Source organism: Crocodylus siamensis, chromosome 2, assembly GCF_052110815.1.
Source record: "Crocodylus siamensis isolate JL-2025a chromosome 2, ASM5211081v1, whole genome shotgun sequence".
NCBI lineage: Eukaryota > Metazoa > Chordata > Crocodylia > Crocodylidae > Crocodylus > Crocodylus siamensis.
In genome coordinates, this window is record NC_143396.1 from 57,745,519 (window position 1) to 57,989,311 (window position 243,793).

At 43.2% G+C, this 243,793-nt stretch overlaps 3 protein-coding genes across 7 annotated transcripts; all 3 read left to right on the top strand.

Moving 5' to 3' along the window:
* Positions 1-77,431: 77,431 nt before the first annotated feature.
* On the top strand, positions 77,432-88,160 carry EXOC1L (exocyst complex component 1 like). Its single transcript, XM_090034708.1, has 3 exons — positions 77,432-77,556; positions 81,630-81,760; positions 87,532-88,160. Exons 1-3 carry the CDS (start codon positions 77,436-77,438, stop codon positions 87,793-87,795), a joined length of 516 nt encoding a protein of 171 aa, XP_089890834.1. The 5' UTR covers positions 77,432-77,435; the 3' UTR covers positions 87,796-88,160.
* A 7,612-nt stretch (positions 88,161-95,772) lies between these two features.
* On the top strand, positions 95,773-150,776 carry EXOC1 (exocyst complex component 1). 4 transcript variants are annotated; one of them, XM_090035953.1, is made up of 20 exons: positions 95,773-95,877; positions 104,559-104,691; positions 106,097-106,227; positions 111,065-111,224; positions 114,443-114,630; positions 116,678-116,905; positions 117,126-117,258; positions 117,423-117,532; positions 119,039-119,092; positions 124,060-124,209; positions 126,137-126,242; positions 134,712-134,756; positions 135,689-135,852; positions 139,502-139,612; positions 142,374-142,450; positions 143,061-143,289; positions 144,450-144,633; positions 145,322-145,521; positions 148,662-148,856; positions 150,142-150,776. In XM_090035953.1, the coding sequence occupies exons 2-20, from the start codon at positions 104,568-104,570 to the stop codon at positions 150,292-150,294; spliced, it is 2,742 nt and encodes a 913-aa protein (XP_089892079.1). In that variant the 5' UTR covers positions 95,773-95,877; positions 104,559-104,567; the 3' UTR covers positions 150,295-150,776. The 4 variants fall into 4 exon arrangements, with proteins under 4 accessions (XP_089892079.1, XP_089892080.1, XP_089892081.1 ...); XM_090035954.1 differs by lacking the exon at positions 134,712-134,756; XM_090035955.1 differs by lacking the exon at positions 119,039-119,092.
* A 1,010-nt stretch (positions 150,777-151,786) lies between these two features.
* On the top strand, positions 151,787-226,966 carry CEP135 (centrosomal protein 135). 2 transcript variants are annotated; one of them, XM_090035957.1, is made up of 26 exons: positions 151,787-152,833; positions 155,730-155,874; positions 159,031-159,221; positions 160,724-160,891; positions 162,994-163,135; positions 164,107-164,191; positions 170,116-170,244; positions 174,452-174,667; positions 175,915-175,980; positions 184,024-184,174; positions 184,847-185,040; positions 185,475-185,618; positions 186,457-186,600; positions 187,617-187,694; positions 187,851-188,002; positions 190,999-191,114; positions 191,199-191,353; positions 192,707-192,762; positions 195,133-195,301; positions 199,578-199,688; positions 203,182-203,367; positions 210,197-210,406; positions 212,487-212,689; positions 217,544-217,648; positions 220,362-220,508; positions 224,331-226,966. In XM_090035957.1, exons 2-26 carry the CDS (start codon positions 155,759-155,761, stop codon positions 224,353-224,355), a joined length of 3,459 nt encoding a protein of 1,152 aa, XP_089892083.1. In that variant the 5' UTR covers positions 151,787-152,833; positions 155,730-155,758; the 3' UTR covers positions 224,356-226,966. The 2 variants fall into 2 exon arrangements, with proteins under 2 accessions (XP_089892083.1, XP_089892084.1); XM_090035958.1 differs by lacking the exon at positions 151,787-152,833 and adding an exon at positions 153,080-153,098.
* Positions 226,967-243,793: the final 16,827 nt, after the last annotated feature.

Genomic DNA, 243,793 nt, shown 5'->3' on the forward strand with positions numbered 1-243,793 from the left:
TTACGGTGGATGGTGAAGGTGATCAGCTTGTGGTCACTGTCACCCAGCTTCCCTTCAACTGTTAGGTCACTGATTAGGTCGTCCCCCGTTGCCAGAACCAGGTTGAGCAGTGCTTTACCTCTCATTGGCCCATAGACTTCTTGCATCAGATAGAGATCATTGATGCATAAGAGAAAGCTTTGCGACCGCTTGGATCTGGCCGAGTGCTCTTCCCACAAGATGTCTGGGTAGTTGAAGTCTCCCATGACAACCATGCACTGGGAGCGTGCAGCCTCAGCCAATTCCCTGGTGAACTCCTGGTCTAGCTGTTGATCCTGGGTAGAAGGTGTATAGTAGACTCCCACCATTGTGTCCCCTGTGCTGTGTTCCCCACGGATTTTAACCCAGAGGGTCTCCAGTCATCCACCCTGGGTGCCAATGTCAGCTTGCAGCGATGCGTAGCTTTCCTTGACATAGAGAGCTCCACCCCCGCCCCTTTTGTCCATTAGATCCCTCCTGTGCAGTCATGGGTGGAGTCCCACCAGGTCTCTGTTATCCTTATGACATCATAGTTATTTGTGCTAAGCAGGAGGACAAGTTCCTCCTGTTTATTCCCCAACCTTCTGGCATTTGTGTACAGGCATGCAAGTGTCCTTATGGGGGCCCTTGACTTGCCTACAACTCGCTCCAGGGCTGGGGCAGGGGTGGGCTCCCTTAACTGTCTTGGCCTGCTGGCTTTGCAAGGGTTGCTTAGTGGGCCAGCAGTGGCAGTAGTCACCCCATCTCCCGGTGGGCTTAGTTTAAAGCCTGGTGGAGCAGATCAGCCAGTCTGGCTGAGAAGAGCCTCCTCCCCAGCGGAGAGAGGTGGAAGCCATCCCTTCCCAGCAGCTCACTGCCTCTCTCATCAAAGAGCAGACTGTGGTCATGGAAGTCGAAGCCTTTCCGATGACACCAGCGCCACAGTCTTTGGTTCACTACCTCGATCCTCCTCTCCCTCTTCAGTCTGTAGCCTGAAACTGGAAGCACTGATGAAAACATCACATGCACCCCCCAACCCCTTAAGCCCCACTCCCAAATCCATGTAGCACTTCATGACCCAACTGAGAGCACTCCGAGCCGTGTCATTTGTGCCCACATGAACAGGGAACAAAGGGTAGTGGTCAGTGGGCCGGAGCTCAGGGATCTTCTCCACAATGTCTCGAATTTGGGCTCCTGGGAAGCAGCAGACTTCCTGGGCTAAGGGGTCAGGGCAGCAGATTGCTCCCTCAGTCCCCCTCAGGATGGAGTCTCCCATGACAAACACTTTGTGTTTTATCTTAGGGAGAGTGGGGGCAGTAGCTACAGTTGAGCCTGTGTTGCCTACAGGAGCTGGCAGCTTGGCAGGCTCTGCTGGGGCTGCAAGAGGTTCATACCTGTTGCAAAGCTTCAGTGGGGTGGGGATCTTGGTGTGGTGGGCCTTGGGGCACCTGACCACCTTGGTCCAACCCCTTGGCTGGACAGAGTGGGAGGTCCCCAAGTCCACTCTTGTCCTGGAAGGAGACCTTAGTCTACTCTCTGCCTGCAGGGGGAGAAGGGCCTGGCAGTAGGAGTCAATCTCCCGCTCACCATCCCTGATGGCACAGAGTCTCTGGACTACAGCCTGGAGCTCCTCCATCTGGTGCACCAGAGACTCCAACTAAGCTAACTAAGTCTCTCAATCATAGGAACATAGGACATAGGAAAGGAAAAGACCTCTTGTCAAGTCCTTGAGTGTAAATGCAATTATGTTACCTTATTTTATTTATAAACTTTTCAAGTTTTACCTTAAAACTAATCAGGTGTTTTGTCATCACATTTTGTAAAAAACAAACCCAAAAAGGGTTTTTTTCTGACACTATTTTTATTGGAAGGCTGGTCCACAACCCTTTTTTAACATCATAGTTTACTAAGGCAAACATTACATTCACCTATAAACATAGCATGATGATGTTAGCTTAAAACTTAGGAGGACTGGATATACTTACATAATTAACTTCTGTTCAAATGAAATATACACAAGGTGTGTGCATTTTCTAAATGCCTGGCCTTTACCACAGCTAACCATTTGAATACTTTTCTGCTTGTAGATGATAAATTAAAGATTTTAAATATTCTATGATGTGAATCATACACCTCTGTGGCATCTGAAGAGGAAAAAAAATCACCTTTTTAAAGTTTATTAAATATTATTTTACTTTTTCACCATTTAAATGGCGGCACTACACTGGCCTTTTTCTAGTCCCGTGGTACCTCACACAGCTTCCACAACTTCATGAACAACATTATCAGGATTCTCTTTTGCCAGTTCCTCCAGTACCCTGGGATGAAGTTCATCAGGCCTTGCTGATCTGAATTAATTCAGACCCATCAAAAGCTTTCTGTCTTTTGTTATTTCATCCTTCAGCTTGTCCCCTTCCTTATCCAAATAATTATTATTACGTGTCCCACTACAGCTCATAGGCGATTTCTTGAGATGGGTGAAATCTATCTTTTTTAAATCTAGTATTCTAGTTTTCCTAAGTTCATGCTTTCCCTGTTTCAAAATGTGGAATTCTATCATTTTGTGATCGCTTCCTCCCAAGTTGCCCATCACCTTCATATCCTCATATCAGTTCTTCCCTATTGGTCAGGACAAAATCCAAGATGGATGATACCCTAGTCTCCACCTTCAAGAACAGAAAGTTGTCTTGCACACAAATTACAAACTGGCTCAACATTTGATGTTTGGCTACATTGTTCTTTCAGAAGATATCTGGAAAACTGACATCTTCCATCCCATAGCTTTAGATAGATTTTTCACCTCCTTGAAGAGTGCCTCATCAACCTCCTTTTCTGATTTCATGTCCTATAATAAATCTCCACCATTATATTGGGGCTGCATCTTTCACCTTTCTTCTTCACCCAAATGCATTCTGCTCTGCTGTCTTCTTCCTCCTGAATCAGGGAACAAGTATATGTGTTTCTTTGACATACAAGGCAACACCACCACCTTTTCTCCCAGCCCTGTCCTTCTGAAACAAAAGTGTAACCTTTAATGTTGCCATTTCAGTCATAAGAGCTCCCCCACCAGGTTGCTGTGATACCAATCAGGTCACAGTTCTTTTCACAGGCTGCAGCTCATAGCTCATCTTGTTTATGTCCCATACTTCTCACATTTGTAAACATATATCAGATATATTTTGATCTATTCACTTCCCTTTTGCACCACTTGTTGCTGTCCTGTGACTCTCTAGCCCTTTCCCAGAGCTGAGTTGTTTCTTCTGGTTCTTTCCCTTCTGGATTCAGCTCTGATGCTGGAGGTTTTTGATCACCATCTCCTGTGGAACCTAGTCTAAAGCTCTCTGTATTAGGTTGGTCAGACAGTGTCCAAAGATGCTCTTCCCAGTTCTCATCAGATAAATCCCATCTCTTGATAGAAGTCTTCCTCCCCAGAACATCCACACATAGTCAAAGAATCCAAAGCCTGTATGTTGACACCACCATCTCAACCACACATTTACTTCCAAGATATGATGGCCCCTGCCTCAGCCCTTTCCTCCCATAGGAAGGATTGATAAGAATATCACTTGTGCTCCAAGGTCCTTAACCCTCCTGCCAAGAGCCTTATAGTCACCTCTATTTGCTCAGTGTCACTCCTGGCAGTATCACTGGTGCCTACATGGACAAGCAGGAAGGGGTAGTGGTCTGAAGGATGAATGAGCTTTTACAGTCTCTCTGTGACATCGTGAATTTGGACTTCAGGCAGACAGCACATTTCCTGGGCCCTCAAATCTGGACAACAAATCAGTGCCTCTGTCTACTACAGAAGGGAGTCACCAGCCACCACCACTCTTTTCCTTCCTGGTGCAGTGGTCCTAGTGTCCTACATTTTCTGATCTCTAGACTACAGAGTACCCTGCATAATGCCTGCAGTTGTCTGCTCTTCTGTCTTTTCCTCAGCTGTTACACTGCTGAGTGCTTGAAAGTAGTTGCTAATTTCAATCTGCTCCTCTTCTATTCTGGAGGCCCTCCTTCTTTGGATAGCCACATGCTGCCACTTCTCATTTTCCTTTGGCTTCTCCGGTACCAACCTCTAATAACTTCCTTTCCCTTGATGAAACATAGATATGCATGCTTCTAGCCTTTAATCTTTTCCACCTAGGCTTACACTTGGTGCAGATGAAATGGTCTTTACCTCTGGGAGAAGCATGAAAATGGCACATCCCATGCGGGTCACAACTGCTGACTCAGACTCTATTTTTATCTCCTTTGGTCCCTGGAGGACACCTAAGCTATAAAGGAAAAAAAAAAGAGAGAAAAAGAAAACTATACAACAAAACCCACACTCCAAGCACTCATCCCCACTAACTGCTGGCCCAGGGTTCTGTATAGGGTTCTCAAGAAATTATAGGTGTGTAAATAGGATCATGCCTGGAGAAAGTTTGGGAACTGCTGCTACAAACAAAGCAATGTAGAAACTGTGAATAATGCTGACACTTAGTGGTAAAAAAAGGAATAAAAAAACATAGGCTAAGAAAGAGGAATAAAGGACCGTTTATATTGCAAAACAAAAGGAGTCTAAGAATGTTAAAAGACAAAAGTGAAAAATATTGCTAAGAATTTGAACAGCTTATTCTGTTCTATTCCCACAAATGTGGTCCTGTTGTGATTATCCCAGGAGGACCACATCTGAGCTAGCCAATACTACTGATTGAATCTAGTCTTTGGTTTAACTCAAATGAGAACAACAAATTTACTTCAACCATGAATGACACATGCCCCTGGTGGCTGTGGAGGGCACAGCTGCACTGGTGGCGGTGGGAGCACAGAGCTTCCACAGACGCTGTTGGCACTGTCAGCGGCAGTGGGAGTCGGGGTGGTGAGTGCCAACCAGGGGTCAGCGACCACCAAGAGGCACCACTGGCAGTGTTGGCAGTGGCCAGCAGCAATCGCAGACTGCCCGCAGATGCCACCAGTGGTGTTAGCAGTGGCGTGGCAAGCAATGACCATCCGCAAGCACCACCAACAGTGTTGGCAACACCTTTTTGTAGGGGGTGCACTGCCATACTCAGGGGGTGCACATGCATCCCCTACACATCAACCTTGACTTCAACAATGAATCTGGGTCATTGAAATTACTTTAGGAGAGGATTTCATCCTCACTTCTGTACCTTAAGTCATCTTGAAAACGCTCAGCTTACAAAACTTCAAGAATAAAGTGGAGGGAGGATAGATATAGGATATCGATATTATCTTTGACTATAATACTTAGTTATTGTGAATACAATGTTGCATTATAGTGAACTTTCCTCACATGTAATTCTTATGTGACTGTCAAGTTCAGGCCAAGAAGGAACAACACCACAGGACAGAAGTTCTCATGGTCTTTAAGGGTCCTAGAAACAGGGGTGATAGGGTGAAACACTGAATCCCTAAAAAGGTCTAGTCTCAGGCATGCATACCTTATATGTAGTGTGGGCTCCCATTATCATCTCTTTAGCAGGGAGTAGTCTGACAGTATTTTTTTTCCTTGTGTGGTAGATTAAGTCAATTACCACCATTAAAAGATTCAATCAATCCCCTTCTTCCTTTTCAGTAAAATAGTCAAGTCATTTTTTCCACCATGCAGCACATAATTTAGTATATTTTAAATCTGTCTATCACAAGATATTGCCAGGGCACAAATCAGAATAAATACCTAAACCTCCATTTACATTAAATGATTGATCAACTGACATTAAGTGATTTCGTGTTTAACATCAATTTAAGGAAAATGCCATCACCAGTCGAAATGAATCTTAATGTCAATTATGAGAAGTGGTGCCAAAAATATGCACCAAATGAGCTGCCAGTGAAAAAAAAGATTCCATTTTTTCCTTTGCTTCCTGTATAGTTTTGGAGCTCTTTCTGAAGGTGAGCCAGATAAAATCCAGTGACATACAGATATGCAAATATTCATCGTGTGTGTGTACACACAGAGTATATATAGCAAAAGTAGTCCTCCAGGAGTCAGAACATAAAAGTAAAATGGTGGATTCCGTATTGGAAATGTTATGAGGGAAAACAATTAATGCCTAACCAGGGTCGCTCAATAAGTGGCTGACTCCTCAGTCCGACTCACAATAGCAAGTGGTCTTTTGGCCTTGGGCCTGTTAACGAGTGGGACATGACATATGTGTCACCACCAGCCTACCCACTAGTCTGTGAGTTGATTAATTAGGACCCACACATGGATAATAAATTAAACGAATGATACGATTTTATTAAATACACAAATAGCAAACAACAGATAAGTAATATCAACACTAAACACAGTACTCACACACTCTTATCAATAATACCCTTAACACCTAACTATACTATTCTGTTTATATCTATCCAAGTATAATATATCTATCTATAACTATCTATTTCTTACACTATTATTCTCAAGGTACAGAGTGGCATGAACTTCATTAAGAAAAGGAAGGGAGATCTTTAATAAACTCCAACCGCTGCAGCCTCTGAGATCCTAAGGCCTGTCCACCTCACAAGTCCACTCTGAGCTGATAGTGCCTTACCTTCCACTTATTAAACAGGGGTCACTTACACTAATTCAGAACAGACGGAGAGGAGGGAGGTGGAGCAGGGTGACACAACAACGGGGCAAAGGGCTGTTACCAGTATAAAACACAGCCGGAGGGAGAAAGGTTCCGGGGAGCCAACCCTAATTGCCTCCGCTTTGGACCACAAAGGGGAGCAAGACGCTGGAGACCCTTGAGTCAGTGGAGTGTTAGATGGTGCGCTTCCACAGAGCACCGCACGCTCCTTCCCGCTCTTCACCTTTCATAGATTTCATAGACATTAGGGCTGGAAGGGACCTCGGGAGATCATCGAGTCCAGCCCCCTGCCCAAAGGGCAGGAAGTCAGCTGGGCTCATAGGATCCCAGCAAGATAAGCATCCAATTTACTCTTGAAGGTGTTCATTGTAGGTGCTTGAACCACCTCCAATGGCAGACTGTTCCAGACCTTGGGGGCTCGGACAGTAAAGAAATTCTTCCTTATGTCCAGCCTGAAACGGTCTTGCAGGAGTTTGTGACCGTTCGACCTCGTCATCCCTTGGGGCGCTCTGGTGAACAGATGTTCCCCCAGATCCTGGTGGTCACCCCGATAAACTTATAGGTGGCCATCAGATCACCCCTGAGCCTACGCTTTTCCAGGCTAAAGAGTCCCATGGTTCTCAGCCTGTCATCGTAAGATCTGTTTTCCTGACCTCTGATCATGCGCGTGGCTCTCCTCTGGACTCTCTCAAGCTTCTCCACATCCTTTTTGAATTGTGGAGCCCAAAACTGGACGCAGTACTCCAGCTGCGGCCTCACCAAGGCCGAGTACAAGGGGAGAATGACGTCCTGGGATTTGCTCAAGAAGCATCTATGGATGCACGCCAGCATTTTGGTCGCTTTACTAGCCGCAGCATCGCATTGCAGGCTCATGTTCATCTTGTGGTCAATGGTGACCCCCAAGTCTTTTTCTTCTGTAGTGCTAACCAACGTAGCACTGCCGAGCCTATAAGGGTGCTGCAGGTTTTTCCTCCCAAGGTGGAGAACCTTGCATTTTTCGGTGTTAAACACCATCAGGTTCTCGTCTGCCCATTTGCTGAGCTTGTCCAAGTCAGCCTGGATCACCCGCCTATCTTCTGGCGTGGATGCTTTGCCCCAAAGTTTGGTGTCATCGGCGAACTTGGCCAGTCCACTCCTAACTCCAATGTCCACATCATTAATGAAGATGTTGAACAGTATGGGTCCCAGGACAGAGGCTTGAGGGACCCCACTGGTTACAGGGCACCATGATGATTGACTGCCATCAATCACAACCCTCTGGGTCTGACCACGAAGCCAATTTCCCTGCCAGCGGATCGTGGTGGAGCCAAGGCCACAACAGGGCAGTTTGGCCAAGAGCTGAGGCACTCAGGCCCACGCTGACTCCAATCACACCCTCACACTCTCTCTCTCTCAATCGGACACCATCAGTTAATCTCCACCACACTCTCAGTCATGCACACATCAAATCCACACCAGGCAGCCCCACACATGCGCCTCAACCATTCTCAAACCTTGCCCCCCTCTTTATAGGAAACATGCGCATGGCACTCTAGTTCTGCGCTCGATACTAAAATGTGCACACAACACTACTTTCAGGTGGCTGACATCATCTTAACAGGGATAAGGTCAACTGCGATTCACACAGTGACTTACTTAGAGAGTCAGGCTGGGTGCCATGAGCTCTCTCTCTTTCTGACACAGACCCCAATTTCTACAGCAACAGAAATGGATCTTGCAAAATCAATTTTAGAGAAAGTTTGAGTCCCAAATAAACCTAAATCCCTCAGGGGATTAGAATAATCTTTAGAAAGCCCCATACTGGGTTTTCCACTCCAGGGCTTGCCTGTGAGACAACTTCATAAACCAGGCTACCATTCTGAGTGGAAAGAAAGAAAATCTGGGACACATTCTAGAGGTGCCTTTATACAACCTCCTCTTCAGCCCAGGTAGAGTAAATCTCTATTCTACAGCATAGTGACAGGGGCTGACATTCAGAAAGTGTTTAGGGAAGCCATGGGAAATATTCCTCCATGTGTAAGGCTTTTAATGAGACTTAGGAGATTACATCAGACTGAAAAGAGAGCCTCCAAACTATGCAAAACTGCTATGAAAGCAGCTGTAGAAGGTGAACATGCTTCATATCTATATCTAGATCTCCCCAAACAGTGTTTCCCTTTGAAGGAGAAATCTGAATAAACTAAGACTATAACCAGGCACTACTCCATAAAGGCCAGGTCAGATTGTCATCCAACTGAGAAACTGGTGCCCCAACCTGTGCTCTGAATATGTCATCTTCCTTACTGAAGTCCAGTAGAGATCTGTTGGACCCAGGATGGTGGAAGCTGTCAACAGCTCTGTTAGAACGCAGTTTGGAAGCTTTGCTTAAATTCATAGATTAGGAAGCCATATTTTCATAAACCATAATTTCTGGAATTAAATACATTGCAGTACAATATGCTTTAGTTATCAGAACTGTTAAATATGAACTGGAATTTCTAATGTTTACACGTAGACATACAATGTGTATATTTATGTCTACATTTATAATTCTTGTCTTGTCGTTTATAAGTCTACATATATACCTCTACACTGTATAATTTCAAGACATTATTGTACAGAATACCATATTGTATAGTACTGTTCTCTGTTTATATCCACTGATATTGAGTGAGATCTGGAGTCAACAGACCTCAAAAGATTTAAGTCTTATTTCCTTGTGAAATCATGTGCTATTAACAAAGGAAGTAGATAAGTTGTTTACCCTTTTGCAATTTTGGCTGGTGATCCCTTAGTGGCATTATAATATTCCCAAAATAAGTTCTTAGGCTTAGCCTCTCACTAAAAATATACTGCTTTTTTCCTCTGATTTTAGATTATCTCATTAGATATTGCATGGCACCATCTGGTGGACATTTTTCTAACTGTAAAACTGAATTGTATAAAATTCCTGAAATATTAAATATGAGCTAAACTTCACATACTGAATATCTCTTTTATATACCCATTACACCTGTGCTTTAATGCTACAATCACGTAATTATGTAACCAAAATGTATAGATATATTGATATATACAATCTTTCCCTATGTATAATGTATCGCTATAAACAGAGAGATAGACAGACAGATCTATATTTGGGGTTAAGAACTGCATGAACCATCCAGGGGGCCGCAGGATTCCCCTTTTCAGCACCACAAAACAGACCTCAGTAGCGGCACTACAGCACTGCACACTGACCTGCAGGGGGATCTGATGCAGTTTGGGATCACATACTGCCTCCAACCCACACACTGTCTGCATCCACCGCAAGCGGCTCATGCCCGCCAGGCAGGCTCCAGCATATTTGGATTTCCGGTTCCCTACCCAAGCCAGCCATGAGGGAGCTCTGTGCAATTTCACTGAGCAGATGGATTTGGCTTCAGCATTGCTAGGGGGGCTCCGTGCGCACTGGCAACCCAACCTGAGTTGCCCATTTGCCCCGTGACCTGACACTTGGGAGGGAGGGAGGGCAGGATCAGGCTCCTTCCAGGCACAGGGGTAATGTGTTTAGATTTATCAGAAACTTGAGAACCTTTTGGGACAGAAAGAAGCTATAAAGAAAAGATGAGTTCCATCTGAACCAGAAAGGAACCAGACTTCTGGGATTAAAAATTAAAAAAGGTCATAGAGCACTTTTTATAACTAAAAATGGAAGAAAGCCAACAAGTTCAGAAAAGCACACAGGTAAGGTTGACACAACCCCAAAGGGGGGCACCATTCATATTCTATACTGTCTTGAAGAGGATAGTAGGGGAATAAGGATTATTACTATAGATAATACAGGTTTCCCTTGCTTTATGTTGTACACGCATTCCTGGAAAATGGCGCATAACTTGAATTCACGTAAAGGGAACCCACTTTACAATGTAACAAACAGGGTACATTCCAAGACCTCAACTGTACTAATCCTCAGACCCATTTCTACTACTTTTACAAGACAATTTTGGTACTCACCAACAGCAGACAGTACACACAAACACAGGACACTATCCTAATGGGGATGGCAACTACAGAAATACATGTTGCAGACAACAAGCGAGGAGCACAGATCCACACAGAAGACTATATTTTGGTTGTGTCACTCCCACAATGCACTGCACAAAGCAGCTGAGTGCAGGCTTCCACAACACTGATGGCATAAGAGTGAATTTACCTTGCATATAACAAATGGTTTTATACCTTTTTGGTATAAAAAGGGTCATTACATAAGAGCAAATTTGCACATACAGAACCTGTATAAAGCAAGGGAAACCTGTACTGAGGGTAAGTCAGAACATCTAGAGCAGTGGTTCCCAACCTTTCTGAACTTGCAGCACCCCTCACTGGACTCCATAACTTTTGTGAATCCAGTGGCACCCAATGTCAAAAACTAATTTATAGATGACAGTGCTTATTACCCTACAGAGGGGCCTGACAGTGGAGACAGAGGGATTGTCCAGGGACAAGTCTGAGCCGTGCTTATCTGCTTAGTTTATCTACTTATCTCCTAATACTTAACTTACCTCCTTAAACACTCTGGTACCCTTCAAAAGGTCTGGCAGCACATGAGGGCTCCCCTTTACCCTAGTTGAGAATCACTGATCTAGAATCTGAATCAAATAGTATGAGCAGTAACAGACAGCTGACCAACAGCAAAATTTACAAATTCTTCTACACAAATAACAGAAGCCTAAAAAATTAGATGGATGAATAAGAATGCCCAGTATTAAATGGTGACTTTGACATAATAGGCATTTTAGAGACCAGTTAGAAAGATGATAACCAATGGGATACCATTATATTGGGTTACAAACTATATGGGAATCAGAACTTAGGTTGTACAGATGGAGGAGCGGCGCTGTATGTTAAGGATAATATAGACCAGTGATTCTCAACCAGGATGCTGAGGCACCCAGGTATGCCACCAGATCCTTTGAAGGGTGCCATGAAGTGTTAGGGAATAAGCAAGGTGTGAGGAGATAAGCAGATAAGCTAAGTAAATAAATGCAGTCTGAGGCTTGTCCCTGCCTAAGAAATCCCCCATCCCTCTACCCATCCCCTCTGCAAGCAGGTAAGCACTGTAATATATAAATTAGTTTTTGAAATTATGTGCCACTCAATTCACAAAAATAATGGAGTGTCTCAAGTACAATGTAGGAGGGGGGAGCAGTGGGATGTCTTGAGCCCAAAAAGGTTGAGAATCACTGGTATACATAGTAACAACATAAAAATCTTATCTGAAAGAAAGATAGAACCCCTATGGGTAGAAATGCCATACTTGAATAAAGAGTATAGTATTAGAACTGTGCTACTGATCACCTGATCAGGAAATGCTCAGGGAGATAAGAGAAACTGCTAAAATGGGACATGCAGAAATAACAGGAGACTTTAAACTATCCTCACAGTGACAAGGTAAACATCTCATCAGGGCGAGACGTGGAGATATAATTTCTGGATGTGAGAAATGATTGCTTTCTAGTACAACTCATCTTGGAACCCACAAGAGGCGAAGCAATTGGACCAAATCTTGAGTAACATACAGGACCTGGCTCAAGAGGTATCTGCTACTGAGCCACTCTATTAATGATCATAACATAATCACATTCAACATTTTAGAGAGCTGGAGTAAACTAAAAAAACCCATCATACCAATATATTTCTTTAAGAAGTTAAATTACACAAAATGAAAAAAAGTTAGTTACAAGTTAAAAGGAGCAGTCAAAGTTGTAAAGCACCTGCAGGCAGCCTGGAAGCTATCTAAAAAGGCCATATTAGAGGCTTATGAAACGTGTAAAGCACAAATCAAAAGGGTACCCAGCAACACAATAAAACCCCTGCATTGTTTAATAGCAGGTTTAAGGAGGCCATTCAAGGAAAAAAGACATCCTCCAAAAAATGGACAGTGTGCTCAAATAAGGAAAACATGCAAACTCACAAATAATGGCAGGTCAAGTGCAAAAGTGAAATAAGGCTGTGCGACAAGGAGCCAAAGGAGAGGGCAGGGAGCCAAGCTCACTGTATGGGGTGTAGCAGGGAGCAGGATGCCCATTAAGCAAAGAGAAAACCCCTGTTGGTGGCTGGGGAGCCACATGACTGGAAGGGGCAGTACTTAATGGCATATAAGCCCAGTGCCTGGAGCAAGGCAGGCAGTGTGGCTCTGCAGGGGAAGGGGCATCCGAGAGAAGAGCTTCAAGGAAACAGACCCATGGACACCCAAGCTACCTGAGAGAGCTAGATGGAGACAACAAAAGGGAAATATGGCTTGTTGTGTAGTGCTGTTCCGGAGCAGGGATGAATTTTGGTTTGTAAGTGGTTTGCTTATATTTGCGTTATGTTTAACACTGGAGGACTGGGTTTTGGCTGGGGGGGGGTGGCTATGGAGGTCACAGGGACCCCAGGGGGCTGAGCAGTGTGAGAGCAGCCTGGCCTGAGTCAGGGACCCCAGGGGAAAAAGGTGCACTTAGAGTTGATATGGCCATAGCAGAGAAGCTAAATGATTTTTTTTTTTGCATTGGTTTCTACTGCAAAAGATAATCAGGAAATTCCCATGCTGGGTAAATCCTTCCTAGTACCCAGGTCTGAAGAGTTCGACCACACTAAAATAACAACAGAAGTTTTAAAACAAATCAATAATAATACCCAGATAAGTTGTGAAATCTCCATCCTTGGAGGCTTGTAAGACCCAGCTAGACAGAGCCTTGCCTAGAATGATCTAGTTGGGGATGGTCCTGCTTTGAGCAGGGGTTGGACTAGATGACCTCCTGAGATCCTTTCCAACGTTGATTTTCTATGATTCTATGAAATCCTGGCTCACCACTGTTGGAGTTCTTTGAGGGTGTTAATAAGCATGTGTATAATGGAGATCCAGTTGACACAATATATTTGAACTTTCAAGAAGTTTTCAATGAGGACCCTCACCAAAGGTTTTTTAAAAAGCTGTTGCCATGGCACTGGATGGAAAAGTTCTTTTGTGGACTGAGAGCTGGTTAAAAAGTAGGAAGCAAGAGGCGAGAACCAAATAGTCACTTTTTAGGATGGAGGGAGATGAAAAATGGGATCCAACAGGGGTCTGTGCTGGACTCAATTTTATTCAACACATTCATCAAGGATTTGAAAATGGAGATACACAGTGAAATCTCCAAGTTTGCAGATGATATCAAATTATTCCAGGTAGTTAAGTCCCTAGCTGATGGGGAGGAACTGTAGAAAAATCTTGTCAAGCTAAGTGGGTGGGCAAAAAAAGTCAGATGAACTTCAGTGTCAACAGGTGCAGTGTATTGCACATGGGAACAACTATATAACCTCAACTATATGTACACGATGCTGGGTTATGAACTAGCTGTTAGAATTCAGAAAAGAGACCTTGGAGTCACTGTAGATAGTTCACCAAAAGCATCAGCTCAGTGTGATCACCAGTGACCAAAAGAGCCAATAAAATTTGTGTATCACTGGATGTATCTACAGGTGCAATAAATGTGGATGAATAAACTTTGACACAGTTTGCACCAGAGTTTATTGCTCCTGTGTGCGACGTTGACATATGCACCTAGGACTGTAGCATGTTGAGCCACAACAGCGCAGCACCAACTGGCAGGAGGTCCGGGGCATCAGCCTGCCAGCCTGGGGCTGCTCTGACCTGACTCAATGTGCTGCAGAGCGGCTGGCTGGGGCATAAGGCTGGGGCCTATCCAGAAGGCAGCCCTGCACATTAGCACCCTTGTGCCCCTGACAGTCCCAGTTACTACCCTACAGCAGCAGTTATTAGTTTACTGTGCCCTAATAGGGCCACATGTGTAGATGCTCCAATGTGATGCTGCGGCTAGTAAAGCGACCAAAACGCTGGCTTGCATCCATAGATGCTTCTCGAGCAAATCCCGGGACGTCATTCTCCCCTTGTACTCGGCCTTGGTCAGGCTGCAGCTGAAGTACTGCATCCAGTTTTGGGCTCCACAATTCAAAAAGGATGTGGAGAAGCTTGAGAGAGTCCAGAGGAGAGCCATGCGCCTGATCAGAGGTCAGGAAAACAGATCTTACGATGACAGGCTGAGAGCCATGGGACTCTTTAGCCTGGAAAAGCGCAGGCTCAGGGATGATCTGATGGCCACCTATAAGCTTATCAGGGGTGACCACCAGGATCTGGGGGAACGTTTGTTCACCAGAGCGCCCCAAGGGATGACGAGGTCGAACGGTCACAAACTCCTGCAAGACCGTTTCAGGCTGGACATAAGGAAGAATTTCTTTACTGTCCGAGCCCCCAAGGTCTGGAACAGTCTGCCAGCGGAGGTGGTTCAAGCACCTACAATGAACACCTTCAAGAGTAAATTGGATGCTTATCTTGCTGGGATCCTATGAGCCCAGCTGACTTCCTGCCCTTTGGGCAGGGGGCTGGACTCAATGATCTCCCGAGGTCCCTTCCAGCCCTAATGTCTATGAAATCTATGCTGACATTTTACTGAGGAGCTAATTAGTCAGCTCCACAGTAAATGTCTTGTGTAGGCACACCTACTAAGAAGGGGATTGGAAAAATAAAACAAAAGCTGAAAATATCATCATGCCATTATATAAAATCCATGGTGTGCCCACATCTTGAATACTGTGTACAGTTTTGGTCACTGCATGTCAACAAGGATATAATGGAATTGGAAAGGGTATAGAGAAGGACAACCAAAATGATCAGGGGTATGGAACTGTTAACATAGCAGGAAAGACTAAAAATGCTAGGACTCTTCAGTTTGGAAAGGAGAAGGATGGAGGGCGGGAATATGAGAGAGGTCTATAAAATCATGCAGGGTGTGGAGAAAATGGAAAGGTATTAGCAGCCTGGGTCTCTGAGAGAGGGATGAGGGTCTCAGGGATAATTACCAGCTCCAGAGGAGGAAGCTGAAGCACTAGCTGTAATACAAGCCTGGGTCAGAATCCAGAAGGTCAGAAGCTGAGCTGCTAAGTCCAAAAAGGGAAATATGAAGCTGAAATCCAAGGAAATGTCAAAACCCAGGAAAATCAATGAGCTCAAGAGACAGGAAACTAACCACAACTGACTACATCAGAATTGCTGACTGACCTGGAAACCCATCGTCCCAGCTGGTACTAATGAATAGGTGATAACTCCCAGTGGCTGATCAAGGTGCTCGCTGTTCCTAAATTGGGGCAGAGGTTGTTAGCTGAGGGCTTACTACAGGTGTGGCAGTTGAGGTATTTTTTTGCCCAGGCTGACTTGCTTGATCAGAGGCCCAGACAGCCCTTGGCCCAGGCTGGCCTGCCTGATCAGGGAACTTTTGTTCACCAAGTCTTAAACTACTAGAACTAGGGGCATCCAACAAACTGACAGGTTTAAAATAAGAAGAAAAGAAAAGCTTTTTTATGCAACACATAGTTAAACTTATGAAATTCATTGCCACAGGAGATGGTAGAGGGAGATAACATAGTCAGGTCCAAAAAGGGACTAGACAAATTCATGTATTGCTGACCAGGGGATGGGGGGGGCCAGCGACTGATCACTGACCCTGGAAGCACTGGTGGCAAAACCAGAAGTGTCACTGGTGCTTCTCTCAGTGCTCCCACTCTCTGGCTGTCGAGAGCCAATCTTGGAGGGGGGGGCATGTGCCCCCCCTCCCCCCACATCGCCTATGCCCTGTATAGTATCCACTTCTGCCATGGCAGGAGACAGAAGGCTGGGCTAGGTGGACCATTGGTCTGACACAGTATGGCACTTTAAATATTATCAGTTGGTATTACTGAAAGGGTGGTAGTTAATGTTTCTTTTCAAGAGCAAGTTAGACAGACACTTGCCCGGGATGGTTTAGTCATGGGTGATCCTGTTTTAAGCAGGGGATTAGATTAGATGACCTTGGTTAGGGATAGACATTACACATAAACTGGTTTAAGTGATCAGAAACTGGTTAAAATCTGTAACAGAACAAATGTTCAGGGCACATAAACCAGTTTGAAAATGGCTGAAACCAGGTTGAGATAAACCTAGTCGGATGTAGTATCAGACTTAACTGATTTGGGTAAAACCAGTTTATACAATATCTGTCCCAGACCCCTTGCTGGTTTAAGTTAAACCAGATACCCCAGCATCCCAACATTCTCTCTGGGTTGGGTGGGGCTCCCTGCTCCACAGCAGAGCTGGCCCCTTCCCTCTGCTCCTTGGCTGCAGCTCCGGCAGAGACTTGCAGGCTGCTCCCTCCCCTTCCCCCTCCCCCTCCCAAATCCTTGCTAAGCAAGAATCTCCTCTGCCTTGCTGAGAGGTATCTGTGTATTAACTAGCAGACAAGGTCCACACAGTGTCACAAGGCAGAATCAACAGGTAGCTGGTAATGTCCCTCTGTTGTTTTCTTAATGGGGTGATAAATATTTATCAGTTCCCTGCTGGGCTAATCAGAGTACCCTGCTGGGACCTGGCCATTCCCCCCCCCCCCAGTTCAGTACTGTAGAAGGGAAGGGAAGGCTGCTCTACAGCCAGACCAAACCTAGGCCTCATTGTCAGGCCTCAGACGCACACACATTCATACCGCCCTCCTCTCACTAGGGCCTCTCTCACTCCACCCGCTCTCACAGGGTCTCTTTCATGCCTCAACAACTTGTACTGTCTTGCTCCCCCTTGGAGCGGGCCCCTTAGGCCATAGGCATTAGCTAGCTCATAACCTGGGTGGCAGATGCACCATCTTTTGGGTCCCTCCCATGACCCTCACTGGGGCAGTGGCCAGCCAATTACTTGACCGAGTCTAAGCTTGCCCTGGCCCCTTCCAGGGCAACTCCATACACTCATACATACTGGGCTTCCAGCCCCTCTGGTTTTCCCCTCACTGGGGCTCCACATCTCTGCCCCCTCACTGGGGCCATCTTCTCACTAGGGTCCTCATTTCTGCACCCCTCACTGGGGCAGTCATGCCTGGTCCCAACTGCCTCCAATGTCAAATGACTCACCCAAAAGGTGAGGGCTGGGAAGTGATCATAGAGCTGGGGAATTGAACCAGGAACTAGATGCCAGTATCAGAACAGTCCTTCCCGCCCTCTTCCCCCTCTCTCTTCTTAGTTTTTGCTTCCCTGCATGCCCAGCTCCAAAATGCCAAAATTCTCCAAAACATTTCTGAAACATTTTGAAGCCTTCCATTGGTGTTTCGGGTGCTGAAATGGCCCAAAACACCTCCAAAATGAAATGGCTGCCGAAATTTCACACAGTTCTAGTAGTCAATGGAAAGACTCCACTTACTTCCGTGGGCTTCAGTCCATGAAAGCACCAACAAGAAAGAAAAAGTTAACATGCTTGGGTGTTTTCTAAGTCCCTCTCAATGAAACTGAACTGATTGATAGAATTCAGGCCCACACACCTCCCATATCTAGCCATAATATTAATGAAAGAAAACTTACCTAAGGAAGTTGCATGTTCCATGATATTGTTTGAAGAGTGCATCGGCAAGAGTAGAATCAAAATCCTGCAAGAAAAAGATAAAAACGTACATCCAAAAACAATGTGAAATTTAATAAAAAGTATTGGCAAAGAGATAAACTGATAATGGGTTTCTAGAAATAGGTTAAATGTTAGGATCCTGCAAAGACATAGGGCCAGATTTTCCTAGGTATTCAAGCACCCAAAGATGCTACTAGATGACTAGTGGAGTTTTTCAAATGTACTCATCTGCATCCTTAAGCACCACAATACCTTTACAAATCCACCCCTGACACATATGCTTCACTTAATGTGCTATGAGTACCCCCAGCTTCAAAAAGACTATGCTGAGTGGGTAAAACTTTTCAGAGCCTCTGAAGAATCAAATCTAATAATCCCAGCACCAACAGCATAGCAAACAAGTCATATACATTACAGACTGTACCCACATTTCCTATTTTCAATATGCTGAATATTTTTAATTGCCAACACATGACAACGTAATAGATGTTGTCAAAGGGAAACTAGAATAACTGGGAACTTGATTGCTGGGCTTTTCAGATCTACAGAGAATGAAAGGGCACATGACACCGTGAAACAAGTACATTGCATGAATATGTCTGTTCGAATTATCAGAATTGAAGTAAAAAGGTGACATTTATTTTTTACTAGTGAGTTGCTCATCAATGATTGGGGGGTGCGGACAGAGCACTGGCACCCACTACCCCACAATGCCACCATCTCCCAGAGTGGGGGGAGGAAAGTTTACACACCACTGCTGCTGCCACCAGCCACTGCCCCACATTGCTGGATGTGGAGCGGGGAGGGGGGGAAGCTGGCACTCCATACCACTCTGTGTCCAACTGCTGCTACCTACCCCTACCACCACCCACTGCCTCACGCTGCTGCTGCTTCATGTCCAGTTGCCCATTACCACCCCCCACATCTAGTCACTATGCACCCAGCCCTGCACCTCCCCACCCCTGCATCCAGCCCTGCGCCACCCAACCTCCTACCCCCACTGCTCTGGTTGTGGCACTGGCTGCAGCCACACCCTGCTGGGAGCCACGCCTCCAAGAGCATTGCAGACAGACACTCAGACAGATGGACTAAGCCCTTTATATATATATATAATTTGTAAAATCCAGAGTCAAGAAACATATAAAGTTAAACAGATCCAGAGTTAACAAATCCAGAGTTAACAAACAGATGACCTGGAAGGATGTGGGCAGTGGGGTCCTCAGGCCCGCTCTTTTCAACATCTTCATCAGTGACTTGGATGAGGGGGTGAAAAGCACCTTGTTCGAATTCACATATGACACTAAGATGTGGGGAGAAGTGAGCATGCTAGAAGAGGGGGACAGGCTATAACTAGATCTGGACAGGTTGCAGAGGTGGGTGGATGAGAATAGGATGGGTTTCAACATGGACAAGTGCAAGGTGTTGCACCTGGGGAAGAAGAACTAGCAGCATACCTACAGGCTGGGGAACTCCCTTCTCGTCAGTGCAAAGACAGAAAAAGGATCTCGGAATCACTATTGATGCCAAGATGAACATGGCCCGGCAGTGTGGGGATGCAGTAGGAAGGCCAACCATACCTTGTCATGCATCCACAGATGCATCTCAAGCAGGTCCAAGGAAGTGATCCTCCCCCTCTATGCGGCACTGGTCAGGCTGCAGTTGGAGTGCTGCATCCAGTTCTGGGCGCTGCACTTCAAGAGAGATGTGGACAACATGGAGAGGGCCCAAAGGAGGGCCACTTGCATGATCAGGGGGCAGCAGGGCAGGCCCTATGAGGAGAGGCTACGGGTCCTGAACCTGTTCAGCCTCCACAAGAGAAGGCTGAGGGGAGATCTAGTGGCCTGTTACAAACCAGTCAGAGGGGACCAGCAGGCATTGGGGGAGTCCCTGTTCCCCCAAGCACTGCCAGGAGTGACTAGAAATAACGGTCACAAGCTGGCAGAGGGAAAATTCAGATTAGACATCAGGAGGCACTACTTCACTGTCTGAGTGACTAGGATCTGGAACCAACTTCCAAGTGAAGTGGTGCTGGCTCCTACCCTGGGGGTCTTTAAGTGGAGGCTAGACAAACACCTTGCTGGGGTCGTTTGACCCCAGTACTTTTTCCTGCCATGGCAGGGGGTCAGACTTGATGATCTGCTCAGGTCCCTTCCGACCTTACCAACTATGAAACTATAAAGGCAGCATCCACATCCTAATCCAACATTTGTCAACCAGTGTACGACAGCATCCTAGGGTACCTTGAGATCCTTTCAGGAGTTCTGTGAGGTGCCATGAAATATTAGCACTGTTAGTTGTACAAATATGGTTCACAAGATAAGGATCCATAGTGTTAAAACTATTCTGACCTGTTGTGGTCTTTCTGAGTTTTTTGCAACAGAAAAAAATTGCTCTATTACTTTTCTAGAGTCAAAAACTAAGAACCGGCATTTTCCAAGGGTGCTTTGAGTCTAAGAACACCAAAAATCAGTGTCCTAGTCCCATTCTTTCAAGGTTCTCTGCAGGTACCAATGTATCACTCACAGCACTTTAGACCATGTCCTCCTCATATCATAAACCAAATCTTGTACAGCAGTCAGTGCTTAATAAAATGAAAGTAAAATAATAAAAAATAAATAAATAAATTCTAATGCACGATGAACTCTCTCTGCCAATCCACTTAGGGCTCCATTTGTATATTTTAAATTCTACAGGATTTAAAAATATCCCAAAGGACTCAATTTGTAATGACGGAATTTAAAAAAAACACTTTAACACACTGTTTTCTATGTGGTATTTTATATTTTCAAATGCTGTATAAATAAATATTAAAAACTTTACATTCTCCTACAAAGGAGCCTGAAAACTACATGAATCTACACTTAGAACTTTTCTCATTGTCCTCTTTTCAGGAGCTGGGCAGTTGTACTGCTGCAGAGATGGTAACTGATCCACACAACCTAAGATCCAATAAGATTTCTGGGGAAATACAAAAAGTATATGCCTTTTTCTTAGAAGCCCTGTGAATTTGTGGTTGCACTTGTTCTGGTACTTATAGCCTACAGAGGGCATATCTACACAAGATGCTTAACTGTGCTGTAACATGTTTTTACTGTGCAGTAAGTGTGCACACATATAAACATGGGTGCTTACTGCTCAGTAAACTATCTAATCATGAGTAAATCTGATTGCATTTGAAGGTATCCAATTTACTTGCAATTAGTTACTACATAGTGACTCGTGTAGACACTGAGGAGCAAATTTGCTCCCAAGTCAGCCCTGCTACTAGGGAGCTGACCTAAGGCTAGCGCCAGGGCTCTGGGCTGGGAGCCTCTACTATCCCAGGGCTGGGCTGCCTCTATGGCAGCCCCTACCTCAGGCCTTTAAAAGCCTGAAGGCATTTTAAGCCCTGGAGTACACCAGCAGGGAGGCTGAGGCCACTCCAGGCCCCTGTGTCCCCTGGAGCCCTCCAGGTGGCAGCGGAGGTTGCAGAGCCGCCTGGGCTCAACCCCCATGCCGTCATAACTCAGGATCCTATGCCAGGTGCGCAGGTGTGCCCAGGGCACCATGGCCATCAATAGTAGCAGGGCATAGTGGGTCGGACATCCTTTGATCTATGCAACCAGCAAACAGCTCCTTGCACACTGCTTGGGACACATGCAGCAGAGGCACACTTGGAGCGCAGTGATAGCATGGGGGGGCAGGGTTGGCCCTTTAGAAGACTCCTGCAGGGAAGGTGGGGGCAGCACCTCATCCCAGTTGTCCAGAAGCCCTGTGGCCCCAAGCCCAGGCACCATGGGCTGGGCAGCAGAACAGTTGGCCTGCAGGAGGAGAGGTGGGGCAGCAGGATCTGGAGCTATGGCAGCAGGTGCTGCCAGGAGCCTAGCCTGTCCTGGCCTGGGAAGGGAGCCCAGGGCACTGGTTATTGCTACCAGGGGAAGGGGATAGAGCAGCCATAGTGTGAGGAGGCACAGGAGGAAAGAAGAGTGCTACCATGTGCTGTCCCTGCGCTGCTCAGGCTGCTCCAGTCCAGGGAAGTGGTTGGCCAGAGGGCAGTGAGCAGACTGCCTTTTGAAGAGGGCTGCTGGCTGCTAGCAGCTGCAGCCAGAGCCTAGAGCTCCCTCCAGGGACAGCAGGGGACCATTGTAGGGCCCCAGGAAGTGGGAGCAGATTGGCAGCAAATCTGCTCCCACTTGCCTGCACGTGTAGATGCTTGCCCAGCACTGTTTACTCATGAGTAATTTACTCACAAGTAAAATGGTGCCACAGCAAATGCATGTGGAGATGCACCCAGGGGGTATGAATTTGAAGGTGTGGGAAAGAAGGCACATGTTATAGAACTGGCAGTCCACACTGCAAACCCAGAACTGCGTTCAAACTTCCTTTGCTATGAAAAGAGAAGGCACTGGCCCCTAACTAAATTATCTTCACAACTTTAGCAATGTAGGAAAGTTTTACAAATGCGGAAATAGCCACAGACAAGTGAAAAGACTTGCCCCAAACCATGGAATCTGTTATGGCCAGAATTAAAATTTGGGAGCTCCTGGCTACCTTGCTTAATCCACTAGAAAGTACTGCTTTTCATTATTACTTCATTCGGAATAACAATCCTGAGCTTTTAATATAAAGGTCCATTGAGCCCTGACTAACCTCAGGCAACAGAAATCCAAAAATTACTAGATGTATATCATAGGCGGGCTGGAGTGTTATTGTAGTCATGACCCAGCATTTGCACAAGCAGGAAGAATTGCAAGTCCTTACACAGTCAGGGAACTATGACATAATTGGAATAACAGAGACGTAGTGGGATAGTTCGCATGACTGGAGCACTGCCACAGATGGGTAACAAATTGTTCAGGAAGGATAGGCAGGGGAGAAGAGAAGGAGGAGTTGCACTTTATGTAAAAGAGCCTTATGATTGCTCAGAGCTCCAGTATGAAACTGGAGATAGGCCTGTTGAAAGTCTATGGGTTAGAGTCAGAGGAGATAGCAACAAGGATGATGTTGTGGTGGGGGTCTGCCACAGACCACCAGACCAGGAGGAAGTGGTGGATGAGGCTTTCTTCAAACAGCTAGTGGAAGTTTCCCAATGACAAGCCATGGTTCTCACGTGAAACTTCAGTCACCCCAACATCTGCTGGAAGGGCAGTGTGTAGGCAATCCAGGAAGTTTTTGGAGTGTGTTTGGGACAACTACTTGGTGCAAGTTCTGGAGAGGCCAACTAGGGGCTGTGCTCTTCTCGACCTGCTGCTCACAGACAGGGAAGAATTGGTGGAGAATGTAGTAGTGGATGGCAACTTGGGCAGCAGTGATCATGAGATGATAGAGTTCAGGATTCTGAGGAAAGGAAGGGTGGAAACCAGCAGAGTAAGAACCTTGGACTTCAGAATAGCAGACTTTGACTCGCTCAGGGAACTCATGGGGAGGATCCCCTGAGAAGCCAGTCTGAAGAGGAGAGCAGTCCAGGAAAGCTGGCTGTACATTAAAGAAGCCTTATTGAGAGTGCAGTAACAACAATACTAGTGCACAGGAAGATTAGCAAGTATAGCAGAAAACCAGCTTGCCTTAGCAGGAACTTCAGTAAAATAATCACAAAAACTTATAAGAAGTGGAAACTTGGACAAATAACAAGGGAAGAATATCAGAGCATTACTCGGGTATGCAGGGACAAAGTCAGGAACACCAAAGTGCAACTGGAGTTGCAGCTAGCAAGGGATATGAAGGGTAACAAAAAGGGTTTCTACAAGCATGTCAGTAGCAAGAAGAGGGTCAAGTAAAATGTGGGTGCCTTACTGAATGGGGGAGGCAACCTTGTGACAGGATGCAGAAAAGTGCTCAATGCCTATTTTGCCTCAGTCTTCACAGGCAAGGTCAGTGTAACAGGGGGCCTTCCTGGGACTGGTCTGCCATTGGTCCACTCACCTGTTTCTGGGCCAACTTCCCACCTCACTTTCCTGCCATGCCTTGCTGTTTCTTAATTGGTTCTAATTAGGCGGGAGGCCGCCTATTCTTGCCCCGATGCCAGGGGATGCTATCTGCAGCTTCATGCTGGCATCCAGGTGACACAATGCTCCCGGCTTAAAGCCGGACCAAACTTAGCCCTCATTGTCATGCCTCGTTCATACGTGCACTCAGATTGCCCTCCTCTAACTAGGGCCTCTCACACTCCACCCCCTCTCACAGAAGTTCTTTCATGCATTGACAACTTATGCCACCTTTCTCCCTCTCAGAGCGGGCCCTTTCAGCCATAGGCTTTGTCTAGTTCACACCTTGGGTGGCAGACGTACCGTCTTTTGGGTCTCTCCCATGACCCTCACTGGGGTAGTGGCCAGCCAACTGCCCAACCAGGGCCAAGCTTGCCCTAGCCCCTTCCAGGGGAACTCTGTACAAACTCACACACACACCGAACTCCCAGCCCTCTGGTTCCCCCCTCACTAGGGCTCCACATCTCTACCCTTTCACTGGGGTCCTACCCCTACTGGGGCTCCACACCTTCTACCCCCTCACTGGGGTGATGGGGATTCCCTTCCTGGTAGGGGCTCAGGTGGCCATAGCCGTGCCTGGCCCCAACTGCTACCCACAGTGATGTGGGGGCTAGAGATTATTGAGGCACTCTGACCCACCTTCCACGGGGGTGGTAACTGGTCTAGTATTTTCCTGGAGGCTCCTGCACCACTAGGAGCTCCACCAGGCCAACCACTCCTGGCAGGGTGCAGTTTTAGGTCATGCCCAGGAGCAAGAGCCTCCTGCTCCTGCCTGTTCTCATACAGCAGTTCAGCCAGAAAATGTTTTCTGCCTGGCTGCCAGCAGCAAACTGCTCTGTTTATAAAGGCAGCCATGGTTCTAAAATGGCCACCACAATCAAGCACCTGCTGGCTGCTTGACTCGGCCCTTGAAGTGGCAGGCACCAACAGTGCCCTGCCAGAGTCAGCTCTCAGACTACTGCACTGGGCAGCACAGTTTGGGGAGGAGGGGGGCAGCCAACAGTGGCAAAAGAATAGGTTAGGGACTATTTAGAAAAGCTGGTCCTGTACACGTCCATAGGGCTGCATGGGATTCACTCAAAGGTGGTGAGGAAGTTGCCTGATGTGACTGCAGAGCCACTGACCACCATCTTTGAAAACTCATGGTGATCAGGAGAGGTCCTGGATGATTGGAAAAGGGCAAACATGGTGCCCACATTTAAGAAAGGGGAAAAAAGGGGGCTACTGGGGGGGACACTTATTAAAAAAGGTTGAAAACCCCTGGCATAGAGTTCACCCTCAGCAAGTCTGCAGTTAACACCAAACTGAGGGGAGTAGTAGATATGTTGGAGGGTATGGCTAGGATTCAGAGTGACTTAGACTTGTTGGAAGATAGGACCAAAAAAAAAATCTCATGAGGTTCAACAAGGATAAGTGCAAAATCCTGCATTTAGGATGGAACAATCCAATGCATCAGTACAGGTTGGGGGTTGACTGGCTGGGTAGCAGCTCTGCAGAAAAGGACCTGGGGTTACAATGGACAATAAGCTGAATATGAGTCAGCAGTGTGCCCTTGTTGCCAAGAAGGCTAATGGCATACTGGGCTGCATTGGTAGGTGTGTTGCCAGCAGGTCCAGGGAAGTGATTATTTCGCTCTATTCAGCACTGGTGAGGCCACATCTGGAGTATTATGTTTAGTTTTGGGGCTCGCACAACAGAAAGGATGTGGAGAAATTAGAAAGCCCAGTAGAGGGCAACAAAAATGCTGAGGGGGCTGGGGCACACGATTTCTGAGGACAGATTGAGGAAACCGGGTTTATTTAGTCTAGAGAAGAGAGGTTGAGAGGGGATTTAACAGCAGCCTTCTATGGGTATCTGGTGCCTTGAGTCGGTGGGGCACATGCCCCCCTGACACCAGTCAGCGACTGGGGGTGTCCCCCGTGGCTGAGATCACTCACCATAAAAACAGCCATGCTGCTTCTGGAACTCCTGCGGCCACTTCCAGGAGCAGCACGGCCACTTTTGCTGGAGGCCCCATTCCCCAGCCAGCACTCACAGGGTGGACACTGGTGCTCCTGCCTGCCCCCCCCACCAGCTAAACAGGGAGCACGGCCTGACAGGGGTGCACCAGCACTCTCAGGGGGTGCACGTGCACCCCTATGCACCCCCTACGCATTGCCCCTGCAGCCTTCAACTACCTGAAGGGGAATTCAGAAGAGGATGGAGTTAGATGTTCCCAGTGGTGCCAGATGACAGAACGGGAAGCAACAGTATCAAGTTGCAGCAAGGGAAGTTTAGGTTAGATATTAGGAAAAATTGTCTCACTAGAAGAGTAGTAAAGCACTGGAACAGGCTACCCAGACAGGTTGTGGAATCTCCATCCTTGGAGGTTTTCAAGACCTGACTAGACAAAGCTTTGGGCTGAGACGATCTAGTTGGGGCTGGTCCTGCTTTGAGCAAGGGATTGGACTAGATGACCCCCAGAGGTCATGTATGAGCCAGAGTAAACTAATCCTGACCTGACATAACTGTATACCTGTGAGTGTAAGCACAGTAATTTACTGTGCTGCCGGATACCACTTATATCTGATGGGACTATCTGGCAGCACAGTAAATTAGTCTACTGAGCCTTAACTGCTATGCACACATAGATGGTAATGCTTTACTGTGCAGTAAATTAGTCTGCTGCACAGTAAAGCATCTCATGTAGACACACCCGGTAAGTGAGAAATGTGCTCTGGACACAAGGGAAAGGCTTATCTATATTCAAACTTCAATCAAAGTAAGTGAATCAGTTTTAATGGCACCTTTGTTATGTTGATTCAAGGCTTTCAATTTATATTACATTATTTCCCGCCCCCCTTGATTTAAGTTAAATAGGATACTTTCATTCTGGAGTATAGGTATCTACATGCAGACTAACGTTGCCATGACTGAAAGTATAAATAGCATACTTGGGAGCCACCTGTGCCAGGAATTCCTCAACTTAAAACATGGCTCTAACTCTTAATATTCTCTGCATATTCTTAGGTAAGGCCTTCTTTGTCTCAGTGGGAGTGTCTGCACGAGACACTATGTTGCCATAGCAACAAGCTACATCGCTGTAGTTCATTGCTATGGTGACATAGCATCGGTGGACATGAACTGTGATACCGATGCTACTGCGCAGTTTCCCCATTACTACTGCACAGTAGTGTGGGAAAAAGCCCATGTGGTGTCAGGACTGCGCAATAACACTGGTTACTGTACAGCCCAGCACATGTGCCAGGTTTCTCGATGTAATACAGATAATCTTTCTTTACCTGCCTAAACAGGGTACTGTGAAAAATCACTTTATGCAAAGAGTACCGAAGATGAAAATACTGTGGAAAAATGATATGTTGCTATTACATTCAGGAAAGATACCTTTACCTTTAGATTCACACTCCATGATCAATAAGGGAAGAAAATACAGCATTATAGTGCACCATAATATTGTGAAGCAACTTTGTGATAACAAGCCCTTTTCCACATCAGCCCCGTCCCCCTTGGTTTGTTTCTCCATTTATAAATTCACTCCTTGTTCCAACAACGGTCCTAGAGGTGAAAGTACTATATTTGGTAATTAAAGAACAAAAAGTAAAAAAAAAGGCCTTGATTTAAAGACTAAATGGAAACTACATTTTTACCTCTGCCAATCTTAGCTTGTGTGCCAGGTAGCAGGGCATGCCTTTGCTAAATAGAACTTCTACTTTTAAAATGTGCCATAAATTCTATTAGAGAAAACATAAATAATTAAAGTTAATGCCTGGAAACTGGCACCAGCTACCGGCACAATGACTCAAACTCTTGGAGCTTCATTCATTAGATTCAGCTACAAAAGCTAGAAGTTATAAAAAATGCATGAATAAATTCTTTAAGTATTAACACACTACTTCTTTAAATGTTCATTCTGATACAGGTGGTGCTGATCTGAATCTCTTCAGCAACTTTTCACTTAAAACAACCCTAGATTACTGCAGTGGCATCTCAGGATTAAACTGCCTTAAAAATGTATTATCAGACTCTCACCACAGCTTATAAGGAATAAAATATAATTACTGTGAAATTTGCTCTCTGGCATCCTAATTAAGAAATGCTGATGGATTTGATGTCATTTACCATCATTTTTCTCATTTAATTTTAAACATTTGAGCCAGATTCTCCAATCTGCTACATTCAATCTTGCATACAGCAAAATGAACCAAAAGAGCAAAATCTGCACTACATAATCCGTCCATATATGGCAAACCTTAACAGGTATGAATATGGGGGAGATGGCTCTGTGGCCTATCTGTCTTAGCTTTTAATGCTGTCCAAGCACATTCCCTTTTAAATCCATAGCAACAGCAAAGCACCTAAACAATGTTATAGAAGGACGTGGTATTTCTTCCTTCCAGGGGTGAAAGCTCTGCTTGCAATATGATTCTTAGTCTTTGCTGGTTTTTATTATTATTTGGTACATTTACTATTCTGTTTTGTTTAGGCTGACTTTACTTCAGGGTGATTTTTTCCCCCTCTTTTTTGTGAGTAGGTGTTTGGCTGAATATTTTTGGATAAGAAGGAATATTATTTTTGAAAATGTCATTTTGCTGCCTTCTGCACTAGAACTTCAGCCTCAAAGGAAAGTGAGGCAGTGACATATAAGGGAAGAGCTGTGTGCATCAAGGAAGGATACATGAGATGAATGGGACACAGTGAAGTGACGCATCTATTTCCGATTCTCTTTCTGCTAAGTCCAGAAGTGATTAGGAAGGAAGGGGCTGAGAATTAACATCTAGTCAAACCTCTCTGCCTTTTATTTTAAACAGGACATGAATTTCATTTCATCTCAAAACCAAGCAACCTTCAAGTACAGAACACTGTTACTTAATATCTATGTAGAAAAAATGTGATCAACTCACAATCACACTAAATTCTTCAACCTGTATTGGAGAAAAAAATCTGATTACTAAAAGAAACGCAAGCTTTTAAGGGACAGATATGTAGAAGATTATAAAACAGGTCAAGATTTTACAATTTAAAAAACTGCAGCCTTTTTAAATTTCTGACACAGTTTTAAATAAGCCATTTTGAATTCTGAAAACAATTTTGGAAAATGTTCTCAGACGTGTAGTCAATTTGCGTTACTATTATAATCTCAGGCTTTAAGAACATTCTTTGTGGGCATGTCTACACTATACTTGAGCTTAGAACAAGTTACTGCACAGTAAGTGTCACCATTTACATGTGCAGATACTTACTGCACAATAATTTGCTCTAATTTTGAGTAAATTTGCCACCTGTAAATACAAGTAGCAAATTTACTCAGGAGTAATTACTGCACAGTACGGCACATATAGAGAGCCGACCAGGAGCCAATGTGCTCCTGGTCAGGCAGGCAGCGGGGTGTGGGATATTTCTCCCTGCTCCCAGGAGCTGCCTGCTGTCAGGGTGGGCTCCGCCACTGGAGCATGGGCAGAGACAATGTTGCAATCACGATTGGGGAGCAGGGCTGGAAGATTCTTATCTCCCAACCCTGGCTCCATGATCATGATTACAGAGTGGGGGCTGAGAACTCCCTGCTGCTGGGGCAGGGGGATATTGTCCCTACCCAGGCTTCTGTGACAGAGCCCACCCTGGCAGCAGGCAGCTCCCAAGGGCAGGGAGCAATGTTTAAGTCCTCACCAAGAGACAGCTGTATCCTAGCCCATACTCCTTGCAAGCCCCTGGGCTAGCACCCTGGGAGAGCCTAGAGCTCCTCCTGCCTGCTGCAGGAGGCCAGTGCAAGGGGAACTCTAGGATGCTCCTGAGGGCCAGGGGGAGCAGAAGCAGACTGCTGCCATGAGCTTCAAATCTGCTCCCACTTTCCCACACATGTAGACCCCTGCCTGGGGTGGGTTTACTCTACAGTAAATTAGAGTAAACCCACCCCAGAGCATTTGTATGTGTAGATGCACCTTGTATGTCTTAGACATGGATCTTCCATTAGTTACTATCCTATCTGCTACAACTTTTTTCATCTGATGATTGATGTTTTTTGGCTCTCCTTTGTGGACAAAATTGCCACAAATATGGTTTTTACAATGGACTTCATAGTCCTTTCTTAATACATCTATGAATCAGTTGTCACTAATAAGTTAACATGATAAATATATACAAGTGTATATTGTGGACAGTGTTGTTTCTTCCCCACCACTACTCCACACCAATACATTTTAACACTGTTTTTTTGCCACAGTGAGCCTGCAATCGACTCCAAATTGATAAGCAATTCTCAAAACCCATTAGAGTTAATAATGCCTGAATAAGTTAAGGGGATTCAACATTCATAAAATAAATCACAAAATCAAGAAGAGGGGAAATTCCTCTACCACAAAAAAGAAGAGGGGGAATTTCCTCTACCACAAAGCCAACAGACAAACAGCTAATAATATAATCAAGTTTATGTTCGTAAAATGATCATTAATAATTCACCTCTTTTGGTAACTACAGTAAGAATTCTCTGTCCAACTGAATACTCATACAAGTTATGTCAATAATATGATTTTTAACTGTCATCAAACCACTGGATATTTGTATGTTACCACAACACTTTCAGCAAGAGGCAAAACTATTTAAAATGTAGTTATGGTTTGAAACATGGTGTTATAAAGAATGACGCCATTGTATCCCATTGTACTGCTTCATTTATATTGTCATGTCACACTTTCCCATTTTATTATTAAAAATAAATTTTCCAACTTTTTGCTCATGTTTGCATTACAGAAGTAATACTATTCTGAAAGACTGAATCAGAATTTAATTTCTTCTGTACATGTTTAATTAAACTTCAGTTGCAGGATATTTGTTATAAAAATGTACATATTGATCTCATTTTAAGTATACCTAGGACATCTAAATAAGGATAACAACACTGCAGCTTGATGTTCAGATTCCCAAGGAAATCTGCAGATTTGGCAGTTAAAATAAATAGTTTTACCTGTAAATGAAACCAAAATTCACCCCCCTGCTAAGATCAAGCACTTTGCTCCAAAAGTAACCCTGTTACAGTCACTAGTAAGATACAAATCAAAGTAAGGTGACAGAATCTGGCCCATAGCAATGTTATAACTAATGAGATGAAAACCTGGACAGACAACTGCCTCATTTGCAGTGGCTCTTTGGACTAGAATTTCACTTTAAACCAACATGACAGTTTTTGATAAGAGCATCTAGACTTCATGAAGTGTTACCTACTTGAGTGCCTTTAAATGATGGAGCATATGAACAACTTGAAAGAATCCATATCCAACATCCATAAAGCTCTGTTTAACAGATCACTATAAAATGAACTACAGTGATTTACTGTCCATTCTATCCTATTTTTCAATCTTAAGACATTTATGAGTATTAAGAATGACATACCAATAAAACTTACAGAACACTGAGATTTATGGCTGGCTCCACAAAAGGACTTAGGTGGCACAACACCTAACTTGTAGGAGCCTGCCCACTGTAGCAGAATCAACATCCCTGAGCTAGTTTCCTAAAATCCCTGTACAATGCAAGGGGAGATGTAGGCACCTTCAGAAAAACATGAATGCTGACTAGAGAGCCACTTCAGTCAACTAATAGTAAATGGTAAGGAAAAGTGTCTGAAATCCTACCCCTTTCTGAGATTTGAATGCCCTCCCTCTACTCTGGATTCACAAGTTTGAGTCTTTTCCTGTAATTAGGTTCCTAACTCCTTTTTTAAAAAGTGAAAGATGGTCAATCATTTGTCCAATATGCAGACTTTAAAGGACTTGCTCAAGATGTGGAAGATTTGGGTTCAGTTCCCTCCTCTTGCCAGAGATTCAGGTCCCTGGTTCAACAAGAATAGCCTTATCTTAAGTGCAGTGTGACTAAAATCCAGGTCTCCCCCTTCCTGATGAGTGCCATTAGGTCAAGGCAATGGTTCTCTCCCTTTTTAGACTCAATGCACTCCACGTTAGACTCAAAGCAGCTGTCAAAAAATGCCAGCTATTAGTTTTTACTCATTCTTTACTACAAAAAAATAGCAAAGCAAGTCTCCTGTTGCCAAGAATTCAGAAAGCCCACCACAGGTCAGAATGTTTTGTACACTACAGATTCCTATTTTATGTATTTAAAAACTTTTATCATGATCCCTCTTAGTCTTCTTTCTTGTAGACAAAGCAAAAACAAATTCTTCAACTTTCTTCTCACAAATTATAGTTTTTCTAAACATCTAACATTTTGTTGGTCCCCTCAGAACTCTCTCCAATTTGTCTACATCTTTCTTAAAAATGTAGGGTCATGGGCTCTGAATCCTGAGTAGAAAGAGCTGTCTCCTGATGTAATATTCTGTCATTTCCCTAGTACCACCCTGTTCAGTGTGCTAACTTCTGACAATCTCGTTCTTGGATACCTAGATTTCTCCAGGCATTCTACTGGGAACACTGGCACCTAAGGATAAGCTGGAGATTCCTAAACCCCTCTCTGGATCTGGGCTTTATGCAGTTTTGAAAGTTTTGTCCCAAATGCCAATGCCCTGTAGCTAGGAAGCCATGCATAACATTGACATAAACATTCTGTGATGTTGGTATCTTTCAAATAAAGGACTGTCTGATAAGTTGTACTTAACTCTACTGAATCTATTTTTCATGCGTGCTTTGGATCAGATCCAACGTCCATTAGCGTAAATGGAAAAAGACTCCTGTCTATGTTTGTGGTGGGTCAGGTTCTTACACTGGAAAGTAACTACATTACACAAGTAGTATCACGCAGCAAAATTGCCCAGCATTGTATAAAAGCTAAAATAGACCAAAAAGATAATGAGAAAAACAATGAAAAAGAGCCCCCATCTACACTACGCACTTATTTAACTGGAGTCTGATATCTGCTCATCTGACCCATTTCCATCCAGTATAGTTGCATTGTATCTATGCTATATAGCATTTTCTCCTGCACCAGGTGTATGTCATTTGTCTTGGCTGCATCTTCCAGCTTTTGTTTTTATATTTGAACTGGCCATATAGCAAGCAGGACAGAAATCATTGCAAATGGAGCAAATGGACAAGGTATATGGAAAACGATGGCTAGAGATGAGGTATGAATCTCTTTACCATGTAAAATGAACAGTAGGTGTGAGATTCCAAACCAGTCCCAGTTGTGTGATGATGGGATATTGTAACTGACTAGTCATAGTGGCTAGCTGAAAACCTTTTATGACCAAGCCTACTTTCAACTTCTCCACTTCGTCTTAGACTATGTGAGCTGCTTTTTCTGAAGACAAAAGAACTGTCATAGCAGTCCGAAAGTTGGCCCACAGTACTGCCCCCATACTTTGGCTGATCTCTTTAGGATGGGGAAGTCTAGGGTGAACATCATTTTCTTTAAATGCATGTGGCACGGCCTACTGACTGAACTGCTAAAGGACAGCAGAAGTTAGCCCATGTTTTTTGTTTTTCTCTGTTGTTCATTTGAAATACTGAAAGTGATAAAACAGAAGCATTGAAAAGAACCCCACCAGGCCCCTCCTTCAAATCCCATGGGTTTATAAGGCTTTTAAAGTATCTTTTTATTTCTTCATTCCATTATTCAGTTCCCTTAGGTAGACAGATTCTTATGGAGTTTAAACTTCAACCTCTTGAAACACAAAATGGAGAAAACCATGGGCACTGCTGAGTGTTTGATATTAATAATACATAAAAAGGTAGATGGACAGTTACATGTTTCTGTATGCGAACAGAAGATACTCTTTTAAAGATGGGAACTTGCATAATCAAAGTACATAGAATTTTGATGAGAAGGAAATTTTTTCCTGGCAAAATACATGATGTTTCCAACCCATTTCACTACCACTGGCTTGGGCCCAAAGCACTCCTCTACTGGTTAAATGATCATTTTTCTTTATCAAATTTAACAGAGTTATCACATTACAGTAAAAGCTGTGTTAACTGGCATTCTACTATCCGGAATACTCTATTAACCTGAATTTCTGACTGTCCAGCTGGATGCAGGGGGAGAGAGTGGAGAGCTTGCACGTGGTGGTCACTGCTGCTGTCACCCACCACCCCACGCTGCCCCCAGTCCATGTGTGGCTGCTACTGACACCTCCCTGTCCCTGCTCCCAATCTGCATGCAGTCACCACCACCCCCCATCCCTCCTGCCCTGCAGGTGTTTTCAACCCCTGCCTCAGATAACTGGAATTTTTAGATACCCGGCACCCCCTTTCCCCACTCATGCTGGTTAACACAGCTTTTACTATATTATATTTTTAGTGATCACATATATACTCTAAAACAGAGTCTGTTGAGAAGCTGATGTAAACACTAGCTAATGGGTTTCAATTAAAAAACAAATTTATAAATTCTTTTAAAAAAACTTCAAATATCTCCTTCTCCATAGTTGGAGAGGGGGACTAACCCCAATAGCATTTTTATGAATGAGATGGAGATTCATAGGGACAGAGAAAAGAACAGTCTACTCTTGGAGGAAAGTTCCAAGAAAGTGCTGCAAGAAAGTTCTACCTCTTCAGATCAGGAAGCTCTCTCCCCTCCTGCACTAACTTGAACTGCTGTATGCTTTTCCTAGGTTTTGAGGGTACCGGCTATTCCACAGTTCTCTGGTCCCCCTCCTTCCCTCCAAGGGGGAGAGAGGGAGAGAGACAGAGAGAGAGGGAGAGCATTGGCTCTTGATAGCCCATCCAGGGACAAGTTGTCAGGCAACTCTACAGGGACCCTGATGTGGAAAACTCCTCTCCCCACCTGCCCCATCCTGCTAATCAGCTGATAGGTGGAACAGGTGGAGGGAGTTATTCTCACATGGTTGGAGCCTTCCCAGGGCTGATTGGTGAGAAGTAAGTAGTTCATTCTCCTGTGGCTGGAACCTCCCAGAGGTCTGAGAGGGTTCCACCGCTGGGCACATCTGCCTCCGCCTGTGCACTCCCCCAGGGTTGACCTGTGAGGGAAGGGGGCAGGCTGTCAATCAATGGGCTCCTCAAATGATGGGGGTGACCCAAAGAGAAGCCTTCTAGGGCCCCCTGGCTGGAGAGCTCCGCTGTGTAGCTCTCCAGCTAAGGGACTAAATGCATACTTGCCCCAATTCCCAAGCTATTTTTCTAACACTAAGAATTTCCGTAAAATTTTTGGCAATAGAAATAAATTCCAGTCCATGTTCTTTGTTACTCTACTGCTCAAGCTCAAGCAGTGAGAACCCCTGACTTGGAGAATCCATGACCTACTAATACATAACTGTGTACCTGTGACCTACTAATACACAGCTACTGGAAGGAATGTATTCCTCTCCTTTGAATCAAGAGCTATCCAGCATCATGAAAGGGCTGACACCTTATTTTGGTGTTAAGTGTGACATTCCTCAAAACGCAAAATCATAAACATAAGTAATGGCCCAAAATGTATATTCCTTTGTCAATCCCTTACTGTGCAAATACTTTCACAGAGGAGCTTCCTCCTACTTCCAAGAAATAAGGAAAATACTGCATGTTAATCTGCTTCACCATGGACGTACCTACATGAGACACTTAACTTTGCATTGGCATAATTTACTGAGAAGTAAGCATGTTCACAGTAAACCTTCCTAATCCCGAGTAAATTTGCTATCTGCAAAACAAAGCAATTTACCTGGGATTAGTAATGGCGCCATAGCACTCATGTAGATGCCTCACCAGGAGCAAAATCTGCTTCCAATCAGGCATCCACCAGGGGGTGGGATATAGTTCCCTGCCTCCGTGAGCTGCCTGCTACTAGGGCAGGCTCTGCCACAGCAGATGAGGAGGGGACTCTGTCCCCCTGCCTCAGCAACAGAGTTTTCTGCCAGCCCCTGCTCTGCCATCACAATCAAGGAGCATGGGCACTGGGCTCAGGCTGGGAGACCCTTATCTCCTAGCTCAAGCTCCACGGTCATGGGGCTTGGGCTAGGAGACACTTATTTCCCAGCCTGAGCTCTGAAATCATGGAGCTCAGGCTTGGAGATAAGTATCTCCCAGCAGTGGCCCTGTAACCACGGAGCTTGGCCTGAGAGATAAGGGTCTCCCCGCGCGAGCCCCATGACTGCAGAGCTTGAACTGAGAGATAAGCATCTCCCAGCAGTGGCCCTGCAGTTGCCATAGATCAAAATTCCAGGAATCCATGGTTTAAGCCGGGGTGGCCACCTTGCAGCACATATACCACAACTAGCACAACCAGCCTCAATGTGTGGCACACAGCAGGCCAGGAAGAAGACAGGCAGTACAGTGGCAGGTTGGACAGGAAGCAGAAAGAAAAGAAGCAGATTGGGCAGGAGCCACAGGGAAGAAAGCAGACAGCAGAGCAGCAAGTTGGGCAGGAGAAAAGGACTGGCATGGCACTCAAGGAGGGTGCAGGACTAATTTGTGGCATGCCTGCCAAAAAGAATGGTCCTACTGGCTTAAGCAAAGAAAAGGTTAAAGAAAGGCTATTGTTGTCAATGCATAAGGTGTTAAGAATTAGATGGAGGAAGGGAAGGGAGCCAATATAAACACAGGAAGAAAGACATTAGATGACAGTAAGAAGTTTGATATGCCAACCAAATGGGTCCAATATATTTAGAAAAATACATGGCAATGTAAGAGTGATATTGTAAGCGTGATGGTGCAGAAATTATAAGGGGCAAGCTTTCTTAGGGTGGTATCTTTTATTGGACCAACTATGTAATTGGGTAAAGTTTTGAATGAGACCTGACAAAGCAGATGCTCTCCACCCCAGGGTGTCGAGGGAGCTAGCTGGGGTTATTGCAGGACCCCGGCATGGCTTTATGAGTGCTCATGGTGCTCAGGCCAGGTGCCAGATGACTGGAAGATATCTAACGTGGCCCCCATCTTCAAAAAAGGGAAGAGAGAGGACCCAGGCAACTATAGGCCCATCAGTCTTACTTCAATCCTAGGGAAACTCTTTGAGAAGATCCTCAAGGAGCACATCTGTGATGGGCCAGCTTCAGGGATGATGCTCAAGGGCAACCAGCACAGTTTCATTAGGGGCAGGTCATGTCAGACCAACCTGATTGCCTTTTATGATCAGGTCACAAAGGCAATGGATGCAGGTGTTGCCATGGACGTAGTCTTTCTTGACTTCAGCAAGGCCTTTGACACCGTCTCCCACCCTATCCTCATTAAAAAACTAGGCGACTGTGGCATTGATGCCTACACAGTCAGATGGATTGCAGATTGGCTCAAGGGTTGTACTCAGAGGGTGGTGGTGGGCGGGTCATATTCAACCTGGGGGGAAGTGGGCAGTAGAGTCCCCCAGGGCTCGGTCTTTGGGCCTGTGCTGTTCAATTTCTTCATCAGGGATTTGGACGACGGGGTGAAATGCAACCAGTTTAAATTTGCTGATTATACCAAAATTTGGGGTGAGGTGAGCACGCTAGTAGGGAGGGAAAGATTGCAGCAAGATCTTCAATCACAGTTAATAACCCTGCTGTAAGATAGTACTGTCCACAACAGTACTGTCTTATACCAGTGTTAGTTTACTGCGGCCTAATATTGTCACACATGTAGACAGGGACGCTTTACTCTGCAGTTAGTTAATCTACTCTGCAGTTAATTAATCTACTCTGCAGTTAAGTGCACATATAGATGCAGCCAGCTGGTCCAACAAAAGATATCGCCCTAAGAAATCTTTGCCTCTAGAAAAATCCACCAAGAATGGATTAAAGGTAAACAAGGAAGGTAGCTTTTGCAAATTTGGAAAAAATAAGGCAAATACATGTGTGGGTTTTTGACTAGATCAATTTCTAGAAAACAAATACCTAAGGGGAAAACAATGCAATCAGAAATCTAGAGGAATAAAACAGCAAGAAAGGGGGTTTTTTTACTAGTGTGACCTGGATCTGCTAGACAGCCAGCAAAGGATAGCTAGGAATTCTGCCTGGTTCGCCCAGGTATAAGTGTAACTACTGTGTGGATGCAGTCATTAATGAATGCTGTAGCACTGACAGCTATCATATAGCTAGCAACTATTAGTGTTTTAGGATGTTTCCTTCTAGTAAGTTTATAAATGCTACCGGCCTTTGCATTTAATACAGGAATTTAACTGACTTACTGATGTGGTCATTCAAATTCCAACATACATATAAAGCAGGGGTGGGCAATTGTTTCAGCTGGAGGACAGCTTAATAATTTTGTAGAGGACCATGAGGGTAGCCCTGCCCCTTGACAGGTGCCCCACCCCCTGGTCCCCATCTTGAGACTGGAAGTCCTGCCCCAAACCCTGCCACCAGAAATCCCTTCCCTTCCCCCGAGAATACTCCTTTGGGCGGGAGGAGGGTTGTCATTTTGGAACTAGAAAAAAGCAAAATCATATACTAAAAATCAGATATCTAGTATAACATATTTTAATTTTATTTCAAAAAATATTTTGTTCTGATTTATGTGTATTTGCAAAGCATATATAGAGGTGGATTGCATAATAACTCAAAACAAAGTCTTACTCTTGTATATTGTGTGGAGGCAATGAGGAAGCGTGTGGGGTGTGCTTGGGGGGGTATGGTGAGGTGTAGGGCGTATGGGATGTGTGTGTTGGGGGTGTGGGTATATGTGTAGATGGGTGTGAAGTTAGTGGGAGGTGTGGCTTGTGGGTGGCTGTGGGGGGGCTGGGTGTGTGTGCACGCACATGTGCATATAGCGGGGTGTGCATGTGGGTCCCCCACACACACCTGGTGCACAGCCCCACCACTGCTAGCAGCAGCAGCAGCAGCAGCAGCAGCAGCAGCAGCAAGTGGTGAGCTCTTGGGGTGCTCATGGTCCATGCTAGTGTGCAGCTTCAGCAAGTTCTGAGAGCTACATGTGACAGCAAGGAATGGGGCCAGGCCAGCCTGGCTCCATCACACAGGCCTCCCTGTGGCTTATGTGCAGCTCCTGGGACCCAGCCAGAGCCACATGCTGCAGTGGGAAACTCCACATGATGAAGCTGGTGCCTTGGCTCTGCTCCCTGCTACCACATGCAGTTCCTGGGACTCTGCTAGGATGCAAGGAGAAGGGCTGAGCCAACCTGGCTCCATCTCATAGGACTCCCTACCACTTCTGGCAGAGTCCCATGAGCTAAACATGGTGGGAGGGAGCAGGGAAGGACTTTGGCTCCATCACACGGAGCTTCCCCTCGGTGGCACGTGAGTCCTGGGAACTGCACGTGAACCACAGGAAGCCCTGTGTGATGGAACTAGGCCAATCTGGGCTCCACACTCCCACCACCCTGCTGGCCCTGCACTTTGGGCTTTGCACTCCCACTGACCCCACATTCCCACCCAGGTGCAGCTTCTCCCTGCCCACCCCTTCTTTCTTTGCAGATATTGCGTTTTTTACAAATTGAAGGTTTGTGGCAGCCCTGCGTCGAGCAAGTCTATCGGTGCCATTTTTCCAACAGCATTTGCTCACTTCGTGTCTCTGTGTCACATTTTGGTAATTCTTGTAATATCTCAAACTTTTTCATTATTATTATATTTGTTATGGTGATCTGTGATCTTTGATGTTACTATTGTAATTGTTTTGGGGCGCCATGAACCGCTCCCATATAAGATGGCGAACTTGATCGATAAATGTTGTGTGTGTTCTGACTGCTCCACTGGCCAGCCGTTCCCCCATCTCTCTCCTTCTCCTCGGCCCTCCCTATTCCCTGAGACACAACAATATTGAAGTTAGGCCAATTAGTAACCCTACAATAGCCTCTAAGTGTTAAAGTGAAAGGAAGAGTCACACGTTTCTCGCTTTAAATCAAAAGCTAGAAATGATTAAGCTTAGTGAGGAAGGCATGTCAAAAGCCGAGATGAGGCCTAGCTTTTGGCCTTTGCGCCAAACAGTTAGCCAAGTTGTGAATGCAAAGGAAAAATTCTTGAAGGAAATTAAAAGTGCTACTCCAGTGAACACCCGAATGATAAGAAAGCGAAACAGCCTTATTGCTGATATGGAGAAAGTTTTAGTGGTCTGGATAGAAGATCAGAGCAGCCACAACATTCCCTTAAGCCAAAGCCTAATCCAGACCAAGGCCCTAACTCGCTTCAATTCTATGAAGGCTGAGAGAGGTGAGGAAGCTGCAGAAGAAAAGTTTGAAGCTAGCAGAGGTTGGCTCATGAGGTTTAAGGAAAGAACCCATCTCCATAACATAAAAGTGCAAGGTGAAGCAGCAGATGCTGATGTAGAAGCTGCAGCAAGTTATCCAGAAGATCTAGCTAAGATAATTGATCAAGGTGGCTACACTAAACAACAGATTTTCAATGTAGACGAAACAGCCTTATATTGGAAGAAGATGCCATCTAGGACTTTCATAGCTAGAGAGGAGAAGTCAATGCCTGGCTTCAAAGGACAGGCTGACTCTCTTGTTAGGGGCTAATGCAGCTGGTGACTTTAAGTTAAAGCCAATGCTCATTTACCATTCTGAAAATCCTAGGGCCCTTAAGAATTATGCTAAATCTACTCTGCCTGTGCTCTATAAATGGAACAACAAAGCCTGGATGACAGCACATCTGTTTACAACATGGTTTACTGAATATTTTAAGCCCACTGTTGAGACCTACTGCTCAGAAAAAAAGATTCCTTTCAAAATATTACTGCTCATTGACAAAGCACCTGGTCACCCAAGAGCTCTGATGGAAATGTACAACGAGATTAATGTTGTTTTCATGCCTGCTAACACAACATCCATTCTGCAGCCCATGGATCAAGGAGTAATTTCAACTTTCAAGTCTTATTATTTAAGAAATACATTTCGTAAGGCTATAGCTGCCATAGATAGTGATTCCTCTGATGGAACTGGGCAAAGTAAATTGAAAACCTTCTGGAAAGGATTCACCATTCTAGATGCCATTAAGAACATTTGTGATTCATGGGAGGAGGTCAAAATATCAACATTAACAGGAGTCTGGAAGAAGTTGATTCCAACCCTCATGGATGACTTTGAGGGGTTCAAGACTTCAGTGGAGGAAGTAACTGCAGATGTGGTGGAAATAGCAAGGAACTAGAATTAGAAGTGGAGCCTGAAGATGTGACTGAATTGCTGCAATCTCATGATAAAACTTTAACGGATGAGGAGTTGCTTCTTATGGATGAGCAAAGAAAGTGGTTTCTTGAGATGGAATCTACTCCTGGTGAAGATGCTGTGAACATTGTTGAAATGACAACAAAGGATTTAGAATATTACATAAACTTAGTTGATGAAGCAGCGGCAGGGTTTGAGAGGATTGACTCCAATTTTGAAAGAAGTTCTACTGTGGGTAAAATGCTATCAAACAGCATCGCATGCTACAGAGAAATCTTTTGTGAAAGGAAGAGTCAATCGATGTGGCAAACTTCATTGTCTTATTTTAAGAAATTGCTACAGCCACCCCAACCTTCAGCAACCATCACCCTGATCAGTCAGCAGCCATCAACATCGAGGCAAGACCCTCCACCAGCAAAAAGATTATGACTTGCTGAAGGCTCAGATGATGGTTAGCATTTTTTAGCAATAAAATATTTTTTAATTAAGGTATGTTTTAGACATATTTTTAGACATAATGCTATTTCACACTTAATGGACTACAGTATAGTGTAAACATAACTTTTATATGCACTGGGAAACCAAAAAATTCGTGTGACTCGCTTTATTGCGATATTCGCTTTATTACGGTGGTCTGGTCTCCTTCAACAAAAGCAAGTAATACCACTGGTTACAAAATTATATATACAAAACAGTACCTACTGGGTAACCCGCAATATCTCCGAGGTATGCCTGTAGACAGTTTCAAATTCAATTGCATTATAGCTGTACAACTCTGTTACTGTACATTATAGCTGTACATTATTAGAAGCCTAATTTATCTTGGCAAATATTAACTATTGACTTTTATATGATGAGTATTGACAAAAGTGTCCAATTTAAAAAAAAATCTATCCTTTTTATGCGACTGCAGACCATTATTTGTTTCCAAAAGAATAAAATCATGCCATTGGGTCTCTCTCTCCTCTCTGTTCTTTCCAATCTATTTCAGTAACCACACCAATACCCCAAAGCACTTTTGAGCTAGAATCTAATGCCACAAAGTTTCTTATATAAACTCTGTAAAATTTTAGTATAACCAATGAGTTCCCCATTTCTCCACCTTCAGAGACAAATCAAATCTCTTACTTTAAAGCTCCCTGGGGAGCAACTGAACAATAAATGCTTCTATCTGGAACATCAAGATATATAATCTGTTACCATGATATGTTCAGGGATTCATGGGCTAAATAATTTAGAAAAGCACTCAAAAGAGAATTCTACCATTAAGTATTCATCTTGTGAATTAAAGCTCCTTGTCTCACAAGATTATAGCTTAAAATTTTTCAAAATAAGAAGAGTCCTAGACTGAGCAACAATATTTTTAAAAAATTTATAAACCTTTCCTAAAAATAATAAAACACTTGATCTTTACCTCTGAAGAGAAGTCAAACTGCAATAAATTGCTAATACAAACCAGACAGAGTTAGCCATGTTAATCTGAAGTCAAGCAGAAAGCAAAGTAAAGATGCACAATATAAACTAACTGAATCAGAGATGCATAAGCTTTTGTGAGCAGTAGCTCAGTTCATCAGATGTTACCCTTCCTCAACCTGGTGACCCAAGTATTGTACCCTAGCTGCACCCATTTTACAGTAGGTACTTTACCAGTTAAACCTACTTCCCCCCTGTCTCTTCAGTAGTTTCTATAGTACCAACATGGTCTTCTCAGCTGTCACGGTAAATAGGAGCTTTTATATAAGCCCAAGCAAAATTCTACAGTCCGGCTAGCACTTGACTGATCAGCCTTTGGAAAGCACCCCCTGAATTTATGAGTCCAAATGGTAAAACTTTAAACTCATATAGTCCCATGCCCTGTAAATAGCCCCATGATAGCCCCCATGATAAAGTCCCCCTACTCTAAACCTGGCAAAGGGATGGGAATGTCAGGTTTAGAGTATTAAGATACTACACTCTGTAGTAGGGGCCCTGGTAGTCCCACCCCTCCCTGCAGATGGCCTCAAACTGCCACTTAAATCAGTGGTTGTCAACTGCGGGTATGCGTACCCCTAAGGGGCTGTAGGGGGTATGCAGAACTCATGTGCCTGATAGTTGCCGTGTGCATGCATGCAGATGCAGTGCAGCACACGGGTGGCCAGGAACACAGGCCAGCCATGTGTAGAACAGCCAGGTCCACCTAGTAAATCTGTTGTTGGGGAAGGGGTGTGGGGGAAAGAATGGAGATGGGGCAGGTGATGCCAAGCCGAGGTGGGGTGTAGGACTGAGCCGCATGTGGGGGGAGGTGGGAGATGGCTCCCACCGTTACATGCACCCTGGGGGGCATGGGGTGTGTACCTCCGCATCTGCATGCAGGCCACAGGCAAGCTGCCACTGCGGGCTGCAGCTGGGCTCTTCCTAGTGGGGGGCTGGATCGGGCTGAGCTCGGGGCAGGCAGCAGCAGTGCAGGGAAATTTGGGGGGGCTATGGCGAATTCTGGAGTGGCTGCAGCCCCCTCCCCCGCACCTGTAGCCCTGCTCCCATAGGCCCCTGCAGTGAGGTAGCAGGGCTGCTGCCATCCCATGGCGCTTAGTCCTGCACCCCGTCCTGGCTGGGGAGCCCCTGCCCCAGTCCCACACCCTCCTCCACCACTGGGGCCTTGATCTGCTCTCCTTGCAGCAGCAGTCCACCCTTACCCCATGTGCCCATGCGCCCCCATGCCCTCCCGGGGTGCGCAAAGTAGCAGGAGCCACTCCCTGGACAAGCCGCTCATGGCTCTGTCCCGCACCCCACCCTGGCTGTGCAGTGCTTGCCCCAGCCCTATTCCCTCCCTCACCACAGGGGCCTTGATCGGAACCCCCCACCCACTTAAAAACAAGAAAAAAATATAAATATAAAGGGGTACATGAGCTAAGACTGAGACAGAAGGTCTCAAAAGGTTATTAAAAAAGGTTGAAAACCCCTGGTCTATTGCATGCACCTGTACCCTGCCTAACACAAATCAGTTCAGAGATCTTTTCTGCTGCAACATTAACTGCCTCATACTGATAAGTGTAACTCCTCAAATATTTCTAACTAAAAATATAATGATAGCATTATAATGAATCACACCACATATTTTCTAAATACGCACATACACACATCCAACAATAATATTTTTTCTGAGATATAATTGGCATGATTTTTGTCTTTGCTGAAGTACTTTGGCAATTGGGACACTATAGCTGCCCCATTTTTAACATGTAATGACAACATTTCTTAACCAACACTTTGATGATGCACTTAAAATTCAGTCTTGGCAGATAATTTTTGCAACTTAATTTCTAAGTTAATTTAAACCCCCAAACTTTACATTAATTGTCTAAAGAATAATGCTAAACTGACCATTTTTTTCAAAATTGTGAAATGTATTAATTTATTTTCCCATTAAACATTCTTTAAAAATGCTTATTCCTCCAGTGGTTTTTTTGTACCTCTTTGCTTATCACTAGAAGCTCCACTTCAGATTTACATATGACTGAAGTAATACGATTTGTATTAGTCAAAAGGCAGATTTCCTGCAGAGGAAAAACAATTATAAAAAGAATCATTCAGTCATCTTTATGATTTACTTTGTAATAAACCAGTACATAGAGGACTGTTCAACTCAGTTGTAACAGTACAGTGAGAAATCCTGAAAAGTACTCAGTGGGCATGTCTACACAAGATGCTAACTGCTCAGTAGCTTAATAATACATGGACAGTGCTAATACGCTACCGCACAATATTATTAGGTTAGTGCACAGTAGGTGTCACAAAAAAGGCATTTGCCAGCACTACTGCTCAGTAACTCCAGTTACTGCAGTTATTTAGTACTTGATCATAAAAATACTCATGTTTAAAAACTGGAGAAACACCAGAGGAAATTTTGGAAAGATAATTATTGTGAGTACATAAAAATCAATGATTTTTTAATGTAAAATACCATCTAAATGGGCATTCAGTTCAAATAATCAAATGATGCCTTCTATATGAGCGGCACCTCAGGGAAGAATTCAGCCAAAATGCTTTCAGGGTACAAAGTCAAAAGTGTTACCAACACTGTATTACATAATCTACAAAATGGAAATGCATTTAATCAAATGTGTTTGTTTTCTTTTAATCTTGTTACGCATATGGCACATTGCCCTACCGAGATTTAGCAACATGGCATGCTATGGCAATGTAGCAATCATGTGCATCTACATGTGATCAGAAGCTATGTTGCCATCATGGCACACTCCCCACCTGCCAGTATAGTGCATCGCTACAGTGACATGACAACAAAATCTAACTGTGCCCTGTGCATGTAACCTCCCATACTGTGCTATGCTTTAATACTTCCAAAAGGAAGTGCTAAAGTACAGCACTGTATCAACGTTGCCATACAGTGACGTGTAGATGCACCCCATACAGTATGAGACAGATATTCCCTCTTAGCAGTATGTTGATACACTGCTGATTGTGCCTATCAGATGTACGGCCTGATTGCCTCCTTCTACAGAAAGTAGCTAAAAAGAAGGTCATCTATGTGGAATTTCTTCCAGTTGTTTTTACTGGCTGTTTCTAGTGCTTCACAGTGGCCACCAAGCACCAATGAAGTATAGTAAAAAGGCTCCTACTGAAAGTGACTGCCTCATCAGCTTCCTACTATGATGTGGACTTGTGGAAAGTTACATTCTTTCTCTGTCCTGGAGCACTAGTATGCTTTCCCATCTCCTTATCTGTGTCCATGTTCCAAGTCTGCCCCAACTTGCTCTTTCTTCCTCTGCATATCAAAGGACTCGTGAAGTAAACTTCCACAAGTTTTGGACAGGGGATATGACTTTATAGACACCTGCAGGCTCCACTCCACATGAAGTAGAACCACACCATAAGTTATTCAGTTTTCTAATACAATATCACCTTCCTCCACCTTCCAAACAAAAGTGTCTGACATTCACCATAAGTAAAAAAAAATGCAACCAGAATTTCAACTTTGTAAGTAATATTAACACTTAATAAGCTAAGGTAATTGGATATCCAACCTTTATTGACCTCCTTTTTGTGCTTTTGAAAATCTATCCCCTAAATACTTTTAAAGTATATTTTCTTTCCAAATATTTTAAATTAACATATTTACCCCTATGAAATCTCCTTCTTCAGCTTCATACAACATTTCAGAGGTGAAAGTTTGGGCTTTCAAATCTGCATCACCTAATAGGACTTCTAATTTTCCAGACAATACTAAATAACATTCATTTGGTACATGTCTTTGCCTCATAATTATTGTTCCAGCTTCATACCTAAAGAGAAAAATCAACAATGTAATAAAGCTAAACCTGATGCAATATCAGCAATGCACAATTACTACAGTATTTAAAATGTAAACAGCAGTATACAGACATCAGAACATATTTTCCTTGAATGAAAGAAAATGAGTCCATAAATAATTGACCTACTTTCAACAACAGGCTCATATGGTTTTATATCAGTATCAGAACACTATACCACAGAAACTGAAATATAAACCTAATCTGAACATGCAATTATCAGGATCATATAATTAACAGTAGTGTGCAAATCATCACCGGTTCCTTGCATGCACATTTCCTGTACTTCTACCACAAACCGTTAAATACTTATGCAAATGATCGTTTAAATATGCACATATTTTGCATATAAACGGAACACGCAGCATTCTGAAAGTCTTGAGCCCTGGATGCCAAAATACTGATCTGCAAGATCTCCTGATTGACCTTTACAGGAGCTGTGAGAGTAGTTGCAAATAATTACCTCAGGTCATATCAGTACACAAATGCACAGAGCCTGGGAAACAAACAGGGAGAATTGGAAGTTTTTGCACAGTCACAAAACTATGATGTGACTAGAATAACAGAGACTTGGTGGTACAGCTCACATGACTGGAGCACTGTTTTGGATGGGTATAAACTGTTCAGGAAGGACAGGGAGTGGAGAAGAGAAGGAGGAGTTACTCTTCATGTAAATGAGCTGTGTGATTGCTCAGAGCTCCAGTATGAACTGGAGATAGGTCTGTTGAAAGTCTCTAGGTTAGAGTCAGAGAAGATAGCAACAAGGGTGAAGTTGTGGTTAATGTCTACTATACAATATATATAATGTCTATCAGATCAGGGGATGAGGTGGATGAGGCTTTCCTCAAACAGTACAGGTTTCCTGATCACAGGCCCTAGTTCTCATGGGGGATTTCAATCACCGTGACATCTGCAGGGAGACCAATACAGCAGTGCACAGGCAATCCAGGAAGGTTTTGGAGAGTATTGGACACAACTCCCTGGACCTAGGGTTGGAGAGGCCAACTTAGGGGTCATGTTCTTCTTGACCTGCTGCTCACAAACCAGGAAGAATTGGTGGGAAATGTAGTAGTGGATGGCAACTTGGGCAGCAGTGACTGTGAGATGACTGAGTTCAGGATCCTGAGGAAAGGAAGAAATGAGAACAGCAGAGTATAGACCCTGGACTTCAGTAAAACAGACTCTGACTCACTCAGGGAACTGATGGGAAGGGTCCCCTGGGATGCTGGTCTGACAGGGGGAAAGGAGTCCAGGAGACCTGGTTGTACTTTAAAGAAACCTCACTGAGGGCACAGGAAAAAATAAACCCAATGTGCAGAAAGGTTAGTAAATATGGTGGAAAACCAGCTTGGCTTAACAGGGAGCTCATTGGGGCTTAGCAGAGAGCTAACACACAAAAAGGAAGCTTACAATAAGTGGAAACTTAGACAAACAACTAGGGAGGAATAAGAGTATTGCCTGGGTAGGGATGAAATCAGGAAGGCCAAAGAGCAATTGGAGTTGCAGCTAGCAAAGGATATGTAGGGTAACAAATATGTCAGCATCAAAAGGAAGATCAGGGAAAGTGCAAGTCCCTTAACTAAATGGGGGGGCAACCTAGAGACAGATGATGAGGAAAGGACTGAAGTACTCAATGCCTTTTTCACCTCAGTCATCACAGGCAAGGTCAGCTGCACTGGCAGCATGCTTTGGGGAGAAGGTAAACAGGCAACAGTGGCAAAAGAACAGGCTAGGGACTATTTAGAAAAGCTGGATGTGTAAAAGTCCATGGGGCTGTACAGCATGCACCTAAGAGTGTTGAGGGAATTGGTCAATGTGATTACAGAGCCACTGCCCATCATCTTTGAAAACTCAGGGAGACAAGAAGAGGTCCTAGACAATTGGAAAAGGGCAAAAATATAGGGCTCATCTTTAAGAAAGGGAAGGAGGAGGATCCAAAGAACTACAGACTGGTCAGCCTCACCTCAGTCCCTGGAAAAATCCTGGAGCAGATCCTCAAGGAATCCATTTCTAAGCACTTGGAGAAGAGGGCGATTAGGAACAGTCAGCATGGATTCATCAAGGACAAGTCACAGCTGACCAACCTGATTGCCTTCTATGATATGATGACTGGCTCTGTGGATGTGGGGAGACTGGTGGATGTGATATACCTTGATTTTAGCAAGGCTTTTGATACACTATCCCACAATATTTTCTCAGGCAAGTTAAGGAAGTATGGGTTGGATGAATTGACTGTAAGGTGGATAGAAAACTGGCTGGAGCCTTGGGCTCAGGGGTTAATAACCAATGGCTCAATGTCTAATTGGCAGCCAATATAAAGTGGAGTGCCCCAGGGGTTGGTCCTAGAGCCAGTTTTGTTCAATATTTTCATTGATAACCTGGAAGATGGAATGGTGTGCACCCTTAGCAAGTTTGCAGATGATTCCAAGCTGGAGGGAGTAGAGGATACGCTACAGGGTAGGGCTGGAATTCAGAGAGACCTCAACAGATTAGAGGACTGCATCAAAAGAAATCTCATGAGTTTCAATAAGGACCAGTGCAAAGTCCTGCACTTAGGACAGAACAATCCCACAAGCTGGGGAATGACTGGCTAAGCAGCAGATCTGCAGAAAAGGACGTGGAGATTACATAAAATGAGTATAAGCCAATGGTGTGCCATAAGCTGAATATGAACCATAAACTGAATACGAGCCAACCGTGTGCCATTGTTGCCAAGGCTGATAGCATACTGGGCTGCATTAGTAGAAGTGTTGCCAGCAGACCAAGGGAAGTGATTATTCCCCTCTATTCAGCATTGATGTGGCCATATCTGGACTACTGTGTTCAGTTTTGGACCCCCCAGTGCAGAAAGAATGGAGACAAATTTGAGAGAGTCCAGTGGAGGGCAACAAAAACGGTTAGGGGGATGGGGAACTTATGAAGAGAGGCTGAGAGAACTGGGTTTATTTAGTTTGGAGGGGAGAAGACTGCGGAGGGATTTAATAACAGCCTTCAACTACTGGAAGTGTGGTTCCAAAGAGGATGGAGCTAGACTGTTCTCAGTGGTGGCAGATGACAGAACAAGGAGCAATGGTCTCAAGTTGCAGCAAGGGAAGTGTAGGTTAGATCTTAGGAAGAACTTTCTCACAAGGAAGGTAGTAAAGCACTGGAACACATTACTAATAGTGGTGGCAGAATCTGCATCCTTGGAGGTTTTTGAGACCTGGCTAGACAGAGCCTTGCCTGAGATGATCTAGTTAAGGTGGTCCTGCTTTGAGCTGGGGGTTGGACTAGATAACCTCCTGAGGTTCTGTGACAGATGTGCCTCTTCGGGGCCCGTCCACTAGTGACCCCGCAACACCGGTTATGGGCCAACAGCCTGCCTTCTCACCTGCCATGCCTTGTTCTTACTTGCTTAATTAGAGGATAGTAATCAAGCGGGAGGCTGCCCATTTTCTGTCTCTATGTCTAGGCACTACCTGCAGCTCCTTTCCTCCCCTTACACCGCCGCCGAAGCCTCGCGGATGTACCCGATGTTGTTCAGGTCTGCTCCACTCTCACAACCTGCACCCCACTGACACTCGACTTGCCTCACAGCCTGCGCCTCACCGGTGCTCCGGCTCGCCTCTTGTAACCTGCGCCACACAGGCACTCTGGCTTGTCTCTCACAACTGTGCCCTTCTGGCACTCGTCAATCGCTGCCCCCTCTCCGGGGCTTCTCACACTGCCCTGGGGCTCAGGTGGCCGTAGCTGTACCTGGCCCCAAATCTCTTCCTCAGAGTCTCGAACCCCCTTCTGGGCTCAGGCAGCTACAGCCTTACCTGGCCACCAATTCCTCACTCCCCTTTTCAAGACTGGGGTCAGTGTACCCCAAAATGTGACCATGGAGCCCCTATGAGGCCTCCTCCAACCCCTAATAGCCTCACCCAGTCCTCTGGTTAAAACAACAAACACAAAAACACAAAGCCCCTGAGCTATAACGTAAAGCTAACCCGTCCAGCCAAACAACATTCAATCCCTACCGGGAAATACTCCAACCCCAGCAGCGCCCAGGGGATGCTCACGCAGTCAGAGCTGTCCCCTCTGTCTGCACTGGCCGAGCTCCTCCTTCTTTGGTCACCAGAGGGGAACTGCCCTCCTGGCCTCCTGCCTAGGCTTATATGGGCCAGGCCCTGCCCCTTCCTGTCAGCTGGCTCCCCAGCGGTTGTCCTGGCAACCAGCACCTGTTACTCTGGCTGCCCTGGCAACTGGCAGCTGGGCCTCCCCCACCTTGCCACTAGGGGTCTCTCCCGAGCTGTTTTCTGCTCTCAGGCGCAGGGCACCCGAGTGCTCTGTGACAGGTCCCTTCCAACCCTAAATACCTATGATTCTGTGATTCAGTATATGTTGAGACTTATTTCATTTGTAGGTCATTCTTCATGAATACTACTAGCAGAGTTAAGAGAAGCATTTTTAAAACTCGTAGGGGCATTAAATTCCAGTGAAAACAAAGACAGTCAGGTCGTCTATTCCCAATTCAGGCAGACTGTTCCTTTTCTTTACTAAGGCCTTGTTTACAGAGAAAAGTTGAAGCAGATTAAGTAAGGCTGTGAATTTTATATGGAATAGATATTTCTGACAGACTCCTTGTGTGAACATTCTTATTCTGAATTGGTTTAATCCACTTCCACAATGGATTAGTAATTGGCTCAAGAGTGCAGAGGAAAGGAGAACAAAACAGATCTCAGGACATTTCAGAGTCCACACTGACACCGTCTCATGTACACTTCCTATTGAAGGATCCAGATTCTGCACTCCCTTATCTTGGCTTTGCAAAGGTACCCACCTATCAATTGCACTAACTTCTTCACAGAATATAAAATGGCCAAATCATTGAGAAGCAAGGATGTCTTCTGGGAGGGAGTGGAGCTGGAGACAGAGACTTAACTGCATTAGGCTGTTAATCCTTGAAAAACTTTTATTTAAATCATTGTCTTCATTTTTTGTTTTTGAGAGAAAACTTTTGTACTTGTACCTTCCAGATGTTGGATTCCAACTGGATATTTTATTCTCATGGCCAGATGTGCTTCATTACAAGACTGTCGTTCAAATCACAAATAATCAGAAAAGTGTCATGTGTATCTACTACTCAGTAACTTAATTGGTCACAAGTTTTAGAAGCATGATTAACATTTAATTCAATGAATGTAGTTTCCTTGAAAATGATTTGCTTTTTTGTCACTTACTTTTGATAGACTACAGCTTTGCAAAGCTGAAGCTGTGTCTTAATAGGCAAACACTGGAATGTGTGGTTCTTCTTCAGATATGACTGAACCTTGAAAAAAAGGCAAGCAGTGTTAATGTAATAAGGGTTCTAGGAACATATAAAGACATTTTAAAACATCCCCTGATTCTGACTGTGCTGAACCCTTTTCTGAAGACCCAACAATGAAACTAACTACCTTTTCTTTGGCCTCTGTGGCCAGGCTAGACAAGGGCAGTACTTGAGCTCTGTGCAAGACAAGTGCTGTTGCTGGATTCCATGCCTCTGCCCCATTTTCCACATCCACCAGCAGAGGAGAGGGAATGATTTTCACCGTGGAAGGATGTCACAGTAGCCACACTTCCCTTACCCTCCCTGCAGTCCCAAGGAAACATTGTGTCTATTTCAGATACCCCACGGTCCCCTGAAACAGCTCAGCTCTGTGCCACCTCCAGTTCTGAACATTAAAAATAAAATCTTGAAACCAGCATGCCCGCAGATCACCCCAAAAGTCAGTTTATGTATACTCAGAACCAATCTTTTTACTATGAAGGTTGTTCCGGCAGACAGTCTTCTCATTCCTCTGAAGTACAAAAGAGATGCATATGCTTTTTGCATGGTTTCCTTTTCTATCTTAAGATTTTGCCTGTAACTTAGTGGGGACTCATATCTGCATATTCCATGAGTTAGTAACTACATTATTGTATTGTCATCATAATTTTGTTTCTTTGCCTCATTTTAGAATATGACTAAATTCTCAAACTAGCCTGAAAGAAAGGAAGAGTTATCAAGAAAACAGGAGGAGTTCTCAAACTAGCCTGAAAGACAGGAATATTCAAATTAGCCTGAAAGACAGGAGTTTTGCCCTTAGTAGCTCTGTGTTTACATGTATCCCTCCGCAGAAGTCAAAGAGTTCATCTGGATTTACACAGCTGTAAGACCAAAATGTGACACAGGATGTCACTCAGAGTTTAGTTCATGGATGTCACATGCACAAATCTGGATACAAATGTGATGGGCCAGCTGGTAGTGATTTAGCCCAGGGGTTTTGAAAAGGTAAAAGATGATTGGAGGATTTGTGATTCCCTTTCCTCACCAATCAGGCCCCAGAGACTCACCCTCCATGTCCCCTGATTGGCCCCTTGGGGAGACCAGCGAGGGACCACAAGGAAGGAGCTTCAAAGATCTGGCAAAGAGCTGGGCAAGCGGGACGGGAGCAGTTGCCCCAGAAGAACCTGAAGGAGTGGGACCTGCAGGCAGCAGCTGAACCCTCAGCAGTGCCGTGTGCAGCTGGCGGGAGAGGCTTCCTGCTGAGCTCCAGGATCCCCTATGAGAGGCTGTGGCCAGCAGGAGAGGCTCCCCAGCTCCATCAAGGATCTGAGCAGTGACCTGAGAGGTTCCCAGCTCTGCTTCCAGTTCCTGCAATAAGAGGCCAGGAAGCTTGACATGAGGCAGGGGCTCTTGAAAGTTCAAGACCCCTAGCAGCTTGCAGCAGTACCAGCACTGGTGGCTGTGTGGTAGAGTTTTTATCATGCTGTGTAAAGAATTAGTGGCTGGCAAAGACTCAGATCTGAAGTGCTCTGAGGAAAGAACTTTTATCTCGTCGGTCACCTCCATACAGTATGAGGCACCGTCACACGATAGACCTCTTTTAAAGGCAGACACTTCTGTCAATATTTGCTAAATGCTTCAGAACAAGCTCTCACACTTACAAACAAGCTTTTTATTTTGGAACAAACGAAAAATCTATGAACTCTAAAAAAGGCTCTTTATTTTGTAGCAAGTTAACAACAGGAAATACAGGTTTCTTTGGGTGCTTTTACATGAGCATTAATGTGCCATTGTTACTACGCATTAAGTTTAGTACCTCTAATTTGAGGTACTAATTACATTCGCAGTAACTAGCACTACTGAGCAGTAGTATCAGAGTATGGTCTTTTTGTTATGCTTAATGTGCAGTAGACTAATTCTACTGTGCATTAGCATGGCTTTTGCCATGACATGCTAATATGCAGTAGAATGAGTCTCCTGTGCATTAACCATCTTGTGTAGATGCGCCCTTTGTACATTAGTATGTGAGATTGCCCATTTATTTAAGGTTACCAACACAAAGTGCAAAAACACATCATCCTCCCTACATGCCTCCCTGCCCCACCTTGTTTGTGAGGAGGGAAAATTTATAATCCTGCACATGGTCTTTGATGTAGGATCAAAGCCTAAACAAACGCATTGGAAAGGAACAGTCTAACTTAGACACCCACCCCACAGTTTCTAAGCACTGTTTCCACAGTTCTGTAGCTATTTAACTGATTATTAATCCTATATCTCTGTTATACATTTAATGATTACTGCTGTATTATTTTGGTCTTTTGCTACTGAGATACATATAGATAAACAGAAATATATATGGTTTTTTATTTACCAAGCTTTTCTTGTGACTGGCAAGTTCATAAAACATCAGTACATTGAGTAAAATAGGAATATTAATCTTAAGGGGAATCTACCACCTTTAACACAGAGTAAAATCTGGCAGCTGGTAAATTCATATACTGAAACCTAGGTACCTGAATCTGTATTTCTAAGGGCATTTTTACATATGCTTTAGGGGCCGGGGGGCAGGGAGCAGCTCTAAGAGCCACTCTAATTAAAGCACCTAGAGTGTTTCATGTATCAAAATGAGACGCTTCAAAATGGCAATGGGTGCGCTTTATCTAAAGCTCATCAAACAAGCTTTAGTTAAAGCGCACCTGCTGTAATTACAGCACATCAAAGCAGCCTTCCAGCACGTGTGCAGGCACCCTAAATTCCTACCAGTTGGCTCTCATTTTAAAATGTTTTTTCTGGAGTGTGCATCAGTGTGGTAGTTTCCTATTTTTCCCCTTATTAGAAATAATTCAACAGCCAAATATCTGTATCAAACAAAACATGTAGAAAAAATATATCAAAAGGAAATAGATTAAGCAAACAGACACAGTGAGGCTACCGTAAGTAGCATAGATTTTAAGAGTTACAGTGCATATATTTCCCAACCCCCTTAGGACTATTTCATGGAATTAGGTTTGATGACAAACATCCAACCTCATTCATTATTTTTAAAATAGGAAGTGAGCATTTTTATCTGAATATATCTGCATATTTTTAATAAGAGAGTGTTTTTGCATAACCACATGCCTCCAGATAGGCCAAATATTTCCACAGACATTGCTAGCATGGTGAAACTGCACTGTAGACCTGTCACTTGCTATTCCTTAATACAACGGCAGACAGTACTAGCTGCAGATTGCTTGATATCTAAGAATGAATATCAGTAGAATAATGATTAAGCACTCAAAATTTGATAATCAAAGCCAAAGCAATAACTACAGCTTTAGGTGAATATATTAACAAATGGTGCTATATCAATCATTTTTATACACTATACTTAGCATGACTGTTTTCTGTTCTTGTTTTTAATTATATTTACATACATGCAACGGGTAGCTGCAGTATGCTGTCATATGATTGAAGTAATTATTTATCAGATAAAGAGCTTTTTCTCCCACCTGCTTGAGGTCTTGCTGGCTTCTTTGTTCAGGGCAAATACATAATATGTGCTTAAGCTTTTCAAAATCTTTCTTCTGAAACAAAAAAGAAAATGTAAACATTAGTCTATGCATTTTTGTTGACTGTATCTTACTTGTCCCCATGGACACTTAATGTACTTGAAATAAAGGTTTCTACAGCAGTCATGGATAAACTATTTGAGTTATGAGTTGTTGTTTTTTTACAGTTATTCCAAGAATATACTGCAATATAGTTTCAAGGAACATAGGGTGTGTCTACACGTGTCACTATGGCAACATTGTTACTGAGCCACGATTTAGTACTTCCTTTTGGAAGTACTAAATCACAGCGCAGTAACAGCCCATACTGCACTGTGCATGCGGTGCACAGTTATTTTTAGCAGCTACTTCACCATAGCGGCATGCTATACTGGGGGAGTGCATCGCTACAGTAAAGTAGCTGCTGCACCCCAGGTCTTGCCCAAGGTACAGTCAACAAGTAAGACACTACATCACCATAAAGCATTGCTACAGTGACAGTGTCATGTGTAGATGCACCCATATTATTCATAAGATGCAAATTATACGTATAAACATGAGAGTGAAACAACTGTATAAGAATGCATTATGCTGTGCAAATAAAAATTCTGCCAGTAACTAACTGGTCTGAAAGGATTTAGCCGGGACCTTCATTCTACTTCTGGTTTGTTACAAGCATTTTTGACTAAAGACAGACAAAAGGAAGAAAGAAGAGCAGCAGAGTGTGGATCCTGGATGTCAGAAAAGCAGACTTTGACATCTTCAGGGAACTGATAGGCAGGATCCCCTGGGTGGCCTGTCTGAGGGGGAAAGGAGTCCAGGAGAGCTGGTTGTATTTTAAAGAAACCTGACTTACGATGAGAGGCTGAGGGAACTAAGTTTATTTAGTCTGCAGAAGAGAAGACTGGGAAAGGATGTGACTACTTCAGCTACTTGAAGGGTGGTTCCAAAGAGCATGCAGCTAGACTGTTCTCAGTGGTGACAGAACAAGGAGCAATGGTCTCAAGTTACAGCAAGAGAGATTTAAGTTGGATATTAGAAAAAACTCTCTCACTAGGAAGGTAGTGAAGCACTGGTAGGTTTTCAAGGCCCAACTCAACAAAGCCCTGGCTGGAACGACCTAGTTGGGGATGGTCCTGCTTTGAGCAGGGGGTTGGACTAGATGACCTTCTGAGGTCCCTTCCAACCCTAATTTTCTATGGTTCTATAATTCTATGTTTCTATAACTAGAAAGCTCATTCTGGTAAGGTGCTTTCCATTCTGATTACATGGAGGTGACCTAAAAGCATTTTTGAAAGTGGTTATTTCATAGTCTGTCCTAAAATAATAAAGATACTGTGTTTTCAATTTCACTGGAATGATGAACTGTCCAGGAATATATAATTACTTCTTAATTAGAAGAAAGATCTAATACATTAAATAACACATCAAGCCCTTATTAGTACAAATACTGAAAAGGTCTAAGACCAGATTCTGAATTCTTTGCATACCCAGATCCTGCTGAAATCAACAGGAATTTATGGTGAAGAATGCAGGAGACAATCACACCTGCATTCTGATTTCCAATTTACGTAGCGCCTCATGGAAGCATGTATATACACACCACATGCACACAGCAGATTGCAGGATTGGAGCCAACATTACAAATTATTACAGACACATAACACAAACTTAAAAATACCAACCAGATTATTTGTAGAATAATCATGGATATTGAATAAGAGATCACTTCCAAGATGTGTCTGCCTCTTTAGATGGAACACTGCCCACTGTACTACTGGACTCTTTCCAATATATCTGGACAGAAAGAAATTATACCAGAAGTTACTTCTTAAATAAAAAATGTAGGACAAGGCCTTAAATACTTATGCACATGCCTTACTTTAAACATGCTAGTAGTCCTGTTATTCCAAGGGTAGTACTTACATTTTTAATGGTTAAGCAACTGGAGCCTAAAAGATTAAGGAAATAAGAAGTCTCTTCTTCATTCAGTATGTATTTCTAGAATATTTACAAACAAATAAACCTACATATATAATGAAATCCTACAGAGATATTCCGCAAAATACTTATATTTGGTTGGAAGGATGAATGCCCCCTTCGTCTTGAAATAAACTTGAACTAGGATCTGGAGGCATTCATTTATTGGAGTGTTAACCTTGCCAGAGAACTGAAATAAATTATTAACAAAAAGTTATTATTTGGCAGTCGTTCATTTAGAATCCATTGCCAACTCTGTGGAATGGGCTGAGAAAGCCCAAACTGGGGGCAATCTGAAGAAGATCAAAATGGCAAATCTGTGGACTTTATTCTGTAGCAATTTATCATCGTGTTGTCTGAGATGTTGCAGAAACTATGAAGTATTATGATGAAAAATGGACATTCTTGGCACTTTTATTCAATTATCTTTATGGAAAGGCAAGTTTAAAGGTAAAAATTTTAAACACTTCTGAGTCCAAGAAGAGTCAGATCTGGTTTTTTAACTTTATTTATTAACAAATCCAACTTACCAAATAACAAATATAACATTTAAAGATGCATGTAGTCACCTAAAACATACATTTATCTTCCATTAACAGTGCTCCCTTAACCCAGTTCAATGACCACAGTCACATGGTTTCAATATTTACACCCTATACTGTGGTCTAGTAATGAAAAAAGAACTGGCCATTTATGGCAAATATACAGTCGACCGTGAATGCCGTGTAACCTCAGAGGATTGGGGCGGGGGGGCGCACAGCAAGCTCCCGCAGGCGGCAGCGGCACTGTCAGCGGCGGGAGCCAAGCAGCGGCAAGCGGGGAGCTCCCGCAGGCAGCCACAGTTTTAAGTTTTATTCTATTCAGACAGAATATGCTCTTGTGGGAAGAATTAGACAGATAACTAAAATCTATATTTGTAGCTTTGTTTGTTTTTTTGAAGAAATAAAAGGAAAATGGCTCTCTCCATTAATGGGAAATTGTAAACACTGGACAAATAAAGAAAAAACAATCTGGCTTCTCTCTAACACTTCGGAGACTGTCCTACACTGCTTAGGTGAGTTTGCATTACTTGCACAAAGAATAAGAGACAAGTTCAAAGAGAATACTCCTAGGTTGTTTTAATGTTCGGCAATGCATGAGCATTCTTTTATACCATTATGTACTATGTTCTCCTTTAACTCCGCATAAGCTGGTAGCATGGATCACCTTATGGCATTTTTTAGCAAAAATAATAATTTACGTTCACTGTTATCATATATAATTGTTGTTCCTCATTTCATTGTATTGCTTTGGCAAAAGTAAAGACACTTGATTAGTGACTGTTAATGTAACTATAGCTAGGTACAGGAGTGGATGGGGAGAGAAAGCACCGGTGGGCCCCCCCACACACACACACACTTTGATTCCTGCTCCATCCAAAGCTTAAAACTGCCTGGCAGTGAGAAAAGGGTATATGTGGTAGCAGTGTTGGCTTGAAACAAAAAGAAATGCAAAAATCTAGAACTCTTGGTTCCAAAATGATACCTTTTATTAGACCAACTGAGACACTGCAAAAAAAAAAAAATGTTCTGCATGCTTTCAGGCTCAAGGAAAGTTCAAGATGGTAAAAAGTCCCCATATGTAGGAAATAAACTTCATTTTTGCACAAAGGAAGCAGAAGCTGGAAAACTGTTCCTCTGAGTCCATGCGAGTCTCTTTGTGAGCTAGTTGTGTAGACCAAGCAGGATTTTTTCCCTGGTGGTGTCAGATGGCATGCAGGGAAGTGTAGAAATCTTTCTTGTTCAGCAATGAGAGAAACATTGAGATGCATTTCTGTTGGGGCAGTGCTGAAGGAACCAGCTGACTTCCTGGCTAATTAAACCCCACTTGATTCTTTCTAAACTCTTCACTGCACAGGGGTCAAAGCCCCTCTATCCTTTTTAATCAATGGGCTTGCTGTTCCACCAGTCAAGCTGGCCTTCCTTCTGAAATCCCGCTGCCCCAGGTAACTACGTCCTATTTCACAGCCCCGTTTCTAACTCATCCCAATTTAGTTACAGTTGTTCGTGCTTCAATCTTTGAAAACTCCTGGCACTCTGGTGTAGTGCCCGAAGACTGGAAGAAGGCCAATGTGGTGCCTATCTTCAAGAAAGGGAGGAAAGTGGATCCAGCTAACTATAGGCCCATCAGCCTGACTCATATCCCGGGGAAGATCTTAGAAAAGTTTATTAAAGAGAACATCCTGAATGGACTGGCCAACGCCAACATCCTAAGCGATAGCCAGATGGGTTTGTTGTGGGTAGGTCTTGCTTGACCAATCTCATTTCCCTCTACAACCAGGTGCCCTATCACCTGGACAAGGGAGAAGAGCTGATGTCATATATCTTGACTTCAAAAAAGCCTTCGATCTGGTATCACATGATCACCTCTTGGCGAAACTGGCTAATTGTGGCCTTGGGTCCACCACGATTTGCTGGCTAGGAAATTGGCTCCGTGGTTGGACCCAGAGGGTAGTAATTGATGGAAGTTAATCATCATGGTGTCCTGTGACCAGTGGGGTCCCCCAAGGCTCTGTCCTTGGACTCATATTGTTCAACATCTTTATTAATGATGTGGACATTGGAGTCAGGAGTGGACTGGCCAAGTTCGCTGATGACACCAAACTTTGGAGCAAAGCATCCACACCAAAAGACAGGCGGGTGATCCAGGCTGACCTGGACAGGCTCAGCAAATGGGTGGATGAGAACCTGATGGTGTTTAACACCAAAAAATGCAAGGTTCTCCACCTTGGGAGGAAAAACCTGCAGCATCCTTACAGGCTCGGCAGTGCTACGCTGGCTAGCACTACGGAAGAAAGATACTTGGGGGTCATCATTGACCACAAGATGAACATGAGTCTGAAATGTGATGCTGAGGCTAGTAAAGCGACCAAAATGCAGGCTTGCATCCATAGATGCTTCTCAAGCAAATCCTAGGACGTCATTCTCCCCTTGTACTCGGCCTTGGTGAGGCCGCAGCTGGAGTACTGTGTCCAGTTTTGGGCTCCACAATTCAAAAAGGATGTGGAGAAGCTTGAGAGAGTCCAGAGGAGAGCCACGCACATGATCAGAGAGGTCAGGAAAGCAGAGTTTATGATGACAGAATGAGAGCCACGGGGCTCTTTAGCCTGGAAAAGCACAGGCTCAGGGGTGATCTGATGGCCACCTATAAGTTTATCGGGGTGACCACCAGGATCTGGGGGAATGTTTGTTCACCAGAGCGCCCCAAGGGATGACGAGGTCGAACGGTCATAAACTACTACAAGTCCGTTTCAGGCTGGACATAAGGAAGAATTTCTTTACTGTCCGAGCCCCCAAGGGCTGGAACAGCCTGCCATCGGAGGTGGTTCAAGCACCTACATTGAACATCTTCAAGAGCAAATTGGATGCTTATCTTGCTGGGATCCTATGCCCTTTGGGCGGGGGCTGGACTTGATGATTGTCCAAGGTCTCATCCAGCCCAAATGTCTATGAAATCTAAAACCTCTCTGCCCTGGGTCCAGGCAGAGCAGTAAAGCTCCTAGTTGTTTTTTTTTTCACCTGGAGAAAATGCGGTGTTGTTTGCACTTTGTTTGCTGCACCTCCCCCTCTCACAAGCCGAGACCCGCTGGGGACGTGGGTGTGCGGAGTGGGGAGGCCGCGGGCGAGGCAGCGGGAGCCGACTCCCGCAGGGTGCAGCTGGGCAGCCTTAGGGGGAGGTGCGGGACAGAAACGCCTGCGTCCTGCCCGAGGAGAAGCGCCGAGAGGAGCCTCCGCGTCCGTCTCCTGCAGGCTACCCCGACTTACCCGGGGAGGAGGCGGCACCGGCACCTGCCCCTGCCCCAGCCCCAGCCCGCGCTACCTTTTCCCGGCCAGGGCCAGTCCGCAGAGGTGCGCGAGGGTCCTGCACAGCCCGCGGAAGCGCCGCGCCCTGCGCTCGCCGGCCCCGGGAGCCATGAGCTGCGCCGCGGAGCGGGCTCCGAAGCGCGCTGCCCGCCGCCGCTTGTGCACGCTGGGCAAACTGAGGCACGGAGCCAGGCCCCGCCCACGAGCCAGGAGCTCCTCCCCGCTCCCCTGAACGCGCCTGCCCCGGCCTGGTGTTGCCCCGCCGGGAGGGGGCGGCTGCCAGCGTGGCGCGAGCGCGAGGAGCGAAGATGCAGCTCCCCACAGGCAGGGGTGCGCGGGGGGAGGTACAGCGTCGCATATGAAACAGCCCGTATTTTTCTCCAGTGAACAAGAAACTCGGAGTTTTACTTCTACCCCCCGGGGCGGTGTTCTTCGGTTTAAGATGAAAGCAAAAACAACTACGACTCCAGTGGGATGAGTTGAAAACTTTCTACCCCGCTGTGCAACTGGAGCTTCGTTACCAGGAGCGGCTAACAGGCAGGCAAATTGCAGAGCAAAGGGTTGGGGAACAGCAAGAAGAGAGGGTTGTTAACACCTGCGGAATCAAGAGTTTAGAAGGGGCCAGGTAGATGATAATGAGCCATGACATCAATTGGCTCCCTGGGCACCGCCTGACTAGGATTGCTGCTACCACCCCTGGGCACTTGGTTTCACACTTTGGGTGGAGCTCAGTTCCACACCAGCTATAGATAAAGTGCCTGCCACCATTGTGAAGTGTGAAGCCACTCGTACAGGGGATGCTTGGGGCGCTTCAGTAAGAGAGGCTTCTGGAGCTGCTCTAATTAAGGCAGCCCTTTCCCAGAGCAGGTGTGTAAATGCCCCTTGGGTGCCACAACAAATCACTTGTGCTTGGGCCCTGAGTCTGCTCCCTTCATGCTCTGGCACTTCCACCTGCAGGCAGTAAGAATGTGGCAGGTGCATGGGACAAACTCACGGATTTCAATGGAAGTTGGAACAAGTGTCTAGCTCCTGTCAAAACTGTGGGCGCGTCCAGATGCTTGTGGACGTTTGGTTCTCCAGGGACAAGTAGGACCTTGAGCCATCGCTTCTTGTCCCCAGGGAACACACATGCCATGCATGCTTTGGTGCACAGCAAGTTGCCCTGGGTGGTGTAGGGGAGGCTGCCCCAGCAGCCTTACCTGGGGTCCTGGAGGCCTCCTGGAGCTGCAGCTGAGGCAATCCTGCCAAGGAGATCCTGGCTGAATTCAGCTCCAAGAGGCCTGACTCCACTTTTTAGCAGCGCATGTTCAGGCAGCATGCACTGCCTCAGTTTTTTTTACCCTTGGTCAAAAAAACCTGCAGGAAACAAAAACGGAGCAATGCACACTGGGACAGGGTGCCCTTGCAGCACAGAGAACTCTGGACTGTGCAGTACGTGGCACTGCAAATGCCACAACCGCGCTCGTCTGGGCGTGCCCTGTGGGGCTACATTTACCTCTTAGTCCTTTTCTCCTTCTGCTTGTTTATCCAGCAAGCTCTCTACCACTTTACACCATTTCTTGTCACTTTGTGGCAGGACTGTCCCTAGGGGTGCCGTGACCTCCCCTAGTGCCCTTGCCTACCGTGGCAAGTCTGGGTCCTGAACGTGCCCTCTATCTCGCCCGCCACGTCTTTGATCTTATTATTATTAATGGGAGGCTGCCTTCTTGCCCCCTTGGCACGGGGCTGGTCTTGCTTTACCACGATTCTGGGGCTACTCCCTAGGCCGGCCTTCGCCGGCCTGTCTCTGTGACCACCCTAAGCAGCCCGCTCTCTGTCTTCAGGCTTCCTAGTAGACTCGCCCTTCTCTCCGGGGCTTTCCACTGGGCTTGCCCCCTTCCGGGCTTCCCCTTCACGGGCAGTGCCCCACTGGGCCTGCCCAATGTCCAATATATGTGCCCTCTCCCGGGACCTACTCAATGTCCAATATACACGCCCTCTCCCAGGGCATGTTCCAAGATACTCACGCCTCACGCTCTCTCCGCCCCCACTGGGGCTCTTGCTCGCGCTCGTCGCGCTCTTCGCCCCCACCGGGGCCCTTGCTCGCGCCCCTCGCGCGCCCGCCCACACTGGGGCCTTCTATGCCCGACTCGGGCTTCCTAAGGTTGGGGCTCAGGCGGCCTTAGCCTCACCTGGCCCCCCAGACCCGCCTTCTCGGGCCTATGCCCCACTGGGCTCTTCCCAATTGGGGTTCCCAATTGGGGCTCGTCTCGATATTGCCCCTGCTGGGCTGGGGTCGAGATACCCCACTAGCTCAGACCCACCTTCCTGGGCCTACGTCCCACTGGGCTTGCGCCTCTCGCTCGCCTGCCCGCACTGGGGCCTGCCCGCACTGGGGCCTCCTATGCCCGACCGGGCTTCCCAAGGTTGGGGCTCAGGCGGCCTTAGCCTCACCTGGCCCCCAGACCTGCCTTCTCAGGCCTATGCCCCCCTGGGGCTCTTCCCAACTGGGGTTCCCAATTGGGGCTCGTCCCGATATCGCCCCCGCTGGGCTGGGGTCGGGACACCCCACTACGCGGTACCGTCTGTGCTAGGAACTCCCCCTCTACCAGGGAGTTCCCTTGAGGCCTCCTCCACCCCTACAGCCTTGCCCGGTCCTCCGGTCTCCTATCACTATCAGTAGCAGGCTCCTTAGTGCCCTGCTACACACCATTATCTAGTAGCAGGCACCCTGGTGTCCTGCTACACACTTGCATATAAGTTAGGTGAGGCAAAATGCAATCATTTTCATTTGATAGCAGTTTACATTCACTTTGTGTAGTCATTTTTATCTGTGCAAAGTACAAAGCCCTGGAGAATCAATCCCACCATTTTTTATTCATTTTTTACCAGGATGATACTGCAAACCTTGCTCTCTAACTGACCAATATAAAAGAAGAGATTACATTTACAGGAAAATGCTGTAACTTTATCTTCAGATAACATCTCTCATCTGTGGGTTACAATCTACTTTATAGACTCCAATTAAACTTCATTACATCAGGAGTGGGAATAATAAATGCCTAGAGTATTGCACGTGGTCATTTGAGACTGTGTGGAAAGAGGCATGAGTATGCCATCTTTCTCCTCCTTTGCTCAAACCTGCAGCAAAATTATGGCATATTATAAATTAATTTTATAATAGCCTTTTATACTTTCATTTATACTTACATTTTATTTAATTTAATAAGAATGTAAAACTGGGATTAAATAAATCATTTCAGTCAAACAGTGAAATATAGTTTACTAATGCGGTTAAATGTGATGAGCAAAAAAGAAGTTAGTGAACCTAAAATATTTGTACTTTCAAACATTAAGGGAGCTTTCACATGAAAATGCAAAGTTAATGCTTTACTTTCCTTATATACTCTATATACCTTTTCTTTTCTACATGTATAACCAACTCCTCTTCCCTTTGTGTAGGACAAATAGTCTCATTGAGGTTCAAAGGACTGTACTACTTACATGAGCAAGAAAATGAGGTATATAGCTCCTTAAATGTAATAATTTGTTTTCAGCATGAGAAACCTCAAGCTTAATACTTGATTGTAGGCTGAAAGAGGCCAAAAGACTTAAACTGAATAAGGTAAGGACTGTATCATTTGTCAAAGTCCCTCATTATAACAACTTTAAAAATGCAGCATAAAGGAGCGTGTTTTGATTCAATAGTGTAAAGCCAGAAAGACCATTAGATCATTTAGTCTGCCCTGTTGTATATCACAAGCTATTCAGCTTCACTCACTTATATGTGTACTGAGCCCAATAACTTATCTTTGACTAAAGGGCTGTCTTGTTTTGAAGACATCATGTGAGAGTCCACTATTCTACTTGGCAGTTTATTTAAATGTTTAATTAACTTTCCAATTAAAAGTGTAGACTTTATTTCTAATTTGATTTTGTCCAGTGTCAGTTTTTTCATTATTTCACAGCATAAAAAATGTGAATTACTATATAGAATAAAGTGTATTTTAAGACCGATATAGCAAATTGGTGCTGTTCCCCTTTATGTAATATACTGTACATCATATAAATTACCTCATGTTATGGATTCCTGACCCTTTATGAATGTTTTACGATGGATTGGCTATCCAATAAGTTTATAGTGTTTTAAGAGTACTTTGCCTCACATTCATATATTGATTTTAATATATATCCACATTTATCTGAAGTAATTGACTATTTTCCATTAATAATTATATTCACTTTTCACGATGGAAGAAAACAGTTTCTATAATAAGACACATAAAGATCGTTACAATAGCCTCTACAGTTACAAAGGAAAATCGTTATTAAAAAAAGACTAAAACTCAAGTAATGTTACCTCTGTGTAAAAAAAGATGCACCTGCCCAATGGAAAGTGTTAAAAGCAAAAGGAAAATGAGGGAAAATTTGGTCAATGTCCTAAATATATGAACAATTCATAAAAGATTATAAAATTTATTCTAACTAGTTGCATATTTAGTTATCAAAATATTACTGATTAATATATCTCTATTACACTTACTCTTCCCTATTCTGCCGAAAAGTACTATGGAATCTTTAAAGTTTGCACATGACAGATGAGGTCTTGAACCAAAGTTTTTGAAACAGTGTGTCTGACTCTAACCCGCCACCTGTTGATCAGTATGTACTTACGTGTGTACATAGGTATGCACATAATACGTAGCTTTAGGCAAATGTTGTTTGAATATTGGTCTTAGTTTTTTGGAGTCTCATAAAAAGATTCACATACAGAAAACAGCATGGACATTACAATCATATCTACATTAGAAGCATAAAATGCTGAATTGATCATGCCAGAATTTTATCTTGTGAATTATATGCAACTCCAATCCAGCATTCTATATTCTGCAAAGTACTTAAGCATCTTCTTCAGTGGCTTGCTGAACTGAGACTTGAATTCATAACTGGGGGCTTAATGTACTTCATACTTGCCCCAGTACTTTAGAGATCTACACGGGTACTTAGCTCATTGGTGTTCAGTCAGACTTCTAGTATGTTTAATGTTAGGCACACAGGTAAATCCCTCCAGAAGTGAAGACTTAGATAGCCTCATCTTACCTGTTAACAAAGCACCAAATGTTTCCTTGAAAAGGAAAACAAAACAGATTTTTTAAAACCCAGAACTCACCCCATGCTACCATGAAAACCCATGATTTTTTGTTGTTGTTTTCTCCTTTACCATAACTAATGAGTTTTTTAGTCATCCATCATTTGAGTATCCATCAATCTTGCAGTCTATCCATCATTCTTTTACTGAAATCCCAAATGGCATATTGTACTAGAGTAGGTATATGAAAAGACTTTAACAAATTGATCTTTTCTCTAGAAAGTATTTTTATATTTCTATGTTAGAATTGCATGAAACAAGTTTTAAAAAATCTCGTTCAATTGTGATATCACTACTGTTGAATGAAACAATTTTACCTCATTTTGGTTTCTTACACTTCAATACAGGTTAACTAATTTATGCTAAACTTCCATTGTATTTAGTTTTATTAATTCTGATACTAACACCTTAGACAAAGTAGCCAAACAATATGTTGAGGCATTCTACAAACATTATTGAGAATGTAAATTTATTAAATGGGGAAAGATGATTAAATAATAACTCAGAAATTAATATTTTACTGATTTCCTCTCCAAATTTTGCCTGCAGTTTCTAGTCACCCTGCAAATTAGTAATTTTCTGAGACACCCATATTTGCCCCAGAATCTTACTTGCCATTTAAAAGAAAATAAGTTTCTAACTTGAGCATCTATGAACACAACTTTTAAAATGTAAACCAAGTGTAAATGTATGCAGTGATGTCTGCCTAGATCCTTCAACAATCTGAAACAAGAGCTGCAAGAGTGTGAAACCTGATGATGGTAATTTAGAGATAAATTATTATTTTCCCCTTTCATTGTGTAGGGAAGCCCTAGTGGCTTAGACAGATTTTCAAGAATTTTATGTTTTCCCATCCTTCCTTTTTCTTAAGTGCACCACATTTCCATGTGAAGGCAAATTGAAAGAAATATGGTGTATTATTCAACACTGTTTTCTATGGGTCCAATCCTTCTTCCATTAAAGTCAATGGGACCTTTTCCAATTCCTTCAATGAAAACAGGATTGAGTCTGAAAAATAGAACACACTCCCTTCTGTCTTGAGCTGTATGTGCTCCCTTTTGTGTTCTCTGTTCCTGTTCAGTTAAGACCTGAACATAGAACTTCTCCCTAGCAGCACAGAGTAATCAATTTCTAGTAGGCTGACTTAGCCCCATTATTTGTTTCAGTGTTAGATATTTAATATATTTATAAAAGGGAGCTACACTGAGCACTGGATAGTCCACTGTTTTTCCTAGAATGAATGCCAGAATGAAACTTTCCTCTGAACAGTGAATATTCTGATGTTCCATTAGGGCCCGATTCAAAGCCCACTGAAGTCACTGGAAGCTCTTCATTGACTTAATGGGCTTTGGATCAGGCCCTAAGTAATCACTTAAATGTATGTACTAATGGACATTAATAAGTCCAAAAGCTATAGGGACCCATCATAAATATCTTTTATGAAGCTGATGAATTCCTTTTTCCCAGAACAGTATGTCTGAGAAACTAGAAAGCTTAGAACTAGAGACAGTATTTATTTATTCTTTTAGGACTTGGTTCTGCACCTATTAAAATTAATGTGACAAGCATAATAGGCAGAATTATGTGCTGTCAAATAAGGTTAGTAGATTTTCTCATCCTCTGCTACAACCCTTGTGTGTATCCTCGTGTCCAGCATCCACATGAGGTAAAGCACAGTCATTACAACCTTTCATGTTCATAAATTTATGCATTTGCTTAAGTGTTTGCACAGTTGGGACCTAACTAGGTATGTGAACCATATCATCTTTGCACATATCTTAAAAACAGGGGAAAAAAAATTTACCTTCCTCAACCCCTCTCAAGTATGCTTGGCTGGATGTGGTTAGACCTTCAGTTTTATGCACTGTGATTAGATAGGCTCAGACAAATGGTGAGATTGCTCAGACCTCGAGAGCTGGAAACAATTCAGATTCTGTAACAAGATGTCTCAGTCCCATCTCATTTAGAAACCAGGCCTGGCAAGATCAACATATAACTTGTGTGGGCTAAATGGGGAGGGTAACAGATGATAATATACATGAGCCTCTTAGACCTCCTTAGATCCCTTCGCACCCCAATTTTCTATGATTCTATGACCTTTTAGCAGCTCTAAAGAATTGTCCCTTGACTTTTGGCAACTGTGCATGGATCCTAGTGTAAGTAACTGAGCTAAACTTCTACTTGTAAATGAAGCCAGCCTAAATAAGCCTACTTCTGTTTTATATGAGTCAGTTAAATTGTAGAGGAAAAAATGCTGCTGCTCACAATCCCTAAAATCCTAAGGCCAGTTCTATACATTGTGGTGTGATTACAATGGATGAAGACTGCCAAGCATAAGGAACAGGAGAAGGTGCTGCTTCTGGTTCTGAAATCTGCTCCATCAAAACTGCCCTAAAACAGCCCGTTAGTAGGCTGGATATCAAATAGGGGAAACACAAAAAGGCCAAAGTCAGTGGATAAGAAAAATGCATTAATAAAGCATTGGGTATAAAAACAGTTAGCCTTCCTATTAGATATAAAAAAATAACCTTCCTATTAGCATGCAAGGCGATGGCTGGTTTATGCATTACTTAAGACTTCATAAACCATGTTGCAGAAGTAATTTCATTCCTATACTGCTTTTTGAGCTACCTTTTGATGTAAGAGGAGCTGAATATAAAATGAAAAGGTATCAGAGAAAAAGGAATTTGCAATCAGGACATAAATGATATCATCTTGGTTCAGAAGTAAATACGTATATGACAGGCTCCCACCCTACTCACCATGGCGCAGGTATCTACTTGGCTGGTCTACAGGTGAACCAGCCAGCACCATGCAGCTGGAAGGAGCTCCACCAGTTGGTCTCGGGCCCAAAGGCTCCAGGCTTAAAGGAAGCCCAGAAGCAGAAATGGAGGAAGAACATGTGGGAGCATCAGCAGTGGAACTGGACAGCGTCCCTGCAGCTGAATGGGACCCTGCACATCTTCGGCAGTTTACTGTGGCCTAATATTGTCACACATGTAGACGGGGATGCTTTACTCTGCAGCTAGTTAATCTACTCTGCACTTAAGTGCACATATAGATGCAGCCAGCTGGTCCAATAAAATATATCGCCCTAAGAAATCTTTGCCTCTAGAAAAATCCACCAAGAATGGATTAAAGGTAAACAAGGAAGGTAGCTTTTGCAAATTTGGAAAAATAAAGCAAATAAATGTGTGGGTTTTTGGCTAGATCAATTTCTAGAAAACAAATACCTAAGGGGAAAACAATGCAATGAGAAATCTAGAGGAATAAAACAGCAAGAAAGGGTTTTTTTTACTAGTGTGACCTGGATCTGCTAGACAGCCAGCAAAGGATAGCTAGGAATTCTGCCTGGTTAGCCCAGGTATAAGTGTAACTACTGTGTGGATGCAGTCATTAATGAATGCTGTAGCACTGACAGCTATCATATAGCTAGCAACTGTTAGTGTTTTAGGATGTTTCCTTCTAGTATGTTTATAACTGCTACTGGCCTTTGGATTTAATACAGGAATTTAACTGACTTACTGATGTGGTCACTCGAATTCCAACATCCATATAAAGCAGGGTTGGGCAATTATTTCAGCTGGAGGACTGAATAATTTTGGACTTAATAATTTTGTTGAGCTGTAGAGAACCACGAGGGTAGCCCTGCCCCTTGACATGTGTCCCACCCCCTGGTCACCATCTTGAGACTGGAAGTCCTGCCCCAACCCCTGATCTTTGACACCAGAAGTCCCTTCCCCTGACCTTTGCCACCAGAAATCCCTTCCCCTCTCCTGAGCATACTCCTTTGGATGGGAGGAGGGTTGTCATTTTGGAACTAGAAAAAAGCCAAATCATATACTAAAAATCAAATATCTAGTATAACATATTTTAATTTTATTTCAAAAAATATTTTGTCCTGATTTATGTGTATTTGCATAGCATATATAGAGGTGGATTGCATAATAACTCAAAACAAAGTCTTACTCTTGTATATTGTGTGGAGACGATGTGCGGGTGTGTGGGGGAGCGTGTGCGGTATGCTTGGGGGGTGTGGTGAAGTGTAGGGAGTAGGGGTCTAGACCAGCATGCCCAGAGGGGCAGCGCATGTAAGTCCTGATGCTGCAACATCCATGGAGGACCCAGATACGTGCTTTGTTGCCAGCAGGAAGCTGGTTGCTCCCCCTAGGGCTCAGTTCCCCAGAAAAAACCAGAAGCCCTGATCACTGACAGGGAGCCGAGCAAATGCCACTTTGATTTCTGCAGCTGGCAGGCTAAGAACTGAGACCCAACCCCACTCTCAGGCACCTGTAATAACCCTCATAGTACTACATAAGTCAGGTGGTGCTGGGAGAGGGGGGCCTAGTGGGCACTGTGAGTGTCCACCAAGGCAGGAATGCAGCATGGAGCCCCCTTTGTGCTATATGTCCCAGACAAGCATCTGCAGACCCAGACCACCCCAATAGGGGATTGATGGAACTGCAAGCTTTGTGTAGGCATGGTGGGGCACACCTTGCAGCGTTACTGTACCTGGCCAGGCAGAACCTGGACCAGAAAGCCAGCCAAGCAAGGGGCAGCACTAGTCTAAAAGTGTGTGAGAGAAGGGTGTGCTGAACGGCAAGAAACCTACATGTTTAAGAAAAATGCTCAGCATGGGGGCATCACTGCTGACCACACAATCTGAGCTATTTAAGTTGAACTTTTCATTACATTGTAATTTTCAAGGGATACAGGACCACAGACACACCCCCTTCAGCTGTCATTGTCACCGGACCTTGGCATAGGAGGAGAGGGCCCCATCCCCATATCTGAGCATCATCCAGGTCAATCCTAAATGCCTGAGCAGAAAGGGGTGGGGTGTAGGAAAAGAGGAGCCCCACAGAAGATATGCCAGCAGTCACCCTGGGTTCTACAGGAACCACTGAGCACCACCCCTGGAGGTAAAATCCAGTGTAACAACAAGTCATGGCAGGAAAATAGACCCAGGTATGACATGGCCCAGGAGGCAGGCATGCTCATTGGTTGGTATGATGGTCATGAGTCTGTCACAACATAGAAAACCTCTGTCCAAATCTTTTTTTTCCCCCTGGAACAGAGTAGTTCAGTCATTCATACAAAAGTTTCACCTAAATGTCTAGCATCTAGTTGAAAATAGAGCACTATTGCCTCTCCTTTTCCAACAGGGTTTCTATGTACAGGAACCCCAGGGGAACTGTAACATAGCTTTCAATAAGATGTGGTCTTCATGTTCAAATAAGAAAGGTGTAATATATAGAATTGTATGAATGTTTCTTATGAGTATGGGTCTTGGCCAAAGTGTACCCATATCTTTTAATTTAGGACAGAAGCCTTTACTGAAGACAGCATGAGCAGATCACTAACGACCTTCCCTTGTATTAAGATACAATATCAGAGCCTGAATTACTAAAGGATTTCTAACATGTTAATTGCCATTGGCTTGAAGTACCAAGGTTATAGTAATACCTTTTATGTAAAGAACATATAAAATATTATATGAAATACTAACCCACTACATCTCACAACATCTCCCATGAGGTAGCTATTATTGTTTACATTTTAAAGATGGAGGAACTGAGGTAAAAGGAAGTTAAATTATTTTAAAAGTGTTTTTCCACATATTTGAGTCAAAGCCATTTTCCTTTCCTGAGAGCCATAGGAGAAAAATTCAGGGGAGAGAGGATAAGGTTGGAAATATCTGTTATATCTCATCTCTGCTGCTCCCCAAAGGAGTCAATGAAAAATGCATGGCTTTGACACATAACCAAAACAATTCTTTCAGTTTAATCTGAGTTTTGCACAAATTAAATTTAAAGGTAAATTCAGCTAGAGCTACACAGATTTTATTCTGTCTAGAAAACTGAAAGCAAAGTTTAGAAGGCACAAATCCAGGCAATCTGAAACTTAAGCAGTATGCTGAACCCTCCACCAACCAAAACCTGGTGAGTTTAGCACAGATCTAATAATAGAGTTGTCCAGCTGGCTTTTAAATATTTAATTATTTTGTTTTTATGGAGTTATGTTTCAAGTGTTCAGCATCCTAAATTCTTCAGTGTTAAATCTGGTGACACCACAGGAATAAAATTAACATTAACATATGTATATAGGGTAGGCATTGAACAAAAACCAAAGCTTTTTAAATGCATTTTATATCTATAACTCCATAGTTTAAAAAATTACACAAAAATATTCCAAGCATATGAAATGATATGTGCTGTATATATATTGTAGCTGAGTCAGAATAAGTTGCTTAATGAGGAATCTGGCATTGACTATGAACCACTGAAACCTCCTTTCCTGACACTATCAAAACTAATGGTGATGAAGTGAAGCCTGAGGCAGCAGAAGCTTCAGCAAAGCTTGACAGATTGATAGGCAGGAAATACAATGGCTAGGCAGGAAAAGTGTGAGTATTGCAAGATGTTCTATTTTACTGCATGCCTGCACTCTATGACACCTCTGAGTTTCCAGATACATAAATTAGGTATCCCAGTCCAAATGCAGGAAACTGATAGCAACAGATAAAAATCAACAAAGCCAATTAATATTGACTTGAACCTTTCTTGAAATTATGAGGGTGTAAAAAAGCAATGCCATGTCCCAATGAGTGAGTGTGGAAAGAGCCTATTTAGAGACTCTTGCCAAATTCATACAGGTGATTATGATTTGTGTATTCTGCTCTGCCTCTATGCCATCACAGTGTTATGTAGGTAAGGAGAAGAAATGAATAAAAAATAATAAACTTGGATTCACTATACAAATTTCAAATGGAAAACTTTATATTTAAGTTTAATATATCAGTTGGTATGCACAATAGTTGTATTTATTATCTTCAGTATTTTCAATTCAATACCTTACAGAAAAAGGTACAATCTTGTACATTTATTATGCACTTGCAAGCCTGTGTGTGGTAGATTAATATCTCAGACATTTGAAATTCTTCCTGGCTGAGAACATTCAAATGGTCAGTTTAGAACATAAAAAACAACAACTCCATTATTCATGAAAAGGGTAACAAATATATTTTGGAAATTCTTTTGGCAAAAAGTAGACTAATACGTGTGTGTGTGTTTTGAGATAAATCCTTTAAATATACTGAAGCAGAAACGTTTCTTGATCTTACTATGCAATCATCTTTCAGGCTTGATTGAGTCTTGAGGGAGACAAAGCTCCCACTGAAACTTATAGATCTGATTCCTTTTTCACACTGATATTAATTGGCTCTGTATTGCAATGATGTCTGTGAAAAATTAGTTTATAAAGTGGTGTAGTTAAACTATTTTCAGCGAAGAAATATTGTCCTTATTCTTAATGTTAGTGCTGAATAAGAGCAGTGGAAAATACTGTTCTCATTCATGGGAGTTTACAATCTAAGGCCCTTAGATTGGTATGTTGCACCAATTCTAGAGTCTAGACTTAGAAATGGTGGTAACCAGCTATGGAAGGGTCTCCAAGCTGTAGGGGCATCATCTGGTATAGGGCCAGCCAGCATTCATGACTCATTTCCATGTCCCCGCCTCTAGCATAGGAACTATGAGCAAGAGAACTGGGCACCCCTAAACCTTGCTTCTCCTCAGCTAATATATCAGCCATAACACTCTTTACTGCTCTAAATTATTCCAGGTGTCATTGCATTCTCTTCCCAGTAATGTTGTGCAGTATTACTCAGATGTAGTCTAGCTTTTGTGCTAAGAGCTGTAGTTCACATTAATTCAGTTTCTTGTCTCCAATCAGTAGCAGAAATGTATTGTAGAATTAGGAATCATAAATATTTAAAATAGTATCAACAAGCTGCAGAACAATCTTAAATAAGTCACATCATGCTAGTTTGCTGAATCTGTTCCTCCTAGTCTTTACTTAGTGTGATTACTATCTAAAGCAGGGACTGATTCTGCTCTCAACCTAATTTTACACTGGCATAACCTCAGTGGAATCACTCCAGCTTTACACCACAGCAAAGTAAAGCATAATAAGGATGTGAGACTCTAAGGTCTCGTGAAGTAAGAACTACCTTTATTGTGTTAGGGAAGTACTATGTACATCAACAGTGAAATATTGGAATATTAATATTTGTTGGACTCTTTACCTGATCAGCCAGATTCTAATTTCAGAAGCCCATTGGCCAGGTTCACTTTTTTCTCAGTTACACTATGAATACAGGAAATGAAATCAAAGGAGGTGCAGTGTGTATTAACGTATGGAACTCATTGCCAAAAGGTTTTGTGGAAGCTGTCAATTCAGCCAGATTAAAAAAGGGCTTGGATAAATTATTGGAGAAAAGGGGGATCAGTAGCTAGTAAGCATGTGAGTCAGGGAACCTCAGAAATACAACTTTCTAGACCTTAAATGCTGGAGGCTGCCAGTGAGAGAGGAACAGTGGAAAAAACCTTGGTCATACCCAGTTCCATGAACAACTGGTGCCTCCCGCAGGTGGAGGAGCACGATGATGGCGAGCAGCAAGCAGGGACGACCCGCAGCCGCTGCCTGCACTGTTGGCAGCAACAAGTGGCGAGCGGAGATCACTTGCAGCTGCCACCAGTGGTGTCAGTAGTGGGGCGAAGGGTGGCAGGCGGTGAGCAGGAACCATCTGCAGCCATTTGTATTGTCAGTGGTGGCAAGTGGCGAGCAGGGACCTTTGCATCATCAGCAAGGGGTGTGCAGCAACTGCCTGCAGAAGCCAGCAGTGGCTTTGGCAGTGACCAATCTCAGAGGGCATGTGCCCCCCTGTGCCTCCTTATGCACCACCTATTCCCAGTTCACCCTCCCTTTCCGTATTCATTTTGCACAACTGTGTGACAAGATACTGGGCAAGATGGGCCTAAGGTCTGACTCAGTAAATGGCAGTTCTTATGTTCTTACTAGCAAATTGCCCATCAAGAATGACTGGGGTGGGGGGTGCAGGCAGGGACAGAGGCCTGTGTCTGCCCTCCCTGCCCCCAGCCCTGCTGCTTCAGGGCTGGGCCTGCTCCCCTCTTCCCCCTGCCACTTCAGGACTGGGCCCACTCCCCCCACTCTTCCCACCACCACTTGCGGGCTGGGGCTGGGGGTGCTCCTCCCATCCTGCTTTGGGTCCAGGGTCTCACCTTTCTGCTCTATCCTTTCCATCACCATCACCTTCAGGGAGCAGGGCTGGGGTGGTGGGGCATGGCCAGCAGCACTGGCCTAGCCCCTCCACTCCATCCCCTCCCCTCCACCACACGGCTGCTGCCGCCTTTCCAGAACACTGTTGGAGCACGCTGATTGGTTGTTTCAGACAGCCAATCAGGGTGTGAATAAAGCATTACAGACAGACAGACAGACTAAGGCTTTTATAATATTAGACTGTTCAGATACTATGGAAAGAGGTATGGAAAGAGGCATAGAAAAGAGTAGAGGAAGTTGTTACTGAGAGAAAAGCAAATTAAAAATATGCTGGAACATTCTTGCACTGTCTAATACAGGCTTTGAAAGTGTGTGTTTGGGGGGGGGGGTAATGTTCTCCTGAGGAACTTTAGCCCAGCATCTATAGGGTGACAACTATAGCTGTCCTTGGTTTATAAGAACAGCCAGCCAGGCTTGATCCATCTAGCCTGATACTCTGCCTCCTGCAAGGATGCCTAATGCTTTAGGTAATAGGTCCTCTTATTCCCAGATTGTATTGGGCCAACTAGGAATGCAGTTACCAGAGGAGAATTCTTCTTCATTCAGTCAGATGTCAGTTTCTACTAAGATAAGTGAGAAGATGATTATACCATAAGTGCAAATCTCATTAGTGGTTATAAAACTTTTCAGCCCCTTTTAACAGTGTTCTTAAGTCTTTGACTAGATGGACTTCTGAAATGGAATATGGTGCAAACTGACACAGCTGTGTGCAGAAGTAATGGTTTTGTTTGATTTTAATGTACTGCCACTTAGTTTAATTAAATGCTCCATTTATCTCAGTAATAACAGGACAGGATAAACAGAAGTATCCTAATAATTTTTCAACGAGTCTTTATAAATCTTGTTAAATCTCCCTGGGCACATCTACGTGTGCACTTTAATGCATATTAGCTTATTTTAATGCACATTAAGGTATCACCAAAAAGCGTGCTTTTGCTAATGCACATTAAAATAGGCTAATGTGCCTCACAATGGAGGTACTAAATTTAATGCACATTAGTAAAAGCATATTAATGAATGTGTAGATGTGCCCACCTGCATCCTGGTTAATAGGGCTTTGTGGGGACTGCCCATCTAGCAGCTCCCTACCATATTATGGGGAAGGCAACTTTGTCTAAGTTTTAATGTTAAATATGAGCCACACAAGTGCATATTACTAAGTGGTCCAGAGAGCTATGACTTCATGAGTAGTTGCTATTCTGCTCATTGCTACACCAGAAAAAGCATCACCTACAAGCTAAATCATCCCTTCAGACTTATCATTAACAATGTGGGAGGCTTTGAAAAAACATTACCTTCCAAAAGCAGTATATGGCCTCTACAAACAGGTTCACAAAAGCATGTTTGGTACCTCTTGACCTTAAAGGAGACTTGACTCCAGGCAATTCTATTGAAGCTAGAGCAGTGGTTCTCAGCCTATTTGCCATAGTGGGCAAAGGTGTTACACACCCACACAACTTACTGGGCACAGCTGTGGGTTGAGAACCACTGGTGTAGAGTCTTGTTCCTCCACTCAGTCAGACTGAGCACCAAATTTGGGGTCAGGGAAGAATTTTACGCCAGAGTCAGATTGGTGTGGAATAGGGAGGAAAGGGGGGAGGCAGGGGTTGCCTTCCCCTGTAGCAGGGGTTGTGGCCTTCTACTCAGGATCTCTTGAGCACAGTATTTCATAGAAGCAGGATGCTGGGTACGGTGGTTTCCCACTGTTACCTGTGGCAGGTTAGGGGCTTAGGTCTGTGTTGTGTCAGGGTTGAGGGTGGGATTATGTAGTAACTACGGACTGCATAGGATGATCCTGCCTCAGGCAGGGGGTTGGACTAGAGCTCAGTCCGCACGTCCCTGCTCGGTGACTGTGATTAGCAGTGGTGTAAGCTGGGGCCGCATGTGGACCAGGGCTACCTCGCTTCGGGCTCGGGCTCGGGCTCCCGTCCCGTGCGAGGCAGGGTCGGGCCGGCTCCCTGCCTTGCGGGGGAAAGGGAGCGCTCAGCAGCGAGGGAGGGCGGCGCGGGGGGCGGCGACGGCGCAGCTCTCCCTCCCGATGGAAGATGCGCCCGATCGATTCCTCCCGCCAGCTGCTCGGGCCAGGGCGAGGGAGCGGGAGCGGCCCCGCGCTTAAAGATGCCCGGGCGGCTGCGGGGGGCTGTGCCCGGCGGCGATGCCCGCCCGGCAGGCTGTGGCGGGGCTGCGGCGAGCCCGGCCCTGCGCTGGGCGCTGAGGCGCGGCGGGGCGGCGGCGGCTCAGCTCGGGCGGCGGCGGCGGGGCTGGACGTGGACGTGGCTGTGAGCGCTCCGGGGCGCCAAGCCCGCCCGGCGGGGCCATGTCCTCGCTGGTGAGGGAGGACCTGGGCAAGAAGCTGTTCGGGCCCCTGGGGCAGCGCCTCGTGGACTTCATCCAGATCGAGGGCGCGGCCCGCGACACCCACTACCTCTGCGCCTCAGGTACAGCCCGGCCGGCCCCGGGCAGCGCGCGGGGGAGCAGGCGGCCGGACCCCCGCCCGGGGCGTCGCCGGGGCCCGAGGCCAGAGCCTCCGCAGCCCCGGGCAGGTCCCCCCGCACGGCGCAGCCCCGCCACGCAGAACCCGGCTCCCGCTGCCGCCCCTGCGGCCTCGAGACCCCCCGGGCAGGTCCGCCGAGCCCTCGCTTCCCCTCCGCACCTTGCCTGCCGTGCGCCAAACCTCCCGGCGGCTCGTGGCAGGCAGGGGCAGCCTCCCGGTAAAAGGGCCGCCCCGTGTCTACCCCTCGCACCGAGATCCCTGGGGAGGTGGATCTAAGTGCGACAGGCTCGGGTCAGTTCCATCCTCTAGAAAAATGCCCCCCTGCTCTAAGTGAAGGTAGTCTAATTTAGATCGGGTCTGGCAGCACTCATCCAACTCAACTTCTGTACAGTTCCCAGCACAGCCCCAGCCCTGCAGCTGCCTTCCTTACCTGGCTGGGCTGGCTTGGGGCTGTTTTTAACCCCACCCCTAGACGACAATTCCCCGGTGGACCAGTCAGCCCCTCCCCCCCCCAAGCTCACCAAACCCCCCATTCTTGAAAGCTGCTCCCAGTACTGGTTTTACCAGCATTCACCAATGCTGGGAGCCAAGGTGGGGGGAGGAGCAGGCAGGATAAGGTCATTGGTTCACCAAGGGCTAAAAAGTAGCCCCTACTCTTGGGGGCTGGGGGAAGAGACCTACCATCCCCTCAAAACTCCCTGCAGATGCCATGAATCCTCCTCATCCTGCCAACCCACCCCACCCCCTGCTTGTTTCCCTTGATCCCCCATAGACGCCAGTTGCACCCCATCCCTCCCACAGACCTCGCCAGCCCCCCCAAACCCTGCAATCCCCTGAGCAGATCCCTTGATTCCACCTGACCCTCCCCATAGACTGCACCTGCCCCTCTCCATCCTCCCTGCTGGAACCTGCTCCCCCCATCCTGATTTCTGTTAGATTGTGTGACCATCTGTAACTCCATCTGACCTCCCCCTAACCTCCCCAATGTCTATACGTACCCATAATAGATCCTTACAGTCTGTTGGGGGTGTGAATAATAAGAACTAAGCTAATTCTGTAGCATTGAACCTTATGACTGCATGACTCATTTCCAAATACATCTCAAGTAACTTTATTCACAAGAATAAAGTTCAGGGGCAGAAGCGCAGGGTGCAGGCAGTGCTCCGGGGAGAAGGTGGCTATCCCCAGGGCAGGCTGTGTGCAGCGCAGCTCCCCACCCAGGCCTCAGGGCATCACAGAGGCCAGCAGCGTGGGGCTCACCTTGGTGGGCCAGGGCAGCAGGCGGGCCCAGACCACAGAGAAAATAAACTTTGGCGCTCTGACAAATGCCATTTGTTACAACAGTTTTTTCAAAGGTATTTAATGGTATAGCTTTGATATTACTGAAAGCTGCTCAAAATGAGGGAAATTTAGTGTGTGCACAAAGCTAGGTAGAAAGGCATATATCTTGTTCTTGATAATTGAAATGTACTATATATGGGCTTAAAGAGTTTTTGTAAATATAGATAGCCTATGCTAATTAATAATGTTGTAATGTAATGTTAAAAAATATAGACCATTTCTGAAAATCTAACTAAAGCCCCATTACTTTCAGGGGACATACAAGGGATAAGCAAGCAAAAGTAAACATGTTTATCAAAAAATTCCTAGGGAAAACAAAAAGAACAGGCCACAAAGGAAACTAAGTAACTCGCTTAAGGAGGGGATTCCTGCAAACAAATATGAAAGTATATATTGAGAATTAACAATGAGAGGTCTCCAGTATCCAATACTAAACTTATTCTACCATAAGAAAGAAGAGTTGGGAAAGTGATAGGTGCAGTGTGTCCTGAAAGACAGTGATCATTCTTTAATTCCTATGGGAATCAGTGGAATTGGAAGGTTTATAGTGCTTGGCAGGACTTGATCATTAATTCTGATCTAAATTGATCATCTTAATTCTGTTTCTTGAATGGCAAAAACCAGTTATGCTTTATTATATTAGAATATGAGACAGCTTTTTTCTGGACATGTTTCCATAAGTGAACTTTGAGAAGAGGTGGGAATTTTTGTGCATTTAGAATACCTACATAAAACAGGAATGACATGTCCTTAAATTAAATTAAGATAAGAAAAATAATTTTAATACAGCTAAGTATTTCATTATTGTTTGCATGTAGCCAGCAAGATTCTAGGAGCAGTCAGCACAACTGCACAATATTCTAACTGAAATCTTATCTCTGCAGTATATTCCTACTAAGTTGTACCATTCCTGTTAATAGTCAGTAAAAAAAACAAACAAACAAAAAACCCCAACAGAACATTCTAACTTAAGTAGTCTTAAAACAAAATCTTAATGTGCATAGGTATTTCCTTAAGGGCTGATATTTCCATGCTTCACTTTCACAGTTTTAAATCTTAACAGAGTCTGGGATAAGAAAATTAGTTCTTGTTAGCATACCCTTACAGTTAATGATTTAATTGCCCTGGTTAGCAGACGGAACTGAATGCAGAAGATTGGCTATTTTAAGCACTTTGGACTTACCTGTTAGTGGGGGAGGAAGTGGGGGGGGTGTAGGGTCTTCTGGCAGTAGGAGCTTGAGGGTTGGGGGGCGGGGGCAGGCAGTGTAATGTCCAGTGGGAACAGGAGTGGCAACAGTACAGGATGCAGTGGGAGTGGCAGGGGTGGGGGGGTCCAGCAGCAGCGAGCCAAGCTCACCGTTCTTGGCCACACTCAACAGGGCCCAAGGGCCCAACTCCAGTGTCCTTCTGTTACATGGAGGGCTGGATAAAGAGGCTCCGTGGGCCATATGCTTGACACCCCTGATCAAAACCAGCAATGCCCAATTCATCTAGTCCCATAGGCTGTCAAGAATGGTATTGGATCAGTCCAATCCAGTATGTAGAGCTAGGACATCTGGCTCATGAGGCTCTCGAAGGGTCTGAAAATTTGGCAGCAGTTCCACAGCTGCTGCTGTTTGTCCTACCACCTTTCTGGACCCATGGGGATGACAGGATGCATGCAGGATGGATGACAGCCACATGGGCCATGTCTTGGTCACTTTTAGTCTAAAACCCCGGAAGAAGTGAGGAAACACTTTTGGTAAAGGAGGGCACTTTGTGTCCAAAAGCTTGTCTAACAACTCCCAGCTACACAGTTGGTCCAGTAAGAGATAGTACCAACAGAAGAATAATCAGGGGTTATGTTAGAGGCAGGGGATTAAATTAAAGGCCTACCATTTTTCAAAAAAGGTGGGCATGATGTGGCAATGAAAAGAAAGCAATAAAAGTGTGTCCATTTTCCTGATTTAAAAGAAAAAAAAAATATTTGGAAACTAATATTAGCGTTCCAATTCCAGGGCTTTTCCTACTAGTTAGTGTGTTTGTTGTACAATTTTGATTTCTTTGCCAACACTTAATTCATTAATAATGTTAATGATTTTGAAGAGTTGTTCCCCCACCCCGCAACCTTCTCTCTTTCATTGTCTGACTTACTGCTGCATTAGGGGAGTACATCCAAGGCTCGATGAACAATTGTTCACCAGAGCACCTTTGGAGGAAAACCAGGAGTAATGGCCACAAAATCCTGGAAGACTGTTCCAGGCTCAACATTAGGAAAAAAGAACATTGTAGTCAGGGTGTCCAGATTGTAGAATAAGCTCCCTCCAGAAGAGGTGCAATTACTACCCTGGAGATCTTTAAGAGGAGACTGGACAGTCACCTGACCCCAGTAGTCTTTCCTGCCTGGTGCAAGGGGCCAGACTTGATCTTCTGAGGTGCCTTCCAGCCTGACTCAGGAACAAAATTGCAGCTTCTGGAAAAAGCTCAGAAATAGGCATGAGCAAGTTGAAATGATAGGAAATCATTTTTAATAAGATGTTTTATGTTGTTGCATATTATTTTATAGGAAAACAAATTAAGTGCGCTCTCTCTCTCTCTCTCCAGTCATCACAAATTATTATATCAAAAAAATCTTTATGAAATATATGATTTTCAGATATCTCCATGTATGTGAACTCTTTTCTTTTAATCTTGCAGTGACTAAAGGTAAAGATGTAGAAATATCTATGGTGAAACACCTCAGAATGGGTTTGGAAGATAAATATGATATAGTTGAAAAGTGGCTTTTGAAAGATCTGGAGATGATTGATGGAAAAGAAGCAGATACTGTAAGTGCTGTATTTTTACTGTAAATTACTATTAACATGATGCACTTCATAGACATAAGGGCTGGAAGGGACCTCGGAAGATCATCGAGTCCAGCTCCCCGCCCACTTGTCTGCTTATGTAATGTGCTAAATAGTATTTTTACTACAAAAAGTGACTCTGTAGAAGTGGCATCAGAGGGTTTCAGGTTTTGAGTAGACGGGCTTCAGATTCTATTTCCTGTATTTAGAAGGAAAAAGCAAAACAAGATGTTGTTTGTCACGCTCCAAAATCAGTTGAGACGCAAGAGTCAAGGTAGGTTATTTCTGGTTTCCGTGTTGTTACCAGTAGCGAAGAGTCTTCAGATTCTAACTGCATAGTCTCTCCACACCCAAAATTACTCGGGTGAGAACTAACAATTAAAATGTTTCAAACCCCTTTGAAACATTTAGATGAGCTGTACAAGTGTACAAGCCCTTTGAAGTATTCTAGGAGCAGCCCAAGCTCTGGGGAAAAAAAAGGTACCAAATTTAGATGCTATTTTGTAGTGTTTCATTTCTTGCTCTGCATGTACAGGGCCAAGGAGAAAGAGCATGGGGAGGACAGTCTTTAGGTTGGAGAGAGCCTGCCAGATTGTGCGCATGCCAGTTCCTACTCCCTAGTCCCAGCTGCTTTTGCACTTGGGGCGGGGGAGGAACCTCTGGCACTGGGCTCTTTAGGCCCAATCTCCTCTAGCTCTCCTCTCTGAGGAAGAGGGGGAAAAGAAGAGGTAGATGAAGCATCCTAACACTGAAGAGCTAGGGAGTCAGCGCTGCCACTCCCCTGCCCCTACATGCTTCTGAGACATTTGCCCCCTCTAGTGTCCCTCAGTTCAAGAGCAATGGCTGCATGTAGCTGTGGGAATTTTGAAGTCTTCCAGCCATGCGGGGAGGGGTGTGCGCCACAAGGGCTATACATGCATTCTCCCAGCTGAAACAATTTCCTTCAAAATGTTTCCAAGCGCATTGGACTTAGAAATTTTAGAAGTTCCTTTTGTTTGCACCCTCTGGCTGTTGAAACTCTTCACAGGGCCAGCTGTAAAAAATATATGCCCTTTGAAATGTCCCAAAAGAAGCTGGATTACTCCAAGAGAGTAACTCTTGAATTGAGACACTGTTTTGCATTTCACTTTTTGCTACTTGTGCATGGGGATAGGGAACTCATAAATCCCCCCACAGTGCTCTGCTATTGCATCTCTTCCATGTGGGAGGGAAGGAGAGTGGCAGGGACAGTTAGGGTAGGCTGAATGAAGGCTCATCAGCTGCCCAGCTGTCAGGTCTTCTCACTGTTAGAGCTTCTGATACCACTTGTCTGCATCCATGTACACTTTGGTTCTGCCACACCATGAGGCCTGCACTGCTGCTGAAGCTGGAGTCTCCAAGCCCTTCTCTCTCTGGCTCTGGGAGAGGGGGAGAGCGGGGGTTGGAGAGCCAGGTATCCCAGCAATGGAGCACTCCTACAACCACAAACCCCCACTGTTCCCAGTCACAGCATGGGGTCCCCAGGGATGGCTGATGCCCCTAGAGCTCTGTGACCATGCTAGTCATCCCCAGCAGGCACCCTTTTCCTCACTTGTCACATCTTGCTGGAAATTAAAATAGGGAAGCTGGCCTCAAGTTCATGTTTGGACACAGTCCTGAAGGACCTCACTGATGTAGCTACCTGGACCCCTTTTTGGGTTCCACTCAAAATGGATGTCTCATGGGACACCCTCAGCCTTATGGGCTAGACACATGACTCCAAATATCACCCCTTTACCACACCCCAAGCCTCACAGATGGTATTTAAATGCTGTCCTTCTGAGGCCTTGTAATAGTTCAGCCTCTCCTTCATCCCTGCACTTGCCAGTGTGGGCACAGAGACAGGGCTATGGCACCTCCATACTGTAGTGTGGCCCCAATGAGGCCTCCTCCTCCTCCCCAAAAGGCTCAACTCAGTCCACCAGCTTATAAATAGCAACCAAAATATGAGCCCCAGTGCTATAACATAATACCACCAGTTCAGGGTGCATTCTGTCCCTTTAAGAGAGTCAAACTTCTCCCCAGGCAATAAATACCTTGTAGCTTAGGGTACCTAGTGAGCTCCTGGAGTCCTATTAGTTCAACATGCAGCAGATCAGGTGGCTGCAGCATCTCTAGGCAGTTTTTCTTTGGCTGTTGCCAGAGAAGAAAGCCCTACTGGCCTCAGCCCTGGGGTTTATATGTGCCATGGGCCCTGCCTTCTTCTGATTAGCTGACCAGGTGCAGGTGCAGGCTAATTCCTTTGTTAGCCTGCTGCCATAGTAACCTGCAGCTATGGGGTTTCTGTTTGGCTCCTAGGGCCCTCTCCCTAGGCAGTTTCTGATCTTAAAGGAGCAGGCACTTTAGTACCCTGTGACACTCCCAAACCCCCACTAGATGCCTGTGCCCCCAACACTAGCCTAACGCCAACCTCTCCTTGCCCCAACTGCCAGATTCCGGCATGCTCCCCACTACCACTGGAGCTGGCATCCTGGCTGTCTTTTCTCCAGTCCCCATATCACTCCATTCCTGCAGCCTTTTGTGGTAACCTCTGGCTAAAGAGCAAACAGCTGCATGTGACTATCATGATTTTGAAGTACTCCAGCCAGGGGCATGACAGGGGCTGCATTTATGCCCCTTGGCTGAAGCTCTACCCTTTTGCAGTGTTCCCAAGACCATTACATTTGGAAGCATTTCAAAAATTACTTCTGTCTGCACCTTAAATTTAACCCTTGACCTTCATTGGAGTTGCCTAGAAGTCACTGAAGACAGGGCACAATCTTAAGCTTTGAACTTATGGCCCCATTATTTTATAAATGGAAAGAATTTGAATAGAAGATGAGCATCCCAGAATTTCAGCTTCCAGATCACCATATAAATACCTTCCTTTGGGAGGAGTACAGTTTGTCACTTTACCTGCAGCTGGGAGTTGTGCCTTCCCAGCCACTCGCCTAGGGACACACCTGGGCATCTGGGGCATAGGGTCAGCAGTGACTTCTGATTGCTGTGCAATTGTAGCCACTTCTTTTCGGCCCCCTCCAAGTCAGTGCCCAGTGTGTTGCTTCTTTCACTGTATCATAGTTATGGTGCTGCCTCAACATCCACACGTGCTTGAAAGTTCTGCAGGAGGCAAGGAACCTGTTCCTGGAGTTGTGTTTCGTAAAATTCCTCAGCTCTTGCCTACCCTGAACATTTCCCCATACTTCACAGTGTAGCAGGGCAGAGACAGGTCACCTTCTGTGCCCTGACTTAGAACAGGGTCTAGACCTTCTGCTCAGAAAAAAATAATAGCTTCTGTATGGAAACTTGCAATGGTTTTGTTCCATGAAGCTTACACCCAAAGGACAACTCTACCTAGTGCTGATTTATCCTTTCTCTGAGGCTGTCCCAGGACTAGAGCAGGCTGAGGGACTTACTAGTAACACAGCTATAATAATCTTCACACCGATGGTGGAATTATATAGGCTGGTGACACTTTGGAGCAGGGGTGTCAAACTCACTTGACTCTCCCAAGCTACATTCGGACTGCAGGGCTCTTTGTGGGCTGGATTTGGACCCACCTCTGGCAATGGGGCAGCACTAGCGGGGGCAGGGCAAGTGACATCAAGGGACCATGGGGGTGAATGCAGGCAAACGTTTGACACTCCTGCTGTCAACCACTGTTTCTCAACCTGTGGGTCATTACTCAAAAGTGGGTTACAAGACTATAGGGTTGCAAACAAACTTTAAAAATGGATCAACAAACTTAAAAAATAGATTCTCCTTTAAAGGAGAAAAACGTGAGAAACCTGCCTTTTCTATTACATGCTGGCAGAGTTCCAGACTGCAAGGGGCTGCTTGGAGGGCCCTGTGCCCCCCCTACCACACACCTACCCCCTACCACACACACTGCGGGGCTGGGGCCTGGGGTGGGGGCAGTGGGTTGGGAGTGGGGGGCACTGGGTCAGAACTAGCTATTGATGTTTGCAAATGGGTCCTGGTACAAAAAGGGTTGAAACCCACTGCTCTAGAGACAATTCTCAATGAGTCTTCTCCCATACATTTTTCTACAGAAAGTAATGACCAAGGATCTGGGTTTTCTGTTCAGCATGGAAAAATGCAGCAAAACATGGGTTTTTATATTTTAAGGAGAAAAATGTGGATTTTCTCTTTTTAAGGAGAAAAACTTGGATTTCTCTTTTAAAGGTAGGGCGGGGGAGGGGGGCAGGGGCTGTGGGTCAGGAGTGAGGGGCACCAGCAGAGCCACAGGGCTGTGAGTAGGGAGTGACGGGCAATGGCATGGGGCAGGGTGCTGGCATACCAGGGCTGTTCAGCACCACAAAGCGGGGGAGGTGGGGACAGTTGCAGCTAGACCGATGTCCTGGTGAGCGAACAGGCTAGGGGGAGCTCTATTTTTCCATGCTAAACCCAAAATCAATTGCCAAAATTTATAGGTATTTAGAAATTATTTTATTATAGTGGTTGAGGCACTGGTTGGCTTCCAAATTGCTTTACAATTGTAAATATATTAATAAAACATTGTGTTCAGCTGATACCTATATGTATATATAGTGGCATTTCATTTTAATCATGGAAAAATGAAGATTTTGGGGTTTTAAGCAGAGAATTTGTGACTTTTTAAATCACAGAATTTGCAGTTTTTAAACAGAGAAAACCAGGATCCATGGCGATGACGTAGATTTGTCTTACTGTTTCTAGTGAAAAACATTAGTCCCAAAGTCATTAGTTGAAGATATGGTTAATGACATTCATAAAATGTAATGCAACTTGTTAATTTTAAAATGACTGTACACATGAATAGAGCTGATCTGCAGTATGAGGAGAAAGGGCAACCAGTACTCTTCATTTGAGGTGGAATGTGGTTTGGCATATGGTACATTTTAGACATTTTAGATGGTACTTTAAAATAATTTCATATTATTGTCTTGAATTATAATGTGCTTATTAGCCAAATCCAGAAATTCTTACTCAGGCAGAAACGCTTCTCCTGCTCAAGTTTTACCTGAGTGAGGACTGTTTAAGAATTGCTGTGTTGGGGCCAGTTAGTATAATTTATTTAGGCTTGGCAGGATTTTATTTTTATTGGTAAACATTGATAAATGTTTATTTCACCTCACACTCATAGGCTGAGGAAAAAGTATTTGCATCATTAATAATTGAAATTTATCAAAAAATGATGTAAGAAAAATGATGACAGATGAAATGTGTGAAAATGGGGGCGGCAGCCCTACAGAACCATGTTGCCTGTAGTTTGCACTGCAACTCCCAGAAAACCAAGGAGACTGGGAACAAAGGAAGAGGAAGTGGCAAAGTGGACAAGGAAGTTACAGGTGAACAGACCGGGGACTGATGGCAGCTCTACCACTCAGCTGGCAGCAGTCCTACAGTAGCTATGTTTGTTGTGGTGGGAGGTTAAACTACACTATAATTATAGTATGCTGTCAGTAATAAATTGTCTCCCCCCACATACTACTTTTGCACAATCCTTAACATTTAAATCAATAAAATTTAAATAAATGCTTAAAGATAAACATCAATTTTATCTGTCAATATTATATAAAAAAAAAAATTGAATTTAGCCAAGCCTAAATATATTATAATAGGAACATTTATGGATTGTGGATGTATTTCTAAGGCCCTTGGCTTATATCTTTTTTAATCCATTAAAGTGAGGCAAACGACAAAGTAATGAGCATGGGACAATAAAAATATCGCAGCAGTGCAATAATAATCTAATTCTCTCTATGTTATTTTAGGATAACCCCTATTTTGATATGCACTTCGAGAAAGTCTACAAATTGGAAGCATATAGCTGTGCATCCAAATATGCATTTGCACGAACATTGAACAAACTGAATGAGATGTACCTTAAACAGGACTTGAAGATTGTGAACTTTGATATAGCCTACATAAATGATAATTGTTTCTGGTCATCCAACAATGGCGACTGTTTGGTACTTACAAGGATATGTTTCTATGCTTCCAACCTACTGTGCCTGTCTCTGTGTCCTATGCCATAAAGATAGGTTTTATAACCCTGAGGTGATTAATTGATTCTCAATAACCAGGTTCTCACAAATCATCTGCTATAGAAGATTGTAAGTGATATGCAGTATCTGCTTTTTACTTTTAGATAGTTACAAAATAATTTTTATATAAATGATTTAATTGGTTATTTAAAAAACATGCCAGTTTTGTAAATACTTATTAGCGTACTTCCCTTTCAGCATAAAACTACTAACAACTAAGTTAGGCAAAACTTCATGAGCACAAATGCTTATAGGGGTACAAATTATTGTTCATAATGGCCCCAAATATTTCTAAACTAGTATTACTAGTCAATTTGTGCCTCAAAAGAAAGAAAAAGAGCAAAAAAATTGTGTGTATGACCCATGCTAAATTCAATTCCAAGTGTGGTAAAATGCAGAATTCTTCTAGAATAGTGGTGCTCAGCCTTTTTACCTAGGGGACCAGTTGGGCAGTGCTTGGTCAGTCCAATCTAGTGCCTGGGGCAGGTGCAGCAGGCACATCTAGCCATGTGGTGGAAGGTGGGGGCAGCCCAGCTCCACTGGGGGCTTTGGGAACAGGGTTTCTTAAGACTCACTCCTTCTCTGGTTCTGGAGCAACAGCTAACACAATGCTGTAGGTATTGGCTATTGTTTACAATTTCTTTGTAAAAGTGATGATTTTTTAGAAATATATGTTCAGAATTTAGAGGACAATTTCCACCAGATTCTAATAATTATCTGCACTTATTAGTATGTTACTTAAACACATATTAATTAGGTAATGACTTCAGTTACATTTAACTTTCAAAATTTGGATGGCTTTTTATAGGCATTCAACATGGGCCTAACTCTGGTTCAATCAAAGTCAATGGAATTTTAACACTGAGTTCAGCTTTGGCTTATATGCTCCCACTGAGTGCTTTGGAAGATGACACCTATCATATGTATTAAGGGTTGACCTGTGACCCTACAGAACAGCTTCAGTAGATGGCATTTTATAGCTGTACTGCCCCAGGAGTGGGGCAAGAACTTGACTGACACTGAGATTCAAAATCTAATCAATTGTCCTATTTTAACCTCAGTATACCTCAACTGTAAAATGGGGGTTATGATATAAGGGCATGGGGGGCTTATGTTATCAGTATCTGGAAATGCACTTTAAGATTCATGGATTGAAGGCACTTATATAAATGTACTTTAATTCAAGTGGATCATGACTGAATAAAATAATAGCTATTTATAAAAAAATTGTATAAAATGTACAGCTTTTTACTTTACTTTTTAAAATGCTGCCCACCTTTCTAATTGATAGGCAGTTACCATCATGTACTTGTCTGTCACAGAAATATATATCATGTTATAGTTAAAGGTGTTTGTTCATGTGCAACGCCTATTCTAACATGAATCTTCATTATAAGGCTATCCTAGAAACAACTGGAAGTCAACTTCATCCTAGGTCACATATGATTCACTGCAAACCTTGACAGCTTCCCTTGATTAGGTACCTAACTGAAAACATCTTTATAGAAAAGAAATACTGCATTTATAAATGGAATTAATAAACCTTTTGTTCCCTGCATATAGTATATGCCATTGGGATAATTTAAACCAGGTGTTGGCAACCTATGACCTATGGTCCTGATCCAGCCCATGAAGAGATGTGATCTGGCATGCAAAGGTTTGATCTGGCCTGTGGCAGTGATCACCAGTGCATGGCAGCATTCTGCAGTCAGGGGGATTGGTAGCACATGGTAAATGGGGCAACCGAATGGAGCCACCTTACTGCAGTTGCCTCTTGTCTCACCATGGTATCCACTGTTTGCATAGGAAGGGCAATTGGCAGCACACAGTAATGGAGTTTGTGTGGCAATAGCAGCTGTAATGCAGGATGGGGAGGTGGCAGAGTGCCCACCAGGTTTGGGAAACACTGCCACTGAATGTTGCTCTGCACCACATGGCAGCAGGAAGATAGAAAGGGTAGTGGCTGTGTTGCAACTGGCAGCTCACCTTAGGATGAAGCCGTGTTAGTTTGGCTTCCCCTTTGTAGAAGCTTGCCAACCCCTAATATAAATAATACTGCTTGGCAATGTATGTTTAAGGCTTCAGAAAACAATTTGTGCAGGCTCTACAAAACCACCTATAATAGCCAGCAACCAAAACTGTTGTTATGTGATGTTACTCCTTTGGACCATTGTGCAAATCATAATATTTTCTATAATACTCTCAACATCTGTGCCTACCAGACACACAATTTGTTCTGTGAGTCAACAGACTCCTATCATTAAGAGTGTAGTGAATCAAAAAGGATTAAAGATGTAATAATACTTACTGGACATTCCTTTTGCAGATTGTATTCTTGACCAATAATTTCTTGCATTGTGTTTAGAAATGAATTGAAGGTAACAATAGATACATTTATCCATAATGTCCAAAGATACTGGATATTTATATCTTTCTATCATTGTACTGTATACCTATTACGATGACTATAACAAGAAATATAAATGGCCTTGTATTGTATGTGTGATATATGCAATTAAAATGTTTGACATGTAATTTGTTAATGATACAGTACATTAGCTGTTCCTAACTTTATGTTCAAATCAAGAGAGAGGGAAGGTTAGAAAATATGGGAAGTTTCCATTTATATTATATAATATTTAATTGCCAAAATTAGCAATTAAAAAGATAGCTGGGAGTTTGATCTAGAGCTCACTGAAGTCAGTGGAAGGACTCCTCTTACTATCATTGGTCCTTAGATGAGACCTGAAATGATGGCACACCTTGTGTCATCTGTCTGATCTGGTAACACTGTAAAATGAGATGTAGGAGACTTTCACTCCACAGTCAGAATGTATTATTCCATTGAGATACAGAAAGAGATAAATTATAAATGGAAACAACCTGACAGGTCACATATCTCAACTCTCTCCTAATACAGACTTGCTCTCTACAGTACAATTTTGGGTGCTATAGATACACGGAATTCTTTAAAATTTGTCACCTGGGCTTTCAGTACTTCCCTTAAGAGACTTCCAAAATCTAATTATCTGAGAGAAAGAAATTACAAGCATTTGCAAAAGAAGTCTCTCAGAATACATGGTTAACAGAAAAGTCTTGCCATCATTCTTACAAAAGGCTTTGACAGTAGTGGCAACAGAGGAAAGAGGAGTTTACAGGAGAAAAACATTGCTCCCCAAAATGGTGCCTTATACCTTATCTGGGCTACACTCAGAACACAAGAATTTCCATACACCAACCTAGCTGGTCCGGTATCCAGGACCAGTTGCTTCAGAGAAAGGTTAAGGAGCTGTAGTAAGTAGATATAAACATGACAGAAAGAGCAAAAAAGGATTCTTCATGTAGCTGCTTGAGAAATCAAGGTAGAAGGGATTATGTTCCAAAAGAATTTTTTTTTGTCTTGAGGAGTATCTCATTTTCAACATTTAAACTGTTAGAACTGAAAATACACAGACATGAAAGGACTATGGAATATAACATTTGTTTACAATACAGTCTTCTTTATTTCAGTCTAGACTTACATTATTAATAAAGGTCATATTCCACCTTGCCACAGAAAATATTTAAACATCAACATTCAGTCATACATGGGGACAGTTACACAAATAGATACATGAACTTAGGGATGTTTTACTGAAGTCAGTGTTTCCACGATTATTTAATCAGCTAAGAATCTTCTTGATATATATTAAAATTAAATACCTTTTTATGTATGTATTTTCTGATAACAAAGCTCTCTTTGTATTTAAAATGATTTCATTGTTAAGGTTGTAACTGAGTTTCCATGATTATGTTTTTGAAATTGCTGTTCTCTCCACTAAAATTCACATATGTGGAAGAAATCAAACTTTGCATTGTGGTTGAATCAGAACTGACAGAGCCAGCTTTTCTTTATTGAGGGCTATACTGTGATCACAGGGAGAATGCCATACAGCAAGGGGAATCGCCCACTTGTCTGTTTCAAAGGAATCCTCTCCCTCCCTAAATTGCTAAGCATTTTTATACTTAAGACAGATAAAAAGAAAAAAATACAACCTTGAAGAAACTAAAACACACTTACTTAATTGGACAGCTGTGCACAGAGTAATAATGCAGGATTTTTTTATCTCAAAACATATAACTGAACTAAGCAGTGTCAGCACTTCTAGTCTCTGTCTGTTTTTCTAGTCAGAGAAGCCAAAAGCCTGACCAAATTCACTTTAACATATACTAAAGAATATTTGCAGAGAACTGGATTGTCTGGGTCTTGGATTCAGCTAGAATTTGTATACCAAATTGAAACTGAAATGGATAATGGAAGAATACAAATAGCTGTTGCTAAATTATTTTAGGTCTTGTTCCCCTTTACCCATTTAGATCACATTTATGCTGCTTTATCCACCCTCCCAGTATGGCCCAGAGCCCTCCCTGGCCTACTCCTCTTCCTATTATCAGGATGTTTCCCACATACACCCACTTGCAAAGTACAAACTTCTTTTTTTTCACAATATAGTCTAGTATTGTAAAATGTCATTGTTTCTGTACCTTTGTGTTCCTGCAGCTCACCCTCTCTCCCTGACTGTACCATTCCTCCCAACCTGTCATTCTGAAACCAAACTCCCTTAGACACCATGCACAACCTCAGGCTTATCTCTCTCATGATCTGCTTGCCTGATATGCTCCAGAAGCCTCTGTAGATGTATCTATGAACATAAATTTGTGCAGTTACAACTGTGTCTCTCAGTTGCCCACAGTACTGCATTAAAGGTGGTTCTGCTGCTTCTTGAATCAGGGAACTACACCCATGGACCAGCCTGGCACTGGAAACATGGCAGTGGTGGTGGGGTAGAACACAGTCACCTGACCTCTCTTGTAGCCTACCAGTTGCAAATCACTATACTGCATAAGTATAGGCCATAATGTCTCAAGAAGCAGGGTTAAATTTGTTTTAAAAAGCGAATTTAAGGCCTTCCTCAGTCCACCTGTGGAGAGACAGTAGATGGGGAGGTGAAACGACTTATGTGTAACTTAAAAATATTCTCAAAATATTTTTGTAACTCCACATTAGAATTAACAAATTATTGAGGTTTTTTGTTTTTGGTGTGGGAATAGAATTTAAAGTAAAAAAACCCTGGAGCTTTGTATTTAGAATTAGGTGCTCACTATCCAGCTAAAGCTGCATGCAGATTCTATCCAATCTTTTATAGCCACTTTATCCAGTCTTTATAGATCCTACTAGAGACAATTATATTTTGTGGTTTGAGTGAGAAATGATCAAATTGTGACTTCTCTTTTAACCCTGGCCCTCATGAATGATACATTATAGAAAATGTATACAGCATATTGTTTTATGAGTTACAAAAGAAAATATATTAGCTAGAAGCATATCACCTGCTAGTGCTTTAATGTGTTTCTATTATTTGACAAGAGTGTGCCACTAATGATGCTGTATGCTTACACCATGGAGGCTCTATTTTAAAAATTACAGATACTAACAATTAGATCATTATAAGAATAGATTCAGAAAACTGTAGAACCATTTCCCAAACAAGTCTCCTGAGACAGCTTAGTGGGGGCCTGTTGTGCACAGTAACAGACATAATGGATTACCTGAATGATACAATTCTGGTCCCCTTTTAAGTTGTTCTGCTTATGGTTGCATACAGTCCTAAGCTTTTGTTGCAAAGGGCCATGCATAAATTGCATTATGTTACCAATAGGATTTTTTTTTTTACCAGAGCCCCAAAGGATTGACATGGCAACTCGTCTGATGTGGTATCAAGTGAACTTTAATAGTAAGCCCTATGCAATATTACAGATTTCCTCCCCATAACACAACCTGGCAAGTGGCTCCTTTAGACACTACAGCAGTACCTTTTGGTGGTACCAGCCTCTGGTCCTCTGCTCGGTGTGTGGGATGTTTGTTTCTGGTTTTTCAGCTTTTGAGCAGAAAGTCCAGTTTTTTTGTTTTTTTTAAGGAATATTTTTCATGTCCAAAGTCAAATCCAAATCTGTGAGTCATTCAAGAACCATGTGTGACCCTATTACTGGCAAGCATCCTCTGCACCTGTCTGGGGCTTCAGAAGCTTCTAAATCCTTTGTCGGGCATCCTACATATAAGCTCCAGCCTGGAGGCTTAGGGTTCGGATGCCCCCAACTTTTGTTTGCCCTCAGCTTTATGGCTGTAGGAGCAAGCTAGGGAGGAGTTTCCCATTTCCGTAAAGTCGGCATGTAGCTGAGATCCTCCCACTTGACACTGGCCAGTGGGAAGCTAACTATGAGGCTCTTGTAGGGAGTCCTGTCTGCAAGCAGACGGGAGCGCAACCCTCTACTACACAGTGCCATTTTAATTGCATGACCTCAGTCAGGGTATTTCCCTTGCCACCATCGGGGTCATGGAATACAGTTGGGTTTTTTTTAAGGAAAATTTTTTGTGTCCCAAGTCAAATCAGCCAAATCAATTCTAAATCCATGAGTCATTCAAGAACTATATGTGGCCCTGCTACTGGCAAGCATCTTCCAGGCTTGCCTGGGGCTTCAGATGCTTCAAAATCCCTTGGCGGGCATCCTATGTGTAGGCCCAAGTCCAGATGTCCTGGAGTTTCACTTGCCCTCAACCATATGGCCACAGGAGTAAGCTAGGGAGGAGTCTCCTATTTTCATAAGGTCAGCGTATAGCTGAGATCTTCCCACTCAGTGGGAAGTGGAAGTCGGGGGCAAACTATGCATTACCCTCGTCAGGGTACTACCCCCTGCCAAAAAAGTGGTTTTGCCCTGCCAGTAGGAAAACCATGTTGATGGTCATGGTATTTCCCTCATGGTCATGTTATAGAGTTGCCCCTGTCTCCACAGAGATACAACATGAGCACACAGCTTTCCCTTTGCTTGTTGATTGCTTCCGTAACTTTCTTACCCCAAGGTGTCCAAATCCTTTAGCACTGTGCCAACCATTCCTTATATGGAACACCAATCCTATCCTACTTTTGGTTATCTTTCCTTATAGGGAAAGTGCTATACATTCCTCACTTAAAGCACTCCTTCCAAAGACTGTCAGACACTCTGTTCAATTTTATCCTGTAGCTCAGGGAAGGCCTGGACTATGGCTAAAAGCATAATTGAGGTTGCCTGCTACACATGAATACACCCCAGGTGACATGCCCTTGTTTCTTTTTGTGGCACATGTGAATTTACATACCATGTCTTCCTGAAGCTGGGGTGTGGTGTCATGTGTAAAGTGCTCTGAGACCTCTGTAGGGATGGCAATGGAAGCGCAGGGTACCACTACTTTGAGTTTCAGGACAACTCTTCCCACCACGGGCACAATATGGACCAAACTCAGGTTTCACCTCGGCTCTACAGGGGCGTTAGGAACCTTCTTCAGGAAAGAGCTGTCCAAAAGCAGGTGACGAGGTCCCTGGGTCATTGAAGAGGGGGCAGGAGGGAGAGCTCAGCCCCCCTCTACCAGATGGGCAGCGGCTCAGCCTGGCCAAGCTGAAGCCAGCGGGCAGAGATACAGCTGCAGACTGACGCCCGGTGTCCGTGGCAGGGCTGCTCCAAGCCGCACCACCGAGCCCCGAGCCTCCCGCTGACCCCCAGGCAGAGCGCGGAGTCCAGGACGTAGCACTGCACGCAACCACGCCGGGTACGGCCCCCCCCCCTTGGGCCCAGAGGTACGTAACACCCAACCTACCACCGGGCTCTGACGTCATAATAACGTTACAGGGAGGAACATCACACACCCCACCCACCGGGCTTCAGCTAACCGGCGAGATCAGGGTGGGGAACGCTGTGAGGCCCCGCCTCCCTGCCAGGTTAACCCCGGCCCTGTCTCGGCCCTGCCTCCTTCCGCCTGCGTGGCTTCCTATTGGCTCGCTCCAGTACCTGCCCTCCCCTGTGGCGGAGCTGGGCGGGCGTGTGAGGTGAGTCGGTTGCTGGTTCGCCGCTCCGCTAGGGGTTGCTCTCGCCCAGTGGCCTCCCCCAGTGCAGGAAGCGGCGGCTTCGGGGTGCCGCAGTCACGTGACGGGAAGCGGGTGGGTGCGGCGGGGCCGGGCGGCCGCGCAGGGGTGGAGGAGACGCCGCGAGCCGGGCCCGGCGGTGAGACCCAGGCGGCCGCGTCAGGGCTTGCGTAGGGCGCGGGGCGATCCCGGACCCTGACCCTGACCCTGACCTGGGAGGGAGCGGGCCGGGGCTCAGCCCCTTGCTGCCTCGGGCCTGTCAGCAGGACGCCGCGATCTTCGCGCTCTGGGGCCTGAAGGCTTCCCGGAGTCCCCGGGCCCGCTTGCCCGTGACCTGGGCTGGGGGCCTGCCTGGCAGATACAGCGCGGGGCTGCGGGGGCCTTCCGAGGTGGTTGCTTCCGGGCTTATGCCACACATTACGTGTATTGCGCAGTTAACCGGCGAATGGTACAAGAAAGCAGGCGGCCTCAAGTGCAAAGTGCTACATGCTCAAAACGACTTTAACTATAAAAAGGCAACCAGTTACCAAGCGCATGTTTGGGAACTGTAACAACTGTCTAGATGGTTTCTATCCAGCTTTCATTTGAGTGCACTGCAGGGCCCTCTGTGTAGAGGCACAATGCACTGACCTGGGATAGCAAATAGCTTAACCTGACAATGTTCCTCTGCTGAGGGATTTTGAGGCATTGTCACTTTCCAGGTAAACTAGATCTGCTGCTGTGCAATGTCCCTGGTAGCTTCCATATAGTTAGAGAAGAAGCAGCTCCTTTTCTGCCCCTGCTCAGGGTATTATTTTCTTCTAGACCAGTAATTCTCAACTGTTTTTTGGTACGGGACCCGTTTGTAAACATCAATGACAAGTACTCTTCACGCCTAACCTGCTACATGCCCCCCCTCTCCCCCCCCCGTGTGTGGGGTGCTGGGGGGCAGGGGTGGGCCCAAGCAGCCCCTCACAGGCTGGAGCTGCCAGCCTACAAGGGAAAAGCTGTTGTTCCCCATGTTTTTCTCTTTTAAAGGAGAATTCATGTCTAAAGTTTATGTTTCATATGTTCTTGTAACCAACAGAGTTGAGAAATGTTCTAGAATGTGTTTGGGCCATGGTAGGAGTCAGCTTGTCAGCCAGAATTGGTTTCGGCTCCTTTGAAAGCCTATTTTTTAGACAAAATGCTTTTCTCTCCAGTCTGCCCTACTTCATTCTGCCTGGGCTGTCTTGGGTTGCAGCTGATGTTGGTGGTGTCCCGTTGCTGATTGCTTTGAAGAGTCTAACAAAGGGTTGGTGTTAGATGCTGGATGGTGAATCCACAGAAAGGTTGGTGCTGGGTGGGACTGATGTGCTCCTTGCTGACCTCAGCTGACTGAAAGGAGGCTGCTCTGTTTTGCCCAAGCAAGAAAGAAAGGCTATACTGCTTTTGCTTTTAGTCCCAGATACAGCAGTTTGCCCCAACCAGTTTGAAGGTGATAGGCATGTGGATCACTGAGGTCAAATCTTTGTCCAGAAGGAAGAGAGGTTTTTATTTCATTTCTGCTGACCATCTCAAATCTGGTGATGCATACAATTAAACTCCAAGGTTTGAACTAGCTTGGATCAACGAGGGAATGGATAGATTTCAGAAGAAGGGTAACAAGTTTTCCTTGTTTCAGTCAGTTTTACTTTAATTTTGCCTAAGTTGGTTTTGAGACATCTCTTGTACGTTCAGGTGCTTGCTAACTTTACATTTACAATGAATTGTGGTTAGCTTTATTTTGCTAACGCTAATAATGCAAAGGCAAGGCCTACAAAAATTGCTAACTGCTAAGCCATAAGTTTTAAAAGATTGTGTTTGGTGTCTCACTCAGCCCAGACAGTTAAAATGCAGCATTTCTTACAGTGGCAGCACTGTTGGTTAGTTTAATTTTTAACAATTTTTATAGTTGCTTTATTTTAGAATTAACTGAGTTAACTTTACAGTACAGAGCCCCAGCCTGGGGGCAGCTGCCTGAGTCTGTCAGCAGGATTAATGGGGAAGGTGTGAGCCTTCTTGACTGGCCAGAGCTTGGTGGTCTCTGGGCCAGGCTCCCTGCTTTCCTCCCTCTGCCCAGGGCAGGGCCAAGGGACCATTCCAGGCCTGGAGAAATCATGCCACTCCTCCCTGGCAGCTGGGCCTCAGGTCTTGGGAACTGGACTCCAGTGTGGGGAAGGGCCTCTTCCCTTCTTGGTGCTGTTGCTGCCAGGGGCAGGGCAAGCCCCTTTGCCTCGTGGGGGAGGCTGAATGGGCCCAGCCCTGGGAAGGACAGGACCCGGCTGGGCTGAGGGGCTGGGGGAAGACCCTGTTGCATAGAGCAGGGGAGAATGGCTGCCCCTGCCCCTACTAGGCTCTGTCCCTAGGGTGTGGAACCTCAGACCCTGCAGGGTCTGCCCACCTCTTCCCACCTCAGTCACATCTCTGCAGCACTTGCTGCCTTTTACAGAGCCTGCCCCAGCCCTAGCCTGAAGTCTGCTCCATGCCAGTGCCTGGGACATGGCACGAGCTGCTCTGCTCCAGTCCAGTCCAGCCTGCTGGTGAGGGGGTGGGAGTGGGGATGGAGAATGGCTTGGGCCCTTGCATCTGGATCAGGCCCTCTGCACTCAAGGTTACCCTGGTTCACAGGAGGAAGCCCAGGTGTCCAGGGCCCAAGCCAGAAGGCATTATTATTGGTAAACATTATCGGCTACAACCGCCAAAGAAAGCCGATAGCTTATAATATAATTTTCCTTTTATTGGTGCCAGTCTGATAGCTAACCAATATATCAGTGCATCTCTAATTTTTTTTAAATAGCTGTGTTTATTACTTGCATAGGATAAGTTAACTTGTGCTATGGCCCAAGGCCTTGTCCTAGGACTTTATAGTGTAAGCAGTACTTCAGGATTGATAGCATCACATGGCAAAGAGCTGGTTGGGATGTCAGGTGCATACTCTGCTCTTTACACTGGATTCAAGGCCTTGTTTTAAAGGCACACAGTAGCCTGGGCCTTCCCTGTTTAAAATTGTGTAAAGCTGTGGAACTGTGGCTGACTAATGTCTTCAGGTGCAGTGGAACTTGCTTCTGTAAGAATGAAACTAGTCTGTGCAGTAGACACCTATGTTGAGGATTGGTGTGACATGGAAACAAACTCCTGCAGGAATGAAGGACCATCAGAAACCTCATCTTCTGCTGCAAGTACAAGCTGTACTTTTTTTGAGTTTTGTCTTCTCTGACAAGCACATAACAGTGTATACACTTATAAGCAAGAAATGAAAGCTGTACTAGAACAGTGCATTGTACATACTGTCCTCACCTGAGGAGAGGATGAAAGAGAACATGAATCATATTGTTTAAAGCACTACAGGTAGGCTTTTTTATGCCATAGTGATGAAGTCAGCCTAAGAACCTGGATGGAATAAAGCATTTGAGACATGAGCTTTATCTGCTCTTATTGTTATCATTTACACGGGGGTTTCTCTAGAGGCATCTAGAGAAATTCCTGTGTACTGCTTTTGAAGAGCAAGCAATTGTGGATATTTAGCATACTGGTAAATGCCGGGTTATTGGATCTTGCTTGTTGCAAAGATTCTTCACTGACTTTTGGGGTAACGAGGAGCATGGATCTGTTTGAAAATTTTTCAAGACTTCAGAAACACTTCGTGTGTAGTGATGGGTCAGATTTTAGAGGGGTGATTAAAATCATCTTGTTCAATACTGGATTTTATGTTTGTACCACTTTCTCATAGATGTAACTGTAAAGTTTCTAAAAAATGTCAGAATCTGTTCTTAGGTGTTTCTTTTAAAAAACAAAACAAAAAAAACCCCTGATGGCTTTTTTTTTTTCTGCCTCCAGCTAATTTGTAGTCTTACAGCACCAAAAACTGTCCAGCATGTGAGATGACCAATAGAATTCTGTAATTTTGTGTAGTGAGATTGAAGCGTTGTTCAAGGTCCAGGAGATATGAGGCAAGTGTTGTTTTGTTTGTTTGCTGTTCGGTGATATGTTTTATTGAACCAATGGTATAACTGGCAGAGAAGTTTGATAAGCATTTGGGCACAAAGCACTCTTGTTCATGTATATGTGTTTATAAAATTAGATGTTAAGAATACAATGGAAGTGTACTGTTAGTGGAATACTGATTGCCATTTCACCTGTCAATGAAGATTGCCTGGGAATTGGGCAACTCCCAGGGAGGTCTGAATACAATATTATATCTCTGATGAGAGGTCTGATTGGAGTTCTTGGAACTCTTCTATTATTTTAAAGGCCTGGCTGCCCCCAGGATCCATATAAATCCTGATCAAAGCTGGTAACAAGTGCTGGAATAAAGAGAAATAGTTTTTAAAACACATTTAAAGAATTTAGTGGCATAATTAGTAAAAGCAATTCACTTTCTCAGGGAATATATTTAGAAATGTGAACAAATTATAATCCTGGAAAGGACTCTTGATAAAGCTTTGTCTTCACTGTGGATATCTGTTCCCTCCCCGCTCCTCCCCACCCCCACAAGGAAACAAAGGGCCGGATCACCATACCATAGAATAGCTTTGTTAGAGGCCTTGGATAATGTAGCACAGGTGCATAATACAATTGGAGACTTAATATTCAAAGTATAGCTTGTTCAGTACATGGTCTGAGTGAGCCTCCCTAACCTGTCCCTCCATACAGTGTCTTGAGAATTCACCCAAGTGCTGAAGACCACAAGCAAGGGAAGTACATTAGCAGCAATGCCATAACTTCCTATTTCTGGCCAGCATTTATGTGCTCTGCTTCCTGTCTCTGTTTCCTGTAATAAAAGCCAAGCACAGGAGGGTGGATAAGTTAGCCGACAGTGCTTCTCGTCCTAATGTATGGCAGTGTTAATACAAGCTTTAAGATGAGAAGGGTACAGGAGAAGTGGTACTGTCTCCATCTGGTTGGGTGTTTGTATCTGGCTGGTCTTGAGAAGCCGCTTTTGCGCAGCTTGGGATCAGTTGTTCCTGTCCTGGCCCCAATTCCCCTCAGGTACTGCCACTATTTTGGTGCCACCTTCCCAGGGAGACCCCTGATACTTGCCCACCACTACTAGCTGTTATTCTTAAAAGTGGGAGGCTCCCCTATTGTTAGAATATCGTCAGGAGATGTTGTCAGCAGATGTTCCTGAGTGTCTACCTCCCTTACACCCATTCCACGTGCCAGCCAGTAAGTGATATTCAGCAGGATTGTAATTGCCCTCGGTGCTATGGTTGCCGTGCCCATTGATGTGCTTCTTCTATGACAGACTGCCATCAACATGCCCCTTTTGAAGCAAGGGCATGTGCTTTGACCCCTTCTATGGTGGGCCTGGGACACTCCTGTTCTTCCTGCCAACGTTTATGGACTATTCATGTACAGGCCACGGTATGGCCAGTTAGCGCTTCTTTAACTATGGGCCTGGATTCTCCGAGGGCCCCTGTCCTTGGTTTCAGGGACAGCCTGAGCATTCGCCTTCCGCCCCAGGGGCAACTTAAAACACAGTGAAGAAGAAATAAAAAAACAAAATTGGGGATGTATAATATCCTCCCTACTCATGTGTGCTGCTTGTGTTGAAATTATCCATCCCTTGGCGTTCCTCCTGGTCTGGGCTTGGACTGTGGTCCAAGTCCTGGGGTACACTCTTCTTCTGGACCCTTTCCCGGGTCCCAGCACTGGACTGCTCTGGCTGTGCCAGGGGGAGCATGTAGCAGCTGCCCAGCTGTTGCTCCCCTGGTGTTCTCTATGCCACCGGCTCTTACTGGAGCCAGTCAGCATTGTTCAGTGACATCACCACTGTGTGCTGGTCCCAGCTTCATTGAAAAGTGGCTGATGAGTCGTGTGGGTAGTTTGCTTGTCACCAGCATGTTCCCCACCACCATACCTGATGAAAGTAAGTTTTGTCCTGTTATGGGACTGTTTCTTTGTTGCCACAGCAGGGTTTCCCTGCCGGGGGAGAGGGTGGGATGAGGCTTCCTTCCCTCTCATTTAGTCTCCCTGGGACAGGGTTAATCCCAAATATGAGTGTAGATGTGCCTGCCTGCCATAAAGTTCCACCTTCCAGGGATTTTTTTTGGAACGGTCACCCCACCCCTTTGTTTAGTCTTTTTCTCATCCTAGTTTATGCAGCTTTTTAAAGGGGTTTCTACATGTGTACCCATGATTTAAAGAACTGATGCCAGACCTTAATGTCCTCCTTATAGAGCTCATGAAACTCTTCACATTACCTTACTACCACGGTGACCTTCTTGTCTCTGTCATTTCAGCAGTCATCACATATTTAAGTAATTGTGACTCATAGTATCTCAAAGAGATGGGGTTTTCGTTAGGCTTACAGACTTTGATGGCTTGTACGTGTGATGGGGGTTTAGTTTTCCCTAAATTGAAATGGTTGGTTTTTAAATGGTGTTTCAATTTGGGGAATTCCATCATGTCACAGTGACAGCCCCCTGTCAGCTCATTCACCCCCTTGCTGCTGTAGGCAGGCTCCACCAGAAAGAAAAAAAAAAAAAGCGATGAGGCACCTGATGCTTTATTTTTTTTTCCCCAGAGCCTGCCCGCCTCTCCCACGGCCAGGGGGTGAGCTGCTGGCAGGCCCTGAACTGCAGGGGGGCCTAGACCTTCCCTTGGTGGTGGTGGTACCCCCAGGCAGCACCCGCCTGCTAACAGCCCACCCAGGTGGTCCTGGGGGGATGCCACCACTGGAGGGAAGGACCGGGCCCCCCTGCAGTTCAGGGGCTGCACAACCTGGCAGCAGCTTGTGCAGGCAAGCTCTGCTGAGGGGGGAAAAGAAGAAAAGTGGTGAGAGGCCTGATCTTTTTTTGGTTCCCCCACTATCCCTGCCAAAGCCTGTCCACATCTCCCGTTGGTGGAGAATGATCTGCTGGCAGACTGAACGATCCCTGAGCTGTGAGGGCCCCTGGTCCTTCCCTCCATAGTGGCACCCCCTGGGACAACAAGGTTGGGCTGCTACAAGGTGGGTGCTGCCTGGGGGGTGCTGCCACCATGGAGGAAAGGACTGGGCCTCCCTGCAGCACAGGGCCACCCAGGGTGGCTGGGGGTGCTGGTGGGCAGGGACGGTGCACGGGGTGCTGGAAGCCTGCTAAACCAAAGCTTCCCTGAGCGCGTCTGGGCTTCTAGCACCTAGTGCACCATTGTAATTTGTTCAGTGGCAAACTAAAAACACATGGGATGCATTTTACTTTGCCTCATAACAAGGTCATGTAAAGTGAAATATGCTGCTTCACGTGTACAGTGTGATGAAATTGTAACAAAATACACTGCCACAGGTGTAAACTGACACACAGCGGTGCAAAAGGGCAATTGAGCTGCTTTGAAGGCCAATTCTGTCAGGTGTGCGAGCATCCTTTATTCACAAAGTTGACAGGCTTCCATTTGAATCAGTCTGTAGATGTATGCATTTTTCTTCATCTCCCCACCCACCAGATTTCATTCCTCTGCAGGGGAAAAGTTCTGCACCTTGGATATTTCAGTGGCCTTTGATAAGACAAAGACTGTCTTGTTTAGTTTTGTGTTGCCCTAAATTAGCCATTTTTCCCCCCAGAGAATATTTGTCTACAAGAATAACCTGTGAATTTTGATTGCTTATGTGATTGGTACAACTCTTAATGCAAACATCTGGGCTAATTTCCATTGTAATAGGACAAGGACAGCCCTGTTTCTTTGATGTTACAAAGTTGCAAGTACTGGGGAGAGTCACATCAGTGACAGGGCAAAGTTAATCACTTAGTAAACAGTTGGGAAGGGGATTGCACCTGGGGTGAATGTTAACTGATTAGGAGCCAGCAGCTACTTAAGTCCACAGCAGGGGCTCTTCCTTCACTGGGGCACCACTGGGGAGATTCAGGACCCACAGTGCTGATAAGACAGGTTGGGTGGAGGTAGCTGAGGCAACCTGTGAAGCAAGGAGGTGAGGAAGAGAGGAGAAACTTACCGGCTGAGAGAAGGTCCCAGGGAGAAAGGATATGCTGGTACCAGCAGGAAAGAGAAAAGGGAGTGGGACTGAAGTAGAGCTGACTGGCTCGGGGGAGTGGGCTGCACAGTGGTGGAGGGCAAAAGGAAGACAAGCTGTGAGAGCAGCCGGGGGTTTTCCACAACTTGCGGGGAATGTACTAATAAATCAGTTTTCTTTTATGCTGCTTCTGGGGTGATTTACTACACCCTTTCTCATTGGGGAATTAACTTATTCTTTCATCATTCCAAAGCGTGGCAGGTGAGTCCCAGGGAGAGAGATTTCATTATTCACCCCCACCTGGCCACAGCCATTAATGTTCAGGGTTCCTCCTTAAATGCTTTATGTACACTGGACTTGGCAGCAAATTGGGTACGAATTAGGGACAACAATATTAAAGTAGCTGTGTAGTTGGTAGCAGTTGGACTTAGGGCAGCTTTCTAGAAAGGCAGTGCTATTATTAGTCACTTGTAGCAGGATCTTTGTGAACATGAACTGGAAGAAGGACAGTAGCTTACTACCATTTACTATGGTTCTTTGAGATTGTGTAGCTCCCATGACCTACCTTTTTGTTCTTGCCATTTGGTGTCCTCTTTACTGGGATTCTGAATTGGTGAGAGATGGTTGTAGTAGTTGTGCTCTTTGTGCCTCTGGTGGTGAGATCCTGAGGATGTGTAGAGCAGGCATGGTCCCAGGTAACCAAGGATTCTGATATTGTAACATGAGGTGTAGGTATCCTAGGAGCCCTTTCGACGTAGACTCTCCAGAAAACCATAGTTACTGTATGGTAAATAACCATTCTTTGTTATGTTAACTAGCGTTGTCCTAAATGTGCTTGAACGGAGAATAACTACTTTAAACCTGTTTTCCAGTGAGAGAAAATGACTGCAATCAAGCATGCTTTACAGAGAGACATTTTCACTCCAAATGATGAACGTTTATTGAGTATTGTAAATGTGTGCAAAGCAGGAAAAAAGAAGAGAAACTGCTTTTTGTGTGCCACAGGTGTGTCTCAGTCAACATACAGAGCAAGACATTTCATGAACTTTTCAGTATTATTCACTTTAAGTAAAACATTTATAAATAGTTGCATTTCACTACTTTTCATACTGCAGTATGCTTTTATCCCATATGGAACATGTGGTTCCATTTACAACAGGCAGAGTATGTTAAATATGGGGTGAAAATAGGTCAGGTTTTCTTGATACAGGTTTTTCTACTTTCACTGCAGTATGCCAGTGTGATTTAAGATGAATTGAAATTACATGTGATGGTGGCTGATCCAGACTGAGGACTGTCAAGATGAAATGGTGGCCTTAGAAGTATGTGTGTGTGTGGGGGGGGCGGGCTGTCTCACTACCCTGGTTAGTGCCCTGATGCATTGGGTGTTAATTTTCATCAAAGTTGAGTAGCTCGGAGAGAATTGCCAGCTGGAAGCATAGCCATTTAAACTCACTTGGGTAAAGTAAGCAGGCTAGATGAAAGAGCAGGGTGTTCTGATGAGAACTTCCCCTCCAGAACTATCTGAAAGGTGGTTTCAAAGAGGATGGAGCTAGACTGTCATGTGCCACCACCGAGAACAACAAGAAGCAATGGTTTCAAGCTGCAGCAAGAGAAGTTTAGGATATTAGTTTAGATACTAAGAAAAACTTTCTTAACAGGAAGGTAGTAAACTGCTGTAACAGGATACCCAGAGAGGTTACGGAATCTCCACCCTTGGAGGTTTTTAAGACCCAGCTAAACAAGGCCTTGGCTGGGATATTCTAGTTGGGGATGGTCCTTCTTTGAGCAGGGGTTGGGACTAGATGACCTCCTGAGGTCCCTTGTAACCCTAATTTTCTATGATTCTGTGATTCTAACCCTACCCCTTCCACCCTGCGACCCCCCCCCCCCAAAAAAAACAAACAAAACAAAACCAAAAAAAAACTGAGCAGAGGGATCAATCTCAAACTTTCACTTTGTGTTCCACTCCAGTCCTGTAATAGTGCGGCTTTGACTACAGATTGGATTTTTGATGGGAGAAGAGGGTTGGCATGACTAAAATTAATCTACATTTTTGCTTTACATTATCTTTGCAGTTCATTTTACTAATTTTACTCTTACATAAACTCATACTTTGTTTTTAGGCCTATCATGTCCAGCAGATTAACTGAGGAACATGTCTGTAATGTACTATAACTAGAACTAGCAGCTGTGTAGAGAGCCATATCCATGAATCTTGGTTTAGAACTGAGCCTTATTTTTGGAAGGATGCCTTTACATTGAATTGAAACTATAAGCTAATTCTGTGAAAGAATCTGAATCTGTACAAGTTTTCAAGGTTTAAATGTAACCAAGAAGCAGGAGACATTATTTCTGCCTAATATATTTCACTCTTCATTTGAAATTACTTCTGTTTTTTACTTAATAGTGACAACTGAACGGCCAGTGCAGGTAAATGTGGTGAAAGTGAAGAAATCTGATAAAGGAGATTTCTACAAAAGACAGACAGCATGGGCACTTCGTGATCTAGCAGTTGTGGATGCCAAAGATGCTATTAAAGTATGTGTGTGTTTTCCATTTTTGTGAACTGTCACGCGTAAGTTAACTTCCTTGAATGTGAACTCTAGACTGAATGGTTGCTGAGGTAATAGTCATGTGTTTATTGTGCCTGTACCTTTTGTCTGGACCTTACAAACGTATTTGAATTCCAGTGAACTAAATTATAGGAGTCCAGCAAAGCTTGAACATCTATGTAGTGCACTGTCAGTGATATCTCAGATGGGTAGAGCTTGGCCTAGGCCAGGAACTGAAAGAGAACCGTTATTTTCTTTGTTTTTTTAGCCTTTACCCAATTGGAGCCCCATGTTGCATTTCCCAAATTCAGGTTTCCTTGAAACAGGGCACCTTTGTAGAATGAAAGCTTGGCTGTAGATTTATTATTTGTGCTGAGTTCTATGCAATACCTGAACCAGAATGCACTCTGAAACTGTGGGGCTGAACAATACATAAGAACCCAGATAAGATGCGTCTAAAACTATTTCTGTGAGGGGTGCACTGATAAAGATTTTCTTGGCTGATACTGATGACCAATTATTAACCAGCCATATTGGCCTATACCAGTCTGATAGTGGATTTTTAGGAATGCAGCTGGGCAGCATGGAGAGCAGTGTCATGCTGGTAAGACTGGGGGGGAGTGGCAATCTAAGGTCCCCATGGTGAGAGAAGGATTGGGGCAGGGGCAGGAGTGGGTGCTGCTCAGCCAGGGCTGTGAATGCAACCTGCGGGGGAGGATGGAGCCATGGGTGGCTTGTCTGGGCGGTGGAGAGATGGGGGTGGCCTCTGCTGCTGCATGCACCCCCAGAGCAGGCATGGGGAGCATGTGGGCCCCTGGATTTGTGTGAGGGTGAAGGTGGGCTCTTGCTGTGGGCTTGGGGCCAGGGGCTACACCAGACTCTTCCTGGGGGGGGCTGCACTTGGAGCAGGTTGGAGCAGGGCAGGCTCAGCTGCAGCAGAGCACAGTGCCTGGAGCAGGGCCAGCACTAACAGGGAGCTTGAGGGGCTATAGGTACCCCAAAATTCCTTGTAGCCACCCTTCCCAGCGTTGCTGCCCACACCGAGCACAGCCCCAGTCCAGCCACCCTGCCAGAAAGAAGCTGTCTCAGCCCCTTGCCCTGAGACCACAGCAGGCAATTCACCCTGGCTGGCCCTGTGTACAAATCTGGGGGGCACATGCCCACCATGCCTCCCCCGGGGGGGCCACACAGCATGCCCCACTGCCTTCCTCATCATAGGGGCCATGATCTGTGACCCACCCTATGCCCCTTCCCTCCCCACTGCCCCTTTCCCCCATGGACTTACTGGCCAGATGCTGCCCTCCAAGCTGCTGGGCTATATTCCTGGCTCTGTGAATGCTGCGGCTGTGTGCATGCATGTGGCATTTATTGGTGAAATTATTGGCCAAAAAATGCTGATTGCTGCTGCTGCTGATAATTTTGCTGTTATCGCTGCTGATCTGATATGGGACCGATTTATATAGGTGCATCTTTAATTTCTGTGCAAAGGTAACCTTTTATAACCCTTCTCTGAGAGCTTTGGCTACTTGTTGAAAAACATACCATCCTGAGGTGTTCTCTAAATTGTGTATGTCCATAATAAACTTCTTTCTGGCTCTGTTCTATATGGAAGGCCAAAATTTCTTTCTTTCTTAGAAATACTTCAAATCCCTGGACTAGGCCTGTTTCTTGATATGGTGGAATAAAATGCAGATGTCTCATTCATTCATCGCTTCCTTGGTGTTTGTCAGTTGGTGTTATGTAGGAATTCACAGTGTACCAGTACGGTGGCCCATATTTATATTGGCACTGATAAAAGGAAGATTGATACTATTGGCAATTGGCTTTTTTGGCTGATGTGGCCGATAATGTTGCCAATAAATGCTGTGAGCTGCCGCAGCATGCATGCAGCCCGGCAGCTTGGAGAGCAGTGTCTGGCTGGTAAGTGTGTGTGGTAGGGAGCAAATAGAGGACCCTGTGGTGAGGGAGGGAGTGGGGCAGGGGCAGGCACTGCCTGGCCAGGGCGGGGTGCAGGACAGAGCTGTGAGCAGCTAGTCAGAGAGGTGTGGGGAGGGGGGGCAACTTCTGCTGCTGCGCGCACCCTGTGGGAGGTATGGTGGGGAATGTGCCCTCCTTACCCTGCACACAGATCCAGGGTGGGCTGCCTGCTGTGTGCTTGAGGTCTGGGGTGGTGTCAGGCTCTTCCTGGTGGGGGCTGGGCTGGGGCTCTGCTCAGGGTGGGCAAGAGAGGTGGCGGCAGTACTGAGAGTGGGGGCTGTGGGGTGGCTACAGCTATCCCAAAATTCACTGTAGCCTACCTGTAAGTTCCCTTCCCAGCACCACTGCCTGCCCTACCTGCCCCAAGTGCAGCTGCAGTCCAGCCCGTGCTGGAAAGAGCCTGGCATCACCCTAGCCCTGAGCATGCAGTGGGCAGCCTGCCCTTATCCTGCACACAGATCCAGGGGGCACATGCCCTCCATGCCTCCCCTAGGTTGCATGCAGCAGCTGGAGCTGCCCTTCCCCTGCCAGCCCCCAGCTGGGCACTGCCTACCCCTGCCCTTGCCCCAGCCTCACTCCCTCCCTCACCATGGGAGCCTTGATCTGCGCCCCTCCCCCCACACAGACTTACCAGCTGGACACTCGGGCTGCATGTTGGCAATCAGATTGGTATCGGCCAATGTGACTTGTTAATAATCAGCCATTGGTATCAGCCCACAAAATCTTTATTGCTGGACCCCTAGTAGGAATAAACTAAAAGTTAGATTTGTCTGCTAATGGAAGACCTTTGGATTTCCAAGTATACTTCCTTATTTAGTATTTAAAATGCATGGTGGATAACATTTTGAGAAGACTAAAATTGAAAAGTAAATCTAAGTTTTGTTTTAGGAGAGTTGCCAGAACTCCCCTGGGTTTAGTGAAAACGGTACATTTTTTTTTTTTTTTTTTTTTTTTTTAATTTTAGGACTGTTCATCCAGTTGGTAAAGCTGATTATGTTTCAAATACAATATGTACATTATGCTTTATGAATGTGGACAGATGAACAAAATATACTAAGTTAAAAGCTTGTGAAGGAACGTGCTGTGCTGCCTTATATTAACTTTTTCGTGTGCGTTGCTTCTCCCCTGCAGTAAATAAAAACTGAATTGTGGTAATAAGTCCCCTTTCATTCAGGGGTAAGCTTCTGTGGTTTTATTTGTTGCTTACCTGGATATAGGAATGGATGCACATAGGAATGGATGCACAAAACAGTTACCGTGGAGCGACTGATGCTTGGTTAAGCCCTTTTACTCTTTTAACTCAGCATAACTAGCTTGTGGATATCCTGTAAAACAGGGTTTGGCAACCTGTGGCCTGCAAAACCATTGGATTTGGCTCTGGAACCAAGGGACCTTTGTCAGGTGAATCCTATCCCCCACATGCTGTAGGTGGGTGCTTTATCTGTTCTGTGCTGCAGCTGGATGGAGGGGAGAAGTGACTGCAGCCAGATCCTTGCACTGGCCCTCCACAGGCCCAAGCTGGGTCATTTAGACCTACCTCCAAAAAATGTTGGTGACAACTGCTATGAGGTATGTATAAATTCACATCCACATGAAAAGTGGTAATGATGCAAACTTAGTCACTCAAGTTGATGCCAAAATTGTTTACCTGTGTAATTTTAATTTCGTTCCCTTATGACTATATGTGATGTATAGTTTCTTAAATGATGTGGTGTTTCTCCTTACCACCCCCAAATATACACTTTGTGTATCATCTATAATGCTTACCATTCAAAATTGTGTTGCCATATCTCTTTAAAATGTACCATTAGATATCACACTTGTCTGCATGAGCTGCAGGAGAAATGTCTTGTTTTACTTCATCTTATAGGAAATATTTAAAATGAAGACTTCAGTTCCCATCATCTTGAGTTTCATGACACACGTAGAAGCAAATGGCAGTTTCACTTTTAGAGAATGCATAGCATTGAGAGGATGAGCACGTCTGACTGTGTAACTGTCATTAGGAAGGGAGGAGGTGTTTTTATAAGCATATGTTCAGTGCAGAGTCGGTACTGGGTGTGTAAGTGGCTGTAAAAAGAAAGCTTTTAAGTGTTAAGGCAGTATTCCTCTCATTGGATCCAATGGGATAAATTATGTATAAAAAAAAAAGATTGAATTGTTTACTTTTGCAAGTGACCTGTTTTGTGGAACACTAAAACAAAATTAACTGCATCTTTTTGTGAAGATTTGCTGATTTGGTCATTTATCCTCAAGTGCTTATATCCTTTGAAGGATCAGCAACATTATAAATCTCTAAAATACAGAAAAAGTTAATTTCAAATAGATTCCTGTAGAAGTGGAGCAAGGAATGATTTTTATGGCTTCCTATGGATTCCACTGCTGTTTCTGGTGGTTGGCAGGTAAGACGCAAGTATATGTGCTTTGGTTAGTCCATAAAGTACAAATCTACCCTGCTTCCTACAGGTAAGAAGACCAGCTATTTTAGCTAGTATTAGCAAATGGGTTCCTTAAATCTAGCGCACATTTCATACCCTGTGTCAGTGTCCTAGTTGAAGAAAATGTTCTTGTTCTTTCATCTCAGTCTGTAGTCTTTGCCTAATGGTTTGGTTCAAATTTTGCCTCGTACAGTTCATTTTGGATTATTTACCATTTGTTGAAGTTGCTTAGGCTGTCCTTGATTAAGGTGTATTTCTTGGTTATATTGACCGTTCTGATGACAGCTGTAAAACTTCCATTCATCCCATCATCACAGAATTTCTAAATACTAGTTATTGTCTCTTTTCAGTCAAAGAACTAATCCTGATTGGTGAGCCTAATGTCTTGTCTTGTCTTTTGTCTTGCAGGAAAATCCTGAATTTGACTTACATTTTGACAAGGTTTACAAATGGGTTGCCAGCAGCACAGTGGAAAAGAATACTTTCATTTCATGCATCTGGAAACTGAATCAGAGATATCTTAGAAAGAAAATTGACTTTGTAAATGTTAGTTCCCAGCTTTTGGAAGGTATACTCAAATCATGTATATTTTTAAAAATGACACTTTTCTCTTTACACTTACGGTAAAATATTCACCAGACACTTCCTGCATGCATGCGTAATGCAAGATCAGTTTTTGAGGTAGCAAATAATTGGAGCTCCTTCTGCCCAATTGGTATAGATCATTCCATATATTCAAGTATGGATTAGAAGAGGAGATCCACCACTAAGATGGAATAAGTTGATTTCTATGGCTTAAAACAGGGGTCAGCAACCCCCGGCATGTGTGCCAAGCATGACATGCAAGACCATTTTGCTTGGCACACCACTGCCAGCCCGAGCTCTAAGCAGCTGCTGCCAGCCACAGAGCCCAGGCTGCTCCCAGCAGGTGGCTGGGAGGCTGCAAGCCCCGCTGCAAGCAGACCGGGCTCCATGGGCTGGCTGCAGACAGCTGCTCCGGGCTCCAGCATGTCGGCACACTGGCACCTTCCAAGGTAGACATTGTGGCTTTTTCAGCACTCTGGCCAAAAAACATTGCCTACCCCTGGCTTAAATAGTCTGTATACTGTATGCCTAGTGAATATTGTAAGAATGTTTCCCTAGCACCAGCAGGCTTTATTTAGTAAGTGTAAATGGAAGACAACTATTTTCATTCTGGCCTTTCATTTGCCTTTGTGCACTTTATAATCTTTTGTGTCTTTTATAAGCTTGTGGAAGCTTTTCTCTTTGCTTTTGCTTAGGATTCTTTCAGCTTAGAGCAGTCTGATTTCCATACATGAATGTTGGAGAGCTTTTGTCATATTTAATTGCATACTTACCTACTAATTAGTCTGATATAGCAAAGGCTGGTAAACAGACAACAGAGCTAAAGCTGTTCTGTTTTAAAATAACATGGCTAACCGTAAAAGGCAAAATGACTTACCTTATTAGAATTTTGAACACAGCTTAAAATGTTAATACACATGACTTCCATCAGAAATGGAAAATTTCCTAATCTGTTATTAAACCGTTGAAGGTTTTTGTAAATAAGCTTGAGTCACTAGACTCAAATATTGTCGATGGAGTTGGAGGAGGAAGTCCCATGGGAATCTGCTTTTTTCATGTTGAATTCTGACTTTTCAAACTATTGTGATGTTATAACATTCAAATTTATTGCCATTAAAAACACCAGTGTTCATACTCTGCCTAGCTAATATTCTTTGCTTCCTTTCCTCTGCTTTTTCATACCTTTTTATTCTCCAGAACTACCTAAAGTTGCAGAAGGTGCGTAACACCTTTTCCTTTATTCTTCTGTGAATCCATTATTTTTTTTGTAATTTTAAGTTGCTTTTGTACTTCTGAAATAGTTTGAGTGTGGTTTCTAATTGTGAAAGGAAGTAACTTCAAGACCTCTATATAGGGGTATGTTAACATCTTGTGTGCCATTTCGGTCAACCTTTGGATGACTGCATCCTTTGAAAATAAGGAATATAGATGTTCACTCTCTCGTATTCTAATGCAACAATTTCTTCATTATTGTGACAAAAAAGGACGGTGAAGGCCTGTGGCAGTTACCATTTATTATTTGTTTGGACTTTTTAATAGCTTCTTGAAGTATAATTCTCACTTCCTTCATTACTGCTTGTTCCCTTGAGAAATTTTGTTGAGCACCAGCTTGAGTCCTAATGACTGAGTCCAATGTTTGTTTATGTAGCAAATTACTTTTCTGTTAATTTCTCTTAGCATAATTTGAAGCAGAGGTAAAGATATTTACAGGAAGTGGTAAAATTTAGGTTCCTAAACAGTAAATCACTTTTTTTTTTAAGGGCACAAAGAACCCAGTAGCTCCTGCCAACTGTAGTAGGAGTTATTTGATTCTTAACTTAGAAGATCAGGCTACTTAGGGGACTTTATGGACAAGTTAGAAAAAAAATACCAAATGTATTTTTAAATTCAGGAGTAATGCAGAATAATGTGCATATTGCATTTCAGTTTGGTTATAGCTATTTTGCTATTGGCATTTCTAAAAATTTCCAAAAGTGTTGCTATAAAATGGCAAATGTTAATATTTTAAATTACCAGAAAACTCTATTACCAATCTTAGAGATTCAGAAATTTGAGTCGGTCACCAAGAACGTGAATTGCTTAAAGATCATGACAAAAATTCTGGGGGAGATCTCTTTTCCTTTCCATACATTCAGTTGGTGAGGACTAATTTAATTTAATTTTGCTTGGTATTAAATGTGTCAGGGAATTGTTCACATCTAGCTGTGAGCTGACTGTGTATGTAACTGTTGGTAAAAGTTACCGGAGGTAGGGTTGGAATGCTTTATTCAGGATTAGGAAGGCAGGTGTAGTTAAAAAGAAGCCTCTGGATATCGACTCTGTTGTCAGTTATAGCCCAACACCTAGCTTTCCTGTGTAAGTAGTAGAAGAAAGCGTTTATGCTAAGTCCCAGTAATTCTGAACTCAGATGTCACCTACTAATGCCAAATTAATAGAGATGTTGGTATTATCTGTAGTTTTATCTTTCCCTATGTATATGAAGTGTCCTGACTGTCTGCTAGCTTTGTTAGCACACTTCAGAAAGGGTGACCATGAGGCTTTCTTGACTAATTCTTGGAATCTGGAAGAAATGGATTGGAAAGGTCTGTGATAGTTTTCTTCATCTCTCTGCAAAATCCCTAAGCATTATGGATGACTGCTTGCTTTTTATTTCCAATGGATGAAGCATGAAATTCAGTGGGGTTCTATCTGTTCCCCTATCATTGAAGAAGTAAAAGTATTTTCTTTTGGCAGATCTAATGCAACATCTGCAGACATGTTTTAGAAGAATTCTAGAATACGACAGAAATAAAGCCCAGTGAACATTCTCGGTGTCAGTGTAAAAGAACAGACATGTCCCTTTGTAAAGCACTAACTGAATCTTAGACCAACACAAATTATTGATATGGGGATGGCTATGTATACTTTGTCTGCATTAAAAAAGTTTGGAGAATTTCACCCATCAGTGAATTTTGGGACTCTTACCACCAAAATGCTGAGTGACTTGGAAGAATATAGAGTTTTTGGATGTCTGTGTGCATGCATGCTTTTGTAACATGTTTGCTGTCCTCTTATTTAATATGGCTTTGACTATTAGTCCATCTAATTCACTTCATTTAAAGGAGGTTGAATATATTTATCTAACTGTAAAATGGTAGTACTGTTCCCAGTTTGCCAGACAGATGCATTTATTTTGGGCTTCTTTCCCCTTCTTCATGTAAGAATCTGTTCCAAGTGGAGAGAATCAGAGCGTAACAGGAGGAGATGAAGAATCTGTAGATGAGTATCAAGAGCTAAATGCAAGAGAGGAGCAGGATATTGAAATAATGATGGAAGGCTGTGAATATGCTATCTCCAATGCTGAAGCCTTTGCAGAAAAATTATCCAGAGAGCTGCAGGTGCTAGATGGGGTAAGGATTTCTTGTAAAGAGTTACTGATAATGGGTTAGTATGCCGGGTTAAATTCAATTATTGGCCATCCCTCATGGTCAAGGATGATATTCTTCCATGATTGTCTTATCCGTGTGTCTCAAGATGACTGGCAAGGCTTATCTGGTATTGACAGACTCTGTTGCAGCTCCAGGCAAGTGTTTTCATGTGTCATGGGTGGCTGTAGGTTCTTGGTTCAGTCTGTGACACGGTTTCTACCACTTCTGTTTTTCCATCGGTTGGTGTCATTGTAAGGTTTCAAAGTCATCAGCAATCCCTCATAATCAAGGCTGATTGTCTTCCAGGACTCTTATCTGTGGGTCTGAAGATGGCTTATAAAGCCAATCCAGGATTGACCAGTTCTATTGCAACTTTGGTACGTGTTTCATTGCAGGGTGGATAGCTCTGGATTCCTGATTTGGTCCTTGACATGCTTCTTTTGCTGCTCCCACTTTTCTGTTTCCTGTTGTTGTCATGAGGTTTCAGAGTACTGAGATTCTTGCAGCAAACTCTTTCTCCATTTGAGCCAGTCCTGAGTGATTGCCTCCTATGAATAGATGTTGATTTTGCATTTTTTTCAAGTTGGCCTTGAGGAGGTCCTTAATTAACTTTTGAGGACATCGTTAGTTCAGTGTAATACACTTGTCTTATTAATTGCTGTTGTAAAAATGGCATATTTTATGTTTGTTTGCATGCATTCAGCATGCTCTAAAATAGGGGCCAAAGTATATTTTGCTGCATGTAGAAACAGCTGATCATCTGTATTCCTGTTCCTGAGCAGCAGTATTGTAACTAGAGGTAGCAAGCAAAGCACCAGCCTCAGGTACTTTAATGGGGGAGCTGGAATGCCACACCCTGGTGAATCTTTGCAAGGACAGCAGCAGCCCTGCATTGAGCTTCTGCCTGAGTTGAGGACACCATTCAGGGGATATGCAATGTGCCACAGCTAGTGGGATCTTTGAGTTCCTGGGGCAGGCAGGACTAACTGCCCTCTTCTTTGATGCCCCCACAAAGCAAGGTTTTACCCAGGACACAAAACTTGTTATGTATCTGCTAGGTAGAATGGCATGTTCTTTGAGTTATGTATACTAGAACTTGAAATCCACTTCCAGGCATTGTAGGGATAAGCTAAACAGAGATCAGGAAAAGTTGAGGAGAAAAAAGGGAAGATGGTGTAGGGGGCTTTTCTTTTCTTGAAAAATTAATAAAATTCAACTCAATAAGAATCTGTTCAGTAAAAAACCTATGAAATAAAGATAGTCTACATAAGATGACTATAAAATGAGGTGACTGCATGACATGGGGAAAATAAGTTAGGTGTTGACTTTTCCAAGAATATTCCATGCACTGTAGGAGACTTTTTTTTTTTTTTTTTTTTTTTTTTTAATTAAGGTCTCTGAATTCATGCCTACAAGAGTGTGGCAGAATTTGACTGACAACCTTTAACAGGACTTTTTTCTTTAAAGAAAAAGAAACTGCCAAGTCCTTGATACCTACAAGTGGTGATGAGTTGGAGATTCCCCACCTTCTTGCAGAACAGTCAAAAAAATGTTCCCAGCTCTTGTTACGCTGTTGCCATAAGCATGGAGATGTTGCATTCAAAGCTGTAGTTTGTTTTTTGTAGGAACATGGTTTTATTACCAAATAATCTGTTTCCTTAACACCATGAATAGTGTCTATGTAGTAGAGACCAATCTGTATTTTATGCCCATAGTCGTTGCATGCAGAATAATGTTTAAATACTATGGGACCTGGAGAGTTAGAGTAAAACTTTAATTTTATATTAACTTTTCATAATGAGACTATTCTGGAAACTGCCATGGGCTATCTATGACTCTTATTCTGTGATGGATAGCATTTAAAATTAAATATTTTTGTATAATTAAAATTGGGTGACACAGGAAGTCTGGCATTCAGTAGTGAGAGGAGTTCCACTTAATTGACATGTTAAATAAATCCTACTACGTTCAGTTATCAAGTGGTTTATTCAGAATCTAGCTGTAGATAAATTAATTGTTGGTTGTGCAGGCAAACATACAGTCGATCATGGCCTCAGAGAAACAGGTGAACATCTTGATGAAGCTGCTGGATGAGGCTCTGAAGGAAGTGGATCAAATTGAGATGAAGCTGAGCAGCTATGAAGAAATGCTGCAGAGTGTAAAAGAGCAAATGGATCAGATTTCAGAAAGCAATCACCTCATCCATCTCAGCAACACAAATAATGTGAAACTACTGTCTGAGATAGAATTCTTAGTTGTAAGTACGTTAATGCTGTCCTCTTGTGTTTGGCAATAAATGTTTACTAATAGTGTGTGAAGGTTTTTAAAGAAAAGCAAATGAGAGGATTTTTTTTCTTTTTCAAGCAGCTACAGTGATGCAATTAAATTTGGGTTTCTTTTTTTATAATCTGTGCTTGTCCATTGGAATAGCATAGAACTAAACTCCTAAGCTATCCTACTGTGTATTATCTTTGTAGAACCATATGGATTTGGCAAAAGGTCACATAAAGGCTCTCCAAGAGGGAGATCTGACATCCTCTCGAGGCATTGAAGCTTGCACTAATGCAGCAGATGCCCTTCTGCAATGCATGAATGTAGCTCTTCGCCCAGGTAATGCCTTCATAAAATGTGTTAAATTAGTTGTTATGCTAGCACTTTTCCATTTGGTCTTTTAGATCACACCTCTTTGTGCTGGGGGAGTCTTGCCCCGAAACCCTGCCTCAGGAAATATAACCTCCTTAAGAATTTTTGCATTCTGATTTTACTTTTTTAAGGACATGATATGCTTCACGCAGTCCAACAGCAGCAACAGCGGTTTAGTGACCTGCGTGAGCAGTTTGCCCGGAGACTTACCAATCATCTGAATAGTGTGTTCGTTCAGCAGGTATATACTTCACTTTTTTAATACCATTATTTGCAGCTGACTGATACTTGTTTTCAAAACTTTTGAACAATTGAAAAGTTTGGGATGCAGTTGAAGTACATTTTCAGATTGAATTGTTTGACTGACTGGCACACTTACTAATCCAAAGGTTAAGTGTCAACTGCTATAGAAAGTACAAAAATATCTGTTTACTTGAGTACAAGACGACAGATTTTTTTCCCTCATTTAGCATGGGCAGGGTGGGAGTCCCTTGTCTTAGATCTGAGTGCAAGGTGTAGGGCTGGGGGAAAGTGTGTGTGGGGGAAGAGGGGGGGCAGGCATTGCTGCAGCTATGACTCCAGCCCTGATCGGTGGTTGAAGTGAGAGCCATAACTGCTACCTGCTCCCTGCAGCCTCTGTCCCTGCTGTTGCTTAGCTTCCAGTTGGGCTTGGAGCATATTGTTACTCCAGTTTTAGCCAGGCAATGCAGCCCCAGCTTGAACCCATGCATGTTCTCTGTGCCTCAGGCTGGAGCTGGAGCCATAGAGTAAGCTGGCAGGGGAAAAGGGAGCAGCAGTTGGTGGCCCCACCTCCTCCCTCCTGACACTGCTTGCCGAGCTGCAGTAATGGAGGAGATGAATTTAATATGACCCTCTAATAATTAAATTCTGTACACGTAAAATTATAACAAATTTATAAATTTTTCTAAGCATAGAATCTAGTTATGGGGGGTCATCTTAAGTTCATTTTGGATTCAGGTGAATATGGTAATATTTCTGCACAAAGGTGCCTATGTTAACATGTATTTTAAGCTTCATTTTTGTAAGGCAGTATTAAGTACAGTTACTTTCTTATCTTTCAGTTTTGACACAGATAGATTAAACACTCAAGCTGTCTCTTACTGATCAGTCTTTTTAAAGGGTACCTGTTCCACTGTGCAAGGGCTTACTTTTACATGCGTGCACACACTCAAATTGCATCAGGGAAACTATTAGATTTTCTTTAAATCTACAATTACTCTTATTGTTCCAATGCTTCATGCAGTTCAGTTATGAAACATGGCTGAGTTCCAGTCTCTGCAGCTGCTTGGAGCTATGATGAAGCTATGGATTTGGAAATACGGTAGATTGCAGTGACAGTGGAAACCAGATTTTGCATGACCTGATAGGGTTTTGGTCCTGGTACTTCTTGGAGCAGTGTACTCCAATTCTACATCTGGTCTGAGTATAACTGATGTTGCTTCTAAAACTTAAAATATGAGTGTGAATTAAAGATCTACACTGGATTTTTTGTTTTAAGTATTTTTAGGACTTGGGAAATTTGAAGTTCTTAAGTTCTGTAGATGCTTCTTTTATGGTTCTTGTAGCTAGTAAAATTGTCTCATTTTGGTTTTGCTGTTTTGTGAATTGTTTAGAATTCATGTTCTTAGACTTGTTTTCTGTGGGAGGTGTATGGTTGGTAGCTTCTCATTTTCTTTCTTTCTTTTTTGAATGCTCTCTTTATTCCTGTATTTTTATCTCCAATTAGTTTACTCAGATCCTACTTCAGCTTTATAACAGGTCCTACTGTCTTTCAGTTCCTGTGAGTACACTGGGTTTGATTCAAGTTCTCTAACTTTTCTTCAGTTTGGTTTTTTTTTTAAGCTTGCTAAACCTAACCAATAGTTGCGACTTCGGCTTTACAAATAGGAAACTTGCCTTGCTGATTATGGGGAACCACACTCGACCTTTTTGGTTGTATTGGTGCTCAAGCTTCGTGTCCCCTAATACAGAGATGCAGCATTCACCTGCCCCCTGAAGTATAATTAAGAAAACATAGTGATAAGGGTTTTGTTGTTGTTTTTATGAAGGAGGACTACAATAGATTAAATTATCTAAGCTAATTGGGACCAAAACGTGGTCATAAAATCAAATGTTTTAGTTAAGAAACATCTTAAATGCCCATTTAATAAAGTATAGGGTATATGCCATCTTTTTTCAGCTTATCAATTATCTCAGATTTAGTGACTGAGAAATAAACAGTTCTCTCTTAGTTGCCATTGCTCTCCCTTGTACCTCACACCATGCAGGTTCTGCTTCAACATTCATTTGGACAACTCATTTTGTAGTAAGTGTAATATTTTATGCAACTAATATAGACAATCTAAAAACTAATTTATAGCTCTCCTTATCATGAGGACATTTTTTTTCCATATAAAGAATAATACTGTATAATCCTCTCCACACAGAACTTTACATTTGACTATATAAATATTATTCGTAATGGCAGGGTGAAAGTGCCTTCTAATAAGATGTTTCTCTGTTATGTAGAAGAATAACTTAATAGCACTCCTGAAAATTGTCATTTATTAGCTGCTTTCTTTTAACTTCCCCATTAAAAGCAAATCTGTGGCACGCCACTTCTGTTATTGGTTTCTCTTTTTTTTTTTTCTATTAGAGACTGTGCAGAAGTGTCGTTGTGGTCACAAATTAAGTCTGAATATTAGATGTGTAAGGCAGTGCAGTAACAGGATGGATGTACTATTAAGTACAGACTTGTTTGTTCCTCCCTGGGCTGCTTATAAAAGTTTAAGATGGGGGAGAAATTCAGTTGTTCTGTTTTTAATGTCAGATGACTTCAACCCGCACCATTTAGCTAAGCCTCATTGCCATTGAAGGAGGTACTTTTATACTGGAGGAGAACTACATACAAATGACAAACTTAATTGGTTAACAGGGGTGTGTGAGTGTGTGCCCACCCTATTGCCTTTGCAAAGAATTCTGGCCGTCATGCTCAGAATAGGTACTAATACCCGCCAAGTTCTATATTTTGCTTAAATTTTCAGTGATGCTCCTTTTGAGTTTGCATCCTCATAGGCCGCATTCAGTTTGATAAACTAGTAATGAAATCATGCTTTTGAGTATGAACTGCTGGTGGTCTTCAAGGGAACATGCCTTTGTTTAACCTCTCATTTCAAATTTAAGTAACAACAATTCTTCTTAATGCTTTGTTTTTAAAGCCTATGTTTAAAGTGCCTCGGGTGCAAATGTTTGTGGAGAAGATGGTAGTTTACAAAAAAAGGAATAGTATCATCTGAGGCAGTTGGATGAACAGAGTGGAGAAGTTGCTCCTTTCAGTGTACATAAAAAAAATTGTTAATTGGCACATTTTATTTTGTGTTTTTAACATTGTTGGAGTTGTATTTCTGTTAAAAGGACTTCAGTTATTTATTCAGGTTTGCTTTGGAAGCACTTTTCTTGTTTTCCTTAAAGGAGAGTGGGGGGAGAAGAAGAAAGATTTGAAATCATCCTAAAGCAGAAGAGGCAGTTGGGAAACATGAAAGATCCAGTCCAGATACAGGCAGTCTCCTTTATGGGTCAGTTTATTAGATAGGGCAATGGGACAATAAAGTTTAATTGTCCTACTTAAATAAGACTAAATCCAATCCCTTGTATTTTAAAATACATTCTTAAGAAATTACTGTTTTTACATTATTCAAAAAAGTTGGTCAAACTTAAAACAGAAATGCAGCTCCAGAGCTCATTGCAATTGCAAAGGCTATAGCAGTAACCATTGCTAACGTAGCAGTTGCTATACTTAAGCATTTAATTGTCTGGGCTCTTATCATTAATTTTAAATAAGAGTCAGATTTGGAAAATAAAATACCTGTTACTTTAATCTTCCTAGACCAGGTTCTATGATGAAGAAAAATCATTTGTAATTCCTTAATTTGAAATGGTCCTAAGGGACAGTGAACAGCAAAGTACATGAAAGTTTGCAGTGTATTGTGGTAACTAACAGCCAATTGTAATTTTGTGCTACATATCAAGAGGCAGCATGTTGTGATGCATGGAAGAGATATTTCTCTCTATTTGGCAGAGGTGGAGAAACCACATCTAGAGTATCGCATTTAGTTCTGGGCCTGTTTGTACTAAAAATAATTTCATTCAATTTGCCTAAATATTCAGAATAGAGCAATAAAGATTTTTAACAGGGAGAGACTAATTTGGAGGAAGCATAAGGAAAGGTAAGAGAACAAAACTTAATAAATACCAGCTAAAGGGAGAAACACTGTCAACTATGACTATATGAAGACTATTGATACCAAACAGAAATACATTTTTATAGTGGCAGAAGAGGGTCATGATAAGAGTTATCAGATGGAATAAGCAATAAGGATGTTGCCTGAGTGTCAGAATGTTTCTAGCGGCATCAACTGGAATGCAGATTAGGCTTCTGTTGAAAAAAGGTGATATAATGCTGCACAGCTGGTGGATAGAATAGATCGGGCTGACAGTGTACAGCTTGCAGTCTGGATCTGTCCCATGGAGCCACTGGATTTAGCCCTCGGAGCTGGAAGGCTTTGCTTTTGCCTGAACTTGTGCTTGGGCTGGGCAGCTGGAAGCTGTGGTAGCATTGTTGCTGCTTCTCTGTACTTCCCATTCAGTGGCAGCATGGGCCCACCATCCAGCTAGTGGGGAACCGAGCCAGGGCTGAGCAGCTTCTAGCTGTGCCCACGCTATAGCTAGGAGGCACAGAAGGTGGGTGGAGAGCGTGGATGCAGCTTCCAGTTGCTTAGCCTCTTCTCAAATCCCCACCACCTGAAAGCTATATTTGCTCCACGGCTGAGGAGTGGGGGACCTGGAGAAGCAGGTGGTGGTGCAGGTGAAGCTCCCAGGTGTCTATACCTGGCATGGGCACAGGCAACTTCTATCCCTTTCCCCTCCCCAACTGCTGCCATGCTACTGGAGCTAGGTTGTTCTCACCTGTGCCTTTATAAAGGTTGCCAGCCCCTGGAACGACATGAAAGAGGTTTTCAATATCCAGTTTCAGGGAAAAACTTAACCATAGAAATGGTCATCAAAAAACAGTTGAAAATTTGATATTAGGATAGTAATGTACATCCTGCTGTAACACAGTACTATAAAAGCTGCTGCTCTAAAGTCATAAATTATCCCTCCTCCCCCCCACTTTTTTTAACCCCCAGCTGATCTATATTTGTTATTTTGTATATAAGGTTAAAGCAGTAAAGTGGCACGATTCCTAATGTTACCACAAAGTGCACACATTTTGTGTATTTATCTGAACTGAGTGGCTAGTAACTGTGTGTTTTGTTTCTTAGCAAGATGACAACTACAAAGGCATGCAGGTTCTACAGCTCTCAGAATTACTCCTTCGTGTTTTTGCTGGACTCAAGTAACTTAAAGGTTTTAATTAATTTTGGAGAGAAAAACAACTTTTACTTTTAATCTGTTGGTAGGACAAGCAAGAAAAAGACATTTCGGTCAAGGAATCTTTCTTTTTTTTTTGGTGTTCATTTCTCTTTCTTACCTCATTTTATGTCTCAACATTTTGTACATGTAGTTGTACAGCTTGTATCATTCTGATCCTAGGAATGAGAGCTGTAATATCTCATAAAGAATTGTTTCCTACTTAGTGCAAATCCAGTAAAGCTTGGAGACAATCTACTTTAGGTTATTTTTTTTCAGTTCATGTTTGACTGAGTGTCAAGTTGTCCATTTATTTAAATGAAGCGTGTCCATGAACATGAGTTAAAAAGTTGAGTTCTATTTTTTTTTTTCCCCCCAAATGAACTTTCTATATCTACTTGGTCCCAATTTTCCCATGTCTGTCTGACTTCTGCTTGGTACAAAAGAAAAGGTGAGTCTAAACTGCTTTCCTGCTTCAGTGATCTAAGTTGGCAGATCACAAAAATTAGAGCAGTTCAACAGCTGACATAAATTATAAAGGTTATACTCTACCAGCTAGTCTCCTGTCTTTCCATCTTCAGACCTGTGTAGGCATGCTTCCTTTGTCTAGGGAAAGTGGGCAACAGTTACGGATGCTGACTTTACAACATTGGGTAACTTCTGCTGGGTCATGGGAATCATGCTGCCCAAGCAGGATAGGCCTATGCTTCCCTGACAGCACAAAGGGGACACAGGAAGTTATGGAGATGAGGGCAGCTTTTTCACAGGAACAGCAGAAGAAGGTCCATCCTTTCAGTATGGAACAGTTTTGCTAGTTTTTAGGTCTTTGCCCCATAACTTGGGTTAACTAAAGCTTAAAACATAGCATGTTTTACACCCTGGGCAGAATAATTCTAGTATTCTTTAACTTTTGTTCTCTGAAATGGCTAAACTGTTTATTTGACACTTTCCAAAAATCAAAATCTACTTTCAGCCTGAGAGTAGATGCTTAGCTTAGAAAATTGTAAACCTAAATGGTTTGTGTTTGGCAAAGTTGGAATCAACAGAAAAATGGTCTTAAATGGAGGAGTTTGACCAACCTCACTGCTAGGTGTTGCTGCCTGCCTCATCCAGAATGTTTTAAAATGTTTCTTATTATTTGTGTCATGTAGCACTCAGTCCTTTAACTAAGATCAGATGTCTGTAGCTCAGACCAATGAAATGTAAAAAAAACAAACAAACAATTTTCATTCATATTGTAGTCTGTTTCTTTTTGGGTTTTCTTTTAATCTGTTCAGTGCAGTTTCTTTAGTGGGAAGTACAGAAACTACCCCCAGACTTATGTTTAACCTTTTTTTTTTTTTTTTGCTTTCTGTTAAGGGTCATGATCAAAGTTCCACACTTGCCCAGCATTCTGTCGAGTTGACATTACCCAATCACCATCCCTTCCACAGAGACTTACTTCGATATGCCAAACTGATGGAGTGGCTCAAGAATACAGATTATGGAAAATATGATGGGCTAACAAAAGTATGTGAGACACAACCTTGCATTATTCTTATACGTCAGAGCTGCCACATTTTTTAAAATTTGAATCACAAGTTTGTTTTTGTTTGTTTTTAAATAATATGGCTCAATTACTATTGACTTAATCTTCTACTCTGATTTTCTTGCTGCTTGCATAATAGTATCTCCATTTTTCTGTATTTGGTAGACATTGTAAATTCTCCTGAACATCAGCAGTCCTTGTTTTTTGTTCTTTTCTTTTTAACTGTATAAAGTCTGGGTGCTTAGCCCACAGCCTATGGGCCAAATCTGGCCTGCAGAACCCTGGCATGTGGCTTGAGGGGCTCCTCACAGTTTGGGAAATCTGGCAGCGGGGAGCAGTGGTAATTGAATACTGCCACCCCTCCCCCACTACCAAATTCCCATGCCTTGCATAGCCAGATTTTTCTAGTTCTGCATAACTGTTTATTATTTTCTTTTAATTCAAAAAAGCTTAAAGCAGGGGTTGGCAACGCCTGGCATGCAAGGCCATTTTGCTCAGCATGCCACAGTCAACCCAGGCTTTGGGCAGCTGCTGCCAGCCACGGAGCCCTGGCTGCTCACAGCAGGTAGTCAGGAGGCTGCAAGTCCTGCAGCAAGCAGCCTGGGCTCTGTGGCAGGCAGCACCTGCCCAGAGCCTGGGCCGGCTGTGGCAGGCAGTCGGGAGGCTGCAAACAGCTTCACTGAGGTCCAAAGTCCCCACTGGGGTCCATGGCTGTTGGCAGCTCCGTGTGTGCCTCAGGATACACGGCTGGGAAGGGGCCAGGGCAGTGCAACCCTGGCCACTCCTCTGCCATTTGCCCAGAAGTGCACATGCAGCTATCACGGGCAGTGAGCTGGGTCAGGGCTCTGCAAATTTCAGTGCAGCTGTTTGCAGCCTTCCCAGTGCCTGCTGCAAGCAGCCTGGGTTCCATGGCAGGCAGTAGGGGCCTGCCCAGAGGCCAAGCTGGCTGTGGCAGGCAACTGGGAGGTGGCAAGCTGCTGTGCTGAGGTCTGCAAAGTCCCCGTCCAGCTCATTGCTGGCAGTGGATGTACTTGTGCCTCTGGGCAGATGGCAGGGGAGGGCCTGGGGTTGTTCAACCCCAACTCCTTCCCCACCCTGTGCCCCAAGGTACACTTGCAGCTGCTGCCAGCTATGGAGGTAGGCCAGAGCTCCGGACCTTAGTGCAGCTGTCTGCAGCCTGCTTGCCACTTGCTGTGAGCAGCCTGGGCTCCATGGCTGGCAATGGCTGCATGTGTGCCTTGGTGCATGGCAGGGAAGGGGCTGGGGCAGTGCAACCCTGGCCCCTCCCCTGCTCTTCATTTGGAGGTGCCTGTGCATCTACCACCAGCAACGAGGACTGGGCCCCTTGCAACTTCCCTGCCATCTGCCCCAGCACACCAAGTTGAGGCATGGGTCAAGGTTGGGACATTTTTGGTACTCCGGTCAAAACATTGACCTCTGGTTTTAAGTGCTGTTTTAAACTGGGTAAGTACCATGCAGTGAAAAACTAACCATAAATTGTATACAAATTTTTACAGGTATAGTGGAGGAAAAGAATTGTTACACAATAGCAAGTCTCACCTCAGTAATATACCATTCTTTTTAAAGAAGCCATATTCATAACTGAAGGCTGAAGTATTAAAGCTCTAAAGCAAATGCCAGAATGGTTTCTGGAAAAATGCATAATGGTCTCCTTTCTGTTTGTGTATTCCAATGGGAGGTGAGATGGTAACAAATCCACTTGGGAGCATGGCAATTTGTGTTTTCCTGGCAGCATAGCTTTAGGTTTTATTTAACTAAGATTGTTTAGAGAGTCTGCTTTTTATTTTGCTTGACATCATGATTATAGTTCCCTTCATTTCATTTGCAGATTCTATATGGCTACATTTGTTTAGAATACCATATATTTGTGCTTTCTTTTCTTTTAAGAATTACATGGATTATTTATCACGGTTATATGAAAGGGAAATAAAAGATTTCTTTGAGGTTGCCAAAATCAAGATGACCGGCACAACCAAAGAAGGAAAAAAGTTTGGTAAGGTTCCAGGAAGCACATGCCTTTCTTTTGGTTGTTTCTTTTTTTGTTGTTCTTCCATGATAATAAGTATTTATGGTACACACATTCCACAGCCAACTCCTAAAACAGTTTTGTGCCCCAACTGCGAAGTTGCATTTGTTAGACTAAATGCAAGTTGAAAGACGAATAGGATCATCAGAAGCGCTTTGTGTGCAAAAACTGCTGCCTTCCCAAAGGCCCGACCTGCATGTCTATTGTTTGCAACACTTCCAGTAGTACTAATGGGGATTTACATATGGATGACTTCACAGATGCAGCATGAATTTAGAATATTTCCTGAGTGCTCATCATAGCTTGTGACCTGACAACAGGGTTGTCTTAAACCCTGACAAATGTTGTCGTAACACTGCAGTATATTGGGGAAAATTATTTTATCATCAGAAAGTTATTTGGGCTGTTTGTTTCCCTTAATACCAAGAAACTTTTGTTTAATAGGGACTTGTGTGGAACCTTATGTAAACACAAGTTCTAACCATAGGGTTGTATACATGGTTTTGTTTTCTGAGGGATCTATGTACTTATAGTGAAAATGTGAAATTAGGCTTAGTTTGTCCTTTAAAATTTTTCCTGTGGGAGTGCATGTATTCCCTTCTGGGGGAGGAAAAAATTCAGGTATGCATGAAGGGAAGTTTATATCCAAAATAGACTTGGTACTTAGGAAGCAATAGTATTGATGGAAAAAACGTGAAATTTTGCCTTGAGTTATTTATCTGCTATATTGCATTTTAAGATAAAGCTGTACATTTTAAATGACCTATACCATTAATTTAAAATGAAGTAATGCCCATGGCTAGACTGTCTGTTGTAATGCAGTAAATTGAAGCCTTTCATGCACTTTTTCAAATGATGGATTCCACTTGTTATTTTACTTAGAAAATCTAAATTTAATTTAGAAAGCCAATAGGATGCTGTATACCAGGATACAAATTGTACAGCAGTGAGAGAATAAGTCATACTGGCAGGGGGAGTAGCACTCTACATCAAAGACTTCATTAAGTCAAATAGGGTAGATTTCTCAAATGATTAGAGGGGTACTGTAGAATCTCTGTGGAAAGAAATTCCAGGTTTCAGTATAAAAAAAGTATGACGGGATATACTGTTGACCCCCAGACTAGGACGGCATCAGTGAGCTAGAAATGCTGAGAGATGAGAGAGGCTGGGACAGCAGTAAACACAATAATAGGTGAGTTAAATTATCCACAAATAGACTGGGTCACTCTAACAGCACGCTGGGATACAGAGACCAAATTTTTTGATGTTACAAAAGACTGCTTCCTGTAGTAGTTAGTCTTGGAATGTACAAGAGGAAAGGCCATTCTAGACCTAGTCTTAAGTAGCGCGTAGGATTTGGTGCAAAGGGTAAGTGTTACTGAGTCTCTCTGCAGTAGTGACCCCAGTGTAATTGGATTTGATGTCCATGTAGGAGGGAAGAGGAGAAGAAAATCTACCACAGGAGCTTTTAACTTTAAAAAGGGAGGCTACACCAAAATGAGGAGGCTAGTTAGACAGAAGTTAAAAAGGGTAAGGAGGTGAAGAATGCAAACAGCATGAGAACTGCTTAAGAACACCATATTGGAGGCATAGAACAAATGCATAATACAAATCCAAAAAACAAAAGGAAAGCGGATTAAAAGAAAGCCAGCATTGTTTAATGGAAGAGTTGTGGAAGTAATAGGCAGAAAAAAGGCTTCTTTCAAAAAGCGGAAATCAAATCCTAATGAGGAAAATAAAAAGGAGCATGAACTCTAGCAAGCAGGGGTGTACCAATAAAGGGTTTTTTGGCCAATACTGATGGCTGACTATTAACTGGCCGTATCGGCTGACACAAATCTGATTGCTGTTATGCAGCCTGGCAGCTTGGAGATGTGTGCAGCTGGTAAGTCTATGGGGGGGGGGGGGGGGGGGGGCAGATCAAGGCCTCCACAGTGAGGGAGACAATGGGGCAGGGACAGGTACTGCCCAGCTGGTGTGTGGTACAGGATGGAGCTGGGGGTGGGTGGGAGTGGCTCCCACTGCTGCATGCATCCCAGGGGGGGCATGGGGGTGTGTGGCCCCACCAGATTTGTGCGTGGGGTGAGGGTGGGCTTTATGCTTGGGGCTGTGGGCTGCTCTGGCTTCTTCCTGGTGGGGGGGCTGGGCTGGGGCTGCACTCAGAGCTGGGGAGACAGCGGTGCTGGGAAGGGGACTACAGGGTAGGCTACAGCCACCCAGAATTCACTGTAGCTCCCCCCCCCCCCCCCCCCCCCCCCCCCTACTCTCCAGCCCAGCCCCCCTGCTGGGAAGAGGCTGTCTCAGCCCCTGGCCCTGAGCCTGCAGGTCACCCTCGCCCCATGCACAGATCCGAGGGGCATGTGCCCCCCATGCCTCCCTGGGGGTGTGCGCAGTGGTAGAAGCCTCCCCTTCCACCCAACCATGACCCCCCAGATAAGCTGCCTGTGACTCCACCGCGTGCTCTGCCCTGCCACAGCTAGGCAGACCCAGCCCCACTTCCTCACTGTGGGGACCTCAGTCTGCGCCCCCCCCCCCCCCCATCTCCCCCTACTCCTCCCTCCCACAGACTTACCAGCCAGAGACTGCTGTCCAAGTTGCCAGGCTGCATTCCTTTTATCGGTGCTGATTAAAATATGGACCAGTATATTTGTTAAGCTCTACTAGCAAGTAATATGTAAAGCTGCAATAAGACAAGCTAAGAAAGAATTTGAGGAGACACTTGCTAGAGACATGAAAGGAAACAATAACGTTTTTTAAATAGGTGGTTTTCAGCCTTTTTTCATCTGTGGACCCCTAAAAAATTTAAAATGGTGGTGCAGATTCCTTTAGAAATTTTGAATTTCTAGGGATGACAAGATCGAACAGTCACAAACTCCACTATTACTGATTCAGGCTGGACATAAGAAAGGACTTCTTTACTGTCCAAGTCCCCAAGGTTTGGCATATACTGCCTCTGGAGACAGTTCAAGCACCTACTTTGAACGCCTTCAAGATGCATTTGGATGCTTATGTTGCTGGGATCCTATGATCCTTGATGACTTCCTGTCTCTGGGGCATGGGACTGGACTCGATGATCCTCTGGGGTCCCTTGCAGCCCAAATGTCTATGAAATCTATGAATGGAGGTGTAGACCCCTTTGAATTTTATAAATGTGGAGATGGGCGACTGGTGCTTCCTGAATCTGGGGGGTGTCCCTCAGCGGCCAATCACGGGGGGTGGGGTCAGGCGATCAGTGGCGAAACTGGAAATGCTGCTGGGGGACTGACCTTCTGCCCCCATGTTGGTATGCCACTGTAGGGGGGCACATCGAGCACCTTTTGACACCAGTGGCAGGGATGGCCCTGTCAGGAGGGCATGTTTTTCCCCCCTCCCCCACTGTGTCCCCTCCATGCATTGCCTATGAAAATGGATTTTCATATAGTTTTGATTGCTCATAGTCATTTTTTACAGACCCCTTAGAGTGTGCTATGTTGAGTGTGATGGAACTAAACAGTAGCAAATCACCAGGACCTGATGGCATTCACCATGGGGTCCTGAAAGAGCTCAGACAGGAAATTGCCAAGCTCTTGACTGTAGTATGCAACCTATCATTAAAAACAGCCTTGGTGCCAAAGGACTGAAGAGTTCCAGTGTGACTCCCATATTTAAAAAAGGCTCTAGATGGGATGCAGGGGACTATAGAGCCTAACATCTGTTCATGAAAAAGTGGTAGAAATGATGATGATAAAAAAAAATTGTTCAGCACATAAATGGACATGACTTGATGGGGAGGAATCAACATGGCTTTGTCAAAGGGAAATCATGCCTCACCAGCTCCTGGAGTCCTTTGAGGATTTCAGTAAGCAGGTGGATTGGGGCGATTCAGTTGACATAGTATATTTGGACTTCCATAAAAGTAGAGGTGCACAAATATATCGATGCCATATTGGATCAGCACCGAAAAAAGGGGAAAAAAAAGTTATCAGCTATTTTTGGCTAGTGTAGCTGATAATGTACCAATAAATATAATATGCCTTCCAGCCATGCTGTTTAACATATTCGCAGGGGCGACTTGTAGGGGGTGTATGTGGGCGCAGGTGCTGGGACAGTGTCGGTGATGCCTGTGGGCAGTTGCCGCTTGCCACCCTGCTGCTGACACTGCTGGCAGCGGCTGTGGGTAGTCGCTGCCCCTTAGTCAGCACTCACCCTCGATGCTGGCAGCATCTGTGGCAGCTCCCCTGCTTACCACTGCCATGCTCACACCACTGTTGTGTCCCCCCCACCCCCGGTCCCTCTGCTGCTGGGGGCACAAGTGCATATTCATAAATGTGTCTGGAAAAGGTGGTGAATAATGAGATGTCTGGATTCACAGATGATAGTATTATTCAAAGTGATAAAGGCCAAGGTGGAATCTAAGAAACTACAAAAGGATCTGCCATGATTAAGCAAATGGGCAACTTAAATGGCAGATGAAATTCAGTCTTGATAAGTGTAAAGTGATGCACCTGGGCAAAAATAACCCAAACTATACCTGCCCAGTGATGGGTTCTGCATTAGCTGTTAAAGAAGACAGATCTGGGAGTCATCATGGAGAGTTTGCTAAAAACATTAGTTCAATGCTCAGCGACTAGCAAAAATACAAACAAAATGTTAGGGATTAAGAAGCAAATTGTATACAAAGCTCAAATTATCATTATGTCCTTTCACAAGTCTATGGAGAGTTCACACCTTGAATACTGTGTGCAGTTCTGATCCCTTCACCTCAAAAAATGTATAGAAAAACTAGAGAGGGTACAGGGATGAGCAACAAGGATGATTAAGGTTATGGAGGAGCTTCCATATGAGGGGAGACTAAAGAGGCTAGGTCTGTTCTGTTTAGGAAAAAAACACTTGAGGGGGGACCTAAGGGTTTACAAAATACTAAATGGCAAAGAAAAAGTAAATAGAGATTTATTACTTGCATTGCAAGAGAGAGTAAATATTAGAGGATACAAAATTAAACTAGTAGGTACTAAATTCAAAACGAAGATAAGGAAGTTCTTTTTTACATAGCATGTAATTGAAGTGTGTAACTCATGGCCACCAAATGTCAAAGCTTACAGTTTAGCTAGATTCAAAAAGGGATTGGACAGATTCTTGGAGGAAAGTGGCATCAGTAGCTAGTGAGCATGATAGTTAGGGATACAGACTCTGAATTAAAGCTTCATATACTTTACGTGTTGGAGGCTGCAAGTCAGTGGAACAGGGAAAAACCCTGGTCACACCAAGTTCATTCTCCTTTTCAGCATCCACTCTGCAACAGTGTGGTACAGGATACTGGGCAAGATGGACCTGTGGTCTGACCCAGTAAATGGCAATTCTTATGTTCTTATTTACTTGTCTTAGCAACTTGTACATTAGGACTAATTTTTGCAGTATTAACCGGCCCGGTTAGATTTTGTTAGGAGTAAATGCCTATCTACTATTCCTTCTGTTTGTACTTTATAATTTAGTTTGAGAAAGCATTGTGGCTATTAGCAGTTACATTCTTGACTTATTCACCATTCACAAGTACAGTTTTATAATGGGTATCAGATCTTATTGGAAAGTAGCAATTATATATGTGAATTAAAAAGATACAAGAAACTTTGTATTTGTGTGAACTTAAACTATAATTTGTTTAAAAAGCTTGTAAGCCCAGAAGGATGTCTTTTTTTTTTCCCCTCCCTTTCAATATGCCTAGTTCTAAAATTAATCAGTTTTGTAAGAGTAGTACAGCCACATTCTTCTGTGTAATAAAATGTTGCAGGCCAAACTGTTGTCTTCTCAGACCCTTAATAAGCTAAGGTAAAATCTTTCTTCTAGTAAGACATCCTGAGATGCACAGAATTAGTGTGCTCCAATAGCTATAAGACAGTTGAGCAGAATTTCTTCCTTGGGTAGAGATGGTAGGTGTCAGTCACAGGATAGGACCAAAATTAATCATATGCAGGTGAATCCAAGGGAGAAGTTCCTCCTTTGTCCCTCCCAAGCTTGAGAGAACCTCTTTTGTGGCTGCATATCCTTGAAGGAATCTGTGGAATCTACTAGAAATTAGGCCAAATTTCATATCATCGTAGTATAGAAACATACACAGATCATGTTTTTAATGTCCTCAGTTGTGCAGACGAATTAAAACCAAATCATGTTTCCTCTGGTGAATAGGGTTTGACTTCACCTTTTAAATTTCAGGTCCTACTCTACTTTAACATAAACATTACAATGTATTTTTATTTTACTTCATCTTATGTACCAAAAAAAAATCATCCTCACCACTATTATTATTATTATTACAATTCAAAGTAGATTTGGGGGGGGATCAGTGACATCCTGTTGTCAGGTGATGGTGGTGGTTTTCTTGCCTCTTCCTGTTTTGCGGTTCTGGAATGAGACTGCCATTTGAGCATGTCAAATGTAGAGGAGTTGCTGGAAATTACTCTTGGCATTCTGTTATCACAAGCGTGTGTCCATGTGTGCGTGCCAAAAAAGACAGCAGCCTGAAATGTCTAGGTCATGGCATGCACTGTGAATTCTGTTGTGCCTTAACAGGCCATTCTTTCTTCCTTTGAAAATGTTGGACCTGGCTTAAATGCATTCATTTTACTTATACAATTAATTGATTTTTTTAAATAAGTAGTAAGCTAGAGTTAAGCTTTTCTGCCAGCGTAAGAGAAGCAACAGCATAGACAATTTGAGAACCTGGTATTGCTTAGGATTTGCCACTTCCCTATTTTAGTATTTTATCTATCCTATAGGACCAGCTTGTCTGTTCCTCTCTAACTGTAGCTCTGTAAAATGTACCCTATCCAGGATGTGCTGAATCCTACCATGTATTGCTTCTAGAGCAGTGGTGCTTAACTTTTTCATCCAGTGGGTTGGATGGGCAGTGTCCAGTCCTTTTACAGGCCAGATCTGGTCGGTGGACCCAGTCTGGCGCACAAGGCACCATTCGACTGTGTGGAGGGGGCAGGGGGCAGCCTGGCCCCAAAACAGCCCTGCAGGGGAGGGGGTCTTAGCCTGGCCCTGCAGAGGGGGAGGGGGCATGATCCAGCCCCGAGGGGGAAAGGCCGTGGCCCAACCCTGTGGGAGAAAGGGGATGTGGCCTGGCACCAACCTGGCCAGGTGGGAGGAAGGGGAGTGTGGCCCAGCCCCACAGGGTGGGGGGGGAGGGATTTTGACCTTGTTTCAAACCAGCTGCACAGGGAGAGGGAGGGGCATATGGTCTGGACCCACGGGTGGGAGGGAGTAGGGGGCATGGGCTGATCCTGAACCAGATGTGCAGAGGGAAGAGGGCATGGCAAGGCCCTGGTCTGGTCATGTGGGAGAAGGTTGTGGTCTGGCTGTGATCCAGTGCATGGGGTTTGGGATTTTGGCAGTGGGGCAGGGTGGCTGTATTAACTGCCATTGCTCCCTTGCCACCAAATTCCCAACCCCCAGGCTGGGTTCCAAGGCTCTGTATTTCAGTCTGGTATACAGGTTTTCACTTTAAAATTGATTTTATTTTTTCAAAGACTGGTTTGGGGTTTGTGGGTTGTTTTTTAATGCTTTCCATCTTTGTTGGGAAGAACTCATTTCTCTCTCCTTCCTGCTCCCTTTCTCCCCCCCCCATGCCTGCTACATTTGCAACTTGAGAAACTTCTGATGCAGCTTGAATACAAAATTAAGGGGTGCCTATACACGAACGCTGCTCCAGTGCACTTTAATTGCAGCACATTGGAGCAAAGTCAGTCTGGCAGTAGGGATGCTTGAACTAAACCCCACTGAATGAGCTTTAGTTCAAGTGCCCCTACCACCATTTGTAAGCACGAGTATGATGATATGAGACGTTGTGGTGCCTTTAAAGTGCACAAAAATTCTGTATCTATGAAAAGAACACGCGTTACTAACAGCAGCAATACACAATAAGCTGGGCAGTGGTTCTGAAAAAGGGTACCAAAATTGGCTTTTGGAGTATTAATGGGTTTTTAGTTGGTTCTGACTCAGTACAAGATAATACAACATTAATGTGTTTGTATTTCTCTTGTATTTGATGTCAGTATTATTTGTATTTTTATTTGCAGTGTTTCTGCATTTTAAAACTGAATTTTATGTCAGATCATTGCAAAAAAGGCAACACAACTTTCTGAGCTTTTCTGTGTTAAAGACAGACAACTTGTTTGAAAAATGTTGAGGTGTGTTTCTTCTGAACAAAATATGTAGGAAAAGTAAAGTTTACTATTTTGAAACTTGTGTTGTGTCTTCCATGTAACTAGATGCTGATTTTTTTTTTTCTAGTACAGTACATTTCCAACTAAACGTTTGCAACTGTAGTAACTTGCTGCTTATAGTTCTCTGCATGTTTCTTTCCAGCTAGTGCTTAACTAGTCTTGTGCATGGTTTGTGCAGACTGCATTTTTAACTTGTCTTTGTCTTTGATGCTTGCAACCTAATCCATCCCAGCTACACTGCCTCGAAAAGAAAGTGCTGTCAAACAGGAAACAGAGAGTGAGTATGACTAGTTGCATTAGTAGCTATTGTCATGCATAGGTGTCCGTAGATGTGTTGTACATTATGGAAAACCTATTAACACTAAAGTGACCTGTGGTGCAATAAATATTTGTAAGAAATGTTTGTGTTATAGAGCAAAATAAATGTTGAATATGGTTATTGTATGAAATGAAATGTACGGGATTAAATGGATAACTGTTGTGGATGAGACTTATAAATATTTACTGTAACATATTTACTTGAGGGTTGAATCTAGGAGGAGAGTTGTTTTGTTTTTTTTTCTCTCTCTTGTGTGCACCCAGGTCTTTCAATCTAGTAAAAGCTTTTCCTTACCCATCTCTTGTGCTATGCTGCCCGCCTCCCTGCTCCAGTCCCAAAACACACTTTTTCCCCCCCTATCATTGTCAATTGTAGAAAAAGCTCCACTTTTCCAAAAAAAAAAGAACATGGAAGGTGTCTTCAGTTACTGAAGTGTTTTCTTCTCTTTTTGGAATAAATTCCGTTTTTTGTCTTTATTTTGTAAATTGCTAAAGGAACAATTTAAAGATTACAAGTGACCTTCCTATGATGAATTTGTCCAATCAGGAGAGAGATTACCTGCCCAAAAGCATTTCCTGTGCTTGCTAGGTTTAGGTTCAAGGTGTGCAGTGTGGTTCCTTAGATAAATTTTTCCATGCTGTTATGATATAGACTTATGGTGCTGTGTTGCAATTAACTTGGGAAAACCTCTTGAATATTTCACTTATCTTGTAATGAAGAAATGTGTATACAGATCAGAATTGTTTGGGGTAGGTGCGGACTTACAGTCCGAATACTTAGTCTTGGGTGTAGGGGGAGGAGGAGTGTGCTTTATGGATAAGTATTTGTAGTTGTTTTCAAATATGCCTGAGTCCACTAGGTCATCATCTTAAATTTTTATTATTTTGTAGGTCTTCATGGAAGCTCTGGAAAATTGACTGGGTCTACTTCTAGCTTAAATAAACTCTCTGTTCAGAGTTCAGGAAATCGTAGGTCTCAATCATCCTCTCTGCTGGATATGGGAAACATGTCAGCTTCTGATCTTGATGTGGCTGATAGAACTAAATTTGATAAGGTAAAACAGAGGGAAATATAACATTTTACCATAAGTTTTGAATTTTAATTGTTAAAAATTTGCTTTTTGGTTCACTTGAAAATTGTTATAAAGGGCCAAGAGTGTTTCCAGTTTGTTGGGAAAAGTGTGTATCTGTGTGTAAACTGTCTTTTTTAGATCTGATATAGATATCTATTCCAGTGTTAAAATTCATATATACTGTGAGATTGCTGAAGGCTGTGGCTAAGTACAGACAGTCAAAATGCCCGAGGCTGAATGGATTCAGTCTTTGCAGATTAGTCTAAACTGCAGAGATTAAACTGAGGAACAATTGGGTAGATATTCGTTTTTGATTCAGGGAATGCAGCCACATGCCTGCCGTGGTTCAGGCCAGAAGCTGGGGAGCACTAAAACAGCATGGGTGCTGTGTTTGCTTCCTCTTCCTGCTGCCCTGAGGTCTCTGACTTGTAGTCCAGAATTACAGCAGCAGGACTCTGCAGGGTTTCTCATAACTTCTTCCTGCTTCCAGGTGCCTCTGGGATGTGTAGTCTACAGTCTCATTCAGCAGTAAGTTTGAGTGGGGTGTTTAACTGCTCTCCCTGGCCCCAGACCCTAGCCAAGGTTTACCTGTGGGGGCATTCCTCCCCACCCTTGCAGACTGGGCTGCATCTCCAGCTAGGGAGCCAGAGGGGTGGGGACAGCCCTGATCTCTGGAGCAGACAGCACAGTCCAGCCCAGCCCAGGGCTGCAAAATGTGCTGGGGGACTGATTTAACTTGAACTAGGAAGAGGTCTGGGACCAGTGCCGTGGCAAAGAAGTTTTGACACCTGGAGCAAAGTTCACAGTGGCAGCCTACCCTCACCCCATGCACAGATCCAGGGGGCATGTGCTCCCCCACTGTGCTTGCACAGGAGTGCATGCAGCAGCAGGAGCCACCCTCCCCCTGTCACCATGCCCCCCCCCCAAACCAGCTGCTTGCAGCTGTCCTACGCCTTGCAACTCTGTCCTGTGTCTTGCCTCGGCTAGACAGCCCCTGTTGTCACCTCTTTCCTTCACTGCCCAGGATGGTCACCCACCTGCTCCCCCCCCCCCATGGCACTGTCTGGGACAGAAGTTTCATAAACCAATTTGACCCAAATCCCTAAGTCTAATACTTCATTTAAGCAGGTTTATCTTATACCAGTTTCAGCTGTTTTGAAACTGGTTTATGTGCAATGGGCCTCTGTTCTGTTACAGTTTTAAATCAATTTCTGATGACCTAAACCAGTTTATGGGGAATTTCTGCCCTAGCCCTAATGCTTTGTTGCCAAGTACCATCCTGAGAAAATGAAGAACCAATGTAAAATCAAACATTATTGGATTAGTCTAGTTGAGCAGAATAATTTTTGTTCTTCATCAGCAAACTGTTAGTAATTTACTGGTTCCTGCGTGTGTGAATAAATGCAGCATCTCTGTAAAGAGTTTTTTCTCTCTTAGTTACGGACCTGCTTTCATAGACATGCTGCTTACAGATGTGGGGAAAACCCCCCCAACAAACGTCAGCACTTTACTTCAAGCTCAGCATGCCCCTGCACAGTGGACAATGCTTGCCCAGAAGAGGCAGTGCATTAGTAGGACTGGGGTTGCCCAACATCTGTATAGATTGGACACTTCAGCAGGTCTTTATGAATCAGTTATTAGATAAAAGCACTAAAAAGCCCCACTGAAGAGACGATATATACAGAGCCAGGTTGATGTGCTGCCTCTTGCAGTAAAATACTGAGGTGTGTTGGTTTTGATTTTTGTTGGTTTTTTTGGTCACATCTGTCAGCCAAAGATATTTTGTCTGTCAGGTGGAGTTAAAAGCTATGTCATCTCACCTGTGAAAATTTTGTTTTTGTTAAAGTAAGAATTCTTTTTTTATTCCAGGTTAAAAAAAACAAAAAAAACAAGATAATGGTTACTAATTGGGTGGGTTTGTTTTCATTTAATAAAATGAAAAACTTTTCCACCTAAGTTCTTTATCTTGTATTTCTGCATCTAGTCTTGGGGTGTGCGTGCACATACATGTACAAAGTTAAGGTGCTTACCTAGTAACTTTTACTATTAATCTTTCTATTGAGTTTTATTACTCAGCTATATTTAGTTTTATTTCATGATAGACTATAAGTCACCATACCATGCCTGTTAATCCATAACACTTGCAAAATAGATTAGTAATATAGCCATGAAAAAAAAGATCTTTGTGGGTTGCTAGAACCACTGCTATAAATCAGTGGTTTTCAACCTTTTTAGAATCAAGGCGCCCTCACAAAATCTTTCTTTCACTCTTGACTAGAAAAATAGCAAAGCATTTTTCTGTGGCAAAGGAATCGGAAAGATCATAACATGTCAGAATCTGAGTTTATCTTGTGAATCATGTTTGCACACCTAACTGTGCTAACATAGCGTGGTACCCTGTAGCACCCTTGAAAGGAAGGTGTTCCTAGATGCTGTGGGACTCTGGTTGAGAATCACTATCATAAATTGCTCTTTGACAAGGTAGACTTACCTTGTCAAAAAAAAAAAAAAAGGCAGTGTCATAATTTTATTTAAAAAATTAATGTAAAAACGAAGTTACCAGTTTCACCAGATACAAGATTTTTTTAAATACACAAAAATAAACTTTGCTGTGAAGCAGTTGGAGTTACTAAATATACAACATACCCAATACCAGCCCTCAGAAACAAAAAGGAAGGATTGAGCCAATGTTGCTCAGCCTTTTGGCCCCATAGTCCAGATAAGTAGCATGTGGCTGGTCTGTGTCACTGGGATTGTGGCCCTGCACTGAAAGTACTGTCCAGGGCTGCGCTGTCTGGCTCTCGAAGCTACCAACAGGTCTGGAAGTTTGGCAGCATGGAAGCAGTAATTAACACTGCCACTACTCCCCACACTTTTGGACCTGTGGGGAGCCCCGTAGGCTGGATGACATTGGCTCCATGGGTCAGATCTGGCCCATCAGCCAGAGATTGAATACCCATGTATTAAGCCAACTGAATTGCATGCTCTTTAATCATCCACCCACAGAGCACACTTTATTGCACAGCTACTGTTTCTCACAGTTCATATTGCATATCTAAGCCTGGCCTGCTTAATATTTCATTTATACCCTGCTCACTTGTGCCAACAGAATGCAGTACTGCATCACATGTTTACAACAGAATATCTTTTGAAAATGGTTTTCTCTTACAGGGGCAATAGCTTGCATACATTCCTGATTTCTATGAACTGTTCCCTGCTTTGCTGTTTCCTGCAGCCATATCTGTCTTACAATTTCTTAACATAGTTTATAATTGGGCTATAACCTTGTTTAAAATGGGTAAAGCAGAGCTTCAAATCATCATGTGGGCAAAAGCTGAACTAGTAAACACTTAGTCTTGCAGTCAAAGCATTAGACACTTCTGCTTCACAGAGCAAAAATGTTCATCTTCATTTCATTATTCATTTTAAAGAGAAAAAGTAGTAGATGGGTTTATGTGATAGTGTGTATGAAAGCATCTGAGTTCAGAATATTTTTGCAGGAGGCAGAGAAGGTATGGAATGAAATGCAACAAGCAATTGAAAATTGAGCCAAGAATAGTGTTTTAATTGTCTATGTTGTATTTTAATAGTGGCTGGTATGTGAGTGTAATCAAACATTGGTTTTATTTAGATTTTCGAGCAGGTGCTAAGTGAACTGGAGCCCCTGTGTCTGGCGGAGCAGGACTTCATTAGTAAATTCTTCAAACTGCAGCAGCATCAAAGCATGCATGGAACAACAATGGTATGACCCTTTCAATATAGCTGACCTGATACACAATCTGACACCACAATTACTTAATTAGTAACTGATGTTTAGAATATTGTAAAGAGCAAATAGTTCAGTTTACTGTTTTAAGGACCCAATCCAATTACAAACACATTTCTACCAGGGCTGTGTGAAGCTTCGGTCGCTGATTCGATTTGGGAGAGATTCAGCCCAATTTGGCAGCCGAATCTCTGAATCTGAATTGAATCGTTAATCTCTCGGCAAGAATGGATGAACTTTAACAGTTTCTCAGTGGGCTTGGCTAACTGATGTGGATAAAGCTAAGTTGTCTATGAGTTCAGAAAATTGTTTTAGTTTAAGTTGTACTACATTATAGATTCATAGGAGTAGGGTCGGAAGGGACCTTGTAGATCTTCTAGTCCGACCCCCTGCCCTGAGCAGGAGAGAGAACTGGGCTCAAATGACCCCAGCCAGGTAAATGTCGAGCCTCCTCTTAAAGATCCCCAGGGTAGGAGCCATCACCATTTCTCTTGGAAGTTGATTCCAGATCCTAGCTGCCCTGACTGTGAAGTAGTGCCTTCTAATGTCTAGTCTGAACCTACTCTCTAGCAACATATGGCCATTATTCCTTGTTACTCCAAGAGGTGCTCAGGGGAACAAGGTCTCTCCCAAACCCCGCTGGTCCCCCCTAGTAAGTTTATAGATGGCCACCAGGTCTCCTCTCAGCCTTCCCTTGTGAAGGCTGAACAGGTTAAGGTCCCATAGCCTCTCCTCATAGGGTCTGCCCTGCTGTCCCCAGATCATGCGAGTGGCCCTCCTTTGGACCCTCTCAGTGCTGTCCACATCCATCCTGAAGTGCAGCGCCCACAACTGGATGCATTACTTCAGCTGCGGCCTGACTGGTGTCACATAGAGGGGGGAGGATCACCTCCTTGGCCCTGCTTGTGGTGCATCTGTGGATACAGGACAAGGTACAGTTAGCCCTACTGACCGTGTTCTTGCATTTTCGGCCCATGTTCATCTTGGAGTCAGTAATGATTCCAAGATCTCTTTCTGCCACTGTGCTTTCGAGAAGGAAGTTCCCTAGCCTGTAGGTGTGCTGCTGGTTCCTACTGCCCAAGTGCAGCACCCTGCACTTGTCAGTATTGAATCCCATCCTATTTTCATTTGCTCACCCCTGTAACCTGTCCAGGTCCTGCTGTAATCTGTCCTTCCTTTCTAGCGTGCCCACCTCACCCCAAATCATGGTGTTGTCTGCAAATTTAAACAGGCTGCTCGTCACCCTGTCATCCAAGTCACTGATAAAGAAATTGAACAGCGTGAGCCCTGAGGGACCCCACTACCCACTTCCATCCAGGTTGAAAATTAGCATATGTAGCTACCACTGTTGCTATACCAGTTTTTGTACATGACAATCCAAACTGTGCCTGGACCTCAGAGTGGAAAACTAACTAACCACTTGTATGTTAAGATGCATATTTTGAATTGCTGGCAAATTGAACAATGCAGGCTGTTATTTCTCTCATGGTTGAGTTTTCTTGTCAAAAAGAGAGGCAAGGATATTTTTATTGGACCAACTGACTAGTTGGGATAAAGGTCGACAAGCTTTCGAATGCAGAGGATGCCCTTCTTCAGGTCTGCATTGCCTTGCATTCAGAAGCATGTTTAAGTCTCTTCCAGCAATGCAGTTGGTCCAATAAAAGAGATCATCCTAAGAAATCCTTGCCTCTTTCAATTCCTGGACCAATATAACTACAACATCACTCTATGCTACTGTAAATTTTCTCAAAAAGAGACATCGCCATGCTATTATTTTTGTGGAGAAAAGACAGTGTTTCCCCACATCTCCTTTCCTCCCAGATGGAGACTAGGTACACTATGGGGTAAAATTCTGGTCCCATTGAAGTCAAGGGCAGCTTGTCCATGACTTCAGTAGGATCAAAATCTAATCCTTAATCATGCTATTCCATTGTTGGTGTTTACCTACCAATTAGTAAAGAGCATTACTAAATTGTTGTTTATAGTCTGCAATAGAAAAAAGGTACTTCTGCACTATGGAGGCCAGAAGACAGGAACTGAATAATGCTGTTGGTGAACACTGTTAACACCTTAGTTCAGGCAGGCAGATTATTTGACTCGAGCTGTTCATGACTCAGAAATCCATCTGACACATGATACTGGCCGAGCATTGACAGTATATAACCTTCTATCTTCCCATTTATTAAAAAAACTACAGTAAAACAGCTATTCTTATCTCGCTGTCCTCACTCACGTAAGTGTGGCATAAACTGCATTGGTGGATTTGGACAATTTCAAAGGATTATTGAAGATCAGTGAACACCTGTTACCATTTAATATAACATTCATGATTTGCTTATATAATAAGAGTAGATGTGGGTGATTTAGTTACAGGCATATATGTGGTGAGGAAATGATGCAAAAAGAGTTAAGGGAAGATAATGGAGAAGGACTAAATTATTCAGAATTTGAGGCAAGGACAAAGCCTTGCCTTGAAGACAGTATTGACTTTTAAGGGTGGCCATTGTCATTTAGCAATTTGGTAGTTAATGACTGGAGAATGCTGTATGTTGGAGAGTGCTGAGTTGACTCTGAAGCAGTAGGGCATAGTGTAATGCAAGTGTGGCTACTGTGTATATACCAACTTCAAAAAATAAGCGCTGATGATTTTTGTTTTTTGTAAACATAACTATTAGTTAGGTATAGAATTTTAGTTTGGTATCTTAATTAAACATAATGTCCTGCCTAATTCTTGCAGAGTGAAACAGAAGACACGGATGGAGGAACTTTATCTCGGTCATATAATCCTAGTGTTGCACAGCCTATTTCTTCTGAGTATGTCTTGATATTTTTTATTCTTGTTCATTCCTGAATCTAAACATTTATTATGAATATATCTGTATATTTATTATGAGTATAAATCATAAGTTAATTACTCCTGTTTCCTGCAGGAATATAAGTAATGACTTCTGTGTTTGAGAGTAAATGTTAACTGTTCAGTGTGTATAATATATACTTAAATTTGTTCAGGTAAGTGTTTAATTGTAATACAAAAAATAATTCTGATACCTATCTACAAAATCAATGAAAAAACCCATTTTTTATTTTGTATACATGCCCAGGAGAACAGTTGACCTTTAGGGGAGGCCAAGTCTGGTTCAGAAACTGGATTGTTTGATGTTAATGAGCTAAATAAAAACCATTATCTTCTTATACACTTAAGTTGTGGGGTTTTGGTTTTGACAGCATTCTACTAACATGTGACAGACACTCTGGTTTTCTTTTTTTAGTCCCATGCTGAAAACATTCAGACTTGGTGAATTAAGTAAAAGAAAGAAACTTAATACCAACACATTTTTCATTCTATATAATGAAAATACATAGTAGCTTGGTAAATCATCAGATTTAGTTTTTAATTAATTAATTTATTATATATCTTTTACAGGAAAGACATGATCCGGCAGATGATGATAAAAATATTTCGCTGTATTGAGCCTGAACTAAATAATCTTATAGCTTTGGGCGACAAGATTGATAGCTTTAATTCCCTTTATATGCTAGTTAAAATGAGTCACCATGTTTGGACAGCTCAAAATGTGGACCCCGCTTCCTTCCTCAGCACAACACTTGGAAATGTTTTGGTGACTGTCAAAAGGAACTTTGACAAATGCATTGTAAGTTTTTAAAACTAAACTTCTTATAAAATTTAAGCGCATTAAAAATGGAAGAAGAGTCTAAGCCTTAAATGTCATTGGTTTTATAAATAATTTTGTTTATTCATTGATTATGAATAAATGTAAAGTAAGTCACATACCTCCAAAATTGCATTAATGATTGGTGAGTAGTTTTGTCTTGAGCGTTTTTAAGAATGAACCAGAGAAGTTCAGCCATTTTTGAGGGATGAGATGAGAGTTTTGACACTGCAGTGCTCTAGAACTTGCCCCTATCCTGCTGGTGTGAGCAAGGCAAACATAACATAGCCCTTGAGTCACCTGATTTGCTAAACCAAATTTGTTTTATACTACTGCTACTATTAAAAAAAAAAAAAAAAAAAAAAGAAAAAAAAAAGAAAGAGAGAGCCATGTTAGTCTGAAGTTGGACAGAAGGCAAGATAGCATCTCTGTCTTGCCTTCAGAAATGTATTAAATGTGGATTTAGATAGGCTTGCTAGTAAAGACCAAATGGTGTGCTCTTCTAGGACGGGTGTAGCTTCTTTTGCCAAAATACACTTTTGCTGGCACAGTCCCTATGCAAACACTTGAATTAAATAAATTGTATCATTGAAAGGACCCTTTTTCAGAAAATCTACATCTACATTAGGGCTTTTGCTCATATAAAAACAAACAAACAAGACCTAACACTGCTTACTAACTGTATAGTATCTCAGTATAAGTTTCTACTGTTATAATTACAGATGGGCAGAATTTATTAATTGTATTTATTAGTAAGAATGAAGCATAAGAAAATGCTTGGTTCCTTTCTTATTTTTACTTTTTAATTTGGTTGCATTGAACAAGTAGTTCTTTATAAAAATTAAACTTATCTTAGTATTTGCCAGTACAAGTTGCTAGTTGCTTGCAGGAAGCTGCAGAATATGTGCTTTTTTTACATAAACAAGGAGGAAGGAAAACAGAAGCTGTAAAATATATTGTACTTGTGTTCCCTGTTTTATAAAAGTCTGTTTGGGTAAAAAGGATAAAAAGAGCAGGTCACACAAAGATATAAAAGGACAATTATAAGAGTTTAGTGAAATGAGTACTTTTTTCCTATTTTCTTGTCCGACACTGTGCTTTCAACAATGTATAGATTAATTTCTTTTTGCTTTTAACTTAAGAGTAACCAAATTAAACAGATGGAAGAGGTAAAGATATCAAAGAAGAGTAAAGTTGGAATCCTTCCATTTGTGGCTGAATTTGAAGAGTTTGCGGCACTTGCTGAGTCTATTTTCAAGAACGCAGAGCGCCGAGGAGATCTTGATAAAGCCTACTTAAAACTTATAACAGCTGTTTTCTTCAATGGTAAGGTCTGTTGCTGTGGTCAGCCCAATTTTATTCAAAAACCACTGCTTAGCCAAGGTGTCTTTCTTTCTAATTTGGAGGGCAGGATACATAGTTGTGCCTGAAATTATCATTAATGGCATTCCTTAAACTGGTCAATGAGGAAGACGGATCAGAAATACAATATGGCATTTATCTTGACATCAAACACATCATCAATAGTAGATGTATCCATGTAGCAAAACTTGAGCACCCTGGCCTTATTTTGAAAAATTCTATTTTCTACTACTAAAGCCATTTGGGTACATGCTTGTGTGATCACATGTGCTTTGCATATAAAAATGTTCTAGGAAATATTGATTGAAATCAGTTGTTGATTACAACAAGCATACTGGTTATTAACTTAAATGTTAACAAATGCATACTGGATGCAGCCATACTGAACCTTTTTTTCATCATTTTTTTTAATATAATGGGTTGGTGGGTGCTTTCTGGTGCTATAGAGTGACAGTTTGTGGATCTATCTAAAATTTAAAAAATATAAATAGATCTGTTCTAGATGTGAAAGCCAGAGACCCTTTTCTGGGGGTGTTACTGTAACTGGCTCTCTTGCACTCATCTTCCATGGTGATCTTTTCCCCCCCATAATTTGGATGTTTTTTAGTTATTTTAAGAGATGAGAAATTAATTTTCAACTTTTTTTTTTAAGTGGAAAAAGTGGCAAATGAAAGCCAGAAAACTCCCAGGGATGTGGTGATGATGGAGAACTTCCACCATATTTTTGCCACACTGTCTCGTTTGAAAATTTCGTGTCTCGAGGCTGAGAAAAAAGAAGCTAAACAGAAATACACAGATCATCTTCAATCTTATGTTATCTACTCTTTGGGACAACCTCTCGAGAAACTGAATGTAGGTACTTTTGAAAGCCTGTGGGTAAAGGTCAGAGGGGGGAGCATCTGGGGAATGTCATGGTGGGCATCTGTTACAAGCCGCCCAACCAGAAGGAGTAGGTGGACGAGGCCTTCTTTCAATGACTGACTGAAGCTTCCAAATCACAGGACTTGGTTTTCCTGGGACTCTAATTTATTGGGACATCTGCTGGGTGGGAAACACAGCAGTGCACAGACAGTTCAGCAAATTCCTGGAGCACTGGGGGTGTTGGTTATAGCCATGTTGGTCTAAGGACATAGGCAGAAAAGGTTATTTGGGTGACTGTGATATTTTCTACCAACTAAATTATACCAGCTAAATAGTTGGAAAAATTGTTCTTTGCAAGCTTTCGGGCACAAACACCCTTCTTTTGGCATAGGGAGAGTCTGCTGGTGTTACACTTCTGTTGCACACAGGAGAACACACTAAGCCAATATGCAAAATGCAGGTTTATGAAAATGGAAACTCGTATCAGGGAAGATCAAAGGGGAATATTTGGGATAACTTTTGTTACAGATAGTAGGCCAACTAGGGGGCCGGGTGCTCTTGCAAATTTTCCTGATGCAGTAGAACATTGGTGCTCAACATTTTTTTCCCACTGGGCCAGATGGTGGTTACAATCAAGCCTTTTAGGTAGACACTTGGCTGGGATTCAGTTAGGTTGATAATGTCTTGAGCAGGGGGCTAGTTTAGATGACCTTATGACAGGAGTGGGCAAAATGCAGCCCGCCAGGCCATTCTATCCAGCCCAAGGGGCTCCTGAAAAGTTTAGAAAATTAATAATTATCTTCTGGCTGCCTGTCATGTGGCCTTTGATGGCTTGCCAAAACTCAGTAAACAGCCCTCCACCCGAAATAATTGCCCGCCCCTGCTTTACGAGAGCCTCTTCCAGCCCTACCTTCCCATGATGCTTTGAACTGTATTTCTGATGAAGAATATATTTTTCTCCAGAAACTGTCAAATGTGCACAATGTGCATTTGCACTACCAGGCAGATAAGAATGAGATAATCTCTTGTTTTGTTAAATTCCAGTAAGAATGGCTACTTAAGGGGCTACAGTTTTTACCTGGAAAAAAGTCTAAAGAGCTCAATCAATGGCTTCTTACTAACGTGTTTTAAATATTATATCCAACCTGTTGTGTCTTGGAAAAGGAGGGCATCTTTCTTTGCTATAATTTTCATTATTGTTCTTCACTTTTAGATGTGGAGCAAACATCCTGTTTCTAAATTACTTAAGTCTCTTATCTAATTTCCCAGAAAGGTCCCAGCAATCCAGTTGAACTGTAACATGGTTACTCAAATTGCCATTGCTCAAATCATGAACGAGACTTTATAAAGGGGGATAAGGCAAGGTGCTGCATTTATTGATCATGAGTTAGACATAGAAGTTTGGGCACACTATTCATACAAGCACATACAAATCTTCATACACATCATTACACATAGGCATACACATACACAAAACAACTGTTTCATTCACACACCAACCAGATATAGTTACCAGCAATAGTTGCTCAATATAAGCCCAGTGTGGCCAACCCGGGCTTATTGAGTAGATGATGATTTGAAGATAACAGCTGGAGTGGGGTGAAGAGATGCATCTGTGCTCTGATGAAACAGCAGTAGAGAAAGAGACTTACCCAACTTTGGCATTTTCAAAGTTTTGTTTTGTTTTTTTTTATAGGGACTGGCATCCTTTGTTTCAGTGCTTTGGGGTTTCTCCATACCCAGCTTCTGTTTTTGTGGTGGTTCTTCTTTTGTCTTCAGCTTATCTGGCAGGATGGGTGCTTTTTTTCCCCTTGTTATCTTCTTTGTGCCCCAGGCCCCAGAGGGATTCTTCAGCCAGTTATTAATTAGTTTACTGACCGGTAACTTACATTTGGCGCTTTGTTGTCTACATAGACAGTTCTATCTTTTTCTCCCACCTCTATGCCATTCACTCTTTTACATGCACTCATACATAAAGGCTATGCAGAGTTCATTCACTTTTATGTCTAGCAGAAGGGTACAAAATGGAGTTTTCAAGTTGCTTACAGGACAAGACTAACATGATTACATTTCACTATTATTACAGTATGTTAACATCAGCTACATTAGTTCAGTTCATGTTACAACATGGTTTCTGGAACACCCAGATTACTTCAGCTCCATTTGAGATGATTGTGATAAAGTAATTTAAGCTAAAATTAGTTTTGTAGCTTATTATAAAAGCGTCTATAAAACTGAATTATTTATGATTAAGAAAAAAGAAGTCATGGAGTTGTGTGTATATGATCTGTTTAAAAAAAACACAAATAACCTTGCCAGAGTTGCTTGAGTCAAAGTATGGCTTGCTTTACATACATTTTTCTAAACCATTTTCACCCCTTTTGACAAGCTGGGTGGGGGTGAGGGGAATGGCACTGGTTGAGGGGAATGGGAGATTGGCAGGAAATATTCCTTATTATATCATATGCCTTTAGGAAAAGCATCTTATTTTCATGTGGATGACTACAGTTCCTTATTTTTATGTGAAACTCTGCTACCTTTCCATGCAGTATTACCTCATTAACTAAGCAGTGTCCAGCTGGGTCAGTACTTAATGGAAGGTTTCAGGGAAAGGGTCATTTTTCAGGAAGTGGTTTCATTTTCCTTTGGCTAATGTTTTAGAGCAGTGGCTCTCAACTGTTTTAGACTCAAGGCACCCCTTATTAAACTCAAGGCATCCTTTAGAAAACATCAGTTCTTAATTTTCACTTGATTTTTGCCTACATAAAAATAATAGAGCAATTCTATTGCAAATAACTTGAACCACAACAGGTCAAAATGGCTTAACATTGTGGATTCCTATTTGAAAGCTTTGGTGTTTTCTTATGAATCATATGTGTACACACCTCATAGTGACAATAGGCATGGTACTCCTAAAAGGATCTCAGGGCACTCGAGAGCTACTGGTTTAGAGGTAGCTAATGTTTATAGGTGCTGTGTCAGATCCTTAGTTTATGTAAATCAGTGTAGTATAACTGAACTCAATAGTTTCCTTCCCCCCCCCACCCCGCCAGGTTATGCATATCAGCCTTTCCACACTTACTTGAATCACAAATGATTTGGTAATCATTAACAGTTCTCTTTTACTTCAGCATTTCTTTGAGGGTGTTGAAGCTCGTGTGGCACAAGGTGTAAGAGAAGAGGAAGTAAGTTATCAATTAGCTTTCAATAAACAAGAGCTACGAAAAGTTATAAAGGAATATCCTGGTAAGGAAGTGAAGAAGGGATTGGATAATCTGTATAAGAAAGTTGACAAACATCTTTGTGAAGAAGAAAACTTACTTCAGGTAATATTATAGCAAATATTGGATATAAGGAATAATTTTACACTTCAAATTTGTTTTTATATATGTGTATGTATATGTATGTATATATATGTATGAACATTTGGCAGCTGCATGGAGTCTGTTCTCTAAAGTGGAACTGTATATGAAAATAAGGGGAAAATTAGTGTAAGTTGGACCACGGGAATGCTGCATAAACTTACAACTCTGTATTAAGAGCATTCCAGGAAGGTTATTAATAAACAATACTGTATTTGCCATCACATAAATGTTACCTTTGCCTTTTCCCACTTATGGGTTGTGTTTGAGCTTCAGAACTATCTTTAGGGAAATTCTGGCTTTCAGGAGCATGCCTGCCCTCCTTGGGGGACTGAGTATGTTGAGAAGAGTTCTGTAAAAGGGCTCTTGCACATTTTGAAAGACCTGATATTGATCAGTGAGGGAGATGAGACCAAATTAGATGGACCATCTGTCTGAACAGGAGACTACTACTTCAGCACAGAACTTATTTTCAATTCATGTTATCTTTTAATACAGTAATTCTTGGGGCTCAGCTATGGGATTTTTGTGTGTTCATTTGGCTTAATTTTGTTTTTATTTGAAGTAAAAAAAAAAAAAATCTAGTTTTTTGTTTTTTGAGGAGGCAGAGCTAAGCCACTGACTGCTTTGAGGGCTTTGTGATGGTATTTCATTATTTGCTTGGTTAATAACAGGATATTTGTCCTTAACGCACTATCTACTTTGCAATAATAAAATATTTTAATGTTGGGTTTTTTGTTTTTTTGTTTTTTTTTAAACGAGACCAACCCCTACACTTTCTCTTACCTCATGATGTTTTGGTAGAAGTTTTATAAAGGTTAGACTAATAGACTGTTGAAGAATATTTTTTTCTATTTTAAGGAACAGCAGTTTTTGCCTCCAAATTAAGTGCGACTTCATTGGCAATGTGTAGGGGGTACATGCAGGTGCACCTGCACCCCGAGATTGGTGGTGTACCCTCTAAAAGAAGCGCCAACACTGCTGGTGGCACAGGCAGTTGGTGCTTGCTTTTTCTCTCCTGCCGACACTTCTGTGGCTTGCCTGCGGGTTATCACCATGCCCCCCCCCAGCCTCCAGGGCACATATTGTTCATGTGCAGCTTGCTCTCAGTTCACTTTTGTTGTTGATAATTTCTGCCTTTCCAAATTCCCCATTAACTACTGAAAAAGCATAAAGCTAAAGCCATGGTTACATCTATACCTCAATGCCATTTGTCCTTTTCTAAACATTTTGCTTTCTACTCTGACAGGTTGTATGGCATTCTATGCAAGATGAATTTATACGCCAATACAAGCACTTTGAAGGGCTGATAGCCCGCTGCTATCCTGGGTCAGGTATTACTATGGAATTCACTATCCAGGACATCTTAGACTACTGTTCCAGTATTGCACAATCTCACTAATTTCTACAAAGAGAAAGATAAGCTAACAGGAAAGCTTGTGATAGGAAAAAAAAATCATGCTCTTATAAATGTTACTTACTTTGCAAAGATGGAATTACAAGCATCTTAAGCTGTCCTATAAATGTCTATTTACACTCCCATCTCGTGTGTCTGAATGTAGAATAAAAAAAGTAGCAGTATTGCTTTCGAGTGGGTAGTAGCAATACTTTAAAGCCATGAATTCCACAAAACACTTCAGATACTATTTTCTTCCTCTTTTATGCATATGTTTATTTATACTTTCCCCCCCTCCTAATGGCAACTACCCTTGTAAATGTGTAGCACATGGAAATGACACTACCCTCCTATCTTCGATAGTACTTTATATCATGGAAATTATGTAACCATTAAAAGATTGTACAGACTTTTTCTGTCTCTGGCTGTAATATGTGGATGTGGCATTAATCCAAATAAAATGATAAATTCATGTTTTGAGAAGGTAATGTGACTGTGGTTGTAATTCTTCAGTAAAAATAATCTGTTTCAAAGGATGTGTTTACAAATTCACTAACTAAAGGACTTTTCATTTCAAAGCAGTCACTATACTTCCCTGCAACAGACACAACTTCATTGATGAAGCTGTATGGGCTGGGGGTTGCCTTCATCTGTAGTGGGTGGGCACGACCATCTACCATGGTCGTTGATCAATACGTATATTGACAACATTTCATAGAAGCAGGACATTGGCAGTTGTTCACTTGCTTTACCTGCAGCAAGTTAAGGTTTTAGGTCTGTGTTGCGTCAGGGTTGATGGTAGTTTTAGGAAGTTTTCATTACGGTTTGGATAGGGATGATCCTGCTTCAACAGGAGGTTGGACTAGAGCAGTAGTTCTCAACCTGTTTTTTGTACCAGGACCCATTTGTAAATATCAGTGGTGTGGAAGAAATCAAACTTTGCGTTTTGTGGTTGAATCAGAACTGGCAGAGCCAGCTTTTCTTTATTTAAGGCTATACTGTGATCACAGGGAGAATGCCATATAGCAAGGGGAATCGCCCACTTGTGTGTTTCAAAGGATTTCTCAGACTCTCTAAGTTTACAAGTGTATTTATACTAAAGACAGAGAAAGAGATAAAAAAATACACTTTGGAGAAACAAAACAATAGTAAATTACACAGAAATTTAAGAAGTTTACTTAAACAAACTATCTATGCACAGGACAAGATATCAAGATAACCTAAGGAATCCTGCACACCTTGGGTTATCCTTATCTCAGAACATTTAACTGAATTAAGCAGTATCAGCACTTCTGGTCTTTGTCTGTTTTTCCAGTCAAGTAACCTAATTACTTCTACAATAGCTAGCCCTGACCCAGGGCCCCTCACCTCCTGACCTGCTGCCCCCAGGCCCCTGGTGTGTGGGGCAGGAGGTGGGGCCCAAGCAGCCTCTTGCAGGCTGGAACTCTGCCAGCCTGCAAAGGAAACACTACCACTTCCCACATTTTTCTTCTTTAAAGGAGGATCTATTTTTAAAGTTTGTTCATGACGCTTTCATATATTCTTGCGACCTACAGCTTGATAAATGCTCGACTTGGATGACCTCTGCCCTACTTTGATTCTAGGAGGATTCTAGGAGGATTTCAGGGACATTGCAGAGCAGTCTTGCCTCCATTGCAGCAACTCACAGGCTGTACATTCATAGTAGTTTTGAGAGATTGTGTGCTCCTAGCAAAAACCTGCTTGCATATCAAGTTTGAATTCAGCAATTATATTCCTAAGAGAGAGGTGGGCAACTTATAGTTCACACAGGGGAATGATCACCTGTCTCTAAAAGCAGGTCAAGAGCTGTGCTTTTATATCAAATAGTTAACGTATGGGAAGGGTGTGGTGAATAATTATCTCTTTATGGATCGCCTACCTGCTGATATGTCCTGTTGGCAAAGCTGACTACGAAATTGACTACAATCCTGTCCAAGCAGGCAGGAGATGGCCTGCAGGCCCTGACAGTTGGCTCTCCCGTGGCAGCCCCTACTGCAACCGGTGGGACAGGTAGTGCCTACAACTGACAGGTGAGGCATCTTGGGGGCTGTTGTGGAGACATAGCTCGTGCTGCACAGCTCTGCCACGCATTGGTTGACCAGCTGCGCGCTGATACCAGCAAGGAGGCTGTGACCCTCGTGCTGAGACATCCAGGAATCCCTACCCTATTTCTGCAGAAACCCCTATTCTGCGCCGGGCACTGGTGCCTCTTCCCGCCAATCCAGGCTGTAGCAAAAGAAGGAAAGGAGGCTCCGCCCACGGAGGGAGGGGCCTGTGTTGGCCACACCTCCAGGGCCGCGTGGCGCGGGGGTGCAGGGGGCGGGGCCGTGGGGCAGGAGCTGCCCGGAGGTCGCAGCCCGCTAGGGGGCGCGGCGGTTGGGAGCGCAGGCAGCACTACGCGTGCGCGGTTGCTGCGGCGACGCTCGGAAGCGCCGGATGCAGCGCGCGCCATTTTCAAACCGCCGGCCCGGTCCGGCCCGGCCCGGCCGCGCGCGCAGAGGCCTGCAGAGCCTGCACCGAGCCGGTGAGTGTGCGCTCAGTATCACCAGCCGCCGCCTCTGCCGGAGGCCGCGGGGGAGGCGGTTCCCGTTCCTGGCGGGGGTTGCCGCGGGGCTGCTTGTCGCGCGTCATAAGCGGCCTGTGCGCACGCAGTCGCGGGCCTGAGGCACAGCCCGGGGGCGGCCGGCGCCGGAGCAGCGAAGCCACCGCAGCTCCGAGCCGGTTTTCGGGCGCTTCCTAGCTCGTTCATGCGGGTCCGTGAGCGGGGCGGCGCGGCGCCAGCAGCTCTGGTGCGAAGCCTTCGGGCGCTGCTTTGGTTTTAGGTCTTGGGGTGCAAGGCTTTTCCCTGAGAGAAATCCTGGCACTGGCCACGGTGTGAAGCCGCGGCGGGGAGGGAAGACCGTGGGAGCGCGCGCGCTCCGGGCCTGAGCGTTGTTCCAGAAGCACTAGGAGGTTTTCGCTCCGCAGCCTTTTCCCCGGGCTGGGGTAGAGCCTGCCGGTTCGGGGTTCTTCGTCTTGGAGGGCAGAACTCGTCTCCCGGTGCACGTGGACTTTTAATCTCTGTTTAATTCTCGTGTTCCCGAAGGACACGAGCCTGCACAAAGACCTCTTCTGCTATTTCCCCTGGCCTGTTGTGACGGAGCTGGTTTTCAGCCAAATGCTATGAAAACTCCTTCATGTCCATCCTCGCAGTTATTTTTTGAGGAGATGTTCTAGTGCAAGTATCCGTGAATTTTAGGGTGTGAAGAACGATGTAGGAAAGCAGCCAGGTGCCCAGGGTGGTGGGTTGCACTGGGGGCAGTGGTGACTGCTGACCGCAGCTGTGCCCCTGGAAGGATCTTGCAGCCATATTGGCAGTTGATGTTTTTCTGGCATCCCCTCCCCTCTGCTGGCAGCACCAGAGGTGGATGTTCAAGTCCCACCCTAACTATGCAGCTGGTGATCAGTGTGGCTTCTTGCAAAGTACTTAGCTTGTATTTAAGCTACTGGATCCCAGAATTTATTGAAGGTCTTGGGGCAGTAGTCCATACATATTCATTTATATCCAAAATCAGGTGTCTTTTGGACTCGGCGTACAGCTAACTGACACCATTAGCAACTTCTTTGAGGAGTGTAAATACTACACCAAACAGCATGATGTAGTTTCCAAACAATTATTCATGCCTGCAGCGCTCTGCAGTTATACCCTGGCATTTAGACTGCTGTTTCTGAGCAAACAGGAATTTTCTGAGTCTTACTTGGTATTGGACCCTTTTCCATAAGGATTTCAGGACATGTAACAGGGATTAGTTTGGTGGCACTAATGACCTCATATATGGTGAAGGGTCTTGCAGTCATACTCTCACACCATATATGGTGAAGGGTCTTGCAGTTATACTTTCACATCTATTATGTCAAAAGATATTTAATGATCATTAGATCCTTCTGTCCAGCCTTGGACACTACAGAAATTTATGGGCTTTCTCATTATGGTTGTTCCTTTCGGACTAGAAGTTAAAGTTGTGATGGCTACCTTCAAAGCCCATGTTTGTGAAGCCTCCTCCTCATTTTTCTTTTATTTGATGTTTATATGGAATAATTCAGGGAGATTATAACACACGAAAAAGCAGAAATTATTAAGGACATCTAGCACTATATTGCACGCGTGTCAAAAGCAAATACTGCATCTCAGCGGCACTATTTGCACTCGAGACATTTGGATTTTCAGTTAGTTGAGGCTAAATCCTGGAAATATTTGAAAAGATGAGCGCTGACAGACATGGGGCAGGGACGGGCCCTCATGCTTTAGAGGGAGCACGTTAATTCAACCCGACTCTGCAACGCCTGTAGAGATTGGGACGCTTCAGCGGGGCTTTTTGGTATTTTTATGTAAAGCTAATTCAATCAGTTATTAGATAAAAGTGTCAAAAAGCCCCACTGAAGCACCTGATCTATACAGACGTTGGGCAAGCCGGGTCCAACTAATACACTGCCTCTTCTGGGCATGCACTGGACTTGGCTCAGGGGCACGCGGCTTTTAAAGTAAAGCGCTGGGTTTTTGGCGGAGGGGTGGTTAATGTCTGTAAGAAACAACAAACATTTTAGGATGAGAACATTTTTTTTATATTGTTTCTATCTCCTCAAATTTTGTGCATCTGTCATTAGATCTCAGAGAGATCTGTATCAGCAAAACCTGTCCTTTTCTAATTGTGGCTGGCAAAAAATTTCCTCCTCATTGGATTTGGACTTAGCTACACTGATCCAGATGTTGTTCAACTCCAGAAAAGAAAACTCCTGAAGTTGGTTCTGAATAGATGCCCATCTGTTGAGAAATTCTGACTAGCAAGACCAAATTACTCACTCATTTGCTTTCTTTTGTGGTTCCATATTGGATACCAGGTCAAATTCAAAGTTGTGGTTCCTCTTCAGAGGCCTCCATGAGTTTGTCCAGGGTTACATGTACTGGGATTGTGGACTTTGTAATAACTGTATTGTGTTAGAAGTATGGAACTCAGCCTCCAGTGACTGTTTTGTGTTGTGTTTGTTTTGTCTGCAAACAACAGAGACCCTTTTTTTAGAAACTAGCCCACAAATCGTGTTCCTGGAAGAGATAAAATAACCATGATGTTCAGAAAAAGTGTAATATTTTTATTAGGTGAATGCTAAGCAGTCTTCCCAAAGTTGAGGTCTAACTGACTAGAGGAGGACAAGACATATATGTCTCATTTCTGGAAAGTGTTCTGCTAGCTCAGTGTTGGAATCTAGATAAATATAGTGAAACTGTGCAAATAAGGGCATTGTATGGCATTTTTCTTACACAATTTTCAGAGAACTTTCTAATATTTTCTATTAAAAAAATAAGTTTTCTGTTCTGTAACTCTGTTTCATAGGATAATACTATATATACTGTGTAATCTTTTACGGGTCATTAACTTTTTCAGTGTGGTACAACCATCTTTGAAGTGTGTTCATGATGACCACAGCCGCAGAACGCAAATTCATTAACCTCCGGAAACGGCTAGATCAGCTTGGCTACCGGCACCCCCTGGGAGTGGAGAGCCTGCCTCTGGTGGAAAAACTCTTTAGGTATCTAGCCAAAACAGAATTTTTTAACAATCATGTTACTCAAGTTGTATATATTATATAATTATAACGAGTAGTGGAAAATAACCTTGTTTGAAAATCTTTTTCAGAATAAGCTATCCTAAAACAGATTTCTTGAACAATGGGGTCATCTTAAATTTTATTAGAATTATTGGGATAGTTCCTCCACGTATTGATAGACTAAGAAAAATCTTATTACCCAACTTCTGGAAAAACAGTCGCCATAGAAGCCAGTGATCTGTTCTAAAGAATCATATGTGAATTTAGTGAATGAGATGTCTGAACTGAGGCTGACAATTAAAATGGACATGTTTACTCAGTTTCTGTTTGATTTTTGTATGGGTAGAATATTTACTACATCCACTTTTACTTAAGTGTATTGTGGTATGCAAGTGGTTGCTTACAGCCAGAAAACTAATTTAACTAGGTAGTGAGCAACAAGGATACCTTATTCTGCCTTCTACAAAATCCCAGCTTTGATGCCATAAAGGAGATATGAATTGGACCTAAAGTCACTCTAGTCCAATATTCTGTCCCTGATAATGGGCTGATTAAATGTAGGGTTAAGAACCCCACTATAGTCAGAAATAGAATGATCTGCCCCCTCTACATTATGTTTGATCCTCATCTCTAAGGCCTAATGTATGCTAGTGTTCTGCTTGCAAAATCTTTGCATATATCTAAAGTCTGCCCAGAACCATTCTTCTGTTACCATGCCTCTTCTAAGGAAAGTTGCCTCTACAGCTGACAGAAGGTGCAAATAGACACTCTTGCAACTTCTGCTAGTTTCATGGTCCCTTTAACTATTGATACCTTCCCAGGGTGTACTGTGCACTCTGGCATGCTTGCTAAAATGGAGCTACCAAAAACATGGATATGTATGAGTGGCAGCTTCTGTCTGTCACCAGACAGACTGCTTCTGTCTGTCACCAGACCTTCTGCTGGCCGAATGAACAAAGTCTGATAGTTGGATTGGCTTTAAGACTTGAACCATAAGGCTTAACTTTCTTTCCAAAACATTTTTCATAATGAATGATGTTAAGTAAATATCTAATATCTGAATATCTAAAAAAAAAAGCCAGTTATTTCCTAGATCTTGTTAAATTCTTCAGTTTAAGAACTTTCTTCAGCAATGAGTTTCTCAATTTTTTATGTTGTTTGAATGCAAGAATAATTCTGATAATTCCATATTTCCTTTTACCAACTTTGAAATTCCTGCCTTTTTACTGGAATATTTTCTTTTTCTTGTGGATAATATGAGATATTGATCATAGAAATTCCAGACCTGCTTTCTGTATCAAAAAGGTCAAAGGTCTGTCTGAGCTAACATTCCATTGTGTTAGTGTGGCTAAGGCATGCCAGATTCTGTAACCAATGTCACATAAAGGATTTGTGTGGCTAACATCCCATCCAGACGCTTTTGCCTCTCATCTGAATTACAAGGTACCCATTTATATTTGGGTCAGCTAGTGATGGCCTTCTGCAGGAGTCAGGAGAGAGGCTTATACATGGACCCTTGGAGCCATAGTGAGATCCCTTAACCACTCTCTTATTGTGCCCCTTGCTTTCTTTATTATTTCATCTGTGTTTTAATTGTGTCCCCTCTTACTTCCCTATTTAAATAAAAGTCTTTACATTTTCTCTTTCCATGAGTTTTTCCAAATCTTGATTATTCTCATTGCTTTTCTGTGCAACCACTTTGGTTGTAATATCTTTTCCCAGTGAGGGCCAGAACTGCAGGAAGTATTCCATATGATGTTGCATCATTTATTTGGGTGTGCATATCTATAAGTCTGATTGTATTCTACATGTCATTCACTATTGCATTCTTTATGCATTTTATGCCTTTTGTGGAAGAAACCCACTTTTCATTTTTAGCCTTGTTGGACAAAAGCAGTCTGTTTACCCACAATTTGTACTTTAAATGAGGAACATGCAAAGTCAAAATTGAAAAGAACAAAAACTTTGAATTCATTTAGTCTACAAAGAAAGCAGTGCAATGTGTTTCATATTGAATAATCATTGTAAGCAGTGAATGTTAATGTCTTCCATGTTTTAGTAGTGTTGAAGTGATGTTGCTGTGATGGTTCACGAAATATAAGAAGTAAGAATCCAAAATGTGGAAGTTACCAAAATTTGCCATTTATAATGAAAAATCCAGAGTCTTAAAAAAAAAAAAAAAAAAAAAAAAGTCAGACTACATAGTGACATCTACTTCCAACCTAAGGTTGTGTAAGAAACATAATATCATTCTCTTATGTCTTGTTTTTATTTAGGTATGGAGTTTTACACAAGTTTTTGTTCCATTTGTTACTTAGTTCAGCTATGTTTGTTTCTCTTCCAGAGGCCTCAGGAAGGATACTGTGATACCCAAAAGCTTGTCTGTGTCTGTGTCTGTGTCTGTCTGTTCGACCATGCAGTTGGTCCATTAAAAGATATCACCCGCAAGAATTCTTGCCTCTTGCATATTGAATGATCAAACTTGAGTTCTGGAGTGTTCTTAGAAAAGGGACCTTAAAATAACCTGATTTGACTGAGTGCTAGAAGCTTTCCTTGTAAGATGCCCTTTTTCATATTGAATATTTGAAAAAGTTGAGTTTAAAACAATGTGTGCTACATGCTCTGCTGTATTAAGATTTTTTTCCCTACGGTTATGGCTTATTTTAGGAAAAAAATTAATCATACATTTTTTGGCATTATAGGCACCAGATATGTTGAATGACTTCTTGTTATGGGATTCTCTCTAAACATCTAATGGCAGTATCATGAATAATCTTTGTTAAAAGGGAGTAAGAAAAGGAAATCAATTACACTTACAAATTCTTTTGCATTTGCTTGTATTCTTATCTTGAAAACTTCATTGAACTCCTGTCAAATTCTTATAAAGGAAAAATATATCTTTACATGTGTTCTGGAATGTATATGCCTGTCTTTAATGCCAGGAGGGAGTTTTAAAAACACAAATCTGGTCATTTTCAGTTTTTAGGAAAAAAATTCTGGTAGGTAAAACATACATGCTAGAAATAATTTAAAGTGCTACTTGTCCTTTTAAGGACAGAATTAACATGTAGAGCTGTTGTTTTCAATTTGTTAGGATTTCTGCCTCAATTTAGTCTGTCAACTACTGCTTGGTTTCAGTGATCTTGTCCATACAACAGAGAGTCTACGCAGTGCAAAGTTATCTGCTGGAAAAACTGAAAAGGAGTGCAGCAATTTTGATGCTATTCTGGAACCTTATAAAGCAGAGAATGCTAAACTTACCAGAGAAAATAATGAACTACATTTAGAGATACTGAAACTGAAAGAACAATCTGATCGTCATGTAAGAGGTAATTTAAAAAAAAAATCCCAAAGATAATTTATAGTCATTCTGAATCAGATATATTCAAGGCTGTTAAGGAGACTTTTATGTATGTATTTAACTATAAGTACAAGTGTGGTCCCATTGACTTTAGTATGTTTGGAGGATTGAGGTCTAAATGTGTAAATATTTGTTTTGCAATCCACAGGCTTTTGAATTTAAACAGTATCACATATTGATAGTGTCAGATTGTAACTCTTCTGAGACATACTCACAAATTAGAAAAAATACTTAATTAAAATATCAGGGATATAGCTGTTTAAAATACAACTTTATTTTGGGACACGTTTTGTCCTTTTGTCATTCCAATTTATAATCTTTCTGTGTTTTTATATAAATTGCTCCTTTTTCAGATAAAACATATTATTCTCCCTCTCTGCTTGAACAGTAAATCCACGTTAGAATCTGGCAGTGAAACCTACTGTTCCTCGTGGCCCATCATAGCAATTCTGTGTTTTGTCCTCTAATTTCTAATTACAGATTCTTTTAGTAATCCAGTGTTTCATGTGAGGATGAAGATAATCTAGTTTGCTGTTATACATCTGTATTCAAATGCTGTATAGAGAAGAAAAAGTATTTCAGTAATTCAGATATGTAGAGGTACTGGGTGCCAAGAGACAACACTGTGGGGTCAAATAGCCATTCCAGTCCCTTGGCTAGAGAGTTGCCTCAAAGGGAGCTCTACTTTGCTTCCACTGCTCCCATAGCAGAGAGGCAGTTCTTTGCTTGCAGCTCAGGCTGCTGCCTGGGGACTGGTTCTGAGGTTCCAACAGTGGCTGGCAGCACCAAGCAACCCACAGGGGGAAGGGTGCATTGCCCCCTGGGTGAGCCAGACTAGGCCTACAACTGTGGCTGCTTCCTCAGTACTGGGACTGGTCCCTGGGCACAGCAGCAGCTTACAATTTATGGGACAGTTCTTGCATCTGTTGCCTACCCTGCAAGACTACTCCCATGGGTTCTGTGGCCAGAAGAATGACTTGTATTCTAGTCATGGGGGCAGGGCTTCTTGCTGCAGCTGACAGAGCATGAGCAAGAATCTGCATTCTGGCAGCCTAGGCAGCATTGCTGAGGCCTCCAGCACTGTGGGTCTTGTCAGTTTGCTAGCTAGGTGATCAAGCTTCTTGCCCCTATGTTTAGGCCCAGGCCCACCCTCCCACGCCGTGCTATCTGCAGGGAACTGGGGGGTGGAGAGCAGGCCAGGCCAGCCCTGCTCTGTTGCCACTGCCTCCAGGGAGCAAGGCATGGGCACAACTGGCCTCGCCCCCCCTCCCCCCACATCCCCTGTGTCCCCACTGTGATGGCAGTGGGCTGCCTTCTGTCAGAACACTTCTTCACACTCTGATTGGCTGTTTGTCAGCCAGTTAGCATGAATAAAGTGTGACAGACAGACTAACAGACAGGCTTTTATAATATTTGAATTGGTAAAAATGCAGTTAGGGAAAATATTGATCTATGTATTTTTTTACGAAGATTTGAAAGCCAGCTTAAGAAAAGTTGAACATGAGACAGCTGACTTGAAGTTTCTGAATAACCAATATGTACATAAAATTAGAACATTGGAAAAAGAGAACAAAGCCAAGACTGAAAAAATTCAACAGCTTCAGGAGAAAAATCTGCAAGCAGTGGTACAAACACCAGGTAAGATCTCTGATTGTGAAGCAGTCCAGAACTATTTCTGCTGCATCTTCAAACATCATGCAATATATTTTAATTTCAGATGAGGTCAGCTAGTAGTTGCTTTTTTTGGACTAAGTTAGCAGTCTCCCTATACTTTAAATAAAACAATATTGATGTACATGATTCTAGACAAGCAAATAGCCACGGTTGTATGAATCATTTACAATATAAATAGGATCAATGAGGCAATAAACTTGACAACAGGTCATATGATGTTATTGGGGGGAAGGGAAGAAGAAATGTCAATAAGTAATGAAGAGTCTAATTTAGCTACAGAGCTGATACAAAAGTTATTTTCATATTTGTTTATCTGTTATTGTTGTTGTTGTTTTTATTTGGATGCTTGCTTGCTAGAATAGAACACATCTGTGGTGCAAGTTTTATTGAAAGAAGTACTTTTTGGAGAAAGATTTAAGAGATCTGAGTTACTTAGTTAACAGAAGAGGTGCAAAATTTGGCCCCTATTGCTGGCTAGAATGAAACAAGGAGTCACTTCCCTCAGGCTAAAGAAGCCATAATCCTTGGCTAGTTTCTGTAGTGAAAGCTGGTAACTTTGGCAGCCTCTCTTCTGTTATCTCTCCCCTCTCTCGTGCCTCCTTCTTGTTATTTTTCCTTCCTCATTCAGTCTGGCTTCTCAACTATCAAAGTTAAAGGCCAATATGATGATGATGCTGATTGTCAGTCATATGCCCAAGATGGCCTACTTCCTCTTATCATAAGCTTTTCACTGCTAAGGAGACCACTCGGCTCTTCCTAGCCATTGTCCTGAAATGCCTGTCCCGCTATCTGTCATAGTCTCCAAGTATAGCTCACAATTTGTCTCCTGTTTCTGGTGAGGGCTCTTTTCTATGTTGAATGTATGGTCTTTACCTATAACTCACAAACTGATGGTTGGAATTTTCCATCAATTACATCAAAAAGTCTGGTCAGTTCTCCTATTTCTGGCAGAGTGCATGTACAACAACTCTCTGCATCCATCTCTTCAGAGGTTGTTTTTTGTGCCAGTTAGTTTCCACCCCCAATTCTATGCCTCTGTGCCAAAAGCATCTTGTGTTCCTGTTACTGTTTACTTAATATGTCATATCCTTGCTTGCAGAGGGAACTGACTTGCTGTTTTTCATGGGCTAGGTATAAGTGCCAATTAGTGCTACCAAATGTCCATAACTCAGGTACACTAGGTGTGAACATACCTACATGTACAATATGTCTCAAAGAACAACATATATGGTATAGATGAGGAACTGGGTTTTGTGTTCCCTGTTTGTTGAAAGAACCGGTCTTTTTGTCAACAGGATTCTTGTTAGCAAACTAGTAGGGCTGTGTGAAATTTTGCCCAGTGTTTTGTTCCAAAGCTGCTTTGATGCATTTTGAGCTAGAAACAGCGAAATCTAGAAACAAAAGCCTTTGAAAGAGCTTTGAAATGAAACAAGGGAACTCGAAATGTTTCAAAGTTTTGAAATGTTTTGAAGCCAGCCTACACTCAGCTGAAGGAAGAGAACCTGTACCCCCAGGAAGAGTCTGGCACATCCCCCTCAGCCCTCCCAGGGGTGCAGGCAAGCCCCCAATCTGCCTGCTGGATGACAGGAGGCTGGTGATGCTGGCTGGGCCCAGCGGCAGCACCGATCTTCCTGGCACTGGAATAGCATATGGGCGAAACGTCAAAACAGCACTGAAACAGCAAGACAGTTTTGATTAAATGAAACGGAACAGTGCTTTTGAAACAAAACAAAACTCTAAATGAAACATTGTTTGGTTGAAACGGAAGTTAAAGTGGAACGGTGCTGTTTCACACAGCCCTGCAAACTAGTACTTACAGAAACTGCTTGATTTGGAGGGGTCAGGTTGTGTTAAACAGTAACAAGTTTTAGAGGTTGAGTTGTAGAACTTCTATACATGTACTACATCAACTAAACTGGTATGTTAATTTGTTATAAGAATGTTGTGTAGTATGTATAATTTATCTTACTGGGATGTATTTCTAAGATGAAAAGGAGAAGTATCCCAGTTTAGAAGGACTTGGATATACATTTCAGTTATGAGTAATAAGAATTTTACTTTTTTAGGTGGCAGGAAAAGAAATATTCCATTCAGACGCCAACGCATGCAGATTGACCAACCTGTCCCCCCCTCAGGAATAAGTTCTTACCCAGTTCCCCAGCCAGATGACCCTTATATTGCAGACCTCCTTCAAGTGGCTGATAACAGGTAATTTAAATACTTTTAAAAATTCTAATGTATTGGTAATATTGTTGTAATAGAAAACATATGTCTCCCCCCCGCCCTTCAGTTTTCCAGGAGTTGGATAGTATTTCAAGTCATTTTGCAGTGCAGCTTATGTATTCGCTTGTTGTGCTAGTGTTTTGCCCTTTTAGTTCTTTATCAAGAAATAGAGAACTTGTTGGTAAATAACTCCTGTATGTCACAGTTGGAGATTCATTGATCTCTGTGTCTGGGTTTATCTGACTATTTAAAATGGGAATCCATAGCGTCAAAAATGTTCTGACCTGTTGTAGTCTTTTTAAGTTCTTTTCAACAGAAGAATTGCTCTGTTATTTTTCCGTAGTCAAGAAACAAGTGAAAGCTAGGCACTGACATTTTCCAACGTGTTCCCTTGCTTTAAAAAGAAAAAGGTTGAGATTGACTGCTCTGGTAACTTTTAATAATAATCTTTTATCTGATACCTTCCTGACATCTTTTAACTCACCTTCTTTTTTCTGTTGAGGCTTCTATGTTATACAAAAGGTTGAGAGGCACAGGGACCCTAGGGATGTGGTTTTATAACTCCCCATTTAGGTGGCACATGCGGTTTGGACAGATCCTGATGTTTTAACTGGTCCTGGGTCACAGGTGGCCATACATTTGATTTAAGGCAAGATACAAACAAGCCACAAAATAATTCCACATTATATGTCATGTGGAATAACTTTGTGGTTTGTTTACTCTCATCACACATTAAATTGACTTACCTGTGTGGCCGGGTTACTAATTAAGGCATGATTAACCTGCTAATCATGTCTTAAATGTAACGTGTCAAGGGCCTTACACGGATCCTTTTTGGGGATCAAGAAAACAATAATATAAAACATTGAAACTCTTTATCTTGCTTTCTGATATTTGTATTGAATTCTTCAATGAAGCGTATCTGAACAAATGCAGTATATATTGATATGTTTCAGAATCCAGGAACTTCAGTTACAAGTAGCCGAATTGCAGGAAAAACTGGAGATTTCTGAACGTGGTGTGAAAAATTATAGCAAACAGGTACAATTAATGCTTTAAGATTCCCCAGTAGGAATCATCGGGATGGTCTAGGTATTACTTGTGTTTTTTATTACACAAGAAGAATTCTGTGTATTGACCAACACATTTACTTCTTATGTGTTGCTTTTATATTTCTGGATGATGTCACTTATGGTAAAATGGGATTTTTTTTAAACTAAGATATATTTCTACTACTTCTGTTGTGCTTGTATCAATTATTCCTTTAAATAATATATTTTAAGGGTTTTAAGCTAATTGATTTTAATTTTGTTTTTAATTATTTTCTATTTATTTTCTTAAAGATTCATTCTTAATGGATGGTAATTGTTAAAACATTTGGTAAATATAACATTTACACTAACTTTGTCATTCAGGAAGACATGCAATAATCAGGAAGAATGCAATATCTATGCACATTTCTTTAAACAATTATATAGCTTAATGTAGTGATGTGGATTCTTAATGTGGATATTCTCACTATGTGGGAATTTTAACTAGAAGTGCTTATTCCTTACATGTATTCCTGCCCAGTTTCACTATTGCAGACACTGTAGGACAAAGATATAAAACGGGGCATATCACTGATCTCTTCCGTTCCTTCACACTGTCAACAATGGTAGACCTGGAACCTGTTTGGAACCATTCATAGAAGAGGTGCTTATTCAGTAGTGGACATATAAGGATTTAGATAAATTTTAGATACATTGGTAGTAATTAGTAGTGATGGGCTTTCAACCCACTGAGGATTTTTGTGGAGGATCTGAAGAATAATAGACTGTATTTCCTTCCCATCAATATTTTTAGGATCTGATGAACATACTTGGTACCTTGCATGTTCAAGAGAGTCACTCTCCATCTAGATGCTTGATTTGCGGTGTATGTACTCCCCAAATTAAAAAGCATAGTTATAATAAATAGTAGTGCTACTCCTTCAGAAGGCATCAACAAGAACTATCAGATCCAAGTAAAAAACCACACTGATCCAAGACAAGGGTGTCAAACTCGCTTGGGGCCTCAGGTCAATCTGGACTGTGGGGCTCATCGCCAGCCAGATCCAACCTAGGGCACTGGGGTGGCTGCCATGGCCAGCGTGGTCTGAGAGGTCTGGGGGTGGAGGTCTGCTGGCAGTGGGTCTGGAGGAGGAGCCTGGGGTAGTGGTGGGAAGCCAATCTTGTCACCTATACGTAGCCAGCAGGGCCAAAGGCCTTGTTCTGTGGCAGGCCAATTTTTCATCACCTGCCAGTAGCTTAGTGGGCCAGACAGAACAGTTCTGCAGTCTAGATTTGGCCCAGGAGCTATATGGTTGACACCCCTGTCTTAAAAAAATAGCTAGTACAAATTTTTTGTACTCTTATTAAACAAATGTGAATAAAAAAAACGAAATGTGCTTATTGTACATAAAATATTGACTTTGTTTATGAAATGAAAGGAGAACTGAAGCTTTTTTTAAATAATCAATAAAGAAGTAGACAAATTATAAATGTTTGGAAAACAAATAGTTAAATAACATTTCCCTACTTTACTTAAAATTGAGTATTGGTTAATAAGACTTCAGCTTTCTAATTCAAAGTGCGTTGTTTAAGGTGGGTGAATTCTCGTTAATTTTTGAGAGAAAATGAATGCATTCTTGAAATGTCTTTCTCCAACGTGTTTTCTCTGAAGGAGACATAGTCTCAGCCACTTTTATGCCTGAGATGGATATCCTCCCAGCCCTTATCTTTTGCTCTCCTTCCACCCCTATCTTTAGTCTAAGTCTTGCAAATGTAAAGCAGCAAAAATATATTGCTAGGACTGTCATGTCTCCTTGTATGTCATTTGCTAGGTTGGTTACTTTTTTAATACATTCCTGTGGTAGCTTTAGCTCAACAATTAGCCGGCTAGGTGAGTCGTGTATTGCCTGAAATTCCTTTAAGGGTTTTTGTTTTTTTTTTTAATCAAATCAGTTGTAAAAATGCCGTCTTCCAGTTACCTGCAGCTAAGCCAGTTTTTTTGCTTTTCCTTGAGATAGACAGGCCCCCTGTCCCTAAGCCTTGCGTCAGGCTGCAAGAGAGGCATTTCAGCACTGAGTGAGGGATTTGAGAAAGTGAACTAAGGCTGCTTGCAGTTAAAAAAAAAAACCAAAAACCAAAAAATAGCCTCCCCCCCCCCCCCAAAATCCAAACAAAAACAAGACACGCTTTACCTAACGAAGTGGCGTGTTACTTCACTGCAGCTCTGCAGCATCTATGAAGGTCGGGTGCATCAGTGGGGCTTTGGGCACTTTTAGCTAAAGCCAGTTCAATCAGCTATTAGATAAACATGCCGAGAAGCCCCACTAAAGTGCCCAATCTTTACAGATGCTGTAGAGCCAGGCTGAAGTAACATGCTGATTCTTTGGGGCATCCATAGGTCTCAGTGAGGAAACATGCAGAGTTCAAAGTGCTGTTGAAAAAAAATTTTTTTAACGTCGTCAAGTAGCCTGGTTGCCTATGCATGTTTTGGGGATCAGGGAAAGTCTGTGTTCCACACTGACATCCCACATCCATTGATCAGATTGGTTAATCACTCCCTAATCTAGTTCCATTTGTAAGAGAATTAGGTATTAGGCCTGTGCAAAGCTTCAGTAGCTGGTACAATTTGGAGGAGGTTCAGCTTGATTCACGGATAGAATCTCCAAATCCAAATCAAATTGGGAGACCAAGTAAAAACTCCAAATTGATTTGAAGCGTCTGAATCGTTTTGGAAAAAGCTTTGAAAAAGATTTGGCCAATTTGGAGATTCAGCCATAGACTAAACAGCCATCTGACAGCTTCCTCCACCTGGTAAGTCTGTTGGGGTTAGGGCAGGGACTGGGACAAGCTTCCCAAGTGGGGGAGAGGGGTGGGGGGCCTGTGGGTTGCAGGTGAGGCAGCGCTGGGAGCAGAGGCTCTGCCCTGCTGCCACTTGCCCAGCCAGGGGGGATGGGGCAGGGTGTGGGCGCTGCTCGCTCCAAGCAGCAGGGCATGGCCCCTACTCACAGCACTGCCGTGCCCACATCCCACATGCTGGCTGGCAAGTGGCGGCGGGACAGAGCCCCTGCTTCCAGTGCTGATGTGGGTGCAGCAGCTCTGGGAGTGGGGGCTATGCCCTGCTGCCTCCTGGAGTGAGCTGTGCCTTCATCGTGCCCCCCCATGCTGGCTGGACAAGTGGCAGCAGAGCATAGCCCCCATGGCTCCTGCTGCTGAAGCAGAGGCAGGCACAGCCAAAGGAGTCGCAGGAAAAGCCCCCATGGCTGCTGTGGTCACTCACTCACTCACTCCTATTGGGGCTTCTGCGCACTCGTGGCAGAGCCCCCCTGCGCAGTGCGGAGCAACAAGGATTGGCCCTTCCCCACTTGGCACCCGTACAGCAGCTGCCCCGTGGCATGTGTGCAGCGCGGCTCGATAGGGCACCACGTGCTGTCTGGGAGCTCCATGGGGTGGTTCCATGTGTCAGCCAGAGCCTAGCAGTGCTCCACCCCAGCGGCCCCAGCTCCCAGACAGTGTGTACCACCCTGCTGAGCCATGCTGCACCCATGCCATGGGGCAGCTGCTACGTGGGTGCCAGACGGGGAGGAGGCAATCCTTGTTGCCCTGAGCTGCATGGGGGGGCTCTGCCACGAGTGCCTTGAAGCCCCAGTAGTTGCTGCTGGAGCTGGTGAGTACAGGGCTTTTCTTTAAAGCCTCCGCAGTCACTGGCTGCAGGAGCAGTTACTGGGGACTTTGAGTGCTTGTGGCAGAGCCTCCCCATGCAGTGTGTGGGGCAGAGGGGGCCCGCAGGCATCACCCCTCCCGGCCTGGCACCTGCACGGCAGCTGCTTCATGGTGCGGGTGCAGCATGGCTTGGCAGGGCACCGCATGCTGTGTGGGAGCTGGGGTGGCTCCAGCAGTCAGCCAGAGCCTGGCAGCGCTCAGCCCCAGCAACCCTACCTCTCAGGCAGTACGCAGCACCCTGCTGAGCCGTGCTGCAGCCATGCCATGGCCCAGCTACCAAGTGGGTGCCAAGGTAGGTGGGGGGGTGATCCCTGCTGCCCTGTGCTGCGCAAGGTGGCTCTGCACCCAGAGGCCTCAGTCGCCACTCATGCAGCTGGTGAGTATAGGGGGTTTGGGTTTGTTTTTTTTTTTAAAGTGATGGGGCTAGGCTGGGGCAGAGTGGGGCATGGGACTGGGCAGGGCAGCCATGGGGACTTCTCTTGCAGATTCCCCCACCCTGGGAGAGGCAAGCATAGCTGGAGGAGCCTCCTGGTTGTGCCTGCCTCTCCCCGGCCAATCCAAATCACCAAATCTCTCTGAATCATTGCCAAATCTTCCGAAGTTGATTCGGCTGAATTGATTCAGGACCATCATCCGAATCTCCAAATCGAATCGCTGTCCTCTGAATTGGCCAAATCCAAATCAAATACTTCCCTATTCACACAGACCTATTAGTTTTACAGTCCTGCCTCACACCAGTGGTTATGTAATGATCAGTTATTGTTTGTGAAGTGCTTAATTTCTTAGTTTAATTATTAGGAGAGCTGAAAGAGGACCTTGGAGAAATGGTAGATTAACAAAGTGGAATAAGTAGGAAATGAGAAGGCTTTTTCACAGTCACTACAATTCTGTTATCTTTTGTCCTGTCCCTTACTGCCTTATATTGCCTCACCTCACCCCCCTGCCTCACCCACAACTACCCCTAAAGCAAACTAAATGCAGTCTTCCAAAGATATCAAAAATGATAGAAATTGTGTGGAGTTGGAAGAGGTAGGAGAAAAACGGCAAAACATACAGCTTTCAGGTTAGTGAATGTATTTTATTAAATAGATTTAAGGCTGAAAACTTGTAGGGAATAGGGTGGGGCTTTTGAGTGATAAAATTAAGTTGATATTGCCAACTGTTTTATGTTTCTAGTTGAAATGGAGAGAAGACAGAACATACCTAAGTTGGGAGTAGGAGTTCCCAGTCTCTAAGATATCCTTTTAGACATTTTTTTTTTTTAATATCAATTTGGTTTTCACTCCTGTAGCCTTAAAGTTGGGAATGAAGGGAGAGATGCAGTGAATCATTTTGATAATCCTAAAAATCCTAATGTCAGTTTTGTATAGTCCTTCAATTTGATAGGATCTGTGGCTAGGGAGAATAGTGGTAAAACAGTTCCTTAGATCTGTGTCAAAGTGTTACAGTTGGGTATGTGTAATGAGTAATCTAAACATCAGAATTGCAACTGATTTTTTTGTTGACATTTTTTTGTATTTTGATTCACTAAAAAATCTGTAACAGTCTTAAAACATGTATTACCAACTGAAACCAAGGTCATCTTAGTCCATGATGAAAGGCTGGCTTAGAACTAAACCTGTCTTCTCTTGAGACGTGTATCAGTGATGGAAAAAGAGGCTCTGGGGAGTAGGATTTCTAGTCCACAGGTGATATACTTATCTGTTGCTTGCTCGCAATATCCCCTCGAGAACAAATATTTATAATTTGACTCTCTTGTAGGCCATAGGTATATCTATTATTCAGCAGTTCTTTACTGCTAAGAAAGAGATAGGGAACTCTTTTTTTTTCTGTATTGAGAAGATGTAGCCTGTGGCTCTAAGCAAACGAAGCAGGCAAAAGCTTCAGGTTCTTGAAATATCCACTGCCTTTCCCCCAAATGCTTCATTTTCTATTTAGATCTTAATTCATGCAGAGTCAGTCCCTTCTGTGTTTCTTGAAATGGATTTTTTTCTATTGGCCTTGTTGCATCACTTCCCCAAACACCAGGAACTAAACTGATGAAAGCACACATTCAACATAATTACATCCACACTAGGGATTTTGCTGGCAAAGCAGTATCAGCTATCCCAGGTAATCCATGTATCCTAGTTAAAATTTGTAAAGTAAACCTCACTTATGATTTGTTTGGAAATAAATAATCACTTAAAAGGAAAAACTGTTTTATCTCCAAAGGTTGAAATGAGAGACCAAGAAATAGAACGTCTAGTATTAGCATTGGATGGTGGTCGCTCTCATGATATTATTTCTCTGGAATCTAGAAGTAAGAGCAATGAGAAGCTTATTGCCCAATTAAATTTGCAGGTAACGTTTATTATCATTGAGTTCAATTTATAAATACTAGCAACCTATAAGTTGATTTGTAGCTTTTCTTAAAAACTATTTATGCTGGGAACAAAATCAACTTAATGAAATGTTAATGTAATATTTTTAGTCTTTTGTTTTGCAAATATATTTTCAGTTGATTTAATTTTTTTGTAGAATAGTTTCAGTCTCTGAGGGCTCTATCTGTAAAAACTTGAATAATTTTCTTAAAAAGATAATTTATAAACTTTTATCTGTATTTAATAAGCACTGAGATTTGCCAGAATACACAGTAGAAATGGAATAGTAGGCTGATAATGATTTAGAAAGGTATGATATAGGAATTTATGTAAGATTATTGTTTCTGTTAAGCTACAAAGTTCATTTTGAATTTGCAGCTTGTTTTTTCTGTCTTTTTACCTTTATTTGATTCTCTACCACTAAAATGAAAATGCTCTAAACAATAGGCTGACTGCTATCCAGAAGAATTGATTTATTAACGGAGGAGTTATCTTGCTATAGGGTCATGCAGTAATGATCTGTGATCAGGATATCTCATGATACAGGAGGCTGTAAAGTTATTAAAGGAGACTTATTGTAAGATAGGGCTCTCTAGTTGGCTGCTCATAGACTGCATGTGGGCCACAAAGGGTTAGTTTGTGGCCCTGGTGCTCTCACTTAGCTACTACTCTGGTTGCAGCAGCATGTGTGGTCTCCAGGCTCTCCTTCCCTCTTCCAGTTTCTACTGCCTGCCCCTACCCTAAAAGGCAGGGCACTGTAGCACAGAATAAACTGTGGTACCCAGGAAGCCCGTGGCAAGGGAGCTGAAGGTGAGGGTGGGTGCTCACAGTGTTTTGTCCCCTTGAGTAGATTTGAAGGTCTGAGGGTTTCTTTTGACAGCCCCTGTTCTAATGCAAAATGAGTCCTTCAAAGGAGTGAATGCAGAAACAAACTTTAGAATTCTTCCGTTACGAATATTGCTAGCAAATGAAGAAGAAACAGTATATAACTAGATGTACTTTTATGGTCCAAGCAAAAATGAGCACTCTTACAACTTAAAACCTCTACATCTTAAAGTCCTAAGAATTTCTAACAGGTGGGCAGCCTGTTAGGGAGTTCTTATCCAAATTCAGAAATTTAGTTCTAAGGGACGCTGGATTTTCATTACATCTACAGATGGGAACCACAGCAAAGGTTGCCAGAGAAGCACATCTCAGAGTATTGAACCCTCTTTTCCACCCCCTTCTCAAACAAAGGCTTATGCCATTACTTGGTAGAAACTTCAACAGATGTGGTCAGAAAGAAGATGTTCTACTGTCATTCTGTTGGTCATCTAGAATTTACTGACCTGAACCCAAAATCAATATCAATGTCTTAAGACTAGCTAGGCCTTTCAAAAAGTTTGTCTTGCTTATGACTCAGTTCTTTTTCCACTGCTTCTCATAGCCCCACTTATGCTAATATGGCCTGTCTAACTTAAAGTTAATACAGTGAAAAGCCTATTAAAGCTACTGTAATGCAAGCTGAAAGGATTCTAGCTCAACACAAAGGTCTACAAGCACCATGGGGTGGGGCGCACAGTGGTGCCACCCACACAGTGGGCAGTCCCTAGTGGCTTAAATAATCTTGCTGGAAGTGGTCATTTTAACCAGCTTAAGCTGGGAAAAGCTGCTCTGGACTCTAATTGGAGTTTGAGTACTCTCATGGATCTCCTCAGGGGAAGAAAAAAATTGAAAAATGGGTGTTCCATTCAGGATGTTGTTTTATAAATCATTTGACCTCTTGTGCCTTATCTTTTATATAAAGTGCAGTGCTGGTCAGACACCCATACACAACGGTCAGATGCCCTGAAGAGTGAGGTATTAAGAGTTAAGGTGTTTGCTATTTTCTTGAAGCCCTAAGGCAACTGGTACATCGTACTCCATTTCTATTATGCTGTGAAAGACAAGTTGGAAATGTTTCAGAGGAGCTAGGGGGAAGAAACAGTGCTTCAGCCCACCGAGACCCAGGGAAGTCCAGTGAATTGGGACCAAATATTATGGGTTCCTGTTAAGGTGAGAGTATATTAACTCTCCTTTTATTGGTTTTCCAATGGGAAATAAACTCATTCTGGAAGGCTGTCGTGAGCCCAGTGCATTGTTAAATGCTACAGCCTTAACTCCGTATAAGTTCACAGTTTTGCTTATTCATTATTATTATTGTATTTTAAGAAAGGAAGTACCACAGTGTTTTTCCCTGTTTAAATAATGCTTTAATGAATAAAGGTGTAAAGGTTGTAGCTGTGTTGGTCTAAGCACATAGGGAGACAAGGTTCTTTGGGTGAATCTGGTATCTTTTATTAGACCGACCTAAATAGTTGGAAAACAATTATTAAGCAAGCTTTTGGGTTCAAAAACCCTTTGACAGGCTAAGGAAGTTTCTGCAATTGGTGTGTGCTCTTCCTGGATGGAATGAAAAGTAAAGAAGCCAGAGGCTGGTCTGGTATGCATACAAGACAGGTAGTCAGTGAAAATTTAGATTGACTCCTCAGTGAGTGAGAGACATGCTAGGGAGTGGGGAGAAAGAAAGGGGATGAATAGTGGAGAGATACTTGGGGAGTCAGCTGTCAGGCAGATTATAATGTGTCATAAATCCAATGTCTATATTTAGTCTATGATTTCATAGGCTTGTCTCTGGGAAGTGTTTTGTAAGTTTCCTTTGAGGATCAGGACTGAGAGATTGGCGAGAGAGTGGTTTTCTTGTGAGAAATGTTCCCCCATGGGTAATTGGGGTTTAGTAATTGTGGGGGTGGTGAAGATGTGTTGGCAGGTTTTTCATTTCTTGTCATGGCATGGTCTGGATCCATTTGGTGTGTTCTGGTCTTGAGGAAGTTTGCTTCTGGTGCTGAGGTTAGTGAGGTTCAGTGCTTGTTTGAAGGCTAGGTTGGGTGGTTCTGGGAAGGATTTTCCATACAGGTTCGAGGGAAGGGTGATATGTCGTAACCAGCTGTGTGCGATTTGTGGGTGGGGTTTCTTCTGTACTGCAGCAGTTCTTCACGTGGTATGCGGGTGGCTCTTTCATACATACAATCTGCATACCACGTGAAGAACTGCTGCAGTACAGAACACCCCCCCACACACACACACACAAATCGCACACTACTGGTTATGACGTATCACCGTTCCCTTGAACCTGTGTGGAAAAACATCAAACGATTGCAACCCATACTAGAAAGAGACCCTATTCTTAAAAAGATCTTCCCAGAGCCACCCATCCTAGCCTTCAAACAAGCACCGAACTTCATTAACCTCGTCACCAGAAGCAAACTTCCTCAAGCCCAGAACACACCAAATGGATCCAGACCATGCCATGCCAAGAAATGCAAAACCTGCCAACAAATCTTCTCCACCCCCACAATCACTACACCCCACAACAGAGCCATCAGCAATCTGGGATCTTACAGCTGCACCTCCAGAAATGTAATATATCTCATCCAAAGCACCAAATGCCCTGATGGAAAATACGTAGGAAACACCAAACAACAACTGCGCACCAGAATGAATGCACACCGGAAATCTATCAAAGACAGGAATACCCAGTTACTTGTGGGGGCACATTTCTCACAAGAAAACTACTCTCTCGCCAGTCTCTGTCCTGATCTTCAAAGGAAACTTACAAAACACTTCCCAGAGACAAGCTTATGAACTCCACTTCATCAACCTCCTGGATACTAAAAATCATGGACTAAATATAGACATTGGATTTATGACACATTATAACCTGTCTGACAGCTGACTCCCCAAATATCTCTCCACTATTCATGCCCCTTTCTCTCTCTCTCTTTCCCCCCCCCCCAACCTGTCTGTCACCCATTAAGTCCTCAGTCTACGTTTTCACTGACTACCTGTCTTGTATGCATACCAGACCAGCCTCTGGCTTCTTTACTTTTCATTCCATCCAGGAAGAGCACACACCAATTGCAGAAACTTCCTTAGCCTGATGAAGGGTTTTTGAACCCAAAAGCTTGCTTAATAATTATTTTCCAACTATTTAAGTTGGTCTAATAAAAGATATCAGACTCACCCAAAGAACCTTGTCTGCCTTAATGAATAAAAAAAGCATGTACAGTGTTTCAGAAGTATTAGAGGTGCTATGTTTTTTCCATTGGAATGTGACAATTCTGTTTAATGGGGCTTTTATTAGATTTTTAATTATAAAAACATCTTAGGTTGAATATCTTCAGGAAACAAATAGAGAACTTGAAAATCGCATACAAGATCTTTTGGACACCAAACAAAATGTGACTAGCGAAGTTGTTCATTTAAGCAATAAAAATGAAGAACTATGTCAAGAACTCAGTGAGATAGATCATTTGGCACAGCAGTTGGAAAGACATAAAGAAATTGTGCTTGAGACGGCAGATAAGGAAATTGAGGAAGCCAAGGTAAGCAAATACTATAATGTGGGCAGATCATTTAAAACCTGATCAACTCTTGCCAAAGTTATTTATGCTGGCTTCACTAGGCTAGCTCTGCCTTCTTTTACTAAGGCCCCATCAATGTTCAGGTAAAGGTGCAATGAGCCCCCAGTGGTGATCTTCCTGCCCCGGGGTTTTCACTCACCTTCAGAGAAGGTATGCTGCAGGGACCCTGCAGCTGCGGGGCTCTGGGTCCTGGCAGCTCCTGAGGGCTCACAGCCCTGGCTGGGCAAAGTGTACCTCTGTGGTTGGGAGCCTAGACCTGACTGGGCTCCCAACTGAAGGGGAGAGAGACCCTGCTGTATGTGCAAATGAAGCTTGATAGCAACCAACTGTAAGGTTAGTATACTTTTTTTTAGGTCTAACTTTGTAACTGGTTGGAGCTTTTTATTGTTAAGTACTTTGCACATGTAACTAGTTTCAAGGTAATTGCACAGTTAACCAGGCAATTGCACGATACTTGTTAACATGTAGGGACAGCCTAAGAAGCATTTTTCAGAATTACTTCATTGTTGTAAGGAATTCCTTAATGATGGGTCACTGCCCTGAATGAACTGTGAGGAACTATAACAAAAAAAAATATTATGGGATGGTATGTTTAACACCATAAAAACTTTATGTAGGTATATTGTTGGTGCTATATAGGATTCCATTCAGAATGATCAGGAAAATGAACAGGATAAATCAGCAACCTTACTAAACAAAGCAATGTTGCTCGGGGAGTGTCGGGGGGAGGGTTCCATTTTACTATTTTAGTCAAGTTAATTATTTAAAGAGTAGTGAGCTTTTAGGAAAACTACCAAAACCAACTTGAGAGACCAAGTTCTTTGTAACAACAATTTTATTTAGAGGGGTTTTCTGAGGAATTGTGCAGTAAGTCTTTCTACTGCTTTACGTTTTAATAGTGTGTGTGTGTGTGTGTGGCAAATTCTATTCTATACATTTTCATTATTTCTGGACTTTATTGAATAAATAACATGGAATTTAAGATCTCAGTGTAATCATTGACTGGAAAAATCTTAGGTGTTCTGTTTGATTGACTTAGTATTATATTGGCTATATATGCATACTTAGATTTTAGCAAAATAGAAATAAGCAAGCTGCACATGTCTTTCAAAAGTATTTTGTATATAATGTCAGTTTTTTTGTGTGTGTAAGAAATTGCAATAATTTCTAATGTTTGCATGACTTAACATACATTTTAACTTTAATAGAAAGAGATTAAAAGAAAACACAATGAAATTCAAGACCTTGAAGAAACAGTAACAAGACTTAAGTCGGTAAGTAGAATGTGAGAACGAGAGAAGTGACATACTAGGTCAGATCAGTGGTGCATTTTATCTGTCTCCAGCAGTGGCAGTAGTGGATGCTTTAGAGAACTGGTTCTCAGCCTTTTTGGACATGAGGCACCCCTCCATAATTTTGTGATTTGAGCGACACCCAATTTCACAAACAAATTTATATATTACAGAGCTTACCTCCTTATACAAGGCTAGGCACTAGGGTCAGGGACAAGTCTGAGCCTTGCTTATCTGCTCACGTCCTCATAACTCCCAGTACCTTTCAAATGACCTGGTGGCACCACAGGGTGCCCTAATACACTGGTTGAGACTCACTGCTTTAGAGGGAGAGCATTGAACAAGGTATATCTAGAGTAATCTATCCCTTGTTCATTACCCTTCTTGGCATCCTTCGTTGCTGGTTTTGAGATGCCAGAAGATGCATCTCTGACTGTTCTATTTAATACCTGTTAATAAATATATCATCCTTGAATTTTCTCATCCCTTTTGATCCTCGCTATGCTATCTGTCTCACCAACATCCTGTGGTAATTAGTTCTACAAGTTAACTATATGCTGCTTAAAGAAGTACTTTCTCTTTTTTTTAACTCTCCCCTGGTATGGCAGGTGCTGTATACCCTTGATCACTTGGTTCTCCTCTCTGTACCTTTTGTAATTCTAACTGTATCTTTTTTGAGATGAAAACCAGAGCTGCACACAGTATTCAAGATGTAGGAGCACCATTTTGTTTTAAATTTCCTTCTTAATGATGCTAATATTTTATTAGCTCTTTTGGTTGCCACTGCACATTAAGCTGATGTTTTTAGAGAACTATCTGTAGTGATGCCAAGGGCTCTTTCCTGAGTTGTAACACCTAGGTCAAAACCCAGCATTTTGTACACATAACTCGAGTTATTGTTAACACTGCAGTTCATCTGCCCTTTTTTTGCCCACTCATTTAGGTTTTTTTCATAGATTTCATAGACATTAGGGCTGGAAGGGACCTCGGGAGATCATCGAGTCCAGCCCCCTGCCCAAAGGGCAGGAAGTCAGCTGGGCTCATAGGATCCCAGCAAGATAAGCATCCAATTTACTCTTGAAGGTGTTCAATGTAGGTGCTTGAACCACTTCCGCTGGCAGACTGTTCCAGACCTTGGGGGCTCGGACAGTAAAGAAATTCTTCCTTATGTCCAGCCTGAAACGGTCTTGCAGGAGTTTGTGACTGTTCGACCTCGTCGTCCCTTGGGGCGCTCTGGTGAACAGATGTTCCCCCAGATCCTGGTGGTCACCCCTGATAAACTTATAGGTGGCCATCAGATCACCCCTGAGCCTACGCTTTTCCAGGCTAAAGAGTCCCATGGCTCTCAGCCTGTCATCGTAAGATCTGTTTTCCTGACCTCTGATCATGCGCGTGGCTCTCCTCTGGACTCTCTCAAGCTTCTCCACATCCTTTTTGAATTGTGGAGCCCAAAACTGGACGCAGTACTCCAGCTGCGGCCTCACCAAGGCTGAGTACAAGGGGAGAATGACGTCCCGGGATTTGCTCGAGAAGCATCTATGGATGCATGCCAGCATTTTGGTCGCTTTACTAGCCGCAGCATCGCATTGGAGGCTCATGTTCATCTTGTGGTCAATGATGACCCCCAAGTCTTTTTCTTCTGTAGTGCTAACCAACGTAGCACTGCCGAGCCTATAAGGGTGCTGCAGGTTTTTCCTCCCAAGGTGGAGAACCTTGCATTTTTCGGTGTTAAACACCATGAGGTTCTCGTCTGCCCATTTGCTGAGCTTGTCCAGGTCAGCCTGGATCACCCGCCTATCTTCTGGCGTGGATGCTTTGCCCCAAAGTTTGGTGTCATCGGCAAACTTGGCCAGTCCACTCCTAACTCCAATGTCCACATCATTAATGAAGATGTTGAACAGTATGGGTCCCAGGACAGAGGCTTGAGGGACCCCACTGGTTACAGGGCACCATGATGATTGACTGCCATCAATCACAACCCTCTGGGTCCGACCACGAAGCCAATTTCCCAGCCAGCGGATCGTGGTGGAGCCAAGGCCACAACTGGCCAGTTTGGCCAAGAGGTGATCATGGGATACCAGATCAAAAGCTTTTTTGAAGTCAAGATATATGACATCAATCTCTTCTCCCTTGTCCAGGTGATAGGTCACCTGGTCATAGAAGGAAATGAGATTGGTCAAACAAGACCTACCCGCAGCAAACCTGTGCTGGCTGTCCCTTAGAATGTTAGCTTGGGCCGGTCCCTCAAGGATGGCCTCCTTAATAAACTTTTCTAAGATCTTCCGCAGGATAGAAGTCAGGCTAATGGGCCTGTAGTTAGCCGGATCCACTCTCCTCCCTTTCTTAAAGATCGGCACCACATTGGCCTTCTTCCAGTCTTCGGGCACTACACCAGCGTGCCAGGAGTTTTCAAAGACCCATGCCAGGCGCTGGGCTATGACGCTCGCCAGCTCCTTGAGTACCCTGGGGTGCAGGTTGTCAGGGCCAGCTGACTTGAAGGTATCCAGGTTCTCAAGGTGTTCCTTCACGAGGTCAGCATTGATGGAGGGTAGGGGATCCCCCTCACCCGGATCTCCCTGTCCCATAGCAGGCATGGGCATCCCATGGGACTGATGAAAGACTGACGCAAAGTACCTGTTTAATAGGTTGGCTTTTTCCTGGGTGTCAGTTGTCAGTTGCCCCATCTGGTTTAGCAGGGGTCCAACATTGCCCTTGCTTTTCCTCTGGCTCCGCACATACCTGAAAAAGGACTTTTTGTTGTCCTTGATGCCTGAAGCTAGTTGGAGTTCAGTTGCAGCCTTGGCTTTCCTGGTTTGCTCCCTGCAGGACCGGACCAGCGCAGAGTAATCCTCCTTGGAGGTGAATCCCGTCCTCCATCCTTTGTAGGCTTTCCTTTTTAGCCACAGTAGGTCCGCTAGGTCTCTGGAGAGCCGGGGGGCTGCTGTGCCTTCTTGCTGCCTTTCCTCCGTGTTGGAATAGATTTAGCTTGTGCACCGAGGATCGCTTCCTTGAGAAGCAACCACTCTTCTTGAACTCCCATCTCCCTGGGGTCATGGTCCCTGAGGGCCTGACCGACTAGCCTCTTGAGCTTGTCAAAGTCGGCTTTTCTGATGTCAAGGACTTCTGTGTTGCTGACTGACTTGCCAGCTTTACGGCGGATGGTGAAGGTGATCAGCTCGTGGTCGCTGTCACCCAACTTCCCATTGATCACTAGGTCGCCGATTAGGTCATCCCCCGTAGCCAGTACCAGGTCAAGCAGCGCTTTGCCTCTCGTTGGCCCATAGACCTCTTGGGTCAGTTAGAGGTCATCCACGCATGAGAGAAAGCTTTGCGCCCGCTCAGATTTAGCTGAGTGATCCTCCCACGAGATGTCCGGGTAATTGAAGTCACCCATGGCAACCAAGATCCTGGAGCAAGCGGCCTCAGTCAGTTCCCGGGCAAACTCCTGGTCAAGCTCGGGACTTTGAGTGGGAAGTCTGTAGTAGACTCCCACCGTTGTGTCCCCTGTGCCGAATTCCCCACGAATTTTTACCCAGAGGGTCTCTAGCTGTCCATGCTGGTCACCAACATCAGCTTGCAGGGACATGTAGCTTTCCTTCACAGCTACACCCCCGCCCCTTTTGTCAACATGATCCCTCCTGTATAGGGTATAGCCCTCTATACCCGTGGTCCAGTCATGGGTGGAGTCCCACCAGGTCTCCGTTATCCCAATGACATCATATTTCTTTGCACTGAGCAGGAGGACGAGCTCGTCCTGCTTGTTGCCCAGGCTCCTGGCATTAGTGTAGAGGCAGGCAAGTGTGCCCTTGGGGGCTCTTGCCTTGCCCACAGATTGCCAGGGCTGGGGCAGGGGTGAGCTCCCTTAAGTGCCCCCTTAAGTGCCTTGGTCCGCTGGCTTTGCAAGGGCCGTTCAGCGGGCCAGCAGGGGCAGTAGTCCCCCCATCCCCCAGCAGGCTTAGTTTAAAGCCCGGTGGAGCAGGTCAGCCAGCCTGGCTGAGAAGAGCCTCCTCCCCAGGGGAGAGAGGTGGAGGCCATCTCTTCCCAGCAGCTCGCTGCCTCTCTCTCCAAAGAGCGGGCTGTGGTCATGGAAGCCAAAGCCTTCCTGATAACACCAGCTCCGCAGTCTTTGGTTCACCGCGCGGATCCTCCTCTCCCTCCTCAGCCCATAGCCCGAGACTGGGAGGATCGAGGAAGACACCACCTGAGCTCCCAGACCCCTAAGCCCTGCTCCCAACTCCCTGTAGCGCCTCATGACCTGGCTGGGGGTGCTCCGAGCCGTGTCATTGGTGCCCACATGAATAAGGAGCATGGGGTAGTGGTCTGTGGGCCGGAGGAGCTGCGGGATCCTCTCCGCAATGTCTCGGATGCGGGCCCCCGGGAAGCAGCAGACTTCCCGGGCTAAGGTTGATGAGATCTTTCTGCATCTCCTCTCTGTCAGCTTGCGATTTGACTAGCTGGAATAATTTAGTATCGTCTGCAAACTTTGACATTTACTGTACACCTTTATTTCCAGGTCATCAGTGAAAAATATTGAACAAAATTGAGCCTAACACACATTCCTAAGGGACCCTACTTCTGACCTCTGTCCATCCTGACTAGTGGCCATGTAGGCCTAGCCTTTGCTTTCTATCTTTTAACTAGCTCTCAGTCCACAAAGGAACCTTTCCTCTAATCCCGTAGCGACTCCTTAGTTTGGGACTTTTTGAAAAGTCTTTGAAAATCCATATATATTATGTCAACTGTATTCCCCTTGTCCATGTACTTCTTAACACCCTCAAAGAACTCCCGTTACACTGAGCTACAATCTAAATTCAGGAACGATATGAAGTGGTGACTTGAGGCTATAAAAGGTTATGAGTTACTGCTCCAGATGAGGCAGGTTGGGGGACAGACATTTCCGTTTACACTTTCTGTCCCTTCCCTGCCCCAGTGTGTAATTGAGAGGGCAAGGCTAGTCCCTGCTGCCAAGTCTGCTCCTGCAGGGTCTCATATGCCAGTAACCACCCCGTGGTCCTTCATGGTGTTCCTGGGGTCATGGGAAGAGCAGAAGGGATGAACTGCACTGCAAAATGCTGCTTTGACCCCACTTAGGTCTCTCCACCTGCCCGCGGCAAAGCTTGTCGTTGGGAACATGGGAGCAGCTGGAACAGAGACTGATGGGGCCAGAAGGAGAGTGGGGAAAGGCAGCAGGAATGGCAGTCCCCAGAACAGCAGCTGCAGTTACCACTGAGTAGCTGTGGCAAATGCAGGGAACCGGACTGGAGAGAAGAGCTTTTACTTCCTCATACACTCTTTAATAGAATCTCACAGCTATGATAACCTAGTTGAGGATCACTGTCCTAAGCATTTTATAAGCCCCTCATACTCACGCTCAGATATTCAGTAGTACAATCATAATACTATGTTCCTTTTGTTCAAGGAATATCTACCCACAGGGATTTTGTGGTAGTTTCCCTTCCAGATATTTTTTTATGTTATTGTTCTCTGTACTATCATAGTGTACAGTACCAGTCCTCCACCTGTATATCCTACTCTGTCATTCTTATATCATTTGTAACTCAGTATTCCATGGATTGTCATCCTTCCACCAGGTCTCTGACATACCTATTATGTGAAAGACACCACTAAATACCAGGCATTCTAGTTCATCCATCCTATTTTTTTTTGGCTTCTGTCATTTGTAAATGTAGTTGTTGTTTGGTTGCCTGTTACTAGAGGTGCACTGATATATTGGGTGCATATTGGATTGACACCAATAAAAGGAAAATTAATATTGGCTTTCAGCTTCTTTTGTCCGGTATAGTAAATAATGTCACTGTTAAATGCCATGTATGAAATACAGTATTTGATTTAACAGATACTGTGTGTGTCATAATAGAAATATATGTACCAAGTAGCAATTAACCAGGTACAAAAGTGGTTGGATAAAATAAAGTGTAGTTGATGCTCATTTGCAGTAGGGCTGTGCAAAATTTCTTGGGGTGCTTCGTTTTGAAACTGTTGTGATGCGTTTTGAGCTCAAAACAGTGAAATCAAAATGAAACAAAAGCCTTTGAAATAGCTTTGAAACTGAACAAGGGCACTCAAACCATTTTGAAAGTTTCAAAATGTTTCGAGTTTCGAGGTCGGGGTTGGCTTTAATGCTGGTCCCAAGTGGCAGCAGCGGTCTCTTGTCATCCCGTGCAGATGTAGGGGCTGTGCCCCCCAGGAGAATTCTTGCATAGCCTCCAGCCCTCTCGCGGGTGCCGATCTCTGGATTTGTGTGCCGGATGACAGCATGCTGTTGCTGCCGGCTGGGGCCAGCAGCAGTGCCAATCTTCCCGCTGCTGGGTGCAAACTGTACCTGGCGCCAGTCCCCGGCAGCAGGAGCAGACTCCTATGATCTGGCAGGCAGATTGGGGGCCCACATGCTTGGGAGGAGTCTGGCAAAGTCCTGCAACCCTCCTGGGGGTGTGGGCCCCTGATCTGCTTTCCGGATCACGGGAGGCTGCTCCTGCTGCCTGGGACTGGTGTTTGGCACAGTATACCCAGTGCCAGGAAGATTGGTGCTGCCTTCTGTCCCAGGCAGCTGGAGCAGCCTCCTGTGATCCAGCAGGCAGAGCAGGGGCCCGCACCCTTGGGAGAAGTCTGGCACAGCCCTCCCCAGGGTGCAAGCCCCTGATCTGCCTGCTGGATGACAGGAGGCTACTCCTGCCACCTGGGACCGGCCCTGAGTGCAGCCCGCACCCAGCGCTGGGAAGACTGGTGCTGCTGCTGGCTCCAGCTGGCAGCAGCAGCCCCCTGTCATCTGGCAAGCAGATCAGGGACTTGCTTACACCCGTTTGGGGGCTGTGCCAGACTCTTCCTAGGGGTGCTTGCCTCCAATCTATCTGCCAGATTACAGGAGGCTGCTCCTGTCACCTGGGACCAGCGGCAGCACCAATCTTCCTGGCACTGGGTGCAGGCTGCTCCCAGCACCAGTCCCAGGCGGCAGTAGCAGCCTCCTGTCATCCAGCAGGCAGATCAGGGGCCGCATCCCCTGGGAGGAATCCGGTGCAGCCCTCTCAGAGGTGCAGGTCCCTGGATCTGCCTGCCAGATGACAGGAGGCTTACCAATGCCGGCAAGTGACTGTTTTGCTTGTCAAGCACCGTGAGGTGCAGTTTCCCAGAAACCTCTGCACCTATCTTCTTGAAACTTGGCAGGCTTCATGCCCTCAGAAGGGGCTACCATCCCTGCAAGTTTCATCTGAATCAGGGTAGAAATGACAAAGTTATAGGCAGTTTTGTGCTTCCCCATTATAGCCTATGGGCAAAACTTTGAAACAGCATCGAAACAGCGAAGCAGCTTCAGTGAAATGAAGCAAAACCATGCTTTCAAAAGGAAACAAAACTTGAAATGAAACACTGTTCTGTTGAAACATTGAAACAGAAATCGAAGCGGAATGGTGCTGTTTCACACTGCCTTAATTTGCAGCAACACCTGTTAAGAGCAATAACCTCTCACCAGGAACATTTCCCTGGAGATGTTTTCCATACCGTGTTTTCAGATGACATGCCGTATCGCATCAGTAGGCTTTTAGGAACAACATTACAGTTGGCTACTAAAAGGTGTGGACCATTTTGTTATAAACAGTTGAATTAATATCAATGAAATACTGTGAATATTTTATTTTTGCCAAATATTGTTTGATCTGACTCACTAAAGCTTCTTTTGCTTTAGTTGCATCTTTCCTTGCCGTTGCTTGCTCTCTTCTCTTAAATGGCAAAAGAATGAAATGGACCTGATTTTTGTTCGTTTCATTCCTGACTGCAAGGTTCTGAATGCAGCATGTATCATAGCATATCTTGTGCTGAATTACAGTAATGACTGTCACCAAAACAATTAATAATACATTAACTTTTAACATACTCATGCTGTTGAGTTGTAATCAGAGACATCACCTAAGTGTTAGAAATATATTAAATATTGTTAAATTGCTTTCCCTACATTTTCTTCAATGGTACTGTAGGAGCGTATTAACTTTTGTAGTACTTTTGTTGTTTCAGGAGTTATGTTTGTGCCATAGAGAAAAAGAGAGACTGGCTGAAGAACTCTTTGGGAAAACTGATGAAAAACAAAATCTTGATGTTTTGTTAAACCAGCTTGAACAAGAAAAACAAAGGCTTGCAGAAAAAGTTGAGAACTTAGAAATTTCAAGTAAATGTTTAAATATTGATTCCTTCCTTAAATACATTTTTAAAGATGCTTTTAAAATATTGACATATTCACTGGTAAGAACACTAAATAAGGTTTCTGCTTCGGTTGGAACAAAAAAGAAGAAAGCATTCCAGTACTAGAATTACATATAAGTAATTTAAATGATAGTGTTACTGTCTTTGTAGAGTGGGATACAGCTCATTCTAGTCTAATATTAGAGTATTTTATCTTACCAATTGTGTAGAAGGAGACAAGTCTGACTTGAATAGTAAACTCCAATATTTAAAGAAATCCTGTGAAAATGCAGTCTGCTGGTGAAAACTTTTATTAGTGACAAATCTATTGTATAGTGTTCAAGTTGTTATTATATATGAAATAACTTTTAAAACTTTAAGCTGATAATGTAGATGTATGCTATCAGCTCTTTAGTGTTACAGAATGTATTACTTCTATATCAGACCAGGTTCTTTGGGTAAATGTGATATATTTTATTATACCAACTAAATAGTTGGAAAAATTGTTCTTTGCAAGCTTTTGGGTACAAACACTCTTCAGGCAGAGGAGTATCCCATTTTCTTGCCATATAAAGTAAATAAAATGTAATTTGGATTGGCGTGCTTTAAAATAGTCTCATTCATAATTTATTTCTCTTTTGATTGCTTTTCCATGCAGAACGAGAACTTGTCTTAGAAACGGAGAAAATGAGGTTAGAGTATGGTATAGCTCTTGGAGACAAATCACCTTCTCGTCTAGATGCATTTATAAAGACTCTAGAAGATGACAGGGATTATTATAAGCAAGAGCTAGAATATCTTCAGAAGATGGTACAGCGAAGGTCTAGTCCTGGCCGTAGGTCTTCAGAAAAGGTAATTTTCCCTTTATCAAAGAGCAGTGAAAAAATAAAGCAAACTTGTTGTAGTATTCAAGAAGCTATAAAAATATATCTTGAATATTATTAGCAGAAAATTACTTATCCTGTTCTTAAAAACTACATTCCCAATATGAAGAGTAAGTAACTGGGCTAATAGTAGATACTTTTTCTTTTTTCCTGTTTACGTAATGATTGATTAACGTGTTAAAAAATCCAATCAGAGAGGAAAGAAACAAGAGACATCAAAGCATATGGGTAGGTTTCTAAAATACTGTTCCTTCTTGAATGTATTCTTTTGAACCATAGAGACCCACCCAGGATTGGAGGCTGATTGTGATCACTATTTTTGGGAATATGTAATATACCTTTCTACATCTGTTACTGATAATATTTTAAAATAATTTTCATAATTATTTTATGACTTTGCAGAGCGAAGATCTTAGATTAATCACCAGGGAAAGAGATGAACTACAAGCTATGTTGGACAGATTTGAAAAACACATGATAGACATTCAATCCAATGTCAAATTACTGACTGCAGAAAGAGACAAATTAAATGTCCTTTATGAACAGGTAGATAATTAATGAACTAATCTGGTTGCTATTGGAGTAATAAATTAACATTTGCTACTTCACTTTTGAAAAAAGCCTTCAATGGGACTTGGAGGGGTAGAACATAGGATATTATTATTTTTAATAATAATTATTTTATTGCTTTATTAAAAGACATATTTTGCAGTAAGTTCGTGAATTCAGAGAAATTCTAAAAGAAGAAATTCTGTGTTGCCTTGACCACAAATAGCGTATTTGCTATCTATATATGTTATCTTGTAAGTCCTTAATGAGCATGTTTAACTAATTTATGCTAGCTAACTATCACTTAATAGCCTATAAAAACTTTTACTTTTTGATTCCTATATCCTTTCTCACGTGACTTTTTCTAAGAGATTTTCTGGTCAGGTTTAATTTGGAGCATGTTCAAATGATGTCAGACTTATGCTTGCATACAGGTAAATACAGTAGTTTCTAACTTAGAGCTCTTTTCTTTCTAAAATGTAATCAGTTGTACTTACTACATTTGTAAATTGGAAACTGAAAGGTAGGGAAAATAGGGAAATATTAAATGCATCAAAAGGAGCAGGAAGGATAGGAGTAGGAGAGTGAGGAGGAGGAAGAAGTAATCGATATTTGAAGTAATGGATGTTTGAATGTGGAAGGAAATGAGGAAGAGAAAAATAGTGAAGGGTAGGGTCACTGGAAAAATCAAACACCATAATGTTGTGTGATTTGGGCACTTTCTGAAAAATAATGTGAAGAGCTATAATGTAATCAGAATGCTAAAAACATTTTGTTAATATATTATATATAACGTTACAAACTATGACCACTAGTAAGCAGTTATCTTTTAAAGTCGCAGGATGAATTAAATAGGTTAAGAAGAGAAACAAAACATACTTTGGTTTCTCAAAGTCATGTGAAAGAAGAAAGAGACATTGCATTAGCTGACTTCAGAAGAATAATGGCAGAAAAGGATAGTCTGAGAGAGAAACTAAAGGTGAGCTTTTCAAACACACCATACTGTTCATTAAGCTGATCTTAATGTTTAGCAGAATTTTTAATCGATTGCTTATTTATACAATTATGACTACTTAGGTACCTACAACTTCCGTTTTCTTCACTACTGAACTCAATTACTGGGTCATTTAGTATAGTCTGTTCAAGGTTAAGTTGTTTTTTGGAAATGTTTTAAAACATCTGATCACTATAAAATAAGCAGCTGACAGTCATGTAAACTCTAACAGTTATGTAAACTCTAACATTTTATTCCATATGTAACAGATCTTAGTAGGCTATTGAAATAGGACTTGGCAACTAATTGAATAAATACTATGAATCTTTGTACCCAAGATCTGAATTGTGTGCAGGTGCAATGCCAGGTCAGTAGGCAGCAGTTCAGAGTAGACGAACTAAAATTAGTATTTCTCCTTCTAAAGTCTGCAAGAGTTGTACAAAGCCTGGCTTAACAGGACTTGTTCTTTTCACATTTTTAAGAGAAACACTTATTAGGGCTGGACCCGATGATCTGAGGTCCCTTCCAGCCCTAACGTCTATGAATCTATTTTCACTTAAGATTATAAAAAATGAAGAGAAGAATTCTTGCTTTTGTGGAGTTACCTTTTCTAGTTCCAACAAGCAAGTAATATCTTTACAGGGACAAAGCCTATATTGATGAGCCTCAGAATTAACCCTGCTGTACATTATAGTACATATGTATTTGAAAAGCAACTAAGAAATCAATATTATAGTGTCAGACATGCTGCATTTGTAAATTAAAGTATATTTTTTCTGAGGATCAATCTTGAATATTTTGACTAAGATTTTAATAAAAAGCTAGTTAGCTATCCCAGCACTGTATTGGGTTTGCAGGACTTTTAGAAATAAAACAAGCTGCCATATGTCCATATATACAGGATCAAATTGCTGTTTTTAGTCAATTTTAAGGTGGAATCCTAAAATCACTTTAATCTAAAATTTACCAACTGTTACAAGTACTTTGATATTCTATCTCAGATTCAACAGGAAACTGCTGTCCTTGACAAATCAGCGCTTGAGCACAATATTGCAGAACTGGAAAACACTATTCATGGGGTAAGTGAATGGAATTTTGTTCTTAATTATTTGGTAGAAGTTTTTGAGTAAGTTCCTTTTTAAAAATATTGTTAGATTACATATATTCCAATGCAAAACACTGAAATTAATGTTTTAGGCAAACTGTCCTTTTTTCTTTTCTTACTTCAATTGTAGTTTGAAACAGAACGGTTTGAATTAAAGGCTACAATCTCTGTCCTGAAGGAAAGAATAGACTCTTTGGAAGATGAATTAAAAACAAAATGTAACAAACTTGCCCAAACATCTGATGACTCTTCACAATTTAAAACTGAGTTATCCTCACTTCAGTAAGTATACCCTAAAATTTGCTACTCTACTCCAAATTCTAATATTATAAAAACCTAAGGCTGTCTGCCTGTTACACTTTATTTGCGCTCTGATTGGCTGACAAAAAGCGAATCAGAGTGTGAACAAACTTTTGAACAGGAGCTGGTGGCCGATGGAGTGCCACCATGATGGTGGGGACACGGGCCGTGGAGGGTGAGGCCCCCCCCCAGCTCCTTGCAAGTGGTGAAGATGGAGCTGGGGGCAGTGAGGCCACCGGAGCTTGCAGGTGATGGCAGCAGTGCATGGGGGAGCAGGGTCAGGATGCCATGTGGGGGGGATGAGGCTGGTGGTACTGGCCTTGGCCCTCCCCTCCCACCTTCTGTGATCTCTATCTGCAGGGCCCAACATGGCGGCGGTGGGGGGAATAGTGGGCGCGCCACCGCAGTGGTGACAGGTAGGGAGAAGTGGGCCCAGGCCTATATGGAGGAGGACTGGGCCCAAGGGTGGGGAGAAGCCGGACTGCTGTGGTAGGGGGAGCAGTGGGCCCAGGCTGACTTGGCGGCAGGGAGGGGAACTGGAGGAGTGGGCTTGAAACCGATGCGGGGGAGAGGGGCCATGGAGGGGGAGTGTGATGGGACCCAAGCTGGGGAAGAAGCCAGCCCGCCATGGTAGTTGGTGGGGAGCAGCGGGCCCAGCCCAACACAGCAGCAGCTGGGGAAGGGGAGGAGCAAGCCTCCTTCCCCCACTTGGGCCCAGACAGGGGATGGGTCACAGGGCTCTGTCTGTGTCCGCTCTCCCCTCCCTCCCCCACCATCATTCTTGACAGGCAATTGACTACTGCTTATATAATATTTTAGTAATTACTATAGAGCAAGTAAATCAGAGGAAAATATACCCAAAATCTTTTAAAGAAATATAGATATTGTTCTTTTTGTGTTCAGAAGAAAATATGAATAGAGGAAGTGCTGGCTTCCTCCTTGCTTCTCCTTGGCTACTGGTGTAGTTGGGTGGTGACCAATAAATAGCGTTTTAAAAATTGCTTATTTCCGAAGGAAAGATAAACTTATTGTCAGCCCATGACTCAGGTTGCCCTGTCTTTCATCTCCATATAAATTTTTGTAGGTTCCCAAGACTCATGGCAGGAACACTTAATTCCAGTCATGAGTGGTGGCTAATTTGCACATGGATCCTTTGTGGAGGGTGTCTGGAATATACACACACACATACTAAGCAGTACTGAGCTGTGGGGTCACCATGGCTTAAAATGCTGTTGACTCTGGGGCCTAGCCCAATAAATCAGGAGCCTTTAGCTTTGGTCTAATATCATGCATAGTTTGTACTACATTTAAGTAGGTGCCAAAGGGCTGCTTGAAAGTGTGTTAATGTTTAGAGGCCTGTGCTAAAACTTACAGCAGTTTCAAAAAAAGGTTAAATGCATCAATTCTAGATGAACTAAGTGCAAGGGTATTATAGTCAAATTGCTATAGCCCTGTTTAATTTCAAGGTTATTGTTTGCAAATTTCCTCTTCACTTTCATGTGCTCAGGAAGAGCAAGATCTGACAGTAAGGAGAGGGGGAAGCGGTTGCTAGGGGAAAAAGTTGAGAGGAAGCAAAGAGGAAAGGGACTATTTGATCCCCCAGGCTTATTTTCTTCCTGTAGCAGTGGTAGGGGGACATATTGAAGGCAAACCTCCAATTATTAGCTTCTATACCTGGAAAATTGCAACAAATGTATGCATTTTCCATGTATAGACTCTAAGATAGGAATTTTGTTTACTCGCACACGTGTGTGTGTGTGTAAACAAAATTCCTGCCTTGAGGGTCATCCCCTTCCCTCCCCCACCCCACATCATCTTGGTAATACTCTTCTTTCCCACACACTTCTGCAGTTCCAGTCTGTGGTCTTTGATCAAAGACCAATAGTTGATAGTTGGGACTGGCCTCTAAACATTTCTTATCTTCCCAATGTTATTTCCTTTTGTTGTCTAGGTATGACTAGATCAGGAGTGTCAAAATGTATGGCCAGTGGGCCAAATCTGATCTCCTGGAGTACTAGCAGGCCAGGAAATTTGGGGGCATAGCTAATGAGGGGTGGGGTCTGAAGCAGAATCTGCAGTTCTATTGCACATGGCTGTTGGCAGCAGTGGGACCAGCTAAGGCTGTAGTGGCAAAGCCCTGTTTGACCTACTGCTGTTTGGGTTGTCACCACCACCATCACCACTGTTTGCCCCACAAGGAGGCCCTTGGTCCAGACCCAGCCCAGGACCTTTGCTATAGAGCACGGGTTCCCAAATTGTGATACGCATACTCCTGGGGGTATGCAAGACATCTCTGAGGGGTATGTGGGAGGAGTTGTGTAGTGGTGGATTTAATATTCATTATAATAGTAATTGCCATTTAAAGGGTTAAAATATAAAATGTGTGTTGGTAGGAGTAGGCAGGCAGCTGGTAAATGGGTAAGAGAGTACCCAATAAGAAAAAGTTTGTGAACCTCTGCTCTAGAGGAAAGGATACTTTCTAACAAGTTTTGCGCACCAGGTTTGATTCCTGCCCCCTTTCTCAAGAGGCAAGGATTTTTATGGATGATATCTTTTATTAGACCAACTGCATAGTTGGCATGAAGTTAAACATGCTTCTGAATGCAAAGCATTCTTCATCAGGTCCCTGAAAGTAACATTTTGACATGGTTAACTGTGTGTGGACCTATAGGATATTTTTTTCCAAATGTGAGAAGTCTTTGTAGCTCTAAGTGGGTTCAGTGTGTTTTTAATTCCTGAGGTACTGGAAAATTGGACTAGTAAAATTGGAGATATTTTATCTTTGTTATTTATTTGTATTTGTTTTGTTAAGATAAATAGTTCTTGCTGATCAAGAACTGCAGCAATATGATGATCTTGGATAACTTTCAATTTCTCTAATTTTCTTCCAGTTTGATAATAAAATTAGTAATCAGTGTATTTATATACCTCAATGGTTAGAGCTCCTGTGTTTTTTCAATGGAGTATTGATTTCGCAGGCTCATAAATGAACAACTGCAGAGATCCCTTGAAGATTTACAGCATCGATTCTCTGTCAGAAAGGATGAACTCCAGTCAGCTCAAGAAGAAATTGCAAAGTTAGAGGAGAAAATAGGTAATCACTTAAAAATATATATATATGATTTTGACATTAATTATTTTAATTTAAATTAGTGGATGCCTATTTTTTTTCTTACAGATAGGTTAAGCCAGAAAAGTGCTTCACAGGATGAGACAGTGAATGTACTCAGAAGTACCATTAGTGTCCTGGATAAGGAAAAGGACAGTCTTCAGGAAACTGTAGATGAAAAGACAGAAAGAATTGCATGTTTAGAGGACAACTTAGTTAACAAGGTATGTGTAGGAACAGTACTACTTTGTACTTGATCAGCATGTTTTATGTAGGCTCACTTTAACATGCATTGAGACTTTAGCAGATAACGTTTACAAAATTCTATTAATCACTGAACCCTATGTTAAATGGTACGAAGGATCTGTGCCTTCCTAAGGATTAATTTTATTAATGAATTCATCCTCTCGGCACACCTGAAAGAGTGAGCTGGTTATTCATTTTACATGTGGCATAGGAAGTTAGAAAGAAATTAGTCTCTTGTCTGATGTCATTAAGTCTGTAAAACTACTCAGAATACAATCCCCTTGCTACTAGTCATTTACTTTACCTGTAGCTATATGTAGAACTATTCATAATGCAACCAGCCTTGCTACTAATTACCATATTTTCTCACATATAAAGTGCCATTGAATATAACACACACTTTGTTTTTTAAAAGATACCATGAAGCAAAAAAAAAAAGTTTGGTAGGTATCTGAGTGGTAGCATCTAGAGAGCTGATCCTGTTTACAGTCCCACATGCCAAAAGGGCTCAAAGGCTAATCCAGCATGCTGGTTCTGGAGCCATGCACCAAGTTTGACCCTGTGTGGTGAGCCTGATAAGGTGCGGCAGGTCTGGGGCCACCCGCTGGCTCTGAAGCCAGGTCCCACAGGGTCAGACCTAACGCAGCAGGTCTGGGGCTGTGTGATGGGTCAGACTCAGCATGCTGCATCTGGCCACTGATCAGTCCCACGCTCTGGCTGATCTGGTGCATGAATGAGAAGGGAAGGTTCCCCTGAGTCTGGAAATTTTGGTGGTAGGGGAGGAGCATGGGAAGCAGTAAGGGGGTTGTCTTTTCCTGCCTACTGCAGGGGGACTGGACCCAATGATCTACAAGGCCCCTTCCAGCCCCTAACAATCTATGAATCTATAATTACCATGACTCCCACAGCCTCAGTAAGTAACGCTGCTGTTTGGTAATCTTCCTCTGTGTTCCCTTCCAGTTTTCCCATGGGATCCCTTTCCTGGCATGTAATTTCCCACAGCTGTTTTTTGGCTGAGGGAGAGAGAAGGTGCAGGTTATATTCAACAAAGTATGGTATTTAGTTTAGCTACGAGCTGGTTTTTCATCTGCAAACTACAATTTGATTACATATTTAATTTTATTATAAGGATATTTTGAAATCTGGCATTAAACCCATTATTTAGAGTCTGGCATGGTTAGTATTTTTTCTATGAAAAAATGCATTTAAAATAGCTGCATATTTAAAATAAAGTGAATATAAATACTACCATATAGTTCCCTTAGTTTATATTAACCAGGTATATTCCATGAGAACATTTAATTTATCTTTTTTTTTTCCATTTATCATAGGAAAAAACAATTGCTCATTTGAGACTAACTCTGTCAGAGCTAGAGTCCTCTATAGAGTAAGTAATAACTGAAATGATATTTTATATTCATCATTGGTTTTATTTTTCTGAATTCAGTGTCTTCTGAAGATTAAAAGCACTAGCAGCCAGGCTTATTATTTGGTGAAATATAGTTAACTGTATTTTCAGTCAAGTAAGGGACTATAATTGCATTAGTGGAAAATGTGTATGTCTGCTTTCAGAAGATAACACTACTTTAATACCAGGGAAGGTATGCAAATAGACAACTAACATTAGGGCTGGCAACTTCATGTATATTTTACTTTTCCAATAAGCACTTAATTCTAAGCTAAAAGATGACTTTATAAGTTTGATAGCGTGAGGTACCACATGCTCTTTTCCGTGTAAAATGGTACATTTTTATATTGAGGCATAACTGCTGTGTAAAGTACCATGTGCCATTAAACAGCAAATGTGTTCTTTCTTAGTGGTGGCAGCATTTCATGCTTGCATGAAATAATTTCTTTATCTATAATCCAAGAAGATATTTGAGGTTCTTAGAGATAGAAATTACCATATGAATTACTTAGTGATGATCCAGATCCAAACATTGCCAAATCAGAGAGATGTTTAGATCAAGATTTCAATTCTTCTGTAATAAGAGGGGCCCACTGCGTAGTTTGTGGTATAAGATTGACTTTCCCAGAAATCAAGCCTATTTAGACCTATGGTTTTGGTTCAGGCCCATTTCTAATAGGCATGAGATATTGTTATTGACTGGAAATGATGGCTTTACTAATACTACAGATAACCAATACATGACAGGTATGTACACAGATCAAGAGCTTATCCAGCCTAAACTCTCATTCCCCATTCAGAATATTTACTGCTTCATTCTTGGATACCTCCACTGCATACATATCAGAAGGTCAGAACTTTACCCAAACCTTGATGCAGTTGGTTTTTGTATGAAAAAAATGCTGCATTCCCTGCAATACTTCATGACTCCATAACTTGATCTAGTTTCATTATGCATTTTCTATGTTGAGTTTGAACTCAAATTTTGGTGGGTTCATGGGACTACCGGTTAAAACAAATTATCTCCATTCAAAAATTGGACATGGTACAGAAATCAGTGGCAGGCAAGAATTATTGTCGGAATTCTTTTGTTTATCTCAACCATGCAATTGGTCCAATAAAAGATATTATCCACAGCAGTTCTTGCCTTCCTCATATTTCCTGGGCAATCATGGCAACCACTTCACCACAACACTGTTACACAGTTTTACATTTTATTTGGAAAAACTGCATTATTTGCTCCAAATTGATAGTCTACAGTGGGGGTTCCCAAACTGTGGTATGCATACTCTTGTAGGTATGCAAGACATCTCTGAGGGGTATGCGGGAGAAATTGGGTAATGATGGATGTAATTTTCTTAATAATAATAATTGGCATTTAAGGAGTTAAAATATAAACCATATGCTGGTAGGGGTATGGGGGCAGCTGGTAAATCTGGAAGGGGGTATACAATAAGAAAAAGTTTGGGGACCTCTGGCCTATAGACAATGCTATGCTTAGCTGAAAGTATGTAATATGTGGAAAAAACAATTTTAGAACAATGAAAGTAATACCAAAAAAGCTCTAATTACATCTACTAATATTTTATTGTTCTTAAACTCAAATAGAAAATATTTTAGTTCAAAAGACTGCCAGTCTTTACTCAATGGATTTTTTTTGTTCACTTTCTATGTTTTTATGTTTAAGGAAACCCATTTCTTGAATTATTATACCAAGAACATTTCTAATAGAATGACTCTTTCTGTTATATAATGACATGGATAGTAATATTGACTTAGTGTTTTTCTCCAGTGATATAGTAACAAAAAACCCACCATTCTGAGAACCTTGTGCCTCTGGTGCTTTATGGATCTCAGTGTTAAACTAATCCATCAGTCTCATTTCAGTTATTTCTTCCTTTTAAGGACTTGACTTTTTTCCTTTTAAAAAGTTAAATATTTGTTTGAAGACCAGCTTAACTGGAAATTTGGTATACTGATACAAGAAGTATCTGTAGCAAAAAGACAAACACTTATGCTTATATATGAATAGATATATAAATAAATATATAATTTACTTCTGTAATTTTATCACACTTCTTCACCCTTTCATTACCTCTTGAGCTTTGTATGGGAGCTTTGTCTTTCTTTAGTACTAGACTCTGAGCACTGAAAATCTTAATGTCACACATTAGGGCCATGCGATCTGCATAACTGTGTTAGTTTATGGGTATCACAAGAATTGCAAGGCAGTAATTTTCTCTTAAAGCTTTTGCATGTTCAGAACTTTTGCCTAACACTGCAGCAGTATATCCTATAATATAAGCAGGGAAATTTTATTTAAGGTTTTCAAAATCACCCATTTGATAGCCAGCTAAAGGATGCGCTGAATAACAAAGACCGTGAGATAGCTAGTCTGCGTCGCCAGTTTGATGCATCCCAGATAGAGCTTGCAGAAACGGGAAGAGTAAAGGAAATGGCTCTGAAGGAAAACAGACGATTACAAGATGATCTAGCTACAATGACCAGAGAAAACCAGGTATGAAGGTATTGCTTGTTATTGAAGTACTTCAAAGATTCTGCTTGCATGTATTACTAAATCCAAACCTGTTGAATAGTTGGAACTGTTGATAATTTTCATTCTTGCAAATAATGGCATTATAGTAATAAAAGTGCACAAATAAACACATTTAAATTGGTTTTAATGTGGCTAAATTAAGACCTTATTTGATAAGCATATAGTGCAATGAGTTCCTTTTCTTATCCTCTTAAATACCTAAAATTATTCTTGTTTTGTTACATTGTCATGTAATGTTATAGTTAAGAGAAACAGTTTTCATTCTAAACCATATTTTCCCAGAAAATGCTATGTTTCAGAAATCTGGTTTTAGTCTAAAACTGTGTAGCTAGTTTGTTGCCTGTGCTTATTCAAATATGATAAACATTGCGTAGTCAGACTGTGTCCATTAGAGAACTTACATTGAGATAAGTGCTATAATGATTTGGAAGTGCATGTTTCTTAAATGGGCTGTTGTGTGTGTTGGATTAAATAAAAAATTCTGATCAATCTATCTACATTTAAGTTGGAGATAGTTAAGGGCCTTGCTGACCATTTAAGCCATTTCTTTTTCAAATTTTGCACGAGAGTTCAGGTATCAGAACAGCTAAATGAAACATGGTTTGGACAAAAAGATGGCCAGAGTGAAAAAGAAAATGTTTTAGATTAAAATGCACTAGCCCCATTTTACCACAGTGTTTCATATAATGCTTACATAGAAAGATGACCTTCTGGTTGAGTTTGCTCAAGACTGCTTTTTAAAAACATTAATAATGGTTTCCAATCTAGATAAAGGCTTCATTATTAATACTGTTAATCCTAATGCTAAATTGAATATGGATTTTAATTGCTGAAATACAAAAAGGTCTAAACACGTAGTATATTCCCTTTCTGCAATTGTGGGAAGCATTTGCACATCCATGCATCCCTTGTCTATGCATCCATTATGGTCAAGCTTGGAGACCTTTGGCCAATAGTACCCAGACAATGAATATTTCATAGACGTTAGGGCTGGAAGGGACCTCGCAAGGTCATCAGGTCCAGCCCCCTGCCCAACAGGAAGTCAGCTGGGATCAGATCACTCCAGCAAGATAAGCATCCAAGTGTTTCTTAAAGGTATCCAGAGTAGGTGCTTGCACCACTTCTGTGGGGATGCTATTCCAGACTCTGGAGACTCGGATGGTGAAGAAGTTTTTCTTTATGTCTGATCTAAAACAGTCTTCCAGCAGTTTGTGACTGTGTTAGACCTTGTTTTCCCCTGGGATGCCCTGGTAAACAAATGTTCTCCCAATTCTGCTGCATACCCCTTATATACATAATAGCCAATTGCCTGTCAAGAATGATGGGGTAGGAAGGAGTGGGCAAGGATGGAGCCCTACACCTCTCTCCCGTCGACCCACTCCCCCCTTTCCTCCTGCTCTTGGGGTCTGGGTCTGATTCCCCCCGCTGGAGTGGTGGGAGGAGGGGAAGATGGGGCCTGGGCCTGATCCAGGAGAGGACTGGGTTACCACGGCAGAGGGGGTGAGTAGTGGGCCTGGGTCAAAACAGGCAACGGGGGAGGGGCTGACATGGGGGAGGGGATGGGGGAGGAGTTGGACTGGGTCCTATGAGGGGGAGGAGGCCTGCTCTTCCCCTCCCACTGCCACATTGGGTCGGGCCAGCTGCTTCTCCCCCCCCCGGGCCCAAGCAGGGAGGGGGCGTCGGGCTGGACTTCCTGTTCCTCCCCCACCGCCACATCGGGCCCTGCAGATGATCATGGAAGAGGAGAGGGGAGGGCTGGGGCCAGAACTGGTGGCCTCGCTTCCCCCAACTCCCCTGCAGCTTCTCAACTCTGCTCCCCCCTGTGCTGCTACCACCATCAGCTGCAGGGGGAGGCCAACTCCGGTGGCCTCATTCCATTGTTGACACCTGCAGGGAGCTGGGTAGTGGGGGGCAAAGCCAGCAGTGCTGGCCTTCCCCACGCCCCCTGTTCTGTCTGCTTTGTTGCCCTCACCCCCAGGGAGCAGGGCAGGGGGGGTGAGGTCAGCTGCACTGTCCTCGTCCCCTCCCCCTGCCACCCCTGTGTCCCCACCATCATGGTGGCGCTTTACCGCACCACCAGCTCCTGTTTGAATGCTTGTTTGCACTCCAGTTGGCTGTTTGTTAGGCAGTCAGAGCGCAAATAAAGTGTTATGGACAGACAGACAGATAGACTTAGGCTTTTACAATATTAGAATAGGCTGCCACCAAGTCACCCCTGAGACTTTGCTTCTTCAAGCTCAAGATTCCCATAGCTCACAGCCTGTCGTCATAAGGCCTGTTCTCTTGACCTCTAATTATGCATGTGGCTCTCCTCCAGACTCTCTCAAGCTTTTCCACATCCTTTCTAAAGTGTGGAGCCCAGAATTGGATGCTCCACTCATGACCCCCAAGTTTCCTTCAGTCGTGGTGCTAGTAATTGTAGCACTGCCAAGCCTGTAAGTGCAATGTGGGCTTTTTCTCCCGAGGTGGAGCACCTTGCATTCTCCACCCACCTTGTGCGCCTGTTCAGGTTGCAATTCTGGCCATAATTTGTTGTCATCTCCAAGCTTAGCCAGTCTGCTACTGACACCTGAATCCAGATCATTCTAATATAACAAAGAGTTTAGTCAGTCTGTCCTTAACGCTCTTGGAGCACCCTGATTGGTTACTGAAACAACCAATCAAAGTGCTCCAAGAGTGTTACAGACAGGAGGTGGCAGAGCACTGCCATGATGGTAGGGATGGAAGCTTGGTGCATTTGACACTTACCAGTAAGGCCAGGGCAGGCTTCCCCTGATGGCATGGTGCCAGTGGTGGGGAAGCTGTAGAGATAGCACCCGGTGCTATCCCTACATGGGGCTGTGCTGCAGCCCTGCTATCGGGAAGGGAAACAGTAAGCAGGGCATGCCCAGATCAGTTCCCAGCGGCTGCAGGTAGAGGACTTGGATCTGAGGGGGTGAGCCCAAGTTGTGTGCGGCTGTGGGGGCCAGGGCTGACACAGGCCCTGCTGTCTAGTAGGTAGAAGGGGCAGCTGGACAGAAGCTGCTCCCTCAGCTGCATTCTCAGCTGGCTCTGCCCCTGGCTAGCACTGTGTGGGTGGGACAAGGTGGTGGTGAGGGTGGGAATTAAACCCCGCTTTGTCCCTGTTCACTGGAGTTGGCTGGCCACATACCTCTGGCCACTGCTTGAGGTGGGGATTGGCAGAGAAATACCTGATAGGGGCTGCTACACCCCTGGCCAGGCAGATACCAGTGGGGGGCCACTGGGGTGAGGGGATAACGCCCTCCTGACCCGTTTGCCTCAGGGGGCTATGCTGGGTTGGGATCGTTGCTGGACATGAATAAATAGCTCATTAATCCACAATCTGAAGTCCAAGATGGTGAGGTTAATCTCCATAATTTCTTTCCTGGAGTTTGAATTGTTTGCATCTTTCAACTTTCATGACACCTTTCACATTTCCATTGTACTTCCATACAAAACATTTAAGGATTGTGGTAGATCAAAACTGCTAGCAGTAAAAGTTTTGCCTATTAGCTGGTTGAGAGCACTGAGGATATCCACCCAGGTGTTGTGCTGTAGTAGCTGCTCACCTCAGAAAAGACCACGTATTTCCTATATAATTAGTAGAAATAGGCAGTTCTTACTAGTGTCCTTTATGTGCAATGGATTTTTTCCTCAAAACATATTCTACAACTGGAGTGTCAGTCTGTTAACTACAGTGAGAACTTGACTTGTCCCTAGTTGACTACCTGGCCATATGCTTTGAAGGTGCCTTGTTACTTCAGTGCATGCAGGAATGCCTAACACAAACAAGTTGTGTGTGTGTGTGCGCTTGTGTACGCACATGAGATAAATATATGCATCTATATGATTATTCCTCAAGGACAGGAAGTCTTGCCCTTCTTCTTGAAATGGCAGAGAGAGAAAGTAAACATTCACAAGGCAGTTGCCTTCACTCTACTTTTATTGTCCAAAACCGCTGTTTCATTTTGTCAGTCTTCTGATTTGAGTCATAAGTATTAGTTTTAAATCAGTATAACTAGAGACCTAGTAAAGGTTTTCAACTTAATTCCATCAGTTATGTTCATTCTCCATGCCCTTCAATCAATTCAGTCGAGCAAATAGATGGAATATATGTGAAATCAGATTGACTAAGTAAATTACTCCGAAAATAGAATAAAGTAAAATCTAGTGCATCTTAATGTGCATATTTTAATTTAGCATAATACAATGCTTTGTTTTCATATAATCTCTTTAGGCAATCAGTACTGATTTGGAAGAAGCAATCCATGAAAAGGAAGAAATGAAAACTAGAGTTCATAATTATATAACTGAAGTCTCCAGATTTGAAAGCTTAATATCTTCAAAGGTGAGGAAATAGGCTGTATATTAATGTTATTGTCTTAAATAAATGTATCCTGCCTCAAGCATGAATTAATGTTAAGTTAGCATACAGTAAACTAGAGTTTATAGATGTAAATTCTTCACTTCATTCGCACAGGTTTTTTAAAAATTTTTTTTGCTAGAAATGTATGCAAATCCTATTTGATCAGGCAATCATACATTCTGGTATGTATCAAATTTCATTTAAAATTCTTTCTATTCACTCCAGTAATAGAGAAGGGCAAGTATCTCCGAAGTTATGTGCTTATAACTTAGAACAGAAGTTTAAATTACAGTTTCTGAACAAAACATAAAAATACCATATGTGTATTTCAGCTAATACCTGTATTTTAAGTTTTTGTAACAGATTTTTGTGAAATTTAGGAGGATGGTATTATTGTCTTTTTAGAGGTATGGATAGCAGGGAAGGAGTATTAAGATTAAGCGTATTCACTAAGGCTGTGAACAGATGTGCATTTGAAATGCTCCAAATCCTGGTGTGATTTGTGTTCAGTGCACTTCAGCAGCATGCAGAGGTGTGATGCTCCAGCATTACCTGGAGCTGCGAAGACCCAGTGGGGCTAGAGAGCGGGAATCCCTCCCAGCCTCTTGGCCTTCAGTCTCAAGGGGTTTCCAGGAAAAGCTGTGTGCATAGAAGAGTGCTCATTGGCGCTCTGCCTTGTTTCTCCTGCTCCCACACCTGGTTAGCTTTTTGGATGCCAGAGGTTTTCTGGCAAATGCAGATATTTCAGGAAGTGCTTAAAAATGTTCCTCCTTCTTTTCTGAGGGTAATTTTTTAAGCCATTTGGCTGTGAACTTTTGTACTCTCACTGTTTGGAGAGTTTCAAAGGCATTTGGAATTAGGCTTGGCAAGCTGGTCAATTGACTGGTCAAATATTGTCAATTGACTGCATATTTTTTGATTGGTCAAAGATTATAGCAATTTTACAAAAAAAAGAACCCTACTTATTTGTAATTTTATTGACAGAAATATTATATGGTTTCTGATACATTTCTTAATGGAAAATTTGTGCTTTTTCTGTGTGTTGTTTGGTCCTGTTAGCAATTGTTTACAATTTTTGACTGGTCAATTGACCAAACTTCATTTGACTGGTCAAATACCCAACTCTACCTAGAATACTCCAAACAACTTGTCTGTCCAGGGCCAATGTCTTGATTGCTAGCTCTTGATTTTCTGGAGTATTTAGCACTTGATGTGTTCATAGCATAGCTCCCAGTAACTTTAGTAAGAGTTGTGAGTGCTCAGAACTTCTGCAGATTAGATCCTGAGGTTTCAGTTCATCTAGAAACACACAATCAGTGACCACTTATGAAAAGTTTGGCTTAAGTGACTTGCCCACATTTATAGATGGACTCTGTATCACACACAGCAATAGAATCCAGATATAAATCACTTGTCTTAATCAGAATAATATCCCTTCTTTTCTTAGAGGCAAGGCCTTTTTGTGAAACTTTTATTAGACCAAGTGTATATAGTTGAACAAGCTTTGGGCATCAGTATCTTTGCTCAAGTTTGAAAGAGAAACAAACACAGACTTGCCTGGATGTCATAGAAGACTCCATGCAAATGCAGTCTGTTTGGACAGATAGAGGAGAGATGTGAACTGGGAGTGAAGAGTTGTGAACAAGAACCATTTGTAAAACAAATGTAGTAGAATTAGGTAATCTACTGTATTTACCAGAATATAAGATGAAGTTTCTCCCCCAGTCAGCATGGGGGAAAAGGTCCCTCCTTTTATGTTCAATATATGAACTGGAGTGGGGAGCAGGCAGCTGCTGGTGCTCTGACTTTGAGCCTGGATCAGGGCCAGAATCAGACCCACAGCAGCTTCCGGCCCCACCCCCCCAACACACCCTCTGCAGCTTCTGCCCCCATACTCATCCCCTTCCATTCCCCTTACTGTCAGGCACAGTTTAGCTGTGGTTTGGGTTGGGGTCCCTCCCAGGCCTGGAGCAGACAAGCTCCTTGCCCTACCCAGCCAATCAGCAGTGTTGCCATTGTTGCATCGCCTGCCCAACCAATCAGCAGCACTGACACTGCTACATGGTCAGGCTTGTCTGTCCCAGAGCATGGCATGTGGAAGTTCATGGACTGAACTTCCACATGCCATGCTCTGGGACAGACAAGCCTGAGTGGCAACTGACAGCCAGCACTAGGTGGCAGGGAAGAGGCAGAGGCTGAGGCTGTATATTCTGGGACAGAATAGCCTGAGTGGCAATTAACAGCAAGGATTGGGGGCAGGGAGGGGAAGAGGCAGAGACTGGGTGGGGAGGGACAGAGGCTGTGGGGAACTAGGTGGCAGGGGGTGGCAGGAAAGCTGCAGGGAGAAGAAGTGGGCATGGCAGAGGGCAAGGGGGACACCTGACCACCCTCTAGCCACTGCTTCCTCTGCTGTAACAGTGGGGAGAGGAGGGGAGAATCAAGACATCCTTCCAATACTTAGGTTCTATACCTGGAAAATTATAACAAATTTATAAATGTTTCATATATAAAATCTAATTATTGGGGGGTTGTCTTGTATTCAGAGTTGTCTTATATTCCAGGAAATATGGCAGTTAGTAGTAGAGGCAGACATTCAAGATTACCTAAGGGGGGGACAGTTATTATCTGTGAAGTTCAGTAAAAAATGATTGGCAGTATATACAAGGTCTTTTCCTGAGCATGTGTTTCCTGAGATTTTTCAAGAGTTTTATCTGCACAGAGCAGGGGCAGAGCTTAATCTTCAGCTCACTCAACCAAAGCTGAAACTCTAGCTGCTGCTAAAGACTGGTTTCCATGGTGAGTAGATCTATGATTTTGAAAAGTGTTAAAGGCTGTGAATTGGGCAAAGCTGTGAAATAAGAAGAGACCAGGAGTAGCAAAAAGACAAATTATCAAAAGAAAGGTTAGCCTGATTAGTGGACCATCAAGACCATTCAAAAGGTGAGAGATTGCTAACACCAGTGGAGTGGAGAACAATTAGCCATTAAGCCAGTTGATTCCCTCAGCTGCCTGAGTAGAAATGTTACTGTTGCTGCAAGCAGGAATTAAAGCTAGAGCATGAATTACAGTATATTCTGGACAGAAAATCATCTTCCCTTCTTAAGACGTGAATGAGGAGGCTGATTTTGGGGGTAGTAGACACCATAGTATGGTTTGTTTCTCTTTTAGTGTCATTGATAAATGTAACATCAAACCTTATCTGTTGTCTCTGTTCTTTTACCCAATAAAAATACTTTTGTCTAATAAAAACAATATTGGTTCACTGTGCCTGAGAGGCCTTTATTGCCTGCAACTTGAAAAGGAATAAAGACACCTAGTCTCTTCAGGGGAGACAAAGATGAATGCTTACATACCAAGTTAGGAACATGGAGAAAGCTACCATCTTTCTCTGAAGCAGTATTATAGAAGGCACAAGGAGGAAGGAACCTGTCCTAGTACACATTTATTTTCGAGTAACTGATTCTATTTCAACTAGGAACAAGAAAACCGAGAATTGTTAGAACAGTTCCGAATGCTCCATAGTCAAGCTGAGGACTGGGAAGTCAAGGCTCATCAAGCAGAGGGAGAAAGCAGCTCAATACGACTAGAGCTTCTCTCTGTAGATTCTGATAGAAGACATCATCGAGAGAGAGTGGAATTATTAGAAAAAGAAATTCAAGAGGTAATAACTAATCTTATTAAAATTTATTATGAAATGTAGGTTTTGGTAAGTGGTTTTATTTCTAAATAAGATTTATATTATACTTGCATGAAAATTAACTTTTATCCTTCTATGCTTTTATCAGATATAGACACAAAATATATATAAACACAATTCTGGCTGAAACTAGGTGCCCTTGCCCTTCCTCCTTTCCTCCCTCCATCCCTCCACCCCCCCAACTTGCCCACTACCCTAGCAATGGATTTTGAAATCCACTACTCCTTACCTTTGCTTCATAACAGCAGGCTCCATCTCTGTTGCAGCCTGGGGCAGAGAGCATGGCTCTGGTCTGGCCTGTAGCAGTGGCGCAGAGCTGGCATCGTTACTCCAGCCTGGCCCCATAACAGCAGTGCTGGCTATATGCTGCTGCTGGTATGGGGCTGTGCTCTGTGCCCCAGGTTGCATTAGGGACGGATCCGCCCATGTGGAACAAAGCGGGGTGGAGTGGCAGGTGGGTGGCGGGGGAGACTTTGGAGGGGAAAGATGGGAGGTAGGTGGGGATCTAAGGTAGTAGGTGGGGCAGAAACAGCAGAGAAGAGGGGGAAACAGGAATTGAAGCAGCCTGAGTCTTCAGGGTGGGGAGGGGAGGGACAATGGGGGAAGTTAGTGGAGATGGGACAGGCGGCTGGGGGCAAGCTGCCTGCCTCTCTGGCTGCCTGCCCCTTTGTCTGCTTAGTACTACCTCCTTTTCCATTACTGCTCCCCTACCATGTGCCCCCTTACTACCTCCCCCACTGTTTGTCTCCCACCACCTGCAATGGGGGTGGCAGGGGGTGGGGCAAATTTAAGCTGATCCTCCAATTATTATATTCCATATGCAGGCAGTCCTTGGACTTACAACACAATTGGTTCCTGAAAACCTCATCTTAAGTTGAAACGTAACTCAGAACCAATTTTCTCGTAAGAAATAATGTTATAAATGGGGGATTGGTTCCTGAACCAAGGCCCGATACCCTACTTTCACCAAAAGTACCCCAGAATTTTGTACTCAGTCAATTATAGATGAGTAATATAACTACATTAATGTAGTTATATTGTAAATAACAATCGTACTGCTTTGGAAGGACTTCTTTGAGGTGACTTCGCTGGACTTTTTGAAGGGTTCTTGGCTGGAGTCTTCTCTGGAGTCTTGGCTGCAGGTTTTTCTGAAGTTTTGTCTGCTTTCTTAAAAAGAGTGTCCAAGGCAGTTTGGAGATGAGCAACACGGTGAACTTGTTCACTGGTGTGGCGTTGCATTGGATCAAGTGTTGTAAAGTCAAAACTGACATAAAGTTGAAACAGGGTGTGAATTTATAAATGTAAGTGCAAAACGTTGCAAGTTGAGGACTGCCTGTATGGTAATTTTAGAAGTGGGAACTGTTTGCTTTTTAGAGAAAACAAATACGTAACATTTGCTCTAGTGAATCTAACGCTAAGAACTGTAAAACTACAATGTGTCTTCTGAACACTACAGAAATACCCATAATTAGCTTTGTTTGGTTTAATTTTTTCATTTAGTTTCTTCTTTATTCCTTTCTTCTTTATTCCTTTATTCCTCTTACTTAAGAGTTGCCTTTACATTCATTCAGCATATGTGGATGAAAGGGGCAGAATTTCTGTTTCAGTTGGCTGCACTGGTACATCTGGGAACATATGCTGATCAGAATAGATCTGGCACACTGGGTACATCTGCACCTCCATAATGCGAGTGACGGAACCAGAAGGCAGATTATGATTAAATTATAGTTTCTGCCTGTCCACTCCTTTGAGGCACTAGTGTTGCTCCTTTAACAGAGCTTGTGATAAAGGCTAAAAATCCTTATAGGCCTGCCACCTGGACTTCTATAAATTGTGGCAATTGTCGACCCTCCTGGATCACGATGTATGCATGAGGGATCTCCAGACCATCAATGCATATACCTGGGCAGGAATTTTTGGAGGAGCAGAAGCTGCCTAGACCTTCCATCCTCCCTTTAGGCCCCTAAGATGAGACCAGACTTAGACCTGATGTTTGTTGCCTCCATGGCTGTAGTTGTATAAGTGTCTGGGAATCGAACCCAGGTCTCCTGTGTGGTAGACCGCTGAGCCACAAGGGGAACATCTATAAATAACTTAAGGAAAAAACTAGCAAAGAGAATGTGTCACAATATTCCTTCCGTTTCATATTCTCTCTCAAATAATCCCAAGAAACTCTATTGCTGGCTGGAGGGGACCTTTGGAGGTTCCAATCCCTTGCTCAAGGCACTATTATCCCTGACTAAACTGTCCCAGGGTGCAAAGATTATACTTAAACTATTTTAAGTGCTGTTTCAATTGCAAATGTCCAGCTATACAAGCCAACTGAGAACATTTAAACCTGAAACATTTCAAAAGGATACCTGCCTAATCAGGTATTATTTGGACATCTTGAACCAATTCAGTATCATGTGCAGACACTTAAGTTTTCTATTACAAGTGTCTGGGCAGTCATTTCTAGGAACTTACCTAAATCACGGTGGAAGTTCGCAGCACAGCAGTGCCTTTAATTGCTCTCTTTTTGCCACATGTTCCCCACTTCTTGCTTCCCAGCCAAGTGTCCAACAAGCAATTAATGCTGCAATTTTTGCCTCTTGACCACTCAGCAGTGGGGGGGGGGCTAGGTGTGCATAGTGAAAAGAGCAAGATTAAAGACGCTGCTGCACAGCGAACTTCCACCACAATTTAGGCAGACCCCATGTCATTTAGGCCAGGGGTGCTTAACCTCTAGGTCTGCAGGCCAAATATGGCCTGCAGAGCCATAGCTTCTGGCCCATGGGGCTTTCCTCCCCACAAACCAGGAAATTTAGTTACTGGAGAACAGTGGCAATTAATACTGCTACTCTTCCCCCGCTGGCAAATTCCAAAGCCCTGCCTGACTAGGCTGGAGCCTTGCCTTGTCCCCTTTCCCCTACAGAGCTGGCTCAACACTTGGCCATGTCTTCTCCCCCCATAGAACTGGGTCAGGGCCTGGTCATGCCACTTCTTGCACAGGCAAATCGGGCCGTACCATACCTGCCCCATACACTGAATCAGGGACTCTGGCCAGATTCAGCTCGCAGATGGACTGGGCATCTCCCATTTGGTCAACCCTCTGGGGCAAGAAGGTTGAGCGATGCTGCTCTAGGCATCCTACATTACACCACTCTTCCCCTCCCCCAAGCCCTTGCATAGTGACTGGCTGCTCTGGTACACAGCCAGAACTCTAATGCTACAGTCTATATTGCCTTCACATATGCCAGTCCATGCAGTCCCAGGTTGATCTGGGCTAATGGGGGAGTGGCCAGGTATGTAGGAGGGGTACATATGCTTCTCGGTTCCCAGGGATCTGGGTACAATGAGAAGCTGCCCAATGTTTCTGCAGCTTTTAAGCAGTACTTTCCCCCAAGCTGCTTGTCAGTTTCATTCCATTGACCAAGCTTTTGAGCATCCCAAGCTGCTTCAGGCTGGGGGGTGGAGGGGAGGCATGGCTAGGTTAGCGTTTTGTATTCCTGAGGGGCTGGCCAAGGGCTCTGCAGCTTTTAAACAGCATTTTTCATCCCATTCCTGGCAATTGACATGGAAACTTTGGGCATCTCCCTCCCCCTCCCAACCCATAAGCATAGATACCGCCTCTATCCACCTGGCCACCCCTCCATCCCCCACCTCAAATCAGTCTGGGAGGCCCCAAAGCCTGGTCAGTTATGAATGGAATGAAATTGATAAGCAACTTGAGGGAAAATGTTTAAAAGTGGTGGAGACTTTGGGCAGCCACCAGAATACCTCAGAACCCAGAAGCAGGGATCTAGGCACACAGCTACTGCCTTGCCCACTAGGGAAAGTCATCTGAAGGCAGTAACCTGAGCCAGAGACCTTGGATAGGACCCTGAAACACCCATCTTCCACAAGGCTGTCCAAAGTCCCTTTTTTTTTTTTTTTTTTTTAAGAAGGGAGAAGCAGGAGTCCAGGGAGCTTTCCCCAATGAACTGGCCACCCGAAATCAGACTGTCATGCACAAGCCCCGGTATGTTGCCAGAAATAGAAGTACAGGTTTCTCTAGCCAACAACTGTTTTGCCAACCATGGTTTTGGGTATCCATGCTTCAGAGAAGGAGGGGTACAGTTGGAAAATACCTCCCATGGCTCCCCTGGCCCTGCTTATGCCTCTCACTTCCTCCCCCACAACCCCCATAGCCTTGCTGGTGCCCCTCGCTCCCCACCCACAGTCCCTGCTCCCACAGCCCGGCTGGTTTTGCCAACCACGGGTACTTTGGGAACCTAACCCCTGTGGTTGGCAAAGGAAACCTGTAAATTTGTAAGTCGCTCTGGGAAGATAGTTCTTTAAAACTCAAAAAAAGCTCTGGCAGAGCACTCAGCTCCCAAGGACCCAGAAGCATAGGTCTAGGCAACACTATCCTATGCCCTGCCCGCTGAGGCACACATACCGGGGTACTCTGTCTGGGTACCACCATAGATTTTGGTAAACTACAGGAATGATCTTTATTGTTAGTGAGAGGGATCAGAAAGCTGCAGTTACAGGCACTTATTCTTCCTTGGTGTTGAGCCAATGTGGGTATTCCTGTCCTGCTTGGGGAATAGTGGAGAAACTGGGGAACTCACTACTGGAGGTATGCTGTGCTGGATATTCACTACTGCCCCCTGGTGGTGGTCTGACAGCACTGTAATGCCTAAAAGGTAACCGCTCTACTTAGAACCCTTGGCAGTGCGTGTTTAGACATCTTTAAACTGTTACAATTGTGAACTGATCCTGTATCAGTGACATTCTTGGAATGGTTCAAGTGTCCTTTCTTCACCCACATTCAAGTAGAGAATCATAGAGAAGTAGGGCTGGAAAGGACTTCCAGAGGTCATCTAGTCCAACCCCCAGCCGGAGGCAACCCCTCATCCCTATCCAACCCATCCTATATAAATGATAATCTAAACTCTACATAAGACTGCTGTCACTGTATTTTGCAATGGTTCTACTTATTCATAGTTTCATAGTTTCTAGGGTCGGAAGGGACCTGAGTAGATCATCTAGTCCGACCCCCTGCCATGGCAGGAAATAATACTGGGGTCAAATGACCCGAGCAAGATGTTCATCCAACCTCCTCTTAAAAACCCCCAGGTTAGGAGCCAGCACCACTTCTCTTGGAAGTTGGTTCCAGATCCTAGCCGCCTTGACCGTGAAGTAGCGCTTCCTGATATCTAGCCTAAACCTGCCCTCTGCCAGCTTGTGACTGTTATTCCTGGTCACTCCTGCCAGTGCACGGCGGAATAGTGACTCCCCCAGTGCCTGCTGATCCCCCCTGACTAGTTTATAACAGGCCAATAGATCCCCCCTCAGCCTTCTCTTGTGGAGGCTGAACAGGTTCAGGTCCTGTAGCCTCTCCTCATAGGGCCTGCCTTGATCATACGAGTGGTCCTCCTCTGGACCCTCTCCATGTTGTCCACATCCCTCTTGAAGTGTGGCACCCAGAACTGGATGCAGTACTCCAACTGTGGCCTGACCAGTGCCGCATAGAGGGGGAGGATCACCTCTTTGGACCTGCTCGAGATGCATCTGTGGATTCATGTGGTTGGCCTTCCTTACTGCCTCCCCACACTGCCGGCCCATGTTCATCTTGGAGTCAATGATGACTCCAAGGTCCTTTTCCGCCTCCGTGCTGACAAGAGGGGAGTTCCCCAACCTGTAGGTATGGTGCCGGTTTTTCCTCCCCAGGTGCATCACCTTGCACTTGTCTGTGTTGAATCCCATCCTATTCACATCTGCCCACCCTTGTAACCTGTCTAGGTCTGATGGTAGCCTGATGCTTCCTTCTAGTGTGCCCACATCCCCCCACATCTTAGTGTCCTCAGCAAATTTGAACAGGTTGCTTTTTACCCCCTCATCCAAATCGCCAGTGAAGACGTTGAAGAGTGCGGGCCCGAGGACCGAGCCCTGCGGAACCCCAGGTTGAGAAGGACCCATCCACTACCACCCTCTGGGTGCGGCCCTCCAGCCAGTTGGCAACCCAGTTGACTGTGTGGGTGTTGACACCACAGTCCCCCAGTTTCTTAATGAGAATGGGGTAAGAGATGGTGTCGAAAGCCTTCCGGAAGTCCAGGAAGATTATGTCCACTGCTACCCCTGCATCTAATGATCTGGTAATCTGATCGTAGAAGGCCACCAGGTTGGTCTGACAGGACCTGCCACTGATGAACCTGTGTTGGTTGCCCCTAAGCATGCAGTCCCCTGCTGGCCCCTCATGGATGTGTGCCAGCATAATTTTCTCAAACAGCTTGCCTAGGATCGAGGTAAGACTAACTGGCCTATAGTTTCCTGGGTCCTCCTTCGTTCAGTGAGACAAAATATTTTGGAAACTTTTAGGATTAATTCTTCATACTTTTGTTTCTTAAAATATAACACTAGGTAATGGTAGTATCTTCTTATGTTGTCTTTAGTATTTTGAGGAAGAAAGTTGTCTGGAAATATGACAGTTAAACATTATATTTCTGTCCATCTTAATTTGTTGACAAAATATTCAAGGTTGACAATTGAGTAAAATGGGCTATGGCCTTCAATTTTTATGTTTTAATTCTCTTCAGGTTTGACTACAGCCTACTCCCACTTTGTCTACTACGTGAATAGTCCTTCAAATGGTGTCAAATGGTTTAAACAATTTTGGGGTTGTTGGTAAATATGATTTAAGAGGGGAAAGATGAGCTGAATTCAGTTTTGAGTACAGGGAAAAGCTATAATATTAAAATGTTCTGCATCTTTTAACACTGGAAAAAAATATATGACCACGTGGTATCCCTGGTTTTTTTTTATTTAGCACATCAATGCACATCAAGCATATGAATCTCAGATCTCTTCAATTACCAAAAAAATTTTAAAGTTGGAAGGGGACCTCAAACATGAACAAGATGAAAAGTCTTCTGTATTGGCTGACCTTGCTTCTGTGAGAGAGTTGTGCATGAAACTTGAATCTAACAAAGAACTTTTATCACGGCAGCTAACATCCAAAACCATGGAATATGAAAGGGTAAGAAGCAAAGGCAAATTTAACTTTTTTGTAGATGCATGGTTTGGTTCCTTTACCTCCTTTTTCTTAAATTGTAATCACTTTTTAAATCAGGATGGATGGACTGAAGTTGAAAGAACTTAAAAGATTTTGATTGGGTGCATCTACATTTTAATTAATGAGCTGTAATTACAGCATATTAAGTTTAGGTACTAACTTAAGGCACCATAATTAGCGCTACTGTGCATTAGCACAGATGAACACTTTTTAAGTGATGTTAATACGCATTAGACTAAATTTGTGCATTAGCTTGGGCTTCATCTGCTGCACTGGTGCACATTAGATTTAATCTAATGTGCTCGAAGCATATCGTGTAGGCATGCCCATTTTGTTTTGCATTTGTACTTCTAGTTATTTACCTAAAGAGGTAATTTTCATCCATTAATAGTCATTAAGACATGAATTAGTGTACATATAACCCCTTAGGCTAAATATGGCGCTACTTTGCTAACTAGAATGATATACCACATATTCAGTTTCTTAATTTTAAAATTTAATTTATATTTATTTACTAAACAAGTATTTTATTTATTATTTACGTCAGTTGCATTTGAACTGATTTCAAATGCAAAAAATAGTATTGTAAAGTGTTTTTTAATTAAACTATGTTAAATATGCTGGATACTTAAAATATTTTATGTTTATATTTATGATGCATTAAACCAGTGGTGGCAACCTCATCTGGACTTCATGAATGATGTGGGACTTGCCCCTGTATGGTGCACACTGTGGATGGATTGGGATGCAAGTTGCATGTGGTGCCCACTCCAGCTGGTCTGGTGTGAACACTGTATGTGGTGCAAGTCCTGGACTAGTTAGATTGGCCAGAGTGGGTGCAATATATGGAAAGCCACAGAGGAATCAGGGTGTCCCAGCATTGGAGGTTGGGTCATGTGGTTCCACGGGCTTTGACACCCTGAATTAAATGAAGGAAGTCCTGTAGTTAGTAAATTTGAACTCATGGTTGTCACGTCATTCAGGACTTCAGTTATTTCAGGTCTCATCCTCTCATACCTTCTTTAATTCATAGATTTGAGGAGGAAAATGTGTTCTTGCTTTTTCATTCAAAGTTGAGAAGCTGATTGGGATTTGAACTAGTAAATGAAATGAGCTAGTTGAATAAAATGAAAAAAAATCTGTTTTCTTCTGCAAAAGAGGCTACTTCTGTCAAAATCTAGTTTAGCACTTCAGTAAACCCTTGTTCCAGTAAGCTTTGGAACTTTAGTAAACTGTGGCTTAGTCAAAGGCTCTTACCAGTTCTGTAGTTTGACTTAGTTTAAAGGCAGACATTTCTTGCTTGCAATAATAACTTACAGATTTAGGCTTTGGGATTATTATTTCAATGTTAATTATTATTTCATTAAGTGTGTTTAAAAAAGATTTAAATAAATCAGATTTTAGAACTGTCTATATTTATCTGTGCTGTCTTGCATGTAGATGCTCTTTATTAAGTCTCTTGTGGAATGGGAAATTGGGTGCAGGTGGGTTTGAGAGATGCGCATGTAAACTAGCATTTCTTCCTGATTAATAATTATTGTATAATACAATTTTTTTATTTAACTGGGCCAGCTGATTGTGTACTTTACAGAAAGACTAATAATACTGTAGTTTAATATATGTATTTTTCTGAAGTTATATAGCAACAAATTTGACAACAAATTCAGATTAGAGGTGATAACACCACTAGATTCAAGGGCAAAATGTAAATATATTTATAATAAACACATGATTCTGTTTAAAGTATGGTAGTGTTTTTGGTTTCAAATTAAGTGGATTGAATTTTAATTCCTCCCTCTTTTCTTCACTTGATAGTGTTGCTACTGAATGCAGGATTTAATTTTATTTCCATTTTTAACATGTATTTTGCATTTGACTGCAATTGAGAAATTTATTAAGTGAGAACTGTGTGTGTAAAGACACACACATAGAGTATAGATTCATGAAACGTGTGTGTGCGTGTGTGAAGAAAATATTGAATTACTAGCAAATGGAAAACTGAGGCTGGTGATGAATCTGCTGCTATAATTGTTTTATACTCTAGGTTCTTGCTGAAATAGAAGATGTAAAGTCAGAAGCAGAATTGTTGAAAAAGCAGTTGTCAAGTGAGCGACTTACAATTCAGAACCTTGAAACGCTGTTGGCTACTAGTAGAGACAAAGAGTTTCAGAATCATTTAACAACTCATGAGAAGGATTCAGAAATTCAATTACTTAGAGACAAGCTAACACTTGCAGAGAGCAAACTGTAAGTTTTGACACACAAGTATATTTCTTAAAATAATTTGACTTATGCGTTTCAGCAAAAAAGTTATTTGTTTGGAAAAGCTAAGTTGAAGAAAAATGTTGCTTCTATCAATATAAAATTCTTACGGCAGTTTCTTTAAGAAACTAATTCCTCTGTCCTTTGGAGCACAACGTTCCAGTTTTGGGAAACAGTACCTTCTGGTATAAGTAACATAAGAGTTGTGTAGCCATGATGGTCGAGAAATTATGCGAGAGGCAGGGCTTACTTAAGGTGATATTTTTTATTGGACAAACTGACGAAGAATGTCTTGCATACTTGTCTAACAGTCTCCCAACTACATAGCTGGTCCAATAAAAGATATCACCCTAAGAAATCCTTGCCTCTTGTAGTATAAAACATACGTTTTTTCTGTTCCTGTGAAAATGACCAGTTACTGCATAGATCTTTGTGGTGCATATAAAAAATCCAACTCTGCCAGTATTACTCGCATGTCATTGCACATCATGGCATTTCAATAGTAAAGTAACAACTGAGATAGGGAAGTCAAGCATAAAAATTAGGAAATGCAAGAATTAAAATTGCTAATACTGTCTTAATTTAGCCAGATTGTTCATTAGTGTTATGATGTAGTGTTTCATTACTTGATCACAAACTAGAGTTGCACTGATACATTGGTCCATATCTTATTGGCACCAATAAAAGGAAAATTGACTTTATCAGCAATCAGATTTTTTTGGCTGACGTGGCCGATAATGTTGCCAATAAATGCTGTGTGCATGTGCGCAGCTGCAGCATGCATACGGCAGCCCAGCAGCTTGGAGAGTAGCGTCCGGCTCATATGTCTGTTGGGGTAAGGGGCAGGGGGAGGGCAGATACAAGGCCTCCACAGTGAGGGAGGGAGTAGAGCAGGGGCAAGCACTACCCAGGCGGGGTGGGGCGCAGGACTGCGCTGTGAGCAACTCATCCAGGAAATGATGCCTCCTGTCGCTGCACGTACCCTGGGGGAGGCATGGGGCAACATATGCCCCTGGATCTGTGCACAGGGTGAGGGCAGGCGGCTGCTGTGGGTTGGGGTCGGGGATGGCGCCAGGGCTACGCTCAGGATGGGTGGCAGCAGCACTGGGAAAAGGGCTACGGGTGGGCTATGGCCGCCCCAGAATTTGTTGTAGATCTCCTCCCCCATAACCCTCCGCCTCCCAGTGCTGCTGCTGCCAGACTTGAGCAGAACCCCAGTTCAGTGCCCTCACCCTGCCCCCAGAAGAGCCTGGCCCCGCCCTCACCCTGCACACAAATCCAGGAGGCGCATGCCCCCCCATGACACCCCTGAAGGTGCGCACAGCAGCGGGGCAGCCCCTACCCCTACCTAGCCCCAGCCCCCTTCCCCCCCTCACTGTGGGGGCCTTGATCTGCCCCCCCACTCCCTTTCCCTCCCCTCCACCCCTTCCCCCCAACAGACTTACTAGCCAAACAATGTTCTCCACTCCAAGCTTCTGGGCTGCATATTGGCATTCGGATCAGTATCGGCCAATATGGCTTGTTAATAATAGACCACCTATATTGGCCCAAAAAATCTTTATCGGCCGTACCCCTAATCACAAACTGTCTTTTCTGTTAGGCTTCTTCTCACTTCAGTGCATAGCATGGGTGTGCTCCTGGGTTATGTATTAAAGGAAACTATTTGTAGAACTTTCTATTTTCGTTAATGGAAACTAGCTGCACTTCAATGAGGCAGGGAACTGCAGGAAGAAAAAGGATGATCTCTTGTTTAAAGTACCTGTATACTTACTGGATTGTGTTGTTGCCTCTGCCATAAAGTTTCAAGGTGATGTGATGGTAAGCAAGTTGCATTGTTTCACAAATGTTTAATAATTGTATGTTCACAATTTTATGGGCTCCATTTGAAGCATCTGGAGTCTAATGTACAAAAGCTCTCCGTACTCATAGTTATTAACTGAAGCCAGTGGCAGGTCTGTCCATATATACTGCTATAAGAACACTGAACAAATAAAAAAAAATAAAAAATCAGGTCTTGGGTACTTTAAGTTGGACGCCTAAAATTACAGGACATTTTTAACAGTTTTGGCCTTAACATTTTTCTGCCTGCATTCCCATCTTATAATATGGGGCTGATTGATAACCCCTACATTATAGGAATAGTCCAAAATTAAATTTATTATTTGTGAAGCACTGAAATAGTGTTATGTGGGCTACCATACAGTCCACAAGGAAAAGATTAATAAGCATTTGGTAAATGCAACCATACATATACATGTCATAAATATAAATATCTGGTGCCTTTGAGATAGATGGATAGATAGATATAGGGTTCAGTATTCTGAGTAGCATCTGAGTGGTGGCACAATAAATCAGGTAGGAGATCTACATTAAATAAACATGGGAATACTGAAAAACCGCTTGCTTGTTGAGAGCAATCTATCCCATGCTCTGAATGAGGCAGACATCCTTGAGGAAAAACAACTAGTTTGCTATCAAGTAATCTGAGTACAGGCATACCTAGTTTTATTGCGCTTCACAGCTATTGCGTTTTTTACAAATTGAAGGTTTGTGGCAACCCTGCGTTGAGCAAGTCTATCGGCGCCATTTTTCCAACAGCATTTGCTCACTTCGCATTTTTTAGCAATAAAGTATTTTTTAATTAAGGTATGTACATTGGTTTTTTAGACATAATGCTATTGCACACTTAATAGACTACAGTATAGTGTAAACATAACTTTTATATGCACTGGGAAACCAAAAAATTCGTGTGACTCGCTTTATTGTGATATTCGCTTTATTGCGGTGGTCTGGAACTGAACCCCCAATATCTCTGAGGTATGCCTGTATACCCTAATTCTTATACATAGGAGGACATCCTTAATTCTGGCACTTCTTTAGCTTTTTAGTGATTGACTTTGACTTTGCTAACTTTACTTTTACTGGGTTTTTTAATATAGTGAATGACCTCAGCATTTACAAAAATGTTTGTTTCCATTTGTTTCCAATAATATCGGGTCCTGAATTATCAAAATATAATTCCTGAAAGAGTTTGCTAAAGTGTCTTTGAAGGACCTACAAGGAGATAGCAGAGATAACTGAAACTTGTTTTCTACATCTGTTGTTAACAAGTTGGATCAAGAGATTTTTTTTTTTTAAAAGAATTTCATTTGCGAATAAGGCAAATAGTAAATTACCATTCCTCTGTTTTGTTTACCCCCTGTGAATTGATAGCTTTGCCCTGCAATCAAAACAGCTGGTGCCTTCAATATAGTGCAGGACTGTCCAGCTGGTGGCACCTGACCTGCACACTTAATAGACTAACATGCAGCTCCTGGGTTCCTGCATGGTTGCTGCATCCTGCATTCTTCCTGCTGCTGTGGCAGTTAGAATCTCTGTGCTCACTCTTCCCTTCCCACGATCCAGGTTTCTCCTTCCTGCTTCCCAGCCCACCTTGCTAGGAGTGAACAAGGCAGACTGGCTGGAGGGTGTTGCATGTGCAGCAGCATAGAAGAGGTGGGTTGCCCACATGGCAAAAGAAGGGCTTGATTGCCTGCGATTCACAGCCAAGAGGAAGCTTGTGTAGTTTGCACTGCAGGAAAAGCCAGCATGGGGAGGGAAGTGGGCTGCCTGAGCCACGTGAGGAAACCCAGAGGCTGTCTGTGCAGCTTGTGGCCCAGGGACTTGCATCCTGCTGTACCTAAACAGTCCTGATATAGGGCTTTCAGTGACATACTAGTCCCAGATATGTTGCATGCTACCAGATCATTTACAAATATTTTTGAAAGAAGTTTTAATCCAATCAGTTCAAATTTATCTACAGATGCATTCATTATATAACTGGATTCCTAGTTAATAGTGACCTGCAGTGGTTTTTCAGTGAAAGCAGTCTGAAAAGTTTGGATTTTTTTCTAGCTTTGGGTTTGCAACGGTCAGCCATGCTTTTCTGTCTGCGTATTTTTCTTTATATGGTGCTTAGTAATAACATTTCATCTTTTCAACTTCTTTTTTCAGTCAGGAAAATATCTCTACTGCACAGATGAAAATATTGAGGCACATGGGTAGTTTAAGTTTCAAACAAAAACCTGTGATTAAATTGGAAAATCAGCATAGGTTTCCTCAGTTTGGGGCTATAGTTATAAATCCTCCGTAGTTGTAAGCCTCCAGAATTGACTGTTATTACTACTACTATTGAAGAATAACATGGAATAATGTAGCTTTGCATCTTCTGAGTTGGGCAAGCTGCTCTCTACCCTTAGGTTCTTGACAGTATTCCTGCTTTCTACTGAGAGTAGTTAATGGTATTGGTAAGCAGCTTTAAAATATGCCAGCTAGTTATCTGAGAAGTACATCTCACTGGCACTTAAGACTGGCTGGGCTGCTTTTCTTTTCAGCTGTTACAATTAAACCATCTTCAACTTGTTACGATGCTGTGTCATTAATTTTGTATCTTTCAGGAGCATTTTAATGCTTTGGCTTTTTTTTTGAAAGTTGAATAGCTTTTCATTAATAGGATTAAAGATGCACAATAGATTAATAAAAATAATAATTCTTAGTTGTCTGCCTTTTCACATGAACATGCCTGTATATAATTTTATCCAGAAAGGAATAGGGATGCCCTGTAACAAGAATGTTTGAGGTACTTGCCAGGTTCATACTTCAGACTAGATTTCTGAATTCGACTATATTCATTCAGTTCTCATCACATCTGGCTTGTTGCAGTTTCACTTCTTGTTTTTTCAAATTTATTTTGGGCTTTAAGCAGTAACATCTATTGCATTTTTTTTCCTTTTTACTATTATTATCATCATTCCTTTACAGTATTAAAAAATTCTTTGTTGCTTCTTGTTATTCTTTTAGAACCAGTCATAATAGAGAAGTTTCTGCACTTAGAAGTAAAGTTGCACAGCTGCAGACCGACTGTGATGTTTTAAAAAGGCAACTGACAACTGAACGATTTGAACGGTAAACTGCTGCTTTACTGTAATTGCAGTGAAGAGGTCATTAGACCCCACCCCCTGATCTTGTCATGTCATTAATAGCTTGGAAAAAGTACCTATGGATGTGATGGTTTTCTGCTGTCTTTAGTCCTGTCTGAGGTCCATTATTCTAAACCTGAAACTTGTTTAATTTTTAAAAAAATAATATACCATATTTACTTGAAGATGATTTTTCCCCCAGTCAGCATGGGGGAAAAAGCTCCTAATTTTACATTCGCATACAAAGAAACTTTATTTACTATACTGTCTATCATTAGACTGCTGCCAAAAGCAGCATGTGCTCAGTAATGAAAATCAGCTGTGAAGTTGATTAAATGCAGCCAACATTGGACATAACTATAAAACACATGGCCTGTAGTAGGCAAACATACTGATTTTTTTTTTTTCTTAAATTTCTTTTCAAGGGCCAAATAAGTTCTGAATTTTGTTGAGCAAAGCCCAATAGTCAAGTTCTAAATTTCAGTTGAGCAGAGCTCAGTCATTCAAGTCTATGTGACTCTACAACCGAGCAGATATCTTCCCTCCTAGACCCATTGGTCTTGGACTTCAGATACTCCCCCAATCCATGGCAGGCATCTTAAATGCAAGCCCCAGGCTGAGGCCTTGGGGTTCAAATGCCTCTGAGTTTCACTCCTAGCCAGAAGGCTAAGGAGTAAGCCAGAGGGGAAGTATGAATACAATCCCCTATTTCCACAAAATTTTGCCATTAAAACTTGCTGGGTCAGCCTGCCTGACTGGAGTGCAAGGGACAGGCCTCACTTGGGTAAACCACTTTCGTGATCATGGGATCTCCTCTGCCAAGGCAAAGATACTGATTGGAACCATTTTTTTGTGTGACCCTTAAAAAAAGCAAAACAAAAAACCCCGCCAACATACGAACAGGCAGTTGTTCCCCCAGGAGAGTAGGAGCACTGGGCCTAGAGATCCTGCAATACCAGGGCGGCATTCAGAGACAGTAAGTTAGTGCAGCCCATCCCATCTGAATAAGATGTATGGTAGCAGCTGCTGTGCTCAGTCCTCCTTAGTGCCAACTCTTTTTCAAGTCATGGTGATCCACTACATTGCATACATTGTGATTCCCTCTTTACTCCCAGAGCTGAGCTGTGCTTTTCTTTCCCACTTCTAATGATTCCTGTATCTTCACTAGCCTTAGATGTTTGGCAAACGTCACCAAACAGGGCCCTAAGGGGTTCATCCCTTTTCTCAGCCTGTCACACATGATTATGAGACAGAGCTGAACCAGGTTGCCCTACACCTTATCTGCATATAGGCTGTTTACAGATGTGAAAAGAAAATGGTGCTTTACTTTAAGCTTGGCATGATGCTGCACCAAGTGCACAACATGCCCAAAAGAGGCATTGCGTTAGATGGACCCAGCTTACCCAAAGTCTGGATAGATTGGGCGCTTCCCAGTCTATACAGATGCTGCAGAGCCAGGTCGTATTCCAGTAAAGTGATGTTTTTGTGGGGCTTTTTCATGTCTGTCAGTGCCCATACATTTTTGGAGGCTCCCAGGACTCGTAACGAGAATACCTGGCTCCATTCGTAAGTGAGGGCTAATTAGCACATGGCTCCTTTGTAGGGGGTATCTGGAGTACACACATACTGAACAAGGCTGAGCTGTGGGGTTACCATGGCTTGAAATATTGTTGACTCTGCTGGGGCCCAGCCCAACAAATTGTGGTATATCAGGAGCCTTTGGCTTTGGACTGATATCATGCATAGTTTGGGCTACATATAAGTAAGTGCCAAAATGCTGCTCAAAAGTATGTTTCTGGAGCACCTGTGCTAAAACTTGCAGCAGTTTTAAAAAAGGTAAAATGCATCAATTCTGGATGAAGTAAGTTTATGGGTAGCTATAGTAATTTGCCTATATGCAAATTTACTACAGGTATGTTTATTTCTAAGTCAATGTTTTCAAATTTGCCTCTCATTTCCATGTGCTTAGGAGAGAGCAGGTTCTGATAGTAAAGTGGGGGGGAGGGGCTGCAAGAGGAAGAAGTTGGGAGTCAGATGGCAAGGGGGCCACCTGACCCTCCAGATTTATTCCCTGCTGTAGCAGTGGGAGGGGGGGACCATTCAAGGCAAACCTCCAATAAGTAGATTTTATACCTGAAAAATAACAAGTTTATACATTTTCCATATAGAGAATCTAATTACTGTGGGGGAGTGGTCATCTTATATTCAGGGTTGTTTATTCAAGTAAATGCAGTAGTTAGATTCTGCATCCCATCCCAGATTTTATAGATGCATGGTACTGTAAATCTATTAAAAAAAAAACTGTAATAAATTGATTTATTTTCCTCTTCTGTCACTATCCTGGAGACCATACAAACAAGAGGAATCTAGACTAAACTTGCAAGAGCAAAACCTGACTGTCATTTTTCATATATATATATATTTTTTTTAAAAAGTACAGTATTTTCTTCAGATCTTTTATTTATAGTACTTAATAGAGCGTACATAGATCTTTATATTTGCTGTGTCCCTTAAATGTCATTGGAACATTTGGACTTAAAGTGTACATATATCTATTTAAATGTATCACCTTTCATCATCTTTTATCCTCTACTTTCTATATATAAAGTAGCATCCTAGAACAAATTATGAAAGTAATGGTAGTGATAAAACTATAACATGAGTACAAATTAAAAATCATTTTAACATCTACTCGGTAGAGAGCGTGCAATTCAGGAGATGCGTCGACATGGTCTTTCCACATCTTCTCTACGTTCCTCATCTCCACTTAGTTCGACATTAAGATCTCCTTCGCATTCTCCAGAGCGTGCAACCGCAAGGTCGGTTGATCGTGTAACAGCAGAAAAGTAAGTTTTTGATTGCATCATTGGGTTAATTGTCAACTTTGAAAGTTAAGGGTTGTTTTTTTTTTTAAACTGAAACTGGAAAAAAAATCAAAAACCCAAAGCAACTTATGTTTTGGTGTATATGACATTTTAAACATTAATGCTAATAATTTAAAGGGTGCTAAAACCACTAAAAATATTAACTTAAAACACTGCCTGCTAATTATTCTCCAAAAGCTAAGGGATTTCTACTTTTATTTCTTTGTTTATAGAACAGGACTGTCATATAAATTCACAGCTTTTAAAATTCTGAAGTTATTAAAACTTTTCAATAATAGGTCAGGCATGCCTACCCCATGTCTGACTGAGTGGCCTGTACTGGCCAGAACTTGGACATTTGTACAGCCTAATGAACTTCTTTCCTTGCATCAGTTTTGTTTGTACAGTATGCACTGCATCTCTCCATGTCAAAAGTAGATGATTCTCCAATATCTATACTATATTCAGAAATGTCAATATACTTTGTAAGTCTCTTGTAAACAGTCCCTGCACCAGAGCTTGCCTATGTAGTCTTGCCTCAAAGATATACAAAAATCATATTGCTCTGTTGATAAAAAGGCTATTTTATCTAGCTAACTGACACTAGTATGGTGAAAACTGCTTGTGTGGCTAATACTCTGAGAGCCAGAGGACTTCCTTTTACAATATTAGAGGGAAAAGAACCATTTATCCTTCCTCTTTCTTTGTGCCTTGCAGTATCCAAGCTTCCTATTTTTGTAGAGAAAAGCTAAGGCTGTTTTCCTCCCATATGAAAACAGTAAGGACTACAGGCCAAAAATTATACCCATCTAACCTACCTTCTGTTCAATGATAGATTTTTGGCAACACTTGCCTACCATTCAAGCCATATGTAAAATAGCAGAATGCAAACATGTGTGAAGAGATGCTGCTGGCTTCTTCCTTAGTTTTTGCCTCGGTGCTTAATGTACTGTAAAAGCTTTGTTATCCGGCACCTGTGGGTAATATGCCGGTTACCTGACAGGCCTGAACAGGTGTCTTTGCCTGTTCGAGCTGCTGCCCCTCCGGCTGCATCAGTGTGCCCGGGCACAGGGAGGAGGACCCCGTGCAGGTTGTTGTGCCCCAGGCCATGGGGGCTCAGCAAATCTGGAAGTGCCATGGTGGGCACTTCCAGTTTTGCTTTTGCTGCGTCAACTGGCATGCTGGTTAATTGAGCATGCTAGTTTGTAAGGTGCCAGATAACACGGCTTTTGCTGCAGTGATATTTATGATCAAGAATAAGTGTCACAATTCAGTGTCCCTGAATCATGATTCTAATAATGATAAGTCTGAAATGCAGGTTTAAGGAGTCTTAATGTTAGCTGCTGGCCCTAGAAACTGCTTATTAACATCAAAGGTGCTAAAATATATATACCAAAAGTAGATAAGATAAATACTAGGGGTGCACTGATAAAGAATTTTTGAGCCTATACTAATGGCTGATTATGAATGAGTCATATTGGACGATACTGATCCAATTGCCAATATGCAGCCCAGCAGCTTTGAGAGCAGGATCCAACTGGTAAGTCTGCTGGGGAGAAGGGGCAGAGGGGAGGGAAGAGGCATAGAGGGGGAGTAGATTGAGGCCTCCATAGTGAGGGAGGGAGGGAGTGGTGCTGGGGCAGGTGCTGCCCTACCAGGGCATGGCGTGGAACTGAGGTTGTGGGGGGAACCCCCAGGGGAGGCATGGGGGTGGCACTGGGCTTTTCCTGGCGGGGGAGAAGGATTGGCCAGGGCTATGCTTGGGGCAGGTGGTGGTGCTGGGAGAGGGTGTTCGGGGGGGTTATGGCGAGTTCTGGGGTGGCTGTAGCCCCCTTTGCCAGTGCCGCCACCACATGCCCCAAGCGCAGCCTCGGCCCAGGCCCACACTCTGGGAAGAGCCTGGCACTGCCCTGGCCCCAGCAGACAGCCTGCCTTCGCCCCATACACAGACCTAGGGGGCGTGTGCCTCCCCGGGAGGTGCGTGCAGCAGCAGGAGCTGCTCCCCACCCCAAATGAGCTGCTTGCAGCTCCATTCCACACTCTGCCCCTCCCTGCTCCAGATGGGCAGCACCTGCCCGAACCCCAACTACACTCCCTCATCACGGGGGCCTTGATCTGCCCCCTCCCCCATGCCCTGTCCTTTCTCTCGGCCTCTTCCTCCCCCCAACAGACTTACCAGCTGGATGCTACTCTCCACACTGCTGGGCTGACCGCATGCATGCTGTGGCTACGTGCATGCATGTGGCATTTATTGGTGACATTATCAGCCCAAAAAAAGCCAATAATGTAAATTTTCCTTTTACTGATGCTGATACGATATTGACTGGTGTATTGGTGCACCTCTAATAAATACAGAGACAAAAATTTGTATGGTGGGGAAAGAGCGCACCACTTCATCACCTAGGTTTCTAGTTTGTATGCCTCAGTCCTCCCATTCGTACCTGTTGCAGCTCAATGAAGAGTTAAAGTCAAAGGACAGTGAAATAAGCTCTGGTTGTTCCTAGGAATCATTTTGTACTTTTTCCTTTTCTAGTGTGAAACAGACCAATGTTAGCAAGTGAAGAGTATATGGAAACCATTAAAAAATGTAATAGTATATAAAAACTCTCCTTTTCTGGCAAAAAAATAAGTGGGATTGCTCTTCGTAGACTTTTCCATCAGAACTAAGCTTTTTCTTAAGAAAGAAACATTCAGCAAAGTTTTCACTAATTTGCCCAATACTGTGTGAATTGTTTTGGCTTTTACAGTTTTCATTCTCCAGAGACTATTCCAGACCCAAAATTAATAAGATTTCTTTTAATTAATACCTTAAACCCTGCTTGGGTTCATTGTATTATTAATAGTGTCTCTTCCATTAGTATTGACAAATCAGGTGTTTCTGAAATTAGAGGTTCATAGTCAAGAATTCTCATGTACATCTTTTCCCCCCCACTTGCAATTCTCTTTTCATTTTATGCAAAAAGAGCCTCTCAAACAGAAGCAAGAAGATTAACTGGCCCATTGCTGAGTTTCAGATATGCTTGTGATGTACTGTCCTTACACTGTAATGTATTATGGTACTCTGCAGTGACAAATGCATGCTGCACCACTTAGGCCTTGGACCTATGTTCATTTGTGGCACTACAAAGGTCTGTTCTCTAGACAGGAGGCGAGTGGCAGGCTGATCCACTGCTTTCCTCCTGCCACCAGGGGTGCCTGACCAGTGAGCCCGATCACCCAGGATCCTGGTTTTCTCTGTTTAAAAATTGCAACTTCTCTGGTTAAAAATCCAAGATTCTGATTAAACCCTCCCCCACCATCCCTGTTTTTCTGCAGTTAAAATGAAATGCTACTATATATAGGTATCAGTTGAACACAATGTTTTATTAATATATTTACAATTTTAAAGCAGTTTGGAAGCGTACCAGTGTCTCAGTCATTATAGTAAAATAAATTCTAAACATCTATATATTTTGGCATTTGATTTTGGTTTTCTTTATCATAGAAAATCACAGCTCCTTCTGCCCTCTTTTCTCACTAGTACATGGCTCCAGCTGCAGCTGAGCAGCCCTGATATGCTGGTGCCCATCACTCCCAAGCCACAGCCCTGCTGCTCTGTTGCATGTGAAAACTCATGCCTTGTTAAATGAGTTACTCTCTAAAGTAACTCCCTGTCCTACCTTCTGCTTGACTACAGATTAACATGGCTAATTATCTCTCTTTATAAATGCATATGATGAAGAACAGAAATAAATTTAATATATTTTGTCCCAGATTGATTTTCTAAAAATACTGTTTTTTATTTTGAAATTTCTTCTCCTCCAGAAACGTGAGCTTCAAGGAATCTTAAGCCTAAAACAATAATAGATGGATTAACTTGTTACAAGGACTTCTGACAATTATGAAGTCTGGCATGAATTCTACCTCTGGTTTCTTCAGATCAGTAATAAGTTGTGAATTGTATATATGTGTAGAGTATAGTCAGCCTTACACAATTCTACTCTTTCAGTTACCTGTGGATGACCTGTTTATGATGGGTGCTTTTAATTGTTCCAATGTCTGCTTTTGTACCAACGCTGAAGTCTTATAGCAATTTTGTAAGGCTAATATAATAGCTCTATAAATATATTTGTGTAAAAGAATGAAGCTGGCTCTGGGTAACTAATATGACAGCCTCTGATTTCATTTTGCCACTTATTTCCATTTGCTTATATCAGATAAAACTCCAAAAGTTTGCACATTCAATGGTGCAGGGCAGTGTAAAGCAATGAAAGATTCTGTCTTTTTCTTTTAGGAAAAAAAATGCTGAGCCATAAAATATTTATTATGCATCTAATGGTTTTCTGTGTATTTGGATTTTTTACAAAACTTTTGTTTACACATCATTGCTTTTATACAACCTCGTATCATGACGAATGTCCATTCACTTTGTGAAAGCACTATCAATCTCAGAGTAGACTTTTTTTCTTAATCAAAAACAGTGCCATATCAATAACTGTCTTTTAGAAAAAAATTTTACACACAAATTCTTACGAAATATTGCTCCTAGTCTTCCATAATGTTTTTGTAATGTCATTTTTATTTTTAAATATTGTATTTTTCCAATGAAAAGCAATGGAAGAACACATTAATACTTTCAATATCATACGTAACTGAATTGTACCATATATGTAATGCCAAACCAAATCTGGAAATTATTTTCAAAATTATTTTTTTAAAAGATCAGAACAAAATCAGGACTCATTCATACAGTTGAGCTCAAGTCTTTAAAGTGGTGACAGAGGACCTTATATTATGGCACACATCTTCTATGGATGTGCAGTAAAAATGCATCTCTAAGAAATGTCTAATAAACACGAAAGACAGTTATTACCAATTTAGATCATAAAGCATTATTATGAGTTATCTTTAGAATAATTTATTGAAGTTCATTTACGTCAGATATTTGGACTCATAATTAAGTATTCTACTCCAATGTTTAAGTAGAATAGTACTAAGTATTAGAAAAATAATGTGACATTTCTTGGTGTTGCACATAGGAATTGGGAAGACAAATCTGCACTGTGGCAGTGCATCCATGTTGACTGCTTTACAGCATTCCATTCAAAATAGCTGAAGAAAAGACTGTATGTTATCAAATTCCATTACAGAGAGCAGGAAGGAATAGCATGACTTGAAGGAATCAAATTCTGAACTTTTCTATTCTTTGTCTCCCTTGTATTTTTGCACTAAGATTGTTACCGTTTTCATTTAATAAAGACATGTGTTTTAACTGGAAAATAATCGTTTAATATTCTAATTAAATGTATGCATACATAATTATCTGTTCTGGTCTTAATGTGGCGTGTTTTGTCATTATAAACTTAATGATATCTTTTAAGACTTTTACTTCCTTTTAACTATTAAACTTTCTAGTGTCAGGTCCTTTATCTGAGTAGGAAGAGCCTTCACCACAGCTATACAACAGGTGGTGGTCCACTGGCTGGCACTGTATCTGAAAGGGACCTGGGGGTGACAATGAACCAGAAGATTAATATGAACCAATGGTACGATGAAGTTGCCAGCAAAGCTAATAGAACTCTGGTGTGTATCAGCCGATGTGTTGCAAACGGATCCAGAGAGGTGCTCCTCCCTCTCTATTTGGCATTGGTGAGGCCACAGCTGGGGTACTGTGTCCAGTTCTAGGCACCACACCAGGAAGGTGTGTGGATAAGTTCGAAAGGGTACAGAGAAGGGCCATTGATATTATTAGGGGCCTGGAGGATAGACCGTATGAAGAGAGACTCCAGGAACTAGGTTTGTTCAATCTGAGCAAGAGAAAACCAAGAGGTGACTTGATAGCTGTATACAAGGGTGAACACCAAGATCTAGGGGAGCAACTCTTCAGAAAGCTACACCCAAGGAGGGCAAGGAGCAACAGGCACAAGCTAATTGAGCAAAATTTTAGGTTGGACATCCGAAAAAACTTCTTTTCCATAAGGGTATCTAGAATTTGGAACATGCTCCCAGTCACCCTCCTTGGAGATGTTCAAGAGGAGGCTGGACAGGCACCTCGTTGAGCTTGTTTGAGCCCAATAACCACCTGCCTATGGCAGGGGACTGGATTTGATGATCTTACAGGTCCCTTCTAGTCATTTAATTCTATGATTCTAAATAAATACTTAGTAGAAAGAATATGTGCTCCATTCTTTGGAATATACCACACTCCAACTGACTCAAAATCAGTGTTTGATCTAACTTTTTACTTCAAAATCAGGAAATTGTTCAGTTTAGTAACCAGCATGCTAAGTACACTTGTTAATTTCATTACTCTCAACTAACCTTTATATTAGTATCCAGATATTTGGAATTGAAGGTTTACCTAACACAGTTGATACTACATTACTATTCCAACATACTCAAGTATCCCAGTTTGTGGCATCCAGTTTGTAAGTTTAAAATGGCATTTCAAACTAGATTATATTGGATTTATTGTTTTATCTTTTTTTCTTATTTTATACCCTTTATTTGTAAGTAATGCAAATAAAATCAACTCAGTTATGCAACTTTGTTTTAAAATGACTTAATTTTGCTTAATAAGTATAGAACAATGAAAAAAGTTCTGAATTATTTCAGCAACTTTAATTTGGTGTGTGTCAACTTTTTAAATTCTTTCATGTTTAATTCTTGGTCCTAATATTTTAAAAACAAGCCTGCTACCATTCGGTGAGATTGTGATTTTTTGAATTGCAGGTATTGTGGTTGTTGTTTCGTACAGTGGTGTTGTATTTCTTTTGAGGAATAGTTTTTCTTTTGCATCAAGCTTGTGCATGATCAAGTACGACAGTTTCTCTGCTAATTGTAAGTCTCCCAATTGGGGTGAGTTGACAGACAGAGTAGTGGACACAAATTGTGTCATACAAGGGGTTATGACGAGCAAAATATTTTTGTCCTAGATTGTCAGGCTCACACCCTTTTCTACAGTTGTCAGTGGGAAGGCTAGAAAAAAATAATAAAGCAGAAGTAATACTTATTTATGACAGTCCCTTGTATAAAATTTATGACAGTCCCTGTATAAAACATTAAAATAGGGTAGTTGCCAGTAATGAAAAATGCTGATTTTTAACTGACTGCTTTTGAGGAAACAGTAGCTCTACTAGCCTGAATGGGTGATTTAAACATTAGAAAGATAAATTAAGCAAAAAAGACTTAAACTTCTTGCCCCTCCTTTTATGGTGAGGAGCTCCTTATAACAAGTATCATACTTATATTTTGCAGGTGTGCTTTTCCTTGAGTAGTAGATGTAAGAGTGTAAAAGTCCTCGGGCCCTACTGCATTTGGACAGGACTGCTCCAATGCCAAAGTTGAAGGCATTAGCTTCCATCATGAACAGGAAGGCTGGGTTGGGATATGTGAGGATGAGGGTGCTGTTTAAGGCTTGCTTGATGCAATCAAAAGCAGCTTGGGCCTCCAGTGTCTGATGGAAGTGAATTCCCTTTTTTTAGGAGGGCTGTTATGGGGCCATCAATACAGAGAAATTCCAAATTAATCTTCTATAAAAATTGGCAAGCCCCAAGAAACACTGGGCTGCCAGTACATCCCTTGTGGGGCCCACTCCAGTACTACTGCCACATTTGTGGGGATCCATCTGTAACACGCCCAGGACTAATTACATACACCAGGAACTCTATTATAATGCGTTCAGATTTGCATTTTTCCAGCTTTGGGTGCAGCTGGTTTCTGGATATGCTGGTCATGCTTTTCTTGGCTTTCAGAGAAGATGAGGATATGATCCAGGTAGACTACCACAAATCAGTCCAGGATGTCCTATTAGATGTTCAAGAAGTGCTGGAAGGTAGTTGGAGCACTGGTGCAATTGAATGGCACTGCCAAGTATTCAAAATGCCCATATCTAGTAAAAAAAACTATCTTCCATTCATCTCTTTGCCAGAAGTGGACTAAATTATATGCCCCCTTGAGGTCCAGCCTGGTAAGTATATGCACTTGCCCCAGTTTCTCAAATAGCTCATTGGTTAAAGAGAGTTGGTAAGCTGTTTGTAACCTCATTGAGGGCCTTATGGTCCACACACAATTGTAGGGACCTATCCTTTTTCTTAAACAGAATGGGATCACTTGTTGGGGATATTGAGGGATAGATGAGCCCCTTGGCCAGGGTTTCCTGGGTATATTCCCTCATTGCGCGTTGTTTGAGCTCTGGCATGGAGTACAGATGGCTGAAAGGCACTGTAGCTTCTACTGTAGATCTATGGGGAAAACATAAGGTCAGTATTGTATAGGGTGTCCGTGTTATTCTTGCTGAAGATGTCAGTAAAGTCCCAGTATTTGACTGGAAGTGTGGTGGCCTGTTCCTGGACCAGTACCCTTGCTGATGTGGGTCCTACTTCCAGTGCAGGAGCTGTAGCCTGGGCTACCACTGCCCCTGAGATTCATGATGTGAAGCACCCCCCACCAGCACCACCACCAAAGATGGTAGGATGACAGCCTTAGGGCATGGCAGACAGGTTTTTTGGACATAATGTAATTTTCAATTCTACCAGTGGATTGATAGGTTTTGGATGGCCAACCATGGAATTCCTAAGATCATGGGAGTGTATACATACCCAATCAGGCCAAATATCAGTATCTCTTTGTGATTATGGCTGGAGACCTGGAGGGGGGTAGCTTTCCAAGACATTGAACCTGAGATAAGTGGGCTGCCAACAATGGACTTGATCGCCATAGGCCTGGCTGGCCCTGTGCCTCACTGGGATGTGCCTCATTTTTGCAAAGCTAATGTCCGTGAAGTCCTGAGTCTACTAGGGCTGGTTACTGCATGTTAGACATAGGGAAAGGTGCAGTTATCAGCAAAGGGGAGGGGTAGAGCCCCCTACAGTGACCCCTGTTTCAGAAGTTGGGGGCAGAGTGAACAAAGGGGCTTGCTGCAGGTGGAACTTGTTGCAGGGACGAATTGCCCTGATCTTCTGATTGGGACCAGCTAGGTCTGGAGTTCTGATCTGGCCTCATTACAAAAGAAGTCTAGTTTTCATTTAGAGTAACTGTTTTTCTTGCTTTTGTTAATTCAGGTTTAGAAATGTACTGTCTGTGTCACTACTTAGAAACATGTTATGAAAAGGGTCCTTAACTGTCTGCTTTTTCTTAAAAAAGGCAGACACTGACCTTGAGTTTGAGCTATTAGATCTGAGATGCAGAAAACATAGCCTCTAGTCCATGATAGTCTGCAGAGAATCAGATGATTACACTGATAGCTTTTACTTGGTTCTCAAAGCTAAATACTATATTTACTCTCATGCCTGCACCTTTTATTCCAAAAATCAGCCCTCCAAAATTGGGGCACATCTTAAGCAGAGAAGCTGTGGAGTTTTTTGTTTATTTGTTTTTTTGTGGGGGGGGGCTGTGTCCAGAATAGAAGAAAGGACATGCTGTAAAATAGTTCCTGCTTCTTTTGATTCTTCTCCTGCCTACCTCTTCCTGGAAGCCACATAGAGGGAAGGGATGGAGTTCAGCACTAGCCACATTTTTAACCCTTTCAGAGCTGAACTGTGGGACTACAGCTTTGTCCTGAGCCAGGAGGTTGGCTAAAGATTAGGCTGTGTTCCTGCAGTGGCCCAGAGTGGCCATATCTGCAGAACAATCTTTTTTCTTCATTCTTCTTTCCCCAAAACAAAGCACATATTTTATTTGGTTAACTGTGGAATGCAAGAAAACATGGTGTTTACAAGTTAAAAATGCATTACATAAAAAGTAACGTTATGAAACTATTTGAATGAAATTATTGTACAGTAGTTATAAAATTCCGAATGGGAGAAAGTCTACTAAAAGCTTTTCTGCATTATGATATATTCCACATTCTGGAAAAGCTTGAGAATTCCAGAGCTATCTGCTCAAGTGCTTGCCCTTATAACCCTTAGAATTATGGAGTTTCCTTGTGGAAAACATCTTTCCAGAAAGGCATTGTCTGCATCCCAGTTCAGGATTAGATCATCTTTGCAACCACACAGAGGGGCTTCACAATCAGTTCAATCTAATCCTCTGGCAGTTGAACATATTGGTCATGACTTTGATGCTGATTCATAAACAGAGGAACTTCTCATTGTAGCTTCCACCTTAATATTGTCCCTTAATTAATTTATAGGTCCTGGCTCACCTTCTTCAACCCTGATAATGTATGGAGATACTTGGAGATTTATTTTAGTGGTTGACCCAGTGGATATGCTCCAGAAAAAAATATTCACATTTCTGAACATCCCACACGCCTTTTTACATATATGTTGTGCAATGCCAATTTGTAGGAGACTTACAGAATCATTTAAATTGTCTCCCTAACACCGGCATCAGTATGAGGTCACTACCAAATGCCATTGTAGAGCTCTGAATAATTTTATACATACCAATAAAACAAATAAATGTTTAAGATACTGATTTTCAAAGGTCAGCATATATGTAGATTCCTCCAAGTAGCCATTGATGGTATAGGTACAGCTTTTAGATCTCTGGTTGCCTCAGTTGCTCTGACAAGAGCCTCTTGGGTCTGGTCAGTACAAGTACAAATTACAACTGAGAAACTTCTATTTAAGGGATGTAAACTTTGGCCTCACATTGAGGCCTTATGTTGTCTGCAGTACTTGCTTTACAACATTTAGATCAGAGGTGTCAAGCCTGTGGGACCAGATAAGTGGTGTGGGACATGTCCATGGGCCTAATCAGGCCCATAGACCCCTCTCCCTCTTCCCCAACATACTTGATCTAGCAGCCACTCCAGCTGGTCTGAGACTCATGCTGTGTGTGGTGCAGATCCCACAGTGGCAGTTGTGCTGCACCTGGTGGCTACCCTGGCCAGATTGCACTGCATGCAGTGCCTGACCTGGCAACCCCCAGGACTGCACTGCACATTGCAGCTGCTCCAGCTGGTTTGGGATCTGCATTGCACATGGTGCCTGCAAGTGGCAGATAAATATTAATTTTCTAAATTTTTTTAGGGGCCCCACATGCTGGACAGAATGGCCTGGTGGGCCGCATCTGGCCCCCAGGCCACATTTAGCCCACTCCTGTTCTATATGCTGGTGGGTTGGTGATGTATCTGGGTCTAAAATAAGCAACTGCTTTCATCTACAAAATCAAGCTCAGAACAGTGACTCTAGCCTCACTTATTCCAATCCTAGCTACACATGATAATACACAAATTTCTATTTGGCAATTACATCTGCTAATGGAAGGTACCTAAAGCTAAATATGTAATTACCATTACCACATCTCATCACCCCATTGCTAGAAACATGGCTCAGTGACTTAATAAAATCAGCTTGTAATTAGGTGTAGCTGGCTGGCTGTAGACAAACTGGGCAAGACAATATGCATGTCAATCCTCCCAGTCTCAGGCTATGGGCTGAGGAGGGAGAGGAGGATCCACATAGTCAACCAAAGACTGTGGCGCTGGTGTCATCGGGAAGGTTTTGGCTTCCATGACCACTGTCCACTCTTTGGAGAGAGAGGCAGCAAGCTGTTGGGAAGGGACGGCCTCTACCTCTCTCCATTGGGGAGGAGGTTCTTCTCAGCTAGACTGGTTGACTTGCTCCACCGGGCTTTAAATTAAGCCCGCCGGGGGATGGGGGGACTACTGCTGCTGCTGGCCCACCAGGTGGTCCTTGCAAAGCCAGCAGGCCAAGGCACATAAGGGATCCCACCCCAGCCCTGGAACAAAATGTAGGCAAGGCAAGAGTCCCTAAAGGGACACATACAGTTTCTAGGTCGGAAGGTTTCTTGTGTGTCTGTACGCAAATGCCAGGAGCCTGGGGAATAAACAGGAGGAACTTGTTTTCCTAAATGCAAATAACTATGATGTCATTGGGATAACAGAGACCTGGTGGGACTCCACCCATGACTGGACCACAGGTATAGACTGCTATACTCTGTACAAGAGGAATCAAGTGGACAAAAGGGGTGGGGGCGTAGCTCTCTATGTCAAGGAAAGCTATGCATCCCTACAAGCTGACATTGGCACCCATGGTGGACGACCTGAGACCCTCTGGGTTAAAATCCGTGGGGAACATAGTCCTGGAGATACTATAGTGGGGGTCTACTACAGATCCCCTACCCAGAGCCAAGACCTCAACCAGGAGTTCACCAGGGAATTGGCTGAGGCTGCACAATCCCAGGGTATGGTTGTCATGGGAGACTTTAACTACCCAGATATCTCGTGGGAGGAGCGCTCGGCCAAATCTGAGTGGTCGCAAAGATTTCTCTCGTGTGGATGACCTCTATCTGATGCAGAAAGTCTACAGGCCAACAAGATGCAAAGCACTGCTTGACCTCGTACTGGCAACCAGGGATGACCTAATTGGCAACCTAACAATCAAAGGGAAGCTGGGTGACAGTGATCATGAACTGATCATCTTCACCATCTGCCGTAAGGCTGGCAAGTCAGTTGTACAGAAGTCCTTGACTTCAGGAAAGCTGACTTTGACAAGCTAAGGAGGCTTGTGAGAGAGGCCCTAAAAGGCCACAACCCAATGGAGAGGGGAGTTCAGGACACGTGGATGCTCCTCAAGGGAGCAATCCTGGATACGCAAGAAAAGTCCATCCCGTCTCGGAGGAAAGGCAGCAAAAGGGCACAGCAGCCCCTTTGGCTCTCCAGGGAACTGGCGGACCTCCTACGTCTTAAAAGGAAGACCTATAAAGGATGGAGGACTGGAACCGCCACCAAGGAAGAATACTCTGCTTTAGTCCAGAGTTACAGAGAGCAAATCAGGAAAGCCAAGGCTGTGATGAAACTCCAGCTAGCTACAAATATCAAGGAAAATAAAAAGTTCTTTTTTAGATATGTGGGGAGCTGGAGGAAAAGCAAGGGCAACATTGGACCCCTGCTAAACCAGATGGGGCAACTGACAACTGACACCCAGGAAAAAGCAAACTTGCTAAATGGGTACTTTGCATCAGTTTTCCATCAGCCCCATGGGACGGCCCTGCCCACTATGGGTCAGGGAGGCCCAGGCGAGGGAGATTCCTTGCCCTCCATCGAAGCTGACCTCGTGAAGGAACACTTTGACAGGCTGGATACCTTCAAGTCAGCCAGCCCTGATGAGTTACACCCAAGGGTACTCGGAGCTGGTGAGCATCATAGCTCAGCCCCTGGCATGGATTTTTGAGAGTTCTTGGCACACTGGTGAAGTGCCTGATAATTGGAAGAGGCCCAATATGGTGCCTGTCTTCAAGAAAGGGAGGAAAGTAGATCCGCCAAACTACAGGCCCATCAGCCTGACCTCTATCCTGGGGAAAGTCTTGGAAAAGATTATCAAGGAGGCCATTCTTAACAGACTAGCTGAAGGCAATATCCTGAGGGATAGCCAGCATGGGTTTGTTGCAGGTAGGTCTTGCTTGACCAATCTCATTTCCTTTTACAACCTAGTGACCTATCACCTGGACAAGGGAGAAGAGATTGATGTTGTATATCTCAACTTCAAAAAAGCCTTTGATCTGGTATCCCATGATCACCTCTTGGCAAAACTGGCCAACTGCGGCTTCGGCTTCACCACAATCCGCTGGCTGGGGAATTGGCTCCATGGTCAGACCCAGAGGGTGGTGGTTGATGGAAGTCAATCGTCATGATGTCCTGTGACCAGTGGGGGTCCCTCAAGGCTCTGTCCTTGGACCCATTTTGTTCAACATCTTGTTCAACAAGGATTAACGATGTAGACACTGGTATCAGAAGTGGACAGGCCAAGTTTGCTGATGATACCAAACTTTGGAGTAAAGCATCCACACCTGAGGACAGGAGGGCGATCCAGGGTGACCTTGACAGGCTTAGGAAATGGGCAGATGAGAACCTGATGATGTTTAACACTGAAAAACGCAAGGCTCTCCACAGTGGGAGGAAAAACCTGCAGCATGCTTATAGGCTCAGTTGTGCTACACTGTTTAGCACTACAGATGAAAGGGACTTGGGGGTCATGGTTAACCACAAGATGAACATGAGCCTTCAGTGCGATGCTGTGGCTAGTAAAGCAAGCAAAATGCTGGCTTGTATCCATAGATGCTTCTCAAGCAGATCCCAGGACATCATTCTCCCACTGTACTCGGCCTTGGTGAGGCCGCACCTGGAGTACTGCGTCCAGTTTTGAGCTCCGCAATTCAAAAAGGCTATGGAGAAGCTTGAGAGGGTGCAGAGAAGATCTACGCGCATGATCAGAGGTCAGAAAAACAGACCTTATGATGAGACGCTGAGATCAATGGGGCTCTTTAGCCTGTAAAAGTGCAGGCTCAGGGGTGATCTAGTGGCCACCTATAAGCTTATCAGGGGTGCTCGTCAGGATCTGGGGGAACAACTGTTCACCAGAGCCCCCCAAGGGATGACAAGAACGAACAGTCACAAACTCCACTGTGACCGTTTCAGGCTGGACATAAGAAAGAACTTCTCCACTGTCCGAGCCCCCAAGGTTTGGAATAGACTGCCATCTGAGGTGGTTCAAGCGCCCACTTTGAACACCTTCAAAACACATTTGGATACTTATCTTGCTGGGATCCTATGATCCCTGATGACTTCCTGCCCCTGGGACATGGGACTGGACTCAATGATCCTCCAGGGTCCCTTGCAGCCGAAATGTCTATGAAATCTCTGAAAGTGTTCACAGCCATTTTAAACAATTTGGTTAATTGTTAAAGTTTTAAGAATATTTTTAAATAATCACTGATCAAAGTTCTCATATAGAAGAATCCATATATAATCCTTGGATTGACTAGGGCATTCTGCTTTATATGATGATGATTTGGTCTTATTCATGCCTTTATCACCTTTCACATTGCTGCAGTCTAGCTGATGCATGTGAAGTTGTCATGACTTAGGAAACTCCAGCTAGTTCAGAAAGTTGCAGTAGATTTCTAAGTTTGTCAAACTTCTCCTTAGCTTTATATGATATCTTACCTGTGAATTTCTAATGAAGTTCTTTATTCTTACCTTCAAGGCCCTCTATGGCCTTGGCTAAGGATATGTGCCAGGTATGCCTAAAGTTCCAGGATGAAAATCATAGATGAGAACTTAATTCTTCGGGCAGATTGGCACTCTGCACAACAAGGGTACAGCTTAGCTGTAAGACACAGATCTTTCTCAGGAAATGTTATGAGATTTAGGATGGAACTACCTCAGGAATTGATAAGCATTTACTGCAAGTGCAAAGGCAAACCTCTATTTTTCTAACCATACATAAATATTATTTTAAAGAGCAAAGAAAATCACCAGAAAAGAGGGAAAAGCAAAAGAGCATTCCACTATACATACTTTTCTCCTTAAGGAGAGGATCAGAGAACCAAATATATGACCAATATTAAAGCCTGGTTGCCTACTGAAAGGCACTGATACTATGCGAATATAAGAATAGAAGAGAATATGAGGTTACTATTTGAGCCATTGATACCACTGATATTTGATATTCACAAAAAGACCAGAAGTATAGTGTTGACTTACATCATGAAACAGTGTCCAGATTTATCTGTACCTAGACAGCTAGCTTTTGAGGAAATTAGTATTGACAGGCTATGTGCAATGGAGTCTTCAGCTCTCTACCTCCTTTAAAGGGTGAAAATAATACTAGCTCCCATTCAAACAGCTATATTTAATAGTGGTTTTAGACTCCACAACAGCAGAGATCTAATTGACACAAGAAAGTTTCAAAGTCATATGAAACCTATTGCCTTCAGTTTCATCCCAGGATATTGGTAGGAGCTTGTCTCAGATTTGTAGGAAATGTGGCTTTCTGCATGTGTAAGTTTATTTTAATTGGGTGAAAAGGCGATTGAAACCTGTGTAGCAGCCAAGCAGACATCATCAAAACATAAATATATGCTTCTCCAAAATGCCTGGCATTCATTTAAAGAAAGGACCTTTTGAGTGTCTACAAGGGAATATCATTCTCTTCCTCACTACCTTTGAAGATGTTGGTGATAAATGACTTCACATTGGGATAGGAAGTCCATTTGGATGGCCTCTAAACACAAGGTATGAGGACTGCTCAGGAAATGATTTGTTTACTTTGTCATAGAGAAATGTACATTCAGTTTTCCTTCCCCCCTCTAATAGGAGTGACTTAAGTCATAATGGACAATACTACAGTCAACAAGGGTAAGCAAGATCCAGAGCCTGTCAACAAGCTATCTGCCTATGGGACATCTCTTTCCCATGCATCTCTCAGGGTTATAGGACTTGCTATTATCTGTTTCATAGATTTCATAGACATTAGGGCTGGAAGGGACCTCAGAAGATCATTGAGTCCAGCCTCCTGCCCCAGCAGGGATCATAGCATCTCAGCAAGATAAACATCCAAATTTCTCTTGAAGGTGTTCAAAGTAGGTGCTTGAACCACTTCCAGAGGTCGTCTATTCCAGACCTTGGGGGCTTGGACTGTAAAGAAGTTCTTTCTTATGTCCAGCCTGAAACAGTCCTGAAGAAGTTTGTGACCATTTGACCGTGTCATCCTCTGGGGTGCTCATTTTTCCCCCAGATCCTGGTGAGCACTCATGATAAACTTATAGGCACCCACCAGATCACCCCTGAGCCTGCACTTTTCCAAGCTGAAGAGTCCCATAGCTCTCAGCCTCTCATCATAAGGTCTGTTTTCCTGACCTCTGATCATACGTGTGGCTCTCCTTTGGACTCTTTCATGCTTCTCCACATCCTTTTTGAATTGTGGAGCCCAAAACTGGATGCAGTGCTCCAGCTGCGGCCTCATCAAGGCCGAGTACAATGGGAGAATGACGTCCTGGGATTTGGTTGAGAAGCATCTGTGGATGCAAACCAGCGTTTTGCTCGCTTTACTAACCACAGCAATCACACTGAAGGCTCATGTTCATCTTGTGGTCAGTCATGACCCCCAAGTCCCTTTTATCCATAGTGCTAGCCAATGTAGCACTGCCGAGCCTGTAAGCATGCTGCAGGTTTTTCCTCCCAAGGTGGAGAGCCTTGCGTTTTTCAGTGTTGAACACCATCAGGTTCTCATCTGCCCATTTCCTAAGCCTGTCAAGGTCACCCTGGATCACCCTCCTGTCCTCAGGTGTGGATGCTTTACTCCAAAGTTTGGTATCATCAGCAAACTTGGCCTGTCCACTTCTGATACCAGTGTCTACATCGTTAATCCTTGTTGAACAAGATGTTGAACAAAATGGGTCCGAGGACAGAGCCTTGAGGGACCCCCACTGGTCACAGGACATCATGACGATTGACTTCCATCAACCACCACCCTCTGGGTCTGACCATGGAGCCAATTCCCCAGCCAGCGGATTGTGGTGAAGCCGAAGCCGCAGTTGGCCAGTTTTGCCAAGAGGTGATCATGGGATACCAGATCAAAGGCTTTTTTGAAGTTGAGATATACAACATCAATCTCTTCTCCCTTGTCCAGGTGATAGGTCACTAGGTTGTAAAAGGAAATGAGATTGGTCAAGCAAGACCTACCCGCAACAAACCCGTGCTGGCTATCCCTCGAGATGCTGCCATCGGCCAGTCTGTTAAGAATGCCCTTTTGATAATCTTTTCTAAGACCTTCCCCAGGATAGAGGTCAGGCTGATAAGCCTGTAGTTTGTCAGATCCACTCTCCTCCCCTTCTTGAAGATTGGCACTACATTGGGCTTCTTCCAATCATCAGTCACTTCACCAGAGCACCAGGAGTTCTCAAAGTTCCGTGCCAGGGGCTGAGCTATGATGTTCGCCAGCTCCTCGAGTACCTTCAGGTGTGAAACCGTCAGGGCCGGCTGACTTGAAGGTATCCAGCCTCTCAAGGTGTTCCTTCACGAGGTCAGTATTGATGGAGAGTAAGGAATCACCTTCACCCAGGTGTTCCTGTCCTGTAATGGGCAGGTGCGTCCCTTGGGGAAAAACCAATGCAAAGTACCCATTTAGCAAAATGGCTTTTTCCTGGGCATTAGTTGTCTGCTAGTTCCCTGCAGAGCCAAGGGTGCTGCTGTGCCCTTCTGCTGCCTTTCCTCCGAGACTAAATAGACTTAGCTTGTGCATCCAGGATTGCTTCCTTGAGGAGCAACTGCTCATCCTGAACTCCCCTCCCCTTTGGGTCGTGGAGGAGACAGACCATACTGCAGGAGCAGCAGCTGTAGGGTTTTTTTTAAGTGCCTGAAGTTAGCTAAAAACCTGCTCCCAACCCCCAGTGATGGCAACAGCAGGTGGACTTTTCTTCCCTGAGCCAGCTTCTAGGCTGGTGGTGGGCTAGACTGGGCAGGGAGTGGGAACCCATCCGTGGATGACACTGCCACAGTCCCTTGATGAATCTGGCTACCCATGCAGCCTGGCTGGAGTGGGGCAGGAGCAGCTCTAGAGCTCCTGCATCCCCAAGGTCAGCAGGGGACAATGGCAGTGAAGAGCATGGTGGAGGGGGAGTGGAAAGGGAATGGGTGTGCAGCTGCTGAGCACTGAGGTAAAGGGTGGGGAATTCTTACCTGCTTGGAGACAGTTAAAAATAAAAAAGTCCCTTGCTGCTGCTCCTGCAGAGTGGTCTAAACAGGGTGAAGGGGGATGCAGGGGGAGTTGCAACTACACTACCATTCCCCCTCTAGATCTTCCTCTGGGATCATCTACCCAGAAACCTTTGTTTCGTCAGGTATTTCCTACTTACTCTGGTAATAGCCAAGGTTTACCTAGCAGCCATTTCAATTTTCAACTTCCCAATCCAGGAGTGCACCTCTTGCACAGTTCCCTGTGGCTAGATTCCCAGCAAGGATTCATAGATTCATAGATGCTAGGGTCAGAAGGGACATCAACAAATCATCAAGTCTGAGCCCCTGCCTAGGCCGGAAAGAGTGTTGGGGTCAGGTGACCCCAGCCAGATGCCTATCCAGCCTTCTCTTAAAGACCCCCAACATAGGGGAAAGCACCACCTCCCTTGGAAGCCCATTCCAAATTTTGGCCACCCTTACCATGAAGAAGTTTTTCCTGATATCTAGCCTAAATTTGCTCTCTGTCACTTTGTGACCATTTTTCCGTTACCCCAAGAGGTGCCCTAGTGAACAGAGCATCTCCGATCCTTTGTTGTGTTCCCCTAATGAATTTGTAGGCAGCCCAAGATCACCCCTCAGCCTTCTCTTGCAGAGGCTGAAAAAGTCCAGGTCCCTCAGTCTCTCCTCATAGGGCTTGTCCTATAAGCCCCTAACCATACAAGTGGCCCTCTGGACCCTCTCGAGTCTATCAAAATCCTTGAAGTATGGCGCCCAAAACTGGATACAGTACTCCAACTGCAGTCTGACCAATGCCACGTAGAGGGGAAGTATCACCTCTTTGGTTCTATTTGTCATGCATGTGCTGATGCATGATAAAGTGCGGTTAGCTTTGCTGTTGATTTTGTCGCACTGACAACTCATGTTCATCTTGGAGTCCACTATGACTCCGAGATCCCTTTCCGCCTCTGTGCTGCTGAGAGGGTCACTTACCAGCCAGTAGGTGTCCTGGATATAATTGTGCCCTAGGTGCTGCACTCTGCATTTGTCCTTGTTGTATTGCATCCTGTTGTGTGCTGCCCACATTTCTAACCTGTCCAGGTCTGCCTGCAATTGTTCTCTACCCTCTGGAGTGTGCACTTTGCCCCACAATTTAGTATCATCCGCAGACTTGGACAGAGTATACCTCACACCCACATCCAAGTCACTGATGAAGATATTTAAGAGTACAGGTTCAAGGACTGAACCCTGCAGGACCCCACTACCCACATCCTTCCAGGGTGATACGAACCCATTTACTACCACTCTCTGGGTGCAACCGCTAAGCCAGTTTGCCACCCACTGGACTGTGTAGACATCTATGTTACAGCCTTTTAATTTATTTATGAGAATGGGATAAGATACTGTATCAAAGGCCTTGCTAAAATTCAAGAAAACGACATCCACCTCTACTCCTGCATCTAAACTTTTTGTGACCCTGTCATAAAACAAAACCAGATTGGTCAGGCATGATCTGCCTACTACGAATCCATGCTGGTTGCCGTACTGCATTATTTTTCCCTCTAGACTCCCACAGATATGATCCTTTGTAATTAAAGACCTCCACCAAGGATGGAGGTGAGACTGACTGGCCTATAATTACTCCGATCCTCCTTCCTCCCCTTCTTGAAAATACGGACCACATTCCTTTTCCAGCCCTCCAGGACCAGACCTGAGTGCCACAAGTGCTCAGACAACTGTACCAGTGGTTCTGCTATGACACAGGCCAATTCCTTCAGTACTCTTGGATGCAGCTCATATGGGCCTGGTGACTTAAACGCATTCAGTCCATCCAAGTGACTCTGCATCAAGTCAGTGTTGAAAGTTGGTGGGCTCGTGTCCATCTGATGCCCGTCTAAGAAGCTATTAGGAGACTTATCTTGACTCCTGTTCAAGAACACTGAGGCAAAAAACTCATTGAATAGCTCAGTCTTGTACCCCCTGTCTGTCACTAATTGCTCCTTGTTCAATAGGGGTCCTATGCTGCACTGTGCCTTCCTTTTACTCCCTACATACCTAAAAAAAAATACTTTTTGTTATCTTTAATTTGTGTTGCCAGCCTCTGTAAGTTGCTCTGGCCTTTCTAACTGCCTCTCTAAGGATATGTATCTTCAGAGAACTTCAGAGAACTTCCTTGGGATCCAAATATGGCAGTGTCATAGTTAATGGTTCCATTTATCCTGTTTATTCATTCCATCAAAAGAGCCTTTCTGATCAGCATAGCATTTGTTAGAAGGGTAGGAAAATTAAAAGCACCAAAGGCAGGGCTTTCCCATATAACTTTACATACACATAGGGTGTCCATCAGATCTTACCCAAAATGCATACCAAAGGTAGTCTTAGATATTAGTCTAAACCAAATGATATACCTACCTGCATTTTCCCCCCAAACACATTCAAACAAAAGTGAAGCTAAGATTTATAACCTAAATTCATTTGGGCAGTTTCTGTCTCTGAGTTGATAAATTTAAGACAGAGAGGGTATCTCCCAGATTGTTTATATCTTATGAGGATGGAGTAAAAGGTAATGTCAAGATTTCACTTGGATTTGTATTTGTCCCAGGTGCTATAATCAGCCAAAATAGACCCTCTCTTTTAATTTAGAAATAAGAGTGAGTGCTTATTCTAAAAAAGCACAAGTGGATTCTGTACTTCTCTAAGTACCTGGCATTTTGTACACACATTTACCCAGGACTACTCTGTAACGGAGTCAATTATATGCATTTTGTTACTGCAGTCCTGTGATCATTTTTAGGTAGCCTAGATCACAGAAGGTTGGTCTTATAAGCTGTCATCAGTGAAATGTGGAAGAAAAGCAGTCACATACCTTCCAATAACTGTTTTTGTTTTGTTTTAGTAACTCCCCAATCCATTTCCCTTATTGCTAGAGGGCTTGATAACCCCTAAATTGAGTTTTGAAAAAAGGAAATAAGCCAGTGGGGTTGCCTTGCCATTTAATTTCTTGCATGGGGAAGGCAATGACTTGCAGTGCACTTACATGACCCCAACAGATATTGCTAGCCAAAAGAATCCAAACTTGAATGTGTTGGGAGCATGAATTCTATTAGAGGAATTCATATATGGACAAAATATCCCAGAGAATCATACCTTAAAAGATAAGTAACCATTTATCTTCCTTTTTTCTGTATAACTTGTGCTTCTGCAGCAGACTGAAAGTTGGCAGAGAAAAAGCCTGTGGATTAAGTAGTGTTTTTTCTGTCGTATGTAATTCCATTCAGTTTGAGTTTAATTACACACTATTAAAATTATTATTATTACCTTTATTTTGTTTCTTTTCCTCAGAAAATTATTGTCACCATGCCATAATAATAATGGAATAGGATATTCTAAAAAATCAAGTTTATACTCCTGCCACAGCAGAAGCAAGCATTGCATTGGGTATTCTTGGGAGCTGCTGAAGTATCTGTTGTGAAATGAGAGTGGGTGGAGACGGCAGGCCTGAATCTCATTCCCCATCCCACCTGAATCAATCTCTGAATGCAGTATGTGATGCTGTCATTCCATTCCTTCCTGACAACCTTTGTCTGCTGGCAGCTGATATTCTGGTCTTGTATTTGAAGTGGAGAAATTGGTGCTGTATTGCTTAAAGCAGAGCTGTCCAACTGTCAGCCCACAGGCCATGTGTGGTCCACAAGGGGTAAAGTTGCGGCCCCTGGTCTCCTGCCCAGTCGCTGCTCCCCTCCTCACTCTGGCTGGAGTCTCTGTGTTCCTCCTTTTTCCAGGTTACAAGTCCTTCCCACCACCCAAGGGGACAGAGCAGACCACTGCAGTATGGGTTGCTGAGGGTGAGCATGTGGGCACATGGTGCTGAAGTAATGGGGGCTCTTATGCAGTGTCTGGCTTCTGAGGCCAATGGTATGCCTTGGTACTGCTCATGAGCATGTGCACCCTGCTGGTGTAGCTCACAGGGTGTTTGGTTCAGGGCCACTTAAGTTGGACAGTTCTGGCTTAAAGTACAAGGTAAGTTGTGTATGATGGAGGATTATTATAGCTGCATGCAACAACTAGTTTTTTCCTTAAAAAAATCCTTAAAAATTGCATACTAAGAACAACTTTAAAAAAGGTGTGTGAGATGCAATCAAACTCTTGAAGGTTTAGATGTGCCAGATTTATGCTTAGCCATTGAACCTTAATCCAGGCTCTATGTGCATATAGGGTATATTGACTTTAATTACATCATCACTTTTTTTTAATACTCCTGTAAGCATAAAATGTATATATATAATTTACCTCAATTGAGCAAAAGAATTTTGGGCTGAAGGTCAGTGAAAATATTTAATTTGATGCCTATTAGGTTAGTGATTCTCAACCTATAGTCTCTAGTTCAGTTGCATGTTACCTAGTTTGCTAACATAAATTCTGGCTTCTTCCATATGTATCCAGGCTCTTTAGTACAAAGAAAAGTCTGAAGACCCTATAAACATGGAAGGGAAAAGAAAAAGGGATGTTCTAGTGATCTCTAGAGATCTCAGGCACAGTGAGTAATTACTAGTGGGTCTTGATCTGAGAGACACTAATAAGATAAGGTTGTCTTGGGGAGCAAGAAGGAAATGAGACAACCAGGCAGTGTACTGCAGGAAGCAGGAAAGGAGACTCATGTCTGAGTCAGAGGTCAAACTCATCTGGCTCTGGGGGTGATGATGGTGCAGGGCTGGTTCTCAGGCTGGACTGGGCCCAGAGACCCTCTCCCCTCCCCCCTTTTCCAGCATACTTGATCCAGCGTCCAGTCCAGCTGGTCTGGATTCCACACTGTAGCTGTGAGCGTGGAGCATGGATCCCAGATTGGCTGGAGCAGATATCACAC

Coding starts and splice junctions, on each gene's coding strand:
- EXOC1L (XM_090034708.1), top strand. CDS start 77,436: ATGTCCTCGCTGGTGAGGGAGGACCTGGGCAAGAAGCTGTTCGGGCCC. Junction 77,557..81,629: donor CCACTACCTCTGCGCCTCAG/GTACAGCCCGGC, acceptor TTAATCTTGCAG/TGACTAAAGGTAAAGATGTA. Junction 81,761..87,531: donor ATGGAAAAGAAGCAGATACT/GTAAGTGCTGTA, acceptor ATGTTATTTTAG/GATAACCCCTATTTTGATAT.
- CEP135 (XM_090035957.1), top strand. CDS start 155,759: ATGATGACCACAGCCGCAGAACGCAAATTCATTAACCTCCGGAAACGG. Junction 163,136..164,106: donor CTTCAAGTGGCTGATAACAG/GTAATTTAAATA, acceptor GATATGTTTCAG/AATCCAGGAACTTCAGTTAC. Junction 170,245..174,451: donor TTGCCCAATTAAATTTGCAG/GTAACGTTTATT, acceptor AAAACATCTTAG/GTTGAATATCTTCAGGAAAC.
- EXOC1 (XM_090035953.1), top strand. CDS start 104,568: ATGACTGCAATCAAGCATGCTTTACAGAGAGACATTTTCACTCCAAAT. Junction 116,906..117,125: donor CTGAGATAGAATTCTTAGTT/GTAAGTACGTTA, acceptor TTATCTTTGTAG/AACCATATGGATTTGGCAAA. Junction 119,093..124,059: donor CCTACTGTCTTTCAGTTCCT/GTGAGTACACTG, acceptor CTTTCTGTTAAG/GGTCATGATCAAAGTTCCAC.